We start from the raw sequence: 288,358 nt of genomic DNA, 5'->3' as shown, positions 1-288,358 counted from the left end.
AAATGACCTGAAATACAAATCTTTACAGATGTCTAGGTTTTTCTGTCTTGCTTGCAGTGACTCTGCCAACATTCCACAATCACCAGAATTATTAAAACATTCCTGATCAACATTATCTCAACTAAAGAATCCATTTCATGGCCAAAAAAACCTCGAACAACAAAAAACAAACAAACAAAAGAAAGCAAAACAAAAACAAAAACCCAAAAAACAAAAAACCGCCAAGTGACAATATACACATGACCATGGAATCCACTGATATTGCAATATCCCTCATCACTCAGAAGGAGCCAGGCTCATAAAAATGGTGGAATAGCTTGCTACAAATCCAGTAATGTTCTTTTTGGGATTGAGGTGTTGTCCTACAAGATGTGGTAAATGCTCAAAACCAACCGATAAGGAGTATCCCTAACAGCTAAAGACATGGCTCCAGAAACCCAGGAACTGGAGCAGGATTGGTCCATTTTATCAGTGACTCACCTACAGATTTATGTTTCTTGAATCTCAAATTTAGGTTTTGCCAGATAATAATAATTAGTTCTCTAGGGGTTGGGAGAGGGATATTTCCACCAGAATACATAACATGGAATAGAGTGAACTTGAAACTCTCACTATTACTGGGTCACTTTGGGCTCCATTCTTGCTTTCAGTAGACAGTTTGAGACTCATTTCATGAAAATTCTCAGAAGGTCCTAAGAGATCAAGAAAACATTCAAGTATGGTGATGACCAATTAAATAACACACCATTATATTGCCTCTCCCTCTTCCTTGTTTTACATACCCCTCCTCTTCTCTTAGTCTTGCTCCCTGGGGTCAAAGCCCCAAATAAACTACTATACACAAGCCTTTGTTTCAGCCTCTACTTTGGGGAACTCCAAGAGGGGAGAGAGGAGAATTTAATTTTTGGACCCAGAAATTTGAAATGCTTGACAGATATGCAAGTAGAAATGTTGGGAAAGCAGTATACATAAATCTGGAGTTTAGGGAAGAAGTCCAGGCTTCTGAAATGCAGTTCACTCCCCAACTTTCATAAGAAAGTTGGCATAAACATATGGCCATAAACATACAGGTAGAAAAAAAAAGCATATTTTGCAGGACAAAATAGTACATGTGATTCTCACATAAATAGTGGCCACAGTAAGAGTTCCAGTACTGAACACAAAGGGCCAAATGGATCTTTTTAAAGATAGGACCAGGGGTGTCCAGGTGGCTCAGTCGGTTAAACATCTGACTCTTGACCATCTGATTTTGGCTCAGGTCATGATCTCATGGTTCGAGATCAAGCCCCGCATCCAGCTCTGCGCTGATGGCATGGAGCCTGCTTAGGATTCTGTCTCTCCCTCTCTCTCTGCCCCTCTCCTGCTCATGTTCTACCTCTCTCTCTTTCTCTCTCTAAATTAATTAATTAAACATTAAAATTTTTTAAATAAAAAATAAAGATAGGACTAGACAGATCGTGCTCTTAGAAGGAAAATCATTCAATGAAATTGAAAAGCATTCTAAGTAGCATTAACTTGAGCATATTAATCTCAGTAGCAAATAGGTCATTACTAATTCTGATTTTTTCCACCAAATTATATATTCAGATACACACTGAAAGATACTTTGCACCTTATTTTTTCCTTTATCAATGAATCCATTGTCGACAGAGTGAATCACTCCCTTTTTTGCAGGTCCACGGTAGTCTCATTTTTCTATCTCTGTTGTGGGATTTACCTCACCAAACTGTACTTTATCCATGTATTTAATTCTGCTTTCCCAATGAAAGTGTGCCCTATTCTGAATGGGATCCCTGTTTTTGGATCTCCAGCACCTGACACAGTGCCTGGCATAGAGGTGGCACTGTTTGTCAAATAGATGAATGTAGGCATGAATGGATTCCTGTGGAACACTTGCAAAGGACTGTGTTGAGCAGGAGCAAAGAAATCACACCTTTAAATTCTCAGCACATTTATCTGACCTGTACATTTCTTTGGTCACTTATTTTGTGTCTTATTTTATATGTATTTGTTGTACCTACCAAACTGTGAACTTCTTCAGGGTAGGATTCATGTCTGAATCACTTCTGTACCTGTATCAAGGTGCCTGGCATAAAATAAGTGCCAGGAACATAGAACATGAATTACTTGCTTTGCAACCAGCAACCTTGGCATCATTTGTGCTTCTCAAATTTATATGTGCACAAGTGTCATCTTGTTAAGATGCAGATCCGAATTTAAAAGATTTGAAGTGAGCCAGAGAGGCTGCAGTATCTAAAAAGCCCTCAGCTGATGCCCAAGCACCTGGTCTGAGGACCACACTTTGTTGTTGTTGTTGTTGTTGTTTTTAATATATGAAATTTATTGTCAAATTGGTTTCCATACAACACCCAGTGCTCATCCCAAAAGGTGCCCTCCTCAATACCCATCACCCACCCTCCCCTCCCTCCCACCCCCCATCAACCCTCAGTTTGTTCTCAGTTTTTAACAGTTTTGGCTCTCTCCCACTCTAACCTCTTTGACTATTAATCTCACTACATCAATGGTTCTGGACCGTAGTTGCATATTAGGACCTTTTTGGAAGATATTTAAAGTAGAAAGAGACAAAGAAAGAAAGAAAGAAAGAAAGAAAGAAAGAAAGAAAGAAAGAAAGAAAGAAAAAGAAAAGGAAAAGAAAAAAGAAAAACTGAAAAAAAAAGTACTGAAGTCTGGGTCTCACCCCTCAAAAAAAATTTTTTTTTTAATTTTTTTTTTTTTTATTTTTGGGACAGAGAGCGACAGAGCATGAACGGGGGAGGGGCAGAGAGAGAGGGAGACACAGAATCGGAAGCATGCTCCAGGCTCCGAGCCATCAGCCCAGAGCCCGACGCGGGGCTCGAACTCACGGACCGTGAGATCGTGACCTGAGCTGAAGTCGGACGCTTAACCGACTGCGCCACCCAGGCGCCCCTTTTTTTTAATTTTTTTTTCAACGTTTTATTTATTTTTGGGACAGAGAGAGACAGAGCATGAACGGGGGAGGGGCAGAGAGAGAGAGGGAGACACAGAATTGAAAACAGGCTCCAGGCTCTGAGCCATCAGCCCAGAGCCTGATGCGGGGCTCGAACTCCCGGACTGCGAGATCGTAACCTGGCTGAAGTCGGACGCTTAACCACTGCGCCACCCAGGCGCCCCCAAAATTTTTTTTTTAATGTTTATTTATTTTTGAGGGAGAGAGAGACAGGCAGAGCGTGAAGAGAGGGCGGGGGGACAGAGAGAGGGAGAAACAGAACTTGAAGCAGGCTCCAGGCTCCGAACTGTCAGCACAGAGCCCAATGCGGGGCTCGAACTCAGGAACCAGCCGTGAGATCATGACCTGAGCCAAAGTCAGACGCTTAACCGACTAAGCCACCCAGGTGGCCCTCCTCAAAAATTCTGATTTAGTTTATTTACAGTCTCCGTGCTATAAGTAGCTAGGATCTAGAGTTAACAGAGCTTTATATATACAAAAAGGAAAACAATCAGAACTCTTCTTAAATTAAGTTGCGGAGAATACCTGAATAACTCTTCTAAGGAAAGTAATGTCACACAATCCCAAATTCCGAAGTGTCGTCAATCTCCGAGCGACAGAGACCCCGCCCCTGCCAGTCCTTGATACGCCCCTCCAGCGAGACTTTGCCCCGCCTCACCACGCCCATCACCGCCTGGCCTTCCTTCTCTACGGGGTCGACTTCCGGCGTGGTTTGTCACGTGCCCGGAAGTGGGAAGTGGTGGCGGAACGGCAGCTCCCTGGTCACGGCTAAATTGACGGGCTCATCCTAGTAGCGGTGGCCGTCGGGGCCCTGTCCTGTCTCCGTCTTGGAGGACCCGCCTCGGCACAGCCGGGCTCGGTCCAGCCTTGTGGTAAGCCCTGGGCCGCGGCTGCCCGGTAGTTCCATCGGCGCGGAGAGACTAGCAGACAGGCGGGCCCCAAGGTCTGAGGCTGCGTTTCAGCCCATCTGTTGGCTCCGCGTCCGGGGTCGGGTACCTCTCATTCCTCTGTCTGGCCTCCCTTTCGCCCCGTGTCTGGGTAAGGCGCAAAGCCCGCTAGGAGCATCCACCAACTCCCTGCTGCCCTGCGGGCTAACCGCAATCCTCACACATCCCTTCCTGGTTTCATCCGTAAGAACCAGGTTTCATTTGTGCAAAACGGCCGTGATCGTTTGTGTTTTGACGTGGACCAGGAGAGGAGGGCGTAACAGTGCCTTCTTTGTCCAAATACACATTTCTTCTAAATCTTTAAGGCGCATTCCCCTGTCTCTATGCACAGTTTTCTGGATGACAGTGCCTCCGTTTGCTATGTTGTCTCGATAGCGTACGGGGCGTAACCCACGCGGGCACTCACAATGACAAACTCTTTGTCACGCTGTGTAATGGTCCAACTGAGTTTAAGGAAACAAGAACCAACACAGTAAGCAGTGGCTGACTGCTTCTGGAACGTGGTCAGACGTGGATTCTTTTTTTTTTTTTTTTAATTTTTTTTTTTTTTTACATTTATTTATTTTTGAGAGACAGAGACAGCGTGAGCAGGGGAGGGGCAGAGAGAGAGAGGGAGACACAGAATCAGAAGCAGCAGGCTCCAGGCTCCGAGCTGTCAGCACAGAGCCCGATGCGGAGCTTGAACCCTCTAACCGTGAGATCATGACCTGAGCTGAAGTCAGAAGCTCAACTGACTGAGCCACCCAGGTGCCCTGAGACGTGGATTCTTAAACCCGGAAAATAGCTTTAGAGGATTTGTAGTGATCTATTCCCTGACTTACACGAAAATACTCTAAAGACTCGACCCTTAGGATGTAAATGCCACGAAGGCACGGCTGTTCTTGTCTTCGTGAACATGTCTGTCATACTCGCTTCTAACCTGGAACAGTGCATTGCCCTTAGTAGGCATCAGTATTTGCTGAATAAATAAGGGTGCCATAGTGCTTTTCATTATGCCTAGCTCCTTTATGAGGTGTAACCAGTCCTCTCTTGCTTTACACTTACCTTACACTCAGTTGTTGATTTTGTCCAAAGAGGGATGGTGTGGTAAACGTTGGCCACTATCAGCCACTCATTTGACCAGTTATTATTATTCAGTTCAGGTTATCTCAAGAGGTACTTGCTGACTATGTAAGAAAGAAGACAGAACCTTACTGGAGCACCTCTTCCTCTCTCTTTCAAGAGAGTTCTTGAGATCTCTAAGCTTATGATCTCATGGACCAATTGGACTGCAAGTGCCTGATTGTTTAGTAAATAGGGAAGTTCCTTAGCAATTGAAAGAAGAGATCAATTTAGATTAAGATGTTTATTGAATCCATTTCATATAAACCATGAAGTGTAATTAGGGTTTGGTTAGATGATATTCCCTGCATGGAAAAGCACCTAAGCAAAGATTTAAAGACTGCACTGAGCAGAGGGCTTGGAGTGGAAGATTTGTATATGGGAACCTTAGGAAAATGTTGAGCGGTGGCATGTTGTGATGAAAGCTATGTTTTAATATTATTTGTTTATCAAGGGTTTGAAGATTGCGGAAGCTTGCAAAGAGATAACCTTTGGACTTGGTTGATGTGAACCTGGATTAGTGTGTTAGCAGTGGGAACAGAAAGGAAGGGTAAATTATATATAGATGAGAAATCAGCAGAACGTGGCAGCAGATTTCGTGCTGACAATGGAGGAGGATAATCAAATATGACAGATTTTGAACCTGGACATTTGCTTACAAATGTGAGTTGGAAAGGGAAATCTTAGGAAAACTATAGTTGTCATGTTATTTGGTGCTATCATTTTGCTTAATTTTGAAATGCCTGTTAGGTCTTTGCCAAGTTCTAGGGATACACAGATGAATAAGGTATGATCTTTTCCTACAAAGAGCTACCTTTAATGTGGGAGAGAATTCAACTAACTAGAAATTATGGTTTGTAAGTGCTATGTTAGCTGAGTAGAGGGGAAGTGTTTTGAGAAATATAAAAGGAATTATTCTTCTTGTATGTGTGATTATTTCACAGAAGAGGTGACATTTTAGCAGGATCTTGGAAGAATGGGTTGGAATATTTAGGGGAAAAAGAATACCAGGAAAAGGAAATTGCACGAACAAAGCCCAGAGATAGAAATGTAAAGTGGCCGTTATGCAGTGTATCTTGGACATCGGGTGGAGTAGAGCTTTTAATGCAGTGTCTAGGCCCTAGAACATATTAAGTGATTAGTAACATGGACACAGATTTTTTGCAATAGGTGGAATAGAGGTTAGGATGGGTGAAGATGTAATGAGATGGAGAAGAAAACAATTGGGGAAAATTGGCTTCTATAGCCTCTGCAGGGTAGATGGTGACATCATTTGCAGAGAGGATGGAGGCTGACAGTAGAGTTGGGAATTGAAGAAGGTGAATAAAGATTTGCAGCACACTGATGGGGAGTAGGAAGGGGTCCTCAAAGGAAGTGTTAAAGGATTGCGGAGCAACACTGAAAGTCTAGCTTTGACTGGATTTAGATACTTGTAATGAATGCAGTGAACATGGACATATGGCCTTCTTGAGTGGTATATGGCATCCCATGAGAAGTGGAGAAAAATACAGTTCATGGAAATTGATAAAACATGGTGAACAAGTCCACAGAGTAAGATAATTGAAGGAGACAGTGTGGGTGAATGCTACCTGCAGGCTAAGTGGAAAAGAAATTAAGCTTGGAGAGGCCAGGTAGATGATAACAGGAAGGAGAGGTAGGTCAGAAGACTAGAGGCTAAGATGAGGTGAAAAAGGAATGAAAGTTGGAAAATGTGATTTTTTGTGAGAAAAGCAATTTTCTGAGTTGGAGCAGAGATCGAAGTTTCACAGATTGAGTAAAGTATAGGTGATAACCTAGCTTCCAAAAATGGCATCATATTGTAAAAATTCCATTCTGTGTCATTTATTTCAAACTCATAATCTCTTCATTTTCCCATATAAAGGGTGTTAGAAGTTAATTTCCTAAGCAAGCTTACCTGTATGAAGTATTACACATTTACATTGGAAATAGTAATATATACACAAATATATATATTTCAAAATAAAGTTGAAAAGACATTTTTAAAAATATCTAACTTAAGTTGATATTTGAAAAAAGACATTGAGTTAAGTGAGAAAAAGGAGGTAAGTGGAAACCTATTTCTTTATGATAGCTTTATTGAGATATAATTTCATATGCCATAAAATTCACCCACCTAAGCATATAATTCAGTAGTTTTTAGTATATCCACAAGGTTATATAACCATCAGTACTAATTCAAGAACATTTTCATCACCCAAAAGAAACTCCTTTCTCATTAACAGTCACTCCCCATTTCTCCTTGCTCCTACCCCTAGCAACCATAAATCATTCTGTCTTTATGGGTTTGTCTACTCTGAACATTTCATACAAACAGAATCATAAAATATGTGGTCTTTTAACTGGCTTCTTGCACTTAGCATAATATTTTCAAGTTTCATCAGTGTTGTAGCATGTATCAGTATTTCATTTCTTTTTAATGACCAAATAACATTCCAATGTGTAGATATTCATTTTGTTGTATCAGTTCATTAGTTGGTGGATATTTGAGTTGTTTCTATGTTTTGTCTATTGTGAATAATACTGCTATGAACATACATGTACAACATTTTGTGTGGATGTATATTTTCAGTTCTCTTAAGTATATACCTAGGAGTGGAATTGCTGGATCATATTGTAATTTTATATTTAACTCTTTGAGGCACTGCCAAACTGTTTTCCAAAGTGGCTGCACCATTTTACAATCACCAACAATGTATGAAAGAGTTCCTTTTTCTCCACATCTTTACCAACACTTGTATTTTTAATTTTAGCCATTCTGGTGGGTATAAAGTGGTAGGTAGATACATATTTGATTTTGGTTTGCATTTACCTAGTGGTTAATGATGCTGAGCATCTTTTCTTGTGCTTATTGGCCATTTGTGTATTTTCTTGGGAGAAATGTCTATTCAGATCCTTTGCTCAGTTTTTAATTGGGTTATTTGTTTTTTTTATTGTTGAGTTATAAGAGCTCTTTATATAGAAAATTTATATTCAAAAATTGAGCATGGGTTTTTTTCTTAAAAAAATTTTTTTTGTATCATAGTATTTGCTAAGCACTTCTAAAGATTTTAAAGTTTGATAACACTGGTTCTCTAATTTCCTTTCCAAACATAAAGCTTTTTATTTTTATGGTATAGATATGTTGATGTATTAAATCATTCTTCCTATGCTTATTAGCTATAAATAAGATCATTTTTTAAATTACAAATGGGACAATGAAGGACAGAATGATTTTGAGAATAAGCTTAATATCTATACTCTCAATTTTTTTAGCTGATTAAAAATGACAGCAATCAAGCATGCTTTACAAAGAGATATTTTTACACCAAATGATGAACGCCTGCTGAGTATTGTCAATGTCTGCAAAGCAGGAAAAAAGAAAAAGAACTGTTTTCTGTGTGCCACAGGTGGGTATTTAGTAAGAAAAAGCTCTTGTTTGGCATTCTTTTATTGTTTTAGTGCCTAGGGGACTTTTCCTCCTTGTTTTTAAAATTCTCGTTGTCTCTATAATTGGAAAAACTGTTGGGCCAACAAATTCATTTTTTTAAATTGTCTTTAATTAAGGGGCGCCTGGGTGGTTCAGTCAGTTAAACATTTGACTCTTGATTTCGGCCCATGTCATGACCTCACACTTCGTGAGATCGAGTTGAGTCGGGCTTTGCACTGACAGCACTAAGCCTATTGGGATTCTCTCTCTCCCTCTCTCTCTGTTCCTCCCTCCCTCGCTGCCCCTCACTGCCCCCCTCTCAAAATAAATAAATAACTTTAAAAAAATTGTCTTTAATTAAATATTGAGTAGATACCAAAAAATCTATGCCATATATATAAGGTGTGAAGACTAGCCATACAGTGAACACGTGTGCTCACTACCCAGTATAAGAAGAATATTACCATTACCTTTGAAGTGTCCTGTGTGCCCTTTCCATTAAAAAAAAAAAAAAAGTTGTTTTTTTGTTTTTTGTTTTTTTTTGAGAGAGAGAGAGAGCACATGAGCTGGAGAGGGGCAGAAAGAGAGAGGGAGAGAATCCTAAGCAGGCTCCAAGCTGTCAGTGCAGAGCCCAATGTGGGGCTCAAACCCATGAAACCATGAGATTATGACCTGAGCTGAAACTAAGAATCCAATGCTTAATCGACTGAGCCACCCAGGCATCCCCTGTGTGCCTTTTCCTAATCCCATTCCCTTTCCTCACTTATTAAGAGGTAACTGGTATCCTGAATTTTGGTTTAGTCTTTCCTTGCTTTTCTTTATCATTTTACTGTCTGTATTTGTTTGTAATCTCAGATAACATATTGTTTAGTTTTGCGTTTCTTTGAAATTTGCATGAATTGAATCCTAGTGCATATATTCTTTTGTGACTTTTTTCCACTCAGCATTGTGTTCATGTTGATGACTTTTATTTCCGTTCTTTCATATAACCATAATTCTTTGATTTTCACTCCTATGAGTGTTCTACTGTATGAGAGTACCATTTATTTACACATCCTACTAGTGATGAACATTAGGTTTGTTTTCAGGTTTTACTGTTTAGACAGCCCTTCTGTGAGCATCTTTGTCCTTGTCTCTTAGTGTATACAGGCAAGAAGTTTCTAGGGTAGATACCTAAATGTGTGATTGTTGGATTATACGTATGTGAATGCTCAACACTACTGTACTACCAGATATTTTTCAAAAGTAGTTACACTGGCTTTCAATCCCACAAGCAGTGTGTATTTTGTGTTCTTTCCCCACATCTTAGCCAAAACTTGGCTTTGACAGACTTAAGCATGTGAAGTATCTCATTGTGGTTTGAAATTTCATTTCCCTGTTAATAATGAATTGATGAATTAAATCTTTTCATGAGTTTATTGGCCACTTACTTTCCTTGTTTTAGAAATTTGTCTTAGGGCGCCTGGGTGGCGCAGTCGGTTAAGCGTCCAACTTCAGCCAGGTCACGATCTCGCGGTCCGTGAGTTCGAGCCCCGCGTCAGGCTCTGGGCTGATGGCTCAGAGCCTGGAGCCTGTTTCTGATTCTGTGTCTCCCTCTCTCTCTGCCCCTCCCCGTTCATGCTCTGTCTCTCTCTGTCCCAAAAATAAATAAACGTTGAAAAAAAAAATTTTTAAAAAAGAAATTTGTCTTAAAGCCTTTTGCTCATTTCTCTCTTGTGTTGGTTGTCCTTTTACTAATTTGTACAAGTTCTATATATTTACTAATTTTATGTTGGTTATATGCATTCCAGTTTGTGCTTTGTGTATGAGCTTTTTATGATGCCTTTTAATGAAATTTCTAAGTTTAGTAAAATCAAATCAATCTGATCCTTTATGGCTTCCGCTTTTGTTTAAAAATTTTTTCAATGTTTTTGAGAGAGAGAGACAGACAGAGCACAGGCAGGGAGAAGGGGGAGAGAGAGGGAGACACAAAATCCGAAGCAGGCTCCAGGCTCTAGTTGTCAGCAGAGAGTCCAACATGGGGCTTGAACCCAGAAACAGTGAGATCATGACCTGAGCTGAAGTTGGATGCTTAACCAACTGAGCCACCCAAGCGCCCCTCAAATATAAGTGTTTAAAATATACATACATATACATACATACACACTTCCCTGGAGTAATAAAAGTATTCTCCTACACTGTATTTTAAGATTTTTATAATTTTGGGGCACCTGGGTGGCTCAGTCAGTTAAGTGTCTGACTTCGGCTTAGGTCATGATTTCACAGTTGATGAGTTCGAGCCCCACATCGAGCTCTGTACTGACAGCTCAGAGCCTGGATCCTGCTTTGGATCTGTGTCTCCCTCTCTCTGCCCCTCCCTGCTCACACTCTGTCTCTCTCTCAAACATAAACGTTAAAAAAAATTAAAATTTTTATAATTTTGCCCCTCACGTTTTAGTTTTTAATTTACCTGTGTCCGTGTTTGTAGTGATGAATGTGAGTGTGCCTATTTCTGGGTTCTCTTTTATATCTGGTTTTTAATTTTGTCTTGTTTTGATTGTTTATTTTTCTACTTATTTTCGAATCAATTTGATAAGTTCCAGATTTTGTTGGGATTTTAATTAGAATTGTTTTGAATATGTTGTTCAGTTCGAAGAGAACGTGCACTTTCATAATATTGAGTCATTTTGTCAATGGACAGGGTGCAGTTCTCCATTTATATAGGTCTTCTTAATGCCTTTCAATAAGTTTTAGCGTTTTAAAAATTCTTTTTTTAATGTTTATTTATTTTTGAGAGGGAGAGAGAGTGAAAACAGGGGAGAGGCAGAGAGAGGGAGACACAGAATCTAAGGCAGGCTCCTGGTTCTGAGCTTGACAACCTGACGCAGGGCTCGAACTCACAAACTGCAAGATCATGACCTGAGCTGAAGTGAGATGCTTAACTGACTGAGCCACCCAGGCGCCCTAGTTTTAGAGTTTTAAAAGGCTTTCAAGGAGTTGTATAGTTTTAAATGTTTTTCACCTATGTTGTATTTATTCCTAGATTTTTTGATACGATCATAAATAATAATTTATTAGCATAAATATATTTTTGAAGTTTATTTTGAAAGAGAGAGAGAGAGAGTGAGCATGCACATATAAGCAGGGAAGAGGCAGATAGAGGGTGAGAGAATCCCAAGCAGGCTCCATGCTGTCAGCCCCAACTCCGGGCTGGATCTCCCAAACTACGAGGCCATGACCTGAGCCAAAAATCCAAGAGTCGGATTCTTAACTGACTGAGACACCCAGCCACCCCAGCATTAATACATTTTTAAGACTTTAATTTTTTAGAGCAGTTTTAGGTTTACAACAAAATTGAGGAAGGAGGTACACACATTTCCCTATACCCCCTGCCCCACATATGTTTGGCTTCCCCCTTTATCAATACCACTGGCAACATTGGCAATAATTTGTTACCAAGAATGAAGCTACAGTGACACATTATAATCACTCAAAGACCATAGTTTCCCTTAGGGTTCACTCTTGATGTACATTGTATGGGTTTGGACAAGTGTATAATGGCATGTATCCACCATTGTAATGTCACAGAGTATTTTCACTGCCCTAAAAATCCTGTGTGTTCTGCCTGTTCATCTCTCCCCCAGCCCCTACCCTTTCCAACCACTGTTCTTTTTACTGTTTGCATGGCTTTGCCTTTTCTAGAATGTCATATAGTTGGAATCAGATACTATTTAGCCTGCTCAGATTGGCTTCTTTTACTTAGTAGTATGCATTTACATTTCCTCCATGTCTTTTCATGGCTTGATAGCTCATTTCTTTTTAGCACTGAATAATATTCCATTCCTGAGTGTACCAGTTTATTTATCTACTCACCTACTGAAGGATATCTTGACTGTCAATTTGACAATTACGAATAAAGCTACTATAAACACCCATGTGTGGATTTTTGCATGGACATAAGTTTTCAACTCCTTTGGGTAAATACCAGGGAGTATGATTGCTAGATCATATGGTAAGAATGTGTTTAGTTCTGTAAGAAACCACCAAACTCTCTACCAAAGGGGCTGTACTGTTTTGCAGTCCCACCAGCAATGTTTGAAAGTTGTTGTACATTTTTGTCAGCATTTGGTGTTGTCAGGTTCTAGAATTTGGCCATACTAATAGGTGTGTAGTGGTACCTCATTGTTTTAATTTGCATTGCCTTGATGAAATATGGTGTTGAGTATCTTTTCATATGCTTATTAGTTAATCTGTATATCTTCTTTGGGGAAGTGTCTGTTAAGGTCTTTGGCCATTTTTTAATCTGTTTTTTGTTTTGTTTTGTTTTCTTGTCAAGTTTTAAGAGTCCTTTGTATATTTTGGATAACATTCCTTTATTAGATGTGTCTTTGGCAAATTTTTTTTTTTTTTTTTTTTTTTTGCAGTCTGTGGCTTGTCTTCTAATTATCTTGATGTTGTCTTTTGCAGAGCAGAAGCTTTTAATTTTATTGAACATTAATACATTTTAAAAATCATTTATTGTTAGCATCTAGAAATAATTGGTTCTTTATGTGGATTTCTATATCTATCAATCTTGCTAAACTTTCTTATTAATTCTAATAATTTGTCCATAGACTCTTTGTAAATAGTGGTATTTTCTTCCTTCCTTTATAGTCTTTATATTTTTTATTTATTTTTGTTACTTTTGTCTGCTGTTTAGGACCATCAATACAGTGATCTCAAAGGGATTATCATATATGATAATTGCGGTTTTTTTGTAGCTATCCTTGACAGTACTAGGGAAGTTCCCTTCTATTCCTGACTTCTTACTTTTTTTCTTTTTGACTTTTTATCATGAATGGATGTTCAGTTTTATCAAATGCTTTTTCAAATCATTGAGATTATCATATACTTTTCTTCCTTAATTTGTTAGTGTGGTGAGTAATGGTACTTGGTTTTTCAAATAATAAATTGAGTTACTGGAGTAACCTAACTCAGTGATGATGTACTATATGCCATCTATTATAGCATATATTATTTTTTTATGCACCACTAAAAAATGCTGCAATATTACTTCGATTGTTAAGACATATTCTGATTTCAGAGATGTTAAAATGTGGGAAAAAATGTACATCTCACACTTGGTAAAATATTATCTTTTGTATATGTCCCTGGATTAAGTTTGCCAATGCAGTATTTATTCATAACTATTTGTACATTTGTAGTTATAAGATTTTTCACCCATGTTCATTAGTGACATGGTCTTGTAATTTTCTTTTGTATACTGTCTTTGGCCTTGCAACCAAAGTCATAAGGTAAGTTGGGAGTGTTCCCTTTTTTTTTTGTACAGTGGAATAGTTATGTGCATTTGGAATGTTTCCTTGGAAAGCTTGGCAAAAGATACCAGTAAAACTGTGTTAGACTAAGTTTTGGGGGAGAGATTTTTCACTTCACTTTCTTTAGTGGTTGTAGATTTTCTATTCTTAAGTCATTTTTGGTAATTTACATTTTTTAGAGATTTAACCACTTCACCTAAATTTTTTAATGTATTGGTATTCACTCCAATCCATCCAGTATTCTGCTGCTAGAGTAATTTTTAGAAACAAGTTAGAGCATGTCATTTCCCCAATTAAAATCCTCTAAGAGCACCCCTACAACCTCAGATAAAGGTCCTTTGTGATCTGAACTTTCATCTTTTTTGGTAACTTTGTTTCCATCCACTTTATTACATGTATAATCCATACTGAACTACTTATTGTTCTCTGAATCGGTGTTATGCTCTTTCAAGCCCCTTTGGCTTTATGTATGGCAGTCATTCTTTAGAGCTTTTTTTCTTTAAAAAGTTTATTCATTTATTTTGAAAGAGAGAGTGAGCACATGTGTGCAGGAGGGGCAGAAAGAGAGAGAGAATGAGAGAGAATCCCAAGCAGGCTCTGCACTATCAGCATGGAGCCCGATGTGGGACTCAAACTCATAAACTGTGAGATCATGACCTGAGCCGAAATCAAGTGTCGGATGCTTAACTGACTGAGCCACCCAGGCACCACTAGGACTCTTTTTATCTACCTCATACTCTTCCTTCAAAACTGGTCTGAAGCTTTACTTCTCAAGGAATCTGCCTCTCTGACCCTGTCGTCTGAGATTTAGATGTTCCTTTGATACTTTGTGCATCCCTCAGTCATAGCATGTGTTAGGAAATACTACTCCTAACTGGTTTAACATAATATATAATACTGGTTTAGTATCATGTACAGGCACCTGACAACTGTATTTGCAATGAGTAAATGAATGGATGAAGAATAAGTGAGTGACTATTTCTAGTGAAAGTATGTTTTACTCAACAGTGACAACTGAACGCCCCGTGCAGGTGAAGATGGTCAAAGTCAAGAAATCTGACAAAGGAGATTTCTACAAAAGGCAGATTGCTTGGGCCCTTCGAGACCTTGCTGTGGTAGATGCCAAGGATGCTATTAAAGTACGTTTTTCTTAGTTCTTTGACCTGTGTTCAGAAAGTGTCTTTCATCTTATAACATGGTATTATGTCTTCTAAGATGACCTACACTTCTTGTTTTGTGACCCTCTGCTCTACCAACTAAGCCGGAATTAATTTAAAATGTATCATTAAATCTTTCATTTCCCTCACCTCAGTCTCAAGCAACTAAAATAAAAACATATGTGGGGCGCCTGGGTGGCGCAGTCGGTTAAGCATCCAACTTCAGCCAGGTCACGATCTCGCGGTCCGTGAGTTCGAGCCCCGCGTCAGGCTCTGGGCTGATGGCTCAGAGCCTGGAGCCTGTTTCCGATTCTGTGTCTCCCTCTCTCTCTGCCCCTCCCCTGTTCATGCTCTGTCTCTCTCTGTCCCAAAAATAAATAAACATTGAAAAAAAAATTAAAAAAAAAAACAAAAAAAACCAAAACGTATGTATGTTTCATTGTTTTTACTTTTTTTGAGCTACAATTATGTTTGTGCACAAGTTATGTAAACTGGAGCAAAATAACTAGGTGTTTCTATATTTAGATTAGATTATAGATTTATATAGATTTATATAGATTATATATTTAGTATAAAGTCCATATATAAGTACACCTTTTAAAGTGTCGTGTGAGTGGGTTTTTAAAAACCTTCATTGTTTTGGTAAAACTTAGTTCAAAATGGTGTGTAATACTATAACCGAAGTGAATCTTTCTTAGTCTTCACAAATTAATGTAAAATCATCATCTGAGGCAACCAGGCTGGCCTTTTGAGACCATGTTTTCATATTTGTGGCTCAAGTAAAGGAAGCGATAGTGAGTTAAACACTTTATTTTAAGGAACTTAAAGACTAAAATATAAGAATGTAAATATTACACTTCTCACTTAAGCCACACTCAAACTTTAAGAAAGTTGAATAATGTGACAGTCATGTGAAAGGACCACATTTATCTCCGACAAGTCAAGGCTTTTCACAGCAATACCCTTTTTTCAAAGAGACCAAGTGGAGCTCTTCTGGTTAAGGTTTTCCTTCCCCCTCAGCCTCTCTAACCTTGCCCCTCATCTTCCTCTGCAACCAAAGGCACCTCCAGGGATCTGGGAAGTGTTTTGTGATGGGCTGATAGCAAGACTTACATTAATGTAATTTCAGATGCCCTTTGATTTAACCCTTCCAGTCTCACACATTTATTTTTAAAAGGTCCAGAGACGTAAAAGCTACCTCTGTAGAATAATCCAATAAAATAAAAGTCTGACTTTGTCCTTATCCTGGGACAGACTTCTGGGGAACTAAAAGCTGGACAAAATGACAGGCAGTTGAGTCAGGTGCAAACTACTTTTTAAATGAAGCAAAAACAACTTCAGGGGAGCTTCATGTATCTAAAATATGCAATTCAGAATTCAGATTTCTAACATATGTAGAGAATGCCTTTTTATAAGTATTTTAGGCACAGTGGGCCATTGCTTTATCCCTAAGGGGCACCCAAAACACTTCAATAAACTACTTAATAAATTCTGTTACCATGGGAAAAGATCAAGAGTAGAGACTTTTTTGGTAGGTTTCTGGTTAAGAGAAAATACTGTAAGGGCTTTTTAGAAATGCGTCTTTATTAAAGAGGCTTTTTCCTTCAATAGTTTTGCACTTTATAACCCCATTGACTTGCATAATTCACTAACATTGCTGATGCTTATTTGAATGCTTTCTCACAGCTGATGCCTCATTGCTCGCTTTCTTAATGGATTTTTTTTTTCATTTTATGTAGGCACCTTGGCGTGTGTACACTATATATGGATATAAAACATAAAATTTTTATACATAGCCTAACATTAGCCATTTAGTGTCACACATTGATTTGTGTGAGTGTTGCCACTGGAGCACTCAGCTTCTTTTATGGCATTATGGGAAATATTCCCAGGGAAGAGATCATTTCCCATCAAGTTTTGGATTAGTTGCCAATACTCTTAGGTTTTTTTATAAGTAATAATGCAATTACCTCTTCATTATAAATGCCAATTTTTTATCTTTTGATGCTCCAATTCTGCTTATTGATCTAATTAGTAGTTCCATGCTACCATAATGCTATTGTTGTACCAGCTCAAGTCCTGATACCTAAATTATCCCAAGTTTTCAAAGTGAAACTCTGATATAACTTCACTTACCTTTCAGGCATTTATTTACATTTTGTCCTTCTGTAAATAACACTTTGAATTAATTGAATATTTTATTATCTTCTTGTAGAACATTAAGAACATTTGAATCTATTTTTTAATTCCTTGGATGTGAAGAACAGCATACATCCATATGTTTTCATCTTTTATATGACAGGTGATTCTACATTCAAGGGAGAAATAGGCTGGTATGAAGTTACTGCTGCAATGAGGCTTAAGAAATAGAGCATGGTGCACTTCTCTCACAGGAGTTGAGCTTCTTTGTCATTCGAAAGAACTTCCAGGCTAACCAGAACTTTTTATTTTTGAGGCACCTTTAATTATTCTCTATTTTCAAAATTGAGAACTGAATCAGTCCATGCTTTTCATCTCATTTGTTCTTGGAAACCACACTGGGATGTAGATTGTATTTTTTCTCACATGTTGTGTATATAGAAGATATATTCTTTACAAAGGATTTAGTGTCAAATTACAGTTATGAATAATAGTGCATTATCAAAGGATAGGTATGACTCTAAAACCCCATAGGCAATTTAAAAAGAAAAATTATGACCACATCAAAATTGGAGACCATTGTCACCTCATAGACTAGGAAGCTGGGACACAGAGCTTTACCATCTTAAACTTCCACTCATATACTTCAGGGGCATAGGAAGGAAATTACTAAAACACTGTGTTGTTTTTTTATCCAGCTTCTTTTGGGAGGTAAACAAAGTTTTTCCTATAAATTGAATTCTCTGAATCATTCTCTGTAAGTCACTTGGCTGATTTTTAATGGTGATTTTTTTTCTTTAAGAAAAAGCTTTTCTTTAAGAACAGCTTCAGCTTTTCATTTTATTGAATGTCAATTTTATAATAATGAAAAAGGGATATGATCAAAAAACAATATCTTTTGTATATTTTTATTTCAGGAAAATCCTGAATTTGATTTACATTTTGAAAAAATATATAAATGGGTTGCCAGCAGCACTGCTGAAAAGAATGCATTTATTTCATGCATTTGGAAATTGAATCAGCGATATCTCCGGAAGAAAATTGATTTTGTCAATGTTAGCTCACAGCTCTTGGAAGGTAAAGTGAAATAAAAATGTATATGTAAAATCAAGTATATCTACAAGTGTATATATAATTTGACATTACTCAAAATTATTAGAACACTGATTTACCTTATATTGCGAAGGAAATGAAAAATAACTTTTCTTATTGCATAAGTGATACTTACTCATTATAGAAATTGATACATTAACTAAATAAAAATCACTTATAAACTTAATTCTCAGAGATAACTGCTGTTAGCGTTTTGTTAGTCTTCTAATGTTTTTTCTATGCATGTTTAAACACTTTTAAAATAAGGAAATTCACATTCTGTTTTCTAACATACTTTTTTTTATAATGAACATTTTCATGTTATTAAATACATTATTTTTAGTGGTACCATAGTATTCCATTTCATGGATATACCATAATTTATTTAATCATTTATTTTAAAATTTCCAAATTTTGCTTATTTTAAAACAGCTTTGACATGAATATCCTTGTAGCTGTATTTTTGTGCAGAGTGTAGGTATAGTAATCAAGAACACAACTTGAGTCAGACTGATTGGGCTTAAATCCTGGTTTTGTTACTTACCAATTATGTGACCTTGGGTTATTCTATGTTTCAATTTTCTTTATCTCAGAAATAGAGATAGTAATACTATTCTCCCTGTAGTGTTGTTGTGAGGACTGAGTGACTTAACATATGAACAGGATGAGAACAATGTGAGGTATATAGTAAGTGCTCAATAAATAGTAGCTATTATTATTATTATATTATCAGGGTAAAATTCTTAGACATGAGTTAAATAGGATATTTTTGATCAGTGTTTCTTCAGGGATGTTACTATGGATTATTTTGTGTTATAAGACAAAAACTCTACTGTTACGTATTAAAAGTGTACAGTAAGATTTTATTATTTTAAAATTTCTTTCATAAAGACATAAACATTGTAAGAACATGGTTCTCTATGCTTTGGGGATACAATTTGTGTTGTATTCTTTATCTCAAAGAAAGCAGTTGAAATAACAGCCAGTATGCAGGTGAAATTTGTTTCTCCTCTTTACTGATGAAAAAACAGATTTGTCCTGCATAATATATATTACAAAGAATATTTAAATTTGTCCTAAGCTATATATTAGCATTTTAAAATAGGACCTTCATTGTATTTGGTTGAAACATCTGAAGTAGCCGATATTCAACCATTTTGACCTATAAAAACGGCAGCTTCACGTGCTTCAAACTGTTCATTTGCTTAGCCACTTGCCTCTGTCTTTTCCCTATTCTGTTTTACTTCTTCCTTTTCTGTTTGACTGTGGATATTTCCTCTGAAATATAGTACTGTATTCTTTCCCAACACTTAGTAATTAGTAAGCCCGTTACTGGTTTCAGGTTTGATGCTTGAAACTGGCAGAGGCAAGTCACATCTGTTAGGTCTTGTGCTACGCCCACCAGTAGGGCCCCTGTGTAGGAGCCCGCAGGGCTGGCATCTCACCAACATTAGACCCCAGTGTCTTGGCAGTATGAGTATGTTGAGGGAATGACCATCAAGAAATAGATGGTAATTTTTCATTCCTTGAATAGTGGTTTAATTTGTTTTGAGTGGCATTTATTTACTTATTTAGCCATTTCAGGTTGAACAATTTGATGAGGGAATGATTGCTATTCTGTTTTTAATTGTTGTGTATCTCCAGAAGTTATTCATTGCCTACAATGTGTTTTAAACCAATACATTTTATTGAGGCAATGGTATGGGAAAATATGTACGCTACCTGGTTTCCCTTAGTAAGAAATATTACCATAATCAGTGAGAAGAATATTGCTGTTTTTTAGAACGAAGTGTCTAGCTTTTTTTTAAAAAAAAAAAAAGAAAGGAGTTTAATTTTTTAGGGCCTAAAACAGTGTAGACATTTTCATGTTTATAAAAGTTATCCCTAATTCAGATCAGTTTTAGGAATACTGTGAAGATCCTTAAGGATCTCATTTTGAAAATCATTTCCTGTAAACCAATTAACTGTTGCTTTGGTTTAGTGGAGTTCAGAAAATATCTTTTATTAATGTTTGCACACTTGTTTTAATGTTTTAAAGAATTTTTAAATCATAGCCGTTGATTCCCATTAAAATAATAAACGTGTCTAAGCTTTGGATGATATTAGAAAACAAATAAGAAATTATCACCATCTACTTTTAAGAGATAAATAATCATCCAAGTAAGATTTCATTGTGAATTCTAGCAGTGTCGACTTTAGTGGTTTTTTTATTGGTGACAATTGAATGTTTATGCTAGTAAGTGGGGCTTCTCAACAGAAGGTTTTTAAAGGAGGATTTTGTTAGCAGTTGAAGTAGAGTCAAGTTTTTGTTGGCTTTTTCTTTTTCATTATTATAACCAGATTTAAAAAAAAAATCTTTGACTTGAATCCTGAAAAGCCAGTTTGGACTGATATCTCATGTGGTTTTTTAAAAAATTGTTCTAATCTCGTCTTTTCTAACAGTGTTTTATGACTAATCTATTGTGAGGGAATGTCTGGGTAAAGGTTTTGGGCCTTGAGTGAAAATAACTAGACTAAATGCATGAGTCACAGCTGACCTAAAAATAATTCCCAGGAAATGATCTATTTCCCAGTTTTCTCCAAGGACTAGTCAGTGCTATGTCTTAAAAGAAAGAAAATAGAAAGATAAATTTATTTTTAGTCATTATCAGAAAAAGGATGAGGGAATTAACCCTGGAAATTTAGCTTCTATGGATCTTTTCACTTTGTAGTTGATTTGGACATTGTCTTTTAAACTTCAAGGTATCAGAAGTTCAAATGAAATATGGGTAGTATTTAAAAATTTTAAACCTGTATACTTTTCTACCCAGCTAATATTCTTTGCTTACTTTCCTCTGCTTTTTTCATACCTTTTTACTCTCCAGAACTGCCTAAAGTTACAGAAGGTGCGTAACACCTTTTCTTCTTATTCTATTCCATATATTTTTACTACTTGCCATTGTTATGTACTGTCGTTTGCATATTTTATGAAATTGTGCATAGGGACAAGTTTATTACCACAAAATCCATATAGTAATAAAATTAATGATAGGATTCATTATTGACCTCCAAAGGACTATTTCATGGAAGAGAAAATACTTCTGAAGCCGTTATGATCACTTAAAGTATTTGTTTATTTTAAATATCCACTTGTGTAAGGAGCTGTACAGAATGATTTGGGCAGTTCCTGCCCCCTAGTGGCTAATAAACTGTCAGATACGACAATTTAGCATTTCCCCAGTGAACTAAAATGGACTTGTTCAGAGGACAAGGAGCTAAGTGATGCCTGTCTGAAGAACTTATATACTGTAATCTGTAATTGCCTGTACCAAAAGTTTTATTCCCCTCCTTTTTTTTTTTTCTGGGACATTATCTAAGACTGCCAAATTATTTTTCTTAGGAGTAAATCATTTATTACTTTGAATTGGTTGTTTTTTTCTAGAACAAATCAACATATGCCAAGTCATGCTGAATATAAATATTCATTTTCATACAAAATAATGAATATTTAAAGTGTCCAGAGGTTGTGATTTAAATTGTGTCCCGTTAAGTTTATGAAAATCAGTAGCTTTATTTAAAATAGAGTTTTATTTAAGGAGTAAAAAAAAATTTTTTTTCACTTTACCTCTGCTGACCTCAAGCTTTACATAAAATTCCATTAGCTGACTGTATTTTGTCAAAAAATTGAATTGGAACATTTATCCAGAAGACATCTCACATTTCACCTCTTGGTCTTTTGTTAAGACATAAAGACCATTTAAATTTTTGTAATTTCAAATAGCCATATTATTGTTGCTCTTGTTCCTACAGACTTGTTGAGAATGTTTTTATACCTGATCTTTAGAAATTTTATCAATGCATATGAAAATTTTTTAAACAAAGAAAAGGAAAATTCAGTTAATATTTTCAATACCCAAAATGTGAATGCATTTTTCATTTCAATTAAAATTTATTTGAAAAAAAAAAACCATAATAAGGACAAAAAGAACAGAAGAAAAATGTTACCCAGGGGAAAAAAAGGAAAGGAAATTCTTTTTTATGTGTCCTTTATTCATAATCATTGTTTTATTAGTGCAACAACCACCTCACATAGGAAAAATAGATTGGGCACATGTTTTGTTTCTGGTTTTGTATTTATTTTTTTTTAGTTTAATTATATTTGGGGAAATTGTACTAAAGCCTGTTCTAACACTTATAAGTGAGTGAATTAGACTGCATGCTTTGTATTTGTTATAATAATTGTTATAGTAAACATTATATTAACATATGCAGTCTTTCATAAAAATAAGAGGTTTTTTTTAATATTCTAAATCATTTTTTCCTATTTTTCAGCCATTAAATGTGACCTGTGCTTATAACTGACTATAAGTACCATGTTACTGTCCTTCCTACTTCTTTACTACTTAATTTTTTATTTTTACCCTTTTAAAGAATCTGTTCCAAGTGGAGAAAATCAGAGTGTGACAGGAGGTGATGAAGAAGTAGTAGATGTTTACCAAGAGTTAAATGCAAGAGAAGAGCAGGATATTGAAATAATGATGGAAGGCTGTGAATGTGCAATCTCTAATGCTGAGGCCTTTGCAGAAAGGTTGTCCAGAGAGCTACAGGTGCTAGATGGGGTAAGACTTTTTTACAGTCTGTGAGTGAATGATGTGTAGTGGATTGAGAAGACTGGGGATCTTCAAATTTTACTGCCTTAGTACTTAAGCCTTTATAATGTGATTATTGCCATCTTTCTCTGTAAGCACATTACCAGATGCCATGTGTCTCACTGTTCTTGTTCAAAAGACAGAAGCATTCCTATTAGTCAGGCTAGTGAAGGCAGTTGGCTGAGGTTCAGGATTTGGGGGTGGCTCTTGACATGAAGTGATGGAAGTAAAAAGTAGCCAACCAGAAACAACTTGGGGGTTGCTTCCCCCCAGTCTCTGAAACACCACAGAACAGTCCAGTGCAAAAGAGTAGCATTTTTGTGGTTTGGAAAAAAAAAAAATAGGTACAAATTAGAAATAGAAAAATTAGGGGCACATGGGTGGCTCAGTCGGTTGAGCATCGGACTTCAGCTCAGGTCATGATCTCACAGTTCACGAGTTTAAGCCTCGCATCAGGCTCTGTGCTGACAGCTCAGAGCCTGGATGGAGCCTGCTTCGGATTCTGTGTCTCTGCTGCCACTCATGTTCTCTCTCAAAAATAAACAAACATTAAAAAAAAAAAAAAGAAATAGAAAAATTAGGTTAAGATAAATCATGTCATTTACCCAAAAGGAGCAGAATAAGTGTAGTGAAAACAAGAGAGCCAGGGAAAAAGGGGGTTTGGCTCCTCTGCTAAAATGTTTTAGGATAGCTCTTTTTAATTTGCATGCATGGTTTCTGAGTCAATAAACTAAATGCGCATCTTTAGAAAGTAAGGAGCTAAAAGATATAGCTAAAAATAACACCACTAATGTGAGAAAAATCTAACAGAAGACCATGTGGTATTTTTTGTTTTGTGTGCACAAAGTAAGCATTTAAGAAAAACCCTCAGAGAATGAGGAATATTTTAAAAGCGTAAAGAATTTGGGCATTTTATATATGAAAGGTACAAAATTTATGAGATTACATGAATAGTCCCAAGTTTACAAGTTTATAAAATTCACTCGAAGCAAAGCCTAGAAGAAACTTCAAGATGTTAAAGTGGAAATTGTCCTGGACAGGTTCAAGCCCCAGGTCTGCTACTTAAGAGATATATTCAATGGCTCTGTACTCTGCTGACTCTTACAGTTGGGCTGTACTTATAGTTGAATTATTATAAATAGCTTATAAAATAATATGTGTGAAATTACAACATATCAACTGTGGAATGAAATTCTTTTCATCCTTGTCCAAATTTTTTGCTCATACCATGTTACCTGCTTTCTTAATGTGGCTTGGTGGTTTATGTTTTTTCTTTTTTTTTCTTTTTGTAATGTTTGTTTATTTTTGAGAGACAGAACATGAGTGGGGAAGGGGCAGAGAGAGAGAGGCAGACACAGAATCCGAAGCAGGCTCCAGTCTCTGAGCTGTCAGCACAGAGCCCAACGCGGGGCTCAAACTCACAAGCTGTGAGATTATGACCTGAGCTGAAGTTGGACGCTTAAACTGACAGAGCCACCCAGGCGCCCCTGGGTTTTATTTTCTAATTAATATTGCATATATGTTCCAAGTTATCATATTGCTTTCCAATTTTATTTTGGATTTGACAGCTTCCATATTTCAAGAAATTTAGAATCAATTAGTCAGAATCACTTAGAAAACAATGATAAGGGGATGGTGGTTTGTTATTGTTTTGCCCAGGGAAAAAAATATACAGTAGTTGCAAATGAAAGAGAAAAGAGGGGCGCCTGGGTGGCTCAGTCAGTCAAGCAGCCCACTTCAGCTCACGTCATGATCTCACAGCTTGAAGGCTCATGAGTTCAAGCCCCACGTTGGGCTCTGTGTTGACACCTCAGAGCCTGGAGCCTGCTTCCGATTCTGTGTCTCCCTCTCTCTCTCTGCCCCTCCCCTGCTTGCGCTCTGGCTCTCTGGCTCTCTCAAAAATAAATAAACATTTAAAAAAAAATTAAAAAAAAAAAAGAAAGAGAAAAGAAAGAAGACAATAGAAGGAGCTATCTTATGGCTATATAGTCTCTGGTCATGTGGTCTTATGGTTGTGGCTCTTCCACATTCTGTAAGTACTAATTGTACTATAGTTATAGATTAGTTCTGTGTATCCTCCAAAGACTGGTATACCACTGCTACCCTCTTCACCAAGGTATTACACAGGTGATTATGCTTTCTTTTTTTTTTAGCATTTTACAAAAATGTTAAGAAGTATAGAAAATTTAGCTAGTGGAATTGGAAGAAGTGTCAGAACTGGGAATATATCAGCACTGATGATACATTGTGGGACAGAACCCTACTTGTGAAATCTGAGGAAATACAAAATACTAAGGCATGGTTCCTAACCTTGATAGAGAGGCAAGTGTATCTTCTTGAAATACTGTGTAAAACGTAGAACATAATCTTAAAGTGATAAACTAAAATAAATGCATAGATATATACCAATCTGTGTTACTCAGTTGTCAAAGGGATTTGGAAATATTTCATCTTAACGCTTCTTTTATACGTTCAAATAATAAGAGTTACTTTTGTTTTTCACTTTGTAGGCTAACATCCAATCGATCATGGCCTCTGAAAAGCAAGTGAACATCCTGATGAAGTTGCTGGATGAGGCTTTAAAGGAGGTAGATCAGATTGAATTGAAACTGAGCAGTTATGAGGAAATGCTCCAAAGCGTAAAAGAACAAATGGATCAGATCTCTGAAAGCAACCACCTAATTCATCTTAGTAACACTAATAATGTAAAACTCCTGTCTGAAATAGAGTTTCTTGTGGTAAGTATGTTTGTAGATTGCCACCACCAACAAAACAAAAAATCTAATGATAATATATAAAACCCATTTGTAAAAATTTTCTAATTTCCTTATGAAAATAGGATTTAAAATAATTCCAAAGACTTTATGATAGGATTGAATAGCATCTTACCTATAAATTTCCCAAAATTACATGTGCAGATGGTACATTTATATATATTCCAGAACCACATGGACTTGGCCAAAGGTCATATAAAGGCCCTTCAGGAAGGAGATCTTGCTTCCTCCAGAGGCATTGAGGCCTGCACCAATGCCGCAGATGCCCTTCTACAGTGCATGAATGTAGCTCTTCGACCAGGTAATGTTCATTAGAAATGACAAAATCTGACCAAGAATCTGAGACTAAGCCTGTAACTTGGTATAAAGTTTTGACAAGAAATACACGAGGCAAGTGGTTTAGGGTGACTTTAGTATTAGCTCCTCAAACAAGCTTCCCTTATTTCAAAATATGTTTCTGTTGGTACCAAAAACTTTTTCATTTCAGTTCCTCTGACAATCAAGGACTCTAGTTAACACCATGATTTTTCTTTAGTACAGTCTGTAGAAGCTAGCACAAAGTAGATACTTTGATTAGACCAGAGAGCATGAGGTTTTGCTAAACCAGTGGCTCCAAAACTTCAGTTTGCCTCAGAATCCTGGAGAGGGCTTGTTAAAACACATGTTACCAGGCCTCACCCCCAGATTCAGTAAGTCTCGACGAAAGCCCTACATTCCACATTTCCAACAGTTCCCTGATGATGCTTGGAGAACCACTGTGTTATATTTTTTTCTCTTGCTTACTTTTCTTTATAAAGCATACAAATAAACCAATAAAACTTTGGGTTCTTCAAAACTGCAATTCAGATACTATTATAAATGTGTTCATTGATGGGGCACCTGGGGCTCAGTTGGTTGAGCGTCCCACTCTTTGGGCTCATGTCATGATTCCAGAGTCATGAGATCAGGCCCCACGTCGGGCTCTGCACCAAGCATGGAGCCTACCTAAGATTCTCTCTCTTTCCCTCTGCCCCTCTCCCCAGCTCACACTTGAGCTGTCTCTCTTTCTCTCTCTCTAAAATAAAAAAAAAATTTTTTAAGAAAATTTTTAAAAAATGTATTCATTGGAGATCCGAGAAATCTTTTTACGCATTAAATCAGTCAAGAAATATTCTGATTTCAGGCCATGACATGCTCCTGGCAGTCAAACAGCAACAGCAGCGTTTCAGTGATTTGCGAGAGCATTTTGCCCGGAGACTGGCCAGTCACCTCAACAATGTTTTTGTTCAACAGGTAATTTTATTTTTATTTTATTATTAAAACTGGCATGTTTCTGTAGCTACTTAATATATTACCTTAAACTTAAATTTCCACAAAAATATAATGTGTTTAATTGGGATCACAGTATAATCCTTCACAGTTTTATTTGATTTAAGATTTTTAAATAAGACTTTTAAGTATTTGCTCATAGAAGTACATTGGGCCTCAACTGCCTCCTTAGGTAGACAGTCTAGTTCCTTCAGCTAAAACTTTCTGATTCTAGAAATCAAATGACAATGCTACTTGTTACATATACATTTAAATGTTCTTGTTTATAAAAATAAGTCCAAACTTATATGTTTACTGCTTGGCCTATTTTATTTTTCAATATTTTGAGGTGAGAACCAGGACTTGATTTGGTAGTTTAAATGTTATTGGCTCTATGTATTTATATATATGAGGAAAATGACTATAGCTCAGTTGTAAATTCCATTTGATTTAATTTTTATATGAAAAAGGAGGTTATAATTAAGGTTGTGGCAATAATACTACTTTTAATAATATTAAGAGTACCTTAAAGGGATTTGAACAGAGGGTATTTTAATCTGCCATAATAAAATAGGTTTCTTATGTTTTTCATCTCTTATTAGGGTTATTAGACAAAAAAAAAAAACTAGAGAAATTTTGTTTGTCAAGAAATGCTGTCTGAAACATTGTATTCTTACTTTGTTTTCACTTTGCAGTATTCTAAAACAATTGTATTTACTATATTTTATTTCCAATTAGTTTACTCAGGCCCTCCTTCAACTCTATAACAGGTCCTACTTTCTTTCGGTGCCTGTGAGTACATCAAATTTGGCTCAAGCTTCTCTGATTCTTTTTTTTTTTTTTTTCCTCTAAAGTTTGCTAAACTTAACAGCAGCAGAATCTTTATAGATTATAACTTTACTGACTTAAGCTGCCTGTTAACCATATTTATAGCAGGTTTTTCATGTCCTATAGTCAAAAGTTTATTTTGGCCAAAAAGGCATTTAATCTCATTCTGCTTGCCTTTCTTCCTGTCATTCTTTCACTCATTCACTCCTTCATTTATTTAGAAATCATTTACCAGGTGATTGGGATGCATACCAGGCATCTACTTGGGATAGACGAGAGGCTAATCCTGTCCCAGAGTAGCTCACAGTCTAGGGAAGGGAGATACAGATATACTCAGGTAGGGTAAATGTCCTCATAGCAGTAACATATGCAAACATAAAGGAAGACCTCCTAGCTAAGCATGTGAGGGAAATATTGGGGAAGACTCTCTTAACGTTTCATTTGACCTGAAAAGTATCAAGAAAAAAGTAAATCCAGAAGTCACATAGTAAATACTAATCACATTTTTCTTACATTAGTATTTCAATAATACCTATTTCTGTACAATTCCATAGTTTTTAAAAATGACATTGTTGATAGTGATGTTATCCACATTTGTAGATGGTATTGGAAATACCAGTAGATAAACAGTAGTCCTTTCTACACCCTTAATTGTTTGTTGTAACATGCAGTTATTTATGATTTTGCCTCCTTGCCTTATAAACTAATGGCTTTGTTTAATATGAATGCTTCCAGTTCTGAAAATCTAATGTGTATTGTTATATGTGAGTGATGCATGTTGAAAAAAACAGAATGTTGCAACAACCTGGGATATGCTGAAGAAAGTGGAGGAGGAGGATGTCCCAAGTATAGAAAAGAGACTTTCTGTGTGTTGAATTCAGTGCATCAGGTCACCTAGCAAAAGAATTGGGAAGTGGGTATCTCTATTCCTAGTTGTAGAACAAACTAACTGGGAAAATTTGATTACCATATTATAGTACATTTCTTTGTCAATCACCAGGTTTTCACTATGTGCCTATTAAATACTTGCTGAAGTCCACATGTAAGAATAAGAAATGGCTCCTAAACTCGAGATGTTTATAAGGAGTCATTAAGACTAATGTACTTAAAGCTCTATAGCAATGCGTATATTAAATTGCTAATTGTGTGACTACATATACATAGTTTGTGTATGTGTGTGTGTCTGTGTGTATATATATACATATGTATATATATATACGTGTGTTAAAGGTTTAATCAAAAGTGAGGTTACTGAGAATTTAGTCAGATATGACATCATGGATAAGACAACACTTGAACAGAGTCTGTGCAGTGAAGTTTTTGGCAAATGTGTATATATTCAACATGTGTAACTTCTGTACAGAAGAATACAATAATCTGTTGATCACATGACAGTAATATAAGATCATTGATTTCCAGTCTTTTTAAAATTCATGCATCAGTAAAATTAAAAAAAATAAAATTTGGAGATTTATCAAGTCACCGATTTTTAATTTTACCAAGTAAATACTTTTAAAAAGAAATCCTGACACCCACTTTCACTATCTTTTTATCTTGGCACTAAAAAAAAGACTATGATTTCAGACTTCTAAAATGAATACATTTCCCTTTATGAGAAACTCTCTTCTATCCTTTTGTTTCTTAGTGTTGTAGGCCAGTGAAAAGCATCTGCGCATCTGGGAATCATTGATCCAGAGGATTCTATCTGTGATGCAGCTTTCATATTAGTACTATCCACATGGCTGTATTTTAATGAAACTTGAAATGTTATTCTCTTCTTACTATATATACATATATAGTCATATTTTTAACAACTAACGATTCTTTTGGCTCTTCTAGATCTTACACACTCAGCTTCCATTGAAATTATAGACTCTTACCCATAATTTTTACATTTACTAGGGATTTGTGTATTAAGATATTCAACTAGCAAATTAGGTCAGTTACACTAATTAGGATTCTGATATTGAAAAACATGCAATCAAATTAAGGCTAGTGAAATTGAGGAAATAGTTGCATCAAATGTATGTCCTTTAAAAAATTCTTTTGGTTGTTTTTTGAAATATTTGGCTTGAAAGGATAAGTGCTCTCTGCCCTTCTTTGTCCCCTTTGGGTCCACAGAGACCTCATAATTGTGTACATTGTCTTTTGCAATAGGGTGAGAAATGATTATGCACTGAACTAAAAGTACAATCAGGAAAGAGGCTCCTGGTGGCACAGTCAGTTAGGCTCAGATCTCTGCTCAGATCATGATCTCACGGTTCGTGAGTTTGAGCCCTGCATTGGGCTCTGCACTGACGGTGTGGAGCCTGCTTGGGGTTCTGTCTTTCTTTCTCTCTGCCCCTCTCCCACTTGTGCTCTCTCTCTCTCTGTCTCTCTCTCTCTCACCTCTCTAAAAGTAAATAAATAAACTCAAAAAAATTTTTATAAGTACAACCAGAAAAACTGAAGTTGTGAGGGGTTTGCTATGTGCTTAAGTTTGGGAATTTTTCTTCCAACATGTATTTCTAGAAACATCATAATGCTAAAATAAAGCCTGTAAAATATATCACCAATATTCAATTCATTTCACAAAAATTGTTCCCTTAAACATGTTTCTTCTCAATTTCCTAAACATGGGTGAATGATCTATAGTTAAAAGCTTAGAAAGAATTATGATTATTTAAGATCAGTTTTTGTGGTATTTGTTGGAACTTTGTTCAGATTTTTTTTCTTTGAAAAAACAAAAATAAACATGCCATAACACAGAAAGAAAGAGTTCCCAAATCTTGAAAATTTATTCAACACTTAACTTGAGTGTATCATTTCTGTTTGAAAGTCAGTATAGTAAAATGGTTAAGAGGGGGACAGTGGAGCCAAACTTTCTATATTCAAAACCCTGACTTTGCTACCTCCTAGTGGGCTGACCTTGGGCAAGTTAATTAACCTCTTTGTGCCACAAATTCCAGTAACATATACACTAATGAAAATTTATGATGCGCTAGGTTTTTAGAAAATATGTTTGTCTTAGATTAATTTGGATAAAGCCTACCATATTGCTTTAAAATTTTGTTTATAATAGAGTTTTGGTATTTTTAAATGAGGAGAAAAGTACTTTGCAAGGTTATTATGAACATCAGAATTTGTGTGTATATATGTAGAGAGAGACAGGGAGAGAGAGAGGGATAGAAACTAGCATGGTGACAGGCATTCAATAAATTGTTATTGTTACTAACTTATTATTACTTATAATAAGCAATTTTTAACACTGTCTTCATTTTTTACTGTATAAAGAATATTTTTTGTTTGTTTGAAATTGTATTTTTATTTATATATTTTAAGAAATAAATCACTGGTTTATTTGTATGGGAATATCCAAAATGCTGCACCACTAAAAGCATAGGGCAAAGCAGAGCCTCCCTACCTCCCATTCTTTTTTTTTTTTTTTTTTAAGAATAAAGTGGTGCACACATGAGAGTTCTAGAAGTGACAGTTACCTGTATTACTGATTGAATTGAACAGTTTAAAATTTTAATTTACCTATTTTCTGTAGTTATTTTAGAACCATTTTCTCTAAAGTTAAATCTTCCATTAGCACTAATCACATTTAATCTATCTTAATAGTAATAGTTTGAAGGTAATGATGTTGTCTTCATAGTAGAAGGGAAATTTTCAGGTGATGGTGATCTTAAAATGCTGTTTGCAAAAGAAAGCTTTGAATAGTAATATGTGAAAGAGCTTTGTAAACTGTAAAATCCTCTACAAACATTAATAATTCTCCATTTTTAGAGGAAGGGAAGGTTTTTAAAAATATTTTTTAATGTTTAGTTTTGAGAGAGAGACTGAGGGTGAGTGGGGATGGGCAGAGACAGAGGGAGACACAGAATCTGAAGCAGGCTCCAGGCTTTGAGCTGTCATCACTGAGCCTGACATGGGGCTCAAACCCATGAACCACAAGATCATGACCTGGGCCAAAGACGGATGCTTAACTGACTGAGCCACCCAGGCGCCCCAGGGAGGAGAAGGTTTTCAATTGAAGAACTTTTCCTGACTGTAGATTAGATAATATAATGTAACATGTAATAGCCTAAGTGAACAGTTTCAGGAGAACGTAAACAATGGTTTGGGGGCATCTTGGTGGCTCAGTCAGTTAAGTCTCTGACTCTTGGTTTCAGCTCAGGTCATGATCTTACGGTTTCGTGAATTCAAGCCCTATCTTGGGTGCTGCGCTGACAGCAGAGAGCCTGCTTGGGATGCTTGGGATTCTCTTTCTCTCCCTTTGTCTTTGTCCCTCCCAGACTCATACTGTCTCAAAATAAAATAAACTAAAAAAAACTTTTTTTAAACAAAAACAATAATTTTGAGTCTTGAATCACTGAGAAAAATTAATGAAAAAGATTGTTTTGGATGATAAGAGATGTCTAATATTGTTATTAATAAAGAATTTTAAAAATCTATGGCAACTGTGATGAGAGATGAAGTATAGTCCAGTGATAATAACTGTATATTTTATTTAATATTATTAATTTTGTTCATATTTATTGTTAAGTCTTTACTTCACAGAAAACATGTAGATGACCAGGCATTCCAAATATATAGAATAGTTCCATTTTTCAACACTGTAGCTCTTAGTCCACAATGATTCTTTTGGAAAATGTGATTGTTTTATATTCAGTCAGCCATTCAAAAAAGAATGTTTACACAGGTCCATGATCCCTTATCCAAAACTATTGGGGTCAGCTGTCTTTTTAGAATTTTTCAGATTTTAGGAAAGTAATATAGTATATATACTGTATATTACATAACCACTCCAGGAGGGTCTGGAGCTGGGCTCTGTGATTAGGGACACAATAGTCCAACACCAAAAAATATGAATAGTTATTCTAAACAGTATAAACAGCCTCATGTCAGTTCAGGTCAGGTTTGGCCATCAAAATAGATTTGACACCAAATTTACACTGAGTTTTCCAAGCTTTTTGTATTTTAGAATTACAGAAAGGGATCGTGGACCTATATACACAGTATACGTTGTATATAATGTCTGTGATAGCTGTGAACTTGTATTGTCTCACCCTTTCTGGTTCTTATTTTGAATTGGTCATCTAGTTTTCTGATTAACTTTTCTGCTATCTCTGGTCCAATTTCCTAAGGTTGATATCAATAAGATTAATCTTAGAAATACATAGGGGCACTTGGGTGGCTCAGTTGGTTAAGCAGCCAACTTCCGCTCAGGTCATGATCTCACAGTTGGTGAGTTCCAGCCCCGCATCAGGCACTGTGCTCACAGCTCGGAGCCTGGAGCCTGCTTTGGATTCTGTGTCTCCCTCAGTCTCTGTCCTTCCCCCACTCACATTCTGCCTCTCTCTCTCTCAAAAATAAACATTAAAAAATTTTTTAAAGAAATATATTGATTGTTCTATGTAGTTTTATATGTAATTTCTATATAATGGGTCCTTATATTTATTTCCATTTTAAGTTGGGGATATAATCTCACAAGAAGAAAATTCTCCAACAGACTGATTTGAAAGCTTTAATGAAGAAGGAACTCAGATAATGATATTTTATTGATGTGTCTTATACTCCTATCTTTCTTATTCTAAAGGTACTTCTCAATTACTAGAGAATTCTTTGTTTCCCTCATCCGGGAATTTTTTCTGGATATTGTGTATTTAAAAGAAGTTGTTTTAAAAAGTCCATAACCACTAAGTTCTTATTTTATGTAAAGGAAATAAATTAGATAGAAGAAATCTCTTTTAAAAGAATTTAAATTCAGCCAGTTTATGTCAGCTAGTATAAAACACACATAATTGGGTTTAGGTAACTTTACTAGGAAATGAGTTAACCAATCCCAGAACTCAGTCACTGTGTCATTTTAACAGAATGATAACAAATAACTTCTGACAAGGCAAATTAGATCAAGTCAGAATGATGTCAAATAAATCTTTTTTTCCCCTTTCCTTATTCTTGGGAACTAATATTTTCAAGGGGAATCAACTCCTTTAATCTTTCAGCTTCCCATCTCTTAGACCCTGGCTTTGAATTCCATGACAAATATTGATCCAATAATAGAGAAAGAGAGCTAGATTGTTTCAAAATAGGGCTGGAGAGATTTTTATTGTTTTGTTTTATATTTTAGATACCAGTAAATAATTGGCATTTGCAATTTTTGAGTCTGCTTAAAATGATTTTTTAGATATGTTTTTAAAAGAAAATGGAATTGAGACTCACATGACTAAGTTTCCAATTCTTACTTTCCTTCCTTGCGACTTGAGCAAATCACGTAACTCTTTAAGTTTCAATTTCCTCTTCTAGAAAATAAAGCTGTTGGATCTGATGATCTTCCAGGTCTGTATTTTTCAAAACAAAGTCAGGATGCATCATCTAAGACTGTTTGATAGCTTACTAATTTATTTACATAAAAGGGTTGTCAAGGTCTTAAAATAAAATCATGGTGTATTTATTTAATTACTAGAAAGATTAAAATTATACTGTTATTAAGGATTATCCAGGAAAGCCTAGGATATCATCATCTGTGGTGCTTCCTAGTTCTAAAATTCTGTATCCTCTATGTTTTAACTACTGTTTTTAATATTGTATATTTCTAATAGAAATACCATAGATGTTGACAATTTGTTTTGAATGACTTCCCTATTTGTTGTGTTTCTCAATACAGTTGTATTGTGAAGTTTATTTGCTTGGTAAATTGTAAAATGAGATGGTATGGGAGAGAAGAGCTTGATTAAAACATTTATTGTCATTTCTTTAGAAGATGACATGAGTAGTTTATCAGAGTGCCATTCTTGCATGTTTATGACTATTTATGGTGATAGTGTTCAGTAAGCTTACACAGGATGATAATAAAAGACAAGTAAGTACTTGGTTTTTATCTTGCTTTCTATCTTCCTTTGCTTTTCTTTGGCTACATTTGGTCATTTTTTAGAATTTTCAATTACAACATGTTTCTTTGTACTGCCAATATATTTATTTACTTATTTACTCACTCTAGGGTCACGATCAGAGTTCAACTCTTGCTCAGCACTCTGTTGAACTGGCTTTACCCAATCATCATCCATTTCATAGAGACTTGCTTCGATATGCCAAATTGATGGAGTGGCTGAAGAGTACAGATTATGGAAAATATGAGGGACTAACAAAGGTATGAATTTGATATCAATTACTCACCGAGTAGGGAGCATAATCTTCTAGAATCAAGAGGTCATGTATTCAGCTCCCTATGTGACATTTGAAGTATTAGTCATGAAACAGAAAATAATTGAATTTCTGAGTGCTCATTTGACGAGGCAGAACATTTATTTCATTTCTTGGGTAAAGAAGAGCTAAATTTCTAACTCCAGTTTAATATAGTAGTATGTGGTATTGTGGCCTTAAATTTCAGTTTAGTTAAATACAGAAATTACTTCCTGAGTTTCTTTATATGCAATATAGAGAATATGAAGATGTCTAAGTGTGGCATTGCCCTCTAGGAGTTGATAATGTGTTTGATTAAGCAAGTGCAGGTTGCCTCTTTATGAAGCAAGCGTATCACTATTCCAGGCACACAGGACCTAACAAGCAAGCCCTACTTCTGAAGAACCTTGTATCTCACTGGGAAGAGCAATTATACTTAAAACAATCAGCAAAAAATTAAGTGCCAAACTGAAAATGAGTTTAGAGAAGAGAAATCTGTATCCTAAAGCCATGGAGGAAAACTTCACGGCAGATATTGGATTTGAATTGAGTTTTTAAATAGTGAGTGGAATTAGATAAACCAAAAAAAAAGAGGAAAGGCATTCCAGGGATGGGGAGCATGCAGACAAAGGTGGGAAAATAGGACTTTTTTAGGGCAATGAGGATGCAAGCCCATCTGAAGTAGAATTTCATATTCTGGGGCAGAGAGAAATTATGTTGAAAAAGATAAGCCATGAGACATAAGACCTAACAGCATTCCTCATACATGGGGAGAGACTAGGTGAGGCAAATTAATTAAGAACCTAATTAAGAACCTAATTAAGAACCTAAGAACCTTCCAAATCAGGAAGATAGTGGTAGGAATAGAGAATATAAACCAAAAGAAAGACTCTAAGGTTGGAAGAAACAGGATGATGCCAAACTTTTCTAGGTTTGGAAACAAAAAGAACAATACTATTAACATCAGCAATTGGAGAAGATGAGTCACTTCATTCATATATGAATTGAGCACCTGCTTTTTTGTTAAGTAAGTGCTAGAGATACAGCACTGAAGGAACCAGGCAAATGTTTGCCTTCTCATAGCGCATGTTCTGGTGGAGAAAGACTGGCAAAAAAGCTAGTTGTATATTAGAAGGTACCGTTGAGTGTTCTGGAGAAAATAAAGCAGGGAATGCCGGGACTGGGGCAGGTGTAGTTTTAAATAAGGCATCGAGAAGGTGATATTTGAGCATAGATTTTAAAAATAAGCAAGGGTGAGTGGCACCTGGGTGGCTCAGTCAATTAGGCGTCTGACTCTTGATGTCAGCTCAGGTCTTGATGTCAGGTTCATGAGTTCAACCCCACACTGGGCTTGACGCTAGGCATGGAGCCTACTTAAAAAAAAAATTTTTTTTTTAATTAAAAAAAAAAAAAAGCAAGGGTGAGGGGCACCTGGCACCTGGCTGTCTCAGTCAGTACAGCATAAGACTATTGATCTCAGGGTTGTTCAAGCCCCATGTTGGGTGTAGAGATTATTTTAAAACTCTTAAAAAAAAAATAAGCAGGGGTGAACAGTGGGAGTTTCTTGAGGAAGGCTTTCCAGGCACAGTACAGGTATCCTATGGTAAGAGCATGCCTGATATACTGGAGGAGCAATGAGGAGGCCAGTATAGTTGGAGTACAAAGGGCCAGAGACAGGACCTTAGAAGAAGAATGGAGAGAGGTAAAGCAGGGTGGGACAGACGGGACAGATCAGGAAGGGACTGTGTACATTGGTAAGGATTTGGCTTTTACCATGCAGGAGACGGGGGAGGGAGTTTGGGTGGGCTTTGAGCAGTAGAAATACATGATCTAATTTAACTTTAATAAATGGCCATTGTGGCAGGAAGCCATGGATACAATACTTTTCTGGCATTTCTGCTGTGACCTTTAGTATTGAAATTAACCATGTGACTTAGGGAGCTAAAAAATTGCTACCTAATTCAAATATATAAATAGCCATATTTATATGTCAGATATAATAGCAGTTTACTTAAAATTCTAAAAATACCTTGAAAAACAAGTAAAATATTTTATCTGTATGTTTTTATGAATTTGGAGTTCAAAACAATAAATTTAAGTAAGGTAGAAGCTATTTTAGTAGTTAGTAATAATTTAATTATGTGGACAACATGACCTTAAAAGATGTTCTTGAGTTGGAAAGAGTAATGTGTTGTTTCTTGAAGTGAAAACAAAAATATTGAGATTGTTTATATAAAGTCTCTTCCCCTCAACCCATGTGCTTACGACCAAACATTTCCTAACAGAAGTTAGCTAGCAAAATCATCTTATTTTTGCTAGTTTTGCTTGCAGAAATTTTTCCTAGTTTTATTCAAAAAGTGGTGCTCTCTTTTAGAGTGTTTTATAATGAAGATTATTCTTTCTTAGGAAATTAATATTTATACACGAACCCATTTTATCTTCCTACTTACTGAAATAATTATTACAACTTCCTCTAGTCTCAGGTTCATGCTTTGTGAGAAGGCAGTGGAGTAGGTAGAAATTTATGAGAACTATGATGATAAGAAAAAAGCAGTTGGTACAGTCCTACCAGTATATCAGTATGAACACATTTGGCAATAGGACATTCTTGTAAATCAGTCTTTATGTATTTTCTCTTCAAAGTGCCTTTGCTCATTTAAAGTAAGATCTGACTCCCCTTCTAAACTGAGATCATAAAAAGGGGACATAAACCTTGGGGAAAAAAATAATACTTTTAAACTATAGTTTTAAAAATGCTTTTCAAAGAGACTATGAATATTCTAAGGTATGTATGTACATCTTATCTGGCTAGCTATTTTAGGTAAGATTATTTTTGTTCCTCAGAATTAGTCTTTTAAGTGTTCTGCAACTCTACTGCTGTGTTATATTTTGTTTTGTTTTGTTTTCATTCAACAGAATTCTGATTTGGAGATATCTTAAAGAAAAGTATTTACAGTACTGGAATTCTTTGCCTTTTGAAGTTTTAGGAGGATTAATATTTTGAATAATTAAACATTATTATATCTCCTTAAGAGTTTTGTGCCAACAAGTGCTTTGTCCCCTAGTCAATATTCAAATAAGTAAAGTAATCAATAAGCTTTTTGCCTAATTGTGTTCTCAGTGAGTATTATTGCCCTATCTTTATATATAATCTAGTATTCATGAATGTAATTTAAATGAAGAAACAAGACAATAGCCAACCTGGCAATGATTTATGGAATCATTCTCTCCTCACAGTATATTTTTGATTGACAATATTAATGAGCTTTTTTAAATGAAATTGACTTATTTCCCAGGAATGTTATTTGATCCTGTGGTTTGAACTTTTGACAGACTGTATTTTACCTTATAATCTAATTTGGTTGCTGAAGGGTCATCAAAACCAGGATTTTATTAAAAAGGAAGAAGGAAGAGAAGAATGAAAGAAGGAGGGAGAGAAAGAAGGAAACAGACAAACCAGTGCTTCTTTAATAAGAAATAATAATTAAATCCAGATACTGTTTGCACTTGGTTGGGTGTCCACAGCTCACACTTTTTGGCAGAACAAAAAAAGCCTGTTTCACATTCTTTAAGGGATAAGAATCACAAGGCACTGCCCCAGCTCTACTTATGACTGAGTCTAAGGAAAGCCCTGATTTTTGGCATACATAATTAGAGCTTTTGGAAACTATCTCGGCTGCTCAGATTCCTTCCTCCCCAGGACTCTGGCCCCTATCTGTGGCTCTGAGTTATTCATGTGGGGCGATTAATATTAGAGATGGTCTATCCATGCTTGGGTAGGAAATGAGCTCTGCTCTCCTAATAATCTCCTGAGGTTCACAGTCAGTCTTGAAGATTCTCAGACATCTTCTCTCAACCTCCGTTCTACATTTGTGGAATTTACCTTTTGGTGTAAAGAGAAAGTAAAATATAGAGACCTCTGTAAGACTACAGTCAGCACAACAAAGTTGAAGAGACTGCCTGAGACAACAGTATTTAAACTCATGACAGTTAAATTTAAGGTGCTATATACAAGGTGCTAAGAGGCACCTCAGGAGAGACTTCCTTCAGAATTTGGTAAATGAATGAACTGATGGTCACACTGTCTGTGGCCTTTCCCACCAATGAGTTCTGTTACATACTTGGAAAAAAGGTATCGAGTCATTAGAGTTGCATTGGGAAAGGGGATGATTTTCAATAGTCTGTTCTTGTCACTATTTTCTAGATACCAGAGGAGCTGTTTTGAAATTGTTTAAATTGCTTGGGTAGTAATGTGTACTTTAAGTAATTTGGATATTGGAATGCAGTCTGTTATGTTGAGTTATTTAAGTAGAAGCCACTGATGAAGATTTTACAAATTGTGTGAAGCTACTTTCCCATTTGTCAACTATTTACTGATTTGCAGTGATCAAGATTTTTATCAGAATTTAAAATTGAAAAAATGAGACATTGAAATAGTGTGACAGCCCAATGAAATAGGAATTAATTTTAGGTATATTTTAATTTACATTTTTAATTTTTTTTTATTTTTTAAAGCTTTATTTATTTGAGAGAGAGAGCAAGCATGGGCAGAGGAGAGGGAGAGAGAGAATCTCAGGCAGGCTCCATGCTCAGCAACACAGAGCTGATGTGGGGCTGGATCCTGTGATGCTGGGATCATGACCTGAAATCAAGAGTTGGACACTTAACCGACAGAGCCACCCTGGTGCCCCAGTTTACATTTGTTTTTAAATTTATGCAAAGATCATGGGAAAGACTTGCCCATTTGACTAAGTTTTAGTGCAGAGACTATGTGAGAAATATATATGGCCTACAAATTGAAAAAAGCAGGATCTATATACTATGTTTCATCCAAATACTATTTTATAAGGATAAGCTTATAATATTTTATAAGCAATGTAAACCTACTCTAAAACTGAATGTATTAATTTGAAACAATAAAGGAAGCTGAAGCTTAGATTCCCTGATAAATTTAAAAGAATAGCCAAGTATAGATTTTCTGCCATGGATTTATTTAAATTTAGTCCACTGTATATGCATTTAATTTAGGACTTGGAAAATATATGGTCTCCCACTGTTGAAGAATCCTTCCTGAAAGCCTAAAATATTCTTATATCCTAATAAGCAGATTATGATGAAGAAATGAGTTTGAATGCTAAATTATAGATGTTTCTATCTGAGCTAGAATAAATCAAATTTGTTTTTAAAAAATAAATTTTTTGTGAAAACTATAACATGTGCTAATTAGAATTAAATTAGTTATATTTAATTTATACTTATAATTTTTATAATTTATAATTTATTATAATAATTATAATTATTATAATTAAAATTATTTATAAATATTTTAATTTATAATTAAATTAATTAATTATGTATGTATACATATATATATTTTTAATAAGAAGTACCTGTTACTTTTATTTTAAGAATTACATGGATTATTTATCACGACTGTATGAGAGAGAAATTAAAGATTTCTTTGAAGTTGCAAAGATCAAGATGACTGGCACAACTAAAGAAAGCAAGAAGTTTGGTAAGCTAAAGTGTTTTATTTATGACAAATAATTATAAGACTTTTTGAGCATAGTGAAAGAAGATATGGTAGAATTGACGAAAAAGTAAGTCTAATGTGTTGGTTTGATTTATAGATATTTCACAGAACAAATATTTATATCTGTAAATATGGTTTTTACTAAAATTCTGTAGTATATGACTCTGACAGCAATTGTGTATTCATGCCATAAATGAAAGCTTCTATTCATAGATAGCAGTTGACCAGAAAATGAAGTGTGATCTGGTAGAGAAAGTAGGAGGCTAAGAGACACACGTTGAGAGTTCAGTTTCTTACTTCCTAAAAGACCTTTTGTAACAGTTGGGGCAAATCATTGATCTCTAAGTCATTGCTCTTTACAGGGAAATGAAAGTGATTCCTGGCTTCTTACTTCTCACTGGCTATTTTGAATCAAAAAGAAAGTTTGTTTTCTCCCCCATCAAGGGGCTGTAAAACCTTCACTCAAATTTCTCCTGTGGTTATACCTTATTTTCCCAAAGAGATATTTCTCAACCATGTTGTTTTTTGTTGCTTCTAAATATGTTAAGTGGACAGAAACATGTTTGAAAGGATAACCAGTGAAAGTATCAAGTTGCGAGGAAGGTGATTTGCTGAGGCCACATTCTGCTCTTGCATGTACCCATCTCTGGAGTTCCTTTTGGATGGAGTTCTGTGCCTATTCAAGTCAAAACCTGGCCTTAAATGGCTACAATGTGTACTCAGTGTGTCTGCATAGTTCCCCTTTAGAATAATGAGTTTAGCATTTGCTTGTTGAAAGGAGCCTATGCCCTAAGCAACTTCTGGTAAACAGGAGACAGGATTGAAATTGATAGCACATCTTTCCATTCTTTTCTTTAGGACAGAGAAGACTGTCTTTAGTGGGTAATTATCTGGTAATTCATTGTTGTTGTTGTTTTTAACACTAATATATTGATTATACTAGTCCAGACTTTTGAAATGTTTTGAATCTGTGTACAATTATGTTATACTTAGGTAAAGATACTGATGAGAATCTTGGGACAATAGGCTTTTGGAAACAGAAATGCTAACTCATCCTAAAGGTTAATTGTTCTTAAACAGCAGTGTGTTTATATCCTTGTTAATGTTTCACTGTGGATATGTTATGCTTTTTTTTTTAGTAAGCAGCATATTAATTCAGTTACATGTTTAATGTTTTCATTTAGTATATTTGTCACCACTTGTTAGTGAACCATTTTATTTTGAGAGAATTCTTCTACAGTTATATGAAAACAGGAGGCAAAAGGGAAATCTTTCTAAAATTATCTCTTTAGGAGGTCATTAATCCCAGTATCATAATAGTTTATAAAGCCTAAGATTCACACTGAAATAAATGACATAATAAAAATATAATTTAAATCAAGTATAATAGTCTCTTAATGGTTTCATTGCATTAACTTGAAAATTAATTTTTTTTTTACTCCTAAGAAGTTCTTAAATTATCTTGTTTAAAAATTTTTAAATTAGAAGTTTAGAAGGCACTTTTATAATTTTAAAACATCATTACAATTATATCTCTTCTTATGTATCAAATTATAACAGGAGAGTAATTTGTGATGGTTGATGGTACCAGAAAATTAGTTTCAGTGATTTTGATATCATTAGCTACAAGAGAAGATAAACTAAATAATAAACAATTCAGAGGACAAGTTAAATACAGATGACTTAAGAAATTCTAAATAAGGTAGAATGAAATTTTTTAAAGTGCCTTTTCAATGATTCAAATTATGTTTAAATCAATTTTTTTTTAATTTTTTTTTAACGTTTATTTATTTTTGAGACAGTGAGAGACAGAGCATGAACAGGGGAGGGGCAGAGAGAGAGAGAGAGAGAGAGAGAGACACAGAATCTGAAACGGGCTCCAGGCTCCGAGCTGTCAGCACAGAGCCCGACGCAGGGCTTGAACTTACGGATCGTGAGACCATGACCCGAGCTGAAGTCGGACACTTAACCGACTCAGCCACCCAGGCGCCCCAGTTTAAATCAATTTTTCATAGTAATTATAATTAAAATAGAAACCTGTAGTTTGGGAATGATAACTTTTACATGAATCAAAAGTAATTATAAATAAAATTTAAATATTTTTGTTTTTTACTTGTTCTGAAACTGCTGGGTCAGAATAGAAAGACTGAACGTACTTTACAAAAGGAAAGGTATAGTCAATATAGTCATAAGATTCAGGGGAATACTCTTTGAACCACTCTTAACTTTAACATCACTTTAGTTCAAATAATTCAGAATAATGTTAAAATACCAGTAAATATCTTTTCTTTGTGATAGGTTTTAATGTAGGTCATTGCCTTTTTTGATTAATAGGTTTACTTTGATAAAACTCAGACGCATGGAATTTTCCCCCAAGAATGATATTTTGGTGGGGTTTTCTCCCCTTTGTATTCTACAAATGTACTTAATGCAATGGCAGGCAAAGGAAATTTAGTAATTATTTTTTAAATTACCAGGTTTTTTTTCTATAGCTAAGATAACACATACATATTATTTTAGTCCATTGGACATATACAGTTGTATAATTACTGCCCCCCTTGTATTTAATCTTCCAAAATCTTAGAAGTGATATGTCAAAATTATTTTTCATTCTGTTTCTCCACTAAGCTAAGAATCTTGTTGATTCCTAAAGGAGTCTCGAATACAAGGCTGAATTCAGTGCTGGCTAGAAAATAATAAATATTAATTACCCATTATGTAATAAGCACTGCTAGGTACTGAGAATGCAGCAATAAGCAAAGACCCTACCTTCATGAAGTTTACAGTCTAGTGGGGATTATTTAAAGATATTTAAAAGGTTACTTGAATATTGTTGCTTTTTTGCTGATAAATAATGTAGGCTTTTGTGAACCCCAAATTATAATTAAGTGGCCTTACTAGTAACTACATAATTTATTGGCTACCAAAAAAAAAAGTGTATGAAGTGTCAGGCTTTGCTCTGAAACTGGTGAACTTAGTATAGTCACACCCTAAGGCCACCAGAAGGTACTGTTCTGATTGACCAGCTAGCAGCTCCAGCAAAACCTCTGCTTGCCACTTTAGTGTCCAGCCTTGTTATTTCATACTCCCTTGAGCTTATGCAGCTAGGGCTGGAACGATATATATATCCCTGGTATGACAAGGTAGTTGTTTTTACTCAGGCTTTTGCCTTGAAGTTTGGCAGGGATAGTGACAGTTGGTACATTGTTCTCTGTTTTTGAAATATTTCTAGGTTATAGTTATATTCTTTTAATTTTCTCTTTCATTCTATAATTTCTTTCTTTGCCTTTCACATTAACTTCAAATTTGAGTTTAGAATTTTTCACAAGATGATCTCTACAACTGATCTAATAAATATTATATAGAGAGAAGTTTTAGAATAAAAGAAATGCCAAATGACCCTAAAGGAACTCAAATTCCTATATTAAACCTGTCCCTTTGGCTTTACCTTTCCATCCTCCCATCTCCTGATAATTAGTATTTTGATAAATACTTTTCATCCTAGGTGTTCACAGAGCCAGCTACTAAGTAGTTCAGCTTTATATTTTCAAATAATTTTAAAGCCCCACTCAGGTTACCTAATTTTTTATCAGATGTGGTATAACATTATTTAGTACCATGGAGACTCAGGAGTTTTCAGGGAGCAAGATATGCTCTTAATGTCTAAGTCTGCAACTTCATTCTAATAAATTTCCATTGTATTAAACTTTTACCCAACCATATGATCTCACTCATATGTAGAATTTAAGAAACAAAACAAACAAGCAAGGGAAAAAGACAAACCAAGAAAGAGACTCTTGATTAAAGAGAACAAACTGATGGGTTACCAGAGGGGAGGTGATAGGGGGATGAGTGAAATAGGGGATGGGGATTAAAGAATATACTTACTATAATGAAATAAAATAAAATGATTTTTACAAAATTAAAAAAAAACCCACTTTTACTTGAACTGTGTGTTTTTTTTCCTAAAACCAAAACTTACAAATGTAGTCTTTTAAATTTAAATATACTAGCTGCATAAACTTAAAAAAAAATCATTTAAAAGTGTTGGGAGTGGGGGCTGACAAATACAGATTTTTTTTTTACCTGAATATTTGAATAAAAACAATACATTAGACTAGTAAAGTTTTTTTCTCTCAGAATTTGTCAACCAGTAGCTGACCCAACTAAACATATGTTGCACCTCTTGTTACTTGATGCTCATGGTTCTTTGCATGTGTCTTTTAAACTAGAGCTTTAACTTCCTCTTGTGCATGGTTTGTGCAAATTGCAGTTTATTAACTTGTCTTTGTCTTTGATGCTTGCAACCTAATCCATCACAGCTACACTGCCTCGAAAAGAAAGTGCTGTCAAACAGGAAACAGAGAGTGAGTATGCTTAGTGTATTAGTAGGTATTCTCAATGCATGTTTGTTTAATGTCTAGAAATTAGTTTTTTGTCTTGACAAAAGTTACACCAAAAATATTAATTGCTCTGAGTTGCCAGGTATTGATTGGTGAAAGAAAAGCAACATGATGGTAGTGGTATGGCTACATTCAAGAAATATAGTTAAAAATATATGGTGGGCAGTCAGGAATTTGTGAAAGGCTTAACCATTCAACTTCTGTTTTCAGGCTGTGTTTAAAAACTATAAAAATTCTTACAGATATGGTCAGATTTTGCATAATGAAACTGAAGTTTATGTCTTTAATTGTCCTTATTGTATCTTTATCTGTCCCTTCTGACCATCAGTAAATAATACAGGTTAACTGAGAAATATTTTAGAAGATTAAAAAGAATTATTTATTTATATTCAATTCTGAATAAAAATATTACATTTTCTTATAAAAATGTAAGCCTTTAATGCCTCGATGTATGTAGAATGTTGTCCAGCCACATTGTTCTCATTTTTCCTCATGGTTATGATGGATACCTATGTTTATAGCTAACCAACGATGTCCCATATTATATAGTTCATGGTGTATGTATTATATTTTAGTTGTATTTTAAATGTAACAAGTTTCCAGGGTTGTTGTTGTTTTCTCTCTTCATTTTGTTTATTTTTTATTATTTAAAAAAAATTTTTTTTAATGTTTATTTTGGAGAGAGAGAGCGAGAGCGAGCATGAGTGGGGGAGGGTCAGAGAGAGAGTGAGACACAGAATCTGAAGCAGGCTCCAGGCTCCAAGCTGTCAGCACAGAGCCCGATGTGGGACTCGAACTCACAAACTGTGAGATCATGACCTGAGCTGAAGTCAGATGCCCAACCGACTGAGCCACCCAGGCGTCCCCATTTTGTTTAGTTTTTAAAGAACTGTAGTTAATCAGTTCACTTACTATAAAAGCAGAGTTTCTGGGTTCAGGAATGTGTTATGTCGAATCATATGTAATTGACTTTTTATAGGGCAAGAGTGATCAAGTATCGGCAGTTTGTATGGTTCAATCCAATATTTTCATTTTTAATGTGGAGGCAAGTAATATTGGGATATGGCTGTTTTCTTCAGAAATAAAAAAGTTGTGTTAGCCAGTACACTAAGGAGTCATGGACCTTCATCCATTTTCATGTCTTTTGAGTAAGAAGGAAATCTTCATCTAGTTTAGTCTAGAAATATCAGACAACTTTGGTGAGACTGGGCAGGGTATAGATCATGTGATCTCTAAGATCCCGTCTAGTCCTATTCTGTGGATCTGTGTAGTTTTGCTGTTCTTACAATATACTCAGGGATAGGACACAAACATTAATGAAGGAGCAGGACACTGTACAGCCTGTCCCATGTGGTAGACTTGTGTGATAACTAATATGAGCACTGGAAGATGAAGACAGTGGAGGAAAGAGCCCTGGTTTACGCTATGGGTCTTTTATTCGTGAAGGTCACAACTTTCAAAGTTTTATTATTTCTTAGGTCTTCATGGAAGTTCTGGGAAATTAACTGGATCCACTTCTAGTCTAAATAAACTCAGTGTTCAGAGTTCAGGGAATCGCAGATCTCAGTCATCTTCTTTGTTGGATATGGGAAACATGTCTGCCTCTGATCTCGACGTTGCTGACAGGACCAAATTTGATAAGGTAAAATAAAATAACAAGTACTTCTTAAACATTAACATTAGTTTTCTAACAGCAGTTTCAAAAATTTGGGCTCTGTTGTCTCTTAATTAACTATATATTACTTTCCAATTGGAATCTGAAAAAAGTTCTAGTCAAATGGCAACTGAAATGTGTATTATCAATTCATTGACTTTTAACAGCTTTATTAAAATTTACTATAAATCATTAAGTGCTTGTATCTTAAGTTCTTTGAGCCAACTACAAAGTAGAGAGGAAATAATAGCTTTTATGAAGCTAAATTATTCTCAGCAGTGCATTAAGTTTAAAAAGTTTATCTCTGTGTTCCTCTTTCTAGATGTCAAGTGAATAATTGTTGTGAGTTTTATTCTAGGTATGTCTGGCCCTGTTATGCCTTGATCCTTCTGCTTCGTCCTATCAATCTTGGAATAGTTTCTTTTGGAATTCTATTGAGATTATTATAGATAAAGCATCTGTGGTCCCTTAGTGCATTGAATGTGGATGATTTTTTAAGCATTTGGTGCAGTTAATTTTTGTTTTCTTCAGATCTTTGAACAGGTACTAAGTGAACTAGAGCCCTTGTGTCTGGCAGAACAGGACTTCATAAGTAAATTTTTCAAACTACAGCAACATCAAAGTATGCCTGGAACAATGGTATGGCTCACATTTATTTATTGGCTAATATTTATGATCTGTAGCATAATTGGCCTTATTAATTTATTGTCACAATTTCAATATCAGAACAGAAAAAGAAAAAAATTTACGATGTAAGGATGTTTTCAATAATTTTTATCATATCACGAGATAACAAAAACAGTGATAGACTTTGAGCATCTAATTTAATACTCCAGACTGTCTTAGGCTTAAATATCCTCTAAATTAGTGAGGGTGGAAAATGTCTGAATATAAGACATTTTGTAAAAGACATTATTCAAAAGAAATTTTAGCATTTTAGTAGTCACCAAGAAAAAAATATAATTAAAAAAAAATATTTGAGTATATAAACCATGGTCTAGGAAAAAAAAAAGAAGAAGAAAGAAAGAAGCCTCAAATCCGAATCTTTCTTATGTCTTTGCTACTAACTAGCATTAAGACCTTAAACCAATTGTTTAATCCCCAGCTTTTCTCAGCTGTACAAGAATATAATAATAATGCCTGTTTAGCATGCCTCTCAGGTGGCATAAATGTAAGAAAATAAAATGAAAGACTGCTGCAATATTTTGAAAAACTTAAAAGCACAATGCAAATAATTTTTTTTTTTTAAAGTAGGCTCCATGCCTAGCATGAAGCCCAGCACAGGCTTGAACTCATGACCCTGAGATCTAGAGGTGGATCCTTAACCGACTGAGCCACCCAAGCGCCCCAAATAAAGTGATTTTTTTTTTTAAGTTTATTTTAAGAGAGACAGAAATGGCGCAAGTTGGGGAGGGGCAGAGAGAGGGAGAGAGAATCCCAAGCAAGGTCCACACCACCAGCATGGAGCTCAACGCGGGGCTCAACCCCATGAACTGTGAGGTCGTGACCTGAGTTGAAATCAAGAGTCGGATGTTGGGGCGCCTGGGTGACTCAGTTGGTGAAGCGTCCAACTTCAGTTCAGGTCATAATCATACTGTTTGTGAGTTCGAGCCCCGTGTCGGGCTCTGTGCTGACAGCTCGGAGCCTGGAGCCTGCTTCACATTCTGTGTCTGCCTCTCTCTCTCTGCCTCTCCCCCGCTCGTGTTCTGTCTCTCTCAAAAATAAATCAACATTAAAAAATTTTTTAAAAAGATGTATGTGTCTCCCTTTCTGTGCTCCTCCCCCACTCATGCTTTGTCTCTTTCTGTCTCTCAAAAATAAATAAACATTTAAAAAAAATAATAGCAAATAAAAAATAATAAAAGAGTCGGATGCTTAACAAACTGAGCCACCCAGACACCCCAATGAAATGATTTTTAAATTAAGGTCACCTTAAAATTTTTGTTTTCAACGTTTTTTATTTATTTTTGGGACAGAGAGAGACAGAGCATGAACGGGGAAGGGGCAGAGAGAGGGAGACACAGAGTCGGAAACAGGCTCCAGGCTCCGAGCCATCAGCCCAGAGCCTGATGCGGGGCTCGAACTCACGGACTGCGAGATCGTGACCTGGCTGAAGTCGGACGCTTAACCGACTGCGCCACCCAGGCGCCCCAAGGTCACCTTAAAAAACAGAACCAACATAAAAAGCAATCTAAAATGAATGTTGTTGTAGATGATGATGGTAGAAATTTGCTTATTTGTTAGCCTCTGTAAGAATTTTTAATAGCGTTTTTTAAATGCCAGAGTTTTATTTGAATGATTGATAAGATTTCTTTAATTTTTAAAATTGTCTTAAAAGTTTTTTCTGGTTTTTTTGAGCTGCTCCCCCACTTCATTCCCACACCCGCTCTGAGCCTCCTGTACCTCCTCTGTCCCTGCTTTCCCCTCCTGTGCAGACACACAAGCACAACTTCTGAGCCTACGATAATTCTCAGATCAAATCTAAGAGCAAAACATCTCATAAACATTCTTAAGCAACATACTAAATTATACAGTTTTAAAAATCATTGGTTTTCATAATGTATTCTCTCCTAGGAATTTTAAGACTGAGCAGGCTTTTGCTATATAGTCAAATTGTTGGTCTTTTGTTATGTAAAGTACCTGAATAATTTTTGCAGACTGAAGCAGAGGACGTAGATGGAGGAACATTATCCCGGCAACATAATGCTGGCGCGCCACTGCCAGTTTCATCAGAGTATGTGTTTGTTACTATCTGTCATTTCTTTGGGAGGAAAAAAACCTTAAAATTGAGCCTCGGGGAATGCCGCTCCAATTGCCGGGAGGTGGGGGGGGGGGGGGACCAGATGACTCTGGTAATGTGACTGTACACTCAGAGCACTGACACGTGTACCTAGTGTCTTCTTGACGTCTTACTGAGTTAAAATCAGTCCTGTTTGACTCTTCTTTGCTCTGGTAATCACAAAAAAGTGCAATCAATTTTGATGTTTGCTGGTAAGAAGTAGCATTTGAATTGCATATTTCTCAGAAATTACAAAGCACATTTCAGGATCCAGCTTTACAAATGACATCAAGTTATGTTTTGAGTAATAAAACTTAACTTCAAAAAAAAATTTTTATGTTGGAAACTGATGTTTCCATAATTAGTTTCCATAATTAGTTCGTCATTTTTGGACATTTTTAATTGAAGTAATAAATTTTAGTCATTCTGTATGTATGCAGTGGATTAAAGTTAAAGATGAAAACACTTGAAACTTGTAATCTGTTTTGTATGTTTTCTGAACAGAAAAGACATGATCCGCCAAATGATGATTAAAATATTTCGCTGCATTGAGCCAGAACTGAACAACCTAATTGCATTAGGAGACAAAATTGATAGCTTTAACTCCCTTTACATGCTTGTCAAAATGAGTCATCATGTGTGGACTGCACAAAATGTGGATCCTGCTTCTTTCCTGAGTACTACATTGGGAAATGTTTTGGTGACTGTCAAAAGGAACTTTGACAAATGCATTGTAAGTTTTTTTTTTTGTTTTTTTTTAAGTAACTTAGAGTTCTAATGATTGCAAAAATAGGTAAATGTATTTAAATCAAGAGATTTTCAGCTTGCCATTGGGGGATCTGCTCTTCACATCCCTCAAAGTCCTGAAGCAAGGTGTCGGCTGCAATTTATATGAACAGAGTTTGATGATACTATACTGGCTACCTTCCCTTCTACACTTTGAATCTTGGCAAGTTCTGGAGCCCGTGGCGTAGAGGTAGCAGCTGCTTCAGAGATCCACTAGGTCAACTGAAATCTCAGTTAACTGGGGCACCTGAGTGGCTCAGTTGGTTAAACGTCTGTCTTTGGCTCAGGTCATGATCTTGTGGTTCATGAGTTCGAGCCCTGTGTCGGGCTCTGTGCTAACAGCTCAGAGCCTGGAGCCTATGTCTCCCTCTCTCTCTGCCCCTCCCCAACTCATACTCTGTCTCTCTCCCTCTCTCAAAAATACACATTAAACAAAAATAAAACACTAAAAAAAATCTCAGTTAACCAATTAGGGACCACAGATCACATGAAACGGCTGAAACTATCACTTAGATTTATTGTTGTTGTTGTTTTTAAAACATATTCTAATAAGAAAATTAATAATTGGATTATTTTAGTTGTTTAAATTTTTATTAGTTTTATTAGTTTACTAGTTTAACAGCTGTAATTAATAATCATATTGCTCTATTTTAAGAATACATTGTTCTTATAATAACTTCCAGTAATCATTATTTTCTTCCTTCTAGAAAAAAAGAAAAATTATTACCTATATTTGTCTGCTAGGTTTTGGTAAGTTTGTAGGTATGAACTGGGCTGTACCAGGTTCCAAAATAAAAGGTTCATTTTATTAATGTAGCTAATATGTAAAATTTGATGGCTATCATTTCAATATTTCTACTGTGTAACCTCTAAGATATATCCAGTTCTTGAATACCCATAAAATAATGGGAGATAAAAACATTAAGGGCAATTAAAATCCATATTATTCTTACACTTTTTAAAAATAGTATTTATTGAGTTTTTAAAGTATGAAGGCAGTATGTATGTGTTCACTATAGAAACTTAAATGTCACCTCAATAGACTTTGTTAATCCTCTTTCCTTACCACATGATTTCACTTGGGATTTTAAATACTTTGAAATTTGACCACTTAAGGCTTATCCTCTTCCCTCTTCCACCTTCCCCAGAGGTGATGATAAACTTGGAGGTTCTGACCACAAGCTGAGGGCCAGAGGGAAAAGGAAGAGCTGCTGAAAACTAAGATAATGAGTCCTGTGTGACATAGCAGGAACACTAAGTCATGAGGACACTATGCGTTTCCAGATTATGAAGGCTTTGTTGCTTTTATTAGTAAAATATAACTTTATCTACCGTCTGTCAGTCCAACAGAACATAATTGTTAAAAGCCTAGGATGTAGTGTCAGGTAAATGTAGATGTGGGTTCAAATGAAGTGCTTAGCACACTGCCTTGCACAGCAATAAGGCCTTACTAACTGATGGCTCATAATGGCGGTGGTGGTGCTCACGCTGCTGCCAGTGGTAGTAATTAATAATAGTTTATTAAAGAATGTTCATGTTATTCTCAAAACAGAGCAGTGGAGAAACAAAGCAAAATTAACTTAGACAAAGGTGCAAACTCAAATATTTTCTCATAAAATTGCATATATTTCTAAAGGATCTATCTTTTGTCACTATAGGGAAGGATAGTTCCTTCTGCCGCCTCTCATCTCTGTGTCTTATTTTAACTCCTGTCTTCTCAGTGTCTGGTGGATTGTGTGTACTCCATAAGTGTTCTATGTTTTGGTATTTGGGACAAGATTAGGACCTAAGGCAGACCTTGAATGGGTCTGTTTGTATTGAGCCAAAAGCACGAATGTCAGATGGCTGTAGAAAATGGGATAGCGCCTGTGTTTGGCTCTTCATTTGGTGGCCAAGATCAAAGTATCTGGTGTTCTTCAAAGAACAGGACTAAGAAAGCTAGCCTAGCCTGAACTAGAGCTAAAATAGGAAGTAAGTGACATATCAAGTACTACCAAGCTCGGCTCTGTGGTCCTATACATTCTTACCTGTGCTTAATTTGCTTTCCGGGATTCCTCACTTTAGTAATGCGGATTTGCACCCTTAAACCTTTGAGAGTGATGTGATTTGTTTAAGTTGCCAAGAACAAAGCACAGATAAGCCTCACATGCTATGTGCCTCACATCAAAATTATAGTCTTAATCACCGAGTAACCTCTGTGTCGAGTAATAAGCTGCAAGTAATGTGTACAATGAGCTTGAGAGAAATTTTATTTTTATAAGATTTAGTTCATTGATGGCTCTTTTTTTTATTTTACTTTTTTATTTTTTAAAATTTACATTCAAATTAGTTACCATATAGTGAAACAATGATTTCAGGAGTAGTTTCCTTAATGTCCCTTACCCATTTAGCCCATCCCACCTCCCACAACCCCTCCAATAACCCTCAGTTTGTTCTTCATATTTATGAGTCTCTTCTGTTTTGTCCCCCCTCCCTGTTTTTATATTATTTTTGTTTCCCTTCTTTATGTTCATCTGTTTTGTCTCTTAATGTCCTCATATGAGTGAAATCATATGATTTTTGTCTTTCTCTGACTAATTTCACTTAGCATAATACCCTCCAGTTCCATCCACATAGTTGCAAATGGCAAGATTTCATTCTTTTTGATTGCCGAGTAATACTCCATTGCATGTATATATATATATATATATATGTGTGTGTGTGTGTGTGTGTGTGTGTGTGTGTACCACATCTTCTTTATCCATTCATCCATTGATGGACATTTGGGCTCTTTCCATACTTTGGGTATTGTCGATAGTGCTGCTATAAACATGGGGTGCATGTGTCCCTTCAAAACAGCACACCTGTATCCCGTGGATAAATGCCTAGTAGTGCAATTGCTGGGTCGTTAGGGGAGCTCTATTTTTAGTTTTTTGAGGAACCTCCATACTGTTTTCCAGAGTGGCTGCACCAGCTTGCATTGCCACCAACAATGCAAAAGAGATCCTCTTTCTCTGCGTCCTCGCCAACATGTGTTGTTGCCTGAGTTGTTAATGTTTGCCACTCTGACAGGTATGAGGTGGTATCTCATTGTGGTTTTGATTTGTATTTCCCTGATGATGAGTGATGTTGAGCATTTTTTCATGTGTCACTTGGCCATCTGGATGTCTTCCTTGGAGAAGTGTCTATTCCTGTCTTTTGCCCATTTCTTCACTGGATTATTTGTTTTTGGGTGTTGAGTTTGATAAGTTCTTTATAGATTTTGGATACTAACCCTTTATCTGATATGTCATTTGCAAATATCTTCTCCCATTCTGTCGGTTGCCTTTTAGTTTTGCTGATTGTTTCCTTTGCTGTGCAGAAGCTTTTTATTTTGATGAGGTCCCAGTAGTTCATTTTTGCATTGATGGCTCTTTTCTTAAATGTATGCATTGTTTCTATTCTACGAGTTACAAAGTCAGAAAAGACAAATGTCATTTAGAATATTTCCTTTTTTTTTTTTTTAATGTTTATTTATTTTTGAGAGAGAGTGTGAGTAGGGAAGGGGCAGAGAGAGAGGGAGACACAGAATCCAAAGCAAGCTGCAGGTTCTGAGCTGTCATCACAGACCCGCTGTGGGGCTCAAACTCATGGACCGTGAGACCATGGCCTGAGCCGAAGTCAGACACTCAACCGACTGAGCCACCCAAGGTGCCCCTAGAATATTTCCTTTTAATATTTAAGTATATTCATGCTATAATTACATCCTGTGCATTTTAATACCCCACTGGGCGCACCAGGGTTGCTCAGTTGGTTAAGCTCCAACTTCGGCTCAGGTCGTGATCTCACGGTTTATGATTTCGAGCCCCGCATCAGGCTCTGTGCTGACAGCTCAGAGCCTGGAACCTGCTTCTGATTCTGTGTCTCCCTCTCTCTCTGACCCTCCCTCACTCACGCGTGCGCGCGCGCTCTCTCTCTCTCTCTCTCTCTCCAGAAAATGAAAAAACATCTAAAAAAATTTAAGTGCCACACTAAACAAAAATCTTCATGCAGTTTAATAACAACATAGGCCAGCATTCTAAATTAGTGCTCACTGTGTACCAGATGCTGATCTAAGCACCTGGCACACATTATCTCATCTAATCCTCCAACCTCCTCCCCCCTACATAAGGTAGATGCTCTGAGACGTTATGTTACCTTCTCCAGGTCAAAGTAATAGAGTTGGTATTCGTACCCAGACAGTCTGGTTCCAGTGCCTGCAGTCTTACACTACCCTCTCTACTGCATTAATTTTTACTCTTCACAGTTATCAATACTGATAAATAAATATTGGAATACAAGAATACCTCAGAAATATTTCAGCTTCAGCTGGGCCAGGCTACCACAATAGAGCTAGTATTACAGTAAAGCCAGTATTGCAACAAAGTGAATGCACATGAATTTTTTGGTTTGCCAGTACATATAAAACTTATTTTTACACTATAATTTAGTCTATTTAATGTTCAATGTCTAAAAAACAATATATATAATATAAAAATATTTTATTGCTAAAAAATGCTGACCATCATCTGAACTTTCAGTGAGTTGTCATCTTTTCTCTGATGGAAGGTCTTGACTCCAGGTTTATGGCTGCTAAGTGATCAGGGTGATGATTACTGAAGGCTGGGGTGGCTGTGGCAGTTTCTTAAAATAAGACAACAATGAAGTTTGCCCCATAAATCAACTCTTCTTTTCACAAACAATTTCTCTATAGCATAGGATGCTGTTTGATAACATTCTATCCACAGAACTTCTTTCAAAATTGGAGTCAGTCCTCTCAACCCTGCCGCTGCTTTATCAACTAAGTTTATATAAATTCTAAACTTAGTTCTAAATCTGTTGTTGTCATTTCAACAGTCTTCAAAGCATCTTTAACAGAAGTATGTTCTATCCCAAGAAACCACTTTCTTAACTCATCCATAAGAAGCAACTCCTCATCTATTAAAGTTTTATCATGAGATTGTAGCAATTCAGTTACATCATTAGGCTCCACTTCTAGTTCTCTTGTTATTTCCACCATATCTGCAGTTACTTCCTCCACTGAAGTCTTGAACCCTTCACAGTCATCCATGAGGGTAGAAGCATCTTCTTTCAAACTCCTGTTCATGTTGATGCTTTTGACCTCTTCCCATGAAACACAAATGTTCTTATTGGCATCTAGAATGGTGAATCCTCTTCAGAAGGTTTTTAATTTATTTTGCCCAGATTCATCAGATACAAAATCAAAAATATTTTTCTTTTTTTTTTATTAATTTTTTTTTTAACATTTATTTATTTTTGAGACAGAGAGAGACCGAGCATGAACGGGGGAGGGTCAGAGAGAGGGAGACACAGAATCCGAAACAGGCTCCAGGCTCCAAGCTGTCAGCACAGAGCCCGACACGGGGCTCGAACTCACGGACCGCAAGATCATGACCTGAGCTGAAGTCGGCTGCTTAACCGACTGAGCCACCCAGGCGCTCCCAAAATATTTTTCTTAAATAATAAAACTTGAAAGTTGAAATGATTCCTTGATCCATGGGCTGCAGAATGGATGTTGTGTCAGCAAACACGTAAACACCATTAATCTCATTGTGCATCTCCATCAGAGCTCTTGGGTAACCAGGTGCGTTGTCATTGAGCAGTCATATTTTGTAAGGAATCTGTTTTCTGAATAGTAGGTCTCAATAGTGAGCTTAAAATAGTCCATAAATCATGTTGTAAACAGATGAGCTATCATCCAGGCTTACTCTATGGAGCAGAAGCAGAATAAATTTGCATAATTCTCGAGGGCCCTACGATTTGGGGAATGGTAAATGGGCATTGGCTTCAACTTAAAGTCACCAACATTAGCCCCTAACAAGTGAGCCTGTCCCAAGGCTTTGAAGCCAGACATTGATGTCTCTGTACCTATGAAAGTCCTAAATGACATCTTCTCCCAAAATAAGACTGTTGTGTCTACACTGAAAATCTGTCGCTCAGTGTAGCCACTTTGATTAATGATCTTAGCGTGACCTTCTGGGTAACTTGCAGCTTCTACATCAGCACTTGCTGCCTCACCTTGCACTTTATGTTATGGAGACGGCTTCTTTCCTTAAACCTCATGAACCAACTTCTGCTAGCTTCAGACTTTTCTTCTGCATCTTCCTCACCTCTCTCAACCTTCATAGAATTGAGAAGAGTTAGGTCCTTGCTCTGGATTAGGCTTTGGTTTAAGAGGATGTTGTGGCTGGCTTGATCTTCTATCCTGACCACTCAGATTTTTTTCATATCAGCAATAAGGCTAATTTGCTTTCTTACCATTTGTGTGTTCACTGGAGTAACACTTTTCATTTCCTTCAAAAACTTTTTCTTTGCATTCACAACTTGACTATTTGACGCAAAAGGCCTACCTTTCAGCGTGTCCTCTTTTGATATGCCTTCCTCACTAGGCTTAATCATTTTTAGTTGTTGATTTAAAGTGAGAAACGTGTGGATTATTCCTTTCCCTTGAACACTTAGAGGCCATTATAGGGCTATAAAATGGCCTCATGTCAATATTGTGTCTCAGAAAATAAAATTGTGTCTAGGCCTTAGGAGAGGGAGGGAGATGGAGGAATGGCTGGTTGGTAGAGTAGTCAGAATACACACATTTATTGATTAACTCTGCCAGCTTATACGGACATGGTTTGTGGCAAGCCAAACAAAAGATCATGCATCACAGAAGATCCTTACAAATATAATAATAATGATCAAAAAAGCTTGAAATATTGCCAGTTACCAAAATGTGACACAGAGACGTGAAGTTAGCAAATGCTGTTGGAAAAAAGTGAAGCGCAATAAAATGGGTATGCCATAGTAATAAAGATAATATCAAATGGGTGACAGTGCTCCACAGGACTTTCTAATACTAATATCTGTAGCCTGGAAGTAATTACTTTTCTAAGCCGCATGTCATTTGATTTTCAAGTTATACCCCCAAAATCATTTATGAAATTTTAGGTAGAAGTAAAAATGATCTTATAGTATTTAGCAGTGTAATTCTTACTGTGAATATATCTAGATCCTCTGAGAAGTACACAGAACCGTAATTGAATTTGTGGATCTTTTTGACCCAAATGTCTAGGTTTTGTCTATATGAGATATCCCTCTTTTACTTTGTCAACATCGCACACAAGCACTTTGCTGAAATAATTTTAGAATAAGTAACTGATGGATACATGGAAAACTATATAGTATGTAAATCCGTAGTAGAAATGTCTGTTCTCCCTCTCTGTTCTCACACCCAGAAATTAAAGAACTGCTCTATCCAAACACAAAATTTAGGCTAATGAGAATTGGAAATGACTATGGTTCTCAAACTTGGCCACATGGCCACCAACTAGAAATAACCTAGAGGAATCCTGTGTGTGCTCTGTTTTATCTAGTCTGCCCCAAGATAAACAGTTGCCTTATACTTACCTTTCATGAATAACAGAATTGTTTATTGCTTGTTTTTCTTTGAACAAATAAATACTTGAGGTTCACAAGGTTTGATTGTATCTTGTTTTAAATAATTTGGATTTTTTTTTCCTTGATGTTATTTTCTTAAAATATATGTACTTTTTTAAAATTTGAAGTTTTTATTTAAGTTCTAGTTAGGGTACATTTACAGTAAAATTGGTTTCAGGAGTAGAATTCAGTGATTCACCACTTACATATAACACCCAGAGCTCATCACAACAAGTGTCCTCCTTAATACCCATCACCCATTTAGCCCATCCCCCGACCCACATACCTCCATCAACCCTCCGTTTGTTCTCTGTAGTTAAGAGTCTCTTATGGTTTTAATTTATGAAAATAGTTTTTTTTGGTGATCCCTATCGTATTAATCTGTAATTAGTAAACATCCAAAATGTTCTAGGTACTAAATTATGTCCTGCCACTATGATGTATACATTTGCTTATGACTATATGTTGTTTCTAAGCTGCCTGGCTCTTTTTCTCCCTTGCTTTCTGCCTAACATTAGAGTAATCAAATAAGGCAAATGGAAGAAGTAAAGATCTCAAAAAAGAGTAAAGTAGGAATTCTTCCATTTGTTGCTGAATTTGAAGAATTTGCTGGACTCGCAGAATCAATCTTTAAAAATGCTGAGCGTCGTGGAGATCTAGATAAAGCATATACCAAACTTATCAGAGGAGTATTTGTTAATGGTAAGCTTTTGTTATGTTCTAAAGAATTTTTTGGTTGGTTGTTTTCACTATTATGGTAGTTCAAGTTGGAGGATAGATACGTTCATTTTCCATATTCTATAGTCTTTTTTAACTTTCTGAAAGTAATTATTTCTTGAACCTGAAAAATAAAACCCATTCATATTCATCAGGAACCACTTCTATTTTAGGGTTCATATGGGCTTATCACTATGCAAAATTGAAATTCCTTTTTTAATCCCCAAAAATGACCTTTTAAAAAAATTTAAAAATTAAAAATGAGATTTTACATTTGCATCTTAGCAAATGTCTGGGTAACCTTAAGCAAATCAATATACTTCTTTAGGCCTCAGTTTTCATTTCTGTCCCATAAGGTAGATTAATGCTAAAATACTATATAATTCACTGTCTTCCTGTAGTATCAGATCCCACAATTAAGTTACAGAAACAGTAGGATGTGCCATTTAGTTTCAGATAAATGATCTGATTGCATGTAGTCAGGAATTTTAAAAGCTGAGACAATTGACAGGAAGAGGAATCATCTTACCAATTACATATAACATTTTCGGTGGGATCAGGTCAAGGGAAAGATGGATAAATTACATGATTGGATGTTTGTATGGTTGAGATTTCTTTTGAAATTCACAGCAGCTTTTCTTTGTCTGATTGTAAAGTAATACATGCTCATTACACACCCCCAAAAATAAAAAAAACAAATTTTAAAAATCAAGAAGAAAATAATTTGTAATCTCATCAGGCAGAGATAACATTTAATTTTTATCCTTCCAAACTGTTTAATATTTCTCCTTCATATATATGTGTATGTTGAGTGTGTGTGTGTGTGTGTGTGTGTTCTTTAATATAACCTGCTACTCCATAATTCTAGTGCCTTTCGTTGTCAATTTATGTTATTACTATAATCATTTTCATGACCACATAGTATTCCATGTGTTATTATTTATCAAATCTCCTATTAATAAGCATTTAGTTTGTTTCGAATTTTTTGCATATATTTTTGTATTCTTGTCCAGTCATTTCCTTGGGGCAAATTACTGGAAATGGAATTACAAGGTCAAAAGGTTTGCATATATCTCAAGGCCTTTGCCAAATTGCCATACAGAAAGGTTAAACCAGTTTAGTGTTCTGAACGGTTGGTGAGAGTTTTCATCACATCTCATTAATGCTGGATATTAGTAGATATTATCAGTCTTTTTATTCTTTGTTGACCTAATAGGCTATAAATTGGTTTTGTTTATGGTTGGGTTTTTTTTTGTTTTGTCTTGTTTTGTTTTGTTTTGTTTTACCATGCAAGAGCTTTGAAATTTCATGTCAGATTTATTTATCTTTCCCTTTATGACTTCTAAGTTTTTGGACCATTCTTAAAAAGGTCATGCTATCACAAAAGTTTTTTTTTTTTTTTTTTTTTTAATTAGCTTTATTTTCCCTGGTACTTGTGATTGTATTTGTTTATTTATTTGCTTTCTACATTTTTAAGTACTTGAGCAATTTAGAATTTCTTTGGCTGAAAATTGCAAATATGAATCCAGATTTAGTGTATTTGAAATATTTGTATATATGCAAATGTGTATATATACACATTTATATACACAGACACACACACACACACACATATATATATATGACTGTTTTAGAGTGATTTTTTAATTAGATTTAAGTGGATATGAAAACCCTTTAGTATATTTTATTAAGTCCAGAAATGTGCTTACTTCTTAAACTTACAAATGAAAAAAATCATGTAAATATTTTTATAGCTAAATATGGTCCTATTCATATCAAAATGTTATTATATTTTTTCTTTTTTTGATTTTAGTGGAGAAAGTAGCAAATGAAAGCCAGAAGACCCCCAGGGATGTAGTTATGATGGAAAACTTTCACCATATTTTTGCAACACTGTCTCGTTTGAAAATCTCATGTCTAGAAGCTGAAAAAAAAGAAGCCAAACAAAAATACACAGATCACCTTCAGTCTTATGTCATTTATTCTTTAGGACAACCTCTTGAAAAGCTAAATGTAAGTATATTTTCATTCAGTGAATTTTCCTGATTTTGAACCTGTATATCATATATTTAGATATGAATAACACATTCATACTAATTTGCTCATGTATTGATGCAAAAGGATAAGGAAGGAGTGACTCAGTTATCAAAGGTTCCAGTGTGCTAAGACACTATTAGGTGCTCTATACCTTATTTTAATTCTTGTGAAAAATTATCTGGGCTAAGGTAGCATCAACCCATTTTACAAATGAAGAAACTGAAAGTAAATAAACTTGCTTGAAGTCATAATAACTGGCAAGTAGCAAAGCTGGGGGAATGAACCCTAGATTAGGCTTTTCCATTGTACCAGGTTCTCTTTTTTCCTCATAAATGGCTCATCTCTAACCCTAGTTCAAATGAAGATTTTGAAAACTTTATCAAGATAAAAAGAAAACCAAAAATTGCTTTTTTCATTGCCTTTTTCTTTCCCTTCCTTTTCTGAAGTGAGTCATTCTCCAGAGCATATTTGATTATTACAGTTAAGAATGGATGGTTTTAGAGAACTTTACAATAGTGGAAGCTTCAGTGGACCCTTCTAGATAACTTTGTACACAATGTGATTAGTGCTCTTTCATAAGTTTTTAACTTGAAATTAGAGCCAAAATATATATATGTTGTCAACAACAAATGCTTAAAAGACATTTAATCAAATCCACAACCAATTCCTTCTAAAACTTAAGAACAGACAGATATTATTTCTTTAGGGTAAAAGGTCTTTCTCAGACCTAAAGTCAACTTGGTACTTAACTGCAACACTAGAACCATTCCCTTTGAATTAAAATTTAAAGCAGAATCATTGCTAGATCCTTTAATGTTTAACATTGTTACGGAAGCTGTAGCCAATGCAATAAGACCAGAAACATAAATAAAAGATATGGAAAGGAAAGTTAAGATTATAATTACCTATATATAATAGGTTGAAATTACTGATCTATGATAAAGTAGCAGGATTTGAAATAAGTGTATAAAAAAATAATTTATTTCTGGTATGTTATAACAACCAATTAAAAGGTTATGTAGAAACAGGGGCGCCTGGGTGGCTCAGTCAGTTCAGTGTGTGACTCTTGATTTTGGCTCAGGTCATGATATCACAGTTTATGAGATCAAGCCCTACATAGGGCTCTGCACTGCCAGCACAGGGGCTACCTGAGATTTTCTCTCCCCCCACCCCCGGTGCTTCCCTGCTTGCATGTGCACATGCACACACACAATCTCTCTCTCTCCTTGTCTCAAAATAAACAGATGAACTTAAAAAACAAAAAGTTTATGTAGAAACAAAATTTTTAAAAGCACCAGGAATAAATTTATCAAAAAAGTTATTAGCAAAAGCATAATAATTTAATGAAAAACAAATAGTACTTGCCAAGAAAATTTTAGAGAAAAGTAACGAGAGGAGATTTGGCTTGTCAGCATTAAATCATATTGTACAGTACTCACATAAAGGCGTGTCAATCAATAAAAACTGCATATTTAAAAAACAAATATATTTCAAAGACGACCTGAAATGAATATTTGTAACAATACAATAGTCAGTATATTTAATATAAAATTCCTTTTTAAAATCAATAAGGAAAGCACTAAGATCCCAATGTATAAATGGGCAAGGGTTCTGAATAAACTATAAAATATGAAAGCAGGTTAATTTCATTTATAGCCAAAGAGTCGTGAAATAAAACAACAAATAAACCTTTTCACTCATCAAAATGTAATTTCTTTAAATTGTGGTAATTCTGATGATTATGTGGTAAGTAGCAGTTTCATGTCCTATTGATAGAAATATAAATTGATTGAACTTGGAAGCAAATTATGTATTTGAAGAATCTTCAGAATACTTAAAATGATGCTCCTCAACTAAGGAATCATAGACCTTGAAATTTGTACTGGAAAGTAATCAGTATTGTGGGTAAATACTTTTGTATGAAAAATATTTATGACCACTGTGTGTACAATAAATTTCTTTTAATCGGAGTAGATTTTGCCAACTCTGAAAAAGTGAAAAATGTTAAATATTCAATACAGGAGCAATGAATAAATTGTAGTTCAGCCATTAGATAGAATATTATGCAGCTGTTAAAATTTATAGTTTGGAGAAAACAAAATATTAAATGGGAAATACAGCATATAATATAACCTAATTTATATATTTACAAGAAAAGACTAGAAGGAAATCTAAAATGTTAACAGTGGTTATCTCTGAGTAGTGTGATACATTTTTAATATATTTTCTGAGTTTAATACAGTGAATAAATACTATTTTATAATGAGGGTTTTTTTTTTTAATTTAAGTGGTAATAAAAGCAGTGCTTACCATTATTTCTTTTCATTTCCTTGAAGCATTTCTTTGAAGGTGTTGAAGCTCGTGTGGCACAGGGTATAAGAGAGGAGGAAGTAAGCTATCAACTTGCATTTAACAAACAAGAACTTCGTAAAGTCATTAAAGAGTATCCTGGAAAGGAAGTGAAAAAAGGTCTAGATAACCTCTACAAAAAGGTTGATAAACATTTATGCGAAGAGGAGAACTTACTTCAGGTATGCTTAGTTCCTTTAACCATCCTAGATTGCACATCTTTACATATATTGCTTTTCTCCAGGAGTCATCTAGAAAGGCTACAGATTTTCTATTTTAGTGCAGGAGGAAAGTTCCATAAATTATAGGCCAGATTAATGAGTTGTGAGGAAGAAAGGAACAACATTGATAATATAAGTTTATATGGCTATTCCTGTTTATCTTACATTTCTGCTTTATTGTTTTGAGACATTAGTTGTTTTGCTTAGGGCTGTGGGGTTTTTTTTGAGGTTTTTGTTTGTTTGTTTTTTAGATTTGAGGAAGGTAACTAAATGTAATAGAGCATAGTACAGCGGAGTGATGCTGAGCATGGGGGCCAGAGTTAGAAATGCAGCTCCAGATTAAGTTGTATGACTTCAGGCAAGTTGCTTAACCTCTCTGAGCCTCAATTTTCTTATTTGAAAAGTGGAAATAATACCTCCCTCATATAGTGGACACTACTATTATTGTCATTGCCATTTTACAGATGAGAAAATCAAAAGCTTAGGGAAGTGGAGTAGCATGACCAAGATCTCATAGCTAACGGATGGTAGAGCCAGATTTAAACCCCAAATTGAGCCATTTTTCTTAAACCATACTGAAAGACCCAGACGTGAGTGAGAATAATTCAGATCTCAACATCATCAAAGGCTTCATGAGGGTTATTGCATTTGTGTCAGCCTCTGAAATTCAGGTAGGTACAGATAAAGCAAAAGGAGTGACATTCCAGGTGGAAGAAATACCATGAGCTAAAAGATGTAAAGCCAAAAGTGTAATACTCTTTAGCAAATAGACTTAAGGTGACAGGAATTTAGTATTTATGATGTTTAGGGTTTATGAGGAAAAATCCTGGAAGAATACTATCTGTTGGATAGTGATGATGGTCATAGCACCCACCCTCACCAGCTAGTCATGAGATGTAAATAGGATGATACATATATAAAGCCTTTGTACTGTGCTGATACACAGTAAGCATCAATAAATGTAACCTGTTATGGATGCCTGGGTGGCTCAGTCGTTGAAGAATCCAACTCTTGATATCGGCTCAGGTTGTAATTTTGTGGTTATGAGATTGAGCCCTACCTTGGGCTCTGTGCTGAGCATGGATTCTGCTTGAGATTCTCTCACTCCATCTCTCTCTGTCCCTTCCCTGCTCACACTCACTCTCTCTTTCAGAAAAAAAATAAACATTGAGAAAATAAATAAATAAATGTAACCTGTTAGTATTAGCTAATATGTCAATGTAAAATCAGATTCTGCCTTGATAGGTGTCTACATAGTTATTCCCACTGCTAAATCATAAACCCTTGGATTGCAGATAATCCATCTTGGTGTCCTTCATAGCATCAAGCGATGTTTTGTATCATCAATTTTAGCTAAAGAACTTTTTAAACTTTCATCTGAAATGAAATTTAAGCATTAACTGTTGCATTCCATTTAATTACTAGTCTTAGTTCCATATATAATTGTGTAAATACACATCGGTATTGGATATTGTAGTAGATATAATAATGGCTAAAATGTAATGAGTGCTTGCTATGTCAAACATGTTCTAAGCACTTTACATACATGCACTCATTTAATCCTCACAAGAAACTTATGAGGAAGGTATGATTGTTACTACCCTGGCTTCCAGATGAGGAGCTTGAAGCACAGGGTAGTGATTCAACATAATCAGGGTCACATATGTTCTAAGTCTAAGGAGCCAGGGTGCATGTTCTTAACCATTACACTGCTAAATTCTTAGAATATGTCTTGACATTATTTCTACTTAACTTGATTATATGTTTCCATTCATAATTTAGTAACTTATTTTCATTTTTATAATAGGTGGTGTGGCACTCTATGCAAGATGAATTTATACGCCAGTATAAGCACTTTGAAGGTTTGATAGCTCGCTGTTATCCTGGATCTGGCGTTACGATGGAATTCACCATTCAGGACATTCTAGATTATTGTTCCAGCATTGCACAGTCCCACTAAAACAGAAGAGATAGATGAAAGAAGTGTCTACTATTTTGTGTGTGTGTGTGTGTGTGTGTGTGTGTGTGTGTGTGTGTGTGTGTGTATGGAAAGAAAAGATTTAGGTGCTAGGTTGCCCCTGCTGCTTTAAGTCAACAGACCGGATAGGAGGAGTGGGTATATGCAACTTCCCTTACCTGTGTAACTAATCAATAACATGACAATAACATGAGACTTCCCTGTTACAGGTGGTCGCTTGGCCATATGTGCTAACAGGAGCATGTGAAAGGAAAAACAGCAAATTGAGTGTCCCAGAAAGTGAAAGATAAATGAAAAAAACACTGGGTACACCAGATACTATTCAAAATTATCAAGTAACTGTCTTGAGAACCCAGACTTGAACTTTATGTATTATTAAATGTCAGGTAAATGGGTAATACCATCCTACAAATATTCAAGAACAAAAGTACCAATTTATGTAGCAGTTTTATTTACCCAGTAGGTTGTGTACTAACTTAAAGCATTTCTCTCATCATAAAATGCCTTTAGCATTCTTCTGTAACTGAACAGAAAGTTTTCTTTTATTGCCTAGTTTCTTGTATTTGAGGATAGTTATCCTGTGTGTAATGCATTGAAAGTTCTTCAGTTTTCACCAATTCACTATTGCTTTCAAATCATGTAACTACTAAAATATTGTACAGAATTTTTCCCTCTGTCTAACTAATGTGTATATGGACAGGGATCTTGTGATGATCAGTTGTAGACTTAGATTTTGAGGATTATGTGACTCTGTGTAGCAATGAATCTGAAATAAAGACATTTTCAAAAAAAAAATTTTTCAGAAAAGTTAAAATTTGGTAATATCATTCTTAGATCTGTTATTTGCTATTTTTTTATAAAAGCAAATTCTTATAAAATCAGTAAACAAAAATTACATGTTCATTTACCATAGAACACTTAAGAGTATAATAAGAAAAATAAAACCATTTATAATAGCATCAAAAATATTTAGTGTTTAGGACTAAATCTAACAAACCATTGTACTATTAACTGAAATGTATCTTCTCAGAATTCCAATGTGGAACCCCTAACCAGCATCCCCCCCCCCCCCCCCCCGCCCGGCCCCAATGTGACTGCATTAGAAATAAGACTTTAAGGAGAGAGATTAAGGTTAAATGGAGTCATAAGTATAGCGCCCTGATCCAGTAGAAATCGTACCCTTGTAAGAAGCCACCAGGGCTCTTTGCCATGTGAGGACACAGCAGGAAGGCAGCCATCTGCAGGCTGGAAAGAGAGCTCACAAGAACCCAACCATGCCAGCACCCTGATCTTGGACTTCCAGCCTCCAAAACTGAGAAAATAAAATTCTGTTAGTTAACCCACTCAGTCTATGGTATTTTATTATAGCAGCACAAGATGTATAAGACCTTTATGAAGAAAATTATAAAACTATTGAAAGATATTAAAGAAGGCCTACGTAAGTGGAGGAATATTTTATGTGTCCGTGTAAGAACACATAACATAGTAGAAATGGCAGTTATCCTCAAATGTAAGGATTCAGGACAGATTTCCAATATTCTAGCCCTGTGCCTAACAAGCTTGAAAGTCGCCTCTCCAGTCTAACAAATGAAAAGCTGAACAAACTGAAAAATCAACTCTTCTTAGATCTGTAAGAGAAGTGAGGTCACAAGGAAAACCGCTACTACAATTAGAGAGAGCCAACAGTAGAACTTACTGGAGCAGAAACCCACAAGCTGAAACCCACAGGAACCAGTGCCCAGGTAGGGAAAACTGAACTGTACTTAACAATTTGCTTGAGACTGAGTGTGGGTTAAGTCTGAGAAATAAAAATTCCAGGCATCCAGTCCTTGGGAGTCCCTCAGATATTTGTGAGTTTTACATCCCATAGTTCTGCTAGGTTCTCACAGTGAATATCAGAGAAAAATCCCCCTGTGCTTCTGGCAGGGAGGACCTGGGAAAAGGAAATATCCAACTCCAGCTGGCTTAGCCTTGTACATGGAGGAAGGGAAATACCCATCTTCAGTCCACTCTAGTCATCCTTTCCCACATAAAGTGGGAAGGAGGACTGAAAAGCGCAGGTAAAGTTCATAGTCTGGTTGTACAGGCTCACTGAAAGACTGAGACCTATTCATAGGACTATAGAGCAGTCCCCCCCTCCCCACCGCCAGCACCTCACCACCACATTACTAATGGCCTGTTTACAGCAGTTCCTTTTACCCAGTACATCACATCTGGCTATGAAGGAAAAAATTACAAGACACATTCAAGGCAAAACAACAACAACAACAACAACAACAGTTTGAAGACATAGAGCAAACATCAGAGCAAGACTCAGATACGACAGGGTTGTTGGAATTATCAGACCAGCAATTTGAAACAACTATAATTAAGATTCTAAGTGCTCTAATGGGTAAGATAGAGAGCATGCCAGAATAGATGGGCAACATATGCAGCGATGGAAATTCCAAAAAAAAAACAGGAAATCCTAATGATCAAAACACTGTAACAGAAATGAAGAATGCCCTTGATGAGCGTATTAGTGGACTGGACACAGCTAAGGAATCTCTGAGCTTGAGGATGTCTCAGTAGAAACTTCCAAAGCCAAACATAAAGAGAATAGAGACTAGAAGGGGGAAAAAACAACAAAAACCTAGAATATCCAAAGACTGGGACAATTACAAAAGGTATAATGCACATGTAATGGGAATACCAGAAGAAGAGAGAAAGGTGTCTCAGACTTCAAGTCTGGAGTTCTCTCTTGTCCAGGAAGAGAACAGACGCAGAATTAAATGCGAGAGAGGCTAATATCCAGGGGGAGACAAGAGTAAGGGTCATTGCTCCGTTTTTATTAGGATCAGAAGGCTTACAAATGTGATGGACATGCAGAAAGAGACAGTGAAACAGTGAACATTAAATCGTATGTGAGAGAAAGGGAGTTTTGAAGATATCCAGTGTTAGGAGTTTGGGTCAAAAGAAAACAAAATCCCTGCACTGAGCAGATGACTGTTTACAGCAGGCACGAGGGGCCTCACATATTTATCTTAACTTGCCTAGGGGATAAGACATATGGAACATGCTGCCTCAGGGTCAACAAGGCACCTTTCTTTTGCTAATTAGCTCCACTCTGGGCAATTTCACCCTGCTCCCAGGGGTTTATAGTCCTGTTTACCTATTTACCTATCCTAGACATCCAACCTATGGAAGTAGCTTTCTACTTTTGTACTATGCTGGGGGCACTTTGGCCCTGTTTACCTAATCTTGGATGCTTTCATCCTAAGCCTTGTTAACCCATTGGTGCAAGCTCAGGGACTTCCTAAACTCATTCCTCACAGAAAGGAAGAGAAGAAATATTTGAAACAATAATGATTGAGAAGTTCCCTGAGTTAGTGTCCAACACCAAACTTGTCCACTGATCCAGGAAGCTGTTCCAGAAAACAAGAGCAGGATGAATGCCCAAAAAGCTACACCTACACATATCATTATCAAGCCATAGAAAATCAAAGATTAAAAAAAAAAAAATCCTGAAAGAAGAAGAGGAAAACAAAGACCTCACTTCTTGGAGAACAAGGATAAGAATTACGTTTGACTTCTCAGAAACCAAGTGAGCAAGAAGAGAGTGGAGTGAGATATTTGAAGTATTGAGAGAAAAAACCCACCAACCTAGAATTCTATATCCTGGGAAATTATCCTTCAAGGATAGTGAAGGAGAGAGAAAGACTTCCTCAAATGAGCAAAAATTGAGGGAATTTGTTGCTAGTACACTTGCCTTGCAACAAATATTAAAAGAACTTCTTTAGAAGGAAAATGATAGAGGTCAGAAACTCAGATCTACATAAACGGAGAGCACCAGAGGAGGAATAAGTGAATGTAAAATAAAAACTTTTATTTTTCTTGTTCTTAATTGATCTAAGAGTTTGTTCCAAATAATAATAGCAACAATGTATTCAATTATTTGTGTGTGTGTGTGTGTGTGTGTATAGATATATGTGTGTGTGTGTGTATGCTTATGTATGTTTATGTATAAGTGAAATGAATGATAGCAATGATACAAAGAATGAGAGGAATTAGGATTATTTTGTTTTTATAAAGTACTCTTCCTATCCCTGAAGTGGTATAGGGTGATTTGAAAGATTTGGATTAGTTGTAAATATATATTGCGAACTCGAGGGCAACCACCTGGAAAAGTTTAAAAAGAAGTGTAATTAATATCCTAAGAAAGGAGAGAAAATGGAATCATCCAAAATGCTCAGTTAAAACCACAAAAGACAAAAAAAAAAAAAAAAAAAAGACAAAACTAGAAACAATGAACAAGTGCAACAATTAGAAAACAGTAACAAATATTGTAGCTACTTATTCAACTATATTAAAAATTATTTTAAATGTCAATGGTTTAAATGCACTAATTGAAAGAGAGATTGCCAGAGTGGATCAAAAAATAAGACCCAACAGGGGCGCCTGGGTGGCTCAGTCAGTTGAGCGTCCAACTTCTGCTCAGGTCATGATTTCATGGTCCGTGAGTTCGAGCCCCGCGTCAGGCTCTGTGCTGACAGCTTGAAGCCTGGAGCCTGCTTTGGATTCTGTGTTTCCCTCTCTCTCTGCCCCTCCCCCACTCATGCTCTGTCTCTTTTTCTCTCTCTCAAAAATAAATAAGCATTAAAAAAATTTAGGGGCGCCTGGGTGGCTCAGTGGGTTAAGCGTCCGACTTCGGCTCAGGTCATGATCTCGCGGTCCGTGAGTTCGAGCCCTGCGTCGGGCTCTGTGCTGCCAGCTCAGAGCCTGGAGCCTGTTTCAGATTCTGTGTCTCTCTCTCTCTCTGACCCTCCCCCGTTCATGCTCTGTCTCTCCCTGTCTCAAAAATAAATAAACGTTAAAAAAAAAAAAAACAAAAAAAAAAATAAGACCCAACTACAGGCCTACCTTGTTTTATTGCTTCTTGCTTTATTGTGCATTGTTCCAACAGCGTTTGCTCACTCCATGTTTCTGTGCACATCTTGGTAATCCTTGCAGTATTTCAAACATTTTCTTTTTCTTTTTTTAAATTTATTTATTTATTTATTTATTTTAATTTGAGAGACTGAGAGCACTAGCAGGTGAGGGACAGAGAAAGAGAGAGAGAGAGAGAGAGAGAGAGAGAATCCCAAACAGGCTCAGCACTGTTAGCACAGAGCCCAACGCAGGGCTCAATCCCACAAACCGTGAGATCATGACCTGAGCTGAAACCAAGAGCCAGTTGCTCAACCAACTGAGCAACCCAGGCACCCCTCAAACCTTTTCATTATTGTAATATTTCTTACAGTGATCTGTAATCAGTGATTACAACTTGCTGTTGGCTTAGATAATGGTTAGCATTTTTTAGTAATAAAGTATTCTTTAATTAAGGTATATCCATTATTTTTTTTAGACATAATATTATTGCATACTTAATAAACTACGGAGGGGTGTAAACATAACTTTTATATGCACTGGGAAACCAAAAATTTCATTTGACACATTTTATTGTGATATTTGTTTTATTGCAGTGACCTCAAAAAAACCTGCAATTATCTCCAAGGTATGCCTATCTGTGTTGGCTGTAATAAACCCACTTTAAATATAAAGACACATATAGATTAAAAGTAAGTGGATGAAAAGGATGCCTGTCTGCCTCAGTTGGTGGATCATGTGACTCTTGGTCTTGGGGTTGTGAGTTCAAGCCCCACGTTGGGTGTATAGATTACTTTAAAATAAAATCTTAAAAAATAAAAGTGGATGAAGATATATCATGCTAACATTAATCAAAGCAGGAGTAAATATATTAATTTCGGACAGCGGACTGCAGAGTAAGGAAAGTTATCAGGGATAATGAAGGGAATTATATAATGACAAGTCAATTCTCCAACAAGGCACAAAAATCCTTAACATGTGTACAGCTAACAACGGACCATTAAAATTCATGAGGCAAAAACTGATGGAACTGCCAGGAGAAATAGATGAATCAACCATTATAGTTGGAGGCCTAAATCCACCTCTAAAAAAATAAAATAGAAAAATAAACCCACCTCCTTAAAAAATGGACAGATTGGGACACATGGGTGGTTCAGTCAGTTGAGTGTCTGACTCTTGATTTCAGCTTAGGTCATGATCTCGTGGTTATAGGATCAGGTCCCACACCAGGCTCCACACAGCATAGAGCCTGCTTAAGATTCTCTTTCCTTCTCCCCCACTTACACTCTTCCTCTCTCTCAAATTAAAACAAAAAACAAACAAGAAATGGACAGATCCAACAGGCAGAAGAAAATCAGCAAGGACATAACTGAACTCAACAACATCATCAATCAGTTGGACATAATGGACATCTTTAGACTGCTTCAGCAGTAGCAGAATACACATTCTTCTCAAGGTCTTATGAAACATTCACCAAGATAGACCACCTTCCGGACCATAAAGTGCACCTTGATAAATTTTTAAAACTAGAAATTATATAGTGCCCACTCTCAGAACACAGTGAAATTAAACTAAAAATCAGTAACAGAAAGATAGGAAAATCTTAAAATACTTGGAGATGAAAAATTCAATGCAATTCCAGTCAACCTCACAATTCTTTCAGTTTGGTTTTATTTCTATGGGAACTGACAAGCTGTTTATAAAATGAAAGAAAAATTTATATAAAATTTATGGCAAAAGAAAAGCTAATGGCCAAGATGTTCCTGAAGAGTGAAGTAGAGTTTCCATACCAATAATTATAATTAAAGCAGGATTGTTATTGGTGCAAAAATAAATTGACCAGTGGAACAAAACTTGAGAGTCCAGGAACAGACCCACATAAATATGGACCCTTACTTTACCACACATGTGCCATGGAAAATCAGCGGGGAAAGGATAAATTTGGAGTAAATGGTGCTGGGACAGGTTATCCATAAGAGAAAATGTAGGAATTTAGCCCTTACCTCACACCATGTACAAAATGAATTTCACATGGATTTAATTCCTAAATGTGGTAGGCAAAAACATAGAATTTTTAGAAGACAGCATAAGAGAATATCTGTTTTACCTCAGGATGAAGGTTTTGTTAAATAAGCAAATGGCAAATCATAAAGGAAAAAAAGTAATAATTTTGACTTCATTAAATTTAGGAACTTACATTCAACTTTTGATGAAAGTGAAACAACAAACCACAAATAGAGACAATAACTACAACATGTTTAACAACAGCCAAAAGTAAAAAAACAAAAAACCACAAATCCATTAAAAAAAAAAAAAAGACAAAGCAATAGACAAAACGGACAAAAGATAAACTTGTACAAGGCATTTCACAGAAGGAAAGGGAATGGCCAATAAGCATATGAAGCATTTGCCTTTATTTGTCATGGAAATGTAAATTAAATTTAAAAGGATTGAGACCACCAGAACAACAAATGTTTCTGAAAGAATCATAAGTTGGGTACAATCACTTACACAACTTGACACTATCTAGTAAAGTTAAAGATGAGTGTAACTTATGACTCTCAATTAAGCCACTCCTAAGCCCATGTTCCACAGCAGATCTTTCCCCTAACTACTATGGTGTGCTTATAAAATACAGATGCCTGGGCTCTCCCCTTCAGAAGTTACATTTCAACTGGGCCAAAGTGGAGCCCAGGCACCTACATCTTTTAAAAGCACCCCAGTGATTCTGGTACTCAGTGAGTACTGAGAATCACTGCCATAAAGAGACTCATGTACTTAGGCATTAGCAGTCTTAGCAAAGACCCTATCAATACTGTTTGTAATACAGAAAAAAACCTGCAAAAACCCAAATGTCCATCAACAGTAGAATTAAGGTATACTCATTCAGTAGAATACCTGTATAGTAGTGAAAATGAGTGAATTTTAGATGCTCACAACAGTGTAGACAAGTGTCAGGAAAATAATATCAGATGAGAAAAGTCAATCACAGAAGAATGCATGCAATATGATTCTATTAATATAAAATTTCAAAGCCCTCCAAATAAAACAATATGTTGTTTAGAGTTACAAATATGGTAAAGCTGGGGAAAAGCAAGGCAACAATGGCAAAATTCTGGAGAGGTGACTAAGAAGAAGGAAGGGAAGTGTTGGTATCTGGCAGGTACACATAGGATTTTAAGGGCATAAATTATAATGTTCTCCAACTGGGCAGTGGGTACATGGATTTTATTTTATCATGATTCCTTATCCCTTACATATACCTTATAAATCTTATTTTATATCAGTTCAACATTTAACTGAAAAACTTTAAGTCAAATTTGTATGTATGTATGTCTTTATTGGTACACATTAAAACCTGAACATTTATAGGTAACAATATGCAGCCAAAGGAAATCCCATGACTTGATCAAGGTCCAAGCTAAGTATTAACAGAGTTGCTACTCCACACACTAAATTCCCTCTCAAAGTGGTGACTTTGCTTTTCTCTATGGATAACAGGAATGATCCAGATAGAATATACATCACATCTAAGGACCAACACTGTCTAATATCTCCACTAGCAGGAAAAAGCAATGAATGACTCCCATCAACCATAATTTTCTGGGCCTTAAAGATCTATACTATTGTTTGCTAGAGGGGATAGGCAGAAATAAACAGTGAACTTCTAAACAAAATGCTGAAAATAATAACTTAAAGAATAACTGTAGGTTAAAAAGTACTGAGAAAGTAAAAATGGCTATACCAGCTTGAATATGTAACAGAAAGATGTCAAAGAACTAGGATTATGAATCCTCGTAGTTACCTGCTTTGGAATCTTCTGCATCCGAGATTTTCAAGCTTGAATGAACATATGAAACAAATGGGGATCTTACTGAAATACAGATTGTGATTCAACAGGTTTTGTCTGGTCCAAGATTCTGCACGTCTAGCAAGATCCCAAGTAACATCAATGCTGCTGGTCTCTAGGCCACAGTTTGAAATACCAGGCTTTATAATGTAGAGTTATATTATGTATACTTCTGAACAAATCAGGACTAATTGTGTTTTTCTTCCTTGGGAGACAGCTGATATTAATGCTGTGGTTTTAAAAGAGTTCTCAGGTTGCTAAATTTGGTGGCACTGTGCTATAATACTCATGCATCTAAATTCCTAAGTGCATATGATACTGAGTGCATTTAGGACTAATTCTTATTTTCAAGAGGATGGGGGAGCAGTCAAAAGGCAGTGGGGTAGATGGAAAGAGGGAGTATGAAAGTATGAAAAAGATGGGGAAGGCAGGTACTAAGAGGCAATGGAGAATATAGCAAGCAAGACAAAGCAACCATCAATCTATGAGCAAATTGCTCAAACGATCTTAAGAAAGCAGCTTCTCTGAGATCAGCATTTCAATTAACTTGGTTATGCAAGATGGTGGGTTATTCTAGAAGTTAAATATTTGTCTAGTTGGCTAAAGGAAAGGATAGTGGAGAAGAAAGTAAGGAATTGAAGGGATATGCCCTAATCTGCATTTTATTCTTGTCTCCATTTAATTTTAAACAGCCTTTCCTGATCTTCTTTAACTTAAGTGACATTGCCCTGTAATTCTTTTAGAACAGCCTATTCTTTTCTTCCTGGCACTTACTATAATTTGAAATATATTTGTCTTTTTACTTCTTGGTATTATCTCCCCTGCTTAGACCACAAGCTTTATGATTAGGATCAAGACCATTTTGTTCACAGGTATCCGTCTACCACATTTAAGCACTTAATAAATACTTTATTTTTTTTTTTAATTTTTTTTTCAACGTTTATTTATTTTTGGGACAGAGAGAGACAGAGCATGAACGGGGGAGGGGCAGAGAGAGACGGAGACACAGAATCGGAAACAGGCTCCAGGCTCTGAGCCATCAGCCCAGAGCCCGACGCGGGGCTCGAACTCCCGGACCGCGAGATCGTGACCTGGCTGAAGTCAGGCGCTTACCAACTGCGCCACCCAGGCGCCCCAAATAAATACTTTAAAAAGTAAACAGGTAAAGCTTGAATTGTTAATTGGTGGAAGAAGGAAGCAGTCACTCATAGTTCTTTACTATTTCCTTCGTTATGTAGAGCACAACCATATTCTCAAATGTAGGTGCCATTAGAGCAGAGGCTCTCCCTGCTTTGTTCACTGATTGAGCCCAACACCTAATATGCTGCCTTGTCTTAAGTGCTCACTAACTAGATGTTGAAGACTGATACTCATTCTAGGTACTGAGTGAAGGAACTATTATAAGGAAATTGACCCACCGGATAAAGAAAAATTGTGCTCTGCTCAGTTTTTACTTTATACACACAGGGTCTTGCAAACATAGTAGTACAAATCCAGCAAATGCTTGCTGAAATGAATTGAATGCATGGAGAACCTGTTAGAAAAACTAAACGAAACCAAGTAAACTTGAAGATGTAATTGGCTTTATTAAGTGATTCATGAATCAGGCAGCATCCTATCTAGAGAGTAGGGGGAAGCTCCAAAGGGCTACAGAAAGGGAAAGGTTTTTAAAGGCAGAACAAGAAGATCACAAACAGAAGAAAAAGGATCATTTCAGGTGAGGTCACCTTCATTCAGGGAACAACAGAGTTTTAGTAGGTGGATTACCTCATCTCCCTTTGGGAACTGAAGAAGACCCATGGGTCAGATTAGTGCTGACCAAAAAATTCCTGACTGACTGGTTAAAGGTTACATTGCTGGAGGGTTGAAACTGCAGTTGGGTTAGGTATTATTAGGTCTTGGTTTGCTGACTTGGCCTAAGTGACACCATTTGGGGTCTATGGTTGAACGGTATCTTCTGTAGAGTCTAGACTTCCGTAAATTCCTCAGATAGCCACTGTGGGTTGTGGGGTCTTCCTACTCTTTCTTGCTAACAGAACTCTACTTTTTATAGGTTAGGAACATGGCCAAACAAAGGCAAAAAAATCAAGATTGGGATAAACCATTTGATCTCAACCTGCTGCATATTAAAATCCCTGGGGATGGCACAAAAACAGACACATAGACCAGTGGAATAGAATAGAAACCCCAGAACTAGACCCACAAACGTATGGCCAACTCATCTTTGACAAAGCAGGAAAGAACATCCAATGGAAAAAAGACAGCCTCTTTAACAAATGGTGCTGGGAGAACTGGACAGCAACATGCAGAAGGTTGAAACTAGACCACTTTCTCACACCATTCACAAAAATAAACTCAAAATGGATAAAGGACCTAAATGTGAGACAGGAAACCATCAAAACCTTAGAGGAGAAAGCAGGAAAAGACCTCTCTGACCTCAGCCGTAGCAATCTCTTACTCGACACATCCCCAAAGGCAAGGGAATTAAAAGCAAAAGTGAATTACTGGGACCTTATGAAGAGAAAAAGCTTCTGCACAGCAAAGGAAACAACCAACAAAACTAAAAGGCAACCAACGGAATGGGAAAAGATATTCGCAAATGACATATCGGACAAAGGGCTAGTATCCAAAATCTATAAAGAGCTCACCAAACTCCACACCCGAAAAACAAATAACCCAGTGAAGAAATGGGCAGAAAACATGAATAGACACTTCTCTAAAGAAGACATCCGGATGGCCAACAGGCACATGAAAAGATGTTCAGCGTCGCTCCTTATCAGGGAAATACAAATCAAAACCACACTCAGGTATCACCTCACGCCAGTCAGAGTGGCCAAAATGAACAAATCAGGAGACTATAGATGCTGGAGAGGATGTGGAGAAACGGGAACCCTCTTGCACAGTTGGTGGGAATGCAAATTGGTGCAGCCGCTCTGGAAAGCAGTGTGGAGGTTCCTCAGAAAATTAAAAATAGACCTACCCTATGACCCAGCAATAGCACTGCTAGGAATTTATCCAAGGGATACAGGAGTACTGATGCATAGGGCCACTTGTACCCCAATGTTCATAGCAGCACTCTCAACAATAGCCAAATTATGGAAAGAGCCTAAATGTCCATCAACTGATGAATGGATAAAGAAATTGTGGTTTATATACACAATGGAGTACTACGTGGCAATGAGAAAAAATGAAATATGGCCTTTTGTAGCAACGTGGATGGAACTGGAGAGTGTGATGCTAAGTGAAATAAGTCATACAGAGAAAGACAGATACCATATGGTTTCACTGTTATGTGGACCCTGAGAAATTAACAGGAACCCATTGGGGAGGGGAAGGAAAAAAAAAACAGGTTAGAGTGGGAGAGAGCCAAAGCATAAGAGACTCTTAAAAACTGAGAACAAACTGAGGGTTGATGGGGGGTGGGAGGGAGGAGAGGGTGGGGGATGGGTATTGAGGAGGGCACCTTTTGGGATGAGCACTGGGTGTTGTACGGAAACCAATTTGTCAATAAATTTCATATTAAAAAAAATAATAAAAAAATAAAATCCCTGGGGAAATGTTTAAAACTGATATCTGCATCTCACCTCAGACAAATAAATAAGAATTTCTGAAGGTGGGGCCCAGGTTTCTTACAAATTTCCTGGGTGATTATAATGGGCAGCCAGGGTTGACCTGGTCCAAGGCAGCCATGACAATCCTATTCTCCTTTGCCTATGTTTGGTTTAGAGGTTATGCATCCGTGTGACCCAGTTTCTGTCGCTGAGATATAAGAGAAAATCTGCTAAGAAGCCCTAGAAAAGATTTTCCACCTTGATGAGAAGTTTATCAGATTTATATAAGGATCTTAATAAGGTTATATACAGGATCTTTTGCCCTTACCTCTTCTTCTGTCTTCGTGTATCATGATATGAGGAGATCGTTAGAGCTGCAGTTATGAAAAGGCATGGCGGATGCACTGAGATGACAGAGCACAAAAAGCAAGAGTCTACTTAACTCCGAACCTGCCCAGCCTTCTTGTTATGTGAGATGACCCAATGTCTTTATTATTTAAGCCACAGCTATTTTATGACTTGCAGGTAATTCCCTTTTTCTTCCTACCTATAATATAACCCTTACTCATTCCTTCATTCATAAATGCATCTATTTATCAAAATAAAATGCATAACAGTTAAGAGCACGAGCTTTGCAATCAGACAGCCCTAGGTTTAAGTCCCAGCCCTAAGAAGCTGTTACTAGTTGGGTGTCTCTCTAAGCTTTGTTCCCTCTTCTATAAAAACAATGATGCCCACTTTATAATTTTATGGTGAGAATTAAATGAAATAATATGCAGAAAGTACTTACTTAGCACAGTACCCAGCACTGTACTCAATCAATGATAACCATTGCTATTACATGCCTGCTCTGTACCAGAAGTTTCCTCTTGTTACATTACATTTAAAAAAAAAAAAAGCGTACCTATTCTGAATGATATTCAGTAATGTATTTGATTATTAAATACTACCTCAGAACTTCCCCAGGCACAGTAACCTTGTTATTCACAATTTATATTTTAGAATTTCCATTGCCTTTCCAAGTATGAAATCTATAACTGAATAGTGATTTGTTTTCTAGACACACTGTATGCAGAGAAAAACGTATTCAGTCATCAGTAGTCTGGCTCCATTCATTTGCAATTAAAATTAGAAGGGGAGGGGCATCTGGGTGGCTCAGTCCAACTTCAGACTTCGGCTCAGGTCAGGATCTCACAGTTCGTGATTTCAGGCCACACATGGGGCTCTGTGCTGTCAGCAGGGCCCACTTCAGATCCTCTGTCTCCCTCTTTCTCAGCTCCTCCCCACCATTCGTGCTTTCTCTCTCTCTCTCTCTCTTTAAAAAATAAATAAATATTAAAAAAAATATTTTTTAAAATCAGAAGGGTAGATGTGGTAGCAGACACCCTATTGTAAATTAGAGGACCAGTGTTTCATTTCATGAAAGGTTTTGTAAACTTGATTTTACTACTCAAGTGAAGTATCAAGTTACTGTTTTTGCACAAATGAACTAGTACATTAGTTTTAAAGTCATGTGCCCCTTTTCCAAAGAAGACATCCAGATGGCTAACAGACACATGAAAAGATGCTCAACATCACTCATCGTCAGGGAAATACAAATCAAGACCACACTGAGATACCACCTCACACCTGTCAGAATGGCTAATACTAACAACTCAGGAAATAACAAATGTTGGCAAGGATGTGGAGAAAGGGGAACCCTTTTGCAGTGTTGGTGGGAATGTAAACTCGCACAGCTACTCTGGAGAACAGTATGGAGTTTCCTCAAAAAATTAAAAATAGAGCTACCCTATGACCCAGCAAATGCTCTACTAGGTATTTATCCAGATGATATAAAAATGCTTATTCAAAGGGGCACATGCTCCCAAATGTTTATAGTAGCATTATCAACAATGATCAAATTATGGAAGCAGCCCAAATGTCTAGCAACTGATGAATAGATAAAGAAGATGTGGTACATATATGTGTATGTGTATGTGTACATACACATACACAATGGAATATTACTCGGCAATCAGAAAGAAATCTTGCCATTTGCAACAACGTGGATGAAACTAGAGTGTATTACGCTAAGCAAAATAAGTCAGTCTGAGAAAGACAAATATCATATGACTACATTCATATGTGGAATTTAAGAAACAAAACATGAACATAGGGTAAGGGAAGGAAAAATAAGATAAAAACAGAGAGGGAGGGAAACCATAGAGATTCTTAAATACAGAGAAGAAACTGAGGGTTGCTGGAGGGGTGTTGGGTGGGGGGATGGGCTAAATGCGTGATGGACATTAAGGAGGGCACTTGTTGGGAAGAGTACTGGATGCTATATGTAAGTGATGAATCACTAAATTCTACTCCTGAAACCATTATTACACTATGTGTTAACTAACTTGGATTTTAATATTTAAAAATTACTGTTATAAATAAATAAATAAATAAATAGTCATGTACCCATTTAGTACTTTAGGGCTAAGTAGAGAATGGACGATATGCCTTTGTTTGAGAAGGAAGGATGAACTAAAAATCTTATTGGATTAATATGCAAATGCCCATGTGAACATTCTGAAGTGAGAGGTTTTAGGTTGGTTTCTTGTGTCCAACATGAGGAGAAATGTAGGAAGTTTGTACTCAGAAATCAAAAAAAAATATGATCATAGAATTATATGTGTGCATTAATGGAAAATATGTAAAAATAACATGTATAAAACAGTAAAAAGAATAGGTACGATTGCCTGAAATTTTACAGGATTGGGTTTAATTTCTTTAATGGTTATATATGTTACTATTAATCATTAAAATTTTCTATTTAACTTTCATTGCACAATAAGTTAAATATAGGATGAAAAAATTCTTGCCCAAACTTTTACACTAATTTACTGGGTAACTTTGAGCAAGTGATTTAACATTTTGGGGTCTTGAGAAGCATAATCATGATTTTTTTTTGCATTTGATGGATGATTTTAATAATGATATGTGCAAAAAGGTTTGAGGGTTCTTTTGGAAGAAAGTTTACATTGTTTCATTAGAATTTAACATATCTTGCATTTGCTATAATTTTTTTAAAAGCCTTTTATCTTTGGATTGTGTTTCTGGTCCAACAGCTCTTATTAGGTTACTTCCAAGGCTTTGCCAAACAATAACGAAGCCAATATTGATTCTCTGCAACTCCTTTGAGCTCAGCAGTGACCAGTCAATATTATAGCACTTAGAGAAAGAGAACTTTCTAAAAGGGTTTCTAAGTAATGGAATAATATAACATTTAATCCAAAACATTATATGCTCTCATAAGAAAGTTTGTAGACCCTAAAATTTGATTTGAAAAAAACATCTTTAAGTAGTGTGTATTAAAATTTACTTATTAAAACTTTACTTGGAATTTTATAAACCAAGTTTACTTTGAATTAACTATAGCTATAAATGTACTACTTCTAACTTGTGCTCATATTAATTCATTTCCATGTTTGTTTATTCAGGAGGCATAGCCTGATGTAAGATTAATCAAACCATAAAATTTATCACAGCCAACAGTTCTGTAAATAGAAAAAAGGGGGGACAATTAATGGGAGTATAATAGACTAAACACTTTGTTACTGATGAAGCCTAACATGATGTGCCCTTCCCCTAGGGCATCATCCTAAGAATTGTGATTTTACTGCTTACTCAAGATCCCTCTGCCTCATATTGCTCTTCATCAGGGGGTATATAATTTATCAAAACACTCTAGAAATTAATTGAATTATTGCTCATTCTGTATCACAGTGGAATCATTCTGGATCCTGGTCACCATCCATCACAGCCCCTGTGCTCTATAAGGATTAGGCAGATGACTGTACTAGTCAAACCCACCAGATTCTCTGTCTCTACCAGGAATCTGAATCCTGAGCACAGTGATACTTGGGTGGAATGAAGGCCCTTGGAGTTAAGTCATTCCAATGGTCATACCAAAGAGACCATCCATAAGTGTCTCTCTAAAGACCCCCAGAGTTGTCCTGGTTTCTATTCCTCCCAAGGTCAGGTGGTTCTGTTTTCCTTTCTTTGATTCTGTGAATCACCCAATATTCTTTCCCATATTGGGGGCAGGGAGTGAAAGGGATCACTTAAGTTGGCTGAAGTTAATTACTGTAGCTTGCAATCAAAGATCCCCCACGGGGCGCCTGGGTGGCGCAGTCGGTTAAGCGTCCGACTTCAGCCAGGTCACGATCTCGCGGTCCGTGAGTTCGAGCCCCGCGTCGGGCTCTGGGCTGATGGCTCGGAGCCTGGAGCCTGTTTCCGATTCTGTGTCTCCCTCTCTCTCTGCCCCTCCCCCGTTCATGCTCTGTCTCTCTCTGTCCCAAAAATAAATAAACGTTGAAAAAAAAAACAAAAAACAAAGATCCCCAACTGAAGCAGGCCACAACATGTGTACACACAAAATCGAACACCACTATATAAGACAATAAATGATAGATGTCAAGTGACTGATACAGACAGTAAGTGTTATAATAGCTCAGAGGAGCTAGATATATCTGTAGTCTGATAAAGCCAGGGCAAAGAAGATTTTATAAAGGAAATGGGGCATACATCATTGAATTACTGCCACCTGCCCATTGGGCAGCATCCATGAAGATCAGTGACAATATAGCACTGAGCTAAGAGTTCAGACTCTGAAGCTAGAGAGAATTGGGCTCATATCCTGGCTCTGTCTGGCTATATGATCTCGTTCAAGGCAGTTAGCCTCTTTGTGCCTCAGCATCCTTTATTTGTAAACTGGAAATTGCAGTACTCCTATGATAGGTTCATTGTAAGGGTTAAATCACATAACATTTGTAAAATTGTAGAATGTTATTTAGCACAATGCTAATAAGCACTCCATTTTAAAAAGAAATGAATCAATTATGGATTTCTTGGCAATAGTTGAGAAATCAAACTCAGCTGTCTCCAGAGTGAATGGCTGAAATGCGGCAACATAATTGGTTTAAGAAGATGACAACACATAAAAGGGATCCGTTCCTCATCCCCCTCACCCTACCTCCCTCCACACACGCACACATTTTCTCAGGCTAGAGGGAGTGTCATCAAGGGCTTTGGCTATGAAGCCAGTATCCACTATTAAAAGTCTTAAATAACTAAAATTAATAAATTAACTTAGAAAGTCTTTAATAACTTGCTAATGTTATTTCATTAGCCTTTAGTTGTCTGTGAGATAAGCATTCTTGTCACTATTACCCATAGGCACAATGAGTAAAACATCTTCACTCAAACAATCCACACTATCACCAGAAGATTAAGAAATTGATTTTCATTAATTTGATATTTTCCCTAATTCATAAAGCCCATGTTCCTTTTATGTATGGCTCAATAGGACTAAGAAGGCAACTATTTTAACATTTCATTAGGAAATCTTTCAGGATTTCCAGACAAAAATTACTTTAGCTTTCCTAAAGAGAAAAACTACTAAATTCTAAGCTCCTTGAGGGAGATGTCTGCCAATGAATACAATACATTTATAGGCGACATGCTAGAAGTATGTCCAAGATGAAGTAACTGGTTCTGGCTGGGACACATTAGGGAGCCGAAACGTAAATGACATTTTAAAATATGAACAAATCACACAGACTTCCTTTTTTGTACCTTTTGTCCCATTTACTATAGCTATGTAACAAATGACCTCAGACTGCTGTGGGCGGGAGCGGGGGGTGGTGGGGAACCAGTTTTTATGCTCATAAATTCTGTGTCAGGAATTCAGACAGGACACAGCAGAGATAACTTGTCTCTGCTCCATGATGTCTGGAAGCTTAGCTGCTGCATTCAGAGGTTGGGGCTGGTATCATCTGAAGACTCATCCTCTCTCCTGACTGGTGGTTGAAGCTGGCTGTTGGTTGAGAGCTTCAGCACGTCTCCACATGGACCCTCCAGGTGATCTTTCTGTCAAGACCAGTTTGCATTTCATCACAGCACAGTAGTTAGGTCCCAATGGAAAGTGTCTAGGGAGGAAGGGGGGGTGTGGGCGGGGGGACAGAGAGAGAGAGAGAGAGAGAGTAAAACTGCATTTTTTATGACCTACCTGCAAAAGCCACATGGTTTCATTTCTGCCATACTCTTGGTCAGAGAATGATAAGCCCATGTCTGGACTCAGACTGAGTAACATAAATGGGAGAGTTTCAATCATTTTGTGTTTTTTGTTTGTTTGTTTTTGTTTTGTTTTTACGATTTTATTTTTGACGAAGTAAGTATCCTCCTGTGATTCTTTTTTTTTTTATGAATATAATTTATTGTCAAATTGGCTTACATACAACACCCAGTGCTCGTCCCAACAAGTGCCCCCCTCAGTGCCCATCACCCATTTTCCCCTCTCCCCCACAGCCCCACCCACCCTGTTTGTTCTCTGTATTTAAGCATCTCTTGTTGTTTGCCTCCCTCCCTCTATGTTCGTAACTATTTTTTTCCCCTTCCTTTCCCCCATGGACTTCTGTTAAGTTTCTCAAGATCCACATACGAGTGAAAACATATGATATCTGTCCTTCTCTGACTGATTTATTTCACTCAGCATAATATCTTCCAGTTCCATCCACGTTGCTGCAAATGGCATGATTTCGTTCTTTCTCATTGCCAAGTAGTATTCCATTATATACATAAACCACATCTTCTTTATCCATTCATCAATTGATGGACATTTAGGCTCTTTCCATAATTTGGCTATTGTTGAGAGTGCTGCTGTAAACATTGGGGTCCACGTGCCCCTATGCATCAGCACTTCTGTATCAGTCATTTTGTAATAGTGTGTGGATGGGATTCATATTGGTGCAGCTATCTTTTGAAAATTCCATCTGTCATATTTTTCAATGGCCCCTTGTTGCTCTTAGAAAAATTCAAACTCTCTGAATAATCTGTGAAGTCCATGTAGTCTGAATCCCTACCTATCTCTCTGAACTTGTCTCCTACCTCTCTTTTATTTCCTGTACTCCAGTCATACTTTTTTTCTGTTCCATGAGCTGATTAAACTTTTCTTTTACCTCAAATACTCTGATTCCAGATCTTTATAAGCCTGCTTCCTTGACATTCAGATCCCAGCTCATATGCCACTCCTCAGAGATGCCTTTCCTGGCCAGCCCTCCTCCTTCCATTATTCTCTGTTGCCTTACCCCATCTCATTTTTTCAGTCACCCATTAGAACCTGAAGTTAAACTATTCACTTATTTGTTTACTGATTTATTTTCTATCTCCCACCTATATTGCCCACTTAGAGCAGGGTTCTTGCCTATCTTACTCACCTTTCTGTCTCCAAGCCTAGAACAAGGAGGCTTGGCATATCACAGATATTCAGCACATATTTGTTGAGGGAACTGAATGAATAAGAAGGAATGATATTCATGCCGAGCCTTAAAAGACAAGCAAGTGGGTTGGCTTTTAAAAATAATTTTACTGAACTACAACTCACATATCATACGGTTGGTCCATTTATTTATTTTCTATTTTTTAATGTTTATTTATTTTTGAGAGACAGAGAGAGCACAAGTGTGGTAGGGGAAGAGAGAGGCGGAGTCACAGAATCTGAAGCAGGCTCCAGGCTCTAAGCTGTCAGCACAGAGCCAGATGTGGGGCTCGAACTCACAAGTTGCAAGATCATGACCTCAGCCAAAGTCGGATTCTTAACCAACTGAGCCACCCAGGTGCTCAGAGTTGGTCTATTTAATGTTCACAATGTGAGGCGCCTGGGTGGCTCAGTCTGACTTCGGCTCAGGTCATGATCTAACAGTTCATGAGTCTGAGCCCCACACTGGGCTCTCTGCTGTCAGTGCAGAGCCTGCTTTAGATCTTCTGTCCCTCTTGTTCCCTGCCCCTTCCCTGCTTGTGCTCTCTCTCTCTCTCAAAAAATTAACATTAAAAAAAAAAATAAAGTTTGCAATGCAATGGCTTTAGTATATTCAGAGTTATACAATCATCACCACCATCTGATTTCAGAACATTTTTATTACCCCAAAATAAATGTCATGCCTATTAGCAGCCATTCTCCATTCTCTCCAATCCCTGGCAACCTCCGATCTACTTTTTCTATATATAGATTTACTTATTCTGGACATTTCAAATCAATAGCATCATACAATATGTGGTCTTTTATGATTGGCTTCTTTCATTTAACAATCTTTTCAAGCTTCATCCATGTTGTAGCATATATCAGAACTTCACTCCTCTTTATTGCCAAATAATATTCTATTTTATAGGCATGCAACATTTTCTTCATCCATTCATCAGTTGATAAACATTTGAACTGTTTTCACTTTTTAGCTATTGTGGATAATGCTGCTCTGAACACTTGTGCACATGTTTTTGTGTGGTCACATGTTTTCATTTCTCTTGGGTATATTATCTAGGAATGGAATTGTCAGGTCATAATGGTAACTATTTAAAATTAAAATTTAATTTTAGGGGCGCCTGGCTGGCTCAGTTGAGTCCAACTTCGGCTCAGGTCATGATCTCACGGTTTGTGAGTTCAAGCCCTGCGTTGGGCTCTGTGCTGACAGCTCAGAGCCTGGAGCCTGCTTCAGATTCTTTGTTTCCCTCTCTCCACCCCTCCCCCACTCATGCTCTGTCTCTGTCTCTCTCAAAAATAAATAAACATTAAAAATTTTTTTTAATTTAAATTTAATTTTAAATTCCAGTATAGTCAGCATATGGTGTAATATTAGTTTCAGGTGTACAATATAGTGATTCAATACTTCCATACATCACCCAGTGCTCATCACAACAAGTGCCCTCCTAAACCCCCATAACCTATTTAACCCATCCCCCTACCCTCTCCCCTCTGGTAACCATCAGTTTGTCCTCTATAGTAAAGAATCTCTTTCTTAGTTTCTCTCTCTCTCTCTCTCTCTCTCTCTCTGTCTCTTTTTACCTTTGCTCATTTTGTTTATTGTTGTTATTTCTTAAATTCCACAAATGAGTGAAATCATATGGTATTTGTCTTTCTCTGACTGACTTATTTTGCTCAGCATTATATTCTCCAGCTCCACTTGTGTCATTGCAAATGGCAAGATTTTTTTATTTTTTTATGTTCAATAATGTTCCATTGTATTTATATACCACGTCTTCTTTATCCATTTATTTACCAGTGGACACTTGGACTACTTCAGTAATTTGACTATTGTAAGTAATATTGCTATAAATATAGTAGTGCATGTATCTCTTTGAATTAGTGTTTTTGTATTTTTGGCTGATTGGATCATACTCTACGTTTAACTTTTTGAGGAACTGTCAAACTGTTTTCCAAAGTGACTGCACTGTTTTACATTCCCACCAGCAATGTATGAGGGGTCCAATTTTTCCACATCCCTGTCAACACTTGTTACTGTCTATCTTTTGGATTATAGCCTGGTAAATGTGAGGTTGTATCTCATTATGGTTTGTCCATGTGGATGTTTATCGATTCCTGATGGATGCTGAGCATCTTTTGAGGTACTTACTGGCTTTTGTATACCTTCTTTAGAGAAATACTTATCCAAATTTTTGCCTATTTTTATTTTTATTAAGTTTATTTATTTATTTTGAGAGAGAGAGAAAGAGCAAGTTGGGGAAAGGCAGAGAGAGAGAGAGAGAGAGAGAGAGAGAGAGAAGGAGAGAGAGAGAGAATCCCAAGCAGGCTCCATACCACAGTTCAGAGCCCCATGCAGGACTTGAAACCATGAACCATGAGTCGGATGCTTAACTAAATGAGCCACTCAGGTTCCCCTCTTTTGCCTATTTTTAATTTATCTCTTTATTATTGAGTCATACGAGTTCTTTATACATCCTGGATATAAGTCCCTTAACAGATATATGATGTGCAAAAATTTTCTCCCATTCTGCAGATTGTCTTTTCACTTTGTTGGTGATATTGCTTATAGCACAAAGTATTTTCTTAAAAAATTTTTTTTATTATTTATTTTTGAGAGACAGTGTGAGCAGGGGAGGGGCAGAAAGAGAGGGAGGCACAGAATCTGAAACAGGCTCCAGGCTCCGAGCTGTCAGCACAGAGCCCGATGAGGGGCTCAAACTCACCACCCTCAAGGTCATGACCAGAGCTTAACTGACTGAACCACCCAAGTGTCCCTAGCACAAAATATTTTCTTTTGATAAAGTTCGATTGATCCATGTTTTCTTTTGTCACTTCTGTTTTCGGTGTTGTCTCTAAGAAACCATTGTCTAACAAGCAAATGTTTTTATATTTCAGGAAAATTTGGTGGGAGAGAGATATAACAATGATGAGGGGAAGCCATCTGATAAAGTCATGAGAGAACGAAAGACCCAGGCAGGGTGTTTTCAGAATTCAATGTGTCTCGAGGCAGAAGGAGAGGGTGTTGTCTACAGTGTCCAGAATATGCAAGGATTTTACACAGAGGAGGGGTGGAGATTCAGGAGTCATTACCATGGGGACAGTAGCTGAATTCACAGAAGCCCAGTATACTGAGTAAGAAGGGATGAGCTCTGAGGCTTGAACCCTAGGGGGCACCAACATTTAATGGGATCAGAGAAGAAAAAACTCACAACAGAGGTTGACCAAAGAAGTGGGAGAAGACTAAAAGATGTTGTGTCACAAGGATCAAGAAAGGAGCAGTTTCCAGAAAGAAAGGTGTGATCAACAGTCAAACCAATGAAATAGTTTCCAATGATGGTTAGTAAGTCAAGGACTGAAAAAGTCTACTGAATTTAGTATTTGGTTGGTCATTGCTGACCTTGGTCAAAGCATTTCAGTGCTTTAGTAGCAGAGAGGAAGCCAGACTGTGGTAGAAATGAGTACAAAATGAGATAAAGGATAAGTTTACAATATAGAAGGACTACTCTTTCCAGAAGCTTGATTATGAAGAAAGGAAGAATAATGGCCCAGACAGGGATCCAGAATCAAAGCTAGGACTTTACTAAAATGATCTTGAGTGGTGCCTGGGTGGCTCAGTGAGATAAGCATCTAACTCTTGATCTCAGCTCAAGTCATCATCTCATCATTTGTGGGTTTGAGCCCCGTTGGGCTCTGTGCTGATGGTGCGGAGCCTGCTTGAGATTCTCTCTCCCTCTCTCTCTGCCCCTCCCTTTCTTGTGCACTCTCTCTCTGAAAATAAATAAATAAACTTAAAACTTTTTTTAAATAAAGGAATAAATAAATAAAATAATCTTGAGCTTGTGTACCCATCAGAGTTCTAGGTATTTCAAAAAGAAACGAATTTAATTCATTAAATTATGTGCTTAAAAAATCAATGGAAGGTCCAGGGAGTCATAAGTCAGAGGGCCACCACTGACTTTCATCTTCAAGATCATATCACTACAGTGGCAATCCATGGCTTCCACCACTGCTATCACATAGCTGCCAGCATCATAGCTTTCCTACTCTGAGCTAGTAATAGGGAGAAGACAGGTACAGGTTCAGAAAACCAAGTCACCTGTGGATGCAGGAAGTAGATGCTTACTCCCTCCAGTAGCAACCTAAACATATCTTGGTTAGAAAGAAAGCTCTACTTTCTAGATGGCTAGTAGTTTGTAATTAACCTTGAGCACTATGTGTGAAGCACTATGGTAAGAATGTGTTATTCAGTTTAATTCTCACAACAAGCCCACTTAGCGAGGTCAAACAGTTTTCCCAAGGCCACGCTGCTAAGAAATGATGGAGCCACAATTCAAACCCAGGTCCTATTATCAGATGTGCTTCTGTGACCGTGCAAAGAAAGAGATGTCTGCTATCTATCCACTTGGGACACAGCAGGGAAGAGAGGCTCCTGTCCTCAACCGGTCTTCCAAGATACTGGTTTGGAATCCTCCAAAATGACCTGGGTTGAACCCCATTACCAGTCCTGGAAAGGAGACATAGCGGGTCTTGTTTCTTATTCTTGCACCAATAATCTATTCACTAGATTGGTATGTCTCTTCCCCATCATAACCAGACTGCCAAAATTATTTCTTTTTTTAATTTAAAAAAGAATCATATTACTGCCTTTTAAAACATTGATGAATCCAATTGATCAATCACCAGCACATTCCATTTTACCTTAGCACATTAAGATGGCAGAGGCTGTATTGGCTATATGCTGTAACACATCAAAAATAAAATAAGCATGAAAGCTTTAGGAATTACTGGGATGGTATCAGATATTCACATAAAAGCCCAAAAGCCTTGATGAAATGCCTTGTCATCATCCAATCTTCATTATTCAGTATAATATAGCAAGCATTTAAAAGAACACTGTAAATAAATTAATCTTATAATTTAATCTGTGTTCTATTTTAATCAGATGTAATCCTATCAAGAAAAGCTCAAAAAGTGACTAAGCATCTTAACAAGTTTATATAATAGTAAAGTTTTTCTTAAAGATATTTTATGTAATCTATGTTATTTGATAACTTCCTATTCAATTATTTATTCATTCATCAAGCATTTATTGGTGACCTGCGATGCTACAGAGATGAGCTCAAAAACCTCATCGTGTAATGGGAGAGATAGACAAGTAAAAAGATTCAACCAAACTGCTTGTAGTCATTACCTTTAGGGAAATGAATAAAACAGGGGCCAGATCAGAGAAAATACTAGAATCTTCTTGGGGACTTGCACTTTGTAATCTCCTATATTGTTTGAATGTCTCCACTAGCATATACCAGTTGATAATTTTGAAATATGGTAAAATGTAGATGTTAATAAGGTTAATATTATAGAAATTATCAGCATGATTTTTCTCTTTTGCTTTTCCAGTTTACACAAGACACCAGTCAGTCTCAGGAGGAGATTAAGAGATTTGTTACAGAATGAGAACATTGATTGCATACTGGGTGCCAGGCACTGTTCCAAACAATTTACATGTAATGCAGAGGGAAAGATCAGGTTCTGACCTTCAAATAAGATTGTGCGGCCAAACAATAGCCTCAAAAAACAGGTTTTTGGGGCACCTGGGTTAAGCATCTGACTCTTGATTTCAGCTCAGGTCATGATCTCACAGTTCCTGAGATTGAACCCTGGTGGGGGGGGGGGGTGTTGGGGGGGGGGGGTCTGAGCCAACAGCATGGAGCCTGCTTGGGATTCTCTCTCTCTGCCCCTCCCCTGTTTGTGCGCTTTCTCTCCCTCCCTCAAAATAAATAAACATTTAAAACAAAAAACAAAACAAACAAAAAAAACCAGGTTGTTGAATTGGGAGGGGATTTCCTAAATTCTTTTATTAACCTTCATCCCCCAACCACTAGAAACCAGGCCTGGTCGACTAGACCATTCTTTCCTTGAGTGGAGAAGACATCCTGTTGGGGACCTCTAACTACTCTGTGGTACAAGGAAGGTGTGTTACTAAAGAAGCGGGGAGGGAAGCCATTCCTCTTCAGCCCCGGAACTGTGGGAGGAAGAGAGCAAGGCAGGCCCAGCACGGTCAGACACTTGTGCTTAGTACGTAGTATGGCACTGGGGAAGACAGCAAGGGCAAAAGGAGTTCCTTCCCTCCCTTTGTCCATCTGAGACTCTGAGAAGAGACCTCATTGCAGGCTGCTTCATGTCTACCCAAGAAGGGCAGCATGGCCAGGCAGAGAAAAGTCATGAAATTTAATCTCAGAGTAACCTATACTTTCCAGATGTGACTGGGAATATCTGAGAACCTGGCTGGGAATCTCACAGTGCCAGTGAGTTAGGTGAGGGATTGCAGGATGAGATGGGATAAAATGGGAGTCATAGCCAGTCAGAGGATGTAATAGTGGGAGGAGACCAGGGAAGGCAGAGTCAGAAAGAGCCATCAGAGAGGCAGAAATAGAGAGACAAAGAGATATCCATGCATCGCACCAGCCACAGGCTTCAGGGCAATGCCAGCAATGTCAAGAGCATCTAAGTGGACAAGAGTAGAAGAGGTTCCCAAAGACAGTGTTCCCCTTAGCCACAAGGTCAGGCAACTCCACACCTTCCCACATGCATACACCCAGTTAACATCTTGGAACTGAAAGGGTGGAAAATCTGACAGACTAAGCTTTTATTTTCCAAGACAGACTAACATCACTTTTTAAAGGGAGTGTTTAAATTATTGGATCAAATTAAGTTTAAACCAGGAAAAGCTAAATGCTCATTGTTTTTACCAGCAAGGAGGAGTGGAGGAAAAAGGCTGGATTAGTTAACAAAGGGACTACGACTTCTCCATATTTCGGAAATGTGGTATGAGTTAAGTTCACAATCCTGCTAAACAAATTTGAAAATCAATTATAATACAGAAAATTAAATGCTATGGAAAGAAGCACAGGGTGCTATGGGAGCTCTACACAGGAGAAGTAATTGCTGTATTGGATCAGACCCATAGAGGATCCAGCCCAGGAATTGGTCTTTCCAGTGAAACCTCGAATGCTGAGCGCTAGAGTACGGAGCATGCTGATTTTGACTTTGCATTCCATCAACTGGAAAATTGAGGGTATTCCTTGAAATATCACCAGCTTCTCATAATATCCCATTACATATTTGGCATCCATTTATTTCTCCAACGCTTCTTGAACATTTTTATACATTTGCACCATCTCTCAGGGGCTTTTCGTCTCTGTAGAGGATATTTCTGAAACTTCTGTTTGTCATCATCCAATTTTGATGAGTTAGGAAGAGTGAGATAAGACAGGTTCTGTGTATCAGAATCTTCCTCTTCAAATAGTTTTCCCCAACTTTGAGGGGAAAAAAAAAAGAAGCCAAAGTATACTTATGTTCAAAGTACGTGTGGTTGGCTCAGAATGGCTCAAAATATACATTTTATTTCCCTCACATGCAGTTCTTCCTTTTGCCCCTAGAAATAACTCCAGCATGACCCATGACTTTTTTGGTGTCTCTTAAGTAGAATAAGTCCATGGTCAGTAATTAAAATATCTAGTTCCCTGTCATAAACAAAACTTTAAGCATGGCTCAATGGTCAATGTTTTCACCCTTTCCTAGCTTGGGTTTGCTGCAGAGAGAGAAGATAAAGGGAAGTGGTCACTTACTTTCCCCTTTCCTGCCCCCATGTCAATTCCTCCTCTATCCAAACTGCTTAAGAAAGTAGGGGAGGAGAGGGGACAGGAAAGTTCTTACTTGACCAGTGTTGCTGTGAACCAATGTCTGCTCTCTAACCAGTATTTAAACCCCTTTCTTTTTTGTTGTGGGTGCTTTGGAAACCCTCCTCCCTTCTTCCCTAGGGCTCTCTAGCCTGCAGCTCACTTGTGAAGAGTCAAGGCATCCCTATTCCCAGAGGTCTCTTACTCCTCCACCCTGGAACTGGCACTCTCTCCAGCTTCCCTTCCTGCAGACCTTCCTGGACAGGACCCTTTCCTGTGAGGTTATAGTTGTAGACCACAGAAATCCCTCTAGATCATTTAAACAGAAGGGGCCTTCAACCAGGTGGTAGGAGGCTTACAAAAATTGTTTGGAAGGGCTAGAAGAACACGCTCTAGGCAAAGCTTCTAGAAATGGCTCCCACTGCCAGGATCACACCTCCTTTGTGGTCAGGAAAGCTTTCACCAATGCTGCAGGATGCTCCTGAAACTACCTCTGCCACCACCCATCCAAGCCAAACAGGTGCCTCACATTCTGCTGCTCATTCTCCTTCATCCAGTTCCTCATGTGAGTCTCATATGAGTGCAGATGACAGTGGGAATGCCATTCAAGGGAATCCATGAAACACAGCGCTCAGCTCTCTAGCCTCCCATACAGGAAGGCACACCAGGAGCCTGGAGCAGATACCAAGGGCCGCAATTCACAGGATCTGGTACAGGAGCCAATATCTTTGCTCACGTGAAGCTCATACCTGGTTGTGGGAAACATACAACAAACTCCGAGAGGGTGTCCTCACCTCAGGATTCTCTCCTTTGCTCAAGGAACACTATTAAGTGGTTCCTTTAAATCCTCTCTCTCTTGATTTGAGATGAAGAGACAAGATCTCCCAAAATTCTTGGATCATTTTTTACATTCTATTCCATGCTAATAAACCCCTAATTTGGTCTAGGAATAAATCACAGCTGATTCAGGCCTTCTTTGCCAGGGACCACTCTCAGGGTGGGCATGGGACCCAGTTCTGGCCAACAAAGGGAACTCTACTAGGGGATTCTGGGAGACATTTTTCTCTCATATGGGAAAGAGGCCTTTGAGGCAAAATCCTTTTTCTTTTTCCTGTCATGCAATCCCTCACTTCTTGTATTGGGTGTTTTTGCATGGAGACTGGTTTCTTAGAGTTGTGACAGCCATCCCAGGAGACAGTGAGGCAAAAGGTCTTAAGATAAAAGCCATCCACTGAGAAGAGAAAGTGGAAGAAGAGAAGTGATCAAGTCTTGATGGCACCACTGAACTGCAAACCAAACTAGGACCTGCTACTGTCAGGGTTTTTTGTCAAGTGAGAACATGAAACATTTTGATGACTTAACCAATTATTAATCGGGCATTCTTCTAATCGCAGCCCAATACATGTTGACTGACACTGAAGCTGAGTCCTGGGAACCCGTGATAAGTAAGAGAGAGAGAATGAGAGTCAGTTTGGGCCTAGGAAAAGGATGCAAATACAGCCCAAGTCAGCAAGTAAGTATTTTCATATTTCTGCATAGTTAGGACTTTCTGAGCAGGTTTTACCAGAACCTGGGGTAAAGAACAAGCCTTAGAAGTTAAAATATGGCTATGACAGAATACAATGAGAGAACTGAGAGATTTACCTCCCAAGACATATGTATTTACCTTTCAGAGGTATCGGGAGGGGGGCGAAACCCAAACCAAGGGGACATCACAGGAGTTATAGACCAGGAGAGGCTGCTCTTGTCTTTCCCCTGGAGGCATTTACAGTTGACTCTTGAACAATATGGGTTTGAACTGCTCATGTCCAGTTACATGCAGATTTTTTTTAATGTTTATTTATTTTTGAGAGAGACAGAGACAGAGCACGAGTGGGGTAGGGGCAGAGAGAGAAGACACAGAATCTGAACCAGGCTCTAGACTCTGAGCTGACAGCACAGAGCTCAGTGCAGGGCTCAATTTCACAAACTGCAAGATTATGACCTGAGCTGTAGTGGGACGCTTAACCTACTGAGCCACCCAGGCGCCCCTACATGCAGATATTTTTTTGATAAATACAATACAGTACTGTAAGTGTATTTTCTCATATGATTTTCTTTTTTCTTTCTTTTTTTAATGTTTATTTATTTTTGAGAGAGAGAGAGACAGACACAGAGAGAGAGAGAGGGAGAGAGAGAGAGAGAGAGAGAGAGAGAGAGAGAGAGAGAATGAGTGGGGGAGGGGCAGAAAGAGAGGGAGACACAGAATCTGAAGCAGGCTCCAGGCTCTGAGCTGTCAGCACAGAGCCCGATGCGGGGCTCGAACCCACGGACCATAAGATCATGACCTGAGCCAAAGTTGGACACTTAACAGACACTGAGCCACCCAGGCGCCCCCTTATGATTTTCTCAATAACATTTTCTTTTCTCAAACTTACTTTCTTGTAAGAATACAGTATATAATACATGTAACACACAAAATATGTGTTAATCCATTTAATATTATCAGTAAGGGTTCTAGTCAATAGTAGGCTATTAGTAAGTATTAAGGAAGTCAAAAGTTATATATGGTTTTTCAACTGTGCAGGAGGTCCGTGCCCCAACCCCCATGTTGCTAAAGGGTCAAACATACTTATATTACAGCAGGTAAGAACCCAGGACCTTTCCTTTCTCTTCCCAAGGAAAATGAGTGTACCATAAACAGCAAAGGTTTTTCTCCCTTTTTCAGGAGGGGAAGGGTGAGCGCTGTCCCTCTCAAATATAAACTCTCAGATTCTCAATTTAAAGGGGATTACTCTCCTGCACTACAGAAGCCAGCACATATTGAGCAACATGTGGCTTTCATCACATCACTTTGGGGGTTGGGCAAGGGAACCCATAGTTATTGATGTAAGTAATAATAACTTTGGTCTCTGCTCCGGAAACTCACGTTTGCCTTCAGGGTAATATAAATAAATATAGATATTAACAATATATCAGCCATAGTAAGAAGACTTTACTTAGTAGACTTAGTAGAAGTTCTTTACTGGTGAATATGTGACTCAGTTACTAAAAAGGCTAACGTGATACTGGATTGTGTTGTATACAGTGAATGTGCTGTGTAGGTATATGAAGAGAAAAAATACATCCCAGTCCTCAGTCCTAATCTGATGCAATCTTTTCTGGGTATACATTTTAGAGGAAAACAGAGAAACTACAGTTTCTACCTCCAGAGGAGGTAGCCAGATAAGTTATGGACTTGGAGACCATGTCATTTGAGCAAAGGTTGAAGGATCTGGGGTATTCTGAAGGGTCATCACACATATGAGGGAGAAGATTCACTTTCTTCTGATTGCTCAGAAAAAAATGCTGACACTCAAGGAGAAGCACATTTTAGCTTCATACAAAGAAGACTTTTTCTAAAAAAGCTTTCAGTGATGCACTTAGCTGCTTTGAAAGGTAGTGAGTTCTCTTATTAGAAGTAGGAGTAAGTGGGGTGGCCATGTGTTGGAGAGGTTGCACAGAAATCTGTGTTTCTGTAGAAGTTGGTCTAATTGAACTTTGGGGACCCTGGCAACTCTGTGTCTCCACAAAGTTTAATTGGTCATCATCTGAATATTCTCCTTTTTGGCCATTGTCCTATAGAGTTCCCTTCCTTGACAGAGTTGTTTTCATTTCCAGACTTGAAGCCCACACTCTATCACTTACTTCGTCACTTCTGGTAAATTAATCTCCTCAGTATAATAGAGATACCTATACTTCCTATTTCATAGGGTTATTTGAGAGATTAAAGGAACTAGTACCTAGAAAGCATGCCCAGCATTTAGAACAGAACCTAACAAGCACTTGATATATAATGATTAATATTAGTTTATTTGTATCTTTGCTTATTGTCTTTTCCTGCCTTTTACTTGGCTACCTACTCATCCTTCACACCTCCATTAGTTCTAATTTGTATGCCTCTTATTTTCAATGAGTTTGAGTCCTTGTTCACACAGAAAAGAGCCATGTGATGAATTACATGTTCATATCTTTGCTCATTTTAAAATCATTTTCCTACTATATTCTATTATTTATTAGTTATTTTGCTGTCAAGTTATAGGAGCTTTGTATATACTAGGTCTATGATAATCATTGTAAATATTTTTCCAGCTTATACTTTGTGTTTTGACCATAGACATTTGACCTGCAAAAAGAAAGTTTTTAAAAATACATGCTAGTGTTTATCAATCTTTTCATTCATGTCATTCATACAGAGCCCCTACTCCTCTATTCTTATTGACTCCAAATGGTCATTAAAAGGTGTAATCCCTTGCGCTAGTATTATGAAATGAAAAGTTCTGATATCTTTGTAGACACACAAAAGAAACTGCTATGTCATTGAGATGCTTTAGCATTCTGCTTTTAAAAGTGACCCTTTCTTGGAAATAATTTTCCAGTGTCTCTGCTGCTAAAGAACAGCTTCTCATAACATCTGATCACTTACACAGCTTGAGTGTCTTTTGTAGCCAAGTCACTGGAGGCTCCACTGCAAGGCTCCAGACAGACGGGAACTTATTGTAACCATTATCCTTATCTGCCAGTAAACATCAGGTTGCCAGCCAAACCACACACCTGTAGCAATAGGGAAACTGAGTCCCTGCTGCTTAAATAAAGGGACCTGAATTAGCTAGGAGTCATATTGACATTTTAGCTCCATTTCTTGGCAGTCACCAAAGAAAGGAAACTATGCTGCATTGGACTTGGTGTCAGAAGATCTGGTTCATTCAGCTCTGTTCAATTCAGTTTACCCTTCCTGACCTTTTATTAAGTGCCAGTCACTCTGCTTGGTTATAGGCAGAAAGAAGATCACATTAGTCTTCTGTGTAGTATAAAGAGCTCATAATCTAACAGGGGAAACAGGATCATCATTGACTACATCAGTTAATGATATTCAGATACACAGAATATATTTTGAAAATACACAGAAGAGGGGCAGGTATCTGGGAGGATCAGTCTGATAATGCATCTGACTTTGGCTCAGGTCATGATCTCATGGCTCCTGGGTTCAAGCCCTGCATCAGGCTCTGTGCTGACAGTGAGGAGCCTGCTTTAGGTTCTCTCTCTCTCTCTCTCTCTCTCTGACCCTGCCCCATTTGTGCACTCTCTCCCTCTCTCAAAAATAAAAATATTTTAAAAAGAAAAAGAAAATACAGAGAAGAAACCTGAAAAAAAACCCTCAACTTATCTCTGTTAAGTTTCTCCTAAACATTATCTGCACATACCTACTTGTTTCCTGGTGAGTTATTTTTATTCACAACACTTTTGACACCAGATGAGAGGTTTTTTTTCCCTCCTGACACCAAATACAGTGTCTTTTCCAAAACCACTTCTCTGAGGGGTCCATAATTCAATTAAGTTCTGACTCTAACTACCCAGAGTTACTGCAGACTCCACAGGTGAAGGGCTCAGTCCTACATGACTACTCCTACTTCAGATCTCAGTCACAAGTCCTGGGCCTCCCATACTTTCGATGGACCAACTATACATGACCTCTCTCAGATTAGATAATTTATTAGAATGGCTCACAGAAGTCAGGAAGGCACTAAGAGAGTGTAATAGGTTGAATGTTAGCCCTCCAAAAGATATGTATGTGTGTGTGAGGGACCCTGACCTTAGGCCCTGGGGTCCAGCAGTGAGCCTGACTCTGGTCTTCCATGTCCCATGGAGTGAAACTGGCCCATAACTGCAGTGTTTCACCCACCTTTTTGAATATATTTTATTTCGATTTTTATATATATATTTTTCAATATATGAAATTTATTGTCAAATTGGTTTCCATACAACACCCAGTGCTCATCCCAAAAGGTGTCCTCTAATTACTGTGGTTTAGGGCAAAGGGAAGACCAGGAATCATCTGGACTGATGGCTGTGGCACAGCCATTCTGCTATGATATTTATTTATGCCTCCCTGTTTTCAAAAGGGAGTTCAGCAAAAAAAATGTGTTTACTGTACATATTCAAGACTACAATAGCCATCTAGAGTACCTAAGTCACTGTCTCCTAGAAATACCATGAAACAACTCATTAAGGCACGTGGGAAAACAAACAAGACACACACAATGGAAACGATAATATATGAATGGCTGCAAAGTTATTCACAACCCACAGAGCAGTTACATGACATACTGAGATTAAGTACCTTTTCTGAGTGGAAGGCCTACTTGGGAGAGTAATGAACAGAAAGAAATTGAACTCCTCTCTGATCATCCAGAAAGTTTTAGGGGGAAAATGGAATTCTAGGATTTGACGACCTATACGGTTTCCTCAAGTAAGCGAGCTCTCAACAATCGGTTTATTTCAGTTTAATTCCATTCACAAACATTCATTGTGGTAGGTACTAGAGAGTATGTCAGCTGAGTAAAATGATCTGACTCAAAAAATTCACAGTTGGGGGTAGCAGAGAGAGACATGCAAATAATTACGTTTTCATGGAGTGAGCTATAACTCATGGAATCAAAACTTAATGATGTTATACTCATCATGATGGTACAAGTATAATAAATGTGTCTACTCAGAGCTTTACAGGGACATGGATGTGGCGGCAATAGTCAATTTTATTGGGTGGTTATCAGGGAAAGTAGCAAAGAAAACGTGATTTTTAGGTTGGACTTTTCGTGGTCAGCAGGCGAAGTTCAGCTAGCGTGTGGAGGCTTATTCGCTGCAGGGACCAAGGGCAGTGTTTTAACCCTCAGCCCAGTAGACTGTCAGCGAACCCGGCCAACGTGAAGATCACCGGGGGCATCCGCTGAGGTTCCGGGTTTGCCCGCCGTCAGGGGGCGCCGTGGCCGCGCGCCGTCCGGCCGTTGCGTTTCCGGGCTCCGGTGCCCAGCGCCGCCATCGGCCGCCGCGCGCTGCGAATCGCCTGCGGGTCCCGTTACCGGGGTAACCGCGGCGCCGACTCCGCGCAGGCTGGGACCTTCTCTCCGCGCCATTTTCAAACTGTCCCCGAGCCGGAGCCGGAGTCTAGGGCTGAAGGAGCCAGCGAGAGAGGCGAGGCCTGAGAGGTGATGCGGCCGCAGGCGGAGGGAGCGGCGGCCGGAGGTGCGGGTGAGTGCCGCCGCGGGGAAGGGAGGCCCGGGCGCGCCGGCGGCCTCCCCGCCGTGGCCTCCCCGGCGGTCCCCGCGGACCGAGCCCGGGCGCTGCCGGGAGGGAGGCCTCGCGGCCGCGGGAGGAAGTGAGGCCCGGCAGGGCGGGGCGCGTAGACTCCCTGCGGGCCCGCGTCCGACACCCCTTCACTTCGACACCCGGCGGTGAAGCCGCGGCCCGGAGGTGGTCCTGGAGCAACTCCAGCCGCCGGGTTTCCTCCCGCGCCCCTGGCCGCGGGCGTTTGTGCGGTGCGTGCACACCTGCCTGCTGCCAACTGATGGGTTGATTTAAAAGTTAAAGTGCCCTGTTGAGTAAGAACAGTACGTGCTCTTTGTAAAAAAACAAAGCATCCCAAGGTGTAGGACTAGAGCCGTTTGTTAACTTTTGTTTTGCATTTTCGAAAACATCCCCTGTCCTTTCCAGTCTCTACTATTTTAAGTTTGGCACTGAAGGACTTCGAGACAACCTAACTTAGCTTGGCCTTTTGTTTTGTTTTGAGCCCCTGTGCAGATGTGCACACAAGTCACTTTTGTAAAAACAAGATGTACTGGCTTTCAGACACCTGCTTTTCCCCAGAGTCAAGCTAGCGAGTGGTTCTAAACACATATGCGTGGAGGACCTCCAAACTTAACCTTTTTATATGGTTGTGCTAGAAAATTTGAGGAGAGCCACAGTGCTTGGGTGATGTAGGTGGGGGAAGACAGCAGCCCATAGGCGAGGAAAGCATAATACATGTTTTTTGTTCTTCCTGGGGGATATTAATCTTTTCTGTCTGCCCTGTGTTTCGATGATTTTTTGACTCATTTACATTCTGCCTCAGCCCGGATGTGAGGAAGTATTATTTCTGGGTAACCAAAGTTGGTAATAGACAAAGAGGAGAAATATTTGAGTGGTGAGGCCCTGCTAGTTCTTGGTTTGACAGGTGTTTTTCTTAATTTTTTTTAATGTTTATTTTTGAGAAACAGAGACAGACCTGAGTGGGGAAGGGGCAGAGAGAGAAGCAGACACAGAATCCAAAGCAGGCTCCAGGCTCTGAGCTGTCAGCACAGAGCCCAACATGGGGCCTGAACCCACCAACCGTGAGATCATGACCTGAGCCAAAGTCCGACCCTTAACAGACTGAGCCACCCAGGCGCCCCTTGACGGGTGTTTTTCTGATGTCTCCAGGAGTTTCTCCTGACCTGCATCAATCAGGTCCCTCTTGTGGAAGGAACCTAGAAAGTCCATGGAGACACAACTGAAAGAAAAGGTTAGCAAGAGCGTGGAGAGAAAAGATTTGTAGAAAGGAGTAATCAAGGAGAGGTACTACCTTAGAAGTGATTTGGTAAGTTGCTGCAGCTTGGTATAGATACTACACTTGATCTTAGCCAAAAGGCCAAGAAGGATTGCACCTTGGTAGAGAAACAAGAGTGCTGGACCAGGACTCAAGAGACCTGAATGCCCACCTGATTTGTGGCTTTGTAGTTTGGGAAAACTCTCTAGAGGCATCCTTTCCTTGCCTTTGAATTGGGAGGATGTCTAGTAGGCCCTGTCTCCCTTATAGGGCAAGTTGTGAGGATGAAATTTTGCATGTGTTCATATACATTAACATTTTATAAATTGTGAAAAACAATAGAGCTGTAAAACAAAAGTTTAATATGTCTTAGAAATATGAGTACTAGCACTATGTTTACCTGGTGAAGGTTAGAAAAGAGCAAAGGTTCTACACAAGCAATCTTTGGATAACTCCATTTTAGGGCAGATTGATAGAGAATATATTCACAAGCATTGAAAAAGGCAAGGATAAAAATATGTGTAGAACTACTTTATGTGTTTGTGTCTTTTTTCATGGAAGTAAAATTTACATGGTGAAATGCACAGATCTCAAGTGTACTATTTGAAAACCTTTGATAAATGCAGTACACCTGTGTAACTTGTACCCCAGTTAACATAATATTTTCATCACCCCAGAAAGTTCCTTTTTAAAGCTTCCAGCCAGTCTCCACCCACTCTGTTGACACAGGCTGACCCAGCCCACAGCTGTTCTGATTTCTATCTACATTGTTTCATTTTGCCTGTTCTTGAATTTCATGTAAATAGAACCATACAGTATATGTGTCTGGCTTCCATTGCTCAAATGTCCAAATTAATTCATGTGGTTGACATGTATCAGTAAATTCCTTCTCTTCCATTCCTGAGTAGGATTGTGTCAATGCCTCATAGTTTGTTTATACTTCTGCTGTTGATGGACATATATAGGTTGTTTCCAGTCTGGGACTATTATGAGTAAAGTTGTTATGAATATTCTTGTAGAGTCTCTTTGTGGATGTTTATTTTCATTTCCTTGAGTAAGTACCTGGCAATAGAATTACAGAGTTACAGGGTAGAAGTTTGTTTATAAGAAACTGCCAGACTTTTTTTCACAGTGATTTTACATTCCTGTCAGCAGTGTGAAGATTCCAATTGCTCCAAATCCTTGACAACATTTGGTCTTGTGCTTTTTATTTTAGCCATTCTAGTATGGGTGAAATTGTATACCTCATTGTGGTTTTAATTTGTATTTCCCTGATAACTAAAGGTGCTGGGCACCTTTTCCTATGATCGTTCCCATTCAGTTACCTTTTGCAAGGTGCCTATTCAAGTCTTTAGCCCATTTTCTTTTGGATGGGCTTTATTATTGAACTGTAAGTGTTCTTTATGTACCTCATATATAAATCCTTTATCAGATACTATGAATATTTTCTCCCATTCATTTGTTGTTTTGTTTTCTTAATGGAATATTTTGATGAGCAGACATTTTTAACTTGATGAAGTCTAAAAATTTACCAGGTTTTTCTTTTATATTTAGTGCTTTCAAAAAAGGCTTCTCGAAAGATTCTCTGCCTACCTCAGGTTTGGGAAAATATTCTTCTTTGTTTTCTTCTTTATTTTTTTAACTTTTACATATAGGCTTATAAAGAGAGATTTATTTTAGTGCAGCAATGTGACTATCATAAGTATTGCATTTAAATCAATCTAAATATTCCAGAAGGCTGCCTACCTGAAGAGAAACAAAAAGTAGTTGATTCATATTAAAATAATCTTTCCTTCTTACCATGACACAGTAATAATAACTATAATAACAGTAATGTTTTACTCCTTTCTTTTAGGGCTTTAATTTTGGGGAGTGAATAAAACTACTTTTGGAAGACAGGATGACTACAGCTGCAGAAAGAAAGTATATTAATATTAGAAAAAGATTGGATCAGTTGGGATACCGCCAGACTCTGACAGTGGAGTGTTTACCTTTGGTAGAAAAACTTTTCAGGTAAAGATGAAAATACAGTTCTAAACCTGTGTGATCCTTAATCCCATTTATCTAGTTTCTATTGAACTTCGTATTACGGTGAAGAAATGGGTGGATTTTTTTGGTTTTTGTTTTTATAAAGTCCTTCAATCATCTGAAGCTCATTATTCTTAGATCCTGCTTCCATATCATCAGTTCAAGTCCTCCACATTGCAAAACTCTCAGGGTCACCATTCACACTATACTGTTCAGAGTAGACATTTCTGAGAGTTTTCTCTGTGAATAGAATTACAATTTTTTTATGTGATTTTTCTGATACAGTTGGGAGTTCTATGTCTGCCTCTCTGGTCTTTTAATTATTGTGATTTGATAATCGTTCTCCATTATGTGGTTGGTCATTATTTTAGTGGTTACATGTTACTTTAAGTGAAAGATTCTGTGTGATTTTTGTTCTTTTCTACATGAGTTGTTACTGTGATTTGAGACAGGAACAGGGAAATTGCTTGGGAAGCTTTTGCAGTAGGGCTCAAGCTGTGATGATGGTAAGGAGAGACTGGAGGGGGATACTTGGTGGGCTTTATTATGGCTTCCAGAACTCTTCATGATGTAGTTCTAGGTCTGCGATTCAGGGTTGTAGGGTAAAGTGTGTTTAACTTTCAAAAACTGGCAGACTTTTTATATAGTGATTTTGTTCTACAGCTTCATCTCCCATGTATGTAACCATTTGAAGCTCCCCAGACATAAGTGTACTCTCACCCTTGATCTCCATGTGTTATTCTGTCTGCCTGGGAAATCCCTCTCTCCTCTCCCTCCTGCCCATGCTCATTTAGCTGTAATGGCCTGCAGCAGTCTGTCACATCTGCTGAATGTTACCTTCACTACTTAAATCATTGTTGGAAACCTGTTCTTGTGTTTCCTTTAGAATGCAAACTCTTTAAGACTAGAGACTGACTTTATCTCTGCTCTACCTAGGACAGGCTGAACATATAGTTGGCACTGAAATCGTTGTTGAGTTTATCATATAGTATTAAAACCTGACAAACTGTCAATAGGATAGAAGCTCCATGATAATGTGTTCTATATTGTGTTCCCTGCTCAGTAAATACTGATGTATGAATATTCTGGTCTGTGTGCTTAGAGGTAAGGAGCACGTGCGCACTCATACACGATCGGGTGAGGGGCAGAGAGAGGGAAGAGAGAATCCCAAGCATTCTTGGAGCAGGTATCACAAACTGTGAGATCAGGACCTGAGTTGAAATCTAGAGTTGGATGCTTAACTGACTGAACCACCACCCTGTTTTTAGATTTCATCTTACTTAGCATTAACATTTAACATTTTTAGAAATATATTTTTAGTTATTAAAAGTTAAGAGAATGTTTCCTTGTATTTATATTTTATATAATTTCAGTGACCTAGTTCATACAACAGAAAGTCTTCGGAAATCAAAATTATCTGCTGTGAAAGCTGAAAAAGAAAGTGCCAATTTTGATTTTGTTTTGGAACCTTATAAACTTGAAAATGCAAGATTGATAAAGGAAAATAATGAATTATACCTGGAATTAATGAAACTGAGAGAACAATCAAGCCAACATATTAAAGGTAAAATTTTGTGATTTTTAAAATGTAATATTTTTTTCCTTTTTTGTTTTATATGTAGGGAAGGCGTCTATGCAGAAATGTGATAGTCTTCCCCCCTGACAGTCTTGAAATAATGTAGAGTGTGTCAAAGAGTTCCCAACAAGGAAAATAAATTTGCATTTCATAGCTATATTCTTCTTCACTATATGTGGATGAAATCTTTAGAATTAAAATTTCTATAGAAAAAAAGCACAGGATAGGGAATATAGTCACTGATACTGCAGTAGCATTGTATGGTGACAGATGGTAGCTACACTTGTGGTGAGCATAGCATAACTTATAGAGAAGCTGAATTCCTGTGTTGCATACCTGAAAATAACGCAACGTTTGTCACCTATACTCAAAAAAAATTTTTTTGTTACTTTTTTAAATGTTTATTTTTGAGGGGGCGGGGCAAGGGCAGAGAGAGAGGGAGACACAGAATCTGAAGCAGGATCCAGGCTCTGAGCTCTCAGCACAGAGCCCAACACGGGGCTTGAATCCATGAACTAGGAGATCATGACCTGAGTCGAAGTCAGACACTTAACTGACTGAGCCACTCAAGTACCTCCCCCCAATTTTTTTAATTAATAAAAAAATAAAATTACTGTAGAAAATATTAAGTGCTGAAACTAAAGAAATGTCCTTGAAACAACCTCTTACTGAAAGTAAGAGAACTAAAGTGAGGTGAGAATCTTCTATCATTTGGAATCTTTAATGCCTTGTCTTTGAACTCAAAGATTGTATAGAATGATTTTGGGGCGCCTGGGTGGCTCAGTGGGTTGCACGTCCGACTTTGGCTCAGGTCATGATCTCACGTTTGTGGGTTCGAACCCTGCATCAGGCTCTGTGCTGACAGTTCAGAGCCTGGAGCATGCTTCAGATTCTGTGTCTCCCTTTCTCTCTGCCCCTCCCCTGCTCATGCTCTGTGTATGTGTGTCTCTCTCAAAAAAGGAATAAACATTAATAAGTTTTTTTAAAAAAGGATGATTTCAAAGTCCTGGACAGAGGGTAATTGTATGGCTATCTTATTATAAATTCTTGTTATATTCAGTAGAAAGCCCTAATACCTGGCATGAATTCATAATCCCTCAGCTTCATACCCAGTTTACTAAGTTGGAGCAAAAGCCATAACTTAAGCCACATAGCAGAAAAAAAATATAATTCCCTGTTTTGTTTAGTGACTTATTTGCAGTTTTGTTAACAGTGGTAGAAAAGGTAATAGCCTTTCAAACAAAGCTTGGCTAAGAATTGGATGGAGCCTTTCAAATTAATGCGACTTTTTGTATTTTGTGAAATGGAAGGACTTAACTGATTTCTTGATCTGTAAAATAGTTTTTGAATCTTTTTCATTTTAAGAGTTGAAAACTACATTGAAGAAGTGTGCACGTGAAACAGCTGATCTGAAGTTTCTAAATAACCAATATGTTCATAAACTCAAACTTTTAGAAAAAGAGAGTAAAGCTAAGAATGAAAGAATTCAACAACTTCAAGAAAAGAATTTGCATGCTGTAGTACAAACTCCAGGTAGGTCTGTTCCTTCTCAAAACAAATTGTACACACCTAATCTTTTAAAGATATTAAAGCTGTTGACCAAAATAGGACTTTGGATTTTCATGCTTAGACTTTAGTACTTGAAAAGATGATCTTGGATCATCACATAAACTTTTAAATTTATTTCTGAAGATCCAGCTATCCAGCTAGTATTTTATGCATGTGTTTAAGAACTTATATAATAGTAGCTTCTTAGGTATAAGTAGTCTAACTTCAGTGCCCAGAGTTTTATTTCCTTCATCATTATTTTAAGTTCCTTTTTTAAATTATTGGTATCATTATTATTTTTTTTCCAAGCCAAATTGTCCGCAGCGTTATTAAAGATACTTTTCATAAACAATCATGGTATTTCAGGGAGGACAGGGGCAGTCAGTCGTTAACAGTGTACAACAACTTTCAAACTCCTTTGAAATAGACTTCCAAATTCAATGGACTACCAAAATCAGAAAGCCACTATAAAACCTAGTGAAGTCTTCATTTGATGCTCTGAACAGGAAAGGTTCAGGGTAAAGATTGACATTTCACATTTAGCATGTTGTTTAACAACTTTTCACAAGCCGGCCCTGACTTTCAGGAAATGAAATGAAAGTGGCAGAATTATCAATCTGAAGATCCACAAGCTATAAAAGGAACTCTTTGATGGCAGCCATGTCAATATTATCATTATTATTTTAGTTGTAAAGATAATCTGTACTCATCAAAAATTTGGAAATGATCTATTTACCTATTTCTTAGTTTATTTTTACTGTTTTTCAGCTTTATACTCAGTAGTTCTCGAGCAGGACAAAAGAAATGATGGGGCATATCCATAGTTGAGGGTGGTCAGGCATAAAGTTGGTTGAAGAATCTCTAGTACCAGTGACAAGATCATCAAGATGTCTGAATGACGGGATGAAGATTATTGAGAGTGAGTGAGGTGTAGGAAAATGCTGGATCATGAGATGAGGTGGAGAGTGAGGGATTAGGAGCACAGTGAGAACCAGGAGTGATTTGGTCAGAATGAAGAGTGTGATGAAGGGAGATCTATATGCTGGCACAGTTCCAAGTGTTGACAAAGACCACACATAGTCATCTTGTGTGCCTGTAGCCGAGTGGAATCCATGAGGATTGAAATGGCAAGAGATGAGATGGAGAGGGGGACTTTGGGCTAAAGGCAGAAAAGATCGAGAAACATGGAAAAGGTCTCAGAAGTAACTAGATTAAAGTGGAGAAAGAGGATGGTCAGATTTCCTGAGAAAAGAGTGGGGCAGATTCCAGAGAGATTCAGGAGGTGGAATCTATAGAATTTAGTGACTGAGTATGAGGGACTTGGGAAGTAGAAGAATTCCCAGATTTCTGTTTCTAGTGAATGAGTGGGTAGATGATGGTAACATTTTTAAGATTGAGAAGGTGGAAAGCAGAGCAGGAGTTCACTTTTGCATGTGTTGTATGTTATACTAGTGGACCATCTGCATTGAGATTTCTAGTATGCAGTGGGATTTGTGGTGTAGATCTGTTCTTAGAAGTGTGGTCCCAGGGGCACCTGGGTAGCTCAGTCGGGTAAGCATCCAACTCTTGATTTCAGCTCAGGTCATGAAATCACAGTTCGTGAGGGGTCATGAGATCAAGCCCCACATGGGGCTCTGCCCTGAATGTAGAGCCTACTTGGGATTCTCTCTTTCCCTTTCTCTCTGCCCCTCCTCCATTCACATGCTTGCTCTCTTGCTCTTTCTCTCAAAATAAATAAATAAACTTAAAAAAAAAAAAAAAAAAAGAAGTGTGGTCCTAGATGAAGATTTGAATTTGGGAGTCATTGGAGTATCATGGGAATTGAAGCTATGGATGTAATTGGAATTAGCTAGTGAGATTGTGTAGACTGGGAAGAGAGGAGAACCAAAGACAGACCCTAGGGAAGTTGGCATTTAACTTCCTTGGACTGTGGAAGGAGAGGGTCTTTGTAAGAAGCTGAGAGCTTCCAAGGAGCAACCAAGGAGAAAAACCAGGAGGTAAGGGAAGGAAATAATGGTTTGCCTTGTATAGGTGTGTAACTAGAAACAAGTCATTTAAATACTTTTGACCCAGTTTCTTCATCCTCAAAATGAGGTAAGTGCATACAAAATTTGTTAGGATTCTAATGAAGACAAGGTTGTGGACTGTGTTTGTTCTTCCTGACGATAGATTTGTCTTTCAAGCGCATGTCTAATCTTGGCCAGATGCTGACAAAGGTAAACTATCCATTTAATTTGGACCAAGACAGTATGTATCTACCCATAAAAAGAAATTACTCCTGCTAGTTTCAAGGATAATTAAGTAGACATTTCCCACTAATTCAGGTTGTAGCATCATTTTATATTATAGATGACTTTTATTATATACTAATTTTGCTACATAAAGTTTCTTTTATCTGCTCTTTTGGCATTGCTTAATAAACATTTCTGTTTTAGCTATTACTTCCCTAAGCTTCTCGTTTGATAGTTTTCTGCTGGTGATGATTTCTTGAGCTCATAATAGGAAATACCACAGGGCACACTCAACTTTTAATCTTGCCAAAGTCTTGTCCCCATCTAGTGGAGGAATAGATTAAATCTGGGTATATGTACCAAGCATGCAGAAAATAAAACTTGTCTTATAACCATGTCTTGTTGAGGTTTTCAGGAATGCATTGTATAGTTAAAGATCAGGGTGTGAGGGGGGGAGATAGTTTATTGCTAGGTTTTATGAGCTAGAGGCATACTTTATAACAAAAAGCCTAACCTTCTGGAATATTTAATTTTAAGACAGTGTTTTGTTTCTTTTAAATGTTTTTGAAGTACACATTTGTTTTTAGGTGGCAAGAAAAGAAGTATTGCTTTCAGGCGCCAGCGTATGCAGATAGACGAACCAGTCCCTCCCTCCGAAGTCAGTTCATATCCAGTTCCTCAGCCAGATGACCCTTACATTGCAGACCTCCTGCAAGTGGCTGATAACAGGTGCATTAAATAATTTTTTGCTAGTTTCAGTTAATCAACTTGATTATAAGTTTCTCGATGTAGGGCTTCAGTCTTCTTGACTGTTGTATCTCTAGGGCCTACCACAGAATTTTGTATAAGCACTCAAGAAGTACTTTCTGAATGTATCTTCAATATAGAATGTTTTTACTTGTTTTGAAACTTTGATCTCAAATAGATCATAAATCTGATGTTTCTGTTCATATCTGCTTTAAAATAATTTATTGCCATCTAGAACCTATTTTAGTAGCATTGCTTTAATATTTAGTTTCATTGCCCAATTCATCTTTTACAGGACTCTATTCAGATTATGTCAAATGCCAACGAACCTGAATAGATTTGTAACTGGCTTTGACATTTTTGCTTCATGATTCTCTAACTCTATGTACTTGTTTTTCCTTATATTGGAATCAGATATAAATTCCATTTTAATTGAAACTTCATTAAACACCGAGAAAAGCACAATGTAAGTGTTTTGGGGATGTAAAGATGAGTAAGATAGTATTGCTTTTGAGAAGCTTATATTCTAACAGTAAAAATGAGACAAGAGAAATACATAGAATGCCATTAAGAAAATTATAAGGGGTTCATAGGAGCAAGAGAACACTAGTGACAGCCTCTATGGTCATAGCTGGAGACACATTCTAAAATACGTACTATACTAGTAGAAATGGTTAGTGCAGATAACTTTATTTTTTAGATTATGTAAAAAGCATGCAGGAGTTTTTTCACTTTATTAATCTCAATATAACAATCCAAAGGAACATTACTTGAGGTACTAATTAGGATCTCTTAGTTATTCTTTTTTTTTTTTTTTTTTTTTTTTTTAAAGTTTATTTATTTTTGAGACAGAGAGAGACAGAGCATGAACGGGGGAGGGTCAGAGAGAGGGAGACACAGAATCTGAAACGGGCTCCAGGCTCTGAGCTGTCAGCACAGAGCCCGACGCGGGGCTCGAACTCACGGACCGCGAGATCATGACCTGAGCCGGAGTCAGCCGCTTAACCGACTGAGCCACCCAGGCACCCCTCTCTTAGTTATTCTTATGCAGTGCTACATAACTATAATTATCTGACCTTAATTGTGTAGTATTTTGTGTTTTGTTTTTCTGTTACAGTTGTAACCTAGGACTTCCCAGACAGCCTGTTAGTATATTTAAGGAGGCTTTTGGTCTGCATATATGTCAGTTTCTGTCATTATCTTTTCTCCTTAAAACGTTTCTTTTCTATCAAACCATCATGGGTGGCATTAGTCTCTTAAACATCTTGTTTGTTTTCATTTGCACGTATACATAGCTTGTATGCAGAGTCATTCATGTGCATATATATGAGTGCAGTTGCATACATACTCTTCTAAACTTAGATAAGCAGGAAATGTTGGTTCCAGTAACAGCAGGGACAGGGTATGTCCAGCCTCACTGACTCTACTCCATGGAAAATCTCTCTTAAAAGCAGAACTGGCTTCAGGCTTTATTTTTGCAGTATGAAAGTGGTTATGTCATATTTATGTTAATGTTTGGCAAAGTTTGATATAGTACAAATACATTTGAGCAGTTGTACAATTCAGATAATTTAGACAAATCTTGATTTTGTTAGAATTAACAAGTTCCAGAAAGCAGTAGGTTTTTGCTGTAGATACTTGGTAAATTGTAGTATTTCTCAATATTTTTCTTCTCCAGGATTGCAGGGTAGTTCATTAGAAAATACAAGGTCATTCAGAAAACACACTTTGATCCCTTATTTCACTTAATAATATTGTGAATTCTGCACTACACCCTCTAGTTTCTTGAACCTAAGAATTGACAGCAGTACCTCGAAGAGTTTTGTTGTTGTTCTTTGGTTTTTTTTTTTTTTTTAATGTTTGTTTATTTTTGAGAGAGAGAGAGAGAGAGAGACAGAGTGTGACCCAGGGAGGGCAGAGAGAGGAGGAGACACAGAATCCAGAGCAGGCTACAGGCTCTGAGCTGTTAGCACAGAGCCCCGACCAGGGCTCCAACCCATAGACCCAGACCACGAGATCATGACCTGAGCTGAAGTCAGACGCCCAACTTACTGAGCCACCAAGGTGCGCCCCTCAAAGAGTTTTAAGGATCAAAATGCAATAGTAGGCATAATGTATCTGGTTACAAATTATTTACCGCTCAGGATTTTTTTTATCCATTCTTAGAATATAAAATTAAATCTGCAAGATAATGTTACTCTGATTATATTGTGCTTGGGAACCCTTTGGCACAGCACTTCATACTTTACTGAGAAATAGAAAGTAGAGAATTTATAGGACAACACATCTAGTTTCATTTCTTGTTATTTTGTATTTCTCAACAAAACTATATTGGCACTAGTTATAAATGTGTTTCAGAATTCAAGAACTTCAAGAGGAAGTCCACCAGTTACAAGAAAAGTTAGCAATGATGGAAAGTGAACTGCGAGATTATAACCAGCAGGTAGGATTTTTATATACTTGCATAGTAGGGATGCATGGTCGCCTTGTTGGGATGGGTATGCTGTGATTGTAAATAAAATTGGGTTATATTTGGGATTATTGATACTGAGTTTGTATACAGCTTTTATCTTTTCTACCAGTTTCTTAATAAGGATAGTAGCTGGAGTAGCTTAGATGGCTTTAGAGCAAACAGTCCAGTCCCTTCATTATGCATTGAGGTAAATAGCAGTTTTTTGTTGTTTTTTTTTTTCTTCTGGTGAGTCATCTATCTCCCTAAATATCTTAATTATATTACTTGTTTCCATCTTGGGAGGTATTTTATTGAAGTGTATTATGCTTTAAAGTGGTATCTTAAATAACTTTTTTGCTCTTACTGTAGATTTTGTCATCTTGAACAGAAGTCTTTTTGAGAGTGGTACCATATTTTTTGTTGTGTATTCTCTATAAGAACTAGTAAAATAGTTCTCTGAAGAAGTAGGGGAATTGATATAATATGCAGGGTTAGATCATAACCATAATAAGCTTTGTTCTTTTATACCTTCTGTTGGTATTTTGGCAAATTCTGATTTGTATAACTACAGCTTTCTTTCTTAATATGCTTACTGAAGCTTAAATTGGGTAACATGTTTTTCATTTTCTGCACATGACTTTTTTTGGAGTGAAGTGATCTGCACATACAAATATAAATGTAACTTACATGTTGATGTAACTGTGAAGTTTATAAAGTACTTTGAAGATTATTCAGATAAAAATGGAGTAAAAGGATTGTGATAATGTCAACCAAAAAACTTACTATATGGAGATTGAAAATATCAAATATGCACAAGTTGAATGTTGTTATTTTTTAATTTATAATCACACTTCATCACATTTTTTTCCAAGTACTTTATGAACATAAGCTGACCAGCCTTTACCATCTTTGTGAGGTGGCTGAGGTGTTTGGAGAAAATAGCCCGACCATTCTGATTGAAACCATCAATTTATTGTGGTTATCAATCTTAGTTGAATCCACTCAGCTGCCTGTCTTCTTTTTTTTTTTTTCTTTTTGCTTGAGTTTGTTCTGTTTTTCTCAGTCTATGTTCCAAATGTTGCTGTTCTCCTCAAGCTCTTTCACCAACCTATAATAAATACCCTTGTTGTCAAGATACCACCTTGTCTCAACTTCCTATCTCTACATTTAAATTTAACAATGTTAGGGCACCTGGGTGGCTCAGTTGATTTAGTGTCCAACTCTTGATTTCAGCTCAGGTCATGACGTCACAGTTTCTGGGTTTGAACCCCGCATTGGGCTCTGTGCTGATAGCGTGGAACCTGCTTAGAATTCTCTATTTCTGCCCCTCCCTGCTCACATTTTCTCTCCCCCCCACCAAAAAATAAATAAATAAACACTTTTAAAAAATAAAATCATCAGCGTTCACACTCAGGCTCTCCAGACTTAATGAGTAGTGTGGTGTTCTTCCTGTTCTACCTGTGTGTGTGGCTCTATTCCCTCCCTTCTTATTTGCTTTAATCGATTTTTCTTTTTCTTTTCTTTTTTTTTTTTTAAACAAACTCATATATGGCCACTTTATAACTAGTAATGCTTTAAATCTTCCTAACAGTCCTAGAGGGAGGTGCTATCATGGTCATTGCTAACATCCCTTAAAAAGATCTCTTTTAGAGGTGCCTGAGTGGCTCAGTTGGTTAAGTGTCCAACTCTTGATTTTGACTAAGGTCATGATCTCCTGGTTTGTGAGTTTGAGCTCCACACTGGGCTCTGCACTGCAGAGCCTGCTTGGAATTCTGTTTCTCCCTCTCTCTCTCTGCCCCTGCCCACTCATGCTCTTTCTGTCCCTCAAAATAAATAACTTAAACATTAGTAATAATAAAAATTTTTGAAAAAAGATCTCCTTTATTTAACTCTTGCTAAAGCCCCTCTTGTTAATGCCCCTCTTGCTAATGCTGTCTCCTCCCTCATGTAAACTTCTCTAAAGAGTATCTTACTCTTCTGTCTCCACTTCTTTACCTCTGGATCTCCTGTTGCCTTCTGGCTTCTGCTTCCCATTACATAAATGGGTTTAGTAATGACATCAGTGACGTTAATTGCTAGATCCAAAAGGATACTTTTAGTCTCCATTTCCTTGACCCCTTTATAGTATTTGGCATTATTGATAATTTCTCTTTGAAACCATCCCATGACTCGTTTTCTTTCAGTTTCCCCTTTTTAAAAAATCTCTTATAATTTCTTCTTTGCTTTTTCTCTCTGCCCTTTCCCTGAAATATTACTGTTTTTCAGGATTCTGTCTTTGACTCCTTTCCCTGTATATTTTCTCAGAAGGTCTCATTTACTCTCTTAAAATATTCTCTGTATGTTGATGACTTCCTAGTCTTTCTGGCTCAAATCTCTGCAGAGGTCCAGACCCGTATGTTCAATTTTATACTGGGCATTTCCACTTGGATGAAAGCTGTTTGTACCATATGTCTGGTACTGAACTTGTTATCTTCTGCCTCAACTCTTGTTTTTTTTCCCCTATATTCTCTATGTTCTTTGGTGGCATCACCATCTGCCCAAGCCAACATTCTGTAGTCTTTCTAGATCTCCTTCTCTTCCCTTCACATACCACTCACCAAATTCTGTCACTTCTATGTACTTTGTAAACTTACTTCTTCTGCTCATCTCACTGTTCTATTTTACACCTTATTCATCTCTCATTCATTCCTCCAATAGGTCTCCCTACCTCTGATTTTATTCTTACTCATCTTTTAGTGCAGAGCAATCTTTCTCCTTAGCAAAGTATTCAGTACTTAATCATAATTAGTTCCTGACTGATTCTTCAGACCCAACCATAAGTTCCCTTGTATATTCAGTCTTGCCGAGCCATTTCTGCTCATACCATGTGGCTTTATGTTTCTGTGTCACTGCCTGGAACATTCCTCCTTTCTTCTTTCTCTTCATAGCATAATTTATAACCTTTTTGGGCATATGTATTTGATAAAGCCTTCACTAATTTCCATAGGCATATGGGTATATCATGGAGAGTAAATCGGTTTATTCCCTTAATCACTTTCGTGTCATATATCTATTTATTCTACCACTGAACAACATACTACAGCAATTATTGATTTACTTGCTAGTTTTCTTGGTAAAGCTGTGTTCCTGAAAGTTAGAAATCATGTTTTATTCATCTTCATATACCTAGAATTGTGCTCAATATTGTTGAATTGAGTGCTTGGTTTTAGCTTTCAGTGTTTTTGAAAAAACACTGCAAATGTGTACATCCATTTTTCCAAATTCGTGCATGTAAGTGTGATTTCATGGTTGATAGTGATCTCTGTGATTTTGTGTGTGTTGTTTTCTAAATAATAATTAAATTCACCCCAACTTCCTATCCTTTTTAATATTGAGTTTCAGTAGTAATTCTTTCTGTTCTACATTTATTCATTTATTCTACATTTATTCCACTAGGCACTGAAGTCACTCAGACTCCATTCTAGTACTCAATCATTTCTTTTTATATCAATATTGCCTAATCTTGGAGGAGGGGGGGAAGAAACCAAAAAATTAAAATTAATTAGGAAAAATCTATTCAATAGAAATACTTACGAAAACTTTGTTGACATTCTTATTTTGACATTTTTCTCTGTTTATTTTTGCTCTGTGTATATGCATTTTATAATCCCATATTGGTGTGGATACATGTATGAGTGTTAATCTCTTATATACATTGTGAAGCATAAGAGAAATGGAAGTATATCCAAGGAAGTGTCCAGTGTTAATTATTTCAGTTTAAAGCAAATTTTTTAAAATTATAGCATGATTTTATGTCTTCAGATTGAGCTAAGAGAACGAGAGATAGAACGACTATCAGTTGCATTGGACAGTGGCCGTTCCCCTGATGTCCTCTCTCTGGAGACTAGAAACAAAACCAATGAAAAGCTTATTGCTCATTTAAATGTTCAGGTAATGACATTTATAATTATTTCACTGAGTATATACAATCGTTAAGTGTTTGTAACAGTTCATTGATTTGTAAAAGTAACAGAGTTGTTTACCAGTTATACAGTGGGAAAAATCTGATAGAGCCAAACTATCCAGAAATAGGATACAACTATTGAAAAATCATGTTTTAAAAAGATAGTTAATGAGGCAGAAAGATATATACACCATAATGTTAAATATTTAAAAGGAGAATAGGGGTACCTGAGTGGCTCAGTTGGTTAAGCATCTGACTCTTGATTTCAGCTCAGGTCATGATCTCATGGTTCGTAAGTTTGAACCTGGTTGGGATTCTTTCTCTCTCCCTCTCTCTCTGCCCTTCCCCAGCTAGCACACTCTCTCGTTCTCTCAAAATAAATAAACATCAAAAAAAAATTAGAGGAGGAGAATAAACCGTAGACACAATGGGATCTTCAGTTTGCTTTTTAAAAATGTGCGTATGAACTTAGAGAAAACACTGGAAGAGAATACACTAAAATATACGAACAGCTTATCTTTGTGTGATGAGATATTCTTTTTTATTTTCTTTGTTTTTGAAGTTTTTGTATTTCTTTTATAATATCAAAAAGATTTGTAGAAAGAAATCCAAAAAATTAAACATGTAATTGATTCCCTTGCCATGTGTCTGACCTAGGAGTAAAAGAACAGGAGAGTTCCATAAACCATGTTACATCACCTTTAGAAATTTAGACATGTCATTGCTGACTGGACCAGAACCAGAATAGTAAGTCATGAATATCAATACTAGCCCTAGAGCAGTGCTGTCCAATACAAATATGATATGAGCCACATATGTAATTTAAAATTTTCTGGGAGCGCCTGGGTGGCTCAGTTGGTTTAAGCATCCAGCTTCAGCTCAGGTCATGATCTCATGGTCCGTGGGTTCGAATCCTATGTCAGGCTCTGTGCTGACAGCTCAGAGCCTGGAGCCTGCTTCGGATTCTGGGTCTCCCTCTCTCTCTGCCCCTCCTCTGCTTGCATTCTGTCTGTGTGTCTTTCAAAAATAAACATTAAAAAAATTTTTTTTTAATTTTCTAGTAACCAGATTAAAATAAAATAAAAAAGAAACAGATGAAATTAATTTTAATAATGTATTTACCTCAGTATATCCAAAATATAATTGCAGTGTGTAATTGTTGTAAAATGTTGATGTTGACATATTTTCCTTTTTTTCTTTTTTGTACCAAGTCTTTGAAATCTTGCATATGTTTTACATTTATAGCACACCTCGGTTTGGACTAGCTCTACAGTATGCACATGTGGGTGCTGGTGGCTACTATATTGGACAGCACAGTCCAGAGTGATATTATCATTGTAGTGATACTCTTGTCATAATGGTAGAACTCTCTGTTGGGAAAAAGTTCACACAAATTTTTTACTTTTCCTTCCATGCTTAAAAGTTGAATGCCAATGGCTATATATTTTTGTTAAACCACACATTGTCAGTTTTGTGAATCAACAGTGTAAGATTGCAAATGTAAAATACCTCTGGTTTAATTTTCAGTATTTTAAAAAATAGAGTATTTTGAAGTATTTTGAAAGTTGAGTATTTAGGATAATTTTCCAATTCACATACCTGTTAATTACAAATTCAATTTAGGTTGACTTTCTTCAGCAAGCTAATAAAGACCTGGAGAAGCATATACAAGAGCTTATGGAAACCAAGGAAACCGTAACTACTGAAGTTGTTAATTTAAGTAACAAAAATGAAAAACTCTGCCAAGAATTAACCGAAATAGACCAGTTAGCACAGCAGTTGGAAAGACATAAAGAAGAAGTGCTTGAGACTGCTGATAAAGAACTTGGGGAAGCAAAGGTATGTCTAGGTTGTGGGAGCGTTTCTTAATTCTTCTAGAACATAGTGAGCTTAAGCCCTTTGATATCTGATTGGGTCTTTTGGTTTGGTTGTTTTGTAATTCAGGTTTTTCTGCTGTCTAAATTTGGGTGTGTTTCTGAAACACGCTTTTTCTCAGGCTAGCTCTCCAGACTTTGTCCTTTTTTCCTTCAAGATTTTCATCTCTGTTCTTTTATCTCTGTGTTGTGAGCTTTGGAAGTTTGTCCTCTATGTCATTTTGTGCTCATGAACCCTTTAAAAGTATTTTTTGAACAGTGTATATCCTTGCACATTTTAAGTTGGTAGCTAATATTTTTCATCTTTAAGTTTAAATAAATACGAAAGGGGGCAGCTGGCTGGTGCAGTGGAAGAGCATGCAACTCTTGATCTCAGGGTTGTGAGTTCAAGCCCCACGTTGGGTGTAGAGATTACTTAAAAATAAAATCTTTAAAAATAGTAATTAATAAACAGATTAAATAGATACAAAGGATGTAATTTCCAACCTACCGATCTCTTAAAACTGTTACATTGTTCTTTTAAATATAGCTAGTAGAAATCTAAATGACCCTTTCTTCTTGAAATCTCCAGTTTTATCCTCTTTTAACATATTTATGCTTGAATATCTTTTCGTGATCACCCTCTCAAACATCTCTGTAATAAAAAAATACATGAATTGAAATATTTTATTTTATTTATTGACATTTTTTATTTTTAAATGTGTCCTTTGACTACAAGGTGCAAAGTGTTAACATTTTTCTCTGAATAGTGCTATTATTATAATTATCAGTAATCAATGGATCAGAGTGACAAATACAAACAAATGTTGATAAATACATACTAAATCAAAAAGTAAAATTTTATTGGAAATACATGTCTTAATAAGATATGTCTTATTAATACATATCTTAATAAATATGTATCTTTTATAAATTTCAGATTATTTTTGCCTGATGCTTCAAAAGTTTTTCATATTTTGAGACAGTGTGATATTAGATGCATCCTTTTGCTTTAAAAAGTGGGAGAGAGGGTGTCTGGGTGGTTCAGTCACTTAAGTGTCCAACTGTTTGGTTTTGGCTCAGGTCATGATCTCACAGTTTGTGAGTTCGAGCCCTGCATTGGGCTCTGTTGCTGGCAATGCGGAGCCTGCTTAGGGTTCTCTCTCTCGCTCTCTCACTCTCTCTGCCCTTCCCACTTGTGCATATGCATGTAAGTTCTCTATCTCTCAAAATAAATAAATAAAATTTTAAAAAATAGTGGGAGAAAAACAGTTGAGAGGAAAAGTGGGAGAGGAGAACTCATGAGATACCTAGATCACATGCAGGTTGTCAGGTAGATAATTCTTGAAAAGGATTGTATATCCAGATATGGATACACTAAAACTACATGTATACAGTAGTTTTACATAATACTTGGGAAGTCTTCATGTTACCTCAGGAATGGGTATATAATCTAGTTTGAGGACCAGTACGCTACATCACTGAGTCAATTTTATGCAGTGTCATATCCACTAATTAGTAGATTAAAAGGAACATACTTCAACATAATGAAGGCCATATATGAAAAGCCCACAGTTCATGTCATACCCTGTGGTGAAGATTGGAAGCTTTTCCTTTAGGATCAGGAACAATGCAAGGATGCCTATTCTCACCAGTTCTGTTCAACGTAGTACTAGCCAAAGCAGTTAGGTAAGAGAAAGAAAAGGCATCCAAATTGGAAAGAAAGAAATAAAATTATGTTTCTGTGTGACATGATCTTATATGTAGAAAATCCTAAAGATTTCACAAAAACTTGAACTAATAAATTCAACAAAGTTGCAGGATACAAAACGCACAAAAATCAGGTGTGTTTTGATATGCCAATAATTAAAATTCAGAAGGAAATTAATAAAATAATCTCATTTGCAATATCATCAGAAAGAATAAAATACTTAGGAATAAACTTACCTGAGATGGTAAAAAACATTGCTGAAAAGAATCAAAGAAGACAGAAATAAATGGGAAGACATCCTATGTTCATGGATTGGAGGACTTAGTACTCAAAGCAATCTACAGATTCAGTACAATCCCTATCCAAATCCCAATGGCATTTTTTTTTTATGGAAACAGAAAAAGATTATAAAATTATAAAATCTCAAGGGACCCAGAATTTCCAAAAGAGTCTTGAAAATGAAGAATATAGGGGCTCCTGTCTGGCCCAGTTGGAAGAGCCCATGACTCTTGATCTCCAGATCATGAGTTTGAGCCCCACATTGGGTATAGAAATTACTAAAAGAAAATAAACTTAGAAAATGAAGAATATAGTGCAGTTTTAATTTTGTTTTTGTGATTCATGTTTCATTGCAACAGTCCTGTATCTCATTCCTCTCTTTCTACCTCTTTTTGCATCTTCTATGCTCATGCACACAACATACTGAATATAGCTTCTCAGGTCCCATTGGCATTGGTCAAGAATGATAGCTTGGCTCACAAAAGATTCCTTTTGGGTCAAAATATTTTAACATTGGCATTCAGTGCTCTCGCTCTCCTTGGTAGTTGCAGGTGGAAAGATAGGAAAATTAGGAAATGATGGTGCCATAAAAGAACCCAAAAATTACGGTTCAAGGAAGACCCTACAAGCATGTAGGCAAAATATTTTTTAAGTGGTCGTCTTGTTTTAGATGTTATAAATAGCTCCCTGTAAGCATTCAGGATACCAAGAAATTAAAGAGAAGCCTGAATGTTGTCTCCTCTTCACAGAAATTGAAGCTTAAAACGGCTAGAGCCTCGGGGCGCCTGGGTGGCTCAGTCAGTTAAACGTCCGACTTTGTCTCAGGTCATGATCTCAGTTTGGTTCACGGGTTCGAGTCCTGCATCAGGCTCTGTGCTGACAGCTCAGAGTCTGGAGCCTGCTTCGGATTCTCTGTCTCCCTCTCTCTCTGCCCCTCCCCTGCTCACCCTCTCTCTGTCTCTCAAAAATAAATAAACGTTAAAAAAATTGAAAAAAAAAAGTAAAACAGCTAAAGCCTCTGGGCACATGGAGTGGTTCAGTCGGTTAAGCCTCTGACTCTTGATTTTGACTCAAGTGATGATCTCATGATTAGTGAGATAAAAGCCCTGTGTCAGATGATGTGCTGTGCTGACAGCGTGGAGTCAGCTTGGAATTCTCTCTCTCTCTCTCTCTCTCTCTCTCAAAATAAATAAACTTTAAAACAAAACAACAACAAACAGCTAAATCTCCCTGGTGAGAAGGATGACTACTTGAAAAATGACGGTCTTATTTGCAGTGTGACTTAGTGATAAGTATTCTTGACTTTCAGGTCTGTACTTAGTAAGTTTTTTATTCCTAGAAAGAGATTAAAAGAAAGCTTTCTGAAATGCGGGATCTTGAAGAAACAATGGCAAAACTTCAACTGGTAAGTAGTTGTGTTGAATTGCCAGAACTTTTGGTAATAAAATTTGTGTGCTTTATATTGCATATATTTTTTAATTGAGATGTAATTTACACATTATATTCACTCTAGTAACAACATTTTCACCACTCCAAAAAGAAATGTCATACCCATTAGCAGTCACTCCCATTTTCCTCTGTTCAGCCTCTGGTAACTACGAATCTACCTCTATTTCTATAGATTTGCCTATTCTGGACAGTTTATATAAGTGGAATCATACAATATATGGCCATTTGTGTTTGGCTTCCTTCAGTTAGCACAGTGTTTTCAAGGTTCATGCTTGTAGCAAGTACTTCCTTTTTATGGCTGAGTCATATTCTTTTGAATGGATATATTTAATTTTGTTTATATTTTTGTAATTCTTTAATTTCATATATAGTAGATTAGAAGTTAAATTCAAATTTGGAAAACCTGTTAGGAATACTCTTTTTTAACTACTTCAGGACTTGTCAGTTTAGTAATATTAAGACTAGAAATTGATAATTACTTTAAACATTGTTGACTTTTATTAAAGTACTCAGTCTTGGGGTGCCTGGCTGGCTCAGTCAGTGGAGCATGCGACTCTTGATTGTGGGGCTATGAGTTTGAGCCCTGGTTTGGGTGCAGAGATTACTTAAAAATAAAATTTTAAACAAAAACACTCAGTCCTCTTTTAAAAAGCTTTGTTTAGTATTATAAACCATTTTCCTAGATATTATTTGTTCTGATAGTCTTCAAATGAAAAAAGTAGTAATCATCCCAGCAAAAACCCAGAAATAGCATAAAGTTCTGTAGTCCAGAACTGACAGAATGTCTTGCTTACAGGTGGAAGGTCCTGGGTGGTCACCCAAAAGATGATTGGGGATTTTTTTAAATAGCCATTAAATGGGATGAGTTTCTGCTAAGATTAGAAACTGAGACTAATCCAAGTTTTTCATTCTATATACTCTTTTATATGTATATGTGTGTATATGTATATATACATACATATGTATATGTGTGTATATATGTGTATATATGTGTGTATATGTGTGTATATATACATATGTATATACATATACACACACACACACACACGTATATATACATACAGACACATATTTCTCATATATACAGTGTAGCAGCAATGTTCTGGTGGCTTAAAGCAAATTAGAAAATGAAACTCCCCTCCCACCCCACCCCCATGGAGCCATTGTGATATGCTGGCACATTGTAGGTGCTTGAATACTTGTTGATTTTTATGTGCTCACTGTGAATCGCAGTGGCTTCCTTTTTATTCAACTACAGGTTTTTAAGTCAATACTGAATAATTGAATTAACTAAACCTGCTAGATGTTGTCTACCCTTGAATCTCAAAGATACTGTGAAATTCTCCCATGAAGTCAATAAACAGAAAGTGGATGTTTTGGTGATTTTTTACTAACAGTGTCATGCAGAGATTTTTGCTTTTGTTCACTACTGTTGTATATACACTATAAACAGTCAAATGTGATTCATAATGCTTGTCTGAGAATTCTGACCAAGTTTCAGTAGTATTGGCTGACAGTAAGATGCTGTAGTTATTTTCTGACCTTTTTTATTTTTTCCATTAGTGCTATATTATATATTTTTAAGGTAAATACTAATGAAATTAATAGCTAACATTTATTAAGCATTTTCCATGTGCTAGACACTGTGCAGAGTGCTTCATAGCCTTAGTTCCATCCTCACAAGTGAATCTTTGGTGTCCAAGTACTGATCTTATCCCCACTGTGCAGATGAGGCAAAGAGAATGACCAGCATAATTACTGAGACATATGATAGTCTTAGAGCACTGTGTCTTTGTTCTGCCTTCCTTTAAAAATAAAGTTTTAAAACTTTTTATTCATTTTAAAAAGTAGGACAGTATGCTGAGCAAATGAAAACAAAATTTAATAACTCTCAGAAAGGAGCAGTATTGACATTTGGGTTTTATGATCCTTTTAGCTACAATTGACAATTAACTCTAGTTGAAACCGTATACTTGACTAACTGAAAATGTGTGTCTGTGTGTATGTCAGTTACTCTTAATTTAAGGTACTACTAAATATTTATTTTAAGTGCTATGATATTTTATAAGGTTGTTAGAAATCTTAATTATAGTATTAAATTTTGCAGGAATTAAACTTATGCCATAAAGAAAAGGAGAGACTGAGTGATGAACTCCTTATAAAATCAGACCTGGAAACTGTTGTTCATCAGCTTGAACAAGAAAAGCAAAGACTTAACAAAAAAATGGAAAGTTTTGCAGTTACAGGTAAAATATAAAATGTTAACTTAAAAAGTGATTGTGATTTCCTCCTGAGGCATTATTTTTTCTTAGTAGATTATCTTTCTTTCATTCATTCAATGAATATTTGTGGAGTGCTTGTTATATACCAGAAACCATACTAAGTGCTGTAAATACAGTGAAAAATCTCTGTCCCTCAACAACCTTACAGGATTCTTTTATATTTTTGACTAGTTGGCACAAGGAACCCTGCTTGAATATTTTCCAGTAGAAGTATGTCCTTCTTTGAGGCAGATTATAGAATTAATTAAGACTAAGAGGAAAACTTCTGAAATAGTGAAAAATTGAAGGGCAGAATCTTTATAAGGAAATATACTTGTATCACTTGAAAGAACACATTCATTCTCTTTCTCTCTCTCTCTCTCTCTCTCTCTCTCTCTCAGTAGGGTAACAGCACTAAATGAGTTGGTTTAGGAAACACCTAAGAATTCATCCACTCACCCATTCATTCAAAATGTTTATGAGCTTGTTGTGTGCCAGGCTGTTTCAGGTACTGGGTATATGATCGTAGTGAACAAAATATACAAGGTTCCTGCTCTTGTGGAGCCTTTGTTAGTAGCACATAAATGAAAAAGCCAGTTTGAGATGATAAGGGGTAATGAAATAGAGGGAGATATGCTAGAAATTGACTGGCCCAAGGTCTCAGAGACAAGACACCAGCCAGATGAAAATTTGGGGCAGAGTTTCCCAGGCAGAAGGAATGGCAAGAGCAGAAGCCTGATGCCCTCAAACTCCATGTGTCTTGGAAAGTAAAAGAAAGCCAGTGTGCTATATTAAGAAGAGGCTATATCCTAGGCTCTTTAGCATCCAAGTGGATAATCTATTTGACCCCTTCTCTCCTTACTGGCTGTAAGCCTTGAGCACATTACTTAACCTCTCTATGCCTTAGTTTCCCTGTCTGTGGTGTTAATGATGGTACCTACCCAAAAGATTGTTGTGAGGATTAAATGGGTTAATACATTAAAGTGCTTAGATCTATATACAGAAGTTTGCAGTTTACTTTCTTTTATAGCTAGCCATGACCTGTCATTTCAGTGTCATCTTTCGAATACATGAAACCCCCTATTTCTCTGTTGTGAATGCACCCCCCCCCGCCAAAAATCCAGGCACAAGTCAACCAAAATATTTACCCTCTACACATTTACACATGAACAGTTAACCACTGCATGTGTATGCACCAGACGCATCAATAGCACTGTAAATTAGATGGTCCTGAATCTCAGCTGCGCACTCAATGATGTATGGAAATCTCACTCTGTATTTCTTACCACTTGATTTCCTACTCTCTGCAGAGAACATTTCAAATGTTTTCCATTCTCAATAAGGCTGTGACTCTCATTCCACTTCCCATTTTGAGTAGGCAATCTTCAGGTTCCTTAAGAGAATGGAAGCCATCAGGGAAGCCTTCTGTCAGTTTTCTGTCCCCAGATCTTAAACTGTCTGTCATTATCTTCCCTCATGTTACTGTGGAAGTATGTCCCTCTTAGGAAAGGCCACTGCCTCCATCTGTTCTCTGGATCTCTAATTTTAAAACTTTGCATATTAATAGTCTCCTTTCCATAATTTTAGTCTGTTCTGTTTTTGTCCATTGGCATTTAAACATGCTCACCCTGATATGTCTCCTGAGGCAAGCAAAGCAAAAGAAAAAATAAACTATTGGGATTACATCAAAATAAAAAGCTTCTGCATAGCAAAGGAAACAGTCAACAAAACTAAAAGGCAACCTGTGGAATAGAAGATATTTGCAAATGACATATCTGATAGAGTTAGTATTCAAAATATATTAAGAATTGACAAAACTCAACACCCCAAAACCAAATAATCCAGTTAAAAAGTGGGTAGAAGACAGGAATAGACATTTTTCCAAAGAAGACATACAGATGGCAGACAGACACATGAAAAGATGCTCATCAGGAGTGCCTGGGTGGCTCAGTCGGTTAAGTGTCTGTCTGACTTTGGCTCAGGACATGATCTCATGGTTCATGTGTTTGAGCTCCACATCAGGGTCTGCACTGACATTGTGGAGCCTGCTTGGGATTCTCTCTCTCTCTTATCTCTGTCCCTCCCCCATGTGCATGCACTCTTCTCTCTGTCTCTTTCTCTCAAATAAACTTTTAAAAAAAGAAAAAAGATGCTCATCATCACTTACCATCAAGAAAATGCAAATCAAAACTACAATGAGATATCATCTCACACCTGTCAGAATAGCTGAAATCAACAGCACAAGAAACAACGGGGGCTGGCGAGGATGTGGAGAAAGGGGAATCTTCTTGCACTGTTGGTGGGAATGCAAATTGGTACAGCCACTGGAAAATAGTATGGAGTTTCCTCAGTGGTTAAAAATAGAACTACCTTATAATCCAGCAATCACACTACTAAGTATTTACCCAGAGAATACAAAAATACTCAAAGGGATACATGTACCCCGATGTTTATAGCAGCATTACTATAATAACCAAATTATGGACAGAACCCAAATGTCCATCGACTGGTGAATGGATGAAGACGAGGTGGTATATCTATACAATGGAATATTAGCCATAAAAAAGAATGAAATCTTGCTGTTTACAACAACATGGGTGGAGCTAGAGAGTATTAAGTGAAATAAGTCAGAAAAACAAATACCATATGATTTCATTCATATGTGGAATTTAAGAAATAAAACAGATGAGCAAAGGGAAAAAGAGAGGCAAACCAAGAAACAGACTCTTGGGGCGCCTGAGTGGCTCAGTCAGAAGAGCATGCAACTCTTGATCGTGAGGTTGTGAGTTCAATTGCCATGTTGGGTGTAGAGATTACTTAAAAGTAAAATCTTTAAAGAAAGAAAAAAGAAACAAACTGATGGTTACCAGAGAGGAGGTGGGTTGGAGAATGGGTGAAATAGGTGATGACGATTAAGGAGTGCACTTGTCATGATGAGCACCAGGTGATATACAAAGATTAATGATTTTTAGTAGCTTGTATTCTAAAACTTATTCAAATAATTTATTTGGCTAATTGTACAATTTATATCCAACACTTTTAATATTTAACTACTTGAACTTACAGAAAGAGAACTTACTCTGGAAGTTGAAAGGATGAGGCTAGAACACGGAATAAAACGTCGAGACAAGTCACCCTCTCGTTTAGATACGTTTTTGAAAGGTATAGAAGAAGAACGAGATTTTTATAAGAAAGAGCTGGAAAGACTCCAACATATAATACAGCGAAGATCTTGTTCTACAAATCATTCTACACGTGAAAAAATTCCAATATTTAAAACACTAGAAAAGGTAATACCTCTTTTTAAAGATGATTAATAGGCAAGAGTGAATTTTTATGAGCCAGCTTTTCTGGTGTTATTATTGTATTAAATATAACTTTATTCACACTTGCTTTTTAAAAGTTTTTCTTAATTTTGATTCTTATTTTCTTACATGACCTATATCCTGTAGGGACACTGCATTTATTAGGAAAACTACTTAAGAACAAAGTATAATGTACTGATTTTTGGAAATTAAGGAAAGATTGAATAGTTCATTAAGGGTGTAGGGTAAGTGCATGGACATCTGGGCTTCCAGAAACTGGAACCAGTAATTCATGCTACTGGACATTTCCTTTCTTTCTATCCTTTACTCTTGTTATCAGCTGCATTTTCTTTCTCAAAGCAAAGTGGCTTTGTCCACATGGCAGACAACATGGCTTCATACTATTCCCAGCCTTGGACCAGTCAGGAAGGTGGGTCACGTTGTACACACCAGACATCTTCCATTGTTAACCATGTAGCAGGACAAGGTAGAGGGTGGGAATAAGTGTGGGGCAGATCATCCCATTTGTCTACTACAACCACATTTACAAGTTGCTAGTCTAAAACTAGGTAAAGTTAACCATGTTTCATGAGAGGTTAAAATTGTGTATCTCTCTTTTAGGTCTCAGTTATTTTCAGTGTTTCATGAGTATAATTTGAATTCTTCATTGTTTTTTTTTTTGTTTGTTTGTTTTTTAAGCTTTAGAGCTATAGGAGTCCTGGAGGCTTATGATTCTAACATTATTTACACACTAGATAAAATTAGGGGAAGTTGGGATTAAAGTTAAAACTCAAAACATTTCATTTCAAATGTTTAAAAATATCAAGTCACTGTGACATATACATGAAGATAATAGGTTAAAAAAATTCAGACTTGGCTGAATTTACTTGTTTCATCATCTTTTTCTTAAAGATCCTGTGTCTATTGTTGAATGGTTTTGGGTTGTTTTATGATTAGACTCTGTTTTTTAACCTTATTGGCTAATGGCTGAATTTGATTTACTGGTGTCAGTAGAAACACTATTCTATGTTATCTGGTACAAGTAGAGGGAACTGGTGGGAAAACACTGTAAGTTAATTTATGTGTTTACTGAGTTGCTTTTTAAGCCCCATATATACTTAGGACTCAGAAAAAATAAATCACTGAATTGATCACCTTCATTATGTAGGAGAATCTTCCTGCAAAATGGTTGATTAGTTTAATCAAGCATTTATTAAATAAAACTGAGTAGGAAAATATCTGAAGGCTTTTAACATAATTATTTGATTTAATTAACTGCTTGATAGGGATTCACAATTGAAAAACAAGAGATACTGGTTTAGGAGAGACTTTTATCCCCTTCAACTTATTTTCTTAAAATATTCTAGTGTTAACTGACTCAGATAAAGAATTCATTTTCTAAAGTAGAGTATTCAGAGCATTTTGGAATTCTAATAATAAGTTGCAAGAATGGTAGGGAATTGTGGGTGTGTATGTGAGTAAAATGGGAGGAGGATAAAACAGTTGTGATGCACAGTTCTGTGCATCTGCACCTCAACTTGGGTATTTTCAACATGTTTAGAAACTACATGGCAAACAACAAAGACCTCACTAAAGCTGGATTTGGTACAAGCTTTGAGTTTTCAACTCCTGCTTTATGGCTCACTGTTAGGCACAGTTTCTTGGGATTGCAGTAACTTGGGAAAAATTGCTATTTTTAATATCAGTGACCTTTGTCAAAAATACACCTGTTGATTCTCTGCTGTCTGCAGGGTGGGCACTGCCTCCTCTCACCTTGTACTCACTATGGTTCCAATTGTGAGTTTTGAGTATATTGGTAGTGGAAAGGGCTTTAGAGTTGGAGGCCTGATAGAAGTTACAACTCTACAGACTGTCTTTATGACCTTGGATAAGTTCCCTCACTTCATGGAATCCCTGTTTCCTCATTTACAAAGTGGGGAAGTACATCAAGTCTAGATACAAAGTTCGGTTCAGTTGAGCAGACACATACTGAGTGCCAGCTATGAATTAAACACTGGACATGAGATAAAGAAGACATAGTTCCTATGCTCGTAGCATTTAGTATTTTGCACGTGTGTGTATGAGCTTGTGTATGTGTGTGTTAGGAATGATGGAGTGGTATAAGGGCGTTATTAACATTTATGAACACAAATATAAATACCTGCATATTTATGTCCATACAGGATATATTTAGAAAAGAGCTAGAGTTCCTGCTTAAGAAGGCCAGTCAAATGAGTGGATAAAGATCTATACACACGCACACACACACACACACACACACACGCGCGCGCGCGCACACACACACACACACACAGGAATATTACTCGGCCATCAAAAAGAATGAAATCTTGCCATTTGCAACAACATGGATGGAGCTAGAGTGTATTATGCTAAGTGAGATAAGTCAGAGAAAGACAAATACCTTATGATTTCCAAATTTCATGTGGAATTTAGGGAATAAAACAGATGAATATATGGGAAGGGGAAAAAAGGAGAGGGAGGCAAACCATAAAAGACTCTTAACAATAAAGAACAAAGTGAGGGTTGATGGAAGGAAGTGGATGGGAGATGGGCTAAATGGGTGACGGGTATTAAGGAGGGCACTTGTGATGTGCACGGGGTGTCACATGTAAGTGATGAATCACTGAATTCTACTCCTGAAACCTGTATTACACTATATGTTAACTAATTAGAATTTAAATAAAAACTTTGTGGGAGGGGGAGAAGGCCAGTCACTAATGTTAGAGAATTTATACATTTTACCTGGTACCATGGTAGGCACTGAAGTTATGGTGAGTAAAACCAGATACCTACTGTGTCCTTCACAGAGCTTACATTTTAATGGTAAAGATGTACTTTAAACACATAATCATATTAATAACTTTATAAGCTCATTTATAGTGTTAGTGAAGAAAAGATACAAGAAGGTTTCATAATGGTCTGAGAATACATACAGGGAGATCTAAATTAGATTGGAGGGGCACTTGGATGGCCTAGTCAGTTGAGACTCTGACTGACTCTTCATTTCAGCTGAGGTCATGATCCCAGGGTTGTGGGATTAAGCCCCATGTTGGCCTCCATGCTGAGCGTAGAGCCTGCTTAAGATTCTCTCTCTTTCTCCCTCTGCACCTCTCCCCTGCTCATATTGTCTCTCTCTCTAAAATAAAAATAATAATATAAATAAATAAAAAATTTTAGATTGGAGAATCAGAAGATTCCTTAGAGAAAGTCACCGTTAAGCTGAGACCAAGACAGTAATAAAAATCTTTTTTTTTTAATGTCCCAACTTTCTTTATAACCAGACCCCCAGCTCCTACCCCACCCCAGATCTTCACCTGAGCTTTGGGGGAGAAGCTGGATGAGCAGCAACACTTTTGCCGAGCCCAGAGCTCAGAGAGATATGCAGAGTGAGCCCCTCACTTCTGGGCTTTTGCCCTAGCCCGCTGAATTTTGTTGGCCGTGGCCCCATCTGTGGCTCTAGTGCAGTGGGACAATACAAGGCTCAGCTCTGCTTCGTTCTAGTGCTCAATGACCACATCTGCAGAACTGTCAATCTTTATTCACAGAGTTCTCCTTTTTTAAAATCTATGTAAACTACCTCCTTTCTGTAAGATATTTTCATGTAGATATGGTTAGGTTACAGAGTTTCTCTTATACTTATCTAAGCCTTAATTAAGCCCTCAAACCCTAATCTGCTTTTGTCCTGTAAAATGTCTTGTCTTTTAAGTGTCCAGATAGTTAATCTCATTATCCCTTGATTTTGCTTGTTTAACCAAAAGGATAACTTATTTCCAAGTGGCAGGTTAGGGGTACTTACAGATACCAAGTCTGCATTGGACATGGTTATGTGCACGGTAGATAGTGAGTGACATAGATCAGAATGCTTTCCAGTGTACCTGATTATCAGATTATCCCTACGTGGGGCTTCTGCAATTAGTACCTAAATGCTAAGATATCTTAGATCCCAGGTCGACATTTATCACCTTTATTTTCCACAATAGTGAAGATAGTGGGTCTTTTGCATTGGACTAGAATAATAGGCATAATCCTGTTTTAGAAATGTTAGAAGTAGTTGCTTATTTGGTGAACATCCTTAATGTATACTCCTCGGTAGAAATATTTATATTTATCTCATTGCAAAAATAGACCTCACATAGGTTGGGGCTGGGACAGGTGGGGCAGTTGGTGTGGCTGGGAAATTGATCTTAGATTCAGTAAAAAAAACAAAACAAACAAACAAAAAAGACACTGGGGAATGTGCTAGGCTGTAATAGTTAACATGCAGTGGGTAATAGGCACACACATACCCTCCTAGTCCTTCCCCTGGAGTGGGTTGTAAACTAGTGGTTGCCAACAGTTAGTTAGCATGCATAATCACCTGGAGGGCTTGATGAGCCATAGTTACTGGGCCCTGTGCCCACAGTTTCTGATTCAGTCTGTCTGGGGTGGGCCCACAGAACTTGCATATCTAACAAGTTCCTAGTTACTACTATTATAAACAACTCCAGGAGAAGGACAGTTGAAGCATCTGATGGGATCTGATCAAGTGGTATCATTGGCAGTGGAGTCCCTTCCTAGGCATTTGAAGGCCAGGAGATTTGCCCCAATACTGCCTGCACGCTCATCTTCTGTTCTCATTTTAGATAAAAAATTGTGTTCTTTTATCTGTTAGCATTATTCAGTCACTGTCATTACCAGCATCCTGTGACAACCATATGGTGATAATTATAACAAGTGATAACTTCTGTTTTTAAATTATGTTTCAGGGTGATTACAACTCAGAAGTTCATCTGATCACAAGAGAAAGAGATGAACTTCAGCGTATGCTGGAAAGATTTGAAAGACATATGGAGGATATACAGTCCAATGTTAAATTGTTGACAGCAGAAAGAGATAAACTAAGTGTCTTATATAATGAAGTAAGAAATTGATTAAGCCAACAGAGTCTATAGAATAGCTTAAGGGAACCAGTGTAAATCTTTTAAATTACTGTAATATATGGACCTTGTGATATTTCTTCATAATTAGAATTATCTATTATTATCATCCTGTTCCTAAAGCAGAGATTTCTATTATTCTTTCATATTTATTCTCCTTCTCTAGTCTATGTGTCAGGTCTGTTAGATAGTCTCTTCTAAAATTACCTAGAACAGGTCTTAGCCTGATTCTGAGCCAAGTTTATCCTTAGGATTCAGACATGTTAATAGTCTGTCAAACAGTGGGTAGCACCCATGATTTGGATATATTTGTTCCATATCAATTTCCCATGAAATTCCGCTGCCACTTTGAGAGAGGGAGAAGGGCATGTAAGTTAAAAGGTCAAGTTGAAAAAGCTGTTTTTACTTCTGAAGCTTTTTTAGAATCTACAGTTGCAAATTGATTGATTTCTGGGCTTTCCATGTGGCTTGGATTTCAGCTTTCTTGGGTCTGCTTACTTAATTACTAACTGTCCACCTGCTGTTTGGTTTCCAAAATTCTGTAGCTTGCATTTCCCCTTAATCTCTTTGTCTTTTTGTTTTTTTTTTTTTATTGTTGTTACTATTTTAATACCTTTTACTCATTTTGTTTAGATTTGGCAAGAGAGCAAAGTAGCATGTGTTTAGTTTGCCTTTGTTTTTTTTTTTTACATGGGAGCATATCCAAAGCATTTTTTATTTATATCTTTTAATTCTTTAAGGCTCAGGAACAGTTACGTGCCCTAAGACAAGAATCCACCCAAACCACAGCCTCCCATAATATTATTAGTCTTATGGAAAAAGAAAAAGAACTTGCATTATCTGACTTAAGAAGGATTATGGCAGAAAAAGAAGCTTTAAAAGAAAAGTTAAAAGTAAGTAATAAGATCGACTTATTTTTGAAATTTATGGAGAAAAAGGAGGTCTTTATAGATATTTTCCTGTAAAGTGATTATTTATTTAGGGGGTTGGCAAACAATGACACATGAGCCAAATCCAGACCATTGTATTTTTGTATGACCATGTGCTAAGAATGGTTTTTACATTTTTAAGTCCTATAAAAAGAGTATTTCATGGGGCGCCTGGGTGGCGCAGTCAGTTAAGCGTCCGACTTCAGCCAGGTCACGATCTCACGGTCCATGAGTTCGAGCCCCGCGTCAGGCTCTGGGCTGATGGCTCAGAGCCTGGAGCCTGTTTCCGATTCTGTGTCTCCCTCTCTCTCTGCCCCTCCCCCGTTCATGCTCTGTCTCTCTCTGTCCCAAAAATAAATAAACGTTGAAAAAAAAAAATTAAAAAAAAAAAAAGTATTTCATGACACACAAAAACTATGAAATTCAAATTTCATCATTGGTCAACGTTAGTGGAATACCACGCTCATTCATTTACCATAGTATTCTGTGTGGTTTCTATTGTGCTGCAGTGGCAGAGATGAGTATTTGCAACAGAAACTGGTCCACAAAGCCTAAAATATTTATTATCTGGTTCTTTATAGAAAATTACTGACCTCTGATCTCAATAGCAAGTTCCTCAGGTGGAGGGACATTATCTTTTTGTTGTTGTTAAAACAGCTTTATTGAGATAGTCACATGCCATTCAGTTTACCCATTTAAAATGTAAAATTCAGTGGTTTTGTATATTCACAGGCTTGTTAAGCCTATCACCACAGTCCATTTTAGAGCATTTTCGAAAAGAAACTGTAAACCCCTTAGCAGCCATTCTCCATTTCCCCCCAGCCTCTTTGGGCCTAGGTAACCACTAAGCTACTTTCTGTCCCTGTGGATTTGCCTACTCTGAACGTTTCATATAAATTGAATCATTCAGTATGTGGTTTTTATCTTCTGGTTTCTCTCACTTTGCATAATGTTTTCAAGTTCATTCATGTAGCATATATATGTTTTAATACTTTATTCCTTTTTATTGTGGAATAATATTCCATTGTATGGTTAGACAGACAACATTTTAATTTCCATTTGTGTGGTTTCTACTTTTTGGCTATTATGAATAATGATGCTGTGAACATCCATGTACAGCTTTTTGTTTACATGGGTTTTCATTTAATCTTGAGTATATACCTAGGTTCATATGATAACCATAACCATTTGAGCAACTGCTTTTTGTTTATATGGGTTTTCATTTAATCTTGAGTATATACCTAGGTTCATATGATAACCATAACCATTTGAGCAACTGCCAGGCTGTTTTCCAAAGCAACTGTAACATTTATATTCCCACCAGCACTGTATAAGAGTTCTAATTTCTCCACATCCTCACCAACACATGTTATTATCTGTCTTCTGTATTATCATCATGCTGGTGGGTATGAAGTAGTATCCATTGTGGTCTTGATTTGCATTTCCTTGATAGCTAATAATTTCAGGCATCTTTTCATGTGCTTATTTAGCCATTTGTATATCATCTTTGAAGAAATGTCTATTCAGATGCTTTGTCCATTTTTACATTGGATTATTATTTCATTGTTATTGAATTATAAGAGTATTTTATATACTTTTAGTACAAGCCCCTTATCAGATACATGATTTGTGAATACTCTGCCCCATTCTGTGGGTTGCCTTTTCATTTTCTAATTTTTTTTTTAATTTTTTTAAATGTTTTATTTATTTTTGAGACAGGGAGAGACAGAGCATGAACAGGGTTGGGTCAGAGAGAGGGAGACACAGAATCTGAAACAGGCTCCAGGCTCTGAGCTGTCAGCACAGAGCCCGACGCGGGGCTCGAACTCACAGACCGTGAGATCATGACCTGAGCCGAAGTTGGCTGCTTAACCAACTGAGCCACCCAGGCGCCCCTCATTTTCTAAATGGTGTGCTCTAAATGGCTTTAAAGGCATTTAAAGCACAAGAGTTTTTAATTTTGATGAAGTCCATTTTATGTATTTTCTCTTTTGTTGTTTGTGCTTTTGGTGTCTTGTTTAGGCACAGTATTTTATGTTTTCTTTTATAATCTCCAAAAAATATGTTAATGTACACAAAGCACTTAATAGAGTTTAGAACATTGTAAGAATTCAACATAGCTATTACTTTTACTATTATGGATTGTGTAGTTTACTTTCAATAGGTATTATTGAATTAATGCTTAGAAATCAGTAGCTAAAGTTAGGAATAAGGACATTAAAGCATTATAAAGATAGTCCTTATTGCATACATTTTCAGTTAAAATTTTACCCCAACACAGTACTTTTAATTGGGATCTTTTGGAATACTGCCTTCCAGAATGTGCTTTCTTATAAAAATAAGTGTTAAAACTACCAAATGGAAAACTTCTGTGCAATATGGCAACTTTTAGCACAAGCTACTGATTTATTCTTTTCCATATTTGTTGAAAGGACCAAGGTATGTAAAAGCAGGATTTAAAAATGCAGTAGTACTGGGGCGCCTGGGTGGCTCAGTCGGTTGAGCGTCCGACTTCGGCTCAGGTCATGATCTCGCGGTCCATGGGTTCGAGCCCCGCATCGGGCTCTGTGCTGACAGCTCAGAGCCTGGAGCCTGTTTCAGATTCTGTGTCTCCCTCTCTCTCTGCCCCTCCCCCACTTGCACTCTGTCTCTGTCTCAAAAATAAATAAACATTAAAAAAAAAAAAAAATTAAAAAAAAAATGCAGTAGTACTAAAAGCTCAGAAAAAAATGATATTCATATTACCAGAATCTTTCTAGATTGTAGGAGGCAGGATTTATGAGCTTACAGTAGGTCTTTTACTTAAAACTAATCATCTCAATCCATAAGCTTCCTCTTGTAATTTCCTCTTATTCTGCTACCCACCCAGATGTCAAACCAGGCATCATCACTGACTCCTCTCTCCCTTAAAGCTCTTCTTGTCCTTCAGTCAATCACCAAGTTCTATTTGTGCTACCTCTTAAATAATATTTAACATTTATTAAGCCCTTTTCATGTGGGAAGCTCTGTTCTAAGTGCTTTTTCCATGCGCTTAGTAAATCTTCACAATTGCCTTTTCAGATAGGTAATGCTTACAGATGTGGTCTCTGAGTTACAGTGAGTTTAAATAATTTGCCCAAGATCACCTAACTATGAAGTCACATGGAGTCTGGCTCCTGAGCTCACATTAGTTTCTCTTCAATCTGTCTACTTCTTTCCATTACTCCTCTGCCATCCTGTTCTGGCCATTATTCTTTCTCAACTGTAGTTGTGTATTAGCAGCCTCTCAAATCTATATTTTACACTGAAGTTAGAGTCATCTTTCAGAGGTATAAATCCGATCACATCACTTCCTATTTAAATCTGTTAACTGTTTTCAAAGACTTCAGTGATTGGCTCTTGCCTACTTCAAGGTCTAGCCTTCTTTTCGCCAAACTTATCTCCCCATTTCCCACCCCTCACTTTCTTGACTCCAAGCTTAATGGACTTTTTCTTGCCCCTAGTTTTCTATATAGGCTATTGAAAAATTGTTCATCTCTTTGAGTACCCTCGCCTGGCAAATTCCCATTCATCCTTTAGAGCCAGGTTAAACATCATTTCCTCACATAGGAAGCGAACTCTAGGCTCTAGATTCCTTTCAATATGTTGCCATAAAGTTCCTTTTTCTAGCAGAATATTCATGGTTTTATATAGTGTCTTGTTTAAGGTTTGTCTTTTCTACTAGTCTTTAGTAACTATGATGTCAGAGGCTTTATCCATTTTACTCACTATGCATTCCTAATACCTTGCTTGGTGCTTGGTATATAGTGTGTACTCAATACTGGTTGAATGATTTAATAAACAAAAAATGAATACAGTGCAGTGACCCTTCCAACCAGATATGTAATCCAAACATCGGGTGTCTATTTGTTTTTAATGAGTAACGTGGATAGAAGTATGAATCTACACTAGAAAAATTCTCAGAGAACACCAACTTATATCACTTGTTCTACACTTAGTATCAGCAATAATTGGATAAGGTAACATAACTATAGAAATAGCACTTGTTTACACTGTTGACCATCCCATTGTTGAAATTCTGATCTCTTGCATGGCCCTGTAGTATTCTGTTCCTTTGTCTTTGTGATTTCTTCTTTGCACTCTCTTCCTCTGATATCTCTCATTAGGGCACACTCCTGATCTTACTTAACCTCCTCGGTTTTTCCCTTTATAGTTGTGCTAATGGATTGATCTAGATAAATTGTTAAAAACAAATCCATACCATTCTGTGTCTTTTGTTACAATTACACATGGAGGTAGAATATAAAAAACAAGAAACTCCTGTCACTTTTTTTTTTCAACCAAAAGCATTATTGTAAAATGTCTAATGATTTTCTTTCTAAAACATTTCCATGTTATAAAAAGACAAACAGAATAATACTGTAGACTTGTTTACTCTGGTAATTTTGTTATCTGATATGAATGAACATCTTCTATAAAATTTTTTTTTTCAGAATCTCCAGGAAATGAGTATTTTTGAAAAATCAAAATTAGAGAAAACTATCGAACATTTGACACGTGTTAATCATCAGGTAATTTATCAAACTGGATTTGGGGTATATTGTGTTGTATGAATAACTATTTCAATTATAGTTTCAATATACTATACTATAGGTACCCCTTACTGTATGTTTTTAAAATTACAAAGTAGTGGGGTGCCTGGGTGGCTCAATCGGTTAAGCGTCCGACTTTGGCTTGGGTCATGATCTCACAGTTGGTGAGTTCGAGCCCCACATGGGGCTCTGTGCTATCAGTGCAGAGCCCACTTCAGATCCTGTGTCTCCCTCTCTCTCTCTCTGCCCTTCCCCAGTGTGCACTTGCATGCACTCTCTCTCAAATAAACATTAAAATAAAAGATAATATTACAAAATAGTGTCCTAGAGATGCTGTGTAACAGTTATTTGGAATGTGTACTCTGAAGGCTATTTGGGTTCATATCCATCTCTGTTACCTATTACCTGTAGGTAAGCTACTCAAATTTTCCATCCCTCAGTTTCTTTATTTGTAAAATGGGAGTGATGCTAGTACTTAATTCTTAAGTTTTTGTGAAGATTAAATGAGTTAATATATGTCAAGAACTTAGAAGAGTCGCTGGCATTTGTAAGCATTCAGTAAGTATTAGTTATTGTTGTTTTATTCTTTTTAAAAAATCATTGTACAGACATGGAGGAAAAAATGAAATTTGTTTTCATTCCTTATTGCTTTCTCTATATGTAGAATTTTTTTTTTTAATTTTTTTTTTCAACGTTTATTTATTTTTGGGACAGAGAGAGACAGAGCATGAACGGGGGAGGGGCAGAGAGAGAGGGAGACACAGAATCGGAAACAGGCTCCAGGCTCTGAGCCATCAGCCCAGAGCCTGACGCGGGGCTCGAACTCACGGACCGCGAGATCGTGACCTGGCTGAAGTCGGACGCTTAACCAACTGCGCCACCCAGGCGCCCCAATATATGTAGAATATTTTTAACAAATTGATATATGTGTTCTGACAGTCTTTTTTCTCTTGGTATTTCATTTTGGCTGATTTCCTTTACTGTGTCTTCACTGTTTTTATTTACCATGTCTACTAATTTGATTATCTGTTTTTATCAACTTTGTGTCAGTTGGGTTTTGTTTTTTTCATCTCATCATGGGTTATATTTTCCTGATTCTTTGCATTCCTGGTTACTTTAGATGTCAGATATTGTGAATTTCACCTTCTTGGTTGGTGGATTCCTATAAATATTTTTTAGGTTTGTTCTGGGATATAGTTTAGTCGATGAAAGTAGCTTGAGACCTTTCAGTTTTGCTTTTAGCAAAACTGGGACCAGAGTAGCATTTAGTCCTGGACAATTTTGTTCCACCACTGGGACAAAACCATTTTGAGTATACTATGTATTGCCCCATGAATTATGAGGTTTTCAAATGACTCATGGGAATAGGAATTACTCCATCCCTGTATAAGCCCTGAGTATTATTCCCTTTAACTTTTTGACGGTTTTATTCTCTGGCTTTCTCTTGAGTAGCTTCCTCTGTGTTGAGCTCTGCACGCGAGTGGTACCTTTAAAAGATCTCTGGAACTTTTAGTCTGTGTAGCTCTCCAGTATCTGCTCTGCAAACTCTAACTGCTTTGGCTTTCCTTGACTCTCAGTCTTGTCTTCTGAACTTAGGGGAGACCACCAGCCTTCACCTGAGTTCCTATCCCTGTGCCACAGCCTGGATTTTCTTGAAGCAGTAAGCTCATAGGGCTCATCTCATTTGTTTCTTGTCCCTCATGTCACTGTCCATCATTGCCTGATGTTCAGTGTCTGGAAAACCATTGTTTCATGTATCTTGTCCCAATTTTTAATTATTTCAGGTGAAAGGGTACCTGGCATTTCAGCTTGCCCAGGAGCTGATAGAATTAATGAACTGAAAAATAGATCTAAAGCACTAGAAGTCATTGGAAAGAGATTGGGATATAGAAAATGTAAAATAAGTTAAAGTCTTAGAGAATAAAGTGAGAAAGTCTCATGTATTTTGTCAAAATTGTAGGATAATGTAATAGAATGAGAGATAGGTAGTATTTGAAAAGATAATGATTGATAATTTTCTAGGTATTTTAAAAACACAGGAATCCTCGGATTCCAAATGGACAGTGAATGCTAGGAGTATGACAAATCCCAAAGAAGATAAATAAAAAGAAAATCCATACCATTTTAATAGAGATGAGCAATATAAGATACTTATGTATGAATTTGGAGGACCTTTATAAAAAATATTATACAACCTTATTGAAAGACATTAAAGAAGACCTAAATAAGTAGAGAAATATATCAGGTTTATAAAAAAGGTGACAGACATCATGTTTATAAAAAAGAATGTAAATTCTCCTCAAACTGATCTATAGAATTGATGTAATTCCATCTGAAATCCCAAGAAGGTGGTGTGTGTGTGTGTGTGTGTGTGTGTGTGTGTGTGTGTGTGTGTGAAAATCAACAATAGATTTTATTATCTTTTTGATGTTTTATTTATTTTTGAGAGAGAGGGAGACAGAGTACGAGAGGGGAGGGGCAGAGAGAGAGGGAGACAGAATCCACGAAGCAGGCTCCAGGCTCTGAGCTGTCAGCATAGAGCCTGACACGGGGCTTGAACCATGAACCACGAGATCATGACCTGAGCCGAAGTCAGATGCTTAACCAACTGAGCCGCCCAGGTGCCCCTCGACAATAGATTTTAAATTTTACGTGGAAACAAAGAGCTAAGAATCACAAAGAAATTTTAAAGAAGACCATGGTGGAACGTAACCTACTAGGTATGAAGGCTTTAGAGTCAGTAATTAATCTAATCTAGTGGTAGATCACAAGGATTAAAAGAGAATGATAAATTCCAGTAGATAGTAAACCCAGAGATATATGAAAAACTTGATATATCAAGGACTCAGATCAATGGGAAAAGAAAGGATTATTTGGTAATTGTTTCTGGGATACTTGGCTATTCACATTATATGTGTATTAAAAAGGAATTAGAGGGCGTCTGGGTGGCTCAATCAGTTAAGTGTCGACTCTGGGTTTCAGCTCAGGTCGTAATCTCACGGTTTGTGGGATCAAGCCCCGCTTGGGGTGTGCTGACAATGCAGAGCCTGCTTGGGATTCTCTCTTCCTCTCTCTCTCCCCTCCCCCGCTCACATGCATGTGCTCTCTCTCAAAAATAAACTTTAAAAAAAGAAAAAAAGGAATTCATCCTACCTCAAATATACTATATGCAAAAATCAGTTCAAGTTGACTTGAAATTTAGAATGTTCAAGAAATAGCTACGAGTTGGGGCGCCTGGGTGGCGCAGTTGGTTAAGCGTCCGACTTCAGCCAGGTCACGATCTCGCGGTCCGTGAGTTCGAGCCCCGCGTCGGGCTCTGGGCTGATGGCTCAGAGCCTGGAGCCTGTTTCCGATTCTGTGTCTCCCTCTCTCTCTGCCCCTCCCCCGTTCATGCTCTGTCTCTCTCTGTCCCAAAAATAAATAAACGTTGAAAAAAGAAATAGCTACAAGTTTTCAAAGAAAATACAGGAGAAAATCTTTTTGACCTTGGGGAAATAATAATAACAGCAGTGACATAGCATTTACTCTATGTTAGGTACTTTGTTAACATTATATGTAATTTTAATTTCGATAATAACCATAGGAAGTAAATGCTAATATTATCCTTATTTCATAAAGAAACTGAGGCCGGGGAGATTTGCCTAACATCACACAACCAGCAAGTGTCTGCTGCCAAAATGTATGCTCCTAAATACAAATGAAAGAAAACAGATAAACAGGGCCACATTGACAAGAACTTCTTTGTTCACCAAATAGCCATAAATTGAAAAGACAAGCCACTGAGGGAATGTGCTGTACATTTCACCTAAAAAAAACAGAAGACGTAAATTGACACTTTATGGCAGAAGAAATTACAAATGGTTAATAAACATAAAAGGGGTTCTATCTCCGTAATAGCAGAAATACAAATTAAAACCATAGTAAAAACATTTCACATCTATCAGAAAATTATATCACATCAGAAATTAACAAGTTATAACATTATTTAACAAGTATGTGTAGTGTCAGGAAGTGCAAACTGGTACCCCTTTGGAGGATATTTTGGCATTATCTAGCAAAGGCATATTCTGTGATCCAGCAAGTCCATTTCTAGACATGAACCTTGCTTGGAGGTCAGCAAACTATGGCCCCCAGAACAATTGTGGCCTCTAGTCTGTCTGTAATAAAGTTTTTGTTAGGACACAGCCATGTTCATTGTTACATATTGCCTGTGGCTGTTTTTGTATTACAGAGTAATGGCAGCAGACCATAGACCATAGACCTAGACCAGACCATAGACCATAATAGAGCCTAAAATAATTAACTCCCTGGTAGAAAATGAAAACCAATCTTGATGTCAGTTTTGAGGAAAATAGATAAATGGGAGTAGTATTTCACACAGTGAAGTATTACAAAGCAGTGAAAATGAATGAATAATAACTACAAACATCGGTGTGCACGAATCTTACAAATACAATGTCAAAGAACATGCAGTATGATTTTATCTACTTATGTAGAGTTCAAAAATATATAAACCTTAGGGCTCCTGGGTGGCTCAGTTGGTTACTCATCCAACTTCTGCTCAGGTCATGATCTCACAGTTCATGAGTTCTAGCCCCACATCGGGCTCACTGCTATCAGCGTGAAGCCTACTTGGGATATATATATCTACACACACACACACACACACACACACACATATATATCTATATATATCTATCTATCTATCTATATATATATATATATATATCTACACACACACATTACACACACCTAAATATGTGTGTGTGTGTGGGATATATATATCTACACACACACATTACACACACCTAAATTATGTATTGTTTAGGGATCCATACTGCTCACAAGTAGTTTCAAGGTTCAGGTAATATATTTTTATGCCAGATAATATAGGTACACAAATGTTCATTTTTTTATTCTTTATACTATACATGTACTCTTGTTTTTACAAGGAGTTTTGAAATATTTTTAATGCAAAAAAAACCCCACAAAAAAGTTTCCTTTCCTACCTCTTTATCCCCAAAACTACCACCCACAACATCTAACTCCTCCTGACGTTTATTTACCTCCCTGTTTCTAAATAATGTGTTTGTGATTGCTCAGTCTTAATTTATTGATTTAAGATTATTTAATGAATTTCTGTGATGTTAGATGATGACCTAGCACTCTTCCCTTTTTCTTCCCCCATTACTTCAAGCATAATTTTACTACATATAATATTTACTTTGGTAGTTAACTGTCTATATTATTATGACTTATAATGGCTCATGGGTCAGCAAAATGGGATAGTACCACTCTTGCCTTTTCTCTTACAGATCTTTTTCCTGGAGTTAATAATTGCTTTTGTTTTGTTTCGTTTTGTTTTTTGTCACTTTTCTGTTTTCATTAAACCCATTGCTAATTTTTGTTAAGAACTCCAACCTCTGCCACATGCCTTTCAATATTTTTTGAATATTCAAACCCATCAGTTCTGTTGTTTCCCGCTGAAGACTTTCCTTCTTGAGCTTTCTCTCTTCTTGCTCAGTTGTAGACTATGTCTTCCTCTTAAGAATTTCCTTGTCTCCCTCTCCTCTATTGAATCTCATATTTTCTTCTTTCTTGGTTTTTCCCTTTGTTCTGGTATGGCACATTCTCCAGTTTCCTGGAAAAGAATACATGGGAGGAATTGTTTTTGGTACACTACTTGTCTGGAAATGTCTTTATTCAGATTTCATAAATTGATTTATGATTCAGCTTGTGTATATGGAAATCTAGATTAAAAAGTATTTTCACTAAAAATTTTGAATACTGTTTTCCATTGTTAAATTTCTTTGAGATATCTGATACTCTTATGTTTCCTAGTCTTTTGTACATGATATGTTTTTATTTCTGAAAACTTTTAGAATTTCCTCCTTACCTCCTGTTTTTAATTTCTTGGGTAATTTACTATTCTTTTTTTTTTTTTAATTTTTAATGTTTATTTATTATTGGGAGACAGAGAGAGACAGAGTGTGAGCATGGGAGAGAGGAAGGGATACACAAAATCTGAAGCAGGTTCCAGGCTCTGAGCTGTCAGCACAGAGCCCAGCGCGGGGCTCAAACTCACAAACTGTGAGATCATGACCTGAGCCAAAGTCGGACACTTAACCAACTGAGCCACCCAGGCACCCCGATATACTATTCTTATTTTCTCTCTCTGGAACTTTTTCTATTTTTTTTTTTTAATTTTTTTTTCAACGTTTTTATTTATTTTGGGGACAGAGAGAGACAGAGCATGAACGGGGGAGGGGCAGAGAGAGAGGGAGACACAGAATCTGAAACAGGCTCCAGGCTCTGAGCCATCAGCCCAGAGCCCGACGCAGGACTCGAACTCACGGACTGCAAGATCGTGACCTGGCTGAAGTCGGACGCTTAACCGACTGCGCCACCCAGGCACCCCGAACTTTTTCTATTTTTAAGTAAGTTCTGTTCACATTATGGGGCTTGAACCCTTGACCCCAAGGTCAAGAGTCATATGCTCTAACTATTGAGCCAGTCTGGTGCCCATCTGGAACTTTTATTAGTTGGTTTTGGACCTCCTAAAGAGATCTGAGGTTCTTATCATTTCTCCCTTATTTTCTTGTTGATTTTTTATTCTTTCTGGGAGATTTCCTCAACTTTATCTTCTAAGTCTTCTATTGATATATTTCAAAATTTATATTTTTACTTCCCAAGAAAAATTTCTAGAAAGAGATGGGAGGAGCTCTCTGATGTGTGATGGTCCCCGTATAGATTTTAGCCAGTCTCCTTGTTCAGTTCTTTTCCTGACCTCATCCCACCACTTGGTGCCTTCGTGTGTTGAGTTTCTTCAGGGCAAATCAGCTAGTTGCTCATAGATATTACTTACTCCGGTCACTTTAGATCAGTGTTTCTTTAGATCACTTCCACTTCCTAGGAGATATTTGGCAATATCTGGAGAATTTGCGCTTAACACAGCTAGGGGAGAAGGTGCTTCTCATACCTGGAAATAATGCTAGAGGGCCTCGCCTACTCAGAAGCCTGGGATACTGCTAAACATCCTACAGTGCACAATGCACAGGTCAGCCCCCCTCAGCAAAGGATTACCTGGCTCTAAGTGTCAGTAGTTCCTAGTTTCAGAAACTTTGCTTTAGGGTGTATCCTTCTGCTCTGAGTCACTATTCTGTCTACTCTTTGTCTTCCACAAGTTGTTGAAGTCACTCATCCACTCTTGTTTTCCTTCTTGTTCTCTATGCCCTTGTGAGTGTGTAACTTTCTATTCCTTTACTGTCATTTTAGCAGTTTCCAGACGGAGGGGATATCAAATATGTGTGGTCAGTCTACAGTTTTCACTGGAAAATTTCTATTTATCACAAATATTTCTTCATTTTGAGTTTTACATATAGATCATTATTCCATTTAGAATTTATTTTTATATGTAAAATAAAATAGAAATCTAGCAAATTTTTTTCTCCAATGAGTGGCTTTCCCAACTGTTTTTAAAGAGCCTTTTCTTTTCCCACTTCCCTAAAATGCTACCTTTTCTAAATTTACATCTGTGTACATGCATTTGCTCATCCTTGTGAAATCCACACTCTTTTAATAGTAGCTTTCTAATTCATTCTGATACCTTATAAGGCAAGTCTACCTACGTTCTCCCCCCAGTGCCCACAATTTTTCCTGCTTTCTTAACTTAATTTCCCTAAGTGAACTTTAGAATGAAATCTAAGCCACCTTCCCTGTTTTAAAAAGGTCCTGGTAGGATTATTATTGAAATTTCATTGAATTTAACAGTTATTTTAGGAACTTTTGATACATTTCCAATATTGTGTTTCCATTCAGAAACATGGTGACTCTTTACATTAAATCAAGCTGTGTTTTATGTCCTTCAGGAAAATTTTATAGTGTCTTCATCTAAGTCTTGCCCATTTTGTGTTTGGGTTACAGTATTTTCTGCTCTGATTTTTCTTCAGTCCAATGTACTTACTGATTTTTAGAAATTTCTCAGAATATTTGCTCTGCTTGCTAATGGTTTACCTTCCCTTTTTCATTGCTGTTATGGATATGTTCTTTTCTTCCTTTATTGCTTTTTTTTTTTTTTTTGGTATCTTTTTTTTTTCATTTCACTGATAATGAAAAGGAATGAAAAGGAGAGATAAATGTGTATGCCCATTCTGACATCTAGAACCTAAAGTGTACACATGACTTTTAAAGTATTGTTAAATCTATTTCCTTAGTTTTCTTCCAGAAATATTAAAGAGTGCTTGAGGAAAACAAAATAGACATACGCCTATTAATTTTTTTAATTTAAATTATAGCATGAAGATGAAAAGTGTGAATTAAAGTCTAAAATGTTAATAATGAAAGAAACAGTAGAGTCATTAGAGAACAAAGCAAAACTCCAAGCTCAAAAACTTAGCCATGTGGCTGGTGACTCATCTCATCACAAAACAGAGATGAACTCACTTAGGTAAGTTTTTTGAAAGTTTTGTTTTTTCACTTCTAGGAATGAGTTAGTGGCTATGTAAGGTTCTTAGTGGTGGCATTTTGGATGGGACCTTTGAGCAGTGAAAGTTGGCCTTGCAGCATAATCACCTGGGGAGATTTTGAAAAGTATGGATTTAAGGGCTGGTCTCTGGAGGTTCTTACTCACTGAGCGAACCTGGGTAGGTTTTGAGTGTCCCTATTTTTAAAGACTTTCACAGACTGATATCATTGCAGGCATAGCATAAGTTTTTAGACCTATGTCCTTCAAAAATTCCCCTTCCATATTTTGGATTGTTTGCACTCCCTAGTGTAAGATTGCTGAAAATTACAGAATTTTTTGCTCATCATTGTCCTTATCTTTCTTCTTTCAAAGAAATGTAAAATCAGAATACTCATATACAGAGTCTAAAAAGGTGATGTGTCTGAAAGGTAAGAAGGTCAATATGGAAACACAGGCAGTATCTACAGATTAGAGGCAGGTTGTGAAGAACTTCATATGATAAGCAGGAGTGTCTGGATTTTACTTTGTAAACATGGAGAAGAAACACATGTTAACCAGAGAGGTAATGTGATTAGCATGCCTTTTAGGAGGTGAACTCTAGTGGAAATTGGGAAGATGGATTTGGAGTCACAAGAGACTAATGGCAAACAGGGGAGACTGTATGTCTGGACTGGAAATAGTGGCAATGAACTTGAAAAGAGGCTAGATTTAGGAAACATTTCTTACATAAAATCAAAAGGATTGGATGAGAAATGGATTCTATGAGATGAGAGAAAGATGCAGTACTTCAGAAATGTGTTTGCCTTATGAGACTGAGTCATTGGCTAGACACTAGTGAATTTAAAATACAGAACATTGAAGGAAATAAAAAGTCAACAAAGTTAATTTTTTTTCTGGACTGGGTAGCTGCAGTAAGTCTTTTTAAAGACTTAAGATTAGAAGAAGGGGATCACTGAAGAAGCAGAGGAGATATTCCTCTCTAAATTACATTTGCAGTAAGGATCAGTAAAAGATTTTCACATGCCAGCATGACATTGCATATGTAAACTAAATCATGAAGTAATAACAACTTGAGATCAGAAAGAATTATAGTAATGATTAGAAAAAAGATCAATAAATTAAAACAAAATGGTAGTGAACAGTAGAATGGATATTTCCAAAAACTGAGTCAGTAAAATAGAAAACAAACTCAAGAAATTCATCTAGAATTCAGAGCCCAGAAAAATAAAAAAAGTTGATGAGATAAAAGACACAGACCTAATATACAAATACTGAGAATTGCAAAATATATAGTAAAATAAACAGCAGGATTGAAATCCAAGGAATAATTAGGAAAAGGAAAGCCAGAGTCTGTTCATAAGGGGTCCATGATTATCAAACAAACTAAATGAAATAAGATCAAGAGCTGGTTGTGTTAATTAATTAATCTGTGATTAATTAAGGAATACTGTCTTAAGGACTCAGAGAAGATCTCCATTTTTGCCCTTCTGCTGTTCTGACTACAGGTCTTAATCAGACTTTAGGACTATCTAAGGTGAAAGCTGCATTTTTTTTTTTCTCAAGTGCTATGTATATCCTATGGAGAGCTAGCTGAATGAACCAGCTTCTCTTCTTCTGGTTCATGTCTATATTCAGCTCCAAAATACAGATACTATGGTAGATTTCTGTCACCCAGAATTACTAGTCTACTTGTTTCCCTTTTGTGTTCAGCTGACTGGATCTGGCATTTAATCCATTTTGCTCTTTCCTTCAGACTGTAGTCACAGCTCCTCTTTCCTTTCCTCACAGGAGGCCCTTAGCAGTCTTACAAGGCAGAGCTTTCATTGGCCTTTCTTGGATCCCAAGCCTACAGCTACTTTCACATTTTTTTGTTATAATAATATCCTTTTGTCTTGTGAGCTCATTGTGCTACTTCCCTCACAGTCACTGTGTTATAGGAAGGGATTGTGAAGACTTTGTCTGCCTTGTATAACCTGGGGAAATTGCACGGTTACATAACTTTATTTTGCTCTGACAGAAAAAACCTGACTTATCTCTGAGGAAAGGGTGCCAGTCACATTCTCCGTATCACTATACTCTGGTAGAGTCATGAGCTCAAGCCTTCAGATCCAATCTAAAGCTAAGCCAATACAAACCACGATGAGAAGCACTATACAGAAACAGAGCCACATTATCCAAACCTCATGCCACTTTTTTTTTTTTTTTTTTTTTTTTTTGGTGCAGAAGTGATTTTATTAAAGCACAGGGACAGGACCCATGGGCAGAAAGAGCTGCCACCTCATGCCACTTTCGATATCATTAATAGAGATCTTGCTGCCCTTTTAATCACATAAACTTATCTTACCCTTGACATGAAGACATTTTTGAAGCTGATACTCAGATAGATGAAGCATATGTTCCTTTCCATCCACCTGGTAGACCCATCTTCTCTTCCATACACACACACACACATGTGTGTGTGTGTGTGTGTGTGTGTGTGTGTATAATGTCCACTTTCCCTGTTTAGTATGACCTCCAGTTGATACCCACCAAAAAAGTCAAAATAGAAAGCAAAATTAAAAGTTCACTGGTCAGGAGCTCCTGGCTGACTCAGTTGGTAGAGCATGCGACTCTTGATTCTCAGGGTTGTGAGTTCAAGCTCTATGTTGGGTGTGGAACCTACTTCAAAAGAATTAAAAAACATAAATAAAAGCCCACTAGTCAGGATTTATGGATAATCCTTTGAAGAAGTACCAGGTAATACTATAAAAGCATACTATAGGGGCGCCTGGGTGGCTCAGTCGGTTGAGCATCCGACTTCGGCTCAGGTCATGATCTCACAGTCTGTGGGTTCGAGCCCCGCGTCAGGCTCTGTGCTGACAGCTCAGAGCCTGGAGCCTGTTTCCAATCCTGTGTCTCCCTCTCTCTCTGCCCCTCCCCCAGTCTCACTTTGTCTCACTCTGTCTCTCAAAAATAAATATAAAAAAAATTTTTTTTAAAATAAATCAGCGTTTTAAAAACTAAATAAATAAAAGCATACTATAAAACTATGCCTTTGCCTTCACTATTGAAAATAGATTTTATAAGGGAAAGAGTGTTGATACAAGGAAACCGAGAAGAGCTTTGAAACTACCGGGAAGCTTCTAGAAAAGTGTAGACAATTATTTTGATTTTTATACTATATTATTTTTAGGAAGTAGAACGAACCATTTTGAAGGAGAATGGCAGACAGCAAGAAATAATATATAATATAATGCTGTTAATTATACTGGAAAAGCTTTAAAATAAAAAATGAAAAAATATTTCTACCAGAGATAAAGTAGACTTTTTTTTTTTTTTTTTTGGTCCACTGATTCTTTAGGTTAGTAAATGAGCAGCTACAGCAGTCACTTGATGATTGTCAGCATCGGCTTTCCAAAAAAAGAGGTGAACTTGAATCAGCTCAATCACAAATTAACTTACTGGAGGAAAAAATAGGTAAGGTTTTTTAAATTTTGTTTTCACGAAACCTAATTTACTTTGTCTAACAAACATTTCTCTTTATTTCCAGGTAAACTACACCTTCAGATGACTTCACAGAGTGAAGAGGCTCATGTAATGAAAAAGACCATTGGTGCTATTGATAAAGAAAAAGACTTTCTTCAGGAGACTGTAGATGAGAAGACCGAAAAGATTGCAAACTTGCAAGAAAACCTGGCTAATAAAGTATTGTGACTGTTCAATACCTTTATCTAGCATCTGAACAGAAACTATTTCATTCTCTATTTCACAAATATGCAGTTCTTACCCCCCATATACATGTTGCTAAGGTCCAGAGCCATATCTTTTAATATGCTTAAATTTCATTTTATGCCAATAATTTGGATCTTTAAAAATTCTATTGATAGAATGTAATGTAATTTTATCAGATGTGATTACAGCAAATTCAAACAAGTTTTTTTTTTTAATGTTTATTTTTGAGAGAGACAGAGACAGAGCTTGAGCAGGGGAGGGGCAGAGAGAGAGGGAGACACAGAATCCAAAGCAGGCTCCAGGCTCTGAGCTGTCAGCACAGAACCCGACGCGGAGCTCGAACTCACGAGCCGTGAGATCATGACCTGAGCCAAAGCTGGATGCCAACCAACTGTGCCACCCAGGAGCTCCGAAACAATTCAAGTTCTTAGAGTAGGTTAGAAATATGACAATATGTGAAGTACAGTTGGGAAATAGAAATGTGTTTACTTGTAGCTTTCTTTTATAGCATAATTTATATAAATGTCATAAGTTATATAAATTCAGGGAAAGATTTCTAAATGAATGTTTTAGAATCATATATTTTCATAATTTCTACAGGAAAAAGCTATTGCTCAGATGAAGATAACAGTCTCAGAGTATGACTCTTCTATGAAGTAAGTGATAAATGCTTTTTAGAAATTTTCAGTGAGTGCAGCTTTGTCTATTTAAGTAGTAATTAGACCATAGGAAAATTTCCTTCAGTCTTCCTGTTTTTGCCGGTGGCAGCATCTGAGTCTGCTAAAGAGGGTGAACACGCCATCCTCTTTAACTTTCTCCCCTCCTCCATCATCAACATCTCAACAGTTGTGTCTGATTCATTATTCTTTTCATGCCTATTATGCTTTTTATTTCTACAGTAATTACCCTCTTTGGACCCTAATTATTAAAACTTAGATTACTTTAGTAGTCAGTATTGAATTTGTTCTACATCATAATCTATCTTGAACAGTTACAAAATTTTACATTTTATGTCTGGTCTCTACTTCAAGACAAAAATCACTAATTGTATTTATTATATATATCTTTACATATTACATAGTAATGGGGACTTAAACATTAAATAGTATTTGCCAATTGAATCTATTATGTTTTGCTCATAACATTTGAAAGTCTTCTGTTTTTACTTACGGAATTATAAATTTATTTTATGACTACTACTTCCATTTAATGATTGATAGAGATCTAAAATATCTGCTTTACCTAATTCATCAGTGTCTTAATGTAGTGTGGTTTCTTGTATTCTTATTGTACTTAATTTCAGAGTATACAGTTTTCTTTTAAGTGATTTACAATTTTCTAAAAAGCTTTCTTTATTATTTCCATATCCTTCATGTAACAGCCAGCTAAAGGAAACGTTGACTAGTCGGGACCGAGAAATAAGCAGCCTCCGGCGCCAGCTTGATACAGCTCACAAAGAACTTGATGAAGTAGGAAGATCTAAAGAAGTGTCTTTTAAGGAAAACAGAAGATTACAAGATGATTTGGCTACAATGGCAAGAGAAAACCAGGTATGAGTCCAGTGTATAAATGGATTGTTTATAATACAGTCATTCCTTGCTAAATTTTAAAGCTGTAAATATGGTTTCTAAAATTTAATGCTGTAAATATCAATAACATAAAAAACTCTGTAAGGAGAATAGTATTTATGAGTATTAAAAATGCAGTTTAGAAAGCTGCTGTATATCACAGAGTGTCTAGTTGATGCAACTATGGTCTCCTTACCATTTTGGTCTTTGTTACTGGGAATCCTAAAGCTGGGAGCATAGGATTCTCTGTGGCAGAAATTATTGTCACCCCCAGGATCACTCCCAGGGCAAAGTGTTGCGTTTTAAAGACCCACAATAGATTTTAATTATTCACACTTCCTTCCAGCAACTTAGAGAATCTCTAAGTAAATTATTGAATATTTCAGAATAGCAGTTACTCAAAATTATTGACTTTGTTTTTGCTGGTTTATTAAAGGATTATACCAAGAAGATGAATGATTTTCCTGTTTTAAAAAAATTACTTTCAGTATTCAATATAAAGCATATTGTTGATATATGAATTTTAAAAAATGTCAACCCATGAGCGTAGCTAGCCCCATAGTATACGTGCCAGATACACGGTCCTAACTCTTGCAGGAGATCAGTGGTAATATTTGGTTAAAAAGTCGAAATCAGTCAGGAAAAAAGTAAGAAAATAACTCTTAGGAACAGTTTTACTTTTTCCTACTCTCATTCCCCCAATTCAAAAGGAGCTATTTGAATAGAAATAGAACTCATTAGGTATTACATTCATTGTAGATTTGTCTTCAATTTTCTGATTTATAGGAAATCTCATTGGAGTTGGAAGCAGCAGTGCAAGAAAAAGAAGAAATGAAGAGTAGAGTTCATAATTACATAACTGAGGTGTCACGATGGGAGAGCTTAATGGCTGCCAAGGTGAAAAAACATTATTTAAGTTGGATTTAAGACATTTAAAAATTTTTTTCATGTGTGTTTATTCTGTCTTATGTATGTATGTATGTATGTATGTATGTATGTATGTATGTATGTATGTGTGTCTCCTCTCTTAGATAATAAGGTTTGAGTGGAGAGCTTATCTTCTATATTTTTATACTTGAGATCTTATCTACTATATTTTTATACTTCCCTGCAGATCTTACTTAGTATATGTTGTCTGCATAGATAGCATATGTTTCCGAATTAAAACAAATTTTCTAATGTCCGTATATGTTTATGATATGAGTGTTCCAGTGGATGGCAGTTACTAATTTAGGAACAATGTTTTTATGCTTAAAACTAGGAAAAAGAAAATCAAGATTTGTTAGATAGATTTCAGATGCTTCATAACCGTGCTGAAGACTGGGAGGTCAAAGCCCATCAAGCTGAGGGAGAAAGCAGCTCAGTTCGACTGGAACTTCTTTCTATTGACACAGAGAGGAGACACCTTCGAGAAAGGGTAGAGCTACTAGAAAAAGAAATTCAGGAGGTAATGTATTCATTTGTCTTGTGATGATATTATTAGTAAAGCTATAACATTCAAAGATACTTTATCGAAGTAAGGTTTAAGCATTGATAAAATCAAGTTCAGTGGTAATCTTTTGTCATTAATTCTAATAATTTGCTTAGAAGCCCCATTATTTCTTTTTAAACTGTAGTAAAATATATATGACATCACATTTGCCATTATTAAGAGTACAGTTCTTTGGCAATTAGTACAGTCACATTGTTTTTGTTGTTGTTGTTTATATTTATTTTGAGAGAGAGAGCACAAGTGGGGAAAGGAGCAGAGAGAGAGAGAGGGAGAGAGAGGATCCCAAGCTGACTGTGTACCACCAGTGCAGATCCCCATGTGGGGCTCAAACCTATGAACCAGAGATCATGACCTGAGCCTAAGGCAGGTGGGATGCTTAACTGACTGAGCCACCCAGGTGCCCAGTACATTCACATTGTTTTGCAAAATCACCACCATCTCCAGAACTTTTTCATCTTCCCTGACTGAAGCTCTGTCCCCATTAAATACTAACTTCCCATCCCTCACCCCCTAATCCCTTACTCTCTCCCCATCCCAGCCCCTGGCAGCTACCATCCTACTTTCTTTCTCTATGAATTTGACCACTCTTTGTACCTCATATAAATGGAATCATACAATATTTTGTCTTCTTGTGACTGGCTTATTTCACTTAGCCTTAAGGTTCAGTTAACCTCAAGGTTCATGTATGTTGTAGCATGTGTCCAAATTTCATTTCTTTTTAAGGCTGAATAAACATTCCATTATGTATATACATCACATTTTGTTTATCCATTCATCTGTTGATGGACATTTAATTTGTTTTCATCTTTGGCTACCAGGAATACTGCTATGAACGTGGATGTACAATATCTCTTCAAATTCTTTCTGTTATTGAGGATATACCTAGAAGTGGAATTGCGAAAGCAAGATCATTTTTATGTTTGATTGCTTTCAGGACTTGCCATACCTTTTTCCATGAGGAAAATTGTAACAAACTATGACAAACATAAAAAATGTGAAAGTGGTTTTGGAATTTGGTAATGGACAAAGGCTGGGAGAGTTTTGAGGTGCTTGAGAGAAAAAACCTAGATTGCTTTGAAAAGCTTGTTGGTAGATGCTTATTACAGGGGATTCTAGTAAGGGCTCAGAAAAAAGGAGAGTGTAGAGAAAACTTATGTTATTTACAAAATGCATAAATTTTCAAGAACAGAATTTTTCCGGAAATCTTAGTGTTTCTTCTAATGAGGTCTCAGATGCAATTGAGGAACATGTTATTAGACACTGAAAGAATGGTGATCCTTGTTATAAAATGGCAGAGAACTTGACTGAATTATGGTCTACTCTTGGAAGGAAAGTATAACTTATACATAAGTGATGAACTTGGATATTCAGCTGAGGAAATTTCTAAGCAACGTGTGGAAGGTGTAGCCTGGTTTCTTCTTGCTGCTTATAGTAAAATGGACAGAGATAAATTGATAAAGGAACTGCCAAGGACAAAAGGAACTAGGTCTTATCAAAATGCCAACAGCATTTTTTACAGCACTAGAACAAATAATCCTAAAATTTGTATGGAACCACAAAAGACTGCAGATACCCAAAGCAGTCTTGAAAAAGAAGAACAAAACTGGAGGTATCACAATCCCAGATTTCAAGATATATTACAAAGCTATAGTAATCAAAACAGTATAATATTGGCACAAAAAAATAGACACATAGATGAAAAGAACAGAATAGAGAGCCCAGAAATGAGTCCACAATTGTAGAGTCAATGACTCTCCAACAAAGGAAGCTAGAATATGCAGTGGGAAAAACGTGTCTCTTCAGCAAATGGAGCTAGGAAAACTGGACAGCTATATGCAAAAGAATGAAACTGAGCCACTTTCTTATACCATATACACAAACATAAACTCAAAATGGATTAAAGACCTAAATGTGGGACCTGATACCATAAAAATCCTGGAGTGAGCACAGGCAATAATTTCTCTGACATCGGCCATAGCAACATTTTTCAAGATATGTCTCCTGAGGCAAGGGAAACAAAAGCAAAAATAAGCTATTAGGACTACTCCAAAATAAAAATCTTTTGCACAGCAAAGGAAGTAACCAACAAAACTAAAAGACAACCTACCAGGGGCATCTGGCTGGCTCAGTTGGTAGAGCATGTGACTCTTGATCTTGGTGTCGTGAGTTCAAGCCCCACCCACATTTACTTTAAAAAAAAAATACAACCTGCTGAATGGAGAAGATACTTGCAAATGATGTATCTGATAAAGGGTTAGTATACAAAATGTATAAAGAACTTAATACCAAAAAAACAATCTAATTTAAAAATGGGCAGAAGACATGAACAGACGTTTCTCCAGAGAAGACATCCAGATGGCCAACAGACACATGAAAAGATGCTCAATGTCACTAATCATCAGGGAAATGCAAATCAAAACCATAGTGAAATACCACCTCACAACTGTCAGAATGGCTAAAATCAAAAACACAAGAAACAGCAGGCATTGGTGTGGATGTGGAGAAAAAGGAATCTATATATACTGTTGGTGGGAATGTAAAATTTTAGTGTAGTCACTGTGGAAAACTGTATGGAGTTTCCTCAAAAAGTTAAAAATAGAATTACCATCTGATCCAGTAGTCTCACTATTGGATGTTTACCCCAAGAATACAAAAACACTAATTCAAAAAGGTATATTTGCCGCTTTGATTCTTGAAGCATTATTTACAATAGTCAAACTAGGGAAACAGCCCAATTTTCCATTGATAAATGAACGGATAAAGATATGTTGTATGTATATACATATATATACAATGTGTATACACACACACACACACACACACACACACACACACTGAAATATTACTCAGCCATAAAAAAGAATGAAATCTTGGCATTTGCAACAATATGGATGGATCTAGAGGGTATAATGCTAAGTGAAATAAGTCCGAGAAAGACAAATACTATGTGATTTTACTCAAAAGTGGAATTTAGGAAACAAAACAAATGAACAACAACAAAAAAAGAAACCAAAAAATAGATCTTTTTTTCTTTTTTTCTTTTTTTTTCCCCAAAAAACAGACTCCTAACTATGGAGAACAAACTGATGGTCACCAGAAGGGAAGTGGGTAGGGAGAGGGGTGAAATAGGTGAAGAGGATTAAGAGTACCACTTACCATGATGAGCACTGAGTAATATAGAGAATTGTTGGGTCAATATTGTACATCTGAAACTAATATAACAGTGTATGTTAAGTATACTAGACTTAAAATTTAGGGGGTAAAATAGAATCAGGTCTTGATGATTTGGAAAATTCTTAGCCTACGCAGATAATGTGCTTTGGAGACAGAGCCAAGTGTGTGGCTTCACACACAACCTCTTGGTGAACAGATTTGGTATGTGGCTCATGAATGCAGTCAGTCATCTCTGTAGAAACACTGCCAACTTGTATTGATGGGGACAGAAATAGGATGAAATGAAAGAAGGCTGAATGTCTGGGATCCTACTAGCAGGAAACAGGCTAGCAGAGTTACTTGGCTACAAATATGTGTTCTCCTTTGAGAAAAGGGAGGAATGGCTTTGAAGGTAACTCAGATGAGCAGGGCTGCCATGGGCAGCTCAGATTCTGATGAGGCTACTGTTGCCACCACAGGCACAGAGGGTACAGCCCCAGGGGGTGAGGCTACTGCCTCCTTGGTCCCAGAGTGCAGGGCCCCTGCCACTGAGGGCCAAGAGGGTGGGGCTGTTGCTGAGCGCTGAGAATGTGGGGCCACACTAGCAGGCCCAAAACGTAGACTATCGTGGCATAGATAATTATTCTTAGGCCTTAAAATCAAATGGAATTTTCCTTGCTTAGTTGCAAACTTGCTTTGGATTAGTAACCCCTTCATTCCTTCTATTTTCTCACTTTCAGAGTAGGCATGTCTATTCTATGCCTGTTTCCCCATTGTTTTTGTAAGCAGATAACCTGTTTGCTAGCTCACAGATCTGGGGAGGGAGAGTGGTTTTGTCCCCAAATGGGCCATAGCCAGAGTCTTACCCGTATCTGATTTAGATGATGCTTAGATGAGATTTTGGACTTAGAATTGATGCTAGAATGTGTTGGGATGGAATGAATGTATTTTGCACATAAGAAGGACATGAATTTTGGGGAGCTAAAGGATAGATAGAATTATGGACCTCAAAAAGTTATGTTGAAATCCTAACCTCCAGCACCTGTGAAGGTGATCTTATTTGGAAATAGGGTTCTTACAGTTATAATCAGGTTAAGATGAGGTCATACTGGACTAGGGCAGGCCATAGCTCAATGACTGGTGTCTTTTGTAAGAGAAATCTGGACACAGAAAATACAGGGGAGAATACCAGATGAAGACAGAGGCAGAGACTGGAGTGAAGTGTCTACAGGGCAAGAACATTAAGGATTGCTAGCAACCACCAGGAGTTGGGAGGGAGACCTGGAACAGAGTCTCTCTCAGAACCTCTAGGTTCTGCAAACATCTAAATTTCAGACTTGTAACCTCTAGAATTGTGACAGGATAAATTTTGTTTGTTTTAAACCACCCAGTAATTTGTAGTAATTGGTTACAGCAGTCCTACGAAACTGGCACCCTGTCTCTAGAAGTTTTCCTATCAAGAGTATAACTAGAGGAGGGGCGCCTGGGTGGCGCAGTCGGTTGAGCGTCCGACTTCAGCCAGGTCACGATCTCGCGGTCCGTGAGTTCGAGCCCCGCGTCGGGCTCTGTGCTGACCGCTCGGAGCCTGGAGCCTGTTTCCGATTCTGTGTCTCCCTCTCTCTCTGCCCCTCCCCCGTTCATGCTCTGTCTCTCTCTGTCCCAAAAATAAATAAACGTTGAAAAAAAAAAAAAAAAAAAAAAAAGAGTATAACTAGAGGAATGCTTTTCAGCTTTCAAAATTCTCGGAAGAAACTAGTCTTTAATTTTTTTGTCTGTCATTGTTCGTGTTCTTTTGTGGTATCTAAAACTGACTTTTACCTATTTATATTTAGTTTTAGGGAACTCTGATTTTTAATTCATTAATTTAGAAAATCCAAATATTTACTTTTCTGCACAGTTAGATTTTTAATGTGAATTTATTTTGTTAATACCTATTAAAATCATTTTATTTTTCAAGTGTGGAATTCTTATTAAACTCTAGACTAGAATTTATGTCAGTTTGTATTTATCACTCACAATTTAAATTGTGTGGAACTTAAAATGTGGATTATTCTAGAAAGAGAGTTTTATCAGTGTTTCAAACTTTGTTCATTATTTCAGTTATTAAAATCTTATAAAGTTGTGGATTACTATTAGGTTAAATTAAATTTAAATAGAACTTCAGGTATTCAGTTTTAAAACAAACTCCATTTTGAAATTTATTTATTAATAAAAATTTTGTTTTTACTTTTTATTTTTTTATTTAAATTCAAGTTGGTTAACATACAGTGTAGTCTTCGCTTCAGGAATAGAACCCAGTGATTCATCTCTTACATATGACACCCAGTGCTCATTGCAAAAAAAGTGCCCTCCTTAATGCCAATCACCCATTTATTCCATCCCCCCCCCACTTACCTCCCTCCCAGCTATTTATTTTTGAGGGAGGGAGGGAGAGAGAGAGAGAGAGAGCGAGAGCGAGCATGTACTTGAGTAGGGGAGGGGGCAGAGAGAGAGAGGGAGGCAGAGAATCCAAAGCAGTCTCCCTCTGCATGCTGTCAGTGCAGAGCCTGACTTGGGGTTCAAATTCACAAACTGCAAGATCATGACCTGAGCTAAAATCAAGAGTCGGACACCAAACTGACTGAACCACCCAGGCGCTCCTCCATTTTGCAATTTAGAATTTAAAGACCACTGAGGAGTGGGAAGTAAATATGTTGCTTTTTCTTGAAAAGGCATTATAACAATTTATAAAGGTAAATTTAATCTAACTTCCAAGATTCCTTTTTTACCCTAAAACAATGATTTTTATCTTTGCATCTTCCAAATATATACGTGAGGTACCTAGTTACCGTGGTTAGTAGTTATATACAATTCATTGGGTTAAGCATTAAATAGGCCATCTTTAAATAGCCGGCAGCTCCCTCAGAGTATCTTAAAATGTGCAAAACTTGGCTCTACTATTTTTTTTTTAAAGTGAGGTCATGGCTGCACAGATTCAAGCCTTTAAAATTACTGGGTTACTTTAACTTTTTACTGGTTTCTTTTTCTATTCTCAGCACATAAATGCACATCATGCTTATGAGTCTCAGATCTCATCAATGGCAAAAGCCATGTCTAGATTAGAAGAAGAGCTGAGACACCAAGAAGATGCAAAAGCAGTAGCGTTGAATGATTTGTCATCTCTTAGAGAACTTTGCATTAAGCTGGATTCAGGCAAAGATCTTATGACCCAACAACTGAATTCCAAAAACCTGGAGTTTGAGAGGGTAAGGACTTAAAAGACTTCATTGTAGCACATTATTTTTTTGAGCCTTACTCTCATTGTTTTATTTTATCAAGCACTTTTGATAAAGTTTGTTTCCCTTTAAGGAGTTACTTTTGACTACAGGATTTTGAAAACTAGATTCTTTGCCAAGATTTTTCTAGGAAGCATAGTGATGAAATTAGGTGCTTTCTGTTTTGGAATAGATGGATATTTAGGAAAATAGGAGTGTTGTTATTATACAATAGGAACATATCCCAGTATATTCTTTCTCTGTTTGAAGGTAAGATTTAAATGAAGGACTGAGCAGTTCATTATTTCCTAAATAGAGTAGTCTTTCTGATAAAATCTCAAGGCATTTAAATCTTACTTAATTTTCAAAGTCTAGTTACCTGGAACTTCCCATTCTCAAACTGAGCATTACTTTAAACATCCCAGTGCATGTTTTCAAATACAGATGTTTTCAGTTTTCATTCATTTAATAGTATCTTTATTTTCAGCTACTGAGAAGCTCCAGTGCTGGCTTGACTGTTTGGTCAGAGTACACATAATAGATCAGAAGGGCTTCCTTTCTGATAGGATGGCCACATTTTAGGATTTTATGTTAATGACCCTCTCTTGGCAAGGAAGTATGAGTGAAACTCATAGGAATAGGTCTTATACCAAATAAGCAAAAATTATTTTGAAAATAAGATGACTTTCTTACACTTAAAGAAATGGTTCAAAATCTTTAACTGGTACCCAAAATAAAGCAACTGATAAGTGTATATAGCTCTACAAAAATTTTTTTAGAGTGAGTCTCAAATTGTACTGAAGTAATCTTACTTTGTTTTCCCTGTAGGTTGTGGTGGAATTAGAAAATGTAAAATCAGAAGCAGACCTGTTCAAAAAACAACTGGCAAGTGAGAGACATACAATTAAAAGCCTTGAATCATTGTTGGCTACAAATAGAGATAAAGAATTTCATTCGCATTTAACCTCCCACGAGAAGGATACAGAAATTCAGCTACTTAAAGAGAAGTTAACCCTTTCAGAAAGCAAATTGTAAGTGGCATAAATCAACCTGTTTAAAGAAAATCGCTTGTCAAAAATAATTTTTGGCGAGAGAAGGGGATGGGAGTGTGTACGGTGGTACAAAACCAAAATATTTTACTTACATTGTGGCTGCTTTTAGGAATTTGGGGGTTTAGTTTAAGGAGATACATTGTGTTTGGAGATACAGATTTGTGTATCTTCACCACAGAAATGGTACCCATGGAAGTGAATGAGTGAACTTTAGAAAAATGCCTGTAGTTGAGTTGTGAACAAACAGGAGTCAGCAAAGGGGAGAGCATTTCAGGATGGGGAAAGCCATCTGTGTCTTTTACTGTGTGGACTAGAAAAAGGCATCAAAAATGGCATGTAGTTTGACTCACATAAGTTTAGTGATTAATTACCTTTTAGGAGATTGATGATAGTGTCTATTAGACGGGCAGATTTGGACATATTTGATGGAAGAGGGGAGAAAATCTGGAGTAGATAGTACAAGTAGAATAGTTAACTTTTAAAAGAAGTTAATAATATTTGTCTTTCTGAGGCAAGAGTCCAGAAAGAGCCAATGAAGATACTTTACATCTTGATGTTATAATTCATGTCTTATTCAAATTTGTATTTCCAGCATTGCTACAGTGCCTAGCACATACTGGAAGTTTAGTTTAACTGTTTGTTAAATAAATAAGATGAATGAATGAATGAACGAAAGAAAACTTAGTGATAGAAGCTCCTGAAGTTGAGAAAAGTAGTGTTAAAAAGACTTGTTCTTTTCTTTTCTTGTCCTAATTATCACCTCCATTTGTATTTATTACTAGCAAAAACAAAACTCCATAGCACTAGACTCTACAAAACAACATATTTGTTACTTATTTATTTATTTATTTTTAAATTTTATTTTTAAGAACTAGTCTAGGCCGGGAAAACACCATGCTTCGGGCTAAAGTGACACAGTTACAAACCGATCATGATTCTATGAAAAGGCAGATTTCAACTGAAAGATATGAACGGTAAGAAAAAGATTTGAGCATTGGACAGTGTTTTTATTTATTCCCTGTCCCAAAAAAGATTTAATAGGACTTAAAAATAGCCAGCTTTCTTTCAGTGTTCATACAAAAATAAACTTCTTCTGGGGCGCCTGGGTGGCTCAGTCGGTTAGGCAGCCGACTTCGGCTCAGGTCATGATCTTGTGGTCCATGAGTTCTAGCCCTGCGTCGGGCTCTGTGCTGACAGCTCAGAGCCTGGAGCCTGCTTCATATTCTGTGAATAGCCTGCTTCATATCTCCCTCTCTCTGACCCTCCCCTGTTCATGCTCTGTCTCTGCCTGTCTCAAAAATAAATAAACGTTAAAAAAAAAAAAATTAAAAAAATAAATAAATAAACTTCTTCTGATATTTCTTCCTAAAAAGTCAAAAGTGTTGTGGGAGATAATATCCTTACAGTAAATAAAGTAGCAAATATTGTCTACATGTTTTCTATAGCATTTCTCAGGGCAAAATCAGGGCATTATTTGAAAGAATATAATAGGGAATCAACAGGCGAGTAAGGATGCTATAAGACCCCAAACTGGAGTTGCTGGGTGGCTCAGTCGGTTAAGTATCTGACTCCGGCTGAGGTTGTGATCTCGCAGTTTGTGGGTTCAAGCCCCGCATCGGGCTCTGCACTGAGAGCTCAGAGCCTGGAGCCTGCTTCGGATTCTGTGTCTCCCTCTCTCTCTGTCCCTCCCCTGCTCATGCGCTTGCTCTCTCTCTCTCTCTCTCTCTCTCTCTCTCTCTCTCTCTCTCTCAAGTAAATAAACTTTGAAAAAAAATTTAAAAATGGGGCGCCTGGGTGGCTCAGTCTGTTAAGCGTCCGACTTCAGCCCGGGCGCATGATCTCACGGTCTGTGAGTTCAAACCCCACGTCGGGCTCTGTGCTGACAGCTCAGAACCTGGAGCCTGCTTCTGATACTGTGTCTCCCTCTCTTTCTGCCCCTCCCCTACTCATGCTCTGTCTCTGTCTCAGAAATAAATAAACATTAAAAAAATAAAAATTAAAAAAAAAGCACAGTGTGGTCCAATAGGAAACTCCAAATACAGATCATCACAAAAGTGATGATGATCATAAGAGCAATTGATAAGTATGTGCCAGATACCATATACATACCTGATTAATGCTACTAATAATCTATTATTATGCATATATTACAGGAAACTGAAGTCACACAAATAATAAATGGCAGAGCCAAAACTAAAATCAAAATATATCTTATACACCTGAAACTAACAAAGCATTTTATGTTAACTAAATGTGAATTAAAAAGATAAATAAAATGTTGAAATAAAGACAGATCTGTTTAATTTTAAACCCCATGCTCTTATATACAGTATATTCCCTCCCGCTTAGTAGTTTTCTAATTTTCATACTCACTTTTATTTCAGTTCATTTGCTTTGTATATTGAAAACCTTAATCTCCAAGTGCCACAAACAGGGATGAAACTTGCTTTCACAGCTAAAATTGAAGTCTAATTTGCAAATCAATTGTCAAGTTACTTTTCTTTCATTACTCTTTCTTGCTCTATTAATACCATAGACATAAACATTCCTGAGATTTCATACTCAAATAGTGGTCAAATTGCTGCTTATCAGGTCAGTTTTTTTATTTCTCTTATTTTCTATTTGCATCAAAACTTTTGAAAGATATGCCATTTGTAGTATAGACAAAATTTGCTAGGAAATCAATATTTATGATTTCAAAGAGAAAGGAAGCCTGAGAAATGAAGAAAAGCATCCATACATAAAATCAGTGTTACTAATTTCTCGTAATTGAGAAGATTTCGTTTCTCATTGTGCTAAACTGTACATACATGATTTCTATTTCTTAATGATAACTTAAATTCTCTTCAGTCCAAGGGGGGGTCCTACTGCCTAGGGCTATAAGACCCCCTTAATTCCTCTTTTTCCCTTGTTCCTGGTTCCCAAAGAAACGTAGGCCAACAGGACATCTCCTTTTCCTTATCATCCAACTAGGTTTTATGCATTCTTAAAGTGCCATTATCTCCACCCCAGGGAACAATATTGGTTCTTGGGGGTTGAGGGAGTGGCAAAAAAACTTTAGGTATTACAATGACTCATAACCTGCCAGAGGACCTCAGTACATAAATAACATATCTATATGTTAAAATTTCATTGGGAAGAGTGGATAATTTGGGGGGAGCGAATATCTTAAAAAGTTTCTTTAAGGGGGGATCATAATGAAAAAATAGTTTGTGAAATACCCAACTAAGTAGAAATCTTGGATACTGAGGAATATAATGCAGAAAGTCTAGGCCAGAGACCCTGAATAGCCCACAAAAGAAGTAGAAACACTGTCACCATGCTTTGTGGAGCTGACCCAGACACAGGGGAGGAGGGTGTAGTAGAGAAAAGGGTTATTTCACTTCTGACATTGGGAGTTTTTAGGAAGAAGGAAGAAGCTAGATTTATGTTCAAGAAGAGGTGGGAAAGGAGGGGGCAGAGGTGGGAACCAACTTTGCAAATCTGTATTCAGAGGGGCTTTGAACAACCTCTTGTAGTACATATTCCTTTAATTGAAATCTTTTACTCACTACTTAAAAATTATAAGGACATTGGATTTAAATTTAGTAGAAATACTCATTAGTTAATTGAAGAGAAATTAATCAGTAAAAATCACAACATCGTATATTTTGTATACCACTTAATTGTATAATCTCTTCCTTGATTGATCTTTACTGACAGAGAAAGAGCAATCCAAGAGATGCGTCGACATGGTCTTCCCACACCACCCCTTAGTTCAACTCTGAGGTCTCCTTTACATTCTCCTGAACATATAAGCTGTTAATTATCATAAAGGTAAGTATGCAACACTAGAACAAGCAAAACTAATCTGTAATTATAAAAATTCAGAAAGTAGTTTTCAGCGTGAAGGGAGGGGAGATTGCCTACAAAGGTGATCAGGGGAATTTTGTGAAGTAATGAAGGGTTCTGCGTCTTGGTGATGGCTGCACGGGTATATACAATTGTAAAAACTCATTGACCTGAACATTAACAGTCCACGCATTTTAATGTATGTAGATTATACCTCAATTAAAGAAGAAAAGGCATCCACAACAAAATATTAAATGACAGGATGAGATATCACACAGTAACACTTGATGAAGTGCCAAATTCAACATACAAATAACAGGTGGTAAAAGTATAGACAGCAGTGTACAAATGGGAATGCACATGACACAGTAGACTCAATCTGACAGGAATGGCAGGTTGTCGGGGAATAATGAGGGAGAAAGGCATGGCAGGCAGGGTGGGACACAGAGGGTATATTGAATGTGAGGCTCAACTAGATGTTGTAGTCTTATCTCTGTAAGTCAAGGGGAGCCGTTGAAGGTGCTTCTGTGTATAATATGGGTACAAGGGAGGGATTAAGATGGTAGATTAACTTCATAACTATATTTGGGCCATATTGGGGAAGATAGAAATGAGAGGCAGAGACCAGAAAGAGCTAAGAGGAACAGTATATTCAGTTCAGGATCTGTGGAATAATGTTGAAAGCTAGGACAAATTTTAAAAACAAATGACATATATATAGAAAAGTGCCATATCCTAGCATACAGCTCAGTGAGTTTTCACAAACTGAATACACCTGTGAATAACCTACACCCAGATCAAGAAACAAAACACATCCCTCTTGGGCTCTCTCCTGCTTATAAGCCCTGCTCCAGAAGTAACTATTCTGCCTATTAAAAACATAGATTTCTTCTGCCTGTTTTTGGACACTTTTTAAACGAAATCTTACATTTCTGGCTTGTTTTCCTCCACAGTACATCTGTGAGATTCATTCATACTGGTGTGTGTTCTTGTAGGTTGTTCAGTCTTGTTGCTGCATAGTATTACATTGCATGAACTCCCCACAGTCCATTTACCCATTTTATTGTTGATGGGCATTTGGTAATTTCCAGTTTGGGCTATTGTAGAGTTAACGATGAACATTCTATTCTAGTACCTGTGTGTTGGTGACCAGATGTGTGCATTTTTTTTGAGTATACACGTAGGAGTGAAGTTGTTGGGTCACTGGACATGCATATGTTCAAGCTTAAGTAGACAGAGCAAAGTGGTTGTAAAGAGGTAGGATACATTTAACAGAAGAAGGGTCAAAGGGATGTGCTGATTCATTGGAGATGGGAATGGATGGGAAAGAAGTCCTGCAGGACCAGGGCTTGAAAGGTAGGTTGACCGCAAAATGCAGGCTTGCTGACAGAAATAGTAAAGTCATTCTTTTTTAAAAATATGCATTTCTTTGCCTTATTTTAAGTAGAAGCATATAGAATATAATTAAGCATTTCCTCAATGACTCAGAATTCTCATTATGAACATTAATTATGTAGTGTGTTTTGACATACTGATCCGCCAGGTTTTATTGGTATTTGTAGGGCGTAGGTTTAAATGAGTCCTGATTGCTGTACTTTTCTTTTGTGTGTGTTTGTTTGACTAAAACATGCATTTTCCTCTTTCACTTTGAGGACTACTTCTCAGTGCTGGCTACAATCACTGTGTCCTCACAACTTCTAAGCTGCTGCATTAATTTGAATGTGATTAGATGGAGGTTCAGCTTCTCGTTATAAAGCCTTGTAACAATTGTGACACGTACATTTTCTCATACTGGATTCACAGCTGCATTTTAGACCAGAGATTGGTAAACTAAGGTCTGTGGGCCAAATCCACTCCACTGCCTATTTTTGTAAATCTAGCATAGCCACACCTGTTTGTTTACACATTGTCTAAGACTGCTTTCCTACAGAGGTGGAATTGAGTAGTTGCGACAGAGACCCCGTGGCCCACAAATCTAAAATATTTGCTACCTGGCTTTTCACACTATGTAGCCTCTGGAAAACTCTGCTGTGTACCTGTGAGAGAATAAGAGTGAAAAAAACAAATAATTCTTTGGTTTTATGAAAAGAGGCTTTACCTTATAGATGCTCAAAAAGGTCTTGGAGACTCCAGAGATACCCATATTATACTTTCAGAACCACTGATTTAGAACATGCTGGATTTAGCAATCTCTAAAGCTGTGATTATTTAGAAAACTTTGTTTTGTTTGTTTTAAACGTTTTTTTAAAAATAATCTCTATGTCCAACATGCAGCTCAAACTCACAACCCTGAGATCAACAGTCACATGCTCCACCAAGTGAGCCAGCCAGACCCCCCAAATTAGAACACTTTTTAATTGTGATAAAATATATGTAACATGAACTTTGCTATCTTAACTGTTTTTAAAGTGTGCAACTCAGTGGCATTAAATTCATAATGTTGTACAACCAAAACCACTATTTCCAAAATTTTTTCATCACTCCAGACAGAAACTCTATATCCTTTAGGCCATAATTCTTCAGTCCCCTGTCTACCTCCCCAGGCCCTGAAAGTCTCTAATCTACTTTTCTGTCTCTTGCCCATTCTAGCTTTTCATATAAGTGAAATCATACTATATTTGTCCTTTTGTGTCAGGCTCATTTTATTTAGCATAATGGTTTCAGGACTCATATGTTGAAACAATTTGTTTGTTTTTTTATGCTTGAATAATACTCCTTTGTGTGTTTATGCCACATTTTGTTTGTCCACTCATCAGTTGATGGACACCTGGGTCGTTTTCACCTTCTAGCTATTGTGAATAATGCTGCTATGAACATTGGTGTTCAAGTACCTGTTTTCAAATCTTCTGGGAGTAACTAAGAGTAGAGTTTCTGGGTCATATAGTAATTCTGTGTTTAACTAGTACATCCTCAGCAAGAAAACATAAAATATAAAAATATAAAGAAGGACACCAAAATCACTTTAAAAAAAAATTTTTTTTAACCTTTATTCATCTTAGAGAGAGAGAGAGCGTGAGTGGGGGAGGGATAGAGAGAGAGGGAGACACAGAATCTGAAACAGGCTCCATCCAGGCTCTGAGCTGTCAGCACAGAGCCCAACGCGGGACCCGAACTCACTGACTGCGAGATCATGACCTGAGCCGAAGTCAGATGCTTAACCGACTGAACCACCTAGGTGCCCCCCCAAATCAGTTTTTTAAACGTTTTTTTTATTGTGGTAAAATATACATAACATCAAATTTATCATTCTAACTATTTTTAAGTCCACATTTCTCTGACAATTAGTACATTCACATTATTGTGAAAAAATAATGTCCTTCATCCATCTCCAGAACTTTTTTATCTTCCTCAACTGAAACTCTACCCATGAAATAAACATTAACTCCCAGTCTCCCCTCCCCACAGCTCCTGGCAACTGCCATTACAGTTTCTGTCTCTGTGAATTTGACTACTCTGTTTAACTCATATAATTGGAACTATACAGTGTTTGTCCTTGTGACTTACAGTGCTTTCAGGGTTCATCCATATTGGAGCATGTGTCAGAATTTCTTTCTTTTTTGGTGCTAAACAATATTCCACTGTATGAATATACCATTTATGAGTTGGTAGGTACTTGGGTTCCTCCTGTCTCTTGGCTGTTGTGAAAATGTATGTTCAAGTCAAAATCACTTTTAATCCTATAACCCAGAGAAAATATCAATTAGCATTTTGGTATATACTTCCTTCTTGTTTGATTTGTAAAAATATACACACACATTCATAGCCATACATATATAATTGTAATAGAGATCATACTCAAAATAATTTTTTATCCTATCTTATATTTTGTTTTGTTCTGTTCTTTGGGGTTTTTCCCCTTAATAAATTGTTGAGAGCATCTAATCATTAAAAGTATTTTCAAAATGCCATTTTATTCTTTTTATTTTTCTTTTCTTTTTTTTTTTTTTTCCTTTCTCCTTTTCTTTCCTTCTGCCAGGAGATAGTATTTACATTTGGAATTTTACAAGAGATGATTTATTTTTTGTTTTATTTTTTAAGTAATCACTATGCCCAATGTGGGGCTTGAAACCAGGACCCGAAGATCAAGAATCACATGCTCCACTAAATGGATCCAGCCACGTGCTCCTCAAAAATGCCATTTTAAAATAGTTATCAGGTGCCTGGGTGGCTCAGTCGGTTGAGCGTCCAACTTTGGCTCAGGTCATGATCTCACAGTTCATGGGTTTGAGCCCCGCATGGGACTCTGGGCTGACAGCTCAGAGCCTGGAACCTGCTTGAGATTCTGTGTCTCCTCTCTCCCTGCCTTTCCCCAGCTTGTGCTGTCTCTCTCTGTCTCAAAAATAAACATTAAACATTTTTTTATTTAAATAAATAAAATAGTTATCAGTTCATCACATGTTTCCATTGTGGAATTTTTCATATTTTAGTGTGTGTGTGTGTGTGTGTGTGTGTGTGTGTGTGTGTGTGTTTTAATTGGGGTGGTGATTAGATAGCACATAAGGTAAAAAATATTTGTCCATAATATGCTGTTTTAAGACTCAGACACAATTTACAGTACTTGTACATTAACTTAGACATCATATTATTCCTCATTTTGAGTGATTTTTCTCAGTTAACATCCTGTGTTACCCCTTTTTTTTCTCTCTGTATCATTCATTTAGTCCTCATATGCTTTGATGTGCTTGAGTGGTCTGAGGGGAATATATTTTGAAGTATAGAGCTGTTAACTATAACTTGATTATGGGCAAAGGCTTTATTAGAGATTATAATTTTGGTTAAAACTGAAAACAGTCTCTTAGTTTTTTGTGAATTTACCAAGTAATTTTTGTTTATCGTTTTTCTCTTAACTCCCCTTTCCTGTCCCCCCTTTTTCAGAATGGTGGCTTTCAATGAGTTACCTCTGTGGATTTTTTAAAGGACAGAACAGTAATGAAATATTTGAAGTACTTGTTCTTGAAAATCATGAACATTGACACAAATTCTACCTCTGTCAACTTTTATTTAAATCAGTGAATATTTATATAAAAATTTTGGTTTAAAAGAGCCATATCTATGTGTATATTTTTATATATATGACAGAACAAAATATGTATTAATAGTGTTAACTAATGTTATATCTATATTTATATTATTCCTCACTTAAATTGCTCCTCAAAGTGTGTGTTTATACTGTGAATTAATATAATGTATTGTTCACATTATGCTTTAATAATCTTTTTCATAATGAGCCATATGTGTATATAAATATTCTTACAATACTTATTTTCAAAGTGTTTTCAGTTTTCATGCCTGTGTTTATAACCCATATCTTTAATACATTCATATAGGATTATCAATCTTGATGCTGTGCTGTCATGCTTTTTCTTCTAAATGTAAAATTGTTCACCAATTTGCTGTCTATCATCAAGGGTAATATATTCAGGTCTATTTTCACAATAGCAGAGGTCTTGATAAAATAATAATTACTGTATATCATTTGTTATTGTCAACTTGAAGAACTGTGATGGGAAAGATACATTTATATATTATATGCAATATTTTATTATTTTGGTTATCACACGGACTCTTCACTTAATACAAATTCTATCAAAATCAAACTAAAAGCCACATTCAGAATTTTGTAAAACAATAGAACAGAAATTTGGGACACTTTTTCAGTAAATAAAATTCCTCCCTGTATTAAGAAAAAAATTCAGACCATAAAAGTATATGGGGTAAATATAGTAAAAGATTTTGTTAAAATGCCAGTATACATTCAATAATAGCAGTTTTTGCTTCTAAACTTGTATGTTGTAATTTATTAGTCTTACAGAATAGTATGTAAACACTGAACTGTGGCATGTAAATAGAAAACAACTTTTTACAATTAATTTTCAAGGTTGTAGTTTTAAGGAATTTAGATATATCTAAATATGTATATATATACACACATTAATAAAAGAACAGAAGTACAAAATAGAATGTCAGATTCAAAAACTAATCGTGTTTGAACCATACACATTTGGAGAAAATCCTTTTCTTGGTAGGTTTCATTATGATTGAAAAAGAACTTAAGAACGAACATAAGAAAGTGGAAGACCAGTTGGTTATGATACAGTTTGTTTCCTCTTGTGGTTTTAACACAGTGGAATTTGTGTATGTGTGTTTGTGTGTACCTGGGGGTGGGCATTGCTCTTTTCTAAAACTAATATGCCTTATATGTCTGGGATATGGTATATGCCATTTGCAATAATTCACTGTGTATTTGGGTGTGATGTGGTTTATTTTTCTACCATATTTGTAATTTTATGTATTCCATCTCCTTTGTGTGAATTCATATAGCAAAATACAAGAGAAATGGGACTAATTTGCAATGTCATATGGAAAATCTTTTAATAAATATATGTAAATAAAATAAAAAATATTCCCACCTTTTCCCCCAAAGCAATAGCAAAGCCTATTTTATTAGATATTTTATTTTTAATGTTTTTCATAATTTAAAAATGTGTAGCTTGCCATAATTATTTTCTTAACCATGTTACTACAATTTTCCTAAATTAGTTTTATCTTAAAATACTGAATGTTCTCACCATTTGTAGATGTTTTTAATTTGTTTTAAAAATTTTTAAATTATGCTTGACATATATTTTCCATTAAACTTTCCAGTCAATTTATTTTCTCTTACAAATAGTTTGTTCTTAAATTTTAGCAATAATCTTAACTCTAAAATTAACAATTCAAACTTTATCATGGTAGGATTTGGGTAAATCCTTGTGCTTAATGTGTGAGATACTTTTTTTTTAATGGTTTTGATTTATTTCTAGTTCAAGAAATGAAGTCAAAGTTTCTGTTTGAAATCCATGTACAAAATGATTGAACAGGCTTGTGTGTTTACATTTTTCTTTCATATGCTCTGTGTTGAGAACCTTAACTACATTGACTATGCCACCTGCCACATCACCTTATTACAACTTACCACACATCTGATCTCCCCCTCTCCCCAATTCTTAGAAGATTTACTGTCTTTTATTCTAGCATCAGTCTTTTTAATTTCACTATCTTGGAACAGTGGTTATTGACCAGGCCTGCATTGGTGTTACCTGGACAGTTTTAATGAAAAACTGATTTCTGAACCCTACACTTGTCCAAATAAGAATCTCTGGGAATTAGGTGTGGGCATTTTAATTTTTAATTTTAGGTTCTCTAGATGATTCTAATGTGTAGCGGATTTAAAGTGTTAATTTAGAAACTGATCCACCAAACTGACCTACTAATGGGACTCAACCTGTAGCTTGAAAACACTGCTGTAGATCTTATCATTACCTACAAAAACCTCAGCTTTTAGCATGCTACTCACACCTCTTTCTAGGTCACTCAGTCATGCCTAACCAATCCTTTGACTCAACTAGGATCTCCAGACAATTGATTCTCTCCCCTATTCTTTGTCTATAAGTCCCTCACTTTCCTCTATCTTGCATAGGCTTCATTTTCTTTGCATATACATTAATTCTCTTGTCCCTCTAAACTGAAAACTCAAATCTTGTTTGTATCCAACTACTTCAACTATGCTGCATCTGTACCTAAGCACCTGAACAGGGATAGAGAAAAAACCAGCCATGCTGGTTCCAATTTCACTTGAAATTTATGACCCTGAAAATCAAGGGCCCACAGCATTGTGTGAGGATCCTATACATTTTCCTGGTCAATTCACACTTAACCTCTCCCCAACAAGCATTTCACACCTCTTTATTCAGACCTTCAATCCTTCTCTTTCTTGCTCTCAGGTTGTTTCTTCTTTCATTGAGAAAATGGAAACACTAGGGAAACTTTCTCACCCTTCAAATCTATTAACAATACATCTGTATCCGTAGAACTTCCTTCCCTCTTATAACATGAACCATCTCTACCGTCTAGCTATTTTATCTAGTTATAACCAGTATTCATTCTTTCTACTAATCAAAAGATTCTATAATTAACACCACATTTCCTGAGTCATTTTTGCTCACTTGGCTTGTTCCCACTTGCATGCATACCTCCCATGCATGAGAGAAAGAACGTGAGCAGGGGAGGGGCAGAAGGAGGAGAGAGAATCAAGCACACTCCACATCCAACACGGAGCCTGAAGTGGGGCTTAACACAGGGCTCAATCTCATGACCGTGAGATCATGACCTGCACCGAAATCCAGAGTCAGATGCTTTACTGACTGAGTCACCCAGGCATCCTTTTAATTTCCCATTTTTAAACCCTGCCAGACCTGACCATTCCATTTTTTTTACGCCCTGTAGAACAAAAAATCCTTAACAAGTGTTAATCTATACTCACTTCATCACCACCTTTCCTTCTTGAACAATCCCAATGATGCTTTATTCGCATTACTCCAAACCATTTTTTGTCAAGGTACCAACTTCCATGTGTTCTTTATTTCCTTTTTCACACTTAATATTTCTTGTTAGTGCTTTTTGTTATATTTTGTTCTTATTTGATAGTGCTGCTATCTTCCTTTGAGGAAGGATTCGATACAGACATAGCTTTAAACTAAGTGCATTTGAAGATGAGATTAAGGACTTCTTCCGGAAGGCATCAGAAAAAGAGATTGAATGTGTAAAAGAAAAGCATTATGGAGGGTATGTGTAGGAATGCCAAGGTCCAGGTAATACTGAGCCTCACAAGAGAGAAATATTAGGAGTGCAAAAAATATTTTAAGTAATAATGGAGATAAATGTCACCAAATCAAAGGATACAGTCTGAGGTCTTTATTAAAAGGGCTCAGAAAGGGGAGCCTAGGTGGCTCTGTCAGTTAAGCGTCCAACTTAAGCGCCTAGGTCATAATCTCCTGGTTTGTGAGTTCGAGCCCCACGTCTGGCTCTGTACTGACAGCTCAGAGCCTGGAGCCTGCTTCAGATTCTGTGTCTCCCCTTCTCTCTCTGCTCTTCTCCTACTCATGCTTACTCTCTCGCTCACCTGCTCTCTCAAAAATAAATAAACATTAAAAAAATAAGTGGGCTCAGAAAAAGCCAAGTAGAAAGGAAGGGGAAAACCCACATCTAGACACAATATTAAAGACAAGGGAAGAGGGGCACCTGGCTGGCTCAGTTGGTAGAGCATGCAACTCTTGATCTCAGGTTTGTGAGTTTAAGCCTCACATTAGGTGTAGAGACTACTTAAAATCTTTTGCAGTGCCTGGGTGGCTCAGTCATTTAAGTGTCCAACTCTTGATTTCAGCTCAGGTCATGATCTCATGATTCATGGGCGCAAGCCCCAAGCTGGGTTCCATGCTGACAGCACAGAGCCTGTTTGGGATTCTCTCTCTCTCTCTCTCTCTCTCTCTACCCCCCCCCCACCTCCACCCCTCCCATGCTTACACACACACTCTCAAAAATAAACTTAAAAAAATAATAAAATCTTTGGAGGCACCTGAGTAGCTCAATCAATTGTGTCTGTCTTGAATTGGTCTCAGGTCATGATCCCAGAGTCATGGGATCAAGCCCTGCATCGAGCTCCATGCTGAGCATGGAGCTTGCTTAAGATTCTCTCTCTCTGTCCCAGTCCCCCACACTCTCTCTCTCTCTGTCTCTCAAGTTAAAAAAAAATTTTTAATAAATAAAGACAAGGAAACATTTTAAAAGGCTCAGAGAGAAACAGGTCACCTGAAAAGGAACAAGGATCAAAAATTTACATCTCTTATGGACTGAATGTGCCCCCCCCCCGCCCCGCCGACACCAAATTCCTATGTGAAAACCCTACTCCCCAATGTAATGATGTTAGGAGGTAGGGTCTTTGGGAGGTAATTAAGTCATGAGGGTGAAGCCCTAGTGAATGGGATTAGTGCCCTTGTTAAAACTAACCTCACAGAGCTCTCTCACCCTCTCTGACATGTGAGGACACAACAAGAAGTTGGTAGTGTACAACCCCAAAGAACCCAACTGTGTTGGCACCTTCATCTTGAACATCCAGCCTCCAGAACTGTGAGGAGTAAATTTCAATTTTTTTATAAGCTACCCAGTCTATGGCATATTGCAATAGCAATCCAAACAGACTAAGACAGCATCAAATTTCTCAATAGCTACACTAGAGCCAAGCATCACATATTATTTTTAGAATTCTGAAAGAAAATAATTTTGAAACTTTTAACTAGCTGTTGAAACACTTTTGGAGGAAGGAATCAATTAGAGAAGTAAGTATAGGAGATACTGCAAGAGATTTGTGAATTAATCAAATATTTTAGTACAGTCTATTATGTTAATAAAAAGAGAAGGAAGGGGGTGGGAGGAAGGAAGGAAGGAAAGAAGGAAGGAAGAAAGGAGAAAAGGGAGGGAGGGAATCTGTAAAAATTCAGACCAAAATTTCTAGGATCTGGATAATACCAACATGCTAGAGAGGAAGAAGAAAGACAATAAAAACATGAGAAAAGGTAAAAATATTTGTGTTTTTTAAAAAGATTTTCAATATTTATTTTTGAGAGAGAGGATGTGGCATAAGTGGGGGAGGGGCAGAAAGAGAGGGAGACACAGAATCCAAAGCAGGCTCCAGGCTCTGAGCTGTCAGCACAGAGCCCAATGCGGGGCTTGAACTCACGAGCTGTGAGATCATGACCTGAGCCAAAGTCGGAAGCTCAGCTGACTGAGCCACCCAGCACCCTAAACATTTGTGTTATTGGGAGAAGATACAAATACTGAAATCAACAGGGAGAAACAACACAGCTATGAGTCAAAAGCAACTGTCATAATGATATAATACTAAAACACTTTTCTAGAACTTTATTCTTCCTGGGCACTATTCTGAGAATTTTACATGTGTTACCTCATTTAATTCCCACAGTAATCATATTCTTTATTCTCATAGATGAGGACACAGGCAAGACTTGCTTGTGGACATATTACTAGTAATGGTGAATTCACTTTTAGACAATTTTTAAAGTGATTTAATATTTAAACCAGCAGAAGAAAACATGATCTCTATAGAAAGTATATTAGAAAATTTGAAAGATAGCAGGGGTAAATCTTTATGTAAGAGTAGCCAAAATAAATGTAAGTGGCTAAAATTCTTCAATTAAATGGCAGAGTCAGATTGGATCTTAAAAAACATGTCAGGGGCACCTGAATGGCTCAGGTGGTTAATCATCCGACTTTGGCTCAGGTCATAATCTCACTGTGAGTTCAAGCCCTGCATTGGGCTCTGTGTTGACAGCTCAGAGCCTGGATCAGGCTTCGAATTTTGTGTCTCAGCCTCTCCCTGCTTTTCCCTCACTCACAATCTGTCTCTCTCTCTCTCAAAAATAAATAAACATTAAAAAATTTTTAAAAAGAACCAGAATGTCAGCCACAAGAGAGATAAATTTAAAATAAAAAAATACATAGAAAATTTGAAAATAAAAGGAAAAGATTCATCAGGCAAATGGGAACCAAGAGAAAACTAGAGTACTAATCTTATCTAACTAGATAGAATTCTAGGGAAAAGAAAAAAAGACAAAAGCAAGGTGTTATAGACTGGTGAACAAGAACAACAATAGAACATAAATGTACAGCCATTTCAAACGTACAGCTGTATATATATATATATATATATATATATATATATATATGTACATATATAAAAGTTCGCATCCAACAAGCAAAATACACATTTTCTTCAAGCACATCTCTCATATTTAAAAATAGAGCATATGTTAGCCCTTAAAGGATGCCTCAAATTCAAAAGGATTAAATCATATAAATCATTTCTCTGACCATGTTGCATAAAATTAGAAAATAATAGGGAGGAGTTAAGATGGCAGAGCAGCATGGAGACCCTGAGCTTGTCTTGTCCCTGAAATGCAGCTAGATCAGTACCAAACCATTTTGAACACTTAGGAAATTGATCTGGGGATTAACTCAATGATCTGAATAATTTGAGCCACAGATCTCGGCAGGTACTCAGTGAGAGAGGTGAGCTAGGGGAGAGAGAAAAGCCATGGAGGGTAGACAGCCGTTTTTACAGAAAGAGGACAGAGAAAGAGGTGCATCAGGATCATGCAAGAAAAGCCTTCCTCCAGAAAGTAGCTGGAGAGAAAGAGAAAGAGTGAAAACACTCGCAGGGGACTGAACAAGAACTCTGTTTCCCAAAACCATTGACGGGGAAAAAGGAAAGGGTTTCAATACCACCAGGATTCTATAAACGGTGGAGTGCAGAGTCTGAAGTTTCAGAGTTTAGTGCCTGGCAGTGCTCTGGTGGGGAGTAGGGCAAATCCTCAGGAACAAGCAGCAGGGTCTGAGGGATTTCTGTGCCACATGGAGAGAAGCAGTTTCCCTACTTGGAGTGCATCTGGTAGAGGCCATACAGCCTCCCCACAGGCAAAGGTCCCAGCAGACCCAGGAGAGCAGCCATGTTTGCTGGTATTGGGACAAAGATGTCAGAATGTGGTGAAACCTAGCAACGGCTGTGTGTTGTGATTTGCCATAATCTCTGAACCTCTACTACTGCATGATTCCACAAACATTTTCTGGGGCAAGCTGGCACCCAGCGATTGCTCAGCGAGACCCTCCCCCAGAAAGTCGGTGTGGGTCCAGGCCACAGGGGTTTCTGAAGTGTAGGGTTTTGGAACAAAACGTCATCTGAGATAAAACTCTGGAGGGAGGTACCGTCTGGCAGGCTGATGGCTTGGACACAGACAGGGTAGAGGCAGGGAGTGGATGGAGGCCTGAGACAAAGGAGGGGTGCTTGATCAATGGTCAGGGAGAGACAAAGTTCCTATGCTAGAGACTAGGGAACTGGATGAAGCCATTTCCACCTCTCCTGTACATGCACACATGCACACTGATCCACCCCAGTAAGTTAAGCAGTTCCACCTAGTGGAGAAGGGAGACTTACACCAAGTCCTTCCCAACTGCGCCCTACAAGCACATTCCAAAGAAGACCAGAACAAGTCACTCCACCTGTTTAGTGTATGCACTATAGAGTGTTTCATAGTTTCAGTTAGGGGAAACCGGATATAACTTCATTCAGGTTACATTCCATTTGTTGGTTCAACTTATTTGTTGATTTTCTTTGCTTATGTTTTTGCTTAAATGGTTTTCTTTTTCTTTCTTTCTTTCTCTTTCTTGGATACAGAAAGACAAATTGTTTTGACTTTATTTTTTAGTTTTAAAAAATTTTTATTTTATTCCAATTTCTTTATTTTATTTTATTCTATTTTATTATATATTTTTTTTAATTTTTAAATTTTTTCTTAACTTTTTTTCCCCTTTCCTTTCCCTTTTTTCTCTGTTCTATCAAGCTTCTTTCAACAAGCAGAATGAAGCACACCTAGGTCCTAGCTTCCTTTATTTGATATTTTGTTTTGTTTCTATTTTTTTTTTAATTTTTTAACGTTTATTTATTTTTGAGACAGAGAGAAACAGAGCATGAACTGGGGAGGGTCAGAGAGAGGGAGACACAGAATCCGAAACAGGCTCCAGGCTCTAAGCTGTCAGCACAGAGCCCGACGCGGGGCTCGAATCCACAGACGGCGAAATCATGACCCAAGCCGAAGTCAGCCGCTTAACCGACTGAGCCACCCAGGCGCACCTGTTTTTAATTTTTTAATTTTAATTTTTAATTTTATTAACTTTTTTCTTCCTCCAGAGTGACAAAATGAAGGAATTCACCCCAAAAGAAAGAACAGGAAGAAATGTCAGCCAGTGACTTAATCAACACAGACATAAGTAAGATGTCTGAACTAGAATTTAGAATCATGATAATAAGAATGCTAGCTGGGGTTGAAAAAAGCATAGAATACACCAGAGAATCTCTTTCTGCAGAGATAAAAGAAATAAAATCTAGTCAGGCTGAAATTAAGCAATGCTATAACTGAGATGCAATCTCGAATGAATGCCATGATGGCAAGGATGGATGAAGCAGAGAAGCAAATCAGCAATATAGAAGGTAAAATTATGGAAAATAATGAAGCAGAAAAAAAGAGGGAAACAAAGGCAAAAGATCACAGTACAAGACTTAAAGAACTCAGTGATTTATTAAAAAGGAGTAACATTCGAATCATAGCAGTCCCAGAAGATAAAGAGAGAAAGGGGCAGAAGGTTTATGTGAGCAAATTATAGCAGAAAACTTTTCTAATCTGGTCAAGGATAGAGACATCAAAATCCAAGAAGCACACAGAACTCCCATTAGATTTAACAAAATCGACCATCACCAATGCATATCATAGTCAAATTCTCAAAATACACAGAAAGGAAAGAATTATGAAAGCAGCAAGGGAATAAAAGTCCTTGGCCTATACGGGAAGACAGATCAGGTTCCCAGCAGACCTATCCACAGAAACATGGCAAAGAGAAAGGAGTGAAAGGATATATTCAATGTGCTGAATCAGAAAAATATGTGGCCATGAATTCTTTATCCAGCAAGGCTGTCATTCAAAATAGAAGGAGAGATCAAGAGTTTCTCAGACAAACACAATCTAAAGGAAGTCATGACCACTAAACCCTGCAAGAAATTTTAAGGGGGACTTTTTGAGTGGTGAAAAGATAAAACAAAGAGACCAAATGCAACAAAGACTAGAAAGAACCAGAGAAAATCACCAGAAACACCAACTCTACAAGCAACACAATGGCACTAAATTTGTACCTTTCAGTACTTACTCTAAATGTAAATGGACTAAATGCTCCAATCAAAAGACATAGGGTATCAGAATGGATAAGAAAACAAGACCCATCTATATGCTACTTACAAAAGACTAATATTAGACCTAAAGACACCTGCAGATTGAAAGTAAGGGGATAGAAAACCATATATCATGCTAATAGTCGTCAAAAGAAAGCTGCAGTAGACATACTTATATCAGACAAACTAGATTTTAAAATACTGTAACAGACGAAGAAGGGCGTTATATCATAATTAAGGGGTGTATCCACCAAGAAGATCTAACAATTGTAAATATTTATGCCTCCAACGTGAAAGCACCCAAATATATAAGCCAATTAATCACAAACATAGAGAAACTCATTGATAATAATATCATAATAGTAGGGGATTTCAATATCCCACTTACAACAATGGACAGATCATGCAAAAAGAAAATCAAGAAGGAAACAATGGCTTTGAATGATACACTGAACTGGATGGACTTAACAGATATATTCAGAATATTTCATCCTAAAGAGAAGAATACACATTCTTCTTGAGTGCACATGAAATATTCTCCAGAATAGATCACATACTGGGTCACAAATCATACTTCCACAAGTACAAAAAGATCAAGATCATACCCTGTATATTTTCATACACAGTGCTATGAAACTCAAAATCAACCACAAGAAAAAATTTGGAAAGACCATGAGTACTTGGAGATTAAAGAACATCCTACTAAAAAACGAATGGGCTAACCAAGAAGTTAAAGAGAACAGTAAATAGTACATGGAAGCCAAAGAAAATGAAAACACGGCAATCCAAAATCTCTGGGATGCAGCAAAGGCGGTCATAAGAGGGAAGTATACAGCCTTCCAGGCCTTCCTAAAGAAGGAAGAAAGGTCTCAAATACACAACCTAACCTTACACCTAAAAGAGCTGGAAAAAGCATAGAAAATAAAGCCCAAAACCAGCAGAAGAAGGGAAATTATAAAGATTAGAGCAGAAATCAATGATATTGAAAACAACAACAACAGTAGAACAGACCAATGAAGCCAGGAGCTTTGAAATAATTAACAAAATTGATAAACCCCTAGCCAGTTTGATCAAAAAGAAAAAGGAAAGGACCCAATAAATAAAACTACAAATGAAAGAGGAGAGATCACAATCACCACCACAGAAATACAAACAAATAAGAGAATATTATGAGCAATTATATGCCAACAAATTGGGCAATCTGGAAGAAATGGACAAATTCCTAGAAACATATAAACTACCAGAACTGAAATGGGAAGAAATAGACAATTTGAATAGACCCGTAACCAGCAAAGAAATTGAATCAGTAATCAAGAATCTCCCAACAAACAAGAGTCTAGGGTGGATGGCTTTCCAGGGGAATTCTACCAAACATTTAAAGAAGAGCTAACACCTATTCTTTTGAAGCTGTTCCCAAAAAAATAGGAATGGAAGGAAAACTTCCAAACTCATTCTATGAGGCCAACATTACCTTAATTCCAAAACACAACAAAGTCCCCACTAAAAAAGAGAACTATAGACCAATCCAAAATCTATAAAGAACTTATCAAACTCAACACCCAAAAAACAAATAATCCAGTGAAGAAATGGGCAAAAGACATGAATAGACCCTTTTTTCCAAAGAAGACATCCAGATGGGTAACAGGCACATGAAAAGATGCTCAACATCACTCATCATCAGGGAAATACAAATTAAAACCACAATGAGATACCACCTCACACCTGTCAGAATGGCTAACATTAACAACTCAGGCAACGACAGATGTTGGCAAGGATGCAGAGTAAGAGGAACTTTTTTGCACTGCTAGCGGGAATGCAAATTGGTGCAGCCACTCTGAAAAACAGTATGGAGTTTCCTCAAAAAAATTAAAAATAGAACTACCCTACTACCCAGAAATTGCACTACTAGGTATTCAAAGGATACAGGAATGCTGTTTTGAAGGGGCATGTGCACTCCAATGCTTATAGCAGCGCTATCAACAATAGCCAAAGTTTGGAAAGAGCCCAAATGTCCATTAACTGATGAATGGATAAAGAAGATGTGGTATATATATATCAGTGGAATATTATTTGGTGATCAAAAATAATGAAATCTTGCTATTTGCAACAACATGGATGGAACTTGAGGGTATTACGCTAAGTGAAATAAGTCAGTCTGAGAAAGACAAGTATATGATTTCACTCATATATGGAATTTATAGATGAACATAGGGGAAGGGAAGAAAAAATAAGATAAAAACAGAGAGGGTGACAAACCATAAGAAACTCTTTTTTTTTTTTTTTAAGATTTTTTTTTTTCAACGTTTATTTATTTTTGGGACAGAGAGAGACAGAGCATGAACGGGGGAGGGGCAGAGAGAGAGGGAGACACAGAATCGGAAACAGGCTCCAGGCTCTGAGCCATCAGCCCAGAGCCCGACGCGGGGCTCGAACTCACGGACTGCGAGATCGTGACCTGGCTGAAGTCGGACGCTTAACCGACTGCGCCACCCAGGTGCCCCCATAAGAAACTCTTAAATACAGAGAACAACCTGGGGGTTGCTGCTGGGGTGTTGGGTATGGGGATAAGCTGGTTGAGCAATGGGCACTTGTTGGGATGAGCACTGGGTGTATAAGTCACTAAATTTTATTCCTGGAATCATTATTACACTATATGTTAACTAATTTGGATTTAAGTTTTTAAAAATTAAATTAAAAAAGAAATAATAGAAAATAATAAAAGGATAGGAAAAACTTCATTGTATTTGGAAACTAAAAACTATCCTTCTAAATTATCCTTTAATAAAGATGAAAATCGTAAGATGAAATAATTTAGATTGATAAATAAACCACTAGAATCAAAACTGTGGGACACAGCTGAAGTAGGAGTAGAGGGAAACTATAACTTTAAATATGTTAATCAAGAAATAAGAGATTGGTAAAAAGTAATAGCAACCCTTGCTCTCTGCACCTTCTCAAAATAACAGCTAAATAAGGATGGATAGAAAACAATGAGTTAGAGAACAGTAATGTCAACTGCAAAAGTTGAGATGAACAAGCCAAGAGTTGGATCTATAAAAGGACTGATTAATAAACTTTATTTGAAATAAAACTTACCAAGAAAAATATACAAAAATCAAAACAAAAGGGAAAAATAATTACAAATACATCAGGTCCAAGAAAATAAAAGAATGAAGAATGGTTATATGCTAATATAATGTATGAAATTAGTGCATGAAAATAAAAAAAGCTGAAATTTGGTACAAGAAATAACATAGAGCTCAACTAGAACAATATGTGTTAAAGAAATTGAAAGATAGTCAAATATAAGTGTGTGGGATCATATTTTTCCTTAATTATTAGCTAATAAGCTAACATATCCCAGTTTACTAGATGCTGGTAGAAAATAGGAGACTCCTGGGTCAGAGACTGAGGCCTTTATTACTCACAGCACAGCAAGCAGCATAAGCATCATGTCTGATCTGGTTCTCCTTAGCCCCCCAAACACCAAGGGGAAAGTGTGGCGGGGCCCAGATGAATACCAACATGCAGAGGTTCATGTCACAGCCTAGGAACACTAAGTTTAGGGAATCCATTTCCTTGATAACAAGCAATAAGTAATCCTGCTCTTTGTCCCAGAAGGAGACATTGCCACACCCCTCCATGTTGCTCACTGCAAACACAATGCTCACTGCAAACACAATACTGAAAAATGTCCTGGGTAAAGATCAGTTAGGGCCTTGCATTCTTGGCATACCCACCACAAGAATATACAGGGATATTCAGAGTCCATGGCAGCCTCTCCCAAAAATAATCTACACCTTGACCCAATATCTTCTTGGCCAACCTTAAGTTCTTATATAAGCGTGCCACTCCATGGCCACACTGCTTAATCTGACCAAAAGAGGCTGGGACCAGAACTGTTCAATTTGTCTCATAAAGTACTAGTTAAGGCTAATATCAATAAGGTTCTAGGCAGCAGGAAGATGCTGACCAGCAGTACTGACCTCAACCATGCTTCCCAGGATTATACACACAGCTGATTCTGAGTAAATATGGGCATCAGTGGGTGTTATTTTAGACATCCAGGATGTAGTCTAAAGTCAATCTGTTATTCATTATGAGTCCTGCAATGTAGACTGATCTGCTAATCTCTGGTAATATTGTTAATGGGGCAATAGATGAGCCAAAAAGCAACCCTCATCCACAATAGAGAGATAGGCTGTGGCCATCTCTCCCCTCTACAGACAACCCAAAGAGTCACTTAGTCACTCTAGTTTAGGGGTTCTTTTGAAACTTGATTTAGATCATCATTACACTGGTTTGTTTAAGAAACATGAGCCATGTCACTGAGTAGTTGCAGCCTTGATAGGCATACATAAGTGGCTCACCAGTCAGGAGAAGCCTATGAATTTGTAGCAATCAGATTTTTAAAAGATTGTACTAAAAAAAAAAGACTGTGCCTATCTGTGCATTTGTACATATACAAGGCAGAGTCCATGTTTGGGAGTGGCCACTGATGGCAATTAGGCCTGACAAAATGGCTCAAGAGCAGCCATGCCCACATGAATGTTTATGTTCTCATAGCACATGGACAGGGATGACAGATATAGAAGCAGGTTAGATTGCCAGCCACTGCAGTTTCTTGATTCAGGCAGACCATATGATTTTTTTGCCAGGCTGCAATGTAGGTTCTTTGTAGGGGACAAAGAAAGCATTCATTGCTATTGGTTTGGGCCCCGCTCAAAGAATGCTGATTTGTGAATTAGCTGATGTAAAGGACCAAATAGAATGCCCAGTAGAGGCACACACTATCTCCTGTTCCCCAAAAGTCCCACAAGATGCTCAACCTCCTTTTTGTTGGGGCGTGGCTGGAGATACAGCCAGAAGAATTGAACATTGTGAATCTGCCCATACAGTCCCAAGAAACTTTAGTTGGCAAGCAGGCCTCTGAATTTTGTTGAGAGTTATCAGCCAGCCCTGCCAGTACTAAGTGTGAGTGTCTGGGGCCTTGAAATGGAAACTTCTGACTTGCCAACCAACAGGATATCATCTTCAGGGTAAAAACTTTGAAATCAGAAGTAGAGGCACGCATGCTAAGTCCTGGCTCACCATCTAGTGACAAATGGCAGTGAGTTTGTCCCACAAGCATGTCTACTTTCTGCTTTTCCTGGATGGAGCTAATCCCCTCTGACACAAGATGGGAATATAAACATATAACACCTCAATTCCTACTATTCATGCAAGCGACAACAGTGCATTGAATTAGTCCAAAAAGTCCTACCAGTAAAGTCATATTAGCTTCTGGTCCCCATTCAGAACCCTGTCCAAATACCGTCAGTTAAATCTGAGCATTCTTGGACCAGGTAGGATGGTGACTTGGATGTCTATACCCAAAGGAGCTGTAGGAATTTGAGTCCCTTCCTTCCCTGAAGTTCCTCAGTATATTTGTACAGAGTGTGTATGGCTGGCCTTCATTCTTCCATGGGAACAGGGAGCTCTTGACCCAATCATTTGCTCCCTTAAAGTAGCAGGACATTCCTGAGGTCAGGAAAGAGAAGGAAGGAGAGATCAGAGGGCACAGAAGGAGAGAATAGCTCTCCTCAGAAAGCAAAGCTTTGTGCTGATTTTTACTTTCAAGTGGCTGATGGTGGCCCAGGCTCAACAAAACTAAAATTCTGTACCCTTCCTGCTGACATCGTTTATTTCAGCTTTAGAGATCTCTTGATTTAGCAACGATAGTCATACTGCCTTTTATCTGGGGCTCCCACAGGCTTGCATCTCCTATCCTACCTGAAGAGAACACCATTCAGACAATTTGTCTCAAACCCACCTCTCATTGCTCAGATTCTAAATATTCATGAACAGGACTGAATAAAATACTGTAGGAGTGTTGCGGACTATTGGGTGAGAACATTCACCACCAGTTTCTGTGTAATCTTCCTATATCCCCTAACCTCATCCTTTCTCTTCCACATCTGTCAGCAGCCTATTCTTGTTGCCCAAACTATGAAGAACTGTGAGTGGCTGAGATTTTTCACCTATTCCAACCTGGCAGGTTAGCCTGTCACAGGTTCTTAAGTGCCAGCAGAAGATACGAGACTTCTGGATCAGAGACAAAGCTCTTTATTACTGCACACACAGTGGGCAACATGTGTTTTACACCAATTCCTCATGTCCCCAAATCCCATGGGGATCACACAAGTAGGCGTAGATGGATGCTGCACATAGAGTGGGTTTATATCACAGCTGAGAAACCAGAAATTAAGAAACTTCCATCTTTTATAAGCAGCTTCAAGCAAACCTGCCCAACCTTTCCCCGGCGAAAGGGAGGAGGGGAGACATTATCTTTTTATATTGGACAGCAAACAAATCTGTCCCCCTGGGCTAGAGTGACCCTATCTATGTCCTCCAAAGCTAGACAAACATTCTTGAAAGATAGTCCAGAGCAAAAACTGTCAGGGCCTCTGTTCTAAAATGGCAGAATAAGAGCTCAGTTGGGAGTGGAAAATAACTCCCAATAGTTGTAATGTTAATTTCTTTTATTGTGGTAAAATATATATACAACTTACCAGAGTAACAATTTTTTTAAGTTTATTTATTGATTTTGAGAGAGAGAATGTGAGTGAGGGAGGGGCAGAGAGAGAGGGAGAGAGAGTCTCAAGCAGGTTCCACGCTGTAAGCACAGAGCCAGATGCAAGGTTCAATCTCATGAACTGCAAGATCATGACCTGAGCCAAAATCAAGAGTTGGACGGTTAACTGACTGACTTCGGCACCTAGGCGCCCCCTACCATATTAACAATTTTTAAGTGTATAATTCGAACTGTGTTATTATTTTTAATGCACTGCTGGTTTTGATTTTCTAGTATTTTATTCAGATCTTTTATCTGTGCCTGTCAGTGGGACTGACCCATAGTCATCTTTTGTGTGAAAGCAGCACTGTCTAGTTTGATGTCATAGTTATGTCGGCCTCCTAGAATAAGTTATGGAATGTCTATTTTCCCATGCTCTGGAATCCTGTGCATTACATGGGAATTGATGGCTCCTTAAAAGTTTGTTAGAGCTGACTCATGAAATCACCTGGGTAGACATCTATTTTTGAGGAAAACATTTGACCACCTTTTCAATTTCTTCAACAAATATTGATCTATTCAGATATTCTCCCCTTTCTCAAGTCAGTTTTGATAATTCAGTTTTTCAGAAACATCTATTTTATATAGAGTTTTCAAAAATCTGTATCTTAGTAATGTCTCTTTTCTTGTACAGTGTTTCTTTTTTTGTGTGTCTCTTTACTGATTGACCAGACACTGGCCAGTTTTTCCCTAAGAATCGACTTTCTATTTTATTGATCAAATCTATTTGATTTGTTTTCTATTTCATTGACTTCTCTTTTCCTTCCTTCCTTCTTTCTGCTTTTTTATTTTTATTTGTTTTCATTTTTGAGTTATATGCTTAGTTTATTTTTAATCTTTCTTATTTTCTAACATATTAATTAAAAGCTACAAAATTTCCTCTGAGAACCTCTGGCTGTATCCCAACAGGTGTTTTGTCATTATTTGTCATTGCTTTCTAAATAAATTCCAATTTCAGTTCTGGATTATTTCTTAACTGAGGCATTATATACCTTATCATCCAAATTGGGACACTTTTGACAATGAAATATAAAGATTATATCAGAACAATAAGTATAAGTCAGGACTGTTCTGGGTGAACTGGAAAATATGGTCACCCTATTTTTTAAAAAAAAATTTTTTTTTCTTCAACGTTTTTATTTATTTTTGGGACAGAGAGAGACAGAGCATGAACGGGGGAGGGGCAGAGAGAGAGGGAGACACAGAATCAGAAACAGGCTCCAGGCTCCGAGCCATCAGCCCAGAACCTGACGCGGGGCTCGAACTCACGGACTGGGAGATCATGACCTGGCTGAAGTTGGACGCTTAACCGACTGCACCACCCAGGCGCCCCGGTCACCCTATTTTTAACATAGGACTTGTTTATTTAAAAAAAATTTTTTTAATGTTTATTTATTTTTGAGAGGGGGAGAGAGAGACAGAGTGTGATGGGGGGAGGAGCAGAGAGGGAGGCACGGAATCTGAAGCAGGCTCCAGGCTCTGAGCTGTCAGCACAGAGCCTGAGGCAGGGTTTGAACCATGAACCATGAGATCATGGCCAGAACCGAAGTCAGAAGCTCAACAGACTGAGCCACTCAGGCGCCCCAACACAGGTCTTATTTAAAAGGAAATATTAACTTTTTCACATAGGTATTACAAATTTACATTATATTGAGTTTTCTTAAAAAATGGTTATTTATTTTTGAGAGAGAGAGAGTGAGGGAGGGGCAGAGAGAGAGAGGGAGACAGAGAATCCCAAGCAGGCTCCACACCATCAGTGCAGAGCTCCATGTAGGACTCTATCTCATGAGCCGTGAGATCATGACCTGAGCCGTGAGATCATGACCTGAGCCAAAAACAAGAGTTGGATGCTTAACCGACTGAGCCACCCAGATGCCCCCATTTTATTGAATTTTAATCAAAGAATCCTGTCTGCATGGATTTTGTTTTTTGAAATTTATTGAGGTTTCGTTTTTTTGGCCTAAAACTTGGTTAGTTTTTGTGATTGTTCCCAATAGTTTTGTACAGAATGTTTTTTTTTTTTAATTTAATGCTTATTTTATTTTTGAGAGAGAGAGAGAGAGAGAGAGAGAGAGAGAGAGAGAGAGAGAGAGAGCATGAGCAGGGAAGGGCAGAGAGACAGGGAGTCACAGAATCCCAAGCAGGCTCCAGGCTCTGAGCTGTTAGCACGGAGCCTGATATGGGGCTCAAACTCAGGAACCCGTGATATCATGACCTGAGCTGAAGTTGGGTGCTTAACCGACTGAACCACCCAGGTGCCCCAGAATACATTATTTTCTGTTTGTCTAGGACACAATACCTGTTATCTTTTGGATCAAGCTTGTTAATTCTGTATGGCTACCTGTTATCTTTTGGATCAAGCTTGTTAATTCTGTATGGTTATCGTTGTGTGATTTGTGAATTTCTAAGAAAGGTAAAAAGTCTCCCACTATAAGAGCAAATTTTTAACTTTTCATTTTTTTTCAGTTTTTGGATTAAATAATTCAAAAGCTCTATTGTTTGATATGTAAAGTTTCAGGACTGTTGTATTTTTTTGTTGGCTTGTACCTTTTTGTAATTTTTTACTTTCTTGGCTTGTACCTTTTAGCATTTGATAACTTTTATCTTGACATCTCTTTTATCAGGTATTAATATTGCTACAGCTTTATTGAAATATAATTTATATTTATTCATACAATTCATCCATTTAAATTGTATGATTTAATGATTTTTATTATATTCACAGAATTCTGCAACCATTACCACAATAAATTTTAGAACATTTTCATCATCCCCAAAAGAAACCTCATACTAAGAGCTACTCACCATTTTCCCCCAACCTTCTTCCTCCAACCATGAAGCTACTACTGTCTATATAGATACATTTGCCTGTCTGGACATTTGGTATAAATAGAATCATACAATATGTGGTCTTTATGTCTGGCTTCTTTTTCTTAGCATAAGATTTCCAAGGTTCACCCATACAGTGTGAACCTTGTATTTCATTTCTTTTTATTGCCAAGTAGTATTCCACTGTATGGATAATAACACATTTTTGTTCAATTCATTCATCAGTTGATGGATATTTGGATTGTTTCCACTTTTGGCCATTATAAGTAATGCTACTGTAAACATTCATGTACATGTTTTGCACTGACATGTTTTCATTTCTCTTGAGTATATACCTTGGAGTAGAATTCTAGGTCACATGATAACTTTCTATTCAACATTTTAAGGAACTGCCAATTGTTTCCTAAAGTGGCTGCACCATTTCACAACATTACTAGCAATGTATGAGTGTTCTAATTATTCTACATTCTCACCAACACATGTTCTTAACTAGCGGGTATTTCATTGTGATTTTGATTTGTGCATCCCTGATAGTTAATGGTGTTACTCATCTTTTTCTTTGCTTAGTGGCTATTTGTGTATCTATTTAGATCCTTTGCTCATTAAAATTTTTTTTTAATGTTTATTCATTTTTGAGAGACAGAGAGAGACAAAGTGCAAGCGGGGCAGGGGCAGAGAGAGAGGGAGACACAGCATCTGAAGCAGGCTTCAGGCTTTGAGCTGTCAGCACAGAGACTGACATGGGGCTTGAACCCACAAACCACGAGATCATGACATGAGCTGAGGTTGGATGCTTAATCGACTGAGCCACCCAGGCACCCCAATCCTTTGCTCATTTTAAAACTGGGATGTCTGCGTTTTTAATTATTGAGTTGTGTAAATTCTTTATATGTTCTGTATACAAGTCCCTTTATCAGACATGATTTTCAAATATTTTTTTTTCATTCTGTGGGTCATATTTTCACTCTCTCGCTGGTATCATTTCAAAAGTTTTTAATTTTGATGTAGTTTACTTTTATTTATTTTTTGTTATTGTTGCTTGTGTGTTTGGGTGTCATCTAAGAAACCATTGTCTAACTCAAGGATGTAAAGATTTACTCTTATGTTTTCATCTAAGAGTTTTATAGTTTTAGCCCTTTCCTTTAGATCTATGATCCATTTTGAATTAATTTTTGTTAAGTGGTGTGAGATAGTTGTTCAGCTTCATCCTTTTGCATCTGGATATCCAGTTGTCCCACATGCTTTTTTTTTTTTTTAATTAGTATTTACCTACTATACCTTCCTGTTCCTTTACTTTTACATATCATCATAACTTTGTAATTTAGATGTTTGCTATGTGAGATTCAACAGTAATCCCCATTTCACAGATTTGATGAAGTGTTTGAAGTTTGAATGACAGACCCATGCATAGAGGCAGGAAATAGGCACAATAGATAGGATAGGTGTTCTGATTTCTCACCTCAACCCGGAAGCTATTTTCTGACTTCTGAACCATTTAAAATTTTTTAAAATGTTTATTTATTATTGAGAGACAGAGAGACACAGAGCGTGAGCAGGGGAGGGGTAGAGAGAGGGGAGACACAGAATCTGAAGTAGGCTCCAGGCTCTGAGCTGTCAACACAGAGCTCGACAAGGGGCTTGAATTCATCAACTGTGAGATCATGACCTGAGCAGAGTCGGTTGCCTAACCAACTGAGCCACCCAGGCACCCCTCTGAGCCATCTAAATAAGTCCATCTCACTCACATTGAATTCTAAATATTCACAACAGCTCATCCCCTGGTGTGGTCAGGAAGGAATTACTAACCTTATTCCTGTTTAATGGAAACTTTCAAAATGATGGTATACTTCAGTTTTTTCATTTTGGAGGTCAAGGCTATTGGGAAGATCCAACAGGGCTCTAAAAAAGTCACAAGGACAGTTAAGATCCTCCCACACCACAATATTTCTACTACTTTAGTTTTTTCCTATCTTTTTTCTTTATTTATTATCCAAATGACTTTTATTTGCATAACTGCTTTTTGTCCCACTCAGCTCATTAGTCTCTTCACTCAGTGAAAGACTTTGTTATGGTACTTCTTTACTGAGCACTAAGAAAATTTGATGTTAATGTACATGGAAAGGGTTGATAAGCAAACATGATGGAGTATAGAATCAAGAGGCTTTGGAAGTCAATCGTCTTAACTTAGGGGTTCTTAACCTTGGTGCTATTTACATTTTGGACTAGATAAATCTTGATTGTGAGGGCTGTCCTGTGCATTGTAGGAGGCTTAGCTGCATCCCTGGCCTCTCCCCACTAGGTTCTGGCAACCAAAAATGTCTCCAGACACTGCCAATGTCTCCTAGAGGGCAAAATTACTCACAGCCAAGAATTACTGATTTAACCATATAATCTCTTTTGCACATCCTTTCCATAACCTCTAATATAGCAGTTAAGTGGTTAAATGTTTAAAAATTTCCAAATGTTCTGCATCTTTTGTGTTGTATTAGGGTCTCTGAAAATCTATGTCTTAACTGACAGGCAGCTATTTCAAAAGTGGAAGAGTGGGCTAATACTTGGTTTGATGTGTCACAATATTATTAGCCCCATATGTACGAACCATGATTTTCAAACAATGTGTTTGAAAAGTGAGGGAACCACCCTGGAATACAGTATGGAGGTTCCTCAAAAAGTTAAATATAGAACTACCTTATGACTCAGCTATTGCACTACTAGGTATTTACCCAAAGGATACAAAAATATTGATTCTGGGGCACCTGGGTGGCTCAGTCAGTTGGGCGTCCAACTCGAGCTCAGGTCATGATCTCACGGTCAGTGAGTTTGAGCCCCGCATCGGGCTCTGTGCCAATAGCTCAGAGCCTGGAGCCTGCTTAGATTCTGTGCCTCCCTCTCTCTCTGCCCCTTGCCCCTCCTACACTGTCTCTCTCTCAAAAATAAATAAAGATTAAAAAATTTAAAAAAATACTGATTCTAAGGGGCACATGCACCCGATATTTATAGCAGTGCCATCAACAATTGCCAAATTATGGAAAGAGCCTAAATGTCCATCAACTGATGAATAAAGAAGATGTGGTAAATACATATAATATTACTCAGCCATCAAAAAGAGTGAAATCTTGCCATTTGCAATGACATAGATGGAGCTAGAGTGTATTATGCTAAGTGAAATAAAGCAGAGGAAGACAAATACCATATGATTTCACTCATATGTAGATTTTAAGAAACAAAACAGTTGGACATAGGGGGAGGAAGAAAAAAAGAGGGGGAGGCAAAGTATAAAAGACTATTAACTACAGAGAACAAACTGAAGATTGCTGAATGGGAGGTGCATGGGGGATGGGCTAAATGGGTGATAGGAGGGCACTTGTCATGAGCATTGGGTGTTATAGGTAGGTGATGAATCACTTAAATTCTACTCCGGAAACCAACATTAACTATATGTTAACTAACTAGAATTTAAACAGAAACTTGAAACAAAAGAATACTGAGGGAAAAAACAGCATCTGTCAAAAGTGGTGCCATGATAGCTTCTGATTTCTGAGGCCATGAGACACAAAGTCCAACTGGAAAGTTCTATCATGAGCATAAATTCTCTAGAACTCTTTCAATATTTGAAGGCTGTATAATTTGGGTAACTTGCCCTGTAAAATTAAGACAGTAGATCTACACTTGGCTTATGTAAATATGAATTTTTATAGATTATGTTTTCAGGTAGTTGGCGAGACTAAGTATGTCTAGAAAAAGACCTCAGTTATATGTCCAGCACAAATTTTTGGCTGAGAACTCCTAGTGCTCTTGGATCAAATTGGATTTTTTTTTATTCCAGTTTAGTTAACAGTGTTAGTTTCAGGTGTACACTATGGTGATCCTCAAATCAGAAGAAACTTGCTGAGCCCTTTGTAAAATTCTTCATTATGTTTATTTGGAATTAAGCAGGCATCATTTGGAATATGCAAACATTGAACAACTGGGTGAAACCTATATTCACAAAAATACACAACTATATTTCATGCTGGTAATTAAAAAGTTTAGAAAAAAACAGTCGATAAAGCAACATGCAGATTTATTCTTCAAAGCTATGCACATACATTACAATCAATAGTCCTGTTTTTGGCATTGGGACATCTCACTCAATACCAAGTACCTGATTAGGGTTACCTGTCATCTTTTGTCACAGAGGATTTTTTTTTGCTTTGTTTCCAATTTCCTGATTTATAATGATACTAAATTATTTTTAGCATCTTTGCATGCATATAGTGAAGGAAAAGATCACTAGAAAATGCTTTCCGGGTTCCACTTAAAGTTAAAGCAAAAAGTATGGAGAAGGACGCCTGGGTGGCTCAGTTAGTTAAGCATCCAAATTTGGCTCAGGTCATGATCTCATTGTTCATGAGTTGGAGCCCCACATCTGGCTCTCGCTGTCAGCACAGAGCCTGCTTCCGATTCCACTTTGGCTCCTCTGTCCCCCTTCTCTCTGCTCCTCCTCTGCTCGTTCTCTCTCTCTCTCTTTCAAAATAAATAAACTAAAAAAAAAAAAAGTATGGAGAAAAAGTCTGTGTTCCCAGTTACGACACAAGACGAAAAGTTAACATAGCTTCCTTAAAATATCAAATCAAGATTTAATTTCATTACGGCTGGGGACAATAAGTAAAATCAATGTCACTCTGTTCTGATGTACAGAGGCTCAGCAAAGCAATTTTGAACCTTTCTATTTCGTGTGGCATCTTTCAACTTGCTTGACTTTCAGGAGTCCCAGTGCTCTCTCTCACTGTTGGGCCTCTGCGGCGGGGGCGGGGCCGGTGTTGGGGGTAGTGGTAAACTCCCTCTGGAATCCAGGTGGCTCGCATTAGTCTCCGGCTCACCCAGTTAACCAGGGGCCAGCTTTGCCCGCGGCGGGGTGGTGACTGATGGTCCCGGGCTCTCCCCCCACGCGAGCTTCCCTCTGAGGCCCCCACAGCAACCTCAGACCCCCACGCGTTCAGCGGTCCCTCGAGCCATCCCCTGCAGTGCTGGGAAGGCGTTCACCAATCCCAAACCCTTCCGTTGGCCGGCTCCCGCTGTCTGGGCACCTCCAGGGAGGGGAGCTGTCCCGCGCGCGCCTTTCCCTGCGGGCGCGAGAACTCGGGCGCCGGGTGCCCGGCGGCGGCCGGCGGTCCAGGGCGAAACCGGGCGGGGCGGCGGCGCGGGTCCGAGCGCCCGAGGCGCCGGCGGAGCACGTGACCACGCCGCGCGGGGCCGGGCGCGCAGTGCCGCGCGGTGGCGGCGGCGGGGAGAGCAATGGAGGCCGCGGCCGCCTGAGGGGCGGGTGCGCTGCTGGTGCTGCTGCGGAGGCTGCCGGTGCTGCGGGGCAGCCGCTGGCTGGGTCGCGTCCGCCGCCCGCGCGGGACCGCCGGTCGCCGTCCAATCGCTCTGCCAGCCACGGAGCCAGGCGGGGACTCAGGTGAGCGCCCTGTCGGCCCGCGGCCAGAGCCAGACAATGGGGGCAGCGGGCGGGCTTCTCCCCCTGCACTCGCGACCCCCCGGGCTGCACCCCCGCGACGCCCCGGGATTCCCGACCTTGCCCTTGCCCTGGGGGCGTGGGCTCGGTGTGGCCGGCCGGTGGAATTTGGGGCGGTGTCCCCGCGTGTACGATGCGGACCCTCCCCGAGGAACCCGCGCAGGGTGTGAGCCGCTTTGGATCTCACGCGAGGGAACCTGCGGAAGGGCTGCGCCCCGGGAACTTGCCGAGAGCGTGGGACCTTCTAATTCCCTCTCTCCTTCCCGCGCCGCGGCATCCTATCCCGGGGTCCCGGGGTCCCAGGGTCGGGTCCCAGCTGCGAAGGGGGCACAGCGAGACCTCGCCGTCTGCGATCTCGGACGCTGACCGTGCTCAGCCCTCTCCCCACGCCGGAGCTGCATTGCTTTGTTTAACCTCTGCCAAGCCATTTCGCACAAACTCTTGTTGCCCCAATTCTGATGAGCCACCAGTTTGATGGCTGAGGCAAGACAAAGGTTCTCCCTGTTTACCAAGGGCTGGAGCCGGGAGACTGCACAGTGCCAGTGGTGTAAAATGTGTTTTCCTTATCTTCTCCCAGGCGTTCTTGAGATGGTTTTCCTGGTCCTGTAACCGTCATTTCTTGCAGAGCTCTGTAGTGGTGAGATTGGACCTCCTAACCCTACGGATACGGTAGGTGGGGTATGGGTTTTATTCATGGTTATCAGTAAACAGAAAGGCAAACGTTTACATTTTATGTTTGTTGTTCTCAGAAAAGAGGCATCGTAATATTGTCTGAATTCTGGATTTTCAGAGAGAATGTGTATATAAAGACACATTGGCTCAGGTGGAGGGGGGTGGGGGGGGGAACCTAGTAACTAGGACCATGTGTTGTGAAATTTTAATATGGTTTTACGAATAATGGCCCAGAAACTGATCTGGTGTAGGTGAGGGAGTGTGAGTATGTTGGGGGTGGTGGTGATGAAGAGGGAGTGGTTAGAATACAAAGAATAAGGCAATTTTAGTAAACGGGTCTTAGTAAATACTGTGTAGCAAATTTCAGTTCATTAAGTTGTCAGTAAATTGGTGTTCACCTGTAAAAATTACCTATCCTAGTTGTTAAATTGTGTATAAAATGGCTAACAATTATTTGGTATTGTATGTGACTTTGAAATCTGAATGCAACAATTTTGAGTAATTTTAAAATGTCAACAAAGGAAACACACCTACACTATTGCTTCCTTTATTCTATGAGGAAACTGAATCCTGGTTCAATATATTCAACAGAAAATTGTAGAAGAAATTTCAAAGCCACAGTTTTTAAAGAAACATTTTGAAAAATGCATCTTCTGTAGGTGATATGTTTGCACTATAGATTACTTCAACTCTGAAATGTGAAGGAAAGAAAAATCATGCTACTAGATTGCCCCTTTTCCGTATTAAAATGTATTTTCTTCAAAAGCTTATTTTTATGGTCACTTCTGACATCGAGAAACTTTCACTCTAAAGACCGTACTTAGCACTGAATTTGGAGTCAGTAAATAGTAATACTGACTTGACATACTTAGGCAGTTGGTGCAGGAAACAAAAGCTACCACATAATTCTTTCTAAACTATCAAGCACTATAATAACTATAAGCTATTATTATTGCTAGATGAAGAAATTGTATTTTACAAAAATTAATTGAAATTAATGTGAAATTCTCCAGTGCAAGGGATGGTTTATAGTCTTTGTTTGTAGTCCAAATTTCGAATTTGGCATAGAGTAGGTGTTCAATAAATAGTTATGGAAAGAGGGGTGCCTGTGTGGCTCAGTTGGTTAAACAGCCAGCTCTTGGTTTCAGCTCAGGTCATGATCTCACAGTTCGTGGGTTCGAGCCGCAGGTTGGGCTCCACGCTGAAGATGCAGGACCTGCTTGGGATTCTTTCTCTCCCTCTCTCTGTGCCCATTCCCTGCTCGTGCTGTCTCTGTCTCTCAATAAATAAACTTAAATAGTTATGGAAAGAATGAATCGATGAAAAATAAAATACAAATGGATAATATATGTATACAGATTGAATTAGTTCTTTTAGTTTAATGAACAGTTACTGAAGGCTTGCTATGTGTCAAAACTGTGCAGAATGTTTCCACATACAGTTTATAAAAGCCTGGTGACCTTCCTTTTTTGATCATATTTGATGTATGTTTCCATGAAGAATGAGGCCCCTTGGGTGGTATCAGTGATCATCTCAGATAACTGAGTAGCACAATAGAGTATTTCACTTGTTGTATGTACATATACTTTCTTACAGTGGCCTATGGGGAGGCAGGCCAGATATTATCATTCCCGTTTTGTAGGTGAGGAAATCCAGACACAGCGAGATTAAATGACTTGCCAACTCCTTGCCACTGAAGCAGCAATGCCAGGGACAGAAGCTGGATCTCATGCCTAGTGTTTTCACCTCTGAGTCACACTGCCTTTTTCAGGATATACTGTACTCCAGAAAATCACTATCAAATTAGGCTTCATGAAAAAATCTACTTTTTGAATAACTTTTTTATTAGGAAAACCTATGTTTTACAACCTAGTACTTACTGAAGGTTCTAGAGTCAGGTGACTAAATTTGAACCCTCGATTTACCAGTTAATAGCACTGCATCTTTGGCAAGTGACTTAATGTCTCTAAGTCTCAGTTTCCTCATCTGTAGAATGGTGGAAGTAATAGTACCTACCTTATTGGGTTTTTGGAAGGATTGCATGAAATCATGTATGTGTTTAGCACAAGGTCTAGAACACACGAGGCATTCAGCGTCAACTAATTATTTTTATTTTCATTATTGTAAAGCAGTGGATTTTAATGTTTTTTGTACAGTAAGAGGTGAATTTTATATTGCCATCTAGTATACAAACACATTACAAGTATGTTTAAAGGACCTCATGAATCAATGCTTAGACTTCTGATGTGCAATGCATTCTTATATGTTTATTCTATCTTATTTAAAGATGCTAGTTAAGAACCACTAAATGATTTCAGATTCCATTAATCGGCTAGGACCTGCAGTTTGAAAAGCACCAACGTAATGGATGGTCAGGTTAAATGAAAGAAAAATCTGCTAATGAATCTTTGTATTTTTCCTTTTAATAATTTACACCAGTTGGAATTTGAATATTAAATTACACTGAAAATAGATTCTTAAACATTTCTTAGTAATTGCATTTATTTATTGAGTATTTATTATGATTTAGGTACTGTGGTAAGCAGTCTATTTATATATGTTATCTAATTTAGTGCTCAGAGCAGCCTGTAATTTGGCCTTGTGTTTCCATTTGATAATTGAGATTAAGACTCAGAGAGGTTTTATTAACTTGCCCAAGGTCATAAGGTTAGTAGAGATGAAGCAAGAATTCACACTGAGTTCTGTTTGACCCCAAAGTTCTCTGCTGCCTTGCCCCTCACACTCTGTTCTGATATGTCACAATGGTTTCTGTAGATACATCATTCCTTTTATGTAAATTTGAATGTCAGTATCGAGAATTTACCCCTTGTGGTACATCTTTTGTGGTTTCCTTTGAAAGGACCCACTTGAAGAAAATTTTCAACTTAGTCAAGTAAGAAAACATTGGATAGACTAGTAATTCATTTTGACTTTGTCTGCTCTTTGATGTAAATATTTGGGAATAGCTTCTCAGGTTTTTACGATAAAGTCAATTAATTGGTCAGTTTTATTGAGCACCCAAAGGTTTAATATGTCTTCAAAAGAGACATGAAATAGCTGTGTAACTATAAAAAGACTTCATTACGAATGAATGCCGGCTTTTGTTAAGGCACAGAATGAAGACTTAAGAGCTGCAAGAGTATTTTATAGTATATTGATTTGTCTCAAAATCACTGGGCAGTTAAAGTATTTATTTTGTAAAGTACTTGAAAGGAAGCACAACTAAATGCCCTATTAATTTTTTTTATTTTAGTTCTTTGCAAGTGCTTCTTAATTTTTAGCAGTATTTTATTTTATTTCTGGAAATTTCCTCTTTTAAAAATATTGTCAGAAAGAAAGAATGCCATAAGGGAATATGTTTTATAAGTAGTACTGAGAATTTACGAATAGATGATTTTAAATGACAATAGAAAAGCAGATTTCACTATTTCTTTCACATTTACATCTTACAGATTCAGACTCTGGTAGGGTCTGGTTTGCCTACTGCTGTTGACATGGGGGAGTGTCTTTTATAAATAAGATGACTACCAGGTACTTAAAGGTATATAAAATTATGTTCCTTTTGCATTTTAGTGTCTGTGTACATGGAGCTTTAAACTTTTAACTGTATGTTTAAATAGTTTATTTGTTGAATTGATGTTAGTCTATTCAGATCTGATAATTTTAAAATCAGAGTTTGTGTAGATCATGTTGATATATTAGACAAAGAACAGCAGTTTCATGGTTTATTTATGTGGTTTGAAAATCCATACATTTCTGTTCCTCAGTCTTCATTTTCTGTTAAGATGAGATAAAAGTGAATATATTATTTTATTTATTGTTCAGTATCAGATTTCATCCTTAGGTTAGCCCTCAAGAAATGGTTTTTCCCCTAATGAAATGTGTCCATATTTAGTAAGCGTATGTCTATGTTTAATTTATTAAGTTATTCCTATTGTCTAACACTTGACCCTTCAGTGAATTGGTATAGTTTCTGTGAGCATCAAGAAACATTCCAGCTATTGAATGGTTGTTGTAATTCGATACTAAACTTGGTTACCATTATATTTTGCACTGTTCTATGTTTTTGTTTTTGTTTTTGTTTTTTTTTAAGTATAATTGACATACAATGTTATTAGTTTTAGGTGTACAACATTTTGATAGTACTATTATTCTTGATGTGAAAATCCTTGGAGATAAGAAGAGCAAAATCAACTTAGATGTTTATTTATACTAGTAGCTTTGAGGCAGATACATATGCATGTATTAGATTTACATATATGTATGATTTCCACAGATGTATGAGAAGTGCAGGATTATAGACTCTTAATCCATAAATTAAAAAAATTCTGAAGTAATTTTGTGGAAATAAAACAAATGGAGAAAAAACCTTTAAGAGATGTTGAATGTCTTCTAGAGACATGTTATCAGAAACATTTAAGAAGCCAAATAGCCCAACCATATGTCATAGCTTTTATATTGTAGTAAGTTTGCATGTGGAAAGGTGATTCCATTTGAAATGTGACAATGAATATTTTTAGTCAGATTTAAAGATCTTCACCGGCTCTTCCAGATGTTTGTAGAATTTTTCAAAAGCCTACTATGAAGCTTAAGTGGAAATTTCGATAAACTTGCTTCTGAAACTGGTACTGTGTTAAATATTAAATGTTTAAGGAAAAGATACAGAAACAGCATCCCTGAAACACTTCAGGGAAATATTTAAATCAGAAGTAAGTACTGAGCTCGTTAGAGACAGGTTGTTAGAATTTAAGAGCAAGAAGCAGCTGCTAAGAGTTATTATTCTCAATAACAAGAAAGGAAGGACAATTTACTAAAAAGGTGTTGGGCTTTTACCAGGGAAGGTAAGAACAATCCACCCAGAAGTCCACTGGCCTCACCCCACTCACCTGGTGAGGGATTGGCTGGCACTAAGAGGGAAAGGGGAGCAGGCAGGGAGGGGATGCAATAGAGAAATTTGGTTATTATTTAAATCTGAGATAAGCTGGATTCAATAAATAATCTGTGAAAATTCTTGTATATAGTTGTTAACCCATGGTTTCCTCACATAGGAGACATAGAAAGGAAAGGACATGCTCACTGATTTTGGGAGAGGAAACATCAGTACAACTGAACCCCCTTGATAAAGCCATGTGTGGTCTTAGGTGGGGGCCGCAGCTGATGTTCTCAGGGAAGCTCGTGACTGATCCAGCAGAGCTAGTAAGACACTGCTGCTGAACTCCAGACTACTTTAAAGGAAGCATGCAGGATTTTCTTCATTTTGCAAAGTTCTTCATAAATTTAGAGTGACTTTTTCTCTACCAGAGTATTGTGACAGACACAGCAGTGGACTTTGTTGGCACTATTTATGATGCAGCTGCCCAGGCACGTTTGTGAGGGGTTAACTATTTTCTAGAGATAATGAGGTCAGGGTCACAGGTTCAGTTCCTGGGAAGGCCAGTTAGCTTTGCTTTGTTCTCTGATCTCATATTGTAGTCTTAACCCAGACTGGCCATCTGGCGAAGGCAGATCATTGATCACAAAGGGACTAATAAGCAAGGCAGTGTGAGAGGAGCAGCGTGACTCTTTCTAGAACAGTGGATGTTGAGTAATTAGAGAAATAATTCCAAAAGCATGTGCAAATTGTGTTTCATAGCATTATCTTAATATGTGGAAGATAACATGGTTGTCAATTATTTTTCTTTTGTTGTTTCTGTTGAAGTCTTATTTTAACAGTTGTTTTTTCGTAGTTAGGATTTTCTAGAAGTCTCATTCATTAAGCAGTTGTACGCTGTCCTGAATGTGCTTAATCTCTCTGTAGGTTTGTAGGATGGTGGCTATGGTAACGTGAACAGGTTAAGTCTGCAAGTAGTAGATCACACCACCTACTCAGTTGTTTACAGATCCAACTTCACTGAATTTAAAAACTTACAGTTTTTCTAAGTCTACTTTGATGTATACATCTCTTCTCCCCTTTGTTAAAATTACGTCCAGTATTGAGAGGAATTCAAAGATCATCTAGATTTGTGCTGTCTCATATGGTGCCACTGGTCCCATGTGGCTGTTGAGCCTTTGAAATGTGGCTTGTCCAAATTGAGATGTGGGGTAGGTTTCAAATACTTGGTATGAAAAATGAATGTAAAATACATCATTAATACTTTCAAAATGTTGATTATATGTTGAAGGAAAGTTTTAGCTATGTTAGATTGAATAAAACATTATTAAAATTAATTCTACCTGTTTCTTTTTGCTTTTTTAAATGTGCCTACTAGAAAATTAAAAAGTATATATCCAGTTCACATTTGTGGCTTGCATTCTACTGCTCAGCACTGTTCTAGACCAGCCCCTCATTTTACAGATGAGAAGGCTAAGGTTCAGAGGTTAAGTAACTGAGCTGAGTTCTTTCCGTTGTCTGTAATCTCTTCTTGCTAATAGGTTAGGTGCTCTGGAAGATGGAGCTCTTTGAACTGTTAGAGGACCATTTAGTGCTTGCAATTATCATTAAGTTGCAAGATCTGTTCTTGAGTCATTATATATTAGGTGTTAATGCCAATTTGTGTGTGATTGTATGCACGCGCATACATACATAGGAGGGAGAGTTTGTTTTGCTTATAATGTTGATTTTTAGACTCAGTTTTAGCTTCCTCTATAGGTCAGAGGCCTTATAGCTTTATTTACTTCTGAGAAAAACACATTAAGATATTAGACATTAACCATTGTAACTCAGATAAATAAGACGGTGCTCATTAAAAAGGCCTTTTAAAATGTACTTATTACAAAAATTTCAGATAGTGTTGAATAAACCTTGATGGGCAAAGCAGCAAGATTTTCAGGCTGTATACTTTTGGGGAGGAAAAGAGCTAAAATGAAGAGAGAGTGCTTACTTAGCCTGGGTTTTGAAGAAATAGCTATGAGGTGTTAGTTTTTCTCTTCTACCCCTGAAAGCTCCTGATGTTCCAGTTGAGGAAGAAGTAGCCAGAGTTGGCTGGTACAAAGCCATGGCCCCAGAATGTGGGTTTCTTGTCAGTTTTATGGACATATTCGTCTTTTTTTTTTTTTTTCAAACTTAAAACAGCACTCATTTATTATCTCAGAGTTCTGTAAGTTAGATGTCTGAGCAGGCTCAATTGGATTCGCTGCTTAGTGCCTCACAAAGCCAAAAATGATGATATTAGCCACTTTGGGCTCTTAGATGGAGAGTCTAGGGAATAATATACTTCCAAGCTCATTCACATTTCTGGTAGAATCTAGTTCTACTGGTTGTGGTACTGAGGTTCCTGTTTCTTTGTTGGCTGTCTTTCAGGGCCTTTCTCAGCTTCTAGAGAGTCTTCATCATGTGCCTTCCCCACACCCACACATCTTCAAGTCACCAATGGTGTGTTGAATCCTTATCATGCTTTGAATCTTCCTGACTTTCTCTTTTTTTAAAAATTTAATTTAATTTCTTTTAAAATTTACATCCAAATTACCATATAGTGCAATAATGATTTCAGGAGTAGATTCCTTAGTCCCCTTACCCATTTAGACCACCCCCACTCCCACAACCCCTCCAATAACCCTCAGTTTGTTCTCCATATTTATGAGTCTCTTCTGTTTTGTCCCCCTCCCTGTTTTTATATTATTTTTGTTTCCCTTCCCTTATGTTCATCTGTTTTGTCTCTTAAAGTCCTCGTAGGAGTGAAGTCATGATTTTTGTTCTTTGACTGACTAATTTCACTTAGCATAATACCCTTCATTTCCATCCACGTAGTTGCAAATGGCAAGATTTCACTCTTTTTGATTGCCGAGTAATACTCCATTGTATATATATATATATATATATATATATATATATATATATATATATACCACATCTTCTTTATCCATTCATCCATCGATGGTCATTTGGGCTCTTTCCATACTTTGGCTATTGTCGATAGTGCTGCTATAAACATGGGGGTCTCCATGTGTCCCTTTGAAACAGCACACCTGTATCCCATGGATAAATGCCTAGTGGTGCAATTGCTGGGTCATAGGGTAGTTCTATTTTTAGTTTTTTGAGGAACCTCCATATGTTTTCCAGAGTGGCTACACCAACTTGCATTGCTACCAACAATGCAAAAGAGATCCTCTTTCTCCGCATCCTCGCCAACATCTATTGTTGCCTGAGTTGTTAATGTTAGCCATTCTGACAGGTGTGAGGTGAGCCATCATTGTGGTTTTGATTTGTATTTCTCTGATGATGAGTGATGTTGAGCATTTTTTCATGTGTCGGTTGGCTATTTGGATGTCTTCTTTGGAGAAGTGTCTATTCATGTCTTTTGCCCATTTCTTCACTGGATTATTTGTTTTTTGGGTGTTGAGTTTGATCAGTTCTTTGTAGATTTTTGATACTAACCCTTTATCTGATATGTCATTTGCAAATATCTTCTCCCATTCTGTCAGTTGCCTTTTAGTTTTGCTGATTGTTTCCTTTGCTGCGCAGAAGCTTTTTATTTTGATGAGGTCCCAGTAGTTCATTTTTGCTTTTGTTTCCCTTGCCTCCGGACTCGTGTTGAGTAAGAAATTGCTGCGGGCAAGATCAAAGAGGTTTTTGCCTGCTTTCTCCTCGAGGATTTTGATGCCTTCCTGTCTTACATTGAGGTCTTTCATCCATTTTGAGTTTATTTTTGTGTATGGTGTAAGAAAGTGGTCCAGGTTCATTCTTCTGCATGTCGCTGTCCAGTTTTCCCAGCACCACTTGCTGAAGAGACTGTCTTTATTCCATTGGATATTCTTTCCTGCTTTGTCAAAGATTAGTTGGCTATACATTTGTGGGTCCATTTCTGGGTTCTCTATTCTGTTCCATTGATCTGAGTGTCTGTTCGTGTGCCACTATCATACTGTCTTGACGATTACAGCTCTGTAGTATAGCTTGAAGTCTGGAATTGTGATGCCTCCTGCTTTGGTTTTCTTTTTCAAGATTGCTTTGGCTATTTGGGGTCTTTTCTAGTTCCATACAAATTTTAGGATTATTTGTTCTAGCTCTGTGAAGAATGCTGGTGTTAAGTTGATAAGGATTGTGTTGAATATGTAGATTGCTTTGGGTAGTATTGGCATTTTAACAATATTTGTTCTTCCTACCCGGGAGCATGGAATCTTTTTCCATTTTTTTGGTGTCTTCTTCAATTTCTTTCATAAGCTTTCTATAGTTTTCAGTGTATAGATTTTTCACCTCTTTGGTTAGATTTATTCCTAGGTATTTTATGTTTTTTTGTGCAACTGTAAATGGGTTTGATTCCTTGATTTCTCTTTCTGTTGATTCATTGTTGGTGTATAGAAATGCAACCAATTTCTGTGTGTTGATTTTATATCCTGCAACTTTGCTGAATTCATGAATCAATTCTAGCAGTTTTTTGGTGGAATCTTTTGGGTTTTCCATATGGAGTATCATGTCATCTGCAAAGAGTGAAAGTTTGACCTCCTCCTGGCCGATTTGGATGCCTTTTATTTCTTTGCGTTGTCTGATTGCAGAGGCTAAGACTTCCAATACTATGTTGAGTAACAGTGGCGAGAGTGGACATCCCTGTCTTGTTCCTGACTTTAGCGGGAAAGCTCTCAGTTTTTCCCCATTGAGGATGATATTAGCGTTGGGTCATTCATATATGACTTTTATGAAAGTCATAAAAGAAAGTCATACTACTTTCTTCAGGGTTTTTATCAAGAAAGGATGCTGTATTTTGTCTAATGCTTTCTCTGCATCTATTAAGAGAATCATATGGTTCTTGTCCTTTCTTTTATTGATGTGATGAATCAAACATACTGGTCTTTAATTGGCAACGATAAAAAAGAAGAAAACCTCAGGACCAAATTTGTTGTCTTTATTATTTCTAGTTAAGATTTTTGTTTCTTGATCAGCATGGGCAGCTCAAATTAACATCCTAAAGATGTTCACTTTATGCACCTTCAGGTCTAGTCTTTCTTTTTGGCCTACACAGTTCTAAGTCACTATCAGTTTGTTATCAGTGACCTAATGACAACTAGTGAACAATGACTGTCAGGGAACCCCTGACATTTCAATTAATCTCATCATCCATACTAGCTAGTAGGGGTGGTGTGGAGGTTGAAAGGAGATACAGGTTTACTTCCAGAGGGTTGGCTTATAAAAATATTTCCCAATTACCATCTTTCTATGCATTTTGTCTGTTAAAAAAAACCCGGTTGATCCTAGATATAAAGAAACAAAACAAGATCGCAATCTGTTAATTGTTACCTTTGAGTAGGCCAAAATAAGTAACAGTGCCTTCTGGTATGAAGTTTAATGAAAAATTAGTTGACCTTAAAAAATAAAACTGCCATTTATTTTACCAACAAAGGATGTGTTTATTTGGCAATAGCAGAGAATTGTAGTCTGGGACATGGAAGCTATGGCAGTACCATGGGCAAGACTGGAGAACAAAGCAGAGGACTGCTCTTTCATAGACGAAAGGGAGGTGTTGGGAGGGACAATTATGAAGTAAAAGTCCACTGGAGTAAACTGGGAGTTGGAAGCATAGTGGCTTCTCATTGGCTGAATTGTGACTACCCATCTGTGGCTGGGCTGTTGGGGAGGGGGAGGAGGAAACATTCCTTTCTCCAGCTTTGACAGTAAGGTAGTATCCACCTGCATGCAATGTGCCACTTCCCTTTGGGTCTGAAATTGACCTGAGTGCTGGGTGTGAAAAGTACCCACCCCCCTCCTGTCCCTCTACTTCATTCTAAATGAAGTATCCTATCATTAATTTTTACAAGCACCATGACCACCCACATCCCATCCAGCCTGAGTCATTGGAAACCCAGTTTATCTTTAGTCAGCAGACATGCCTTGAATACACACCCTGGGCTGGGCACCATGGGTAAAGCATGAAAAGAGCAAAGGTTGGGGGAGTGCAGATTACTTGAATGCAAAAGTATTAATAACTTTGTTGCAGAGTTAACTTAAGAAAAGAAGGTAGCATTTTTTACATTATTGCAGAACAATGTAATATAATTTGTGTTCTACATTTCACTAGCTGATTTCATGTGCTGTCATTTTTTTAAAGTTTGTTTGTTTATTTTATTTATTTATTTATTTGATAGAGTACAGCGCACATGTGTGCATGAGCAGGGGAGGGGCAGAAAGAAGAGGAGAGAATTCCAAGCAGGCTTTTGCACTGCCAGTGTGAGCCCAATACGGGGCTCGAACTCACAAACCATGAGATCATGACCTGAGCTAAAACCAAGAGTCAGACACCCAACTGACTGAGACACCCAGGCACTCCCATGTGCTGTCTTGTTTAATGTCACCTCCCTTTTTTAACCGTAGCTAACTTTTGTCCTTTGTTGTTGGGGCAGCCAGTTGGGATGCTGGGAGGGTGTTGTTACATTGGGAGTCATACTGAGCATAGAAGGGTAGCACACCTCCCCTGTATTCCTTCCTTTTCCCCTTGATCAGCTGTCTATATCAGGCACTATGGAGTTGCTAGTAAATATAAAAATGAAGAACTCGCTGGGTGCCTGGATGGCTTAGTCGGTTACACGTACTTAACCTTAGCCTGCTTGGGATCTCTCTCTCTCCTTCTCTCTCTGCCCCTCCCCTGCTCGTACTCTCTCTCAAATAAAATTAAAAAAATATTAAAATAATGGAGAACTCACAGTCTAGTAAAGAAGAAAGACAAGGCAGAATGTAAAGTATGCTCCAATAGGTCAAAATGCCATGGGAACTGAGAAGAAGAAGTGAATATTCTGGTGACGAAGGATAAAGAAAGATAAGGAGGAAGCTTACAGAGGAAGTGAAAATTGAGCTGGGTCTTGAAGGGTGGGGAGAATTTGGATAGATGGGGAGGAGATGGAAAGGTAAGCATGGAGGCCATGGTATACTGAGGTAGCAGGAACATATGGCGTGAAAAGGAGTGGCAGAAATAGCACTAGAAAAGTGGGTCAGGCAAAATTTGGAGAGATTTGAAAAAGGTAAGGAGTGCTGACATTTTTTTTTTTTTTTTTTTTTTTGTAAGGCAATGGAGAGCCATCAAAAGCAGAGTGGCATAATTGCATTGACACTGGAAGGATGACTGGGATTTGAGAGGCCTGGTTCTAAGTGTGGCTTTCCCTCTAGTTAGCCTAATGACCTTGCACAAGTCATTTTACTCCTCTGGGCCTCAAATTATCTCATGTATAAAATAAAAGGGCATTGGGCAAGAATTATTCAGTCAGTCAGTAAACAGATACAGTAGTTACTAAAGGCTTGGTCTGTGCCAAGTGCTGTTGTTGATGCGGTGGGATATAAGAGCAAACGCACAGGGCCTCTTGCTATGGAGGTGATATTCTGGTGGGAGAGGGATAGTAACTAGTAAACATGTAACTATATCATGTAATGTCAGGTTGTAGTAAGTGCTTTAACAAAAGTAAAGCTGAGTGAGCGGAGTGAAACAGTGGTCCTGTTTCTGCATAGAGTAGTCCAGAGAACTCTGAATGAAGTGGAAGAGCGGTCAGAATATTTGGAATCTCTTCCAGCTTTCAGATCATTGGTATAATTAAGTGAAAAGCTGTGGGAGTTCAATCTCTTCAACATTGATTAAAATCAGTTTTTAGATGCTGTTCTTACAGTTTTGATTAGTTCCACTGATATGGTTATTGATGGACAGAATCTTTTTAGCACTCCCATCTTTTAAATAGCTTGACTAAGTATAGCATAATCTCATTTTTAGAAAACAATTTCTTTGGCCTGAAAAAAGGCCACTTGTGTTGGTAATTTGGATGCTGCCTCTCTCCCTCAGCACATTATCCATCTTAAACCTATGGCTAATGGAAAGGGAAGATGCTAACATTTAACCAACTGGATTTAAGGTGGTTGTTCAATCTATCGAATAGCTCTTCTGAGTTATTTTAATATAAATTAAAATTAAGTGGGAGCTCTGGGACAGCCCTGTTTTAATTAGAGCTGGAATGCATCTTAGGAGACCATTTCTGCCAGTTACAATCATAACGGTGACATTATGATTTTTTTTTTTAAAGAATCATTAGTAAGTTAGGTCTATCCTGATTTCTTAAAGTTTGGTTTATAGATGATCCTTGTCAAATCAAGTGAAAGGCTAAAGAATGCAAACATTTTTCTTTGGCCATAACCTTTTTCTTGGAGATGTGAAATAGTTGAGCAGTAATCAGCAGAAGAACATGGATGAAACTGGCTTGTTCTTTCTATGAGATATTAGGTTGGGAAATCTGAACTTAACTACCTATTGAGGACCATGAGAGTTTTAAACTGATTTCCCACAAAGTGTGTCTGCAGCGTTGGGAAGCTAGAGTGGTAGGCTGTACATTTAGAGATGGTGTAAGATGTGATCCTTGACCTTTGCTGGCATGGAATCCAGGCTATGTTTCTTTGTTTCCTTGCCTAGTAGTTCACAGCCAGTGAAACTGGCTCTGCCTGAATTATTTAACTCATCTTATCCTTTAAGATAGTTACAAGGAGTTGTCCTAGAACTGAGGGACTTAAAATTTGGGGCTTGCACATGTATTTTTGTTCTTTCTTCATTTTCCCTTTTACTGAAGATAGAAGTACCTTCTGGGGTTTTGGTTTTGCCTGCTGGTTGTTTATAATCCCTGCTATAGATTACCTCATTCTGCCAGTCTCTGTTGTAATATGATTTATCCTTTTAAAACGAAATTCTCATTAAAATTCCCTCATGCATCTGTCTTCCTCAAAATGTTTAGTTATTTGCTGTAAAACCTGAGAAAGAAGGAAAGACCTAAAAAAGAAAGGAAGGAAGGAAGGAAGGAAGGAAGGAAGGAAGGAAGGAAGGAAGGGGAGGAGGGAGAGAGAAAGGGGAATTCTGTTTGGACACTGTACTAACCAGGTCATGCTAGTATTTGATTATTATATTTGAATTTTCAGTATTCTTGGTTTTTCCCTCAAATGGTTAAAAATATATTTATTTTATTATTTATTTATTTATGAATGTTTATTTTTGAGAGAGAGAGAGAGCACAAGAGGGGAAGGGGCATAGAGAGAGGGAACCAGGATCTGCAGTGGGCTCTGTGCTAACAGCAGAGAGCCTGATGTGGGGCTCTTACAAACTGTGAGATCATGACCTGAGCCGAAGTCAGATGCTTAACTGACTGAGCCACCGAGCTGCCCCTGTTTTATTATTTTTTTTAATGTTTATTTATTTTGAGAGAGAAAGAGTGAGCATGTGTGCACATGGGAGTAGGGAGGGACAGAGAGAGAGAGAGAGAGAGAGAGAGAGAGAGAGAGAGAGAATCTCAAGCAGCTTGGAGCCCAAGTTGAGGCTTGATCTCACAACCATGAGATCATGACTCTGAGTTGAAATCAAATGCTTAATTCACTGAGCCACTGGTGCCCCAAAAAGTATTTTTATTATGGCAAAATATATATAACATAAGTTTACCATTTTAACCATTTGGAGTGTATAGTTCATTAGTATTAAGTACACTGAGAATGTCACACAACCATCTCCACTGTTCATTTCCAGAACTTTTTCATCATCCCAAACAGAAACTCTTGACCTGTTAAACAGTAACTTCTCATTCCCCCCATCCCCTGGTAACCTTTACTTTACTTTCTGTCTCTATGAAATTTGCCTGTCATAGGTTCTGCATATAAATGGAATCACACAATATTTGTCCTTTTGTAGCTGATTTACTTCACTTAGTGTAATATTTGAAAGATTCATCCATGTTGTAGCATATATTAGACCTTATTCCTTTTTTTGGCAGAATATAATTGTATGTATGTAACATCTTAAAAAAATTTATTCATCTATTGATGGACATTTGGGTTGTCTGCCTTTTGGCAATTGTGAATAATACTGCCATGAACTTTGTTGAATAAGTATCTTTTTGAGTGGCTGCTTTCTATTCTTTTGCATATATACCTGCCAGTAAAATTGCTGGAATCATATGGTAATTTTATGTTTAACTTTTTGAGGTCCTGCCATATATCATTTTCTGCAGTGACCATACCATTTTTGGGGGGGTTTCTTTTTTTTTAGTTTTTAATTTTGTTTTTTATTTTTTAAAATTTACATCCAAGTTAGTTAGCATATAGTGCAATAATGATTTCAGGAGTAGATTCCTTAGTGCCCCTTACCCATTTAGACCACCCCCGCTCCCACAACCCCTCCAATAACCCTCAGTTTGTTCTCCATATTTATGAGTCTCTTCTGTTTTGTCCCCCTCCCTGTTTTTATATTATTTTTGTTTCCCTTCCCTTATGTTCATCTGTTTTGTCTCGTAAAGTCTCATATAAGTAAAGTCATATGATTTTTGTCTTTCTCTGACTGACTAATTTTGCTTAGCATAATATCCTCCATTTCCATCCACATAGTTGCAAATGGCAAGATTTCATTCTTTTTAAATTTTTTTTTTCAACGTTTATTTATTTTTGGGACAGAGAGAGACAGAGCATGAACGGGGGAGGGGCAGAGAGAGAGGGAGACACAGAATCGGAAACAGGCTCCAGGCTCTGAGCCATCAGCCCAGAGCCTGATGTGGGGCTCAAACTCACGGACCGTGAGATCGTGACCTGGCTGAAGTCGGATGCTTAACCGACTGCGCCACCCAGGCGCCCCAAGATTTCATTCTTTTTGATTGCTGAGTAGTACTGCATTATATATATACACCACATCTTCTTTATCCATTCATCCATCGATGGACATTTGGGCTCTTTCCATACTTTGGCTATTGTTGATAGTGCTGCTGTAAACATGGGAGTGCATGTGTCCCTTTGAAACAGCACACCTGTATCCCGTGGATAAATGCCTAGTAGTGCCATTGCTGGATCATAGGGTACTTCTACTTTTAGTTTTTTGAGAAACCTCCATACTGTTTTCCAGAGTGGCTGCACCAGCTTGCATTCCCACATACCATTTTTTAAAAATGTTTATTTATTTATTTATTTTGAGAGAGAGAGAGAAGGAGAGGGCAGAGAGAGAGGATGGAGAGAATCTCAGGAAGTCTCTGTGTTGTCAGTGCAAGCCTGAAGGGGAGCTCAATCCCTCAAACTGCTAGATCATGACCTGAGCCGAAATCAAGACTCAGTTGCTAAACTGACTGAGCCACCCAGATGTCCCTGACCATACCATTTTAAAATTTCACCAGCAGTGCACAAGCGTTCTGATTTCTCCACATCCTCACGGTTATTACTTGTTACAATAGGTAATACAAGTTTCTCCTCCTGCCTGAAAGTAGAGCATTCCTAGGAAACCCTTTGTAAGCTGAAATGGCAGAAAGTGAAGAAACAATAACAATTAATTTACATGAAAAATATTTTGAGCATTCCCAGACCCCAAAAATAACCTCTTAGTCTTTACTGATCATGGATTTATGACATCTCTTGCTAATGGATGCACAAAATAAGTCACAATAAAGCACGGGTGTTCACAGACACAGTTGAGAGCTATGGAGGCTTGATGCTGAGATGCGGAGTGTATTTCCTGGGGAAGGAGCTTGGCAGGGCCACTCTCACTGTTCAGAATGGGTGCTGCCTCTGTAATCACTCGCTGTAAAACAAATGCTGAATGCTGTTTATACTTTTTGCCTTTTTTTTTTTGTAAAATTAAAAATCCTCTTCAGATTTCTTTAAGTTAGTGAAACTAAGTATTAATGTGGGTCTTTTGTGAAAGTGAAGTGGCACATAAACTTTTGAAAAGCAGGGGAGTATCACTCAATGTATGTACCACATTGTGCTTATCCATTCATCTGTCGATCGATGCTTGGGTTGCTTCCATATCCTAGGTATTGTATATAATGCTATTGTGAACATGGGTGTACAAATATCTTTTCGAGATCCTGCTTTCAGTTCTTGTGGGTGTAGACCTAAAAGTGGAATTGCTGGATCATGTGGTAATTCCATTTTTAATTTTTTGAGGAGCCGCCATACTGTTTTCTGCAGTGGCTCTACCATTTTACATCACTGCCAACAGTGCACAGTGGTTCCAATTTCTCCACATCCTTGCCAACACTTTTTTTTTTCCTGAGAGAGTGAGAGAGAGCGAGAGCAAGAAAGCATGAGTCTGGGAGGGGCAGAGAGAGGGAGAGAGAGAGAATTCCAAGCAGGCTCCGTGTAGACAGTGCAGAGCCCGACATGGGTCTCAAACCCACAAACCGTGAGATTACGACCTGAGCCGAAATCAAAAGTCAGATGCTTAACCGACTGAGCCACCCAGGTGCCCCTGTTTTGTTTTTTTTTTTTCGTTTGTTTGTTTTTTGATAATAACCATCCTGAGTGTGAGGTGATGTCTAATTGTCATTTTGATTGATTTTCATTTCTCTAATGATTAGTGATGTTGAGCATCTTTTTGTGTGCTCATTGGCCATTTCTATATCTTTTTTGGAGAAGAGTCCTTTGTCTGCTTTTTATATGGGTTGTTTGCCTTTTTGTTGTTAAATTTTAGAAGTTCTCTATGTATTCTATGTATTAATCCCTTATCCATTATATGATTTGCTGCAAATTTTTTTTTCTATTCTGTGGGTTGCCTTTTTATTCTATGGATAGTATCTTTCAATGTATAGAATTTAAAAATTTTTGCAAAGTCCAATTTATCTATTTTGTCTTTTGTTATCTGTGCCTTTGGTGTTGAAGTTGTTGCCAAATCCAACGTGTTGAAGCTTTTGTCCCATGTTTTCTTTAAGAGTTTTATTGTTTTAGTTCTTACTTTTTGGTCCTTGATCCATTTTGAGTTAATTTTTGTATACGGTGTTAGGTAATGACCTAGTTTCCTTCTTTTGCATGTGAACGTTAACTTTTCCTAGCACCATTTGTTGAGACGTTTTTTTTCCACATTGACTGGTCTTAGCACCCTTGTCAGAATCATTTGACCATATATGTAGGAGTCTATTTCTGGGCTTTCTACTTTATTGTATTGGTTTGTAGGTCTCTCTTTACGCCAGTACAGATTACTATAGCTTTGTAGTAAGTTTAGAAATTAGGAAGTGTGTGTCCTCCAGTTTTATTCTTCTTTTTCAAGATTGTTTTGATTATTATCAGCCCCAGAGATTCCATGTGAATTTTTGGATGAGTTTTTCTATTTCTGTCTAAAAACACCTTCAGGATTTTAATGGGGATTACATTGAATCTGTAGATTACTTTGGGTAGTACTGACGTTTTAATAATACCAAGTCTTCCAACCCATGAACATGTGACGTGTTTCCATTTGTTTATGTCTTCCTTAATTTCTTTAAGTAATGTTTTGTAGTTACTTATTTATTTATTTAAAGTAAAATCTATGCCCATCGTGGGGCTTGAACCCATAACTGTGAGATCAAGTCACATGCTGTAATGACTGAGCCAGCCAGGTGTGCTTGTTCTGTAGTTTTAACTGTATAAGTCTTTTACCTCTTTGGTTAAGTTAATTCCTAAGTATTTTATTCTTTCTGGTGCTATTGTAAATGGATTTGTTTTTGTAATTTCCTTTCCACATGGCTAATTGTTTATGTGTAGAAACACAGCTTATAATTTTGTGTTGACTTTGTATCCTGTTACTCTGCTGAATTCATCTATCTTAACACCTTTGTGTGTGTGTGTGTGTGTGTGTGTGTGTGTGTGTGTGTGTGTGTGTGTGAGTGTGAGTGTTTGGAGTCTTTGGGATTTTCTACATATAAGATCATATCATCTGCAAACAGAAATAATTTCACTCCTTCCTTTTCAATTTGGATACTTTTTATTTCTTTTTCTTGCCTAATTGCTCTGGCTAGAATTTCCAGTACTATGTTGAATAGACTTAATAAAAACAAATATCTTACTTTGTTCCTGATTTTAGAGGAAAGACTTTTAGTCTTTTTTTTTTTAATTTTTTTTTTTAACGTTTATTTATTTTTGGGACAGAGAGAGACAGAGCATGAACGGGGGAGGGGCATAGAGAGAGGGAGACACAGAATCGGAAACAGGCTCCAGGCTCCGAGCCATCAGCCCAGAGCCTGACGCGGGGCTCGAACTCACGGACCGCGAGATCGTGACCTGGCTGAAGTCGGACGCTTAACCGACTGCGCCACCCAGGCGCCCCGAAGACTTTCAGTCTTTCACCACTGAGTATGATGTTTGCTATGAGGTTTTTTTTAGTGGAAATAAAAACACTGCTTTATTTTTCTAATCACTCTAAATTTGGAATTCTAAAATCAGAACATAAGAATTCTCCCTTCCTTTCCCAAACTTTCATGGAGGGGCCAGCTGAGGAGTAGTCCAGTACTATTGGTGATCTCTGTTTCTGTGGAACAAAAAACTCGGCTGTGAGTTTTTTTTTAATATATGACTTTTATTAATTTGAGGTAGTTTCCTTCTGTTTCTATTTTGTTGAGTGTTTTTATCATGAAAAGATGTTGAGTTTTGTTAGATTTTTTTTTTCCTGCATCAATTGAGATGATCATGTGGTATTTTTTTCTTCATTTTATTGATGTGACATATTACATTGCTCAGTTTTTATATGGTGAACCACCCTTGCATTCTAGGAATAAATCCTACTTGAACAAGGTGTATAATCTTTTTAATATGCTGCTGAGTTCTGTTTGCTAGTATTTTGTTGAAGATTTTTTTAAAAATGTTTATTTTGAGAGAAAGAGAAAAAGAGAGAAAGAGCATGCATGCAAGTGGGGGAGGGGCAGAGAGACGGGGAGAGAGAATCCCAAGTAGGCTCCGCGCTGTCAGCCTGATGCGGGGCTCAATCTCATGAACCGTGAGATCATGACCTGAGCTGAAATCAAGAGGTAGATGCTTTACTGACTGAGCCACCCCGGCACCCCTTTTGCTGAAGATTTTTGCATCAATAATTCTAAGAGATATTAGTCTGTAGTTTTCTTTTAATGTCTTTGGCTTTGGTATCAGGGTTATGCTGGCCTCATAGAATGGGTTAGGAAGTGTTTCCACCTCTTTAATTCTTTTGAAATGTTTGAGAAGGATTGGTATTAGTTCTTTAAATGTTAGGTAGAATTCATAGTGAAACTCTCAGGCCCAAGACTCTTCTTTTTTGGGAGATTTTGGGTTAATGATTCTATTTCTTTATTTGTTATAGGTATATTTAGATTTTCTCTTTCTTCATGACTTAATCTTAGTAGGTTTTGTGTTTTAAGGAATTTGCCCATTTTGTCTAGGTTATTGAACTTTTTGGCATACAGTTGTCCATAGTACTTATAATCCTTTTTGTTTCGTGGAATCAGTAGTGATGTCCCCACTTTCACTTCTGATTTCAGTAATTTGAGTCCTTTCTTTTTTTTTTTTTTTCTTTTGGTTCATCTGACTAAAAGTTTGTCAATTTTATTCATCTTTTAAAAGAACCAAATTTTGGTTTCATTGATTTTTTTCAATTTATATGTTCTTTTTTTTTAAAATGCTTATTTATTTTTGAGAGAGAGATTGTGGGGGAGGGGGTGAGGCAGAGAGAGAGAGACAGAGACAGAGACAGAGACAGAGACAGAGGATCAAAAGCAGGCTCTGCACTGTCAGCAGAGATCCTGATGCTGGGTTCAAACCTACAAAACGTACGACCATAACCTGAGCTGAAATCAGACACTCAACTGACTGAGCCACCCAAGTGCCCCTATTCTCCATTTCATTAATTATCATTCAGTAATTATCAAAAAATTATCTCTGCTTTAATTTTTATTTTCTACCTTCTGCTAGCTTTGGGTTTAGTTTGTTCTTTTAACAATTCCTTAAGTTGTAGAGTTAAGTTGTTGATTGGAGCTCTATTTTTTTTTTTTAATGTAAGTGTTCATAGCTATAAATTTCTCTCAGCACTTTTTGCTGTATCCCATTAGTTTTGGTTTCTTGTGTTTTCATTTTATCTCGTAAGTATTTTCTAATTTTTCTTGTGCTTTTTTCTTTGGTCTATTGGTTGTTTAAGTCCATTGGTTGTTTGAATCTATTGAGACTTAGTTTGTGGCCCAGCGTATGGTCTGTCCTGGAAGATGTCCCATGTGAAGTTTTTGCTTCATATATTTTGGTGATCTATCATTAGATGTGTGTTTATGATTGTTATATCTTCTTGCTGTATTGAATCTATTATTAATATTGAGTATTCTTTTTTGTGTCTTGTAATATTTTTTGATTTAAAGTCTGTTTTGTCTGATACCAGAGTAGCCACCTTGGCTCTCTTTTGGTTACTTTCTGTATGGAATATCTCTTCCATCCTTTCACTTTTAACCTGTTTGTGTCTTTGGATCTCAAGTGAGTCTCTTGTAGACAGTTTATAGTTAGGTCATGTATTTTTATCCACTCTGCCAATCTCTGCCTTTTAATTGGTGAGTTTAATCCAATTATATTTGAAGTAATTACTGATAAGGAAGGTCGTCTGTTATTGTACTGTTTGTTTTCTATATGTCCTATAGCTTTTTTGTTCTTCATTTCATATATTACAGTCTTCTTTTGTGTTTAGTTGATTTTTTTGTAGTAATACGTTTATAAATCCCTTTCTCATTTTCTTTATAGCTATTTTCTTTGTGATTACTATGAGAATTTCACTTAACATCCTAAAGTCAAAACACTCTTACACGATTTTTATAGCAGCTTAACTTTAATGACATACAAAAACTCTTTTTTATAGCTTCATTCCCACCCCTTTTGGTAGTTGTCACAAAATTACATTCATACATTGTGTGCCCCAAATCCTAAATGAATAATCCTTTTTAAATGCATGAGTTTCTTAAATTATGTAGAAAACAAGATTGGGAGTTACATACCAAAGTTATAGTAATACTAGCTCTCACACTAGTACTGTCTTTTTTCTTTAAATGTATTGGTCTTTAAATCATGTAGAAAACAAAGAATACAGTTACAAACCATTGTTACAATACAATAGCTTTTATAATTGCCCATGTATTTATCTTTATTGAGATCTTTATTTTTCCATACAGTTTTGAGTTACTGCCTAGTATCTTTTCATTTCACCTTGCAGGACTCCCTTGAGCATTTCTTTAAAAAAAAATTTTTTTTTAATTTATTAAAAAATTTTTTTTAACATTTATTTATTTTTGAGAGAAAGAGAGAGAGACAGAGTGCGAGTGGGGGAGGGGCAGAGAGAGAGGGAGACACAGAATCTGAAGCAGGTTGCAGGCTCTGAGCTGTCAGCACAGAGTCCAATGTGGGGCTTGAACCCACAAACCACGAGATCATGACCCCAGCCGAAGTCAGATGCTTAACTGACTGAGCCACCCAGGCTCCCCTTCCCATGAGTATTTCTTGAAGGGCAGGTCTAGTGGTGACAAATTCCCTCAACTTTTTTTAAATTTGGAAACATCTTAATTTCTCTCTCACCTTTGAAGGACAGATTTGCCAGAAATAGGATTCTTAGTTGACAGTTTTTTTCTTTCAGCACTCTGAATGTATCAATCCACTGTCTTCTTGCTTCCAAAGTTTCTGGTGAGATATCTAGCTACCTTATTGAGGATCCTTTATATGTAATGACTGACTTCTCTCTTGCTGTTTTCAAGATTCTTTCTTTGTCTTTTGAAAGTTTCATTATAATGTGTCTTGGTGGGTCTCTGTGAGTGTTCAAATTACTTGGGAGTTCATTGCAATTCTTGGATGTTTAGGTTTATGTCTTTCATCAAATTTGGGAAATTTCAGCCATTATTTTTTCAAATATTCTTTCTGCTCATTTCTGTCTGTCTCCTTCTTCTGGGACTCCCATGATGTATATGTTGTTCTGTTTGATGGTGTTCCACACACAGGTCCCTTAATCTGTTTGCTTTTCTTTGATCTCTCTCTCTCTCTCTTTTTTTTTTTTTTCTGTTTTTCAGCGTCAGTAATTTCCATTGTTCTATCTTCAAGTCCACTGATTCTTTCTTCTGCTTCCTCACATTTGCCTTTGAATACATCTAGTGAAGTTTTCATTTCTCTTACTATACTTTTTTAGCTCCAGAAGGTTTTTTGTTTGTTTGTTTCTTTTTAGGTTTTCTCTCTCTTTATTGATATTTCCATTTTGTTTGCACATCATTTTCTTGACCTGCATCTCTCTTTAGTTCTTTTAGCATCTTTAAGACACTTGCTTTAAAGTCTTTGTCTAGTATATCTGCCATTAGGTCTTTTCTTAGGGACAGTTTCTGTTGATTTGTTTTGTCTGTTGAATGTATCATACTTTTCTGTTCCTTTGTATGACTTGTGACTTTTTTGTTTTTTTTTTTTTTTTTTTTGGTTGAACACTGGGCATTTTAATCTAATAATGTGGTAAATTTGGAGATCAGATTATACCCCTTACCCAGGGTTTGCTTTTTTTTTGTATTGTTTTTGTTTTTTTGATTGTTGGAGGCTGTGTCTGTGCTGAGGATTAGCCTAAAGTAATAAATTTAATGTCTTCTCAGGTCTTTTCTGAGCATGCATGATCATTTTCTAATATTTCTTATATGCAGTTGTTTTTGAATGTCTTAGTCTTTAATGTCTAGCTCCAGAAAGGGGAAAAGGTGAAAAATGAAGTGGAGGAGTGGTGGAGACACTAGCCCTTTTAATCCTCTGGAAGTCATTTCAGCCAGAGCAGGGAGAGACTTGTAGAACTAGGGGGAGGTATGACAACATTGCTTCCTTGCCTGTTTGTCAGCACATATGTGGATGTGTCAGAAGCAGCAGTTAGCAGAGTATAGATCCCCAATATTTGTAGGAAAGAGTCATTGTTACTCATCCTAGCTCTCACAGTTGTGCAAATTATTCTAGGAACACATGCATGCACAGTTGCCTGCTACTTACTGGCTGGGGGTGGAGGATGGGTAGCTGCTACAGTGCTAAGAACTGAAATTGACCAAAATTAACTACATTTTGCAGTGCAGGTGTACCCCTGGAAATTGCAAGCCTTCAACAAACTCCAGAGATCCAAAATAGTTGCATCAGACAGCTTTTCCCAGTGAGTTGTTTTCTAGGTGGGGTTGTTTCCTACTCCACCATTCTCCCAGAATCCTCCTCCCTTTGCCCAATTTTGAATTGGGTTGTTTGCTTTTTTCGTGTTGACTTGTAGGAATTCTTTATATATTCTAAATATTAATTACTTATCAGATACATGATTTGCAAGTATTTTCTCTCATTGTGTGAGTTGTCTTTTCACTCTCTTGATAGTATTTACATGTTTTCTTAACTATAACAGTTATACTTGAAGGTGAAAAGGGATTAATATAAAAAACAAGCAGCAAGCACAAACTTAGCTATCCAAGTAGATAATAGTATTGCTGCTGTTTGATGAAGGCTCCCAGGAGAAGACAAGGCGACTAAAGTTTTTGAGTCACAGTCTGGATTCATATTCCCTTAAAGTTTACAAGTGCTCCTTCTGGGAAGCCAGTGTGGAAGGCCGGGAGTGAAGCTGGAGAGATGGAGGGCTGCCTACAGTCCAGCCATCTGATGTGGACTGGGGTTGAGTAAGGTCATTCAGGTATTTTTTTTTCTTCTGTGTTGCTTCCCAGAACTTTGCTGATAACCCTCATATTTCTGGTTTTCTTCCATATCACTATCCACTTTGATTCAGCACTAATATTATGCCTGTGGTATTCATCCTTTTCCCTGTCATATCTTCATCTGTGTTAATTGTACATTTTGCTAATTTGTACATTTGCCCTGGTATGCCCGTAGTTCATATTGGTGAAAGAAAAGCTACCCACTGGTTCAGTGGGTAACCAGATAAGCTTTTCCTCTGGTTATTTCTTTTGGGGACATGGTTATGCACTACAATTCCATCTACAAGATGTTTTTCATTAAGTGTTCTTTTTGCAACTGCTATATCCAGCTTTCTCAAGAAACTTGCCCTTTTGACCTGAATTGTTGTTGTTTACAAATTGAAACTGCAGTAGTGTGCTTATAGTTTTCATTGTTAAAATAAAGAAAATTGCCTTTACTGTTTTCTCCAAACCCATAGTTAGGACAATGGGAAGAAAACACCAAGGTACACTTATTGGCTCTTTCAGTCTGGCTAAGACTGGTAATTATGGGAAACGGAGTAAAAATATGCAGCACAGATTTTTCAGGAAATGGTCTTTACAATGTGATAGATGGAGAAATAGCATGAGGAGATGGTTTCAGTGTATGATCCTGTGTCTAATTCTAGAAGGAAAGCCAGAAGAAAACAGAACAAATTCTCAAGGAGAGTGAAGGTCATTAAGAAGTTTAGAAATATCCATGTTTCCTGACATGTCTCTGTAGAGGTGCAAAGATGGAAGGGGGAAACCTAACCTCTATAATTCTGTCTTTAATTGATAAGATGGGTGCATACAAGAGCCCACTTTTTGTGCATCTGATCAACTCCAAGTGTGGTCTGCTATAGAATTAGTGTTGACAAATAGGTTGATATCAAAGCAGGTACTATTAATCACATGTTTCCACTCCCAGGATTCCATCTCAGTTCTTAAGAATGGATAAATTTCATGACCCCAGTAATACACAAATAGATTCAACAAGTATAGATATTTTTTTGGCAGGTTTGTCTTTTTATTAGAGAACACCAGTTCTCGGATGCAGTCAAGTGTTCATTTTTAGTTAATGAAATAATAATATCATAAAACTGCTTTGCTGGAATAATTTTATAGTTACTGAATTTCTGTATCTTTAAATGTATATGTATACATATACATATGACTTTGTTTTTGTGCAGTCTTATTCATGAATAGTTTCTCAAGATTTAATGTTTGTATTTGATTGATTAGAGAGCCAGTATCTTCAAAAAGATAATAAGGAAACAAGTATTTTTTCAGAGGATATTTCAGAGTTTTATTGCACTGAGTAATGTTTCAGTATAGGACAGTGAGCCATTTTTGTATCTCGCCTCAGGTTATCAAGTCTTGCAGTATTGTTTGGCCTCCTTCCTTCAGCTACGACAAATGTGTTAGCATCTGTCTTAGAGCTAAGAATAGTTTAATATAAATTCCATACCACCCACTATATTTGTAACAAGAGAAGAAATAAACAAGGACTCCCCATTCTCAGATTGAAACTTCCAGACCCTGGCTTTAACAGATCTTATTTCATCCAATATCTCTAAATATCTCTGTACTATTTACAGGGTAGAAACAACATATATTTAGATAATCAGGATTCAGGACTGAGATATGAACTTGCAGGACACCTCTCTACCTACCAGTGTGCTGTGGACTTCTTTCTGTAAACTCTACAGACTGGAGCTCCCCTCTCTGCCCATAGCCTTCTTGCCTTTCAACCCCTTCTCAGGTATTTCAATTCCCTTAAGATCCCAGTTCTTTTAACAGACATTTTTTGAGTGCCTGCTCTTTTGACATTTGGTAGGTGCTGCATAATAATAACTTACATTAGTATGGATGAGTACTCTTTATAAGGTACTTGCATATACATTATCTCATTTAACCATTATCTAAGCTCCTTTTCTTAGTGTTTTAGTAGAAAAACTTCCCTTTTCCAAAGCTAAACTTCCTCTTTGTTCTTTTATCCTTATTATCTCCCATCTTTTCAGAAACTTTGGTCTTAGGTTATCTCCTTTCTCCTATTAGTTCTTTCCCTTCTTGATAAAAATGTCCTTAAGCCTGGCCTATTATTAAAAAACAAACAACTACTGGTGCTTAATCCCTCTTAATGATGCCATTCAATCTTTTTTCTCCCACTTACTTGCTCACTCACTCACTCACAGGTTTTTCACAAGTATAGCCTCTAGTATCTACCTTAACCTTACTAATGCCTCACATTATGCATCTGGCTTCCTATCCTCATCTTGAACTGAAACTACTTTTTACAGAGTCACCAAAAATTTCACCCACAACCAAAAAATGAAATGCCCTTTCTGCATTCTTTGTTTGGACACAGGCTGGTCACAGATGTCTGAAGTGATTCTTCTCCCTTTGAGACAACTGAAGTCATCTGAGGTTCGGCAGTGTGGCTCAGAACCACGAGCTGTGGTTGTTGGGCAACAGGTAAAGGACAAGCCAAAAGAAGTCTATTCAGAGCTCTCAGTCCTTGAGGAAGATGATGAAGTACCTCTGGAACTCCTTGTTGTGAGACTTTATGTTCACACAGGTGACAGGAGACCGTTATTTTCTATGGTTCATCACTTTCCTTCTATAGTTATGCATTTGTGGAATGAGGCCATGACAAACATACCTCTGCTTGGTATGTCCCTACAGGTGAGACCTCATGTCCCTACAGGTGAGACCCAACTCCTCTGTAATACCTATAACTTCTAGTGAGATAAAGTGCAGACTGGTTCATCTGCAAACTGAGTGTGTGCTGTCTTGGTTGACTTGTTGGGCTCATAGTTCTGAAGGTACCCTCAGGGTGCCATACAGTGCAGAGCAGGGGCTTTGGTTTCCAAACACCAGAAGGCAGCGATGGCACTTGGTTAGTTTTGAATACCCTCTCAAGAGATAAGAAATCGGGCAAGAAATTGTATTGTTACCTCCATCTTTAAGCTTTTTTGGGAGCATTGTTAAACATGTCAAATCTCCAAGATTCTGCATGGAAATCTTCTACTTCATTTGGGGATCAGTAGTGTATCTAACATTTGAATTGCAGTCATGATTCCCAACAATGTGGCTAAGAAGCAGGTGTAGAACAGTGGTAGTGACTCTCCTTGGTAGACAGAATTATTTTGCTTTGGCCCTATCTGGTATACACATGCACACACAAACGCACACACTCACAGACACAGTATAAGGAAGGTCTGTTACAGTGCCGTGTACACTGCAGAACCTACATAAATAGCTTATTGAATTATTGCATGAAAAAATAAATGAACACATGAGGACCAGGGGTTCCTGGGTGTTAGAGGTGACTGGAAGATAGCATAGAGGAGGAAAGAAGATGGTGATAGGAGAAAATAGAGAAAAGTGTAAATGGATTAAGACAGAAGAGTAAAAAGTTAGATAGATTCAGAAGAAATTTAATGAGTAAGTTAGAATTAGTCAAGATCGTTCAGATGGAAATTTGCACAATAGAATAGAGAATTTGCCTGTTCTGTTATTTAAGATTATGTAAGATGCTTGTCTTTAGAGGAAAGAATGGAAGTCTTTATCCAGAAACCTCTGTTTCTCATAGGCTATTAGGAGTAGAAAATGGGAATTCAGAAAAGGGAAAGGTATTTTTTTTTAAACTCAGATAAATAGTTCTTCTTTAGAGAATGGCCAGAAACACTCTTTATTAGGTGAAAGAGGATGAGTGTTATGAAATAGGAGCCAATTCCCTGCCCTTGCTTAGGCCTACAGTGGGCTATTGGTGTGACTTGATTTTCTGAAGAATCTGGCCTGTCCCAGAATGTGCCACATAATATCTCAACTTTTCATCATTTGCTATACTTCTTTGGATCTGGATACCTGTCTCTAAAGGGTTCCTCTTGAAAGTGCATTCTTTGCTTGGAGATATAACTTGTTATTAGCATGGATTCATGTCTTTAATTAGTATAAATCATGTAACACAAAAACAGTTCCTTGTTCTACAGCTCATTGTATGACAGGGTTAAATCTCTCTACCTCATTTTTCAGATCAGATGGTTGTACTAGATTCTGTCATTTATTCAGAAGTGCTTATTGAATGACAACTATGTGCTAGAGATTGTTCTAGATCCTGGAAAAACAACAGTGAAAAAAACAGAGTAAACATCCTGCCCTTGTAGAGCTCACAGTCTGTGTGTATGGAGCGGTGGGGGGGGGGGGGGGGGCAGGCAAACAAACAAACAGCCAGGGGAAGGAGGATGGGACATGTGAGCGTGGGAAGATGGTGGTGTTGGCAATTTTAGGTAGGGTGGTCAGGGACAGCCTCTCTGAAAAGTTGATGTTTGAAGGAGGTGAGGGAGCTAAAAGTCATGTGCTTATCTGAGGAGAAGCATTTCAGGCAGAGGGAATAGCAAGTACCATGGGCTTGAGGCAGAGACTGGGTCCTGTGTCTAAGGGACAGTGAGGAGCCGCTGCAGCCCTCACTGATGAAAGGGAGAGAGCAGAAGGAGAAAAGGTCAGAGGAATGCAGGAGCAGACACTGTGGGTCTTGTGGGCCATTGGAAGGGCTTTGGCTTTTACTCCAAATAAGACAGGAAGACATTGGAGGGGTGTAAGCATCAGAGTGGCATGACTTTAGGGAAGCAAGGGTGTCATCGTGGAGTCCATTTAGAAGGTTATTCATAGCTTGGACTGGAAGAATAGTGATGAAGGAGTGTTAAGTTCTGGATATGTTTTGGGAGGGAGAGGACAGAGAGAAGGCCACATGAAGATGGAGGTAGCAATTAGAGTTGTACCACCCCATGCCAAGGAACGTTTGGAGCCACCAGAAGCTGGAAGAAGTAAAGAAGGGTCCTCCCCTAGAGCCTTTGGAGGAAGTATGGTCCCACGACATCTTGGTTTCATACTTCTGGCCTCCAGAACTGTGAGAGAATAAGTTTCTGTTGTTTTAAACCATCAAGTTTGTGGAAATTTGTTACTGCAGCCCTAGGAAACTAATACAGGTGTCTATTAGTCATCAACGTGGTGATGTTGAAATGACAAATGTGTTTGAATTTCAGGGAAAAAAATCTGGGTTGGAGATGTAAAATTGCTATTCCTCAGTATAGAGCTGATGTTTAAAACAATGAGAGTAGGGGTACCTGGTTGGCTCAGTCAGTGGAGTGTTCGACTCTTGATCTCAGGGTTGTGAGTTCAAGACCCGTGTTGGGTGTGGAGATTACGTAAAAATAAAATCTTAAAAAAAATAAAGCAATGAGAACAGATGAGACTTCCAGGGAGAAAATGTCTCCAGAAGAGAGTAGGCTCAAGGATTGAGCCCCTGATGCTCCTATGTTAAGAGGTTGGGCAGGTGAAGAGGGTTTAGGAACATCAGCCGGTGAGCTCATTCGGGCAGAAGTCTGGGGGTGGAAGCCCTGACTTTTTCTCTCTTTCTCAATACCAAGGGGGAAAATGATGGATTGCATTAGAGCCCTCCTACTTTTAAGACATTTTATGAGCTTTTGTTCTGTACCAACCTCAGATATCTTCCACCAGGGAACATTTTATATTATGGGAGGCGGAAAGGATCTGGAGGACCCTATATCCTATTCAAGAAGGAACTTGAGTAGAAAGCTGCCAGAATACTGGTGGGAAGTTGTGTCTTCAGTTCTTCTCTCCTCTTCTAAAAGAATGTACCCGATCAAAGGAGGAATTAGAATCAATTAGAGAGATAGACTCTTTCAAGTAATCAGAGCAGGTTGAGACTAGAAGGGGCTTAATTAATGTGGTAATATGTGTACAAACTTAGCGTACAGCTTGACATGTAATGGTTAAGTAACGTATGAAACTATTATTAGTTAATAGCTATTTTTTAATCCCAAACTTTCATTTTGCAGATAAGGAAATTGGGACTCAGATGTTCAGGAACCAACAGTGATGTCCTTAATCTACATAGAAAGGAGAAATTAGCAAAAAATCCTTCGCTTGGGATCCAAGGCCCTCTGCTTTCTGGTTCCAACTCCATTTGTATTCAAGTCCTCACCTACCACTGTCTCCTCACCCTCAACTCAGTGCCTCCAGTCACCTCCCTCTCCTCTGTGCACCTGTCCTTGCCTCTTGATTCCACGCCTTCAATCCCTTCCACTTCCTCTCTCCCTTTCCAGTTCCTTACCCATTTTTATGGCTCTAACAATACCTGTGAATTCTTTCCTGACCTATCTAGCCACACTAACTACTCTTCCTCTTTGGAATTCTTTGGCAGGGTTCCCAGGGCACTACCTGGATGCTGCTTAGCCTCTAGTCCCTCTTGCCTCTCCTGCAGACATTTCCAGCCTGCGTTGCATAGCAGATCTTGCTGCATAAATACTGAGGGAAGTAGCCCAGGGACTGTGCAGTGTGTGTGTGTGTGTGTGTGTGTACACATGTGTATATGTTTGTGTACCTTTGGGTTCTTGAGGAAAAGAAAGCCTTTTTTTGCTTGGTAGCTGCTCTGCAGAAGCCCTGCTAACAGAAGTTGTGTATTGTATCTGGCATGGCCTGTGTGACATTTTGCCATCAGTTATTACCTTGTAAAAAGACCTTGTGAAGCTTTAAAGTTGGATCCCTCTCATAATATTATCTGAATTGAAATAGTGTAATAGCCCTATTTGAACAGACAACTTCTAAGAATCAGATAGGTTACTTCTTTTGGTAAGACTTTTATTCTTCTAAGGTTTTTGCACTAGGATAAACTTAGGGTGACCCAGAAAAAGGAAAACTTGATTCCTTACAAAGAAGATAGACACTTTCTTGCTTCAAAGGCAGACGGATACCAGAGCTTCCTTGGTGACAGTAATGACGAATCAGTCGTCTTGTATTTACCTTTGCTCCTCTGTCTAAAATTGTATTTAGCGTGTCAATAGATAACCTAAGTTGTTTTCTTCTACCTTAATATTTTGTGATTGTAACAATTACTCTTAGTCCACATTTCTTTCTTTCTTTAATTCTTACAGAAGTTTCAGAATTGGAATGTCTGGGTCCAGATAAAGTATAAACTCTGGCTAAGGTACATAGTATAAGAAACATAAATTATTGCTTCTGTCTATACTTTCACTCCCATAAATTATTTTTATTTAAGGTTTTCTATCTTGTGTACCATAAAGATGTTCATTTAAACTCTGAGTGAGTGGATCCTTTATATTTGATAGTATAGCAGAATTGTATTTCCTCATAGTTTTTAACTTGAAGGTTAATTCATTTGAAGCTCTTGACATTAATGAAAGATAGTTTATAGAAATGGAGACTTACTTGCTTTAATGTCACCATTGCTTCATATCTGGTAGCAAGCAAGAGTAGAAAAGAAAATTTGCTTACGTTGCGTCATATAATTTCTACTTTTATCCCTTTTTTAAAAAATCCAGCTTTTAAAGATTTAATTCACATACCATAACATTCACCCTTTTGAAGAGCACAGTTCTGTGGTTTTCAGTGTGTATGCAGAGTTGTGCAGCTATTACCACTACCTAATTGCAGAATATCTTCATCCCTCTAAAAAGAAACCTTTGGCAGTCACTCTTTGTTGCTTTCTTCCTGCACCCCTGGCAGCCAATGTCTCTATGGTTTTACCTATTCTGGGCATTTCATACAAATGGAATCATACAATATGTGGTCTTTTGTGACTACTGGCTTTCACTTAACATAATATTTTCAAGGTTTATCCATATCATAACATACATCAGTGCTCCATTCTGTTTTATTACTGAATAATATTCTATCATGTGTATATACCACGTTGTATTTATCCATCCACCAGTTGATGGATATTTGAGTTGTTTCTACTTTGTAGCTATTACAAATAATGATGCAGTGAACACGTGTGTACAAGTTTTTGTGTGGGCATATGTTTTCTGTCCTTTGGGGATATTCTTGAGAGTGTACTTGCACCATATGATATCCATTTTTATGTTTTGTGGAACTCCCTTTTTTCCACAGTAGCTGTATCATTTTACATTCCCACTAGTGGTGTACGAAGGTTCTAATTTCTCTACACCCTTGTTAACACTTATTATGTTTATATGTATGTTTTTTATATATTTTTTATTATAACCATCCTACTGGCTATGAAGTGGTAGCTCAACATGCCTGATGGCCAGTGATGCTGAGCAATATTCGATATGCTTATGGACCATTTTTCTATCTTCTTTGGAGAAATATCTATTGAGATTCTTTGGCAATGTTATGTTTGATTTTTCAAAAGTTGTTTTGTAAGAGTTCTTTATTCTATTTTTTTAAATGTTCATTCATTTTTGAGAAAGAGAGAGAAAGAGAGAGAGAGAGAGGAACACAGAGGATCTGAAGCAAGCTCTGGCTGACAGCACAGAGCCTGACATGCGGCTCTAACTCATGAACTATGAGATCATGACATGAGCTGAAATCAGATGTTTAACTGACTGAGCCACCCAGGCGCCCCAGGAGTTCTTTATTCTAGTTACAAGTCCCTTGGCAGATGACGATTTGCAAACATTTTCTTCTATGGTGTAGATTGTCTTCTCACTTTCTTGTCCTTTGAAGCACAAAAATTTTAAATTGTGATATAGTTTATCTATTTTTTCTTTTGTCATTTTCTTTTGGTGTCAGAGTTAAGAAAGCTTTACCTAATCATGGTCACAAAGATTTATTCCTATATTTTCTTCTAAGAACTTTATAGTTTTAGCTCTTAAACTTAGGTCTTTGATCAACTTTAGTTAATTTCTGTGTATGGTGTAAGGTAGGGCTTCAACTTCATTCTTTGCATGTGGATATGCAGTTGTCCTGACACCATTTGTTGAAAAGCCTATTCTGTTTCTCAGTGAATTGTCTTGACACCTTTTTGAAAATCAATTGACCATAAATGTGAGGGTTTATTTCTGGACTGTCAGTTCCATTCCATTGTTCCATTCTTCTGTATGTTTATTCTTATGCCAGTGCCATACTGTCTTGATTAATGTGGCTTTACTCTTCTAATACTCATGTTACAAAAAGGAGATTTAAATTGTATATAGTGGAGTTGTCTCTTACTGGATTAGGTAATAAAGCTTGTGGGAAAGGCACAAAACAAACACAGGTGCTATTACCCTTGCAAATACTTAGGAAGATGCAGTGTTGGAGATCAGGTGCCATTTTTCATTGGGTCAATACAGCCAGTTTTTCAAGTAGTTGTTTCCTTAGTTGAGCACCAGCTGAAGGAATTGGCTTCCATTTAGGGGCTCTGCTATTTGAAAAATACTTACCTTTAAACACTAGAATTTCGGTACACATAGAAATTGGGTCCAAAGCGGGTTCACCTCTCCTTTCCCAAGCCCTCACTGAACATGTATTCTCATGGACTGGATGGCCAGCTGAATTGCTGACATTACTCATTTCAGTTGTTCCTTTTTCCCTCTCTCTTCTACTCTCCCTTTACCGTCTCTCTCTCTCTACTTCTCTCTCTCCCTCTTTCCCTTTCTTCTTTCTCTTTCCTTCTTCTTTTCTTCTCCCTTCTCGTTTCTTTCTTTCTTTAGCTCCCCTCTCAATCCTCCAGCCCACTTTGCTGAATTTCTGTATCTTCATGTGGCTGTAATGTGACTTATTATCACCCCAACTTAAAATGTGTACAAAATGAGCCAACTCTGTCTCTTATAGTTCTGATTTTAGCAGTTAAAGTAACTCTTTGGCAAGCAAATTTTAGGCTTTGGTAAATATTTCCAAGGGTTTTGGCTCCTGGTGGCCAGGCAGTGGAGGTGATGTTTTAACTATCTAGTACTCATTAAAAAAAAAAAAAAAAAAAAAAGATTTCATTTTTAAGTAATCTCTGTGCCCAATGTGGGACTTGAACTTGCAACCCTGAGATTAAGAGCCACAGCTGTATGGCTGAGCCAGCCAGGAGCCCTAGCTATCTAGTACTCTTAAAGAAATAACCCCTAAGACTTGTATGCACACAATTAACCAGTAAGGGCTTGCCTACCCTTCTCCAATCCCACACACATCTCCCAGTCTGCCTTTTGGTGACTTCTTTTCTAGTGAATGACCTTGTTCATTTATCATGATTTCACCAAATGTTGCTCTTTTGAGTGGGGAAGGGTAGGGGCAAGATAGTGCACAGTGTGACCTCTCAACGCAGCCCTTAGGAAAAACTATTAAGCAATTTTCCATACTTTAACATTTTTTCTAGAGTTTAATTCCATTCTGTCAGCATTTACTGTGCTGCCATCAGATTACCAAGATCTTCAAGAAGATCACTGGCCAGTGGGAGATGGAAGAACAAATAGAAGATAAGAAACATAGTTTGCTTATTTTCCTGATTAAAAGAATATGACCTAATCATTATAAAAAATGTAGGAGACCCAGAAAAGTATTAACAAAAGGTAAAATGTGCATTCAGCAAGGGTGATGTTGCCTCCAAGGGGAAAAAATTGTTTTCTTTGCAGGGGGGTACTAAAATTGTACATATATATAACACAGTATATAAAGAGATATTTACATTTTATAGGGGAAGGATGATTAGGAAAACATGTCTAAAAACCCTCATTGAGTGGGGGTAGTTCTTCCTCCTCAAGTTCACGTTGTTGAAGTCCTAACCTTCACACCTCAGCATGTTACTGTATTTGGAGATAGAGCCTTCTAGAGATAATTAGGCAAAAATGAGGTCCTTAGGATAGGTCCTAATCCAATATGACTGGTGTCTTTATCAAAAGGAAAGACCATGTGAAGGCAGTAGTCTTCAATAAATTGTATGTTCTACATGAGCAGATGCCTTTCTTATTCACCCTTCAATTTTATAATCTTATTAGTAAGCACCATTTACAAGAAATTTACCCTTCCTTATCAGCATCCAATTTGAACCTCAAAATTGCTCTCTACGGTGATTAGGTATTAAGATTCCTATTTTATAGATGCCTCTGAGCCTTTATCATGTTGTTCCCTCTGCCTAGAAAGACACTTCCTTCCCACCTACCTCTTTTCTCTGTTAAAATCTTTCCAGATGTAGCTTCCTCTAGGAGCCTTTCCTTGACCCCCCACCATGCTTCCTTGGCACTCTGTATTTCCCACCATGGTGCCAACCATACTGTGCTGTGATTGCCTGTTTACTATCTGTTTCTTCTACCAGACTGGCAGTCCTGTGAGTGGGAACTCTGTCTTTCATCACTCAATTTCCAGCATCCAGCAGAATGGCAGGATATTTTATTGATTGAGGAATCAGGTCATAGAGCTAATAACTTGAACTAGTTTCTTTAGCATCTAAATTCAGTTCTTTCTCAACTGTACCATACTGCTTCTCTAATAATTCATCTGAGTTATTTGTCATAATGGGTGTGGTTTTCTCTCTGAATACAGAAGAATGCTGGTGGGTTCTGCTCTCTGTGCTATGCTAGAGGCCTCTTTCACATTCTGACAGTTTGGAGTGTGTGTGTGTGTAAGTAATGGGTGTAAAGTATACCTTCACTTGTTCCCCAAAGGATTTCATATTATCTACTACAGTGAGAAAGCCTCCTGGAAGTCCTTTTGTAGTTTTCCAGTCCTGTTAGAGATTGTGACGCATACAGATTCCTTCTTCCTTCTAGCAGTTGCTGGAGATGGGTATTGGACAATAACTACGGTATAACATAAAGTTAACAAAGTTGAATCCAAATTGTATGTATACCAGGATCATAATTGTTTCATTTCTTTTTTTCACATAGACTCTGATAGTGTTGGGTCCTGGGATACAAGAGTAAATAAGAAAGGCCTCTACTCACATGGAGCATACAATTTATTGAAGGCGAGTTACAAAAGCAGATGAATTCTATTGCAGCAGGGTAGTGCTGGAGCAGAGATAGGGACAGAATGCTGTGAGGCCTGACAACCTCAGCAGCTGCTCTTCGTGGAGATATTTTGGGAAGTCATCATATATGAGCTGGGTTTTGAAAGGAGAATAGGAATTTGTCAGATGAAACGTGGGAAAGAAATATACAAAGGCACTAATCTATGGAAAGATTTGGTCTAAAAATGAATATCTATATGGCAAATAACTGAAAAAAGAATATCCCCAAATCAGTAGTTGGTGTTTTATGGTTGTGGAATTATGGGTAGGTTTCTGTCTTTCTTTTTCCTGTAATATTGTTGCTATGTTGTGTTTATAACAAAATGAAATAGCAGCCTATGACTGTTGTAGCAGGATATTAGAGTGAATTAGTTTATTTCTTATTGCTTGTATTTGTACTTAATGTTTTTTTTTTTTAACGTTTATTTATTTTTGGGACAGAGAGAGACAGAGCATGAACGGGGGAGGGGCAGAGAGAGAGGGAGACACAGAATCGGAAACAGGCTCCAGGCTCTGAGCCATCAGCCCAGAGCCTGACGCGGGGCTCGAACTCACGGACTGCGAGATCGTGACCTGGCTGAAGTCGGACGCTTAACCGACTGCGCCACCCAGGCGCCCCTTGTACTTAATGTTTAACATCAGATTAAAAAACTAGTAATGCCCAATTGATTACATTGTTATTAGGTTTTTAGGAAAGGGTACAGAATAGGATACCATTTGGTTCCTTTTTTGATAAATAGACCACAAGTTTCCTTTTCCCTTGAGTTTCCATTGACTGGGCCTCATCTGGGAGGCCAGGATAGGCCTGGTGGTGGTGAGCAGGAGTTACCCTTTACAGAAGTATATGAGGAAAAGATGTCTTTAGCTTTGTTGAGCATAGAGAGTTTGCCCTGGATGCAATTAGTAGAATGTGTTCAACCTAGAAGGTGAGACAGAAAGGTCTGGCTGTGAGGGATCTGGGAGAGAGCAGATAATTTTAGTTACAAGGGAAGAATCCACAGATGGAACTTTCAGAGACACTGCAGGTCCAGAGAGTGGAGCGAGAAACACTGAGCAGGTGAAGTCAGGCTGTACAGGAAACGACGTCTACAGACACTTGGCTGGTGGTGGAAGGTTCTTTTATGTGCAGTCCAGCGAGTCTTGCCAGGACAGAGGAAGCCGTTTACAGGCACTGTGCCGAATCCAGCACCCGGCCCTGGAGGTGTTCCCAAAGCAACTGTAGACTGAGGCTGGCTAGACGTCTCAGTTTAATGACGATTACAACAGACTCAAAGATGTCTGTTTCCTGATTTTATTTGTGGAAGGAGGATTTTTAAAAAAGACTTTAATTACTTCATATTTGAATCATCACACTTTTTTGTTTTCCCCTTCAGAGGATATTTTTTCCTGTCCCTTTTGCCTAATAGTTATTTATTTCATTGGAGTCAAAACCAAACTTATCCAACGTCCCTTTTTTTTGCATTTTTTTTTAGAGTAAGCTCTGGGTTCAGCGTGGGGCTCAAACTCACAACCCCAAGATCAAGAGTCGCACGCTCTACTGACTGAGCCAGCTAGGTGCCCCACTAATGTCCTTTTAATAATCTTTAATCTTCTTTAAAAATGTAAGGCTTCAACTTTAGCAGGCAATTGCAGAGTTGTCTTTTTCCCAGCAACAGAAGACAAGTGTAGCTTTACCATTTGAATAGTTTAATAATTTGAATGATCAAGTCATGAGTGCTAGAAGAGTGTCATGAATGGAGGCAGGAGAGGCAAGGTAAGGAAAATTGCAATAAGGAAAATTGCAACCTTCAAGGTTCAAGCACTGTTTTCTAATGGCTTATAATTTGTGTTATTAGATAAGTATTTAATGTATTAAAATATCTTTCAGAACTACATTAGGGGTGGCTGGGTGGCTTAGGTGGTTAAACGTCTGACTTCGGCTCAGATCATGATCTCACGGTTTGTGACTTCAAGCCACGCATTGGGCTCTGTGCTGACAGCTCAGAGCCTGGAGCCTGCTTCAGATTCTGTGTCTTCCTCTCTCTCTGCCCCTTCCCTGCTTGCTCGCGTCTTCTCTCTGTCTCTCTCTGTCTCTCTCTCTCTCTCAAAAATAAACATTAAAAAAATTTAAAAAAGAACTATATTAAAATAAATAGTAGTAAGTAAGGGATTACCTCAGAATGGTAGTATTTGCTGGATATATGATCATTTCTTTTGCCCATAAAATGCTACTTTTTTCAGAGATGGTTCAAACAATTCTAAATCATCTTACATTATTTGTAGGTAACCAAGTACATTGGATCAGATATTAAATTGCAGCAGATTTTCACTTGTCTTAAGGGCCTGCCTTGCTATGGCATAGGTCCAAAGATCAGATGTCACTTCTGCCTGAGAAGTTCTACATCATTTTTAATTTTTTTACAGTACTATTATAGCACTCACACTTTACTACATGGGTGAGTAAAAATTCTTTTTTGTCGGATCCTCTTTGATTATAAACTGAAGAGTGGCTTCTACTTTCATAGAACCTCCTTTGAATTCGAGTATGGTGCATGCTGTGGTAAACGGTGGTAGCTTGCCAACTCATTAGTAAGGTTAGTTTTCTAGATGATATAGTTACAAAATACAGGCCCTTCTCTCATCAACAGATAGTTTCAGTAGCAAAGTCAAAGTGATAAGACTTAAAATATTTATTACTTTTGAAAGCACCCATCCTTTAGTGACCAGCAACCAGGATGCCACACCCTTTTTTAACAAAGACAACTGATACGTGTAGAGTAGAGATGCCCTTTTCTGGAAAAAAAAAATCCTAAAATGTGTCATTTCTTAAGCTACATTAGGTCTGTACATCATATTCTTTCTTACCCCATTTACCTTATTTCCTTAGGTCAAATTAAATGCTGCATAGTGCCTTTTGTTTAAATTCTACAATAACAACATTCTGTAGTTAGCACTGTTTTGCCTAAGACCCAGCTAGGTGTTCCATGGAGAATGTATCGCATAGAGTTTTATTTTTAATGATCAAGGCACCTGTGCAGGTTGACAACTAGAAATACGAAGATCTCATTGAAGTAGAATGTTCATGTGAAAGGGCTAATTGATTTTCCAATAAAAGCATTTTTGTTTCCTACCTTTATTCATTCAGCTGTAGGAGGTACATATTTAATATTTGTGGTATAATGATGACATCATGAGAAGTTAAATAATATGGTAATTTAAAGCATCAGTATAACAGATGTAACAAGACATTGAGAGTCAAATTAATGCTATGAAGTCGTTAAGGAAAAATATTGTTGGTTAGAGTGGTAAGGGAAGGCTTTGGGAGGACTGTGGGATTTTTGTTCATCTATTCATTTATCACATATTTATTGAGAGCTTACTGAGTTCTTTCTTGGAACCTCTCTAAATGTTGGGCATATAGCAATGGATAGGATTCAGTTGTTCTCTGCTCTTGAAGTGTTTACATTCTGGTGGGAGAACAAGACATAAAGAGAAAAAAAATCAATCTAACAAGAAATATCTGGTGCTTTAATAACTTTAATACTATGGGTGCTATGATAGAGTGCCTTGAGAAGATACTTTAGATTGTTGGCCAGTATAGGCTGCTTTGAAGGGGTGACATTTAAGCTAAGACCTGAATGACAAGAAGGAACCAGCCATCCTGTGATCTGGACCTTACAGGCAGAGGGGCAGCCAGTGCCCAGACCCTTAGGCAGAAAGGAGCTTGATATGTGGGAGGGACAAAAAGATGAGATCAGAAATGTTGGTAGGAACTACATCATGTAGGACTTGTAGGGTTTTTTTGATGAGTTTGGATTAAATGCTAATTGCTGTGTGGTAAGCTGTGGGAGGGCTTTAAGCAAAGGAAGGTCATGAGCTGGTTAATTTTTTAAAAATTTCATTCTGGATGCTATGTAAATAATGGATTTAAGGAAGGCAGGAACAGAAGCAGGGCTACTAATGAGGGGGTGACTGTAGAAGTCTGACTATGGTGTCTTTTACAAGGAGAGTAGTGGGGGGGATGTGGTGAAGTGGATAAATTTGGGGTGTGTTCTGGGTTTAGAGCCTATAGGACCTGCTAATGGATTTGAAATGGAACATGGGGGAAATAGAAATCAAAGATGACTACCAGGTTTCTGGCTAAGCAACTGGGTAAATGATGGTAAACTTTGAAGAAAGGGTTGAATTTGGAGGGAACAATCCAGGAATTTCAGTTATGGAGGTAGCAATAGACATGGCTTATGGAGTAGGTTTTTAAGATTGGGTAAAAAACAGTTTTTACTCAATGCTTCCAAGAACAGAGGATATCAAATTCTACTTGATAAATTAAAAACAATTATAAACGTATAGTTTTTCTTCTACATCATGGGTTGTCAGGAGAAGTAGCAGGTCAGGAAGGTTGGGGAAATAAAGAGTGGAAAATAGAAATAAGGGGAATAAGCAAATCAGAGAAAAACACAGAGACAGAGAGGTACAGAAAGAAAAATTATAGACAAAAGAAAGACAGACACTGAAAATTGACACAAAGGACATGTTATCCACATAGATTCTGAATTTTCCTGTGTTCCACACTTAGAGCTAAAGAGAGATGAAGGACGCGGTTGTAAAGGAGTTCAGAACATTTTTCCTTTATTCTAATTGACTACAGAAGTGATACCAAGATACTGACCAAAAGCATATGAAACCAAAACTTTTTCAAAAGTAGAAAAATTGCCTTTATTCCATTTTTTGTTATTAGAGAGGATCTTGCACCCTGAAATATTTCCAGGATGAAAATGGTTTTTACAACTTGTTATTAGCTAAGTGGCAGGTTGAATAATGATCTGAAAAATGTATCAGTAGCAGAGCACAATTATTCACTTTTGTGAAGAAAGGGGACACCCAAAAGGGGGTCCTTTCTCCTTAATGGAAAAAGTGACAAATTAACTTTCAATTAATAGGGTAAGTTGAACTACGAGAATAAACACATAAACAAATATGCAGTGAATATATATATACATTCCACAGCATACCATACCCTAACCCCACCTATTTCATGATGTAATAGTCTCCATTTAGAATAAAAAAACACTTTGATATTTTTGTTTGATTATTGTAAATAGGATCTGTGTTCATCCTGGACCCATTGTTTATTTTCTTAAAAATTGGTTATTGGTTAAAAATGTGTTGATTAGAAATCCACAAGAACTTACAAATGAATCATTTCAACAGGGAGATGTGAGTACAAGATTTTAGATAAGGGCATTATCAGAAGACCAGGAAACATGCTGTGCATACTGTAAGAGGAGGTATATTATCAGGCCCTCTTCTTTGCTTCACTCTTAAAAGGCTAGTGAAACTCTATCACAAATAATAAAAATATTTGAGAGAGTTTAAGCCATGGAGCTACATTGGACTGAAAAGTCAGGAACTATATATGACTGAGGATCTTTTTTTCCTTTCCTTTCCTTTCTTTTTCCTTTTCCCTCCCCTCCCCCTCCCTCTCCTTTCCCTTCCTTCCTTCCTTCCTTCCTTCCTTCCTTCCTTCCTTCCTTCCTTCCTTCCTTCCTTCCTTCCTTCCTTCCTTTATACACATTGGGTATAGAGATTACTTACACTTGAATTTACAATCCCGAGATCAAGAGTTGCCTGTTCCACCGATAGAGCCAGCCAGGTGCCCTAGGAGTTTTCTCTTTATCTCCCCCTTTTCCTCCTCCTCTCTTTCCTTCTCTCTCTCTCTCTCTCTCTTTTTATTTTTTTTTGAATTCATATATTTCTTCAAGAGGACATGGAGAGAACATTTAATTAAGACATTAAACATGAGTTCTGTTATTTGTGAATATGTCTCTGTGAAAAAACTGGACTAGATTCCTTAAAATCTATTTTAACATTCTAAAATAATACTATGAAACTTAAAATAGAGCATTTAAATAGAGGATAAATAGAGCATTTATTCTCTTTTCCTGGCTTCTTGCCTTTTAGGATATTTATGATGCTGTTCATAATATTGTTACCATCAGGGTGAGCTCTGCTGGCTCCAGGACAGAACGAGGCTATGGGCACTGAGAAATGTCCGAGGAGATGACTGGGGGTGTGTTATGATTTATAAAGATGGGGAAATTATAATTACCTCTTGTTAGTGAATGATATTAAATATCTGCCACAGAGGAGTTCTGAATGAATGGTCATTCAAGATAGGGAGCCACAACACAAAATAATCTGCTTCGTATGGAGTTTTATGCAGGAAGTATTACCATTGGAATTTTTCTTGGAAGTTTCAAGGTGAGTTTTGATTATTACATATAACTTGAAAGGTTATGTGAATGGATTACGTATGATGAAAGTGTTTTAAGTAATGAGAGACATCTTGACATGAGTTATCATTTAAGCCACAGAGCCACTGGTGCCCCCTATAGTTTGCCACATGGCTGCGCAGTTGGTTTTATGTGAGAATGTGGGTGGGTAGAGTGCAGTGCTTTCTTGGCCAAGAACAAGGCATGCTTCCTGACATACCTTCTCTACAAACATTCTTACCCAGGTGACAGAGATTAGAAGAGATTTCAGGAGACACTTAAGAGGAAGAGATGAGAGTAGAGAGGGGGAGTCTGAGATGTGTTGCCCATCACTAAGTTATTTCCCTCCCATTTGATATTACTTAGCCAGGAGTTCTTTAAAAAATATTAGTAGTATTGTTATTTTAAAGCTTATTTATGTGGTTCTCACGGATACCCTAACAACTCCCTTTGTGCCTTCAAGTGGGAATTATTGCTAGTCTGTGTTTGGCTGATGGTCATGTCAGCACGAACTGTGGTGATTGGGAGAGCGCCCGGGACCCGGAGCCAAGGAAGTAATTCTTGTGTAAGCTTTCCTGCTAATTAGCTGTGTGCCTTCAAGAAAGTCTCTGCCTTGCTGGGCACCAACATCTTCATCTGTAACAGGAGTTGATAGCCTTTTTCTGTAATGGACCAGCAAGTAAATATTTTAGGCTTCCCAGGCCACATATGATCTCTTGTTGAATATTCTACTTTGGTTTTACTTGTTTGTTGTAACCCTTAAAAAATATAAAAAACATTCTTGGGGCACCTGGGTGGCTCAGTTAGTTGAGCATCCAACTCTTGATTTTGGCTCAGGTCATGATCCCAGGGTTGTGGGATCAAGCCCTGCATCAGCCTCTGCACTGAGCATGGAGCCTACTTGGTATTCTCTCTTTCTCTCCCTCTGCCCCTCTCCCCTGCTTTCGTGCTTTCTCTCGCCCCCGCCCAAACAAAAACAAAACCAAAGCCATTCTTAGCTCCTGGGCCATACAAAGCAGGTTATGGGCTGGATTTGGTTTCCTTGCCTTAGTTTGGCAACTACATAATTATATATAGATCTATATATATGTAAGAGCTATATAATAGAAATATTATATAGATATATGTCTGATCTAAACAATAGAAAAGGAGAGGGGAAAAAGTAAAAAGAAAGAGTTTGAGCTGGCAGTTTCTAGATGTATGTGATCCTACAGGACTGTGAGGAAAACCAGGCTAAAGAGTAGATTCTGGAGCCAGGGTTTTTGTTTGCTTGTTTTTTGTTTTAAATATTATATATTTTCATGACATAATTTCTCCTGTAATTTCCTGGGTTAAATTTGATTCCTATTTCCTTATCTCCTATTCTTCTTCAGCTCTCCAAACATACTATTGTCGCAGACTTCGAGTCTGGAGTTCTCTCTTGTCCAGCAAGGACACAGAATTAAAATGCAAGAGAGGCTAATGTCCGGGAAGAGACAAGAGCCCCGAGTAAGGGTCCTTGCTCCGTATTTATTAGGATCAGAAGGCTTACAAATATGATGGACGTGCAGAAAGAGACAGTGAAACTGTGAACATTAACTCACATGTGTGAGAGAAACATTTCGAAGATATCCAGTGTTAGGGGTTTGGGTAAAAACAAAATCCTGGCGCTGAGCAGATGGCTGTTTACTGTAGGCATGAGGTGCCATGTCTGTTTATCTTAACTTGCCTAGGGGATAAGACAGATAGAGCATGCTACCTCAGGGTCAACAGGCACCTTTCTTTTACTAATTAGCTCTGCTCCAGCCCTGTGGGCAATTTCACCCTGCTGGGGTGGGGGTGGGGTGGGGGGGTGGGGTCTATAGCCCTGTTTACCTGTTTACCTATTTTGGACCTTCTATCCTGTGGAAGCAGCTTTCTGCTTTTGTACTATGTTGGGAGCAGTTCTACCCTGTTTACCTATCCTGGATGCTTTCATCCTATGGCTTTCTATTCCTATACCTTTGTTCTATATTGGGGGCACTTTCGCCCTGTTTACCTAATCTTGGATACTTTCATCCTAAGCCTTGTTAACCCATTGGTGCAAGCACAGGGAATTCCTACTTATTCTCCACATATTATTATTTACCATTCAGTAGTATTCCCCAGATTTCTTACTGCATGCAGATTGCTGGGAGAAGGAAACAGGTTAGAGGAATGACTTTCTTTGCAGATGGAGATGTGACATTTCACTTACAAAAAGGGCAGCAGCCATTTTGTTGCCTGAGCAAAGAAAGACATGAGTATTAAACAGGCAGACCCCAGCAACTCTGAATGCTGGGAGGGACCTGGGAATGCAGGGGGAGGCAGCGAGTGAGTTAAGAAAAACACTCCAGTTCTTCCTTCCTGATAATGTTGAATGTTGTTACACTTAACCAACTGTCCAAAGCTCTGTTTAGAGTCCTCTTAGCCTATTTTGGAATGTAATCACATTTTGGTTTCCTGGAAGTTAAGACTCCGAAGAGGGTGCTATGGACCACACACCCCAAACTCCCCAATTTCTCTCTACCTCTTACCCCATCAACACACCCTGTCCTATGCCTCCTCCTTCCTCTTCTCTGACTCTCTTATATGATTTCCAGCAGTAGTCAGGAGCTGTCCAGCCACATCACTTTCCCTACATGGCCCAGTGAGTTTCTCCACTGTTGCTGTTGGCAGGTGCAGTTGGTAAATTGGCCTGGCCCCCAGTAATGTCGTGTGGTCCAGTTACTGACTTTTGGTGCTTTGATTCCACAACCACTTTGAACATTTTCCTCCTATCAGGTGGGAGCATTTGACAAGAAAGCCTATACCAAGCTCTATTTTTTTACCTTATGTTTACTTCTCCACCACAGTAATTTGCTAATGGCTCCCTCCACTCCACAGAAATGCTCTCTCTGCCTCTTTTTTCTTTTGGAAGGCTCACTAGTGATTTTGGCATTGACACATGGAATGGACACTATTTCAGCCCCTTCCTAACTGAACATCTTTGTTGCAGAGACACTGTTGGCCATTGGCACACACTGAAATGCTTTATTACCAGGTTTCTTGGATCGTTTTCATGCTTCTTGCTGCTCCTTCTCATGCAGCACAGCCCCTGTTCCACCCCGCCCCCCCCCATCCACCCCTGTAATGTTGCAGTTTCCCTGGGTTCTTTCCAAAACCCTCTTCTCCTAAATGCTCCCTTGAGCTGGATTCATTTATTTCTCAGGTGTTAACTGTCCCCTCCATGCTTGTGGCTGTTGCATGTGCTTTTCATCCTTTTTTCCCGAACTCCACTCTCCTTTATCCAGATGCTTGCCAGACATCACAGAATTCAGCTCACATCAAACTTACCCCCCAGTACCTTCTCTTAAAACATGAAGCTCCTCTTGTAGTCCCCATCTGAGTTCCCCAAGTCACTCAAACCAGGAATATGAACATCTTCCTAGACCTACATGTTTCTCTTTTGTCTACTTCCTTCCCCACCTACTCATTTAGCAAATTCTGCTGATTTATCTCATAGCTATTTCTCCTCTGTATCCTTCCTTTTCTGCTACCATGTCACTAATTTAGGCTCTCATCACCCCTCTCTGCTTTTTCTCCAGTTTTGTTTTTCTTAAATCCATCCTTCCCCATGTAGCCATATCTAAAATTTAAACTTGTTGCCATGTCATACTCCTTAAAATTCTTCAGTGCCTAACAGAATAAAACCCAAACTCCTTAGCGTGCCTACATGAGTCTTTATGATCTGATTCCTCCACCTCTTCAGACCTGTTTCTTGTTATTCTTTGTCCACTTTGCCTTCTAGTAACACCACATTCTTGGAGTTTCTGGAGCAGTACGTGCACTTGCATATTTCCGTGTCTTGTGCTGCACCTTCTGTCCTGGCTAATTCTGTGTGCACTTCAAAACTGAGCTTTGATTTGTCCCCATACGTTTCGCATCCCTCTTTATACCGCTTTTATTGAAGTTATTTGTTGATCTGTATGTCTCTATGGACTGGGTACTCCTCCAAGACCAAGGGATCCTGTTTTTCCGCATTGAATCCCAAAGCCTTCCTCTCATTTAACCTCTATGACAACCCTGTGCAGTTGACATTATTATACCTATTCTATGGATGAGGAGACTAAAGATCAAAAGAAGCGAAGTAAGTATCTTGCTCAATATCACGTAGCTAATGTAGCAGGAGAGCTGGGGTTTTGTCAGTATTTACACAGATTAGTTACACATTCAGAGTGAAACAGTAGCTTGCAGTAATTGTAAATTTGAGAAATACTCACTTTTATCAACATTATTTTGTATTTTGGGGACAATAGAAAGAACAGTAGATTTAGTATAAAGGCCTAGGTTAAAATATTGTTTTAGCCATTTCTAGCCAAACCGATTCATGCCAAGTTATCGCCTCTGAGCTTTACCTCATCTTTAAAGTGGGCATAATAATAATTGAACAAGTACTGGAGGTCAAGTGCTTTGTCAAGACTGTACAATAGGTACAAATATGACTCATTACTTAGTTTTTCACTTGAGTTTACCTATATGGATACACCTCAGAGAACAGATTCTGGCAAGTTACTATTTTTTTTTCACAGTATTGTGCCTCAACCTCTTCACTTACAAATTAGAGATATTTTCCTTCAGTTTTGAGGAATAAATGAATGAATGTTTAGTATCACCAGGTGAGTGCAACATTGAGAATGCCCTGTACAAGTTTGGGAGTACAAATGTCCATGCCTTGAAAAGCTCATACCTTAACTTGAAGTAGGATTTCATGTGCCAGATAAATTGGGTCAGGCTGTAAGTGAAAGGAGCTTGTGTTGCTCCAGCCACAGGGCTTCGTATCCTTCCTTTTGTTAGCAGTAAACATGATGCTTCACTCTCCCTCTCTGCTCTGTTGCTGCTTTTGTTACCAGAGGGTTCACTTTGCAGATTTTTTTTTTTTTTCTGAGCCCTATCACTTTTCTTGCTAGAATGTCCACTGTTAAGTTGCCACCTATGGGCATTGTTTCCTGTAGGGAACCTAGCTAGTGTGTGTACAAGAGTCATTCAGACAAAGTCGTCTTGGTGAGGGGATTATAGGATTTTATGGTCTGCAACACTGGAGTCCCAACTGAATTGCTGCAAGTGCCTACCTGTATAGGAGGAGGTTTTATTCATGGGCTGATAGAGTTTCAGGTTATTAATTTGTATAAATTTTTTAATGAATTGTTTTACATTTACTATATGTCTTTACCTTAAAATTTCATTTAAAAATAGTTTCATTCATTTAACAAAAATATGTTAAACAACCATCTGTGTGCCAGAAACTACTCTAATAAGGGGATAGAGTGGAGACCAAGAGAGACATGTATTCCACTTTCCTTGAGTTTATGGCTTAATCTGGAAGTTATACTTTAAATAGGTAGTTATCTTCGCATGTAATGACTATAATGACAAGGAAAATGCAGGGTTTAGAGAAAGTGTAATGGACTGTACCCCCCCCCCCCCAGCCATTTCTAGGAATCACTGCTTATACCCAGTCATCTACCTACTTATTGTTAGAGCTGACCCAATGATGGGGTCATGGTTGATTGATTCAAAGGTGAGACCTGTTAAGCCAGGCCAATAACTTCTTTCCCTGGAATTTTTGAAATGTAACAGAGGCAGGAAGGTCAAGGAACTTTTGGATGTCTAAATAGTAATGTGAAACCATGGGAGCTCTTAGGGTCACCATAAGTCCTAGAGGAGGGAAGGAAGCCCTTGTAAGAAAATGGGAGGAAATGAACCTGAAACTCAGAGGTGTGGAAACCAGAGATGGAGAGAAATTTGGGTTTCTGATTAGAGTTCTTTGTGTGAGATCCAACCTGGGCACCCAGAATTTTTATAATAAATTTCCATTTAGTTAGTTATTTTGCTTAAGGTAATTTGGGCTGAATTTCTGTTGTATGACACCAGAGCAGTTTTTTTCTGATATAGACATGTGTAGCATGGGAACCTAACCCAAATTAGGGAATCAGGGAAAGCCACTTGCAACATAGGTTTACACAGTATAAGAAGAAAAATAAAAGAGGATGCTGTGGAGGAGGGTGAATGGGGGAAAGGGGTGGTGGAGAGTGACATTAGGGTCAGGGAAGGCATCACTATAGAGGGAATTTTTCAGGTAATAGCACCTGACTCAGTGTATTTCCAGGACTGTGCCCCTCCATACCACCAGCTGTGAGATGGGAAGTACTTGTTAGTCTTGGGCCCAGAGGAATAGTTTCTTTGCTTGCTGGAGTCAGTGTGGGATAGGCCTGGACTGTCCCAGAAATAGGCCTGGACTGGCCAGTAGCTACAGGTGGCAATTGAGTAGTAAACGTGACTGGTCTAAATAAAAATGTTCGGTAAGGGTAAAATGTACACTGGATTCTGAAGGCTTAGTATGAAAAAAAAGAATGTAAAAATTTTCAATTTTTTAATATTGATTACACAATGAGTTGATAATATTTTGACACTATTCTTGTATAAAATATATGATTAAGGGGCACCTGGCTGGCTCGATTGGTAGAGCATGCAACTCTTGATCTCAGGGTTGTGTTTGAGCCACGTTGGGTGTGGAGCTTACTTAAAAATAAAATCTTAAAAATATATGTGATTAAAATAAATTTCATTGGTTTCTTTTTACTTTTTGAATGTGACTACTAGACAATTCAAATTTCCAACAACGACTCTTGTTGTTTTTCTGTTGAACGGCACTGGTATAGATGAATTAGCCAGTGCTTTGGACTTAGACTGATTCGGGTTTGAGTGCTTACTAGGGTTGTTAGTAGTTTCTGTATTTGTTTATTTTATTGTGGACAGTTTACTTAATTCTCAGTCTGTTTTCCTCTATTCAGTGGAGCTGATCATACTCTCTTGTAGAATTGTTTTGAGGATTAAATCAGATTTGGTAGAGTGCCTCCTGTGTGCTAGGCACTGGGGAATCATGTTGGCCTCTAATTTACAAATGTTCATTCCTTCCTTGATTCTGTGATGTGACATAAGTAAGTCATGCTTGCCTGTGGGTACTTGAATGTGTTTGGAACTCAGGAGTACTGGGTTGAGAAATTGCTGTGCAGACTCATGACACTATATTAATGTCACATATTAATGACACTTTGCATTTTTGTCTTATAATTATTCTCATCCTACAAATACAGAGATTACATTATAGCCAGGTTGGCCCTGAGAGTTCCCTAGGCACCTAGAACCTGGCCTCATGTTTCCTGCCTCCAGGCTAACCTTCCTTTAAATGGCTGTTTTTCTCTACAAGGCAGTTGAGTTCTTCCACTGGAAGCCCTGAATAGGAATTCTGGTGCCAGATTCCATGCCAAAGTGATGCCTTATCTTCTGAGTGTTTTTGATACTCTTGTTCTACAAAAGTGATAATACCAGAATCCTGAAGACCTTGTTTATGCCTCAAGAGATTAGGTAACCAGAAGCCCTTCTGGCCCAAGGCCATTTAAGATAGTGATTGGTTGGAAGAAAATGCTGATGACTTTTATTTTGGCAGAAACACAAAGGCCTTTCCTGCCCAGGTGGTCTCTATTTCTCTGTCATTAATGTATGCACCACAGCTGGCAATTCCTGGGCTTCAGGTTGGGGACACTGGCAATCAAGATGATTTGGTCTGAATAAGGAAGCTTTAAAATTGTATCATTTGGAGCACTGTATTTGGCTCCTTGTTCAGATGAGAAGTCAATTGCATAGCCTGGAAAGGTTGCTTGAATTTTAGTTGAAGTATTATTTGTTGACTCCAATGTTAGAAAAATGGTTTGCTATCTTATTAAATATGTGAGGGATTTGAAAATTGCATTTGAAAGAAAACTGTTTGAAATGCAGTGAAAACTGGGTTGATTTATACGTATGTCTTTTCTTCCCATAATTACTTGCTTCTTTTGAATTCTTATGTCTCAAGTTGCTTTTGCTCTCTTCCTTAATGGGTCATAATAGTGTTTGTGACTCCACTCCATTGGCTACTGCAGTCTTTTGGTTAGAAATGTAGGCATAGGAAAATATAGAAGAAATTTATATACTCATATATATGTATTCATCTATACATATTCCATAATTCATATACATTTGACAGAATTATCTGAAACCTTAAAAATTATATTTCTTATAATAAAAGCAAAGAAATGTAATTTATTTTGTATACCAATTTATATATCCACTAGAAAAGGAAGAAATACAATTTATCTAATCCTTACCACCCCTCATTATTGACAGCTTGATTGTTGCCATTTCATGAGTATAAAATGGTATTTCTTAGGATTATCAACCTGTGTAATCTCCCCCCTGTGAATTCCCCAGTCATCAGTGTTGTTCATTTTCCAGTTGTTGTGTTTTGTTTTTGTTTTTTTCCTTTCAAGTTTCAAGGAAGTCTTTATATATTCTGGATCTTCTATCAATTGTTTGTCATTTAGTTTTGTTTATGTTGTCTTCAGCCAGGAAGAAGTAAGGAAACTTAACAATTTCTTCCTTTGTGATTAGTACTTTTAGTTTCTTTTTAAAGAAATGGCATAAAGCTATATGTGAGTTGAGAACGATGTTTTAAACAATATGTTAAAATGCATAACTAATAAAAAATATTGATAAATTAGACTACATCCAAATTTAAAACGTGTAGTTTAAATCATATAATATGTTCATTCTTTCATTCATTCAACAAGTACTTATTGCTTGCAGTGTGTCAGGAACTGTTCTGGCCTCTGAGGATATAGCTGTGTACAAAAATCCCTGTTCTCTTGCACTTCCATTTTGGTCAGGGAAACAAAAATAAATAAAAAATCAAGAACATGCAGTTTATCAACACTATCATTGTCACCGTGGAGAAATATCAATGACTGCCATAGAGAAACAGTAGGGAAAGGGAATAGGGAGTGTTACAGTTATAAATAGAATTGTTAGGGAGGTCTCACTCAGAAGTAACATTTGGGTGAAGATCTGAAGAAATTGAGGTGGTAGCATGCGATTGTAATGGGAAAGAGTGAACCAAGCTGAGGACAAAGCATGTGGAAAGGCTCTGAGGTGGGGGTGTGCCTGGCTTGTATGTGGCTGGAGTGGAGTCAGGTGGCGGAAACGTAGCGGGAGATGAAGTAACCCCGTACCCTCATGTGAGGCCTTGGAGGCCACTGCAAAGACTTTGGCTATTACCTCAATGGGATGGAAAGTCATTGGACAATTCTGACAGAGGAAGATATAATCTAAATTATAAGGGTCACTTTGATGCCTGTGTGGAGAATAGTGAGGGCACAGAGACCAGGTAGGAGGCTCTTGCTTATACAGTTGAAATATAATGGTGTTATGGAGTAGTGAGAGGCAGTCAGATTTTAGATATGTTTGTTATATGTTTCATATTTTTCAAAAGTAGAATCAACAAAATTTGGTGATGGATTAGATGTGGAAGGTGAGAGGAAGAGAAGGGTCAAGGATGATACTAAAGTTTTCTGTCTGAGCCATTGTAAGGCTGGAGTTGATATTTATTGAGATGGGGAAGATTGTGGAAAGCAAGTTTGGAGCAGGAGGTCAGAGGTTCAGCTTTGGACATATTATGTTTGAGGTGTCTATTAGACATTCAAGTAGAGTTGATAGAGGAGAGGATGCAGAAGAATATATGAAGCTCATGTTCAGGGGAGAGATCCAGAGAATGAATATAAGTTATGGGAAGAGACTCAAGGACTGAGCCCTAGAGTACTTCAGTGTTTAGAGGCCTTGAAGGTAGGAGGAGGACTTGTCAGAGACCAAGAAAGTCTTCAGTGAGGTAGTGATGATGAAGTTCTGGGGCCAAGAGAAATAGTGCGGAGGAAACCATCCACTGTGTGTGATGCTGCCGGCAGATCATGATGATGATGTCTGAGAATTGACCATTGGAGTTATTAGCCATGTGAAGGTCATCAGTGACACAGACAAGAGCAGTTCAGTGGAATGATGGTAGAGACAGACCGATTGGAATAGACTTAAGGGACAGTAGAAGGAGTTGAATTGGAGACAGCAAATAGAGACAGGTTTTTGTGTTTTGCTGTAATATAGAACAGAGAAATGGAATGGAAGCTATAAATGGAAGCAAAAATTTTTTAATATGGGAAAAATAGCATGTTTATATGTTCTAACATGTCAATGGATGCTTAATCAGAGGGGGAAAATTAATGATGTAGGAAAATGGGGGAGAATTGCTGGAGCCTTCCTCTTGAATGGGTAAGAGTGGATGAAGTCTGATGGACAACTCTACGGGAGGAGTTGGCCTTAGTAAAATGGAAAAAAATCCATAGTAGTAGGAGGGAAGAGAGAATACCGTACATGGGCCCAGCTATAGATAGATAAGTGGTGGCAGTGGTGAGAGCTTGTGGAAGTTCTCCTATGATTGCCTCTATTCCATCAGCTGAGAAGGAGTGTTCAGGGGAGGTCCTGTTGGAGATTTGGGGAAAGAGAGTAAGATATGGAATAGTTGTCTCAGAGAGTGGAAGAATGGGTAATATAATAGTATGCTAGGATTGTCTGATTCCACTAGGGGCTCTGTTGGTTGAGCTTTGTGGTCATGAATTGGAAATGTGACTCATCGGGTTGAGTGTGTTCCTGTGGCCATGTTTAGAAACACTGGTACAGTTGTAGGAGAGGTAAGGATTGGCATTAGCTAGTTTAGTATTTTGACAGGTGAATAGGACAAAATGAGAAGTGGGGTTAGGGAGGTGAAGGTGTGTGCAAGGAAGTGATTATTACAATGGGCCATGGATCTAAAGCTGGCTCACAAGGAATTAGAGGGCAAGACAATAGTGAGTGATGGTGGGGCACCTGTGTGGCTCAGTCAATAAAATACCCAACTCTTGGTTTCAGTTTAGGTCATGATCTCACTGTTCATGAGATCAAGCCCTGCATTGGGTTCAAAATAAATAAACTAAAAAAAAAATTTTAACGTTTTATTTTTATTTATTTTTGAGAGAGAGAGTGTGAGTTGGGGAGGGGCAGAGAGAGAGGGAGACATAGAATCCGAAACAGGCTCCAGGCTCCGAACTGTCAGCACAGAGCCCAACGTGGGGCTCAAACTCAGGAGCCACGAGATCATGACCAGAGTCGAAGTCGGATGCTCAACTGACTGAGCCACCCAGGTGCCCCTAAATAAATAAACTTTTAAAAGAAGCAATGAATGATTGTAAAAAGGGTATGGGATCCATGGCTTGTTGGTACAGGGGTAGTCAAGGAATTGTTAGAGACACTTGGAGGGAGAAAAGGAAGTGATAGAGAATTAGATGGAAGGGTTGCTATTATTGATAATTTTAGAGAAGTGGCATTTTCATTTTTGATATGATTTTTAGTTGGCAGTTGTTTTAAGGAATGATCTTTGACCTGTTATTCCCTCGGTTGTTAATATTATATATATCAACACTTAAATTTCTCTAAAGGAACCTTAAAATTTTAAAAATGTATGTTTAGTTTTCAAATCATGAATGTCTTGCTGGGTTTTGCTGGTCCTTTAAAATATTTTTTTAAATGCCCTTTGGCACTGGGTGTTATATGTAAGTGATGCATCACTAAATTCTACTCCTGAAACCATTATTATACTATATGTTAACTAACTTGGATTTATTTTTTTAAATTTAAATTCAAGTTAGTTAATATAAGAGCTGTTCTACCAGAAAACTTTAAGTCTTTCATGTTTCTCACACTTTAAATTAAAAAAAAAAAGTGCTCTTTGGCAAATCTAGTGAATTTAGACTTTCCAGTTTGAAGTTCTGGTACTTTAAGCTGTCTGCACATTGACTTGATGAATGTTTTATTGTTGCACACGTAGTAGAGCGTGTAGTAAAGTTACTTTGAAACTGAAGTAAAATTAGCTGTCACCTATGTGGAAAAATGTGAGAGACATGAGGGACTTAAGGTTTTCTGGGAGAAACATGAAGAGCTTAAGGTTTTCTGGTGGAGCAGCCTGATAGATTCTGTTATGGACAGGTTGTAAAATCTGCCCTGATTTTTCCTATTTTCATACATGAAATTTTGAAAAATTTTGGAAGTTTTAAATTTTTATATATGATTACATAATTTTAATGTTAACTCTTTATATTTGCATATACTTATACTACTTTGGTAAAAATGTAGGTAAGTATTATTATGGTCTTGGGAAATTCTACAAAGTGTGATCAACCTCAGAAAAGAATATTAATTACTATTCTGACCTACTCTTTAAGAATAATTTTAATTGTAACATATTTAGAGCACTACTTCATTTTTAATAACTGATATAATTAACACTTTTTCCACTTAATAATAACAAAAACTAAGGTGTCAGCAGGATAATTCCCAGGGGTCAACAGCTAGTTCCTAGGAGACCTCCATATTTAAACTTGATGACAGTACCAATGCCTATTCCTTACAAAGGTAAAAACACCTTGAACTCTCTGCTGAATCCCTGCTCTGTTAATTACATTAAAAACATCATTTGTGTGGATTTGGTGAGCATTGATTAAGGAGCAGGTGGCTGTTTACTTTCACTTGACAGTGTGTGTAATTGTGGCCCTCTGACTGAATCATCAAAGTTTGTTTTGAGAACTTGGATTTTTTTTGTGTGTGTGTGAGAACTTGGATCTTGTAGATACTTTAAGTCGAATGGAAGACTAGGTAGGCTATATTTGTATCCATCTGCTAATGACTACCTTATTCAAGTGCCGTTTTTTAGGGCCAAGATCTGGCATTAGTATTTGATGTTCTCTATTTCCTCTTGCTCCTTTATTTTCTTAAATGAATTTGGATCTTATAATAACTGTTCTTTTGGGACTGCTTTGATGGCATGCTTTGATGAACCTGCTTTTATTCACCTGCCTTCGGTAAGACTTGGTCAAAACTACAATTTACCCAAGTTAAAAATAAGACATGTCTGTGGCTTAAGGAACAGTGTCCTTCAGCTGCCCACATTGGACATTTTAGGTTTTGGCATATTAACTGTTCTGAAATGGCCAGTTTCCATGATCCTCAGTGTCCTTTGATGGTTTTGCCCTAATGAGACCTGGCTCTCTTTCCTATGACTTACAGGCTCAAGAAAAGAGGCTCTGTGTGGGTTAGCAGACATTGAGACTTTTGCAGGCCAAGCCAAGAGAGTTCAATTTGTCACTCACTGGGCTAAATTAAGTGAGCAGCATGCTGGAAGTGGGACAAACTGGCCAACTGTGCATCATACAATGCTGTATGTGTTGATATAGACTATGGAATGGTGATGTCTGTTGATTAGCAGAGCCTATTGAAATAATATGCTGGAGAAATCATATGTATGTCATTTATGGCACCAGATGTTAGTCCTTGGAAACCAGTTGTGTGGTATTTTTCCAATCAGGTTATTTCTAGACAATGAATGAGTTTTTGTTAAAAGACATAATTATTTTTCATGTCAGAAAGAATTAACCTTGCTTGAATAGCATGCATAGATAAATCTAGTAATTGATTTACCCAGTTTTAAGCAGCCCTACATAAAAATTATCCCAAGTTAGTTATGAAAAAGTGTGACATTTTAGTGACCAGAAGCAGGCAGTTATAGAACTAGAGTGGGGGGCGCCTGGGTGGCGCAGTCGGTTAAGCGTCCGACTTCAGCCAGGTCACGATCTCGCGGTCCGTGAGTTCGAGCCCCGCGTCAGGCTCTGGGCTGATGGCTCGGAGCCTGGAGCCTGTTTCCGATTCTGTGTCTCCCTCTCTCTCTCTGCCCCTCCCCTGTTCATGCTCTGTCTCTCTCTGTCCCAAAAATAAATAAACGTTGAAAAAAAAAAAATTAAAAAAAAAAAAAAAAGAACTAGAGTGGTTAGCAAATTTAAATCCGTAAGTTAGTAATTTTGCCGTCTCTTCCCACAAACCTGTCAGTGTGAAGATTTAAAGCTTTCCTATTGTTATGGGTTCAGTTGTGTTCCCCAACAAAGTTCATATGTTGAAATCCTAAGTCCTAGTATCTTAGAACATGACTATTCAGAGATGAGATCTTTATAGAGATAATTAAGTTAAATGAGGATATTTTGGTGGGCCCTAATCCAATGTGACTGGTATCCTTGTAAGAAAAGGAAAGCTGGACACAGACATACACAGATGAGAGACCACATGAAGACACAAGGAAAAGATAAGCCAAGGAGAGAGGCTTTCAGAAGAAACCAATCCTGCTGACACCTTGATCTTGGACTTCTAGCATCTACAAACGTGAGAAAATAAAGTTCTATCGTTTAAGCCACCCAGTCTGGTGGTACTCGGTTATAGCAACTTTAGCGAACTAATACGTGAATCAAGTGTGAGCAAAATAATAAAAACAAAATATTTTATAGGTAAATAAATAAATGCAAATTTTATTTATTCATTCTTTCATGTATGTGTATATATATATATGTATATATATATATACATATATATATTAATGTTTACTTACTCTCGAGAGAGAGAAAGAGAGAGAGAGAGTATGAATGAGGGAGGGGCAGAGAGAGAGGGAAACACAGAATCCGAAGCAGGCTCCAGGCTCTGAGCTGTCAGCACAAAGCCTCACACGTGGCTTGAACTCACGACCCGTGAGATCATGACCTGAGCTGAAGTCGGCTGCTTAACCGACTAAGCCACCCAGGCGCCCCTATTTATATATATTTTTAAGTTTATTTACCTATTTTGTTTTTGTTTTTTTTCCAGTATATGAAATTTATTGTCAAATTCGTTTCCATACAACACCCAGTGCTCATCCCAAAAGGTGCCCTCCTCAATACCCATCACCCACCCTCCCCTCCCTCCCACCCCCCATCAACCCTCAGTTTGTTCTCAGTTTTTAAGAGTCTCTTATGCTTTGGCTCTCTCCCACTCTAACCTCTTTTTTTTTTTTTCTTCCCCTCCCCCATGGTTTCTGTTAAGTTTCTCAGGATCCACATAAGAGTGAAAACATATGGTATCTGTCTTTCTCTGTATGACTTATTTCACTTAGCATAACACCCTCCAGTTCCATCCACGTTGCTACAAAAGGCCATAGTTCATTCTTTCTCATTGCCACGTAGTACTCCATTGTGTATATAAACCACAGTTTCTTTATCCATTCATCAGTTGATGGACATTTAGGCTCTTTCCATAATTTGGCTATTGTTGAGAGTGCTGCTATAAACAGTGGGGTACAAGTGCCCCTATGCATCAGTACTCCTGTATCCCTTGGGTAAATTCCTAGCAGTACTATTGCTGGGTCAGGGTAGACCTATTTTTAATTTTTTGAGGAACCTCCACACTGTTTTCCAGAGTGGCTGCACCAATTTGCATTCCCACCAACAGTGCAAGAGGGTTCCCGTTTCTCCACATCCTCGCCAGCATCTATAGTCTCCTGATTTGTTCATTTTGGCCACTCTGACTGGTGTGAGGTGATACCTGAGTGTGGTTTTGATTTGTATTTCCCTGATGAGGAGCAACGTTGAGCATCTTTTCATGTGCCTGTTGGCTATCTGGATGTCTTCTTTAGAGAAGTGTCTATTCATGTTTTCTGCCCATTTCTTCACTGGGTTATTTGTTTTCGGGTGTGGAGTTTGGTGAGCTCTTTATAGATTTTGGATACTAGCCCTTTGTCCGATATGTCATTTGCAAATATCTTTTCCCATTCCATTAGTTGCCTTTTAGTTTTGTTGGTTGTTTCCTTTGCTGTGCAGAAGCTTTTTATCTTCATAAGGTCCCAGTAGTTCATTTTGGCTTTTAATTCCCTTGCATTTGGGGATGTGTCAAGTAAGAAATTGCTGCGATTGAGGTCAGAGAGGTCTTTTCCTGCTTTCTCCTCTAGTGTTTTGGTGGTTTCCTGTCTCACATTCAAGACTTTTATCCATTTTGAGTTTATTTTTGTGAATGGTGTGAGAAAGTGGTCTAGTTTCAATCTTCTGCATGTTGTTGTCCAGTTCTCCCAGCACCATTTGTTAAAGAGACTGTCTTTGTTCCATTGGATGTTCTTTCCTGCTTTGTCAAAGATGAGTTGGCCATACGTTTGTGGGTCTAGTTCTGGGGTTTCTATTCTATTCCATTGGTCTATGTGTCTGTTTTTGTGCCAGTACCATGCTGTCTTGATGATGACAGCTTTGTAATAGAGGCTAAAGTCTGGGATTGTGATGCCTCCCACTTTGGTCTTCTTCTTCAAAATTACTTTGGCTATTCAGGGCCTTTTGTGGTTCCATATGAATTTTAGGATTGCTTGTTCTAGTTTCGAGAAGAATGCTGGTGCAATTTTGATTGGGATTGCATTGAATGTGTAGATAGCTCTGGGTAGTATTGACATTTTGACAATATTTATTCTTCCAATCCATGAGCACGAAATATTTTTCCATTTCTTTATATCTTCTTCAATTTCTTTCATAAGCTTTCTATAGTTTTCAGCATACAGATCTTGTACATCTTTGGTTAGATTTATTCCTAGGTATTTTATGCTTGTTGGTGCAGTTGTGAATGGGATCAGTTTATTTGTCTTTCTGTTGCTTCATTGTTAGTGTATAAGAATGCAGCTGATTTCTGTGCATTGATTTTGTATCCTGCAACTTTGCTGAATTCATGTATCAGTTCTAGCAGACTTTTGGTGGAGTCTGTTGGATTTTCCATGTATAATATCATGTCATCTGCAAAAAGCGAAAGCTTGACTTCATCTTTGCCAATTTTAATGCCTTTGATTTCCTTTTGTTGTCTGATTGCTGATGCTAGCACTTCCAACACTATGTTAAACAACAGCGGTGAGAATGGACATCCCTGTCGTGTTCCTGATCTCAGGGAAAAAGCTCTCAGTTTTTCCTCATTGAGGATGATATTAGCTGTGGGCTTTTCATAAATGGCTTTTATGATCTTCAAGTATGTTCCTTCTATCCCAACTTTCTCGAGGGTTTTTATTAAGAAAGGTTGCTGAATTTTGTCAAATGCCTTTTCTGCATCGATTGACAGGATCATATGGTTCTTATCTTTTCTTTTATTAATGTGATGTATCACTCTGATTGATTTGCGAATGTTGAACCAGCCCTGCATCCGAGGAATGAATCCCACTTGATCATGGTGAATAATTCTTTTTATATGCTGTTGAATTTGATTTGCTAGTATATTATTGAGAATTTTTGCACCCATATTCATCGGGGATATTGGCCTGTAGTTCTCTTTTTTTACTGGGTCTCTGTCTGGTTTAGGAATCAAAGTAATACTGGCCTCATGGAATGAGTCTGGAATTTTTCCTTCCCTTTCTATTTTTTGGAATAGTTGAGAAGGATAGGTATTATCTCTGCTTTAAACGTCTGGCAGAACTCCCCTGGGAAGCCATCTGGTCCTGGACTCTTATTTGTTGGGAGATTTTTGATGACTGATTCAATTTCTTCGCTGGTTATGGGTCTGTTCAAGCTTTCTATTTCCTCCTGATTGAGTTTTGGAAGTGTGTGGGTGTTGAGGAATTTTTCCATTTCTTCCAGGTTGTCCAGTTAGTTGGCATATAATTTTTCATAGTATTCCCTGATAATTGCTTGTATTTCTGAGGGATTGGTTGTAATAATTCCATTTTCATTTATGATTTTATCTATTTGGGTCATCTCCCTTTTCTTTTGAGAAGTCTGGCTAGAGGTTTATCAATTTGTTTATTTTTTCAAAAAACCAACTCTTGGTTTCATTGATCTGCTCTACAGTTGTTTTAGATTCTATATTGTTTATTTCTGCTCTGATCTTTATTATTTCTCTTCTTCGGCTGGGTTTGGGGTGTCTTTGCTGTTCTGCTTCTATTTCCGTTAGGTGTGCTGTTAGATTTTGTATTTGGGATTTTTCTTGTTTGTTGAGATAGGCCTGGATTGCAATGTATTTTCCTCTCAGGACTGCCTTCCCTGCATCCGAAAGCATTTGGATTGTTGTATTTTCATTTTCGTTTGTTTCCATATATTTTTAAATTTCTTCTCTAATTTCTTGGTTGACCCACTCATTCTTTAGTAGGGTGTTCTTTAACCTCCATGCTTTTGGAGGTTTTCCAGACTTTTTCCTGTGGTTGATTTCAAGCTTCATAGCATTGTGGTCTGAAAGTATGCATGGTATGATTTCAATTCTTGTATACTTATGAAGGGCTGTTTTGTGACCCAGTATGTGATCTATCTTGGAGAATGTTCCATGTGCACTCGAGAAGAAAGTATATTCTGTTGCTTTGGGATGCAGAACATCTATCTGCATCTGATGCAATGTATCCAGTGAAGTCCATCTGATCCAATGTATCATTCAGGGCCCTTGTTTCTTTATTGATCATGTGTCTAGATGATCTATCCATTTCTGTAAGTGGAGTGTTAAAGTCCCCATACAATTACCACATTCTTATCAATAAGGTTGCTTATGTTTGTAATTGTTTTATATATTTGGGGGCTCCCGTATTCAGCGCATAGACATTTAGAATTGTTAGTTCTTCTTGATGGATAGACCCTGTAATTATTAATATAATGCCCTTCTTCATCTCTTGTTACAACCTTTAATTTAAAGTCTAGTTTGTCTGATATAAGTATGGCTACTCCAGCTTTCTTTTGACTTCCAGTAGCATGATAAATAGGTCTCCATCCCCTCACTCTCAATCTGAAGGTGTCCTCAGGTCTAATATGAGTCTCTTGTAGACAGCAAGTAGATGGGTCTTGTTTTTTTATCCATTCTGATACCCTATGTCTTTTGGTTGGCGCATTTAGTCCATTTAAATTCAGTGTTATTATAGAAAGATACGGGTTTAGAGTCATTGTGATGTCTGTATGTTTTATGCTTGTAGTGATGTCTCTGGTCCTTTGTCTCACAGGATCCCCCTTAGGATCTTTTGTAGGGCTGGTTTAGTGGTGACGAATTCCTTCAGTTTTTGTTTGTTTGGGAAGACCTTTATGTCTCCTTCTATTCTAAATGACAGATTTGCTGGATAGAGGATTCTCGGCTGCACATTTTTCCTGTTCATCACATTGAAGATTTCCTGCCATTCCTTTCTGGCCTGCCAAGTTTCAGAAGAGAGATCAGTCACGAGTCTTATAGGTCTCCCTTTATGTGTTAGAGCACGTTGATCCCTCGCTGCTTTCAGAATTTTCTCTTTATCCTTGTATTTTGCCAGTTTCACTATGTCGTGCAGGAGATCGATTCATGTTACGTCTGATGGGAGTTCTCTGTGCCTCTTGGATTTCAATGCCCTTTTCCTTCCCCAGATCAGGGAAGTTCTCAGCTATGATTTCTTCAAGTACACCTTCAGCACCTTTCCCTCTCTCTTCCTCCTCTGGAATACCAATCATGCGTAGATTATTTCTCTTTAGTGCATCACTTAGTTCTCTAATTTTCCCCTCATACTCCTGGATTTTTTTATTTCTCTTTTTCTCAGCTTCTTTTTCCATAATTTTATCTTCTAGTTCACCTGTTCTCTCCTCTGCCTCTTCAATCCGAGCCGTGGTCATTTCCATTTTATTTTGCAGCTCATTAATAGCATTTTTTAGCTCCTCCTGGCTGTTCCTTAGTCCCTTGATCTCTGTAGCAATAGATTCTCTGCTGTCCTTTGTACTGTTTTCAAGCCCAGTGATTAATTTTATGACTATTATTCTAAATTCACTTTCTGTTATATTGTTTAAATCGTTTTTGATCAGTTCGTTAGCTGTTGTTATTTCCTGGAGATTCTTTTGAAGGGAATTCTTCCGTTTGGTCATTTTGGATAGTCCCTGGAGTGGTGTGGAACTGCAGGGCACTTCCCCTGTGCTGTCTGGAATAACTCTCGTTGGTGGGTGGCGCCGCAGTCAGACCCAATGTCTGCCCCTAGCCCACCGCTGGGGCCACAGTCAGACTGGTGTGTGCCTTCTCTTTCCCTCTCCTAGGGGCAGGATTCACTGTGGGGTGGCGTGGCCTGTGTGGGCTACTTGCACACTGCCAGGCTTGTCGTGCTGGGGATCTGGTGTATTAGCTGGGGTGGATAGGTAGGGTGCACGGGGGCAGGAAGGGTAGGCTCAGCTCACCTCTCCTCGTGATCCGCTTCAGGAGGGGCCCTGCGGCAGCGGGAGGAAGTCAGGCCCGCCACCGGAGGTGTGGATCCGCAGAAGCACAGCGTTGGGTGTTTGCGCGGAGGAAGCAAGTTTCCTGGCAGGAACTGGTTCCCTTTGGGATTTTGGCTGGGGGGTGGGCGAGGGAGATGGCGCTGGCGAGCGCCTCCCACCCCCCCACCCCCCAATTGAGCTCTGTGGTCCAGGGCTCAGCAACTCTCCCTCCCGTTGTCCTCCAGCCTTCCCACTCTCCGAGCAGAGCTGTTAGCTTATAACCTTCCAGATGTTAAGTCCCACTCGCTGTCCGAACACACTCCGTCCGGCCCCTCCGATTTTGCAAGCCAGACTCGGGGTCTCTGCTTGGCCGGCGGGCCGCCCCTCCGCCCTGGCTCCCTCCCGCCAGTGTGTAGTGCGCACCGCCTTGCTGCCCTTCCTACCCTCTTCCTTGGGCCTCTCGTGTGCTCTTGGCTCCGGAGACTCTGTTCTGCTAGTTTTGTGGCGGTTTGCTGGGTTATTTAGGCACGTGTAGGTGGAATCTAAGTGATCGGCAGGACGCGGTGAGGCCAGCGTCCTCCTACACCACAATCTTCCCCAGAACTCCCCTATTTACCTGTTTTGAGAGAGAAAGAGAGAGAGAGCCTGAGAGCTCACAGAAGGGGCAGAGAGAGGGAAAGAGAGAATCCCAAGCAAGTTCTGCACTGTCAGTGTGGAACTTGATGTGGGGTTCGGACCCGCGAACCATGAAATCATAACCTGAGCCGAGGTCAGACACTTAACAGACTGAGCCACCCAGCTATCCCAAGTAAATGCACATTTTAAAACCTTAATTTGGATTGCAAATGATCCATCATGTAGCCCCTCTGCCGCCCAGTGCCAGAGCTCCTGTTGAGATGGGAAGTGGGGAGCACAGTGGAAAACCATGAGATTTTAGATATGGACAGGAAGGACCTTAGACATCATCTGTTGCAACTTCCTTACTTACAGAGGAGGGAGCTAACACCTGGAACACTAGAAGATTCATCCAGGAGCACATGGTTAGTTATTAACACATCCATGCCCAGAACCCATGTGTCTTACTTTCTGGTTCAAGGCCAGACCCCTTTTCTTCTCAAGGCTATATCTATAGGTCATCAGGTTCTGCTGTTTTGGCAAATTTGATTTCAGAAGCAATCTGTTTTTCTTCTGCTTCCTGTTCTTTGTTGTTATTAGTAATATTTTCCGTGTAAAAAAAGGTATAAAGGATAACATAATAATTACTTGTGCATTCGCCACCAACTTTAATCTATTAAAATATTACAAATCTAGTTAAAGCCCCTTTCCTGGTTATATTTCCCTCCCTATCTCCTAGAGGTGACTACTGTCTTGAATTTGTCACTTAGCTCTCCTATGTATATCTCTGTACTTTTATTAAAAATGAGTGTTACTAAACAGTCATTATGCAAAAATTAAACATTATATGAAAGAGATATGTCAAATGTATTCTCAATTTGTTTTTATTCCACTCAGTCTTGTTTATGATGTTTCTCCTTGTTGCTATATATATTGCTCCATTTCACTCATTTCCACTGCTATGTTGTTTTCCATTTTATGAATATACCCTATTTCTGTATTCTCTTGCTGATATGTAGGCTGTTTTTAGTTTGTTCAAAAATGATGCTGCTATGAGTAGTCTTAACTTTCCTGTGCATATGTGTAAAAGTTTATTTAGGGTATGTCTCTCTGGGTGGAATTGCTAAGTCATAGGTTGTGTACATTTTCAGTCTTTCCAGATACTGCCAAATTATTCTGTAAAGTGGTTGCACCAGTTTACATTCCTACTTAATAGTATGAGTTCCTGTTGTTCCACATCCTTGCCAGCCATGATTTTGTGCCAGTCTGATGCATTTTAATTTCTCTCATTATGAATGAATATCAGCATCTCTTTTATGTTTATTGGCCACTTGGGTTTTTTAAAGTCTATTTTTTTTTCTTTTTCTAATGAGACTCCTAGAGAGGGAATGGACTGAGTGGTCCTACTGTGTACTTCCTCATTTTAGAAATGAGGAAACAGGGGCTGGAAAAATGTAGTGACTAGTTCAAGGTCCTCAAACAGACAAAAACCAAGGGGCCATGCCTCCCAGCCCTCTGTTGTTTCTATTTTCCCAAATAGTCAAATCATGCATTTGGATGTATTACCTTTTTGGTATTTTTTATTTTTTTTTTTATTTTTCAAAAATGTTTATTTATTCTTAGAGAGAGAGAGACAGACCGACAGAGCATGAGCAAGGGAGGGGCAGAGAGAGAGGGAGACACAGAATCCAAAGCAGGTTCCAGGCTCTAAGCTATCAGCACACAGCCTGATGTGGGGCTCGAACTCACAAACTGTGAGATCATGACCTGAGCTGAAGTCAGATGCTTAACTGACTGAGCCACCCAGGCACCCCCTTTTTTGGTATTGTGAAGAACAGGGTCCAGGGCTAAATCTACCGATTAGAAGAGTTTAATTAGTGACTGTGTGGATTACATGTGTGACTTTGTTGAACTTTCTGAAAACCCAGACCATCATCTCCTTGTTTAAAAGCCTTCTAGGTTTCCCATTGCTCCTTGGAGAGTCAGAACTGCTTAACTCTCTCTGCTGGATTGGGCCTCTCCTGCCTCTTCAGGCTCTGCTGGGTCCCTCCTTGTCTGTCCTCCAGCCACACTGGCTTTCTTTCGGCTTCACACTTGGCTTCACATTTGCCCAACTCCCTTTCTCAACAGGGCCCTTGCGTTCTCTCTCTCTGCCTGCAGCTCTCCCCTTCTCCTCTCCTCCCTCTGGCTCATCCTTGTTAGGGACTCTCATTGTCACTTCCTGGGGGAAGCCCTCCTGAACTCTCCTACTAACCCACATCCCTACTCTGTACTCACAAGGCTGATATATTTCATAGCACCCATCATAGCTGCAGGTTTACATTTAAGTGTATAGTTACTTATTAAGGTTTCTCTTCTCCATGAGTCCTTAAGTCCCATGAAATCAGGAACTATGTTTTTGCTTACCATTCTATCCCTAGCTTTTAGCAATATGCCTGTCATATGGTTGGAACTCGCTCAGTGTTTGTGGAATGAGTAAATGAATAAATGGTTAGTCTTTAAAAAGCTCATCTTACCTTGCCTCTCTGGAGGCACACTGTCTATATCTAAATGGAGTCACCCATTTCCTTCACACCATAGCCCTGCACTATGTTCTCAGAGAAAGAGTGATACTATTTGGACTGTATTGAAGATTTATATTCATGACTCAAAGGACATGGCAAGGGGAGAGGTAGAAGGAAAGAAAAAGGAAAAAGGAGAATTAGACATTGGAAGGAGGAATGCTAGATCATTAGCTGCCTGATTTGGGAAGCCTGCAGAATGGGTCATTTGAACTCTCTGAGGGTTTCCAGTGCAGCTAGCTGGCTGGATGAACGCCAAATCTAAGAGAGTCTGGACAGTGGTTTGATGGGCCATTAACTTAGAAGGAAAAACTGAATAGATCTTAGCTGGGCCTTTCCTTCTAAGATTCTGGTTTGAAGAACTGAAAATGAGGGTATACTATAAGAATAAACAGTTTTGCTCCTTCCCTCAAGTTTATTGCTTCCACTTGCACAAGACAAATATGTGTTCTTTATATTACTAATCATTTTGTTACATCAATCCTTAAAGAATAGTAGAACTTCTGTCATAGTCCTGTGGAGAGTCTGTGTCCCAGTAGAAATCTTACTTTTATTATTAGGTTTTCTGTTCTGTGTCTTTTGTACATCTATGCATTGCCTTGGAGAGAAGAGGAGACCTCTTTACCTTTTCATGAGTATGTGCATAATTCTTACAACATTACATAGCCATAATTCTTCAATGTTATTCTTAATTCACTGTCAAAAGACAGAAGTTATTTCTGGATTGTTCACCTAGCAGTAGGTAGCAAACATGTTTTCAGGATGGATGATAACCAACTGTCACATTTTCTGTTTAGTTTTGGTATCTCTTTCTTAGGAAGGAAGTTAAGAATTTCCTTTGTAAGTCTTTTTTCATGGTGATGGGAACTCAGGGTTCTCAGTGGAACATGCTCCATGTTTTCTTGGAGCTCTGTGCTTTCACTAAAAGCAGAGAACAACTATGATGTTGCAAGAATGCCAGGTAGAAACCTGGAAGCTTGTAAACAAAACTATCTGTGTCCAAAGAAGTGTAATGTCTTTTGCTAGGAAACAGAAGACATTTGCCTCTAGTTTATTATTGATCTTTCAAATGACTCTTCAAGGTAGTTCAGAGTTATGAAACTCTGAGCTTGGGTTGTTTAATATGGTAGGAACAAAGTACAAACTTAAATCTGTTCCCATTTTAAATAAAATAATAGGACTTGGCTGCAATTAAAGGACCTGTTTTGTATGGTTGTGTGAGAGTAACATGAGGAAATATAAGTGAGTTCATAAGTTTAAGGATTGCTTCCTACATTATAAGCTCTGTGTTAAGTGTTGGCTATTATTTATTGTTGTCACAATTATCTGATGCCTTTTAATATTGCAAACTTAGGTTATCTTTTTCAGTGAAGAGGCAGCATCCTTTCCAACCTGTAATACCTTTGTTTTCTGTCAAAATTTATTGAGTCTAGAGACTAGGTACAACATGATTCTAAATGTGGAATATCTGTGATGTTTGTTGGATATTTATTATAGCTAATCTTACTCCCATCAAGAACTTTGCAGTTCCATCCCTGGAAAATCTAATAGTTTCTTCCATAGCTTTGGGCTAGTACCCTGACTAATGCTTTTTGTGGCCTCTACCTTTCATCAGAAATCTTCCAACCCCAAGCTCTTGTCCTCACTGAAACCTATTTTCTGAAAAGTTGCTGGGTAGGTATTGAAGTTACTGTGTTATGGCTCGGGCTCCTATTGAAGGACTTTCAGGCCCAGGTGGAATGGTTGTGTCGGGTGTTTTTCTGGGGCAGTGTGCTTTCTGAAATACCTTGATGCAGAGGCAGAACTGTCCCTGCAAGCTTGGGCTTCTTGTCTTTTTAAGGCTCTTCATAAAAACCCATTTGTTCCCAGGCCACACTTCCTCAAGCCAGATTCTCCCTGTCCTTTAGACTTGTGCAGGAGTTGGGAAGGGCCCTAGGGGCCCTTAGAATTACAAACCATAAGTAACTGACAGAGCACAAGAGAGATGATAGAGGAGATAGGAAGTTCATGTCCCATGAGTGGATCTTCTCTATGAAGAATTATAGGACTAAACTCTGGACTGCTAGTGTTTAAAAGCACTCATCCTTATTGAAGGAGATTTGTACGTTTCTTGACCTTCTGACACTGTCAGTATGAGTAGTGTATTTGGAAAGTTCCAAGGCTGGCAAGATTGATTTATTCCAATCTGCACACCTTTTCAGTGTTAGCTGTGTGGAAATTTTCTCATTAGCCATAAGAAAGCTGTTTTATACTCAGAACAGGTCATACAGTTCCCTAAAGCAAATACCAGGCTGGCTTATCTGAACATGGTGAGGGAAATCATTATTCTTTTTTCCTCTTTTTTCTTGATTTCTCTGTAACAGCTTGGTCTTTAATAATTGGATCTCATTTGGGTTGTACAAGAACATGAAAATATTTAATAAGCACCATTGAGTTATGTTGGTTGTCCTGGTGGAAAAGCACTAGTATGTATTTACTAGAAAAGCATTAGGCATATTAAAGGCCAAGTTCTCTGTGTTCATACTAAGGCTGTTCAAGTTAGAGTAGCACCTTCGGTGGCCCCAGAGATAATTGGTGAGCCTCTGTATTTTTTCCCTGTGTATAATGGGGGCAGTGATAATGTCTACCTTAAAGGGCTGTTGTATTTATAATTCAAGTCTGGCACATATGTACCCAGTAAATTTTAGCTACTGTCATTTCTTTTCTTCTCTTGTTTCTAACCTGACACGCTCTTCATCCTTTCTTTCCTTCTTTTTAGTTTTCCATGTTGTCATTTCCTTAGCTTTTGGACCTGTTGGGGCCCACAAGCCCTGGCAGTTCCATTGGTCTATTCAGGGCTACTCTGATAGAAATGAGATGTCTTTCTGCCTGTTTAGGAAGTTTCCAAGTTAGAGCTTTCTTTTTAGATCATTGAATGCAGACATTCATTCTGCCTTAGAGAAGGTGAACACGATTGGCTGTGCTATCTGAGATAGGCACTTACTGCTGGGAGGCAAGAAGAGAATGTGTTGATTCTCATGAAGAAGTTGTTTTAGGCCATGGGGCTCACACATTTGTATATGAATACTTTTCTCTTTAGGAAATTACCTACATTTTAGTCTCAGTTAGGATTCAAACATTAGGCCATTGCTACTTGTTAAATTTTCAGTCTTATTTAACAAGAGGGACCATAAACACTGTGTATGTAGATCCCTAGACCATGTTAGATCTAAAGATGCTGAGGGCCCTGTTGCTCTGGAAAGGTACTAAGTTTTGAAGTTTTCAGAGGGAAAAGAGATCTTTTCTGTTTGTTTTGTTGGGGTACATGACAAACTAGTAACTGTAATCCAGATCAGTTACTTTTGGTCAAAATGGGCTAGTTAGCTTAATTGCCTGCTTGCTGCCATTTTTCAATTACAAAGGGAAAAGTGTATTTATAGTTGAGAAACACTGCAGATACCACCTTAACTAAGTGATCAAGATTAATACCATCAACAATACAATATATCAGTACTCCTGATACAGTGCAAATGAAGGACACAAAATCACTTCTTTGGTATTTTTGCCTAAAATCCATAACCTTAATCCAATGTTGAGAAAACATCAGACAAACTCAAATTGAGAGAATATACAAATACAAATAACTCACCAGTACTCATCCAGAATATCAAGGTCATGAAGGATGAGGAAAGACTGAGGAAGACCTGTGACAGATTAGAGAAGATCAAGTAGCCATAACAACTAAATGCCATGTGAGATCCTGGATTGGATCCTCAAACAGAAACAGGTCATTAGGGGAACAGCTGGTAAAATTTGAGTAAGGCATGTAATTTAGTTAATATTGTTATACCAATGCTAATTTCCTGGTTTTAAAAATGGTTTTAAAAATGGAGGCGCCTGTGTGGCTCAGTCGGTTAAGCGTCCGACTTCGGCTCAGGTCATGATCTCGTGGTCTGTGAGTTTGAGCCCCATGTTGGGCTCTGTGCTGATAGCTCAGAGCCTGGAGGCTTCTTCGGATTCTGTGTCTCCCTCTCTTTGCCCCTCCCATGCTCATGCTCTGTCTCTCTCTGTCTCTCAATAACAAATAAACATTGAAAAAAAATTTTTTTAAATGGTACTGTAGTTACATAGATTGTTAACATTAGGGAATGGTGAGTGAAAGGTAAATATGAACTCTAAAATTTGCACAACTTTTATAGGAATTTAAAATTATTTCAAAATTAAATATAAAAAAGAAATTAAAATAACATGGGTAAATTTTAAATATATATTTTAAAATGTTTATTTATTTTGAGAAAGAGGCAGGGAGAGAATGAATAGGGGAGGAGCAGAGAGAGAGGGAGAGAGAGAGAATCCCAGCTGGGCTCCACAATCAGTGTGGAGCCTGATGTGGGACTTAATCTCATGACTATGAGATCATGACCTGAGCCGAAATCAAGGGTCAGACACTTAGCCAGCTGAGCCACCCAGGTGCCCCAACATTGGTATATTTTAAAAATGTAATAAGATTTTTGGGGCGCCTGGGTGGCTTAGTCAGTTAAGCTTCCAACTTCAGCTTAGGTCACGATCTTGCAGTCCGTGAGTTCGAGCCCTGCATTGGGCTCTGGGCTGATGGCTCAGAGCCTGGAGCCTACTTCTGATTCTGTGTCTCTCTCTCTCTCTGCCCCTCCCCCGTTCATGCTCTGTCTGTCTGTCTCAAAAGTAAATAAACTTAAAAAAAAAAAGCTGCTGAGGATTCAACTCAGTTTTATTTTATTTTATTTTATTTTATTTATTTTTTTTTCAACGTTTATTTATTTTTGGGACAGAGAGACAGAGCATAAACGGGGGAGGGGCAGAGAGAGAGGGAGACACAGAATCGGAAACAGGCTCCAGGCTCTGAGCCATCAGCCCAGAGCCTGACGCGGGGCTCGAACTCATGGACCGCGAGATCGTGACCTGGCTGAAGTTGGACGCTTAACCGACTGCGCCACCCAGGCGCCCCTCAACTCAGTTTAAAAAAAAAAAAAAGATATAATAAGATTTGGAAGATAAAGTTGAGGAAAACTCCCAGAAAGTAGAGAAAAAAGATAAAGAGAAAGAAAATATAAGAAAATTAGAGTATTAGTACTAGAGACCCAACATCCCAATCACAGGAAATCCACAAAGAAGGAGAAATGGAAGGGAGAAGGTCATCAAACAATTCAAGAAAATTTCACAGAACTGGAGAACATCAGTTTACATGTTGAAAAGGCCCATTGAGAACTCAGCACAAGAGATGCAAGTTGACCCACACTAAGTCTTCGATGAAACATTGCAAAATATGTGGGATAAAGAGAGGATCTTAAACACTTTCAGAAAAAGTGGAGAGAGCAGGGTACACACCCAACGTTAAGAATGAAACTGGCATCAAACTTCTCAGCAGCACTGTTGAAACACATGGGCACAGTAAAGCAGTAGAAAGAATACAGTAAGAAAATGAAGCAATGCCTTCAAAATTCTGAAGTATTTTAGCCATCCTCTTCTGCCTGCAGTATGCTCGTCCCTCTCCCTGAAACCCCCAATTAGGGTAGTGGAAGCAGACTGAGCACAGGTATTCCATCAGTTCAGATGCTGCCCCCTGCCTGCCCCTGTCCCGTCTCTTTAGTCCTGCTCACCTGCTGTTTCCTTTTTCCTTTCAGTGATATTTTTTTCTATGCCAAAACAGGAGAGGGAACAAAATAAAGTGAAATCCAATACAAAAAAAATTAAACCCTCTGTGTATGAGAGGGTATTTTCTTTTTAAAAATTTTTTAAAAATGTTTATTTCTTTTTGAGGGAGAGAGAGAAGAGACAGTGAGTGGGAGAGGGACAGAGAGAGAGGGAGACACAGAGCTCGAAGCAGGCTCCAGGCTCTGAGCTGTTAGCACAGAGCCCAACGCAGGGCTTAAACTCACAAACTGTGAGATCATGACCTGAGCCAAAGTTGGATGCTTAACCGAGTGAGTCACCCAGGTGCACCAGTAAGTACATTTTCATACATTCAAGGTCTCAAAATTTTTACTTCCAAGGAAATTACTAGAAGATAACCTTCATCAAAGTAAAGATGTCAAAAAAAAAAAAAAAAAAAAAAAGGAGACAGACCTGAAAGCACGAAATAGTGGCTTTAACACAAAGTGAAACAAAAGGACTGTGCAGGGTGTTGGTGAAGGAAAATTTCAAAGATGACAACTTTGTGATTAGTCTAGAGAGCAAAATAGTCCAAATTTGAACAGGTGTGAAATCTTCAGGGGCCATGTTGTCAAGAAGGTGAAATTGACAGAATTTTTATTTACTTCATTAAGAGAAGATGTAAACAACTTGTGAATTTTCAAAATAATTGCAGTTAGATACATTTTGAAAATCAAGAACAAGACTCACTGAGGTTGGGTTAGGGTACGAACAGGAATTGTTCAGGAAAAAGTAATCATTAGTATAGCATATGGTTAGCTGGAAATATCATTTATGTAGTAATAACGTAGACATTGAATAAAGAGCCATACAAAATGATGACCGTAGAAGGAGGATGGGAAGAGTGGGTTTGTAGGTATGGATTGAGAAGGGTGGGTGACTTCCATAGTGGGAAGTCTAAAAGATAGTAGATTTTTATAACTAAAAAATCAAGAGCAGCAATTTAACATTGCATATGGAGGTCAATGCCAAAAGAAACAATTAAAAGATTTTTATGTGGTTGCCTCTGGGAGGTGGGAAAAATGGGATGGGGATGGCACTGCTGGTTTGTGAAATGAGACATGTAGAATATTTGGTTCTTTAAACTACTAGTATATATATTTGTGCTATTAAAGGAAATATAAATACAAAAAAGCTAACTAAGTTAAAGTAAAAACTAACCCCCAAAATGTAAGTTATTTGAAAAGTTTAACCCCCTCCCCCAATATTGAATTTACCCTAAGAAAGTGTATTTTTTTTATCCTTACATGGTAACCTTAAGAAGAGAGAAAGAGCTGAAAGTAACTGAAGGAGTTACTGTGAGAGGAAGCACTGACTTGGTACATGTGACAATTTGCCAATTGTCCTGGTTATCTGAACTATCTCAAAAACCTTTTGTTTTCTTTGAGAAAAAAGATACTCATGGGCTAAAATAGAAGTTACACCTAGACCATATTGCTTTGTGAAATCTGTGTTTAACACAATCCTTTATTCTCCCTCACCCCCATTTCTTCTTTCTCGGTGAGGGTCAGGTATGGTGGTTACTTTTATCAGGTTATTGGTTTTTTAGGTTAGTATCAATTTTAGTTAGTATCAATTTTAGTATCAATTTTAGTAGTTAGGCTGCATTAATTTCTGGTTTGGAATATGGTCACTATAAGTAAAAGTGTTGCATCTAAGGCCAAAAAAAAAAAAAAAAAAAAGAAGAAGAAAAAGAGAAAGAAAAAAAAAATCCCAGATGGTAGGCTTATCTGTATATCTGTTCAGTCCAGTTGTCATGTGAAACCACTGTATTGAGGTCAACGGGATCCTAATGTGGACTTTGCTCTAACAGCTTGATTTGATTGACTCTCTCTGGATTAGTAAAAATTCTTGTTTCTGTAGTTGATATTAGCCAAAAGGTAGAGAAGTGGTAAATAAAATCTTGTTTCTAGGATGTGTTATTTAAAATTTTGGTCTTTATATTTTTATTTGACAAAATTTACTGTCTTGTTGTTCTATTGTCCATGCGAGTGTGTGTTGATGAATAAAAATGTCAGTTATTTTTGGTTGTTGGTCTTTTCTATGTGCTAAGTGAATCAACATTTACAATTGCACCAGTTTAACTGATAAATGCAAAATAAATGTGTTGTGAGATGACAGGCATTAAGTCTTTTTCATAGTTTGTAAAAAGCTATTTGGAGATTTATTTGAAAAAAAAAAAAGTTTTTTTTTCCATGTGACATTTCCATGGGACATTTTTAGTGATCATAGAAGAGTTTTATTGGAGGCTATGGGAACATGTTTCTTTATATTAATCCATTAAAAAATTATACTTTCAGTGCATTTTTAGAGGAGAAATGAAGTTGCTAAGATGGTTTTACAGAACTTGCTGTATTTTATTGCCTTGATGCTTTGAAAGGCATGTGAATCTACCTCATCTCCGTTCCATCCCAGTACCCTGACAGCATCCTGTCATAGCATGTATCTCACGGTATGTTTGATTCTCACACTAGACTATAAGCCTCTTGGAGATTGGATTGTGTTCTTTGTGGTATCCTTAGTGACTAGCATTGTTGCCTGGGGATGAAGTTAGATGAATACATGATTAAAATTTCTACAAAAAGCATTTTTTTCTATGAACTGATGATCACTGGAAGCGTTCTCTCCATAGTGGAGCTCTCCAAAGCCATTCTTGTATAAATTAAAGTGTTAGAGAGCCTCCATAATAAATTTCAGAAAAAACGCTCTTCCCTTTTTAAAAATTTACCACCCATGGAGGGTCATTGAATCCAAAAATGGTTACTGAGTGTAGGATCAGTTTGGAATATGTTCAACTATAAATAAACAGAAACCTAACAGTGGTTTAAGCAAATAAGGACTTTATTTGTCTCACATAGTAAAATGTCTGGGTTAGGCAGCCCATGGCTGATCTGGTGGCTCAGTGATGTCACCATAGACTCTGGCTCCTTCTGTTCTCCCATCCCTCCTTGTAGGTCTTGTGCTCGTGCTTGTCAGTAGGTGCCTGTTGCACCTCTAGGTATCATCTCCGTGGTTCAGGCAGGAAGGGCAAGAATGGCAAAGGGCTGAGGGGACATGCCAGCAGAATCTGGCCCCTTTAGAAACTTTCCTAGATGATACCTCTGTGACTCGTACTTACATTTCATTTGACAGAAATGGGTCATGGCTATGCCTAGCTGGAAGGGAGCCTGGGAAAATAAGTATTTAGCTTTTCAGCATCTGTAGGAAGAAGAGTAAGTAGATTGTAGATCATTTTCAGAAATGAATTTCAGAAACTAGATCTCCCTTTACATTTTGCTTCTTTTTAAAGAACTCTTCTGGATCACTATTAAACTTTAGGGTGAGACTTAGAGGTTCATAAACATCATCTAGTGATTTGCTCCCTTTATTAAAAAGAATGAAATAGAGTAAAATAGAAAAGAATAGAGAATATCAGAGTGTTTCTTACTTGGTTAGGGCAAGTATTTTGTGAAACACTGGGTCACAATGTAAGATATTTCTTACCTGTGCATTAAAAAATAATAATAACAAATAAAACATTGAGAGGGTTGCCTGGGTGGCTCAGCTGGTTCAGTGTCTGACTCTTGATTTAAACTCAGGTCATGATCTCAAGATTGTGAGATCAAGCGCCGTATTGGGCTCTATGCTGGGAGTGGAGCCTGCTTAAGATTCTCTCTCTCTTCCTCTTGCCCATTCCCAGCTTGAGCGCATGCATGCATGTACTCTTTCTCTGTCTCTCTCTCTCTCTCTTTCAAAAAAACAAAACAAAGCAAAGCAACCTAGAAAGGCATTGTTCTGGAGAATCATTGATTTTACAAGTATTGCTTTATTTATTACTATCATAAGCAATTTGGAGCATATGGGGAACTTACAATAAAGGAGATAAACCTGTGCATAAATACTTCTAATAGAGGAAGAAAGCTGTCTGTGCTATGAAAGATACCAATAAAGTGCTATGAAAGGTCACTGGAATTCAATTTATAGTAATTCTAACAGGGGTAGAGGATGTGGTGAGTAGAGGTTTGGAAAGGTCTTTGAAGGGAGTCGCCTTTGAACTGAGACTTGAGTATTTTTTGTTTGCTCCTATAATGCACTGGGCATTATACCTGTATCAGAGCTGATCGTGTTCATTTCAGAACCCTACACACAAGCAAATTTTGTAGAGTTATAAAAATTTTAAGAATACCTTTATTTTGTGGCACCTGGGTGGCTCCGTTTGTTAGGCATCGGACTTCGGCTCAGGTCATGATCTCACGATTCATGAGTTCAAGCCTCACATCGGGCTCTGTGCTCACAGCTCGGAGCCTGGAACCTGCTTCAGATTCTGTGTCTCCCTCTCTCTCTGCCGCTCCCCTACTTGCACTCTGTCTTTCTCTCCCTCTCTCCCTCAAAAATAAATAAACATTAAAAAAAAGTAGGAAGACTTAAAAAAGAATATCTTTATTTCATGATGGACCTATTAATTTTGCCTCTTTCAAAAATGACTGCATTTCCTAAATCCCAGACTATCAGGATGACTTTTGGCTAAGTCATCCTTACCTCCAGGTCTCAGGTAATAATTGGCTGTTCCTATATTATTGGAAAAATTTGATCATACATGGATGTACTCCTCTATTTTTCCAGTTATTATGGAACTATAAAGTTGGTGTTGGTAACAAAACAGAACTTGTTTAAAAATCAAAGTGCCCCTGGACTCATAAAATCTCAGTGTTGCAAGATGTTTCAGATATATATGGTCCAACCTCACCTAACTCATACTGAGGAAATGGAGATTTATAAACAAAGTAATGAAGAATAAGCCAGGAACCCAACCTGGGTCACTGACTTTCTAGTCCATTGCTGTTTTTCACTACCTCCAGTTAGCAATTTTAAGAGGGAAGAGGAAGTAAGGAAGTCAGGAGAATGCTATTCCAGAACTCTCTATTGCTAGATACAAAATTATTTCACACTTTGAAAATTATTTGCTATTAGCGTAGTCAGAACTATCAAAGTAAATTGTTTCCTTCCCACTGCTCTGTTCCTCTGGTCAGCATTCTCTGGGTTCTACAGTCATTAGAATTCTGAGGTTACTGCTGAGGATACAGTGACCCATTTTCAGAATCAAAACGATCAGCCAATCTGTCTCCTTGCCAGTCAGTGTTAGGTGTTTGCTGCTGCTTCTTTTCTTCTGCCTGCACTCTTGAATAATTGCTTTAACCAGCAAGCATGGTCATCTGCCCTGTGTGGTACAGAAGAAGGTGATAATAAGGTGTACCAGTCCTATCCACTATGAGATTATAATAAATTTTCTTTCTCATGTGTATATATAGATCATATCGAGTTCCTTGGGTGATTTGACTCCTGCTCTTTGACTCAGGAACATAGCAGTCATATTTTGGTTTCATAATAGCATAAGGGAAAAAGAACTTCTGTAAGAAAAAAATTAAAAAATATTTTATCTAGAGCCTGGACATGGTAAGATATACTCCTTACACAATCAATATAGGTATTATTGTCTTCATTTCTATAGGGGTAGACATTCTTGTCTTCATTTAACAGAGTAAGTAATGGGAGATGTAATTGAATCCCAGATCCTTCTAATTCTACTTTGTACGGCACCATGGTGGTCATATAGGATTAGAAAGGGATCTTTGCCTAGTAGATTTCTTGAAAGGACTGGGTATTCACAAGCTTTGGTGTAGCAATTTCAATTCTCATCATCAAGTTTGTTTGTCAAACCTCTGCTCTATATTTTTTAGCCTCCTTATTGTAAGTAAATGTTATGCAATTAAAAAATATGTGTCAAAAACACTAACTTGAGAAGATGTATGCATCCTCATGTTCATTGCAGCAGCATCATTTATATATATAGTCAAGATAAGGAAATAGCATAAATGTCCATTGATGCATAAACAGATAAAGAAGATGTGGTACATATAAACAATAGAGTATTAATGAACCATAAAAGAAAATGAAATCTTGCCATTTACAACAACATAGATTGGCCTCAAGAGCATTATGCTAATTGCACGAAGTTAGATAGGGAAAGACAAATACTGTAATACTGTATGATCTCTCATATATGGAATCTTAAAAAAATAAAAAGTTTATAGACACAGAGAACAGAATGGTGGTGCTGGAGGCAAGGTGTGGGAGGTGGGTGGAAGAAATGGCTAAACTGGGTTTTTTATTGTTGTTTTTAACATATATTGAATTAAAAGGTTAAAAAAAACCCATAAAATTGCTGCACTAGGGGAAAAAAGTCAGCGTGGGAGCTTCTGGGAAAGATTTTACACTGTGATAAAGCAGGGAGCCACATGACTAGAAAATCCTTTTTTTTTTTTTTTTTTTTTTTTTTTTTTTTTTTTTTTTTTAACCACCACTCCTTCCTTCCTGTTTGGGAAATGGGCTTTTAAGCAAGGATGAGATGCTTGAACTGTGGCAGCCATTTTGTGACCATGAAGGAAGATTTCCCCAAGATGCTGAGGATGGAGGGAAGGAAGCACAGAAAGAGCCTGAGTCCTCAGTGATATTGCTGAGCTCTAAACCAGTTCTGAAAACTTAAGACTTTTTGTTATGTACAAAGTGAAATGCACATATTGTTTAAGCCCCTGTTAGTTGGGTAATCTTTTACCTGTGGCCCAAAACATCTTAAATAATTCTTTCTTTCTTTTTTTTTTTTTTTTTTTTTGTAATGATACCCTCTGAGAGAGATGTCCATCCCCAGAGGGTAACATTTTAAAATGTCATCTTTAGAATGGACAAAAGATCAGTTATTTAGAAACCTCTTTAATCTGACATGGTGTATTTACCCCTAAGTGTTCCAGAAGTACAGAATCACTATATTTTATTGCACCCAGAGTCATATGATCTGTGACATATACCAAAGTACAAAATTACTGTATTGGATTGCATTCAGAGTCATATGGGCTGTGACATATGCCAACTTTGCTTTTGCCAGAAATTTAATGCTTGTAATTTCTGTTCACAGACAGTATTGCAGAATGGCACTTTGAGCCTCTTTCTTCCTCCATCATCTTCACCCCTACACCAGGTGGGACTGGTTTATTTGCCTGGTGAGTACAGGATAAAAAAATGATTTTTTTTGAAGTGCCATAGTACATCTTTGGCTTTTTCCAACTGAGTGGATTTTTAATTTTTAAAATTGCTTTTCCATAAAAATGGCTATACTTTGTGAATATTGAAACTATAACTTATTTCTGACTGACAGATTTTCATCATTAATGACAGTGAGATGTATGTAATGCCATTATGATAAGATACATCAACCATAGGCTAATCTTCAACCGAATCACAAGGACTACAGAGTTCATCTGGCCCACACTCTTTATCTTGTACAATCCAGGTTATCCCTTTCCCTGTCCTACATGCTCCTGAGTTCTTTCATTTGTTCATTTGTTTGTTCGTCCATTCATTAATTCATTGATTCATCGAGAATACTTACTGTCACATGCTAAACACTGGATTGGATCCTGAGGATACAGGGATGAATACATTTTTTGACTTCAGCATGCCTATAAATCTTTGGGAAGAAACAGACTCACTTACTGTTAATTATGATACAATTTATTAAGTAGAGTAATGGACCCATAATTATGGAAGCTTTGAGGATAAATTAGTTCATTCTGACTAAACATTTTCATGTTTCAATGGATGATTAGAAAACCTAGGGGTTTTTTTTTTCATAGATATTTAGAAATGTGTAGAATAGAAAAATATCAGAAGCAGCAGGTTACTTAATATCAACAGGGAAGGAATATAAGAGTGCAATCATTTCTCAATCAAGTTCTTTGTATAGTGACAATTGTATGTACATAATCAGAGAATGAGTCAGTCTATAATGTATAGTGAATTATTTTTTACTCAACAAAATACTCTTTAAGTGGGCCATTCATTGAGAGATGGAAATAGATTTTAGAAACATATGGAGCAATATGGACAGTTATTTATTAAGTTCCTGCCATATGGCCAGAATTGTAGTAAGATTCATCACTGTCACCATTATGGTAGCTAACATTTATTGAGTGCCTTCTCTGTGCCATTCACTGTATGAAGCACTTTACATCCCTCATCTCATTGAATTCTCACAAAAATTGTACATGGTGTGATGGTTGCTATGATACTCTCATTGTGCAGATAAGGAAATTGAAGCCTGCAGATTGTGTGACTTACCTATGACTATCCAGCTTCTGAGTGGCAGAGTTAGCACTCTCTCAGAGCCTGTGGGTAGGAGAGCTGACAACACTGACTCCATCTTTGGCCCTCCATCTTGTTTGTGCCTATGCAACCATCTCCCTCAGGGTAACGTGTTCCAGGCCTTGGAGGTTAATGTATGCCCTGACCAGAAGGCAGAAAGGCTTGTTTTAATGTTTCCCAAAGTGGCACACAGAGGTCCTACTTTAAGGTAACTAGTAGAGATGCCTGGCACACCTAAGGTGCCACTTTAGATAATTGCCCTGTGACCTCACCACTGTGCCCCTTGCTCCATAAAACTGTGGGTTAAGGTCTGGATTGGGGGGAGCCTGGGGCAGAGAATGGCTGTGTAGGGCCTGGATCATCCATCTTCTTGATTCCCCCATCAGTTTGTTACCCTGAATAAAACTGAAAATGGTATGGAGTGGCTTCCTTCAGTTTTGTGTCTCAAAGTACCTTCTCATTCTGGAGGATACTTTACTGAACCTCCTCCACCTTCTAACATCATGTTCTTAACTTTTCTGGGTAAAAGAAGTAAAAGGTAGGCATCTGTAGTTTAGGAAAGTTTATGCTTTTTTATCACACGGTTACATTTTAAGGAATGATGCGAAACTGTATACAGTCAAGTTCCATCCTCAATTGTTTTTCTTCCCTGTGACATCTTCCTAGCCAATCTCATCTAGCCCCCTGATTCTAATCCCCATCTCTCAAATGGAGACTTCTAAAGCTATATCAGCAAGCCCCACCTTGCTCCAGACTGCTTTTCCAACTTCTATTGGACGTCTGCCTACAGGTATCCCATAGACATTTCATACACAGTGGATCTAAAGAGAAACTTAGGAGCTGCTCATCTGTGTGTGCTCATTCTGTTCCAGAATTCATTAATGGCTTGCCATCCACGCCCTTCCTCAAATGACAGGTATCCAGCTGTTGCCCTTCCTTTCTTCCACCTTCCTGTAGCTATCTCCACTTTAATCTCTGATTTTCACTGCCACCAGTCATTTATCTGAGGTATTCTGATTTCAAGATTTTGTGGTAAAATTAATTAAGTAGATCTCTTGGAGATGAAACAACTCAATATGAAGAGACTGCTTGGATATGAAGAAAAAGTCCATGCCAAATGAACTTCCACTGGTTATATATTTAATTTGTTTTAATATTTATTTATATTTGAGAGTGAGAGAGACAGAGCGCGAGAGGCCGAGGGGCAGAGAGAGGGAGACACAGAATTCGAAGCAGGCTCCAGGCTCTGAGCTCTCAGCACAGAGCCTGACATGGGGCTTGAACGGCAAACTGTGAGATCTTGACCTGAGCCGAAATTGGATGCTTAACCAGCTTAGCCACCCAGGCCCCCCCTATATACTTAATTCTGACATACATGTCAGAGTTCTGTCTTAATTTCAAAGCAGTTGAAGTTTGGAACTTACTTCGAGCTATTTCTTCCTGCTTCTGTAGCACTAGGTGTGTTTCTCTGTGATCTCACTGGTCACATTTTCATAAATATTTGTTTTTATTTGTTATTCCATTGAATAGCAGAGACTTTGCTCCTTTGGTTTGACCAGTGAGGTCCGACCACCACCAACAGGCACACTGCTAGACACACAGAAGACATTTACCAATGCTTGCCAGTTCAAGGAATGAGTCTCATAACTTTAAAATTGAAAATTAACCACAAATGGGCTAGGAAAGCATCATTTAATTTTCTAAGAAGTTACCAACTTGTTCTCTACTAATAAGCAGCCAATTAAATAGTTTTAGAAAATCTTAACCTTTTTCACATCAATTCACACAATACAAGTTGTTAAATCTTAGAATACAATTTCTCTGCTTAAAAATCTTGAGTGGCTGCATTATCTACTAATCAAGTATCCTTTTACTTGTGATTAGAAAGCTCCATTTTATGATTTCATACTGAAGGATTCTAAAATCTGATGTGAAAATAAGATAGATAATATGCCATAGTAACTAGGAGGATGGTTATAAATGAGCCATGATTCAGTAGCATTAATGCCAGCAATTAGCAATTTGGACTTTTTTCCTGTTTCTTTTGTGAAAGGTTATTATCTGTTTGATTAAAGTTGTCCTGCCTGTTCTGAAACACGTTTGACTTCTAAAATATGTGAATATCACAGAATGACAGAGATTTGTTTATTTTTGCATTTGACAACTGGAACCCAGCACTACTCGGCTTTGCTAGCTCTGATACTTATTCTCAAGGTCTTGGGTTTTTTAATACTGCTGAGTGGAGTTAATTGCAGAACAGAAGAGTATCAAAGACAATGATGTACCTAGTGCATTTAACCTGGGACACATCATTTTTTAACACCCCCTCCTCTATACAGCATAATTATTTTTGCTAGTAACCATTTAATATCAGTAGCAATCATTATTTTCTATGTAATAATTATTATATCAGTAAATCATTCTTTCATTGAACAATTATTGTATTCTTTAGTCTTGAAAAAAGTTATAAACAATAATAAATTCTGATTTAAAAGATATTATTCATATTCATTAAAGTTTCTCCTATGTGAAATAAACTCTGCACTTACCAAACCAAAATATTACACATAGTAGATCTAATGGTTTCACTGATTTAAATGCAAATTAAAAACTTCAAATGGCCACATAAAGATAGAAATGAAGTAACTAAAATTCTGTTTCTTCATATTACAATCATCAGACTATCATTGTTTTTTTGAATCTGCTCTTTAAGTTCAGGAATATGTGGAATGGTGGGTTTCACGAACTGTGACGCCAGACTGAGCAATTTTGAACCATTATAAACTGACTCTGAAAATTAATCTGTGTAGCTGAAATCTGCTTCCACAGACTATAAAATGGGCATTCTCTAAATTCCATGTGGCATAAATGTATAATAGAGATACACATTTTAAAAATGTTCTAATTTGAAGCTTATATGTATATTATTAAAATTCAGCAGTGACTCCAGTAGCTGGAATTTAGACAAAAGATTTTTCGGGGGGAGGAATATTTGACGAGATAATGTTTTGAATTGCCAATGCATGGTGATAATAAAATGCAGAATGAGTTTTAGCCAGTTCATCCATATTTTTGTGTTCTCTACAGACGTCACATCCCCTTATTTTCTATACCTGGAGCAGAGTACTTCCCACTGCCTTGTTCTTGAGATGCTGCTGGTCAATCTCAAGTTATCGTTGTTTTGGTTTTCTACTTATAGTAACCTACACAGTACACATGCATTATACCTTCTGCCTAGATGGAGCCTGAACTCTGTCTTGGATTCAATAGTCTACCACTGCTTTCCCTTCCAACCTTCATTCCCCATCCTCAGCAGCATCAGCAATTCCACCAAACCCTCACTGTCAGAGAGAGAGAGGCCGGAGGTCGTTGCTCTTTATGATATTCTAGCTTTATTATATTTCAAAATACCAATACTAGAAACAGTTATTGGTGAATCAGCTTGATTTGCATCTTCCAACCCTGCTTATGATGATGTGACCTTATATTCACAGACGAAAATCAGTGATGTATTGCCAGAAGACAAAATGCGTTTCCAAATAAACTGGTTCACTAAAGGGCAGCTGGGGTGACATCTTGCTGTTCTGCATCTTGGTATCTTTTTTTGTCAATTAATATGAAGGAACATAATGTCTCCTCAAACTGTTATAAGCATCGATTTGTCACAGACAAATGCCACAACCATTAAATTTTAGGAAATCTGGAATGCTATTAAAGTGTTTCATAGCTATCAAAGTAAGGCAGTGTTTATATGAGATTTTCTATGGCAGTAGATGGGAGTCAGATTTCCTTTTAATATGATCGACTGATGAACACCAACAATAATAGCTGACATTTATTGAATGTTTACTATATATGAGGCACTGTTCTAAGTACTTCACAGGTATTCTGAGATAGATGCTTTTATTATTCCTATTTTATAAATGAGGAAACTGAGGCATAGAGAGATCAAGCAACTTTCTGTGTATCACACACCTAGTAGGTGGCAGAGTTGGGATTCCAGTGTGGGCAATCTGACTCCAGAGACCACACTATTAATCACTACATTCTTGATGATATCACCGAGTTCTAGAGACACCAGAAACTGGCAGGTATTTCGTAAATGGTTACTGAAATAAAATCAGTTACTCATAGATCCAGAAGCTGGGCAACCATACATCTTAACTGACCACAGTGTCTCCATACCTATAACTAATAGGGCCACCTCACTTTAAAAAAATGCTTTAGTGATGGAAATTTCCAAACATGCACAAAAATAGAGACAGTAGTTCGATGAATGCTTGCAAATTCATCACCCAGATTTGACAGTTATCAACACATAACTAATCCCGTTTGCTCCTATCCCCTTACCACCACCCAGTTGTAATGTTTGAAAGCAAATTCCAGACATCATACTGTTTTATTCATAAATTCTTCAGTATGTACCTTATCAAAAAGGACTCTTTAAAAATGTAATCTTAATCACATTACACATGAAAATTAAAAATAATTAATATCTAATATCTATTCAGTAAATTTTCCTATTTAATGTATTTTTATGGTTGGTTTATTTGAAACCAAATTTTTTTAAATTTGTTTTTAATGTTTATTTTTGAGAGAGAGAGACAGAGTGTGAGTGACAGAGGAGCAGAGAGAGAGGGAGACACAGAATCTGAAGCAGGCTCTAGGCTCTGAGCTGTCAGCACAGAGCCCAATGTGAGGCTCCAACTCACGAACTGTGAGATCATAACTTGAGCTGAAGTCGGATGTTTAACCTGCTGAGCCACCCAGGTGCTCCTATGGTTGGTTGGTTTGAATCAGGATCCAGCTAAGTTTCTTATGTTGCATTTGGTTGATGTGTTGCTTAAGTCTCTTTTAATCCATAACCATTCCTTTTCTTCTCCTTTTTCTCTTACCATTTGTTGAAGAAACATAGTTCTTTGTCTTGTAGAATTTTCTGCATCATCTCACCTACCTTTGGGGGAGGAAGAGATGTTTTTCATTTACCTAAAGCTTAGGAGGGGACAGTAGAACAATTGTGGACTGTGATATCCCTAAGTGGAACCATTGGCCACTGGGAACCAGAAAAGGCAACAGCCAGCTTGACAATCCTAGTGTGCTGTGTCGGGATGTATTTTTGTGCAGTGATCCTTTTATCTTTTATTTTCATCTGATAATAAAAAGGCATAGTAAGGTACAGGAAGGCCTTCTGAATTTCAGATAATTATTAGATGATGCTGAATGTATACATTAAGTGTTATGTTCTAATTCTTTGAAAATTGGTAAGTTCACAGATGTTTGAAAAAGTTAATTCCCATTAACCATGATATAATTTAATTAGAATATCCAATGCTATGTTCATTCTTAAAGTCCAGGTTCAGGGAATGGACACATTGGCAGTAAGGAATATGTTGGGTGATACTTTGAGACCGTGTGAATATCTTACTCCCTAGTGATTTTTTACATCTATTGATGATCCTTGCCTAAATCACCTGTCACATGGGGGTTGAAAAATGATTTTTTTTTTTAAATTTGTTTTCGAGAGAGTACAAGTTGGGGAAGGACAGAGAGCGGGGGTGGGGGGACAGAGGATCTGGAGCGGGCTCTGCCCTGATGTGGGGCTCAAACTTACAAACCACAAGTTCATGACCCAAGCTGAAGTTGGACACTCAACTGACTGAACCACCCAGCTGCCCTGATGATTTTTCTAATTTCATTGTTTCTTTTATATTATTGGTTGGTAGTCTTGCGTAAAGAAAGGCTTCTCTTGGTTTTCTTTCTTGTCTTTTATTTGCTCTCCCATTATACTAGCTCTTTTTTCTCTTACCATTTTGTACTCATGGACTTTAAAATTTTCAAGTTTATGATATGTTACTTTCGTTACTACTTTTGAGGTTTGTATTGCACAAATTTTGCCAGTGGGAGCCTCTTCAAACCTGTTCCTGTCAACCTTTAACATGATCCTTTAGTCTTTGAGTGCTTCCTTGTTTTCTAGCCCAACAAGATGTCCCAGGGTCACCTTACTATCCCTGCCCCAGACTAAAACTCAGCCATTTCTTTAAGGATTCCCACCTCTGTAGAGGGGAATGGTATTTTAACAATCAAGATCTGGGCACTAGCTGTATACATTGCTTCCTTCCATGCCCTTTTTGGTGTGGCCCTAAGTCTTCAGCTAAGGGTGGAGGGAGGATATCTGGCCTTTAAACACTCCTGAGAGAATCCCTTCATCTCTCCCAGATCCCTTAGGATTGTTGACAGCTTGAATGAACAGTATTTCCAGTTTTTCCATTCTCTGAGGATGAAAATTTGTAGGCTGTTTTCTATTCCAGTTGACTTAAAATTTTACTTAATTCTGTTGTTATTAAAGAATCATGGAATTATAGACTCTTTACAACATTTTACTTAAAAATTGTCTTTACCAGTGCTTCTTTTTTTTTTTAATTTTTTTTTTTCAACATTTATTTTTTTGGGGACAGAGAGAGACAGAGCATGAACGGGGGAGGGGCAGAAAGAGAGGGAGATACAGAATCGGAAACAGGCTCTAGGCTCTGCCCAGAGCCTGACGTGGGGCTCGAACTCACAGACCGCGAGATCGTGACCTGGCTGAAGTCAGACGCTTAACCGACTGCGCCACCCAGGCGCCCCTTTACCAGTGCTTCTTTACCAGTTTTGAAAATCTGTTATAAGTGAATGCTAACCCTAGAAAAATGCTCATCCACAAAATATTTTTACATAGAATTTTATTGAGTTCTTGTACTCGTAAAATTCAGTTGTCACTATGAAACCCCACTTATGATCCCAGTCGCGTTTCACCCCTGTTGTTGTATGTATAAAGATGCGTGGCATCAGTGAAGGTTTACGTGACTTCCTTAAGGTTACACACTACCAGAAACAAGACCAGAGCCTAGGATTTTTTGTTTGTTTGGTTTTTATTCTCATATAAAATAACTAGTTTACCTCCATTTCTTATCTTATAAAAAGTTCTGGAATGTAGTAAGAAAAGGACCTTCAGAGAAAAAGAATGGCCTTAGTGGAGTGAAAAAAGGAGTGGATTTTATTTTTTAAGAACAAGAGCAGGCGCATCTGGGTGGCTCAGTCAGTTAAATGTCTGACTTCAGCTGAGGTCATGATCTCACGGTTCGTGGGTTCGAGCCTGTGCCGGGCTCTGTGCTGACAGCTCAGAGCCTGGAGCCTGCTTCGGATTCTGTCTCTCTCTCTCTCTCTCTCTCTCTCTCTCTGCCCCTCCCCCACTTGCACTCGCTCACTCTTTCTCTCAAAAATAAATAAACATTAAAAAAATAATTAAAATAAACAAGAGTCAGAAGCAGGGCATTTGAATTTTTCAGTTTAAAAAGAATAGAATCTATGTTACTGAAATCTTCTTTTCTTGAATTCCTTTTTCTTTCTTCCTCTACCCTGATAGTTAATATGAAAAGTGGCTGATAGTTTTGGAGGCAGAGGCTGCACATGATGTTTTGGGAAATGAACTATGGAACTTTTCTACCTATGTACCAAAGCTTTCCCTGTTGTATAGTCTGTGTTATCTTAAACTCTCATAAGATAAGTATAGGTGTGTGTGGCTGGCTTTATAAAATATTGTTATTGGTCATCAATTGTCTTTTATCATTATGTCTCAGTTGTCCATTAGCCATATGTAGTTGTTTAGTTTTATTAATGTATGGTTCTCTGCAAAAACCCTATTATTCAGCACACCATTGTGACCTTCAATCTGGAAAGCCTCATTAAATCTCGGCTTTGCTCCAGAGAGCCAAAGCCAGCTCCAAGGCAGCACATATTGAAGCTGTCTGTAGGCTTTGTCTGCACAAAGGGACGCTTCTATTACACTGTCCTTGGTATCACAATGGGTGGGAGAAGGAAATGTTACTATCTTTTCTCCAGTGTTTTCTTGTAGTGGAAAAGATTGATTGAAATACAGGCAGCCACTAGAATTTGAGCAAAATAAGATGGGAGTTGTCACTGTGTCCCATCTTATTAATATTTCCTGGTGAGTGTATGGGGGGGGGGGTAGTGTGATATGGTATAGAAGGTGCTGAAAGTTAAACAATGCTGGAAAAATACTGGCTGCTTAACCTGTAGGCAAACCAGGGAATGATTTTGACCCAAACTGGCTAGACTGAGAGTCTGTAAAATAATAGATGACTTTGATTTATTGTTTTTGTAGGGTGTAAAGTAGTCTGCAAAGCATGACCTACAGACCACTGAGAACTCTGATTACAGAGCTTTAATCAGGATGAAACAGAGTTCCTGTTTCTCTTTGTGTGTAAAGGAATCCTTAGTCACTGCTGATTCTGGAATTCTTTAGTCTGGTGCTTAATTAATTTGTTTGCTGGGCAGATCCTTCATGCCATCATTGTACATGCTTCTTGACAAGGGTGAGCAGGTCATTTTCTGCTGTTTTGAGATGCACCCAAACTAGAAAGGCAATTGGGAATGTGTTTCAATTTTGATTATTGTGAAATAGATGGATAAATAATAGTTCAAATAAGATATAAAAATATTCCTTAAGTTTCTGCACCTCCCACACAAAATGTTTTTTTCTGTGTTTTTTAAAAAAGGAAAGGCCATATTCTGTGATTACTGGACAAGGGCTAAAGACACTTTAAAATAAATAATAAACTTGGCTATTGTGACTAACATTGTTTGAGTCAATAAGAAAAAATATTTCTGAGGTAGAAGTTTTTGAACTAGTATTTATTTCAATATCCAAGAAAATATGTCAAACACAGTTAATTTGGGAATCTGTTAAAAAATCTAACAGTACTACTAAATTGTTTTATCTGTTTATGGAACTTTTTCTTGTAATGTCCATCACAAGTATTATTGGCTTGATTCTGAGGAAACAAAGATAAAGTATTAGAACTGTGTTATGAACTGGTTTTTGTTTTGTGGATTTAGATATTTATCTGGGGGAAGTGGTGGAGGGAGAGTGAGGGGGGGTGGGTGTTGGATTCTATGTAGATCTGTTACTTTCCAGATTTCTTTTAGGCTTGTAAGACAAACCCTTTGTTAACTGTTCACTTCCTCCCTGGTATGCTGCACTGTGGGGATGCTGCCACCAGGGGATGTTGATGCCTAGGAATGGCTTTATGGTCCAAACTGGAAGGCATCTGTTATTCATTAGTTTGATAAGCGTTTATTGAACTTACTATGTGTCAGGCACTGTGCTGTGCATGGGGATACAAAGATGAATAAGGCACAAAACCAGTAGTGATAAAGTTATGCATACAGTGCTACAGAGGGACAGAAACAGGGCTAACCTTCATTTTATGGAAGATGTCCTGAAGGGAACTTCTATGTGGGTTGCCCCTTGAGAGATGACTATGAGTAAAGTTAAAGTGAAGGTAGTCTTGCTGATAACTGATTCCGAGAGAACATAAGTTACTTATGTAAGTTATGCAACTAATATAACTTATGTTTTCCTGTGAAACTGCAATCACAAATTCAAATAATAAAAGCCCTAAATCGGGGCGCCTGGGTGGCGCAGTCGGTTAAGCGTCCGACTTCAGCCAGGTCACGATCTCGCGCTCCGTGAGTTCGAGCCCCGTGTCGGGCTCTGGGCTGATGGCTCAGAGCCTGGAGCCTGTTTCCGATTCTGTGTCTCCCTCTCTCTCTGCCCCTCCCCCGTTCATGCTCTGTCTCTCTCTGTCCCAAAAATAAATAAACGTTGGAAAAAAAAATTTTAAAAAAAAGCCCTAAATCCTTATTACTAAAAATAATAAACATACAACGTGTAAGAGTATTATTTGGAGAAAGATTTAAAAGAATATAAATGTTTTAATATATTTAATTACCTTCTGGTTCATCTCTTATTGTTATCAAACAGTTCTTAGTCTAATTTGATTTTAAGCCATCTTAAAATAACCCTACATCTTTTAAGATCAAAATCCATTGGGTCCTCCCTTCCCCTCCTCTATATATCTTTCTGTTTTATTTATCTGTTTGTGTATCCATATCTTATCTGTCAGAATTAAGTACTTCCAAGGAAGCTTAGAATAAAAAAGACTTTTCATTTGATTTGATTTTCTTACCTGCTTGTTGGTTAGTGCACAATAGTTGCACCGTTGTTTTCTGTTTCTTTGCCTGAGACAAAATTGGCTTTCTGCCAAATTGACTTGTACTGTACCCCATGAAGCTGCGTTTGTCAGGTCACTATGTCCTTGTTACTAAATCCAGAGGACACCTCGAACACCTCACAGTGTACATCTTGAAAAGATGATGTCACTTCTCTGCTTAAAACCACTCCATTTCCTCATTGCTTTTAGGATGAAGTTCAGATTCTATAATATGGCCACATCTGACCCCTCTTGCCTCCAGCAGTGTCTCTTACTGCATTTCTCCACTCACTGTTAAGATCCCAAATAACTGATGATCTTTTGGTTCTTTGAATGAACCATGCTCTTTCTCACCGTTGGGACTTGCTGTCCCTGTGTCTTTCTTTCTCTGCCCCTTTGCTGGGGTACACTGTTACTCAGCCTTTCCGCCTGAGTTCAGACATGTGCTTTCTTTTTAAAGAAACAAAACTCCAATCATGTCCTAAAAAATCCATCCACTTCCTTCAATCTCAGTTCTAGTACCTCTAATCTAAACAATCATTCTTACATGTCAGAACTACTCTAAAACTCCCCAACTGGTGTTTCTGTTTCTACTCTTGCCCCTAATCTTGTCTAATCCATTCTCCACACAGTCACAAATATGAGATCTTAAAAATGTAAATCAGTTTGTGTCGTTCTTATTTAAGCCCTTCTTCACTGGCTTAGCATATCGTTCAGCTCAGGAGATCAGGCATTTGACCACTTCACAGTTGCAAATCCCCCTCTCATTCTTGCCTACTATACTGAGTTATAAAGTGGGCATCCACGTGATCCAGAATGTGCTTATATAATTTTTTAAGAATGTTACTAAAATAGGGATGCCTGGGTGGCTCAGTCAGTTAAGCATCCAACTTCGGCTCAGGTCATGATCTCACGGCTCATGAGTTAGATAGAGCCCCACATAGGGCTCTGCTCTGACAGCATGGAGCCTGCTTGGATCGTCTGTCTCCCTCTCTCTCTGTTCCTCCCCTGCTCACACTGTCTTTCTTAAAAATAAATAAGCATTAAAAAAAAAAGTGTTACTAAAATGAAAATACAAAGCTAAAAATTCTTGAAATTTCTGACTTTTGAGGAACTTTCGTTTTTAAGAAACACTAATTCAAGCCTTTCCCTGGAAAGTCTTTTCTGGGCACCTTTGTACCCACTCCCGACTACTCTGTGTGATGAACCTCTTTTCTGTGCTTCTTTCCTTAGGACTTATCATTTGTTGGGTAACTATCCTTAAGCTCCTTGAGGAGTCCTAGATAATAGTAGTGAAGAACCTGGCTATAAATTTAATTACATTTTAAAATATATTTTAAAAATTAGGGGCACCTGGGTGGCTTAGTCAGTTAAACATCTGACTCTTAATTTAAGCTCAGGTGATGATCTTAGGGTCATAAGATCTGGCCCTGTGTTGGGTTCAGTGCTGGGTGTGGAGCCTGCTAAGGATTCTCTCTCTGCCTCTCCCTCTACCCTGCCCCCCGTTTGCATGCTTGCGTCCTCTTTCTTTCTCTGTCTGTCTCTGTCTCTGTCTCTAAAAAATGTATTTAAAAATGAAAGACAGTAGTAATCATATACATTTAGAACATGGCAGTATCTGTGTGTGAAACACAGTTTGGTGTTCAGACAATACTAGGTGCTTATATGAATTTACTGGGATCCTTGGAATAGCTCCATGTTTCCCACAGATTTGGAACTACTGCACTAGAGAATTAGCTTAGATGTGGACGTTCTATGTAGACCAGTTACCGCTGGGGTATGCAGTTTGCAATAGTTAACATCTTCCAGAAAAGCAGCAGTAAGGTAATAATCATCTGATGGTTGTAATAAATGTTCTGTTAGATATGTATCAACTATGGGATGCCCTTTTCCTGACCTTCAGTGATGACAGCAATTTCAGGGGCTCTTTTAAAAACCTGGGACCTACTCAAAAGCTACTCAGGAGAGTCTTAGGTTTGATTTTGCAACCCAGATCTGTCAGTAGGTTGTTACCTACTCTGAGAGAGATCAGATTCAACATGGACTTTTGAAAGTATTCACTTTTCAAGTAGATTGTAACTCTAGGGATTTGCCCTCATTCCTGAGCATTCCCATTCATCTGTCACTTTAATACTACATTTTTTCCCCTTCAAGATGCAGCTCATCCATGAACCATCCCTTTTATCCTTCTCTGTTCTGATTGTCTATACTGCAAACTCTCATACTTCCTTACATTCCACATTGTTCTGTAGTGGCTTCTGTATTAATCAGTTTATACTGTATTAATCAGGCTATACTGTTTCAGTATTAATCAGTCATACTACAGAGGTTAGAAATTTTTTCCCCAGAGGTGCCTGGGTGGCTCAGTCAGTTAAGCATCCAACTTTAGCTCAGGTCATGATCCCATGGTCTGTGGGTTTGAGCCCCATGTCAGGCTCTGTGTTGACAGCACAGAGCCTGGAGCCTGCTTCAGGTTCTGTGTCTCCCTGTCTCTCTTCTCCTTCCCCACTTGTGTTTTCTCTATCAAAAATAAGTAAACATTAAAAAAATTAAAAAAAAAATTTTTCCCCAAAGAACCTGCTGATAAGATTGGACTGTCAGTAGTCACTTACTAAATACATACCAATTTAAGTTATTAGGCTCTTAGGCTTTTTCTTTCTTTCCTTTCTAATCAATTAGCTAACAAATTTAAATTTGAGTGTCTAAAATAAATGCATGCTGCAGTGCTACTGAGCTACTGAAGGAAAGTCAAGGGACCTCTATGAGGCCAAGATGTACCAATTGTCATTGGCTCTGCATAGCAGAAAGTTTGAATATCTGACCCATTTTGCAGTAGCAAACACAGCAGAAAGCTCTTGGAGGTCTGATTGCCCTTGTAGCTTGTGCTGTTGCTGAGTCACTATTTCAGAACTCTATTCGATTGAGTGGATTCTATTTCCGAGATTTCCTTGTATCTGCAATGTGAAAAACCTATTTTTCATTAGAAGGTGATCATTTGGAAATAAGAGCAGTCAGTGATGATGCAAGTTACCTTCTACCCTTTGTATTGAGTATACTAAATAGTAATTTATAGGTATGAAAACTCCAAAGGACAAAGTATGGGTAAAGGAGGAATTTTCATCATTTTACCGTTATCTTTAAAGGAAGTACATATTTGTTGTTGTTGATGCTTTGATTTTAGTTATTCTGGAACTAATAAGATGGCACTTTAGTTTTAGGTTCATCTTCCACATCTCACCCTCCCCCCAGCACTCAGTCAGCAGACAAATATTTATTAGGCTTGTATAGAAATGTGTAAGAGAAAATGTAATTCAATTCAACAGATATTTACAGAGAATTTGTTTTGTGTCAAGCTCCATGCCAGTGGAAGAAATTTAGCATTAGTAAGAAGTGACTCCGTGTCTCCTGGAATTTACAATCTGCCCAAAAACAAACAGTAAACAATTACAAAGGTGATCCAGATTAAATGTATATAAAAATTAAGCGGAATTGATGGACACAAAAGATAAATTTGACATAGCCCCTTCTCTTAAAGAGCTTATAATTTAAGTACCGAAAGAGATATATACACCTTACAAAAATGACAAGCAGAGTAAATATAATGGAAGTAACAGTAATATACTTTGGGGCAAAGGCTAGAAATGATTAACCTTGAGAATTAGGAAAGACTCCATGAATAAAAAGGCATCCTGGAAATGTAGACATTTGACAGTCAGATAAAGGAAGGTAAGGCATTCTGGATGTTGGTGGTGTTAATTGTACCCATCGTCAACTTCTATTGATAGTGGAGATTAAAATGTATTATCAGCTATATTTCTGATCAAGCTGGATTGAGGAATGTGGCTTGGACCCAAGGCCAAAATGGGGCCTACAACATTTCTCCCTTCTCCTCAATTTCAAGTGTCTACTCTGTTGGAGGCACAACAGCTGGAAAACTGCATGCTGCCTTCCAGAGGAGGTTGTGCTCTGCCAATGAGCAAGTGGCTCTTTCTGAGAAGGGGCTAGGCAGAAGCTGACTCCTGCCTGAGCACTGATCTTCTCCCAAATCAGATTGTTTATCTCTTGAGGGGAGGAAATAAAAGTAATGTTAAGAGTGAAAGCTTATTGGGGCACAGTCAGTTAAGCGTCTGACTTCAGCTCAGGTCATGATCTTGCGGTTTATGGGTTTGAGCCCCATGTTGGGCTCTGTGCTGACAGCTCAGAGCCCAGTGCCTACTTAGGATTCTGTGTCTCCCTCTCTCTCTGCCCTTCCCCCCTTCATACTCCATCTCTCTCTCTCTCTCTCTCTCTCTCTCTCTCTCTCTCTCTCTCTCTCTCTCTCTGTCTCTCTCTCTCAAAAATAAATACTAAAATTAAAAAAAACAGAGTGAAAGGTTTTTCCTCATTACTTCCCTAAGACAGCAGAACTGTGGGCAGAAATTCCCATATTATAGCAAAGCCAGAAACTTGGGGAGAATAGAAGAAATCTCCCTGTACCAGATAAGAAAACAAACATTGTAATGATAAATCACATGATACAAACTGAAAATCCTATAGAGATCAAAGATCAGAGAAGGAGGGATGTCAGCAGGTCCTAGAGTGGCTGGGGAAGACTGATTGCCTGGAGAGGGTGGAACTTGAGCTGTATCCATGATTCGGATGGAAAGAACAGATTCACATTGGGTTTTCTGAATAGCATGTAAGTACATCAATAGATAACAAGCCAAATTACACATTTTTTGCTAAAAGCCATGAGGCAACTCCAGCAGTTTCTTGGAACAGTACATTATTTGGCAAAGAAAGACAGATTGACTTTGGGAGCTCTAAAGTAATTCCAGATAGGAAGGTATCCGAGTAGCATAAAAAGCAAGGAAGTGCCAAATGTCCCTTTTCAGTGCTCTCTCCACCCTCCAGTTAGTACTGATGAAGTATCTGCTCTATTTCCTGACCCCTTCACCTCCACCTACATTTCCTTGTGGAGGAAAATATGTGTCTTATTTTAAATAGCATTTCATGGATGGATGCCAACACCATGAAGATAGACTTCCCATCCTCCTTTAAAAAGGTATTGTTGAATGGGTTTGGAATGAGGAAGTATAAAATTACAGCTTGAAGAACCAGTGAACAGTTGAATGCTCACGGTGCTTTTAAACAGTTGTATTGAAGTAAAGCTCATATACAGTAATTGAAGTATGCAATTTGATGAGATTTGATGTATACACCTGAAATTTCTCTCTACACACTGCCTTAGCGGTATCCCTCAAATGTTGATATATCATATTTTTATTTTTATTCAGTTCAGAACATCTTATGACATCTTTGTTGATTTCTTCTTTGTCTCAGGAGGTTATTTAAAAGTTTATTTTTTAGTTTTCAGATATTTGGCTAGACCAGATATCTTTCTCCTGTTGATATATAATTAATTTTACTGTGGTCAGAGAACATGCTTGTATGATTTTAATGCTTTAAATTTATTTGGCCTTGTTTTCGTGGTCACTTGAGAAGAATATATGTTGTATTTTTCTATTGTTGGGTCAGTAGACCCAACTAGGCCCAGTGAACTAGGCTAGTTTGTTGATAGTGTTGTACAAGTTTTCTGTAGTCTTACTGATTTTCTGTCTACTTGTTCTATTCATTTTTGAAAGAGTTATTAAAATGTCTGATTCTAATTGTAAATTTGTTTCTCCTTTCACTTTTATTAGTTTTTGCTTCTTATATTTTGAAGGTCTATTATTAGGTACATAATTATCATTATGAAATGACCCTCTTTATCTTTGGTAATAGTTATTGCTCTGAATTCTACTTGTCTAATATTAATATAGCCATTCCAGTTTTTTAAAAGTGTTATTATGGCATATCTCTTCTCATTATTTTACTTTTAGCTTGTCTTTGTATTTGAAATGAATTTTTATTATTTTTTATCTAACCTGACAATCTCTCCTTTTTTATTTGGAATTAATTTGATTATTAGTATGGTCAGGTTTAAGCTACAGTCTGCTTTTTATTTGTCACATTTGTTCTTTGTTCTCCTTTTCTTTTTTTCCTCCCTTTTTTGGGGGCAGGATTGAGTTTTTTGGGGGGTAGAGTGGGCAGGATTAAGTATTTTT

General features: G+C 37.7%; 3 protein-coding genes and 2 pseudogenes across 21 annotated transcripts; 3 read left to right on the top strand and 2 right to left on the bottom strand.

Moving 5' to 3' along the window:
- The window catches only part of LOC101089261, a 15,116-nt pseudogene extending 11,464 nt beyond the window's left edge, over window positions 1–3,652 (bottom strand).
- Window positions 3,653–3,722: 70 nt separating this feature from the next.
- EXOC1 (exocyst complex component 1) lies at window positions 3,723–66,076 on the top strand. 12 transcript variants are annotated; one of them, XM_019829480.3, is made up of 21 exons: window positions 3,723–3,861; window positions 8,311–8,444; window positions 14,767–14,897; window positions 17,972–18,131; window positions 21,011–21,031; window positions 22,557–22,744; window positions 25,285–25,512; window positions 25,717–25,849; window positions 26,711–26,820; window positions 27,574–27,627; window positions 34,649–34,798; window positions 40,240–40,345; window positions 44,686–44,730; window positions 46,245–46,408; window positions 46,952–47,059; window positions 49,078–49,154; window positions 49,704–49,932; window positions 57,950–58,133; window positions 59,962–60,161; window positions 62,522–62,716; window positions 64,563–66,076. In XM_019829480.3, exons 2-21 carry the CDS (start codon window positions 8,321–8,323, stop codon window positions 64,713–64,715), a joined length of 2,760 nt encoding a protein of 919 aa, XP_019685039.1. In that variant the 5' UTR covers window positions 3,723–3,861; window positions 8,311–8,320; the 3' UTR covers window positions 64,716–66,076. The 12 variants fall into 12 exon arrangements, with proteins under 12 accessions (XP_019685039.1, XP_044912289.1, XP_044912290.1 ...); XM_045056354.1 differs by lacking the exon at window positions 44,686–44,730 and adding an exon at window positions 41,222–41,245; XM_045056355.1 differs by lacking the exon at window positions 64,563–66,076 and adding an exon at window positions 63,220–63,814.
- Window positions 66,077–98,909: 32,833 nt separating this feature from the next.
- CEP135 (centrosomal protein 135) lies at window positions 98,910–169,133 on the top strand. Of its 8 annotated transcripts, none has more exons than XM_023253094.2 (26): window positions 98,910–99,047; window positions 102,221–102,378; window positions 103,767–103,957; window positions 105,335–105,502; window positions 108,336–108,477; window positions 110,854–110,938; window positions 114,749–114,877; window positions 116,514–116,729; window positions 120,073–120,138; window positions 122,290–122,428; window positions 125,510–125,733; window positions 130,515–130,667; window positions 131,426–131,578; window positions 136,087–136,164; window positions 144,480–144,631; window positions 147,990–148,105; window positions 148,179–148,333; window positions 148,961–149,016; window positions 149,742–149,910; window positions 150,715–150,825; window positions 151,190–151,375; window positions 157,609–157,818; window positions 158,656–158,858; window positions 159,749–159,853; window positions 162,582–162,695; window positions 167,586–169,133. In XM_023253094.2, the coding sequence occupies exons 2-25, from the start codon at window positions 102,266–102,268 to the stop codon at window positions 162,682–162,684; spliced, it is 3,423 nt and encodes a 1,140-aa protein (XP_023108862.1). In that variant the 5' UTR covers window positions 98,910–99,047; window positions 102,221–102,265; the 3' UTR covers window positions 162,685–162,695; window positions 167,586–169,133. The 8 variants fall into 8 exon arrangements, with proteins under 8 accessions (XP_023108862.1, XP_023108859.1, XP_023108860.1 ...); XM_023253091.2 differs by having other exon boundaries at window positions 98,915–99,053; XM_023253092.2 differs by lacking the exon at window positions 167,586–169,133 and adding an exon at window positions 166,749–166,939 and having other exon boundaries at window positions 98,915–99,053.
- LOC111560377 lies at window positions 100,390–100,479 on the bottom strand (annotated as a pseudogene).
- Window positions 164,021–273,455, top strand: LOC123385159. Its single transcript, XM_045056753.1, has 6 exons — window positions 164,021–164,066; window positions 171,197–171,314; window positions 191,645–192,203; window positions 192,838–192,929; window positions 270,995–271,079; window positions 273,011–273,455. The coding sequence occupies exons 1-5, from the start codon at window positions 164,021–164,023 to the stop codon at window positions 271,017–271,019; spliced, it is 840 nt and encodes a 279-aa protein (XP_044912688.1). The 3' UTR covers window positions 271,020–271,079; window positions 273,011–273,455.
- Window positions 273,456–288,358: the final 14,903 nt, after the last annotated feature.

Source organism: Felis catus, chromosome B1 (assembly GCF_018350175.1).
Source record: "Felis catus isolate Fca126 chromosome B1, F.catus_Fca126_mat1.0, whole genome shotgun sequence".
Classification (NCBI taxonomy): Eukaryota; Metazoa; Chordata; class Mammalia; order Carnivora; family Felidae; genus Felis; species Felis catus.
The sequence above is the reverse complement of the archived record's forward strand: the minus strand, read 5'-3'. Positions and strand labels throughout refer to the sequence as shown.

Excerpts from the sequence above, each read along its gene's own strand:
- LOC123385159 (XM_045056753.1), top strand. The coding sequence starts at position 164,021 with ATGGGAATGGATGGGAAAGAAGTCCTGCAGGACCAGGGCTTGAAAG. Across the intron at positions 171,315-191,644 it reads AAAGAAAAGCATTATGGAGG|CTTTGCCCGCGGCGGGGTGG; the intron begins GTATGTGTAGGA and ends ACCAGGGGCCAG. Across the intron at positions 192,204-192,837 it reads GGAGCCAGGCGGGGACTCAG|GCGTTCTTGAGATGGTTTTC; the intron begins GTGAGCGCCCTG and ends ATCTTCTCCCAG.
- EXOC1 (XM_019829480.3), top strand. The coding sequence starts at position 8,321 with ATGACAGCAATCAAGCATGCTTTACAAAGAGATATTTTTACACCAAAT. Across the intron at positions 44,731-46,244 it reads TGTCAAACAGGAAACAGAGA|GTCTTCATGGAAGTTCTGGG; the intron begins GTGAGTATGCTT and ends ATTATTTCTTAG. Across the intron at positions 58,134-59,961 it reads CAGAGGAGTATTTGTTAATG|TGGAGAAAGTAGCAAATGAA; the intron begins GTAAGCTTTTGT and ends TTTTGATTTTAG.
- CEP135 (XM_023253094.2), top strand. The coding sequence starts at position 102,266 with ATGACTACAGCTGCAGAAAGAAAGTATATTAATATTAGAAAAAGATTG. Across the intron at positions 125,734-130,514 it reads TATTTAAAACACTAGAAAAG|GGTGATTACAACTCAGAAGT; the intron begins GTAATACCTCTT and ends ATTATGTTTCAG. Across the intron at positions 158,859-159,748 it reads ACCCTTTCAGAAAGCAAATT|AACTAGTCTAGGCCGGGAAA; the intron begins GTAAGTGGCATA and ends TTTATTTTTAAG.